We start from the raw sequence: 251,434 nt of genomic DNA on the forward strand, positions 1-251,434 counted from the left end.
CGGCCGCGGTCGGCGGCCTGAACCCCTCTCTCCGGGATGCCCTATTGAAACCGAGGTGTCAAACCCCAAAGGGAGCAGACCCCCGCGCCCTCCGCGTTGGCTGGATTGAAACTCCTTCGCGTTGACCGAGCGCGGGTTCCGTGTTCTTGGACCGAGAGCACGTCGGCTCTCCTCAGGTTCGCGCTCAGATGCTCCTGTCCCCTCCACGAGTTGTGTAGACTGACCCGGGTCAGGAGCTGACATCTCTTCTCCTCTGCTTCTCGCCCGAAATTCAAGCCGCTACTCCTCGAAGTCATTCAGCCTGGCCAGAGTCTGTGTTCTCCCGTCCGCAATGGGGATTGTAATGGTAACAGGGCTGCCAGGAGAGGTGGGTGACATAACGTAAGTAAGAGGCTTGCGGCACACCCCGCGCTGGACTGTTGTAGTTGATGCTTATCACGATCCAGATGCGTCCTCAAGCGGCTTGCACCGAGTGAGCTCGGGATCCACCCTGGCAAACAGTTCACCATTGCCTGTTTCCATGTGCAACACAATACTGATTGGTTCTGTCATAAGCAGCCAAAGCCTCTTGAAATGAGACACCAGCTGGGGCTGGGTTTTATTTAGAAAAATCTGACCCTAACCCCCACTTTCCTGGTCACACCAACTCACTCCAAATACTAGCAACCTCTTTTTGCCCTGTGTTCCCAGCTCTCCCCTTGGTTGCCTCACAGTCAACATTGCCAGATGGGGCTGGGCCAGGAAACTGACCTTGAATTATTGACTTCAGTGCTTCCTTCTCCCTTCTTCCCTGTCCCAACCAGGCAGAGCTACTGCTTTGGTTTGGAGATCCAGTAGACTGGATCCAAGGGGAGGTTGCTTTTGGACCACCCCCCAACCCCCCACACACCCCCACAAAGTCTAAGGTCTCAGTCAAGGCCAGCATGATCCCACATGATACCTTTCACTCTGTTCCCAGTCTTGTTCAAAACACAGTTAAAGACCTTGGAAGCCCCTGATATTTGGCTTTATGCCATCCTGGTATTATCAAGCACCTGGGCCCAGTGACCCTACCTCTCAACTAGGAGAATGGGCCCCCTGAGGATCCTTATAGCCCACACAATGAGATTCAGTTATGTATGTCAGCTACCCATACTACCACTTCTGAAATGACCATGAAGAAATTGCTGTCCACTCCAGGGGCTCATCTCTTCCTCTGCATGGTAGACTAGTGTGTCAGACCCCTAGTGAGAGGCAGCCCTGAAGCCTCAGTGTGTTCCAGAGTCCAGCCTTCACCCGCAGAGAGGGATCAGGGTGGGGGCATATGTATCCTTTGCAAACACAGCAGTAGCCCAGGGCAGTTGAGGCAAAGTCTTCAGATTTCTTTTTTTTAAGATTTATTTATTTATTTATTATAGACAAAGAGAGAGAGAGGCAGAGACACAGGAGGAGGAAGAAGCAGGCTCCATGCCCGGAGCCCGACACGGGACTCGATCCCAGGACTCCAGGATCGCACCCTGGGCCAAAGGCAGGCGCTAAACCGCTGAGCCACCCAGGGATCCCCAAAGTCTTTAGATTAAACTGTCTCTCACTCCCTGCCTCCCAGGGCTCCAGTTCCATGCCAGCCTTCCCCATACAGGCCTATCTGGGAAGACAGCTGTTATCATTTGCTCAGAGAGGTTAGGACACTTACTCAGTCACACAGCTGGGAAAGTAGAACTCTAGTTCATACCCATATACCTGGCTCACAGTCTATTGCTCTTTTAAGAAGAAAGAAGATCACAGAGTCTCTATTTATTGCACTTGTTTGGAATTCCTGGTGGTAGTAACTACTGGCCCTGAAAGTCACTTCATAGAAAGATGGTGCTTAGGTTAGGGCACCTGGGTGGCTGGCTGTCAGTTAGGCACCTGCCTTCAGCTCAGATCATGATTCCAGGGTCCTAGGATTGAGCCCCGCATCGGCCTCCTTGCTCTTCAGCTCAAGTCATGATCAAGGAAGGGTCCTGGGATCCTGGGTCAAGCCTTGCATCAGGCTCCCTGCTAGATGGGGAGCCTGCTTCTCCATCTGCTTGGCTTATACTCTCTTTCTCTCTCTCTCAAATAAAAAAATAAATAAAATCTAAAAAAAAGAAAGAAAGAAGAGGTGTTTAAAGGAAAAATGCTCAGATCTTCCAGTTGGAGTCAGCAGAATTGGAAACTCCCACCCTTCCATATTTTTAATTAAACCACAATTAGTTACTGAGACTAGGTCATATACAAGTTCCCTGTGGAGGCACCAAACTCAGTCTCTACCTTTTGGGAGCCAGACACACATCTGTGCAATCACCACAAACCAGGCACAAGAAGAAAGTATCCCAAGAGGAGCTTGGGTGACAACAAGGTACCTGTCAAAGACAAAATTACTTCTGATGGGGGAGACCCTGGTTCATTTAGGGCAGGAAGCCCAACAGGCTGGCTCTTAAGGATATTTATGATCTGGAAAGAGGTTGGACAGGCATTCTGGGACAGGTAAGGGATTGTACTTCACCCAGGTGGACACTCCAGGGCATCAGCTGAGTGGTGTGTTTGTTGGCAGGGGAGGGGGTAACATCTGGCAACTGGCAACAGCAGTGAGACGATGTTGGGGAGTACAGGATCAGACCTGGCAGGGAAAGGTAAGAGTCCTCGAGCCACGGCCAGGCCTCACACAAGGTCCTGGCAGGACCTTCAAGACTCTGGAGACGGTGTAGAGATGGACTCAGCAGGAATTGCCGCTGGCTGGACTTGGGCAGGAGGAGGAGTCAGAGTGACTCAGACTTCCATCCCTGGGGCTAGAAGAATAGCAATGCCATTATTAGAAATCAGAAAAGAAGAGAAGAAGGCAGAGAATGTGTGTGTTGCAGGAGGGGGGCTGTTGATAGCAGAGCTATTTATGGTCATTTCTAAACTGATTTCTCTGCCAGCAGTCTGTTCCCTCCCCTTCCCAATCACCTGACCACTGCTGCCATCACAGCCATCCTGAAGCACCGCCCTGAGCAGTCACTCCCAGCGACTGTTAGCTCTCCACACCTGATACAGTCGAGTCTTATAAGCTTGTAACACTTCCTGGCCTTCACCTCCCTCACCATCCATCCGCCTTTTCTACTATTTCCTCTCCCCAAGAACTCTGAATTTAGCAATTCCCCTAAGTAATCCCTGACTCTGAGCCTTTGCATGGCCCCTTCCTTCCAGCAAGTGGACTCTTCCCACTGCCCATGCCCAAGCCCACCTTCTCAAGCCCACACCAGGGCTGAGGGGCACATTTCATTTATACCTAAATCATCATGCAAGGCAAACAGCTCCCCAGGCCCCCGTCCCAATAAATAAATATCATATAAACTACACTGATTTTAACTTTATATATTTAAAAAAAGTATGGATAATAACAGGCAAGGTCCAGAAATGAATTTGGAAGATTTTAGAATACTATATAACTTTATGAAATTTTCTCTCAGGTTGCTTAAGGGTTCTCTGCATTTTTTTAAGATCTTATTTATTTATTTATTCATGAGAGACACAGAGAGGCAGAGACATAGGCAGAGGGAGAAGACTCCTCCCAAGGAGCCCGATGCAGGACTCGAAACCAGGACCCTGGGATCACATCCTGAGCTGAAGGCAGATGCTCAATCGCTGAGCCACCCAGACGTCCCGTCTTGTACTTGTTTCTTCTGAAATATGCCGATGGGCAGTTGTGATTTAACCTATTCTAAATGATACTAAGAGCTTCATTAATATATGCTTTTACTAGTAGTATTGTTACTACAAAAAAAAAAAAAAAAGAATGAGGTAGATCTGGGGTGCTTGGGTGGCTCAGTTGGTTAAGTGGAGCCTTGAGGCAGGGAGCCTGCTTCTCCCTCCTGCTTCTCCCTCTCCGTTTGTCTGCTGCTCCCCCTGCTTGTGCTCTCTCTTTCTGTCAAATAAATAAATACAATCTTAAAAAAAAAAAAAGAATAAGGCAGATCTATATTTGCTGATGCAGAAAAATGTAATGTGATACATTAAGTGAAAATAGAAAGTTGCAGAGAAATATCCTATCATCATATACATACATATATATGAAAAATACATATATGTGAAAAATTGAAGGCATATAAGCCAGAGAGAGCATGGGGAGGTGGGGGATGAGGGAAGTCTCTCAATCTCTACTGTATACAATTCATCTATTACTTTTATAACCAGAGAAAGCACAACAAGATGTAGATTTTTTTTTAATTTTTTAAAACAAATCACCGCCATAACCTAGGTGCTGTGCAGTGTCTCATGTCCCAGAACAACTCACTCCAGAGGCTTCCTTCACATTGAGGCTTTTCACCCTGCAAGTGAAGGGTTAAGGGGACGGGACTGGGGATAGGGAAAAGGAAATGAGGTCTGGAAAGCAGAGTGAGGGGCCCTGAGGGCAATCCTATTTGCCTGGTGGCTGGCCACGCCTAGGGGCTGGAAGCAGCCAACCCCGCCCGCTGCCTTGGGGCCGGGGGCACTGTTCCTACGGGTTTAGGAGGACCAATGATAAGAACTTTTTTTTTTTTTAATTTATTCATGAGAGTCATGAGAGACACAGAGAGAGGCAGAGACATAGGCAAAGGGAGAAGCAGGCTCGCTGCAGGGACCCTGATGTGGGACTCGATCCCAGGACCCTGTGATTGTGACCTGAGCCAAAGGCAGACGCTCATCCACTGAGCCACCCAGATGCCCCAATGATGAGAACTTAAGGGCAGCCCAGGTGGCTCAATGGTTTAGCGCTGAAGGGCAGCCCAGGTGGCTCAATGGTTTAGCGCTGACTTCGGCCCAGGGCGTGATCCTGGAGACTCAGGATCGAGTCCCATGTCAGGCCCCCTTCATGGAGCCTGCTTCTCCCTCTGCCTCTTTCTGTCTAATAAATAAAATCTAAAAAAAAAAAAAAAAACTTAATGTAAAGTCAGGTGAAGATGAGAACAAGATAGTGCCACCTAGAGCAGTGGTTCTCTGTGGACCTGGAGAGGGAGGGGCAGGGGTATCCAGGAGGTCAAAACTGTTTTCGCAACAATACTAAGAAGCCACTTGCCTTTCTGACTGTTTTTGTTTGCACAGGTGGGGAAAGCTGCTGGCATTTCACCATGAATCATGACACAGAGGCACCCAGCTATAGTAGGAGTGATTTTATTGCCCACTGCGTGCACTCTTTGGCTTTTAAAAAAAAGTGTGAAGGTGTCCTTAATAAGGCAGTAAAAATGAATAATTTTATTAAATCTTAACCCTTGGGTTTACCCCTTTTGACTAGCCTATATAGTAAAAGTGGGAAGTACACATAAAGTCCTCCTGGCACAGACCCAGGTAAGATGGTTGTCTTTTGGAAATGCATTTAGGCTTATTTGAGTTTCGAGATGAAGCAGCTGGGTTTTTTCATAGAACATCATTTAAAAAAAAAAAAAAAAGAAGAAGAACATCATTTTAACTGGGCAGAACAACTGATAGGGAAACTTTAGTTTTTCAGACTTGAATATCTGGCAGATATTTTCTCAAGAATGAATGAAATGAGCCAGTCACTTTAAGGAAATAACTGACAGTATTTGTTGCCAATGATAATATTTGAGCTTTTAAAGGAAAACTAAAATTTTAGAAAACTTGTATATACCACCTGAGCTTGAGAGCTTCCCAGTTGTTAAAGATGTTTCTTTTTTTTATTTTTATTTATTTATTCATGAGACACGAGAGAGAGGGTGGGGGGGCGGAGAAGCAGGCTCCATGCAGGGAGCCCGATGTGGGACTCGATTCCCGGTCTCCAAAATCAGGCCCTGGGCTGAAGGTGGCGTTAAACCACTGAACCACCGAGGCTGCCCCGTGAAAGATGTTTCTAGTGAAACTGGTGGCATTACCAAATGTGGCTTTTTTTTTTCATACTGTGTGATGAAATGTATCAATTTTTAGAAGATCTGCGTAACTCAGTGACCCAGAACTTTCCAGGTGACCAGTGCATGATATTAAAACTTTTGGGGATCCCTGGGTGTTTCGATGGTTTAGCATCGCCTTTGGCCCAGGGCGTGATCCTGGAGACCTAGGATGGAGTCCCACGTCGGGCTCCCTGCATGGAGCCTGCTTCTCCCTCTGCCTGTGTTTCTGCCTCTTTCCCTCTGTGTCTCTCATGAATAAATAATTAAAAATCTTTTTAAAAATAAAATAAAATAATAAAACATTATGCGTGGATAAAAAAATCTAGTCAAGAATGAACTTGAATGTAATAAATGTGAATGTAACAGAGTGGGAAAGGCACATTGATGTCTTGCCAGATTCCACATTACAATTAACCTCTAAGATACAACCACTTGTGGGATGCCTGGGTGGCTCAGTGTTGGAGCATCTGCTGCCTTTGGCTCCGATGTGATCCCAGAGTCCGGCATCAGGCTCCCCACAGGGAGCCTGTTTCTCCCTCTACCTGTCTCTGCCTCTCTCTGTCTCTCAGGAATAAATAAATAAAATCTTTTAAAAAGAAAGAAAGAACCACTTGCACATTTTTCTAAAATATTTTGTTTTTAGGGGCACCTAGGTAACTCAGATGGTTAAGCATCTGCCTGTGGCTCAGGTCATGATCCTAGGGTCCTGGGGTCCTGGGATCAAGCCCCACATCAGGCTCCCTTTTCACAAGGGCATCTGCTTCTCCCTCTCCCTCTATCCCTCCTCCCTGCTTGTGTTCTCTTTCTCTCTCAAATAAATTTTTTTAAATAGATTTTGGGGATCCCTGGGTGGCTCAGCAGTTTAGCACCTGCCTTTGGCCCAGGACGTGATCCTGGAGTCCCAGGATTGAGTCCCGCGTCAGGCTCCCAGGATGGAGCCTACTTCTCCCTCTGCCTGTGTCTCTGCCCCTCTCTCTCTGTGTCTCTCTCTGTATGTCTATCATGAATAAATAAATAAAATCTTTTTTAAAAATAGGTTTTGTTTTTAAGTAAGCTCCATGCCCAACATGGGACTCCAACTCATGACCCAGAGATCAAGAGTCACTCCCTCTACCAACTGAGCCAGTGGGTGTTCCCATACACCTTGTTATAGTAAAAGAATACCCTCTCGCCCCCCACCCCCACCCCACCATGGGCTCTCACCCAATCTCAGTGACCAGGAAACCCCAGGAAAAACAGGAAACCAACGTTGAGCAGTGGAGCACCCAGACACTTAGAGCAGAAAAGCCACCCGGGCCTCAGTCCAGATCAGCCCATGTAAGTTGGGGTGGCCCTGGTGCTTGCAGTGGCCACCATGCTCAGATCCACCCCATCCCACAGAAGGACCATGGCACAGGGCTGACACAGGGATGAGTCCCAGGACCACCCAAGGTGGCCCTACTACCCAAGAGCATGACTGCCTGGGAAACTGAAACAGCTGTGCCAGCTCAGAGTCCTTTACCAGTAAGCTGACAAATGTGAGCATGATTCAGAATTAGATTTCTCTAAAAAGGGAAACTACTCTTAGGTGGACATAATAACCACATGCAAAGATAAACTGGAAGAATTGAAGAAAATGTAAAGGCATTTGGTGAGGACCAATTACACTTAGATATAAGATTTGCTGCAGGTTGGCTGGTGCTAGATATTTTGATGTTAGAGATAAAGAGAACCAGTGGATCCAGATTTTCATGGAAAAGGGCAACATTATAACTCCTCCTGCTTCACACTGGATGAAAACAACCCCGTGACAGTCACCAGGCTGTTTGTGGGAGGACCAGTGTGGACCACATACAATTGGCCAGCTGACGGTTTTTCACATTCAAGGACAGTACGTGAAATTTTTGGCACAGATGGCACAGAGGTACTCCTGGGAGCTAACACACTTCTTGTAAAGATCCTAAACCTGATAAGTGAGCGGAAAATCAATCATTTTCTCTCTGCTTTTACATTGCACTTTTACATTGTTTTGAAGCTAGGTTATCTTTCTTTTGTAAGATTATTTGATCAGAATATGTTTTAATGAAAGGAGCTATAAAGCTGATTTTTTACATGGAAAAAACAGTGCAAATTTGGATAAATCACACATCGGTTTCTGTAACTCAGTCAAGATCAATGGTTTAGACATATCTTCAACTTTAACTCAAATGCAAGTCTTATCTCCTGAAATATAACTCCACAGATGTTCTATCTGGACTTTAATGCCATGTCTGCCTTATAAGAAGGTTGTGGTAGAGAAATATATTGGGTCTTTGTCCTCAGACCGTGGCACAGAGCTTCTAAACCCCTTAGAATTTCCTGGGTGACAGGAGTATCCTTTGTTATTCATAAGAGGGACAGGAGCTCCTTTGCTCAGGACCCAATGGACCTCAGTCTATGTACCTCTTCATTTGACTATCCATCTAAACCCTTTATAAGATCCCTTATAATAAGTTGGTAAATGTAAATCAATGTGTCCCTCAATTTTGTGGGCTATTCCAGCAAATTATGGGACCAGAGTAGAGAGTCGTGGGAATCCCCAATTTAGAGCCTATTGATCAGAGGTGTAAGTGTCCCAGATCTGCAACTAGCATCATTCTGGTGGGAGTAAGCCCTTACCCTATGGGAACTGATGGTATCTCCAGGTAGATGGTGCCAGAATTAAATTAAATTGTAGGACGTTCAGTCCTGCTCAGGATTGGAGAATTGCTCTGTGTGGAAAAACAAACTAGAAAGGTGGACTAACAGATAACACAACTAATTAGATACAGCACACTCTTCTCCACAAATCGTACCTTAACCTTTGAGTATGGAGTGATAAGGAGGAAGAGAGGTCTCATAATAGAGGCACACTCTCAGTTGCTTATGCCACTTGCCACTTTCTTGTTCAAAATCAAGTAACTGCCTTAATTTAAAAAAAAAAAAAAAAAGGCCACCTGTTTCTGGTCCTCTTCCTGGTACAGTGAAACCTGAGGTGCCACAGACCACATGCTGGCTTCTCTGACCCTATATGCACATGTGGTCGCTTATCTCATCTTTTAATCTTGTCAAATTCATGCTGAACGACTGGTGGGACAGAATAGCTGTGAACAGCTTCAATTAAATCATACTTGTAAAAAACTATTTTCTTCTACACCGTTGTATGTTTTTGGTATCATGGATCTTTAAAAATTAAATGATAGATGGGGGTGCCTGGGTGGCAGAGTCAGCTAAGTGTCCCTCTCAGGGTTATGATCTCAGGGTATTGATCTTAGTGTGTTGATGATCCCAGGGTCATGAGATGGAGCTGTGGCCCAGAGCTCAGTGGGGAGTCCACTTGAGGATTTTCCCTCTCTCTCTGCCCTTCCCTCTGCCTCTCAAATAGATAAATAAATCTGAAAAAAAAAAAATACTCCTTCCTTTTTTTTTTTTTTCCAAATAGAAATCTGTGTGAGGCTAGATCTCCTTCTTATGCCTCAACCAAAACAGCACACAGCAAACAGACTGAATGCGGAAACAGATAAGAGAATTCAGCTATTTCCACAAAGTCCGATAGGAGGAGATCTGCAAAAATGTAAATAAACAACTCTCCCCACTAAATTGTTGTTTGTTTGTTTTTTAATTTTGGGAAACATATCTTTTAAAAAAATTTTTTTTGAAACCTCTTTTTTTAAAGTAATCTCCACACTCAATTTGGAGCTTGAACTTATAAACTGAGATCAACAGTAGCATGCTCTTCCTTCCAACTGAGCCAGCCAGGTGCCCTAGAAATGTAGTTTTTGTTTTTTGAATTTTTTAAAGATTTATTTTATTTATTTGAGAGATAGAGAACAGGGGAGATGGGCAGAGGGAAACAGAAATACTCCTTGAGTACACTCCTCGATGAGTGTGGAGCCCTACGGAGGGCTCCATCCCAGGACCCTGATATCATGACCTGAGCCAAAATCAAGAGTCAGATGCTTAACCGACTGAGCCAACCAGGTGCCCCAGAAATGTAGTTATTTTTATTTTTATTTTTATTTTTATTTTTATTTAAGATTTTGTTTATTTATTCGTGAGAGACACACACAGAGAGAGACATAGGCAGAGGGAGAAGCAGGTTCCCTGCAGGAAGCCCAATGTGGGACTTGATCCCAGGACCCTGGGATCATGACCTGAGCCAAAGGCAGATGCTCAACTGCTGAGCCACTCAGGTGTCCTGTAGTTATTTTTAAATGAACAAATAAACTTTTTTTTTTTTAAGATTTCATTTATTTATTCATGAGAGACACAAAGAGAGAAAGGCAGAGACACAGTCAGAGGGAGAAGCAGGCTCCATGCAGGGAGCCTGACACGGGACTTGATCCCAGGTCTCCAGGATCAGGCCCTGGGCTGAAGATGGTGCTAAACCGCTGAGCCACCCGGGCTGCCCAATAAATACACTTTTTAAATTTTTTCTGCTTTAACTTTTAATTCAGCAAATGTGGTTTCATATAAACAAAAGCTTTTTGGAGTCCTAAACAACTTCTAGAATGTACAGGGGTCCTAAACCAAAATGATTGAGAATTATGCTGGAGGAAAGCCCTAGCAACTCAACAAAAACAGAGCCACATTATCATACACAAGAAATTTAACATTGATGCAATATCAATATATAACAGATAGTTCATAAGAACTGTCCCGAGTTGTCCCCATAATTTCTTAAATTTGGGGAGGGGCTCTGGAATCTAGAATCTAATAAGGATTGCATGTGGTTGTCATGCAAGTCTCATTCGCTTTCTTTAATCTAAAGCAATATCCTGGGACCCCTGGGTGGCTCAGTGGTTGAGCGTATGCCTTTCACTCAGGGCCTGATCCCAAGATCGAGTCCCACATCAGGCCCCCTGAATGGAGCCTGCTTCTCCCTCTGGCTCTCTCACTGTGTTTCTCATGAATAACCAAATAAAATCTTTAAAAGAAAATAAAAATAAAGCAATACCTTGTTCTTCTGTGGGTAGATGGGTGGGAGGTGTTTGTATTACTATTTTTGAAAAAGCCAGGTCAAGTGTTTCACAGAATATCCTAACAATTGCCTTGTTTCTTTTGTCTGATGGTTTCTTTATCATTGGATTCAAGCTAACATATCTAACAGGATTTTACATTGTGTCATTCCCATTGTATCACTTAGAAAGCCCCTGATGTCTGTGTGTCCTTTTGTATTTTATTTTTTAAATTAATTAATTAATTAATTAATTAATATATTTATTTTAAGTGGTCTCTACACCCAACATGGGCTTGAACCCAAGACCCCAAGATCAAAAGTCATATGCTCTACTAACTGAGCCAGCCAGCCCCCTCGTGTATCCTATTTAATTATCATTAACTATATTTGAAAAATAAAAATAAATAAATAAATAAACTATATTTGGGGACTTTCTTCTTAATTGTGATTTTATTTTATTATTATTTTTTTAAAGATTTTATTTTTAAGTAGTCTCTACACCCAGAGTGGGGCTGGAGCTCCAGCGTGTAACCCCAATACCTAGAGTCACAAGCTTGGGGCTCCTAGCTGGCTCAGTGGGTGGAGCGTACAACTCTTCATTCCGTGGTTGTGGGTTCAAGCACCAGGTTGGATGTAGAGATTGCTTAAAAATTAAAATCTTAAAAAAAAAGAGTCTCATGCTCTACTTACTGAGCCAGCCAGGCCCCCCTTGATTGTGATTTTATATTTTATTGCACTAGGTTTAATGCTTTGTCTTTTTTGGCACTTACTGACTGTTCTTTATGGTCCAACATGTGGCTACATTTCTATGTTACACATGTTCTTGAAACAAAAATATGTCCCCTAATTGTAAGGTAGAGAGTCTAACCTTGAGAAGGTGCTTCTCCATTGCATTCCTCAAACTTATATTCTTTTTTTTTTAAGATTTTATTTATTTATTTATGAGAGACACAGAGAGAGAGGCAGAGACATAGGCAGAGGGAGAAGCAGGTGCCATGCAGGGAGCCTGATGTGAGACTTGATCCCAGGATCAAGTAACTTGATCCTTGAACTCCAGGATCATGCCTTGAGCTGAAGGAAGATGCTTAACCACTGAGCCACCTGAGCATCCCTCAAACTTACACTCTTGCAAATTTTTATAAGTTCAATCTATTAGTTTCTGAGAGAAGTGTTAAGGTCTCCCATTGTGGTTGTGATGTTCTTTTCTCTATGCAATTACATCCATGGTGATATATGTATGTTGAAGCTATGTTAAGTGTAGCTTTTTCTTTTCTTTTTCTAGTGAATTATTATTTTAAAGATTTTATTTATTCTCTTTTTCTAGTGAATTTTTTTTAATTTTATTTATTTGTTTGAGAGAAAGCATGAAAGAGAGAGAGCATAAGCAGCGAGAGAGGCAGAGGGAGAGAAAGAAGGAGAAGCAGACTCCCCACTGAGTAGGGAGCCCTAGTGGGGCTCAATCCCAGGACCCTGAGATCATGACCTGAGGTGAAGACGAATACTTAATCGACTGAGCCACCCAGGTACCCCTGAATTATTTTTTTTATCATTAAATAATAAGCATCCTTATACCTAATACTGCTTTTTGCTCTAAGATTTATATTATGTTATGTTATATAATATTACCACACCTGGCTTTACTTTGGTTGGTATTTGTCTGATACATACTTTTTCATGCTTTTTATGCCTGTCTTTTCTGTCACCGGGTTCTACATGTATCCACATGTAGCTGAATTTTATTTTTGTAGCATACTTGAAAGTCCAGATCTTATAAAAGACACATTTAAACTAGTAACATTTATAGAGATTACTGAAGATTTTTTACTGATTTCTATCACTTTGTTTTGCATTTTCTGCTTGTCATGCTTCTTTTGCTTTTTTCCCACATCCTTTTTAGTTTTCTTTTTATTTTCTTTTAGTTTTTAGTTTTCTATTGAGTCAATCAAGATTTCTTTATTCTCTCCTACCCCCTTTGTTTTTATTTTTTTTAAGATTTTATTTATTTATGAGAAAGTGCATGCGTGAGGCAGGATGGAGCAGGGGCAGAGAGAAAGGGAAAACGCTACTCCTTGATGATCAGGGAACCTGACTTGAGCTTCCAGACTCCTAGTTTCAGCTCAGGTCATGATCTCAGGATCCTGAGATTGAGCCCCACATCAGGCTCTGAGCTCAGTGAAGATTCGGCTTGTTCTTTTCCCTCTGTTTCTTCCCGCACTCATGCGCTCTCAAATAAAAAAATAAATTCTAAAAAAGGAAAGAAAAGAAAGAAATGTGAAAAACTGAGATGATTCCTGTCCAATTTCTCCTCTCCTATATTCCATGTTATTATTCCATAGTATTTTAGTTCCAGTGGGTTTTTTTAGCACTCTCATGTTTTTCAAATAGATTTATTGTCACATTTTGCTGATCTTGTAGCTCAGCGTGGCATCTTGCATTCCACTCCCACTTCCATACTGAAGGGCATAATTGAACATGTCTTTCAACAAAGGTCTGTGGGTAATTAACATCCTGTCTCAAATTATCCAACTTTATCCTTCCTCCTTTTCTTTTTAAATGTTTTACTGGGGCATAATATATGTATACACATATACAGAAAATTACACAAATTATTGATGTACAGGTTATGAATGTTCATAACTGCCCAGCTCAGGAAATGTAACCTCACCAGCGCACCAGAAGCCCTCTTCAGACCATCTCTTAGGCACTGCTTTTCCCCAACTTCCCCCAAATTAACTGCTTTCCTAAATTCTACTAAAATGGGCTGGTTTTGTCTATTTTTATTTTGGGTGTAAATGGAATCAGACAGCATATACTCTGTTGTGTCTTACTTCTCAACATTACATTTGTGAAATTCATCCAAGCTTTTGTATAAAGTGCTGTAATTTATTCTGTTGCTATATAAAATTCCACTTTATGAATCTGCCACAATTTATGTATCTATTCTACTATCGATGGACATTTGTTTTTTGTTTTTTGTTTTTTTCTGGTTTGGGGCTATTATTAATGACACTTATATGAATGTCCTAGCACTTGTCTTTTATTTTATGTATATAGGAAATTCCGTTAGACAACACTTAGAAGTGAGTTCGTGGCTCATTGGTTATTGCATGAGAATTCAACTTTCACAGACACTACCAAATGGTTTTCCCAAATGATTGTCTAATTTGTTTCCTACCAGCAATGTATGGGAGTTTCAGTTTCTCCACATCTTTGCTGACACAATTGTCATTCTTCTCAGTTTGGGTCATTCTCCTGAATGTATAGAGCTATCTTGTGGCAATTTTATTTTTTTTTTATTTTTTAGAGATTTATTTATTTATTTGAAAGAGAGAATGCATGAGCTGGGTGAGGGGCAGTGGGGGAGAGAGAATCCCAAGCAGACTCCTTGCTGAGTGCAGAGCCCAGACAGACAGTGCTCAATCCCACCACCCTAAGATCATGACCTGAGCTGAAATTAAGAGTCAGACACTTAACCAACTGAGCCATCCAGGAGTCCCTATTAAGAATTTTTCTATAAGAAGTTTTTTTTTTTTTTTAAATAGGGCACCTGGGTGACTCAGTGGTTGAGTGTCTGCCTTTGGCTCAGGTCGTGATCCTGGGGTCCTGAGATCAAGTCCCACATCGGGCTCCCTGCAGGGAGCCTGCTTCTCCCTCTAACTATGTCTCTGCCTCTCTCTCTCTGTCTCTCATGAATAAATAAATAAAATCTTTAAAAGAAATAAAAAAGAAAAAGTTTTTTTAAATAGCTTCCAAGTATTCATCAATGCCTTACCCTGGCACAGAAGCTCTGGAATCAGACAAGGCTGATGAATATCCTAAACTCTTCCAAACTGTGTAACTTTTTTTTTCTTCAGATTTTATTTATTTATTTGAGAGAGAGAATGAGAGGAGGAAGGAGAGATGGAGAGGGAGGGGCAAAGGGGGAAGAGAGAAGCAGACTCCCCACTGAGCATAGAGCCTGATGTGGGGCTTGATCCCAGGACCTCAAGATCATGACCTGAGCTTAAGGCAAATGCTTAACCAACTGAGCCACACAGCCACCCCTGAAACTGTAACTTTCAACAAGTTTTTAAATACTCTGGGTTTTAGCTTTCACGGGAGGTGTTCAGATCTTGAACTGAATTGGTTATGTAGTTCCTCAATTCCTAATTAATAATTGATTGACTTAGAAGCACTGTATCAACTGAAACAGTGGATCGTTAACTTTTTTTTTCTTTTTTTAAATTTTTATTTGTTTATGATAGTCACACACAGAGAGAGAGAGAGAGAGGCAGAGACACAGGCAGAGGGAGAAGCAGGCTCCATGCACCGGGAGCCCGAATCCCGGGTCTCCAGGATCACGCCCTGGGCCAAAGGCAGGCACCAAACCGCTGCGCCACCCAGGGATCCCCTGGATCGTTAACTTTAGAACCATATTATTTACTCATGAAAGTCTCCTAAAGACCTGGGCTGGGCCTCATTTTGTGAGTCCGCAGTTTTATTGGATGTGACCAAGGACAGTAAAACTATATCAAAACAAGTGCCCTGTGATGGTTGGAAACCAAAGCCAGTGCTGAGGGCCTGAAGGAATGGCAATTGAGCCACTTAATCACAATCCCTTATCAGATCATGAGATTACTCTTTATCTGTAGAGCTAGTGGTTCTGAGAGGATCCTAACCTCATTTTAGCTGACGGCCACAGGGGACAGTTGCTTGACTTCCCTGTGGCTCACTCTAGCATCTGTGAAATGGGCAGAATCAAAGTTCAATATCCGCCTCACCCTGATGTCAAAATCAAATGAGCGCTTGGCTGAGGGAGGACGCGGTGAGTATTCTCCCCTCTGGTGGTATGGACGGGTGACAGTTGGCCATATGAGGCAGCAGACTCTGAATCCGAGGGGATGGATGGAGTGTGTGTTTATCTGGAGCGGATGGGGAATACTGAACTGATGAGATGTGGCTAAAGACAAAATTCTTGACATGAGTTTGTCCAGTGAGGTGCTGGTAAATGTTATTAACAACCAGCTCTATGGAAGGTGTGTGCATGTGTATGCATGTGCATGTGTGGTGACTTCCTAATGTAAATACTTCAGCCACCACCAATTTCAAACTACCAGTATGACATCATTGAACAGATTGTGTAGTATTTCTACTATATGGCTTTTCTATCATATAGATCCAATAGAAGGGAAGAGATATTAATAAATAAAGTAAGAAGTAGTGAGTTTTGAGTTTTTAAATATAATTTAAATATAGGTTTATATAACTTAATTTTTAAAATTTTATTATTTATTCATGAGAGGCAGAGACATAGGCAGAGGGAGAAGCAGGCTCCCTGCAGGGAGCCCAATGCGGGACTTGATCCCAGGACTCCGGTAGATGCTCAACCACTGAGCCACCCAGGTGCCCCATAACTTAATTTTATAAGTGTATTTATTTAAGTCATCTCCGCACCCAAAATGGGGCTCGAACTCACAACCCCAACATCAAGAGTCACACACTGCTTTGAACCAGCCAGGCGCCCCTATATACATAACTTAATTTTTAATAGTGGCTGTGTTTAACAAATGGCTCGCAAAATTCCTGAAAATTTAATAATTGGCTTTCATGAACCTGTATGAACTGTCTCTAGCCACCCCTGAATTAGTCTGCAGGTCCTCATTTGAAGCCTGTGATCATGGGCAAATAACATTTATGTTATTTGCCCAGGACCTGGCTCATGGCCTGGCTCATGGCCAAGTGCTAAGGATGGGCTCAATGTACTTCTTAAGAACCAGTGCTAGTTTCCCTGGGAACTGTGTTCCCTCCCCCATGATGAAGCCCAGAAGGTGACCTTTTCCTTTCCTGGCTCCAAGTTGTTTATCCTCCTAAGTCACCAGCAAACACACACACACATGCACACACTTCAGGACAGACTATCTCGGGAATTCCTGGGACGTGCACATAGGACATCATGGCCAGCCACTTGCTGAACCCATGTCAGGTGCTTACAAGGTCATCCAGATGGCCAGAAGGAGGGCAGCAGCCTGCTCCTCGGCTTTCAGCCTCAGAACGTCTATGTTCATAGGTTAGGCATGCCCTTGACAAATAGAACTGACCAGTCTGCTGCTCTCATATGTTTCCAATCCTGGGTCCAAACTACTATTTCTCATTTGACTTCTCTTCTCTCCCTTGCATCTCTACCCCTGCGTTGCAGTGTTGACAACAACGTGCTCTGGGAGTTTGCTCTAGAATCATCCCACTTAAGCCTCATAGCAACCCTATGAAGTAGGTACTATTCTTGTCCCAAGTCCTGTGGATGAGAAATCCAGAGCTTGGGATTGTGTGCTAACTTGCCCACAATGGTATGGGAAGGACCTAGTATTTTCCCTTTCTCCCTCAAATGTCTTCTTCATGTGGTATCCTCCTCAGTTTGTGCACAATTATTTTGCATTCTTTAACATGTTGCTTACTACTAAGCGTTCTCAGGCATAGAGACAGTAGTAGAAGCCATGCATCTGGAAAGATTGCTCAGGAGAGGGTGTGCTGTGGAATAGGGTGAGAGGTGGGGAGAGACCACTGACAACATCCGGAGGGACACCTACCACTGAAGATGGTACAAGATGTCCTGGGGATGGTCCCCATTGGGGAAGCTGCAAAGTGGATGAGTAAATGGGCACCAAAGGTGTCCCCTAGACTGAGCAATCCAGCAACCATCAGTGATCTTCGCAGGGGCCTTTTATTTATTTCTTTACCAGATGATAAGGAAGCCAGAGCAGGACAAGGAAATATCCAATCACAGTGGGTTGAAGAAAGGCCAAGAGCTATCAGAGTGGGGTCAGCCAGTGTAGACCTCTCTTCCAGCAAGAATACAAGAGGAAGATGGGAGATGGGAGGAGGGCTTTTGGGGTGTAGCCTTTTCTTTATTGTTTTTTTTTTTTTTTTGAGATTTTATTTTAGGGACACCTGGGTGGCTCAGTGGCTGCCTTCAGCTCAGGGTGTGGTCCCGGGGTTCTGGGATCAAGTCCCACATTGGGCTCCCCACAGGGAGCCTGCTTCTCCCTCTGCCTGTGTCTCTGCCTCTCTCTGTGTCATTCATGAATAAACAAATAAAATCTTCCTTTAAAAAATATTCTATTTTATTTATTTGAGAGAGAGAGAGAGAAAGCACAAGCAGGGGGAACAGCAGAGGGAGAGGGAGAAGCAGGCTCCCCGCTGAGCAGGGAGCCCGATACCGGGCTCCATCCCAGGACCTGGGGATCATGACCTAAGCTGAAGGCAGTGTTTCACCAACTGAGCCAGCCAGGTGTCCTCTTGTTGTTTTAAACTGGGAATATCCTTAGCAAATCTAGATGCTGAAGAAAAGGAGCTGGAGAGGTGAGGCCAGGCTGTCTGACAGAAGAGAGAACGATTGGAGGGAGGTGGCTGAGGCCACGCTGAGGGGGTCTGAGATGCAGCCTGGGAAGAGTGACCTGCGCTGGGCGCTGCCCTCTAACCCTTTTGATAAGTAGGAGGCAGAGAGTGAGCGGGATGAATAGTGGGGGCGCCACAGGGAGTCGGGGGCTTGTAACAGGCAGTTTGGGAGGCTGGAGACGCCGCTGCAGTAGGAAGCAATGTTCGTGGGGGCCAGTCCCCCAGCTGTCATTACCAGCAGCCCTATACCTGCACCTCTTGGTGGACACTGAGTCTGTCTCTGGTCAGGAAGCTCATCAAGCTCATTCATTTTTCATCACCTTTCTTCCTGCTTTACTCTCCAGGAGAGGACAGGTTCTAAGTACAGCTTACCACAGTCCCCCAGGAAAAAGGGAGGGATTTTCTTGCCACCATGTGAGGTTACACCACGTTGGCGGTCTGCAGCCAGCCCCCTGGTCTTGGCCCTCCCTAGCCCTCAGAGCAGTGAGGATTCAATCTTTGTTTTTTCACTCACTGGGTCTATGGTAATTTGCTCCAGCAGCCCAAGCTCTAGCCCCATGTGCAGAATGAGGAAGTGAGTCGTTTTGCCCAGAACAGGGCAGGACTTCCAGCTCCAGGCCAGTGACTTTCCACTGTATCACGGGATGTGCCACAAGGTGCTTGGTCTCCTGAGGTCTCCCCTTACTTGATCAAATAGAAAATACGTCCTTGATATTGGCTTGCCTGGACTCAGCTGGATGTAGGGATTCATGGCAAGCGCTGGCCTTTTTCTGCTGAAACGGATTTACCTCCTCGATAATTTTTTTTAAAGATTTTATTTATTTATTTATTTATTTATTTATTTATTTATTTGAGAGAGAGAGAGAGCACACACACGTGCACAAGGGAGCACAAGTAGGAGGAGGGGCAGGAGAAGGAGAAGCAGGCTCCCCCCTGAGCAAGGAACCCCATGCAGAGCTTGATCCCAGGACCCCAAGATCATGACCAGAACTGAAGGCAAACACTTCACCGACTGAGCCACCAAGGCTTGAGTAATTTATTTTTATTTTTAAAATTCAATTTAATTTATTATTTTTTAAGATTTTTGTTTATTCATGAAAGACACAGAGAGAGAGGCAGAGACACAGGCAGAGGGAGAAGCAGGCTCCATGCAGGGAGCTCGATGCGGGACTGGATTCCAGGACCCCAGGATCAAGCCCTGAGCCGAAGGCAGACACTCAACCACTGAGCCACCCAGGCTTCCGTCTCTTGGATAATTTAGACTTGACTTTCATGAAAAGGCAAATAGGTGTCCTCCCTGAACTATGAGTAGTGACTACCCAGGAACCCATCTGGAAAGATTTATGTGATCAATTAGCCATGTCTGCCAAGGGCAAGGCAGTGGGAGAGTTAATCCTACCTGCTAAATATTTGCCCAAGCTGCTAAGAGGTGGGGTAGGTGACAGGCTGAAGGTTTAGCTTTGCAGAAAACTTTGGGAAAACAAGACATGAAAGATTCCATAAAAGTGTTTTCTGTCCTCCTGCTGAGCTGCCTGGAGCTGTATGGCTGGTGTTTATCCCTCTTAGGGGCATCAAGGCAGAGGTTCTCCAGGGGGAGAAGGACAAACAGGAGCTCTTGGAGCCTTATGCTCTCTACCCCCTGTTGAATCCAGGGCACAGTGAGCAGGGCAGTTACCAAGATTTCTGGGCAAGGCTTACTCTTGGCAGCCAGGCCTGAGGAGATGGGGAGGCCAAGGGCCTGTCAAAATAGCCTGGCAGGGGGAAGGCTAAGTTTGTCTCCCTGCCAGAGACAGGCACAGGATGTCCCCAGTGCAGCCTGGTCCTTTGCTCTGTCTACAAGTGGATTTAGATTCTGTGAGCCTTAAGCTTGCACAGTTGGGTTAGCCAGGCAGGGGGCTCCTTTTTAAGAAAAGAATACAAAATTAAGTACTGACCCTTGGAGGAGGCCCTGAAGCTTAAGCTTCAGAAAGGCATATGTGTGGAGCAGAAAATAAAATAGGATGAGGGGACAAAGCACAGCACAAGGGACAGGAGTGTATGCTCTAGATTGGAGTAGTCAGGGAAGGTGGACTTTTGCGCTGCAAGCCAGATGGCAAGGAGCCAGCCATGGAGAGATTAGAGTGAAGAGCATAATGAGCTGAAGGAACAGCAAGTGCAAAGGCCCTGAGATAGAGACAGGCTTGGGATGCCACTAGCCCATGAGGATAGGTGGGCCTGGAGTGTAGTGAGCCAGAACACAGGGAGAGGTGGTGAGTCCGGAGGAATGGGCAGTGTTCACAGTGTGCCTGGAAGACATGGTAAGGGCACCAGTATTCCAGGATCTGTGGGAAGTCATTGGGGGCTTCTAAGTGAGGCTAAACATGGAAAGGGCATTACGGTGGTAACTGGAGAATGGCTTGTACAAATTTCCAAGTGGAGGTGGGGGTGTGTCAGCAGAATCTGGTTCTTTTAGGTCTGATGGTCAGAAGGGTGAGGGGGTGATCTCCCATTTCCTACAGAGCCTCCCTCTGATAAGCCTCCCAGCATTACTCACGTTCACCCCACAGAGCAGTTTGGGAACAAGAGTGAATCCATATCTACACTGCTGGATTTCATGGCTCTGGAAAGCTTCAGAAATCCCAGGTCAAACCCATGGGATGGGGCATTTGGGTGGCTCAGTGGCTGAGCATCTGCCTTTGGCTCAAGTTATGATCCCAGGATCCTGGGATTGAGTCCCACATCAGGCTCCCTGCGGGGAGCCTGCTTCTCCCTCTCCCCATATCTGCCTGCCTCTCTCTCTGTGTCTCTCATGAATAAATAAATAAAACTTTTTTTAAAAATGGGATAGAGACAACCCTAAGGTTACCCTTAGCAACCCGTGGGGACTCCAGGAATGAGCACTCTCGTTTCCAGAATATCTAACAGGCATGCATGGGATGGAAAGGAAGGTGAGCACCTTTCTGTGGTCTGCTCCCTCCTCAGGCTAATCTCCACACTGATCTCTGTGGGAACCTCTGAGGTGCCCCAACCTATAGCAGGAAGCATGTGGCCCAGGGCAGAGGTTGGGGAGAGGAAGGAGGAACTGTATTGCCGAAGTACCCAGGAATAGGTCTGCCCAGTGGAGAAGGAGACAGGTGGAAGGAGACATAGAAGGGTTAAGAGGTGTCTTCAAGCCCAGGGAAAGAGGAGTAGGTGGCGGCCTGTGGGGATGAGCTGCAAGAATGGACAGGAATGTGGCCCCTCCACCACCTCTCCACTCCCCATCCCCCCATCTCCTGCTGAATCTCAGGCAACTAAGAGCCTCCCCAGGATGAGGCCAGGATGGCAACTTTGTAGCCCCCTAGAGTCCAGTCTAAGGCCAGAAACCAATCAACAGAGATGCCTGGGTGGCTCAGGGGTTAATCATCTGCCTCTGGCTCAGGTGGTGACTCCAGGGTCCTGGGATTGAGTCCTACATTGGGCTCCCTGAAGGGAGTCTGCTTCTCCCTCTGCCTGTGTCTCTGCCCCTCTGTCTAGAAAGAAGGAAAGAAAGAAAGAAAGAAAGAAAGAAAGAAAGAAAGAAAGAAAGAAAGAAAGAAAGAAAGAAAGAAAGAAAGAAAGAAAGAAAGAAAGAGAAAAAGAAAGAAGAAAGAAAGAAAGAAGAAAGAAAGAAAGAAAGAAAGAAAAAAAGAAAAGAAAGAAAAGAAAAGAAAGAAAAGAAAGAAAAGAAAAGAAAAGAAAAGAAAAGAAAAGAAAAGAAAAGAAAAGAAAAGAAAAGAAAAGAAACCAATCAACATGGTACCCAAGGTTCACTTCCCTGTCTGGGACTTGAGGATGGGAAGATGGAAAGTCAAGAGCTGGGTCTCCCAGTAGTGCCTGCTAGTGGAGAGCTGGAGTTTCAGCTCTGAGTTTGAGACATCACAACAAAGGGCTTTGGGCCAGGTTGAGGGGTGGGGTGGGCAGGAGCAAAGTGGTCCCAGTTCAGGTGAGAGAGAGAGAGAGAGACAGAGAAGTAACAAACTGTAGAAGGGGAGGGAGAGAAGCACCTTGACAAACTAGAGAAACTGGTTAACTGGTTAGAGGGTTCCCCTCTCCCCCCAAAAAAGATCAGGGGATCCCTGGGTGGCTCAGCAGTTTAGAGCCTGCCGTGGCCCAGGGTGTGATCCTGGAGACCCAGGTTCGAGTCCCATGTCAGGCTGTCTGCGTGGAGCCTACTTCTCCTTCTGCCTGTGTCTCTGCCTCTCTCTCTCTGTGTGTGTCTCTCGTGAATAAATAAATAAAATCTTTAAAAAAAAAAATAGAGGGTTCCCAGCTGGCCTGCCAAGGAAGGAACAATGCTTGGGAGGTGCTGGGGATTTCCAGCAAAAACAACCATAACCAGCAAACAGAGAGACGATGGAGAAGGGTGGGTGTCAGCAGTGCTATGGCTCTATCCCAGGAGATCTGTGGATCTCCAGGGGTCCCATGGGCGCAGCACTCCACAGTGAGGCCCTGCCCCCCGAATCAACTGAAGAGGAAGGCAAACAAAGCTGTCTGTGGAGAGGTAGAACAGTGAGGCTTGTGTTAAGCCGTCTGTGGGAGGAGGCCAAAAGATGAAAGGTTGAGACCAGCTAGATTCTAATGGAGGTGACCTGGGTGGGCACCCAGGAAAACAGGATTGTTTGCAGGTAAAGGAAACCTCCTTTCAGCTCTTATTTCTTGGTCAAGAGAAAACTCTTTTTGGGATGGGGTGGGGCAGCTGGTCAACAAAGAGCCAGAAGGTGGCAGTGTCTGCCCAGGGAGGGGCTTGAGCAGGGCCCCTGGCTGAGGATGTGTCCCGCGCCGACTCCAGCCAGAGTGACCCAGGTTTGCAGCCTCCTGAGGCCCCTTGCCATGATCCAAGCCTGCCAGGCCTTCCTCCCTTGGCCTGGGCCCAATCTCCTCCGACTCCTGTCCCACAGGCAGTAGGAGCCCAAGCATTCTCCTTGCTGTTCCGGGGATCAGGAGGGCTTCTTTTCCAGTACCTCTGGCCAGAGTCCTGTGTTACTGATATCTTGACACCCTGTCTCTCACTTCTGGGTCTCTTCTCCTCCCTCTGCCGTCAACCTGCCCTGGACTTGGAGTGAGTCTCTCATCTGAGGTCCCTCCTTATTCAAGATATAGCTTGCAGCCAAAGAGGAATACATCTAGCAGGAACACAAGCCTTTCAAAATTAGGTATTACGGATTCTGGTCTTAGAAGTCCTATAGTAAAAAAAAAAAAAAAAAAAAAAAAATAGAAGTCCTATAGTATCAGAGCACCTGGATAGCTCAGTCGGTTCAACGTCTGACTCTTGATTTCAGCTCAGGTAATGATCTCAGAGTCCCGGGATCCAGCTCAATGCCTGGCTCTATGCTGGGTGTGAAGCCTACTTAGGATTCTCTATTTTGAGGAGCCTGAGTGGCTCAGTCTGTTAAGCTCAGGTCACAGTCCCGGGGTCCTGGGATCAAGCCCCACTTTGGGCTCCCTGCTCAGCTAGGGCAAGAGCGTCTGCTTCTCCCTCTCCCTCTGCGCCTCCCCCTGGTTGAGAGTGCTCTGGAGCACTTGAGCTCTTTCTCTCTTGCGCACCTCTATGCGCTCAAATAGATGCATAAAATCTTTTTTTTAAAGGATTATCTCTCTCTTTCTCTACTTCTGCCCCTCCCTGCTCCCCTTCTCCCCACTCCCATGCACTTGCATGTGCTCTCTCTCTCTAGAAAAAAAAAAAAAAAGTCCTATAGTATCAAAATCCCAATAACGTCTTTGGCAGAAATAGAAGAATCCATCCTGGAGGCACCTAGCTGGCTCAGTCAGTGGAGCATGAGAGTCTTGATCTCAGGGTTGTAACTTCAAGCCCCATGTTGAGTGTAGAGATTACTTAAAATATTTAAGGGGTGTCTCGGGTAGGTTAAGTGTCCAACCGTTGATTTCAGTTCACGTCATGATCTCAGGGTCTTGGGATCAAGTCCCATGTCAGGCTCCATGCTCAGGAGAGAATCTGTCTGAGATTCTCTCTCTCTCTCTCTCTACCCTTCCCCTCCCCTGCTCATTCCCACACACTCTTTGTCTCTCTGTCTCTCTCTCTCAAATAAATAAATAAATAAATAAATCTCTTTTTTTAAAGATTTTATTTATTTATTCATGAGAGACACAGAGAGAGAGAGAGGCAGAGACACAGGCAGAGGGAGAAGCAGGCTCCGTGCAGGGAACCTGATGTGGGACTCGATCCCAGGTCTCCAGGATCACTCCCTGAGCTGAAGGCGGCGCTAAACCATTGAGCCACCCGGGCTGCCCAATAAATAAATCTTTTAAAGAAAATAAAAATCCATCCAAAAATTCATATGAAATCTCTAGGGACCCTGAATAGCCAAAACAATCTTAAAGAACAAAGAGGGGCACCTGGGTGGCTCAGTGATTGAGCATCTGCCTTTGGCTCAGGTCATGATCCTGGGGTCCTAGGATTGAGTCTTGCATCGGGCTCCTGCAGGGAGCCTACTTCTCCCTCTCCCTCTGCCCATGTCTCTGCCTCTCTCTGTGTGTCTCTCATGAATAAATAAATAAAATTTTTTTAAAAAAATTGGCAAAGGACTGGAATAGACATTTCTCCAAAGAATTATTTTTTTCCTTTCTTTTAATTGAAGTACAGTTGATGTACAATGTAACAATATTACATTAATTTCAGGTGTACAGCATAATGATTCAGTAGTTCTATATATTATGCTGGGCTCACCACAAGTGTACCTACCACCTGTCACCACATGGTGCTACTAAAATACCCCCAATTATACTCCCTGTGTTGTGCCTTTCATCCCTGTGACTTACTCAGCCCATAACTGGAAGCCTCTACCTCCCACTCCCTTTCATCTTTTAAAGATGATATGTAAGTGGCCAATAATCAAATAAATGATCAACATAACCAGTCAATCACTAGGGAAATGCCACAGAAAGATAGCACTTCACATGCCTTAGGATGGCTACTATTTTTAAAAAGAAGAAGAAAAAATTAAAAACCTAGAAAATAACAAATGTTGGTCAGGATGTGGAGAAACTGGAACCCTTGTGCACTGTTGGTAAGAATGTAAAATGGTACAGCCAATGTGGAAAATAGTATGGTGATTCCCCCCAAATTAAAAATAGTAGAATTATCATGTGATCCAGCAGTTCCACATCTGGTTGAATACCTAAAAAAATCAAAGAAGTTTCAAAGAGATATTTGGACACTGTTCATAGCAGCATTATTCACAATACCCAAAAGGTGGAAACAACCCAAGGGTCTACCAATGGATGAATGGAAAAACATAAGATGATATACAAAGACAATAGAATGTTAATCAGCCTTTAAAAGTGAGAAAATTCTGTCACATGCTACAATATAGATGAACCTTCAGGACATTATGCTAACCAGATACCAAGGGACAAATACCATATGATTCCACTCACATGAGGTGACCAGAGTTGTTGAATTCACACAGAAAGTACAATGGTGGTTGCCAGAGGCTGGAGTAGGGGGGAAAAGGATGTTACTGTTTAATGTGTACAGAGTTTCAGTTTGGGAAGTTCTAGAGATGGGTTGTGGTAATGGTTCCACAACAAGGAGAATATACCTAATGTCACTGAAGTGCACACCTAGAAATTATAAAGATGCTAAATTTTGTTATGTATATTTTACCACAATTAAAAAAAAATTCCTGGGGCACCTGGGTGGCTCAGTCGGTTAAACGTCCAACTCTTGGTTTCAGCTCAGGTTATGGGGTCATGCAATCAAGCACCAAGTTGGGCTCTGTGCTCAGTGGGAGTCTGCTTGGATATTCTATCCCTCTGCCCCTCTCCTGCTCTCTCTCAAGTAAATAAATAAATAAATAAATACATAAATACATAAATACATAAAATTTTAAAATAAAATAAAATTCAAAATCCCTTTGGGGGTGCCTAGCCGGCTCAGTGAGTAAAGCATGTGACTCTTTGTTCTGAGCTCAAGCCCCACATTGGGTATGGAGCCTACTTTAAGAAAAAAAATTCAATGAATCAATCAGCCAGTCAGTACTTTGGCGTCTCTGCCACTGGAAATTTCTCACTGGAATTCATCCCAGGCTGTGGTTCCTGCCATTTTGTTTTGCACCCCACTCTACCCCATTTCATTTCTCTGACCCTCCCTGTCTTCTCTCTTCTTGGGGTCTCTTTTCCTCAAGCTCCCGTGAAGATGCCAGCAAAGCTGTTTATTCCTTCATGTGTTTCACCATGTCCTTTCAACCATGTCCCTGGCACCGCCCTCCCCTTCTTCAACCAAAGTGGCTGATCGAGATGTTTTCCTAAACAAAACTGTTCTCCCCCTGCTAAATGCATTGAAACGTGCCATCTGGTGTGTATGCTGGCCTCCTGAGAAATTGAGTAGTCCAAGCTCGCAGCTGAGACTCAGCTCTTCTCTCCACCAGCTGCCAGGCTGTGGCTCGACCCGGGGCCCCAGGAGGGGATTTGTCAGAGTAAAGGCCGCTGTGGTCAGCCTCTCGGCAACCGGCCAACAGCCCCTGCTGGCAATGTGCCACCCCTGTGAACAGCACAGATCGAGCTTCAGATGTGCAAGGCCTGAGGAGAAAACAAAAAAGGATGATGGCAAGGAGGTGAGGTGACTTCAGTGGAATGGAGGTGCTTGGGGTCCAGAGGCACTGGGAGACAGGAGGTGACAGAGGAATGGATGTCAAGAAAGTTTGCCCTGCACAGAAACTCTGAGTTGTGTGTGAGTGTGTGTGTCAGAGTGTGTGGTGAGTGTATGTGGTGTGGAGTGTGTGAGTATGTGTGTGGGGGGCAGTGTGTGTGAAAGAGTATGTATGTGTGGTGTGGAGTATGTGGGAGTGCATGTGGGAGTATGCATGTGAGAGTGTGTGTCGTGTGTGTGAATGTGTGTGACAGTGTGTAGTGAGTGTGTGTTGTGTGGAGTGTCACTTGTGCGTGGGGGGAGTGTGTGTGAGAATGTGTGTGGTGTGTGGTGTGTGGTAATGTGTGTGTGGTGGAGTGTGAGTGTGCGTGTGGGGGGAGTATGCATGAGAGAATAAGTATGGTGTATATGAGTAGGTGTGTGAAAATATATGTGTGATGCAGAGTGTTGTGAGTGTGTGTGGTGTGTGTGGGAGTATGTATGTGAGAGAATGTGTGATAGGATTATATGATGTGTGTGGGAGTGAGTGTGTGTGATATGTGTGGGAGTGTGTGTGTGGTGAGTGTGGGTGGTGTGGAGTGTGAGTGCATGTGGGGGGACTGTGTGTGAGAGAATGTGTATGGTGCATATGAGTGTGTGTGTGAAAGAGCATGTATGTGTGGTGTGGAGTGTGTGCATGTGTGGTGTGTGTGGGAGTGTGTATGAGAGCGTGCACGTGAGAGTGTGTGTGTGGTGTGGAGTGTGAGTATGTGGTGTAAGTGTGTGTGTAGTGTGAAGTGTGTGTGTGTGTGTGTGTGTGTGTGTGTGTGTGGTATGATGCCTTAGGAGAGGACTCAGAGGTGGGGAAGATGAAAGGGAAGGCCAGGAGCTCTTACTGTGGGTAAATAAATATGACAAAGTGGGTGGGAAACAGATAACACCTTCTAGGCAGAGATCGGCAGCGTGGAGCCAAGAGGGGCACAGTGAGAAGTCTTCAGGACAAAAGCTGCCACGAGATAAGCACTTACCATTGCCAGGCACTCAATGCTGATAGTGGCTACAACTACTCTTCCTACATGCCAGGCATTGTTCTGAGCCAGCACTGCCTACTAAACACACCACGCAAGTCACATATGTAATTGTAAATATTCTAGGAGCCGCATTTTATTTATTTATTAAAATACAAACAAAAAATAAATAAAATAAAATAAAATAAAATACAAACAGACAGAAGTACAGTACATGTATATGAGTAATTCCTCTGCATTTTAGAGAGTAAAAAATAATAAATAATAATTATATATAGTGAGATTAATTGTAAAATATGTTCTATTTAACCCAATAGATGCAGAATATTATTTTAACATATAATCAAATAAATTATTAGTGAGATATTTTACATTCTCTTTCCACATTAAGACTTCAAAATCTGATGTGAATTTACACTTATGGTGCACCTCAGTTAGATGTGGCACATTTCAAAAACTGATTGATTGATTTAAGTCATCTCTAACCCCAGCGTGGGGCCCAAACCCACGACCCTGAGATCAAGAGTCGCACACTCCACCGTTTTAGCCAGTCAGGCACCCTCAGGTGACAAGCCACACTTCAAATGCATTCTAGTTACATGTGGCAGATGGCTATTCTATTGGACAGAATAGTTTAGACTCATTAACTCTAAAAGTAAGCACTATATTAATTCATATAACCATAACCAGTCTCCATAACCATGCTTTTTAAAAATTTTTATGTAAATTCAATTAATGTATGTTGTATTACTGGTTTCAGAGATAGAAGTCAGTGATTCATCAGTCTTGTATAACACCCAGTGCTCATTACATCAGACGCCCTCCTTGATGCCTTTCACCCAGTTACCCTGTTCCCTCATCCTCCTCCCCTCCAGCGACCCTCAGTCTGTTTCCTATGAAAACCATGCATTCATTATTCTCATTTTATAGATGAGAAAAGTTAAACACAGAAAGAAAATGACTGAGCTGGGGTCTGAACCACCAACCTCATCTAAGTGTGGCTGCCACCATTATATGGCTCAACTAACTCCCACAGAGCTTAACAAAAAAGTCGGCCTGCTATGTAAAACCTGTAAAACCTCTGTTTTACACGAGAGAAACGAAAGGTAAGAGAAACTCAAAGAACTTGCACTTTTAGTGGTCCCACTGGGAATGAAAACTGAGGGTTTTCAGTATGAGACGTCATCTCATACTTCAATGAGTGCCAGGAAGGAAAGGCTGGGCATAGCCACCTGCATCCCACACTGAAGGTTAAGTCCACTTTGAAAAGTTCAAAGGAACAATGATCTCATGGCTTGAACTGGGAGGGAAAGAGGTGTTTGCTTCATCTTCTACACCAACATTTTATTTTATTTATTTTATTTTTTCAAGTAGACTCTACACCCAACGTGGAACTCAAACTCACGACCCAAGATCAAGAGTTTCGAGTTCCAAAAAAAAAAAAAAGAGTTTCGAGTTCCACTGATAGATCCAATCAGGTGCCCCAGTTTTTCAAACAACACACCATGATTTATTTATTTCAGCAGTCCCTATTTGAGGGCAATGGTTCACTAATATAGATAGCACTGCAATGAACATTCTTGCAAATTATTTTTTCCAATAATCCAAAGTGCAGCCCAGAAGTTTTTATTCTCCGCCACTCCACTGTGCGGTGTTCAAAGGAGGTATATTGGGCACATACCCCAAGCCTGACAGGTTGCCACTGCACCGAAGAGTCCCTGACTGCGTCCACCTAAATGCTGGCGCTTTATGTTTATAACTTCACCTTCTGGTCATACGGGCCAGTTTCATCTGCATCCAACACTTGGTTTCAACTACCTCTCTGCTCTCTGATGAGCTTCAGCTCAAGAGGAAACATTTCTTGGGCCACGCTGTCGGCTGCGGCTGCCTCTGCTGTGCCCATTATCCAGACAGACGCTTCTTCAGCTCCTGTTCTCAGACAAGTTGGATTTAGAACCATGCGGAGCCCTCACCTTTCTGCTTCATGGAAATGTTTGTGTGGGTTCCTGGCTTCTTCCCAGGTTATATCTGACTGCTCTTTTACCTTTTGGTACCTCTTATCTCTAAGTGGGGCGGGGGGGGCGGGGAGAGGGCTGGATAGGGCAGTTTTTACACAGCAGGAGTCCAACTGAATGAAACACTAGTTCCGGAAATTAACTTTTTATGTTTTTAACTAGAGCAGAAGTGTGTTTTGTTTTGTTTTGTTTTCAAGCTGGGCATGGAGCCCAACATACGGCTTGAACTCATGACCCTGTGATCAAGACCTGAGCTGAGATAAAAGTTGAACACTTAGGGCAGCCTGGGTGCCTCAGCGGTTTAGTGCCGCCTTCGGCCGGGGGTGTGATCCCGGAGACCCAGGATCGAGTCCTGCGTCGGGCTCTCTGCGTGGAGCCTGCTTCTCCCTCTGCCTGTGTCTCTGCCTCTGTCTCTCTCTCTGTATCTCTCATGATTGGATAAATGAAATCTTAAAAAAAAAAAAATAGTTGAACACTTAACTGACTTAGCCACCTGGACGCCCCTAGAGCAGGGGGGTTTTAATTAGGGTACACTGATGTTGGGAAGGGGAAGACACAAACCCCCTGAATTAGTGTGCAAAATCTTTGTGTGAGCGTAAGGAGAGGTTGTTTATTTTCATTCCATTTCCCAAGGGATCTGGGATCCACCTAGAGTACATGGCAGGTCTAAGTGGCCACCAGATTGGACACTGCACTGTCTGCTCCTTTGCAGACTTCTCTGGCCAAGAACCACCAATTCTGGACTCCTCCGTTTGTTTCTCTTTCCCATTCTAGCAGCGGGCTTTCCATTTAAGACTGTTCATCACAAAGACCAGCTTTTTGGCCTCCATGAGCCTTTGTGTGTGTAAGTGGCGGCTGGTGGCAGCTTACAGTAGAGCAAAGGTGGTGGATCACCTTTGCACCACTGGATCCTCTGCTTGCTCCCTGTCCCACAGACAGAGGGTCAAATTCTAGCTGCAAAAAGGAAAAAAAAAGTTAAAAATTACTTCCTGAACCCCTGGGTTTCTCATGACCAGCAAAAGCTTTCAGTATGAAAAGTTGAAATACCAAGTGCTTGTATCTGCTTGCCTTCTCTCTCTTTTTAATTACGTAGTGTCTTCATTTGCCAGGCTGCCATAACAAAGAACCATAGATTGAGTGGTTTACACAGTAGAAATTCATGTTCTTACCATTCTGGACTCCAGTCCAAGATCAAGGTGTCAGCAGGGTTAATTCCATCTGGGACCTCTCTCCTTAGCTTGCAATTGGCTATCTTCTCCCTGTGTCTTCACATGGCATTCCCTCAGTGTGTGTCCTAATCTCTTCTTATAAGGACATCGGTCAGATTGGATTAGGGTCCGCACCGATAACCTCACTTAACCTGAATTGCCTCTTTAAACACCCTCTCTCCAAATTCAATCATATTCTGAACTACTGGGGATTAGGACTTTAACTGATCAATTTGGGGGGGGGGGGCACACAACCACTAACATCTTTGTTACACTTTTGGAATTATAAAAATCACATATATTCTCCAAAGAAAATTTAGAAACTTCAGAAATGGAGAAATTAATGAAAGAATCTCTGCACAAATCATTCTTTTTCTTTAAACATATAAAAAGCAAAAACATACCCTTTTCTCCACATCCACCCCCTCCTCTCCAAAGAACACCCCTAATAATGTTTTGTAATAATAGGGTCATGTCCTTTTAAACCTTCTCTGTGCTTGCACAAGCTGCTTCCAGGAATGTCCTTCTCCCTAAATCTCTATCTGTTCATGCCGCTGTCCTAGAGAACACACCCCTTCTGCTGTGAGTTCAATCTTTGTGCACCTTCTCACTGACTTTAGAATTGTTTTGTAGAAGGCTATACAAAATGTTAGCAATGGGAGCTCAGATTTTTTTTTTTAAGTTTTTTAAATTTAAATAATCTCAGGGCACCTAGGTGGCTGAGTGTCTGCCCTCAACTCAGGTCATCATCCTGGAGTTCTGGGATCAAATCCCACAGCAGGCTCCCCACAAGGAGCCTGCCTCTCCCTCTGCCTATGTCTCTGTGTCTTGCATGAATAAATAAATAAAATCTTTTTAAAGAAATTTAAATAATCTCTCCATCCCATGTGGGACTTGAACTCATGACCCCAAGATCAAGAGTCACATGTTCCTCTAACTGAGCCAGCCAGACGCCCCTAGAGCTCAGATTTAAAAGGAAATTCTATAGTGATGTACTTATTGCTATTTTGTTACCTGATTTATGGTTGTTTTCCTAGTTCTCTGCTCCTTTCTTCTCTTGCTCTCTTCTCTCACCATTAGTTGGGTTAAGAAATTCTAGAAAGGAGGCACATAAAAGCGAATGAGACTTCTCAGAATGGCTTCTGATACATTAAACAGGCTTGAGTTTAGGAAATGGGGCAGAAAGTTATTCTTCTCACTTTGTTTTCCTACTTAGTCGGATTTTCTACATTTTCTTGAATGAGCTTATATTACTTTTTATAATGGGGGAAATAACCGTAATAGAATACTGCCAACAGGGACAATTAGAAGGAACTTTGAGCTCTGTTCAGAGCAGGAAGATGAAAGAAAGAGCAAGCCAGCTGCCACAGAGCTGAGCAAGGGCCACGGAGGTGGGGGCCACAAGAAAAGATGGAAGCCCATGGGGCGACTGGTCCTTTGCCTTTCATACCTGGCAAAGAAGATAGTGCATGAGCGATCATTGCTGGGGAGGAACTAGCTCTTAGCTGGTACAAGATGGGTTGAAGAGTTTGCAAATGAGAGCTTGAAAGAAGGTTTTTTGGTCTGGGCTAATTATATCCCAGCTACTGAGAAAAGGACGCTGAGTCATTGACCGGTGGTCTTTGAAAAACTGAAGTGGAAAATGAGCTGGAAGGTTGGTGAGAGTCAAAAGGCTGCCACTGCCCAACCCCCGACCCACCCCATCTCCCCGCACCCCCGTTTTTTGAAAAGGAAGGAAGTGGGAATTTCAGATATTGGGCCAGAGGTCTGGACAAGGGTAAAGGGGTGATCTGGGAAGTCCCAGAAAGAAAGAGATGATTCTGGAGAACCAGAATGGGTTCACCAGCTCCAGCTGTAGACCAATCTTGGCTTGTCATCTTGTGGCTGAGGTGGGGAAATATGGAGCAGCTTAAGTATGATTAGGTCAGATGGTGGCAGATTGGCTTTATCCTAACTCCTACATCAATGGATTGATGTCGAAGTGAAGGCAGTTCTGTCCTGTTCAACATGTCTTCTCAATTGCTAGGGATTAGGGATGAAGTGGAAAACAAGATAAATATACCGCTGCCTTCACAGAGTTGATAAACTAGTGTAATCCATCCATGTATTAAGGAAAGTTTTTTTCTGTTTTTTTGGGGGGACATTTCTTTGACCTCACTGAAAGAGGTATAGCTCATGTAACTAACCATCCATTAGTGGTTTTGAATACCTTATTGCTCCACAGGTGGGATACATGGCAAATTCTTGTTGCTCTGCAGCAAAACCCTAGAGCAGCATGACTGGGCCATGGGCCCATGCTCCCCCAAGGCCTAAACCTGAGCTAATGGCACTCACAGGTCCCTGCTGGTGGCCTCCTCAGCAGCCATTCTCACCTCTTCTTTCTAAAAGTGACATCTCCCCCTCCACCACCACCACCACTTTTCTTCCTTGCATCCATTTGTCTCCTGGAAAGTTGACCCCCATACCTCAAGAGTCACCCCATTGGCCTAAGAGGAATTCCATTCCCCTTGAGGGCAGTTGGTTTCAGAAAGGGCATGTGACCCAGTCAACAAATATTCTGAGGAGAAGTCCAGGGAAAGGGGAAGGTGACTTCCTGGGAAGTTTTCTCCAGTTAGAAATATTTTTATCAGCAAGTACCAAAAGCTTCCCAATACTCACCCTCCAATACAAACCCCCCAATAAGTGCAACCTGGGTGGCTCAGGGGTTTGATGCTGCCATCGGCCCAGAGTGTGATCCTGGAGACCAGGGATCTAGTCCCACGTCAGGCTCCTTGCATGGAGCCTGCTTCTCCTTCTGCCTGTGTCTAGGCCTCTCTCTCAATCTGTGTCTCTCATGAATAAATAAATAAATAAAATCTAAAAAAATAAAAATAAATAAATAAACAATGAAAGGTTCAAGAGTACAGATATTTAATGAGCTCAGTATAAAAGTCTGGAGGTAGGTGTTTCCTGGCATTTGTTTGATGGCTCAAATAATATCAGGATCAACATCTCTTGGGGAACCCAGCTGGCTCAGTCAGAAGAGTGTGTGACTCTTGACCTCAGGGTTGAGAGTTCAGTCCCACGTAGGGTGTAGAGACTACTTAAATAAATAAATAAATAAATAAATAAATAAAAAAGGATCAACATCTCTGTCATTCTCTTTGCCTTTCACTTATGGTGTCAAAGAGTTCTGCCACTCCAGCCATTATGTTGGTGGTAAGGCAGGGGAAGAAAGGAAATTTGCCACTTGTCTCTCTTCTAATCAAAGAGACCCCAGGAATGCTCTGGCTTTCTTTCACCTTCATCTTGTTAGATAAGACTATGTCACATGGCCACTTTTAGCTGCAAGGCAGATTAGGAAAGTGAGTTTTTGGTTCTTCTTGTCTATAGAAGAAACAGGAAAGGGAAAAGGGGGTTGCGAAGTGGAACTAGGTTAGCTACACATAGGAAGTGACACTCCTGTTTTCCAGGCTTCTCACTGTCTGGAATCACTGCCGCCATCTTGGTTCTGACAGAGCAGAGAGAGAGAACCTGCATCCAAGGCCAACAGCTCAGATGAAAAGTGAGCAAAGTAAGTAAAGACAACATTCACAGAAAGAGGAAAAACAAGTAGCCCTTAAGCATATGAGAAAATGCTCAACTTCACTCATCATAAGAGCAATGAAGACTGAAATAACACCATAATACTACTTTTCACCTATCAGATTGGCAAAAATCCAAAGGTTTGACAACATATTCTGTTGGTGAGGTTGTGGGGAAGTGGGGACTCTCATGCATGAAGGGCAAAATGGCACAATATCCTGTAGTGGGGAAAGAGTAAAGAAAGGAACACATGAACTGGAGTCTTTATGTCCTCACCAAGATGCCACATCAGTCCAGCCTCCTGTGAGACTTAAGTTCCCCACTGAGTAAGCCAGTTTGAGTAGAGTTTTTGTTACCAAGAATCCAAAATATCCCAAATGATGCCCTTGCCTCCCACCTGAAGCCCAGGAACAAACTTGTTCTGTCCAGAATCCAGATCATTGAATCTCACTGGGTCATCCAATGACTAGCCAAACCCAAGCAGGTACAAATCCAAAAGCTGAGATCATTGCTGACAGAAGAATCCCTCCCAGAGGATGAGCTATGAGCCCATTCCAAAATTAGTGGGTGGGTAACTGCCTAGGGTAATATTTAACCCATGTGGTCATGAGAGGGAGCTGTATCTTGAAGGTGCTATTGGAATCCAAATGTACAGATGATCCCAAGGAGTTAAATCTTGAGGTGGTAAGATGACTGCCCTTCGTCTTGCTTAGCCCAATATCCTGATGTCTACCTAGGTATTTGATTTATTTGATTATCTTTTTTGAAAATTTTTTTTCTTCTTAAAGATTTATTGATTTATTTGAGAGAGAGAGAGAGTGTGTGTGTGTGTGTGTGTGTGTGTGTGTGCGCGCACGGGGTAGATGCAGAGAGAGAGGGAGAGAGAAGCAGACTCTTGCTGAGTGCAAAGCTGGAGCCAGGGCTCCCTTCCAGGACCATGAGACCAGGACCCAAGGGGAAATCAAGAGCCAGACTCTCAACCAACTGAGCCACTCAAGCACCCCTTTATTTGAGCTTCTATTCACTGAGCAACTTCCCGGTTCCTGAATATTCCCAAGCTGTGTGGCAATTGCATCCCCCACTGTAAATGAGTAAATGAGTCTTCTGTTTGTCTTTTGAAAAATTGCTAGTAAAGAATGGACAGGCCCAGTGGAATCCCTTAATCCTCACATCCAACATTCCTCACTAATGACCTTCCTAGTCTGAGATGTGGTTAAAGACGGATGGCTCTTGCCCTCAGGCTATACCCTTCATGTACTACATTTCAAAATGCATGCCCTCTATACTGAACACAATGAGTGGGACTAACTTCCAAGGATATTCAGAGTATGGCTGCCTCTTGTAGTGCACTGCGGCTCCATCCATGTGTAGGCTCATGCCAATTCTGCCCAAGTGTTGGGCAGGTGATAGTGAGAATACCTGGTTTCTGAAGTTCGTGGCCCTGGGGATCTGAAGGACTTTGGTTTGCTCCCTTCTAAGATGGAGGAAGGCCAGGACAAAGGCATAACCAGTAGAACCTCATTGAGATCATACTGCCAAGGGATACTCTGATGCCCACAGGTACAGCCTTGGGTCTGCTAGGGGCAGTAAGTGGTATATAGGTGAGCCAGGTATCCCTGCTGGGATTCATGTTTGATCATGTGGCAGACCAATGGTAGGAGGAGGGAGGTGGGAAGGAGTTTAGGATCTTTGGTGGTGGTGCCAAGTGTGTCACTGTGCCTTGGGGGCATGATGGTTGCATCATCAAAGATGTATAGATGCTGACCTCTTAACATCTTTCTAGCCCCCAGAAGGCCTCAGTTTGTGGGCCTGGCAATCATCCAGACTCCCCTCAAGCCTTATTTCCAGCAAGTGTCCTGCCAACAGCTTCATACTCGCTCTGATTACTGCTCTCAGCACATGCATGTTTAGTTGGTAGTCTGCTCTTAATTTGTGATTGTTTGCAGGTTATGTCATATGTGTGTGTTGTGTCTACATTGGATACAGGCCCCTGAGATCAGGGTCTGTCTTTAGTTTTTGTGAATCACCATCCTCCTCCACAAACACCACCACCACGACGACCAGTAATAATAACTAGCATCTCATACAGGGCATTACATAACAGACAAAAATGCTTGTAAATGGGGTGCCATTACTAACACTTAAAGGTTCGCCCCACTGGAAACAAACACTGTCAAGGTGCAAAGCAGAGATTCAGAGCTGAGGAATGTGCACAGAGGGGCTCTTTACTTTTCACAGTTCACTTAACAGACTAGATGTCTATTCCTTCCTCCCTCCCCCCTCCCCTCTCCCCCAGAGGGCTGTTACTATTACAAAAGAAGGGGGAGACTGTCTTTCATAGCCTCACAGAACATATTCACCCAGGAATATGCTTCACACGGAGCTGGCAAATGACTAAAACAACAGTTTGCAGCCAGCACCTCATCCAGCCATAGCAGACAAACACATAAGAAGTTTAGAGTTGGAAAATTCAGCTTTGGCTTTGGAAAATCTAAGACCACTTTTTCCAAAAGTCTTTACTCTGAGATTCCTTGAGGTCTCAACCTGTCTCACTTAAATGATTTATTTGCACGCTCAGCTTTTCAGAAAAGTATTTCTTCAAAACAAAACAATACAAAAAAAACGAAAAACCAAACTTTGAAGTAAGGATGCAAATTAGAGTTGCCCCCAACCCTCCCCAGAGCAAGATCAAGGTGCTGGGCGGCTCTTGGCCACCAGGGGGCGCGATCTCCCCAGTCCTCGGCTGCGGCTCCCATTTGGCGGCCGTGCTCAGCCTCAGACGGAGCAACTGGCTTCCAGAAGCCCAGGTCCAGGGGTTCAGGTGGCCCTAGTTCAGGGGTTCAGGTGGACACCGGACCTCTTCTATTTGAGCAGTTCCTGCAGCGGGTATGTCTGGGGTGCAAAAGGCCATGAGCGGTCAGGCTGGGAGGAGGCCATGTGAAATTACAGATTGGGCAGGAGTGCTGTGCTGGCAGCTGCACCCAGGAGCCAGGAAGGCGGTGGTGTCTGGGGCATGACCCCGGGTGTCTGTGGTGCTGGCCAGGGTGCTGGGCAGAGTCCCACCAGCGAGGCCGGGCAGAGCGTGGGTGTGGCAACCACAACAGAGATGGGGGCCCCCAGGCCTGTGGAATCCACTTGGCTGCCTGGCCAGCTCTTCCCAGCCCTGCCAGAACTGGCATCCTGTGGTGTGGCCCAGGCAAGGTCTACACTTACCAGCAACGTCAGCTGTGGTCTCCCTTCCTCTGCATTACCTTCTCTAGGAGTAGGACACTGATTTTCTGCCTCCGTGTCTTTTTTTTTTAAGATTTTATTTATTCCTGAGAGAAACAGAGAGAGGCAGAGACACAGGCAGAGGGAGAGAAGCAGGTTCTATGCAGGGAGCCCAAAGTGGGACTCGATCCCAGGACTCCAGGATCAGGCCCTGGGCCAAAGGCAGGCACTGAACCGCTGAGCCACCCAGGCGTCCCTGCCTCTGTGTCTTGATTCACGCTTTTCTCCCCACTCATCTCAGCCTGGCCAGGTTTTACTATCCCGCAGCGAGTTCCTCAGTCTCACTGGTGCCGGGAAGCCCCTTCAGATTACTCCACAGTGAGGAAGAGGAGGACCTGGTCTGTTCCATGCCCTGTTATATTCTGAATGCCCAATACTATGCCTGGCACAAGTGGGGCCTCAATAAATATTTGTCCACTTGAATGAATGAGGCGATCCTGTCTGTCTCTGACTTCATAGCTTTGATTGCCTAAAACTTTCACCTGGCAAATCATCAAGTCCTGCCGGTGACATCTGTCCTACTGATCTGTTGTGTTTATTAGCACTGCATGCTGGTGGTTGGGTTAGGGCAGGGCTGTCAAGTTGCAAGGGGCAGAAAGGAATTTATGGGCTCATTGAACCAGGGGATGGGCAGGAAGGGTTGAGCCTGCTTCAGGGACAACAGGAACCTAGGACTGTAATATCAGGACACTGCTACTCACTGTGGCTTCTCTCTTGGATGGATCCAGTCCCTGCTTCTGTAAACAGGTTTTCACCACTCCTAACATGGCTTTCAGTTACTACAGACTCATATCCTTTAAGTTCACCAATCCAAGAGGAATAGGATTTTCCTCATCAGCTCCAATTTAAATTTTTTTTAAGATTTTATTTTTTAGGGGCACCTGGGTGGCCCTGTCAGTGAAGCATCTGTCCTCATTTGGCTCAGGTCATGATCCCAGGGTGCTGGGATAGAGTCCCTGATCAGCAGGGAGGCTGCTTCTCCCTCTCCTTCTGCCCATCCCCCCACTCGTTCTCTCCTCTCTCCTCTCTCAAATAAATAAATAAAATCTAAAAAAACATATATTTTTTAAAGTAATCTCCACACCCAACATGGGGCTTAAATTTACAACCTTGAGATCCAGAGCCGCCCGCTCCACTGACTGAGCCAGCCAGGAGCCCCTTTTGCTCTAATTTTAAAATCCTGACAAGGGATCCCTGGGTGGCTCTGAGGTTTAGCACCTGCCTTCAGCCGAGAGTGTGATCCTGGAGTCCTGGGATCGAGTCCCACATCTCCCTCTGCCTCTCTCTGTGTGTCTCTCAGAAATAAATAAAATCTTTAAAAAATAAATAAATACATAAAATCCTGACAAAAGCTCTCATATGATTGGTTCTTCTGGATCTCATCCTTGCCCCAATCACTGTAGCCAGGGGCAGTGATGTAGGATGGTTGGCAGCCCCTATTTGAATGGCAGAGTTCAGCTAGACAAGCAGTTGAACCCCAAAGGATGGATGAAAGAAACAGACATGGCCACTTGGAAGAGCTGGGGCCACCTCCCTGTTGTGTATCTACAGTGATTCATGATGATTCCCTATTATTGAAACAAAGATCCTGTATATCAGTTCATGCCTACACTGAAGACAACTTGATAAATATAGGCTGATTTATATGAGGGGTTGTGTGTGTGTGTGGCTGAAACCGCTTCCCTACACGTTGCATGTCCCTGCTCTCGTGGCTTTCATTTGCTCTTGTGTGTCATTTGTCGCAGGGTCTAGACCTAGGCAGAACCCTGGTAGCCACATGATGGCTTGAGCGGTCACTTCTGGTTTCACTCCTGAGAACATCTTCTGAGCCCAGCAGTGTAATGCTGGCTTTTTGTTTCAAATGGGGAATGGCTCTACAACTGGTTTTTCTATTTGTGTTGTTGCTGTTGCTTATTTTAACAGAGAGCAAAAGAGGGCAGTTTTGTAAGATGGCATCCTCTTTGGATGGACCCAAGAGGGTGGCCGTTTTGAAAAACGAAGCATTGCTCTCAGAGGAGCCTCAGGCTTTCCCCGGTGCTCTTAGGTAATACTATTTACTTATTTTCTTTGATGAGGAAACTGAGGCTCAGCCCAGTCACCTGCCCAGCTCACGGAGCTATGGGGAGGAGGACAGCAAGACACGTCTGGATCAGGAGCCGTGCACCAGCGGCTTTGCCTACCTCCTCGGATCACCCCCTGTGCACAGCAAATGTAAATGCCTTGCCCGAGGTCACAGGGGCCAGCAGGGCTAGAATTTGTTGAGTGCAAAGCCCCTACTGTTTCCACTTCCATACACCATGTGACCTTGCCCAGGTCACTCTATCTCTGTGTGCCTCCATTTCCTCATCTGTAAAATGGGGTTGATGATAGTACCTACCTCATGGCTTCGTTGTCAGGGTTAATTGAAATGACACCTGGCACGCAGTCGGAGCTTCGTAAGTGGGTGTTAGTGTGGTTATTTTGTTATTGTACGACAAGACCTCCCCCAGGGCCACGAGTTAGACCACTCCCTGTTGCAAGCGAACCAGATCCCGTGGGAGCCCCTTCCTGGCTCAGGTGAGAGCACCTGGGGCCCAGCTGCATTTGCCTGGGAAAGTCTGCAAGAAGGATAAAAGGAACAAAGGCTCCAGGTGCTCTGTTGATGCTTTGTCTGGCTGAAGGCCTGTTTCCTGCTCTATCAGGTTGCTCTTGGCTGGCGGGGCTCCTGGAACTGACACCCTACACCTGGTCCTGCCAGCTGAGGGCTCAGGGCTAAGGGCTGGGCCCAGTGATGCAGGACCAGGCCCAGCTGGGCCACGCACTTCCTTTTTGGAGCCCAGCCCTGGAGTTTCACTGGCTAAAGCAGGAAGCCTTGGGGCACCAGGCCCTCCTTCCGGTTCTGTGGTCTTAATGAATCCCCTCCCAGTCTCCCCAGGTGGGGTGGCCCATGGGGTAGAGGCTGGGGCTTAAATGCCAGCCCAAGAATGGAGCAGCATCCCAAGGCCACCTTTTTCCCTGCAGTTTTCCTGGCATGGATATTCAGAAGGTTGGGCTGGTTCATGGATAAAACCCTTGCAAGCCCTAACAAGTCCCTGGGGCCCCCAACACAGCCTGTCGGAGATGGGACTTCAAACCCAGCGCAGGGGGATCCTAGTACAACACAAACTGGTTGGTGTCTCACCTCTCGTTCAAACCTACCACAAGCCCTGGCCACTTCCGTGCCACAGCTCCAAGCCATCAGCTTCTTCAAGCTCCTTGAACAGGAGTTTGGTCCTGCCTCGGAGCCTTTGCACTTGCTGTTGCCTTGCACTGGAACGCTGTGTGCTGTGTTTGTCACTGTCCTTGTCACTCAGGTTTGAGTTCTTAGGTGTTACCTCTTGGAGAAGCCTTCTTTCTCACCCTCCAAACTAGCCCCGGCCTCATCCCTCTTTTTCTCCACCTCATCCTGTTTCCTTCCACCCCAGAGAACTCACCTTTCTCTCCAATTTCTTATTCTTTTTTAAAGATTTTATTTATTTATTCATTCATGAGAGACACAGAGAGAAAGGCAGACAGAGAGAGAGGGAGAAGCAGGCTCCATGTAGGGAGCCTGACGCAGGACTCAATCTCAGGTCTCCAGGATCATGCCCTGGGCTGAAGGCGGCGCCAAACCACTGAGCCACCCAGGCTGCCCTCAATTTCTTATTCTGATTTATCTCCCTTTCTCTTATCTGCTTTCCACTGGAATGTAAGCTCCCTACGGGGAGGGCCTGTCTTTCCTTCCCCAGTCTCTCCAGCCCCAGAACAGCACCTGGCCTGGAGGCAGTCAGGTGTTCTCTCTAGCTCTCCCCACCTGTGAGGCCCCCCTTGCAAGGAGGGTTTTGGGGTCTGTTCCCCGTCAGGCCTCTCTGCTCCTGGCAGTGAATTTTAGGGGCAGCTTTATGGGTATTAAAACACTTCAGATTCCCAAACACTTTCACATGCGCTGCCTCATTGGGACCTCATGTCCCAACTACCTGTAAGACAGGTAGGGCAACATCAGAAGCCCTGTTTTGTGGATGAGAAAATTGAGGCGCCCAGAGGCTTAAGAGACTTCCCTAAGGTAATATGCGTCATAAGGTACAAAACAAAGACTAGAACTCAAGTCTTAGGAAACTCCAGGACTCCAGGCCAGACACAGGAATGTCTTAAAAAAGAAAATTCATATGTCAAACCCATTTTTCCATTTAGTTATGTTACAGATATACAGATATTCAGAATCCCTGCCTGGGGTGGGGTGGGCGTAGGACTCTAATCTCTGAGATTCTTTTCTGCTCCAGATTTTTCTAGGACTCTGTAATGCAGGTGTTAAGTCTCTATCCAGGGAAACTCTAAAATGCTTGCTCTCTTTCATGACTGGGAAATCCCAGTTTCTTTCCTGCTCTTCTGCCTTGAAATTAGAGCAGTGCCTCTATACCATACTTAGTACTTAGTTCTCCATATGGTCAGTTGCACGTATGTTTGGCTGTAGGCGAGGGTTGCAAGTGAACGGACCTGCCCACCAGGAAAGTAGCAAAGGCAGGTCTAGAACTCAGCTGTAGAACCAGCTGGTCTGACTCCAAACTGGGTGTTCTCACTACTCTCATCTGCATGTGAATTCACTTCCAGCTGCCTAAGAGATGGAGTTCTTCATGGTATAAATTGTTAAAATCATCATGCCGTCCTTAGGTGCCTTTATTAAGCTCATTAAGGGCTTATTACATCTTGTCATGGCCTTCTGCTGGATCTTGCAGCCAGAGAGGGAGGAGGTGAGGCGCCTAGCTGTGCCACCCATCTGATGGAATACATGGCAGCTCCTCTAAAGGACAGTGGAAATCTTTTTTTTTTTTTAATTTTTTTTTTTTTTTTTTTTTTTTATGATAGTCACAGAGAGAGAGAGAGAGGCAGAGACATAGGCAGAGGGAGAAGCAGGCTCCATGCACCGGGAGCCCGACGTGGGATTCGATCCCGGGTCTCCAGGATCGCGCCCTGGGCCAAAGGCAGGCGCTAAACCGCTGCGCCACCCAGGGATCCCGGACAGTGGAAATCTATACTTATTGGGAACCTCATAAATACACACGTGTGGGTGTGCAGGCACACATAGATTCTGTCTGGAGGGACATACTTCAGAATGCCAATAGTGGCATCTCTGGGGATGGCCTGTGAGGTAATCTAAAGTCTCTTCTTTGTGCTTTTCGGAATTGTCTGAAATTTTTTTTTATAACAAGCAAGAATTTCCCTTTATAATCAGAAAAAAAATAATAAAGTCATTTTCATCTTGAAAAGGAATTGAAGAAAGCTAATGAATAGAAATAAAGGAATGAGGAGAGTTCTTATTATGTGCATGATCCGTGTTCTCAAATTGCTGGGGGGATGTCATGCAGGTAATCTGTGTCAACCGCTAATGGGCCCTCTGTATGGGGGGCATTCAAAATATTAATGTGACAAGGACTCACTAGGCATCTGCTGTGAATGAGGCCAATAATTATAATCCTCTTGGCCCTCTCTTTGAGCAGCTCTCCTCTTTCTCAAGATCCCAGTGATTAACGTCATAGGCCCTTCTCGAAGATTGTATGGTGGCACTGGAGGAAAACCGAGAAGTGAGACGTCAATGAGTCAGAATTCACTCAGAACCTTGGAGTTTCCCAGCCGTTAACTTATATGCCTGAACCTATGAGTCAGGGTCATCTCACCCGAGCTGTGTGTACGTGCCTCCCCGCCCCGCTCTTTGGGGGCCAGGTCCCAACCTTCACGCATGCACACACTTGAGCCCTGGCCAGTCTCCTCAGCCCTATATCCTGGGAAGGGTGCGGGCACGCTTGGCTTATTCATTCATCCCCTGGAGGTGTGCATAACCCTCTTAAGTGCTGAGCTCAGGCTGTAAACTGCCAGAGATGAACCAAAAAAAGAAAAATAAATATTAGTACTTCTTTCCCATAAATGTTGCAACAGCCGAGCTGTAGCTTCAAGCGTGTGTTTTGTGAATAATCAGAAACAACCCACATGTTCTAGAGTTAGTGGTCTGTTATAATACATTATAGTGTATCCAGAGACTGTAATACAACGCGAGTACTAAAAAAATGAAGTAGGTCTACGTAAAGTGATGTAGAAAATGGTCAGTTTTAAGAGCTAAGAGGGAAAATTGCACAGCAGTGTGGGCATGATGTTCCTGTTATGTGAATGTGTATAACTCCTCTTTTAAAAATTATAAGTAGATCTCAGGGTACCTGGGTGGCTCAACTGGTTGAGCATTTGCCTTCGGCTCAGGTCATGATCCCAGGGTCCTGGGATGGAACCCCATGTCAGGCTCCCTGCTTAGCGGAGAATCTGCTTCTCTCTCTCCCTCTGGTCCTCCCCTGGCCCTGTGTTCTCCCTCTCCCTCTCTCTGTCTCAAATAAATAAAATCCTTAAAAATAAGTATGAGTAGATCTCTTCTTATTGTAAAAGGATAAAAAGTTCAGAAAAATTTAGACAAAGACATGAAATCCTCCCATCAGGACCTGCATCGGTCAGGACAGGACAGATTATGCTGTAGTAACAAACACCTCTGAGCATCTCCGTGACTTAAAAAGGACTTATTTCTTGCCCATGCTTCATCCGCATCAAGGCTCACAAAGGCTCAGCTCTTTGTAGTCAGCAGAGTGCCACTATCTGTGCGTGATGGCACTGTCCCACCATGGGGCTTCAGGGTTATAACTGCCGGGAAAAAAAGCTTAAGAACCACCACTGGCACCAGAACGGACACATGTCACTCTTCCTCACGTTTCCTGGGCCACAGCAAGTCACATGGCTACACCTAACTTCCAGAGGGTGTGAAAGTATGATCTACCCGGATCCACAGAAGGAGCCAGAGTTATCAGTGAGCCCTGGTGATGCCTACCACCCGTGCCAAACCAACTGTATCCTTCCAGGACTCGTTATTTACATTTGATACACAGACTAGTTTTGCAGTAATTTTAAAATATAGCACAGAGTCTGTAGTTAGTTACCCCTAGGTTTTTGTTTTGTTTTTAAGGATTTATTTATTTGAAAGAGAGAGAAAGAGAACACGAGTGGGAGGGAGGAACAGGGGGAAAGGGAGAAGTAGGTACCCCACTGAGCAGGGAGCCTAATGTGAGGCTTGATCCTAGGACCCTGAGATCATGACCTGAGCCGAAGGCAAATACCCAACCTTGATTGAGCCACCCAGGCACCCCTAGACCTAGGTTTGAATCCTCAATAGGTTATTTGCCAGCTGTGTTCCCTGAGATAAGATGCTTGATCTACCCCAAAACTCCCATTTTCTCATTGGTACTTGCTTCCTAGGTGAATGCAGCAATAAAATGCCATAGTGCAAATCAAACCCTTAGTAAGTGGTAGCTTACAAAAGTAGTAATATCTAAGTAGGAAATAAGGAGTGCCTCAGGGTAGTTGTTCAGAAGACTGGAGAGGGAGGCATAAATAAATTTTAAAAAACTAAGCCCTTATTCCTCTATCAGAGTTTTCTGGGTGACATCTAGACCGGGTTCTCTTATATCCCACAGCCCCAGCCGTGGTTGAGAGAAAGGGGCATCTTTACAGCCAGGCTGCCCTGTGAGATGGAGCAGTGAGATGGGTGCAAAACAGCTGCCCTGTGTCAATGGAACTAGACTCTGTTCCTTCCTCCCTTTGTCTTCCCAAAGCTGAGTGTCCCATTAAACAGAACAGCTTTCTAGTGAAAGTAGCACAGTCTTTATATATAAATATTCTGCTGGGTGGCTCAGGCGGTTAAGCATCTGACTCTTGATTTCAGCTCGGGTCATGAGCTCAGGGTCCTGGGATGTAGCCCTGTGTTGGACTCCCCATTCAGTGCTGAGTCTGCTCGGGATTCTCTCTCCCTCTCCCTCTGCCCCTCCTGCTCGTGCTCCTGCTTTCTCTCTCTCTCTCAAATACATAAATAAACCTTTTCTTAAAATTGAAAAAAAAAAAAAGATATAATAGTCATTGGGGCACCTGGGTGACTCAATCAGTTAAGTGTCTGACTCTTGATTTTGGCCCAAATTATATGATTAAATCCTGTGTCGGGCTCCATGCTCAGTGGGGAGTCTGCTTGAGATTTTCCCTCTCCCTCTCCCTCACCCCCTCCACATTGAATGCTCTTTCTCCCTCTCTAAAATAAATAAATAAATAAATAAATAAATAAATAAATAAATAAATAAATAAATAAATAAATTTTTAAAAAGATATAACAATCGTCACAGCATTTCTAGAGGACAATCTGGCAGCATGTATCAGAAGCCTTAAAAACATACAGACTTGGGATCCCTGGGTGGCGCAGCGGTTTGGCGCCTGCCTTTGGCCCAGGGCGCGATCCTGGAGACCGGGGATCGAGTCCCATGTCGGGCTCCCGGTGCATGGAGCCTGCTTCTCCCTCTGCCTGTGTCTCTGCCTCTCTCTCTCTCTGTATGACTATCATAAATAAAAAAAAACAAAACAAAAAAAAAACATACAGACTTTTCAAGGGTGCCTGGCTGGTTCTTTTTTTTTTTTTTTTTTTTTAAGATTTTATTTATTTAGGGCAGCCCTGGTGGCGCAGCGGTTTAGCACTGCCTGCAGCCCAGGGTGTGATCCTGGAGACCCCGGATCGAGTCCCGCGTCAGGCTCCCTGCATGGAACCTGCTTCTCCCTCTGCCTGCGTCTCTGTTTCTCTCTCTGTGTGTGTCTCTAATAAATAAATAAAATCTTAAAAAAAAAGATTTTATTTATTTATTCTTAAAAAAATATTTTATTTATTTATCCTTAAAAAATATTTTATTTATTTATTCTTAAAAAAAGATTTTATTTATTTATTCTTAAAAAAAAGATTTTATTTATTTATTCATTAGAGACACACACAGAGAGAAGCAGAGACACAGGCAGAGAGAGAAGCAGGCTCCATGCAGGGAGCCTGACGCGGGACTCGATCCGGGGTCTCCAGGATCACACCCTGGGCTGCAGGCAGCGCTAAACTGCTGAGCCAACCAGGCTGCCCGTGCCTGGCTGGTTCAATCAAAGTGTGACTCTTTTTTTTTTTTTTTAAGATTTTCTTTATTCATATGACAGAGAGAGAGAGCAGGAGGGGGGTGGTAGTGGCAGAGGGTAAAAGAAACTCCGAACTGAGCAGGGAGCCCAATGTGGGCCTGGATCCCGGGACCCCGAGATCACAACCAGAGCCGAAGGCAGATACCCACCCAAGTGAGCTACACAGGTGCCCTGAAGTGTGTGACTCTTGATCTCTGGGTCATGAGTTTGAGCCCCATGTTGGGTATATAGAATAAATAAATAAATAAAATCTTTGAAAAAAAAAAAGAATGCTCCATTTGTCTAACTATGTCTGGACATGAAAGAGTATAAATTATCCAATGAAATGTTATAGACAAAAGAGCAATACGTATATAAAAGTCTATATATCCTATGACCTCGTTGTTGAAAAAAGCATATAAGTAAATACTTTACACTTTGAAAATATAAAAAGATAAATGCCAGAATATTAGCAATTATAATTCTAGGGAATGGAGATATGAATTTTTTTGTTAATTTTTCTACAAAGAACATGATTTTTTAAATATTTTATTTATTTATTCATGAGAGACTCAGAGAGAAAGGCAGAGACATAGGCGGAGGGAGAAGCAGGCTCCCTACGGGGAGCCTAATATGGGACTTGATCCTAGGACCCTGGGATCACAACCTGAGCCAAAGGCAGACGCTCAACCACTGAGCCACCCAGGTGCCCCTACAAAGAACATGATTAAGTAATAAAAGCCAAGGTTTATTTAAATGTGTCTTCAGCTACATTTTACTATCTACCTATGTTCAAGGTAATCTGCTCACCTCTAGAGGGGTCTAGGGCCGGCGCCCAGGAGTCAGGAAACCTTGGTTTGTACTATGTGTGACGTTCAGCAAGCTACCAGGGGTGAGAGGTATTTATACCACTTTTTATAGGTAGACACGCAGAAATTACCTACTCCATGTCTAGGATCCCATAGCCCATGGTCCCAGCACTGGATTTTGAACACAGGTTTTCTGGTTCCCGGTCCAGGATTTTCCACACTACATGACAGCCACTGCCGCCTGAGCCTCATCTCTAAAGGACAGGGTCAGAATACAGTCTCTTCCAGCTGAAAATATTCAATGTCCCCAGGAAGTTGCCTCCCTGCCCCCATGATTCCTGGTACATCATTCCTAGCAGTTGGTGTGTGTGTGCCCTGTTTGTCAGATGCCAGCTTTCTCCAGGCTGGCAGGACTCCAGGCTGGGGTTTGGAGAACTCTGGCCTGCTCATGGCCATCTCAAGAGGGAGGAAGGGCTTTTTGGCCAGGCTTCTGGCTTGGTGCCTTACAGAGCCGGGCAAGAACTGCCCATGAAGGCTGGCGGGGGGCCGGGAACTCCTTGTCTTCCCTCTAAACAGACACAGGCTGTTTGTTGAGATTCTGGAAACATCTGACCTTTTGCAGAGCATCTCAAGAGTTGTCAGGGAGGGCCAGAGGGAGGTCCCTTCATTTCTGTAAATGCTTTAACCCTTTCCTCACAGCCCTTAACAACAACAATGAAAAAGAGATTAGTTTTCAAGGAACTAGAAGGATTTGTTGTGCCTGTTTTCCTGTATTTGGGGGGTGGGGTGGGGTGGGCAGTGGGTATCACCCCTGGAGGCACAGAGTTTTAGCCCACAGACCTGCTGCACCGTTTTGTCCATTCCTGGTCTCAGGGACAGGAGGCCCAGAGGTGGGAAAGATGCTGAAAGGGGAAACAGGGCAGCCCTACCTGCCCTGACTGGAGGCCCTACTAGAGGGCCCCCCACTTCAGAACAGGAGCAGAAACTGCTTCTTTGACTGACTGGCTTATGTATTCCTTCACTCATCCAACAAATATTTGTAGGACACCTGCCATGTGCCAGGCACTGCGTGAGGCGCTGACCACACAATGCAGGCAAACTGAGATAGACATGTCCCTTGCTGGGTGGCTCAGCAGTTGAGCGTCTGCCTTGCTCAGGGTGGGATCTTGGGATCCCGGATCAAGTCCCCCATCGGGCTCCCTGCATGGAGACTGCTTCTTCCTCTGCCTGTGTTTTTGCCTCTCTCTGTGTGTCTCTCATGAATAAATAAATAAAATCTTAAAAAAAAAAAAGACATGTCCCTTGCCCTCATAAAACTCTTGTTTCATGGAGGAGTAGCCTGTGACCACACAGTCATGAACACAAATATCAAATACAGTAGTTAAGTGAAGTGCTGAGCATGCCTGGAGGGGGGATTTAATTTAGGATGGTCTGGGGGCTTTTCCAGAGGAGAGGTTTGAGCAGGGGTCTACAGCTTTGCCACTTGAAGACTGAGCACAATAAAGAATCAATCTTCACACCCTAGAGCTGTAGCATCTAAACCTGCATTTTAACATGAATTGCTCATGTGATCTATACACACACTAACACAGTGCTAAGAGTTGAACAAGGAGTTACCAGCCTAGGTGCAGCTGGAAACTGGAAGAGAACCTTCCAGATGAGAGCCTTGGGGTGAGAAGGGCATGCAGTGGGAAGTGGAAGTCAGGGAGTGTGTGTGTGTGTGTGTGTGTGTGATTCATTTTTTTAAGTGGGAGAGATTTGAGCATGTTTAAAAGCTATTGGGAATAAAGCAGTGGAGGGGGCTGGTGTGGGATAGAAAGTACAGGAGAGGGGATGTAGGGTGGAGGGGCAGTTCCTACAGGGCAGGTTCTCAACCCCTGCTGCCAGCTGGGGTCCTCTGGGAGCTTAAAACAATACTGACCTGAGGCCTGCCTCCAAAGACTCAGATTTAAATGGTCTGCAGGTAGGATGCCTGGCTGGCTCAGTCAGTACAGCATGCAACTCTTGATCTTGGGGTCTTGGGTTCAAGCCCTATGTTGATCGTAAAGCTTACTGATAGAGAGAGAGAGAGAGATAGTCTGCAGGTATAGCCAGCTTCCCAATGATGGCAATAGTGCAGCCAGGGTGGGGACCCTCTGCTGTGGTGGGAGAAAGACCAGGAGGAGAAAGGTGGTTGGAAGAAGATGGGGCCTCTCATGGGCCCAGGAGGGTCCTTCAGTGGGTCTCCCATGAAAAAAGGACCTCAGCTTTTGACTTTGGATATTATTATTATTTTTTAAAATTTTATTCATTTGAGAGAGAGGGAGAGAGAGCGCAGAAGGAGAGGGAGAAGCAGACTTCCCGCTGAGCAGGGGCTCCATTTGGGGCTCGATCCCAGGACCCCGGAATCATGACCTGAGCAGAAGGCAGACGCTTCATTGACTGATATTAGATAATATTTGGATATTATTGTCAAGTGTATCTGTACCTATAGCATTGTATTTATGTGGGTGCATTGAAAACCACTGATTTATTGTGCCTGTACAGTTAAAATAGCTGCAATTTTTGTAACCTGGTTTTAGCATGCTCTCTGTCCCAAGGCTATCACCCTGTTCCTGAAAGTGGCCTCCACATCTCTCTCTCATTGCAAATAGGAAAAAGATAAAGGAGACCTCCTCTGTTGACTTGTGTTTTGGACAGGAAGTAAAAGGAGAGCATTGGAAGTTGGGGAGGAAAGGTCTTGTTGCAGACAGCAGCCCTCAGAAGTGAGCAGAGCACCAGGTAGGCCAGCAAGCAGTGTGGAGTGTCAGTGGGACCTGGTGACCTGGATTTGCAGTGGAGCCTCCCCTCCCACCCCGAGTGAAGCTCCTCAACCACTGTTCAGGAAGAGGTAGTGGGAAGGTAGAGGCCAGAGCTGATGCAGAGCTTGTGCCTGGCAGTGAAAATAGGGCAGCAGGGGAGTTTAGGAAAGGTTGTTGCAGTGGTGAATCTTGGCATCTGAGTTGGGTCAGAAGAGAATGAAGAAAGACTAATGGGTGGGGAGAAGGTGGAGATGCTGGTGAGGTCCCAAAAAGGTCAGAGGCAGTGTGGAAAACCAGAAAGTTGGAAAGAACAGACATCGTGGCCAGGGAGAGAGATGCCTGAATTTGGGTCTTGGTGATGGAACCATTATTGATGGTAAAAGGTTGGTGTGGGGTGGGGGAGGTCCCTGGAGACCTGAGAAACCAGTTGCAGGACATCTTCCATGTGGATGCTGAAGGCACCTAAGGCCATGACAGGGCTTTAGGTGGAAAAAAGGAAGGGGAGCCATGCACCAAAGTCTTCAGGGACTATGGGGGAATGGCCAGGAGGGTGGACAATCTTAAAGCTTTTACCAGAGGTTGGAAGACTGTGGTTCAGGTGGGGCAAGGGGAAGTGATCATAAAACATGTGGATGGGGCCCCAGGTCCTGGGAGACCAGCAGTACGTAGGGGAGGAGTGCAAGATGGAGCATAGCCAAGAAGCATAGGCCATTATGGAGACGCCAGTGAGCCAGAGAACAAAATCCATGAGGTTCAAAGTTTTTTGTTGAGGGCAGTTGTTCTCAGAGTGTGCTTTCTCTGCCTGCATAAGTGGCATCACCTCATTACTTGGGAACTTACTAGATATGCAGATCTTTAGGTCCTACCCCAGACCTACTGAATCAGCTGGGTGGAGCCTGGCAATCTGCTTTTACAAGCATTTTCCTGATTTTGATAGAGGTTCAAGTCTGAGACCCACAAGAAAATAGTATTGGGGAAAGTGGTTCACTTTGTAGAAAAAAATAAAACTGAATTCCAAACTCAGCATCATAGTGTGCCTTGGTGGCACAGTTGGTTGAGTGTCCATATCTTGGTTTCAGCTCAGGTCGTTATCTCCTGGTTGTGGGATCAGCCATGCATCAGGCTCTGTGCCAGTCAGTGCAGAGTCAGCTTGAGTTTCTCTCTCCCTCTCTCTCTGCCCCTACCCACCATGGTGCACATGCTATCTCTTTCTTTCTCAAATCTTAAAAAAAAAAAAAAAAACACTTAGCATCACATGAAAATGTGGACTTCATATGAATTAAAAAACCTAAATATGTCCAGAAAACTATGAAGTTAATAACGTAAGATGTTAAAAAATAACTTTGTGACCTTGGGGCAGGAATGAACTTTTTTTTTTTTTTTAAGATTTTACTTATTTATTTTATGAGAAACAGAGAGAGCAGAGGGAGGAGCAGAGGGAGAGGGAGAAGGATGTAATCTCTGGCAGACTGCACGGAGTACAGAGCCCAATGCCTGAGATCATGACCTGAGCCGAAACCAAGAGTCAGATGCTCAACTGACTGAGCCAGCCAGGCACCCAGGAAGGAACTTCTTAAACAAAATTCAAAAGCACATACTGGGGGCACCAGGGAGGCTCAGTCAGTTAAGAGTCTGTCTTTGGGTAGGGTTATGATCCCAGGGTCCTGGGATGGAGATCCCTGTGTCTTTAGGCTCCTTGCTCACTAGAGGGGTCTGTTTCTCCTCCCACCCCATCCATGCTCTCTCATGCTCACTCTCTCTCAAATAAATTAATAAAATCTTTATTTTTTTAAGATTTTATTTATTCATTCATGAGAGACACACAGAGAGAAGCACAGACACAGGCAGAGGAAGAAGCAAGCTTCATTCCATGCAGGGAGCTTGACGTGGGACTCTATCTCGTGTCTCTAGGACCACATCCTGGGCTGAAAGCAGTGCTAAACCACTGAGCCACCCGGGCCGCCCTGAATAAAATCTTTAAAACAAAACAAAGGCACATACAATAAGGCGAAAAGATGGATCAGTCTGATGAATCAGAATTAAAGATTAAAGGATGGATATATTGGGATCCCTGGGTGGCTCAGCAGTTTAGCGCCTGCCTTGGGTCCAGGGCATGATCCTGGAGTCCCGGGATTGAGTCCCATGTCGGGCTCCCTGAATGGAGCCTGCTTCTCCCTCTGCCTGTGTCTCTGCCTCTCTCTCTCTCTCTCTCCTTTCTGTGTATTCTCATGAATAAATAAATAAAATCTTTTTAAAAAAAATAAAGCTGATAAGAGGGGTGCCTGGCTGGCTCAGTCAGTGGAGCATGCAACTGTGATCTAGAGGGTATGGGTTCAAGCTCGACCTTGGGCATAGAGATAAATGATAAAATCTTTAAAGCTGACAAGGGACTAATATCTAAATTCAGAATATGCTAAGAACTTCTGCAAGTCAATAAGAAAAAGGTCGGACTCAAATGGGGAAAAATGAGCAAAGATGGAAATAGGTGATTTACACAAGGAGAAATTTAAAAGCTAATAAACATAAGAGATGTTAAGATATATTAGAAAACCAATAAATACAAATTAAAACAGTTGTTAGGTTTAGTTGTAGGAGCCCGAGACTTCCCAAACTGGAAACAACCCCAATGTTCATCAATAAGTTAGACAAATTGATATTTGTACAATAAATACTATTTAATGATAAAAAATAATAAATTGTTGACACAACTCTCAGAAATATTTTGCGAAGTGGAAGCAATCAGACACAAAAGAGTACATACTGTACAGTTACATTTGTATGAAGTTCCGGAAAAGGCAGAAGTAATTTATAGTGATAGAAATCAGGGATGCCTGGGTGGCTCAGCGATTGAGTGCCTGCCTTTGACCCAGGGTGTGATCCTGGAGACCTGGGATCGAGTCCCACATCAGGCTCCCCTCTGGGAACCTGCTTCTCCCTCTGCCTGTGTCTCTGTCTCTGTCTCTCTCTCTCTCATGAATAAAGAAAAAAAAAAAAGAAGAAGAAATCAGATTGGTGGCTGTGGGGAGCAAGGAAGGGACATTGAGAGTAAGAGGCATAGGGAACATTTTAGGTTGATGAAAATGTTTCACATTTTAATTTGGATTGTGTTTACAAGTGTATATATTTATCAAAACTCATGGAAATGTGCTTATCACATGTGTTAATATTATTGAATGTGAATTATACCTTGGTAAGGTTGATTTAAAAAATTTTTATAAAGATTTTATTTATTACCTTGAGAGAGAGTGCAGATGAGAGAGTGCACTAGCAGGGAGAAGAGGCAGAGGGAGAGGGAGAAGCAGACTCCCTGCCAAGCAGGGAGCCCGACATGGGGCTCTATCTCAAGACCCCAAGTCCCAGGAACCCAAGATCATGACCTGAGCCAAAGGCAGATGCTTAATCGACTGAGCCACCCAGGTGCCCTGGTAAAGTTGATTTTAAAACAACATTTATAGGAGCACCTAGGTGGCTCAGTTGGTTAAGCATCTGACTCCACACTGGGTGTGGAGCCCAATAAATAAATAAATAAATAAATAAAACAACTTTATAATTTTATATAGTTTAGATTGTTAAAATGAGACAGCTGGACAATGTCAGGAATTGGGAGGGTCCAGGGTTCCAGGGCCAGTGGGCTTGCGGAGAGGGTGGCCTGTGACTCCAGAGCAAGGCATACCCTGTGAATAATCTCAAAGAAAACTCTTTCAAGGTAGAGAGGAAGAAGATATTCACTGCAGAGTTATTTACCAGGGTGGGGAGTTGTAGACAATTTGGGTGTCCATTCCTGGGGAAGCAGATAGATAAACTGTGGATGCACACCTTGGAGCACTCTGTAGTAGCTAGGAGCAGTAGATTAGATGTACCCATAGCAGCATGGATGGGTCTGAGAAATAAAACACAAGAAACCAAAGGAGGGATCCCTGGGTGGCGCAGCGGTTTGGTGCCTGCCTTTGGCCTAGGGCGCGATCCTGGAGACCCAGGATCGAATCCCACGTCGGGCTCCCGGTGCATGGAGCCTGCTTCTCCCTCTGCCTGTGTCTCTGCCTCTCTCTCTCTCTCTCTGACTATCATAAATAAATAAAAAAAAATTAAAAAAAAAAAAAAGAAACCAAAGGAGACATATAACAAGAGCTCTTCTCGGAGCCGGTTTCGGGCTTCGAGTCTGGTGGCGAGGAGCCCCTGCCCCCCCAATCCCCCGCCCCCTGCCCTCCAAGGAGGCACCTGCACAGGAGTCTGAGACATCCTTTTCCAGAGTTCCAGAATGGAAACTGAAGGGTACCTAGAGACACAAAGAAGTAAAGAAGTCCAGAATGATAAAATAGGGTCACCTTCAAATCAGATGATAGCCGAGGAGCCAGAAGTTGTCCTAGTATTGGCTCCCCAGGTCCGGGCTCCACCAGAGCGCTTCAATGCAGACTCTGTTGAAGACCTGGAGACCATGCCACAAAGGAATCCTCCCAAGGCAGCAGCCTCTAGGCAGAGGTTCCGGAGATTCTGCTCCGAGGATGCAGCTGGGCCCAGGGATGTCCTCAGACATCTCCAGGAGCTTGCTGGACAGTGGCTGAGACCCAATATTCACACAAAGGAGCAGATTGTGGAGATGCTGGTGCAGGGGCAGTTCCAGGCCGTCCTGCCAGAGGAGCTCAGAGCTTGCTCGGGCCCAGAGATGTCAGCCTGGGGTCAGAATCACTGGCTAAGTCCTGCCACTGGGTTCTTGCTTAGCCTAGGTGTGAGAAGTAACCAAATGTTCTCTTTGCTGCAAGATCCAAGGGCAGTCATGGGGGACATGTGAACCTCAGTTTTTTTTTTTTTTTAGCTTGCCTTTGACTAGTTGTAATAAGAGTCCATCAAAACCCATGTCTGGACCTCTCTCTGGCTGAGGCAGCTCTAATTCCTGGGACTGAGGTCTAGAAAGAGCTTCTGTTAGGACAATCAGCCTGTTGCTTGTTTTTGCCCTGCTGAATGCCTCCTTTTTTGTACTTTCTGACATGCTTTAATATATTGTTATGTATCCAAAGCCGTAATTGCTTCAACTTTCAGAATTCTTGACTCTTGCTGTGGTGGCATGAATGGAAGCTTCTGTAACCCCACCAGTAACTCACTTGAGATGTCCTTGAAATATTAAAGTTTGGTCCCCCCCCAAAAGAAAAGATATATAACAAGATATCATTTATGTAAATAAAAATACAAAACAATCCAAGTAGAAATGGGCCAAAGACATGAACAGATATTTCACCAAGGAAGAGATATGGATGGTGGGTCGCCTGGATGGCTCAGCTGGTTAAGCATCTGTCTTAGGCTCAGGTCATGATCACAGGGTTCTGGGATCCAGCCCTACAACGTTTGCTCCTTACTCAGTGGGGGGGTCTGCTTCTCCTTCTCCCTCTGCTGTCTCCCTGCTGGTGCGTGCTCTCTCTTTCAAATAAATACAATCTTAAAAAAACAAAAACAAAAACTATTAAATAAAAAGAGAGAAACACAGATGGCAAATAAACACATGAAAAGATGTTCAACATCATTAGCCATCAGGAAAATGCAAATTAAAACCACAATGAACTATCACAATACACCTATTAGAACAGCTAAAAAATAAAAGTGATAACACCAAATGCTGGTAAGGATGTAGAGAAACTAGATCTTTTCTATATTCCTGATGGGAATGTAAAGTGGTACAGTCATTCTGGAAAATAATGTGGTAGTTTCTTATAAAACTAAACCTTTACTTACCACAAGACAATGGCAGCCTTGGGGTATATATCCCAAAGAAATGAAATTTATATTCATACAAAACCTGTACAAAGGGACGCCTAGGATCCCTGGGTGGCGCAGTGGTTTAGCGCCTGCCTTTGGCCCAGGGCGCGATCCTGGAGACCCGGGATTGAATCCCACATCAGGCTCCCGGTGCATGGAGCCTGCTTCTCCCTCTGCCTATGTCTCTGCCTCTCTCTCTCTCTCTGTGTGACTATCATAAATAAATGAAAAAAAAATTTTTTTTTAAATAAAAAATCCAATAATTAAAAAAAACAAAACAAAACAAAGGGACGCCTGGGTGGCTCAGTGGTTGAGTGTCTGCCTTTTGCTCAGGGAGTGGTCCCGGGGTCCTGACATTGAGTCCCGCATTGGGCTCCCCGCAGGGAGCCTGCTTCTCCCTCTGCCTGTGTCTTTGCCTCTCTCTTTCTCTGTGTCTCTCATGAATAAATAAATAAAATCTTTAAAAAAAAACTGTACATGAATGCTCCTATCAGCTTCATTTGTAATAGCCCCCCAAACCTAGATATATCATAAGGGCATTATGGTTAGTAAAAGTCGATCTTAAAAGATTTTGTTTCTATAACATTCTTTTTTAAGACTTTATTTATTTATTCGTGAGAGACTCAGAGAGGGAGGCAGAGACAGACGCAGAGGGAGAAGCAGGCTCCCTGTGGGGACTCGATGGCTTGCAGGGCAGGACCCCTGGGATCACGTCCTGAGCCAAAGGTAGACACTCAACCACTGAGCCACCAAGGAGTCCCTTTATATAACATTCTTGAAATGACAAAACAATACAGATGGGGAAGAGATTAGTAATTGCCAGGGCTCAGGGATCAAAGTGGGGGGCGTGTGACTATGAAAGGGTGCCTCGAAGGAGACCCTTTGTGGTGTTGAAACAGTTCTGTACCTTGATTGTGGTGGTGGTTACACAACTGTATTCATGGGATCGAATACCATAGAACTATGCACACGCACACACACACACACACACACACAAATAAAGGCATTATAAAAATTGCTGAAAACTCAATGATAAAATCTGTCATCTGTTTAACAGTATTATACGCATGTCAGTTTCTTTGGTTTTGCTATTGTACTATAGCTATATAACATCATCATTGCGGGCGAGCTGGGGGAAGTGTTTGCAGGGCAGTGTATGCTATCTTTGTCGCTTTTGGGGAGTCTATAATTATTTCAAAATACAGAAGTTTTTTAACATGTATAGCCACACAATTCTATAATACATTCTGCAAGAATGCGTAGGAACAAAGGCATGTATATTAAACACCCTAGAAGAGTAGCCTGTGGGGAGAGGGAGGAGGAGTGGAGCGGATAAAAGGAAATGAACAGCTACATTAATCAGGGACCTCGTGCTGACCAATGGGGACCTTGTGCTGGGAACTGAGGTGATTAACTCAAGTCTTTCTGCACCTGAGGTCCCACAGCCCTGGAAGGGGGTGGGATTGGGGGAGGGGATCAATAATATTAAAGATAAGGTCTTTTTTCAATGCATAACAGACTTTTCCCCTTTTTTCATTAGAAGGCTGGAAGAAGGTTGGAGGTGGAGAGGCAGGAAAGAGGGCCAGAGAGGAGGTTAGAAAGGATGATAGGGTGAGAGAAGGAAGAGAGGGGAGGTTTTAGATAACATTCTTTTCCTGAGGGCTTCAGGCTAGTCTGGGGAGAGAATGGGTCACTATTGCTTAAGCCCTCTGGAGCTCTGAGGCCCCATAGGGGAGGCCTAGATTCCACAAGCTTCTTTGGAGCAGTCCTGGCTCAGATGGACACAATACTCTCCTCTCTGTAGTGGGAACTTGACAGTGCTAAATTTTAGCATCTCCTCTCTTCCTCACTCCCCAACTCCTGCCCCATTTTGGGGAAGGCAGTGCTAATAAAACTAATGCACCAGTTTTAAAGTCTTGCACAAATGAAGTGCACTGCCTTAGCTATAAATGCAGCATGTTTTACTCCTAAGTGTAGACTATGAGGAGGAAGGAAGAATACATGATACAAAAAGAAATAATTGAGGGAGTATGGAAAGGCTTATTGATAAGGACGTTCATAGGGACATTATTTGACCGCAATGAACCATTAGAAACAAGAGAGATGCCCAGTGGTAGACCTGGTTCAAAATGTATGCTATGCTCTTGTGATAGAGTACATTAAAAATGAAGATATGCGAAGATTTTTTTTTTTAGAGATTTCATTTACTTATTCATGAGAGACACAGAGAGAGGCAGAGACACAGGCAGAGGGAGATACCAGCTTCTCGCAGGGAGCCCAATGTGGGACTGGATCACGCCTTGAGTGTGATCAACCACTGAGCCACCCAGGTGCCCCAGTATGCGAGGATTTTTAATGTTACAGAAAAGCGTCTGTAATCTATTGCTATCCTAGGGAAAAGTGACAAAAGAGTATACAATGAATAATCCTTTTTCTAAAAGCCAGGTTTTTTGTTTGTTTTTGGTATTTTTTGTTTTTGTTTTTTAGTAGGCTCTACCACTAACATGGGGCTTGAATTTACACCCTGAGATTAAGAGTTGCATGCTCTACCAACTGAGCCAGCCAGGCACCCCTTTTTCCTAAAAGGTTTAAATGTAAACTATGCATAGAAAAGAGGATAGTCACCAACGTATTAACTCAGTAGACTTAAGATTTGTGAGCTTTATTACATATAAATTCTTTCTCAAAAAAAGTCTTAGAAAATATTAACACAGGCTGCTCTACGGGCCACGCTGGAGTCATTCTGGTCTGGAAGGTGAAATTATGGGTTTGTTTGTTTTTTTAAGGATTTTATTTATTTACGAGAGAGAGAGAGAGAGAGAGAGAGAATGAGTAATGGGAAGGGGCAGAAGGAGACGGAGAGTGTCAAGCAGACTCCTCAAGCCCAGCTTGGGCTGGATCCAAGGACCAAGATCCCGACCTGAGCCAAATCAAGAGTCCCATTCTTAAAGGACTGAGCCACGCAACACCCCAAATTATGGGTATTTTTCATTGTGTTTTCTGTTTTACCCCCCAGGCCAGGGCAGGCTAGGCCCAGGAAGGCCAGGCCAGGCTGGGGAAGAGGCTGACACTTGCCCTCCTGTTTCTCCATCCCCTTGACCAGCCAGCTCTGGCCGGCTCATCCACTTAACACGCCCAAAACTGGTTGTTTCAGGAACCGCCCTGAGAGTGGCTGTTGCTTTCCTGGAAGATAGAGCCAGGATGCACGGGGCTGGAGAGGGACCAGCCAAGGTCACTTGATAAATGCTGGATATTTATAACCCTATCTCTCACCCCTCCCGCAGGTCTGCTTTCGTTTCACTCTCACAGCGTGGCCCACTGCAGGTGAAAGGGACGCAGTGAGCCCTATTTACCGCGGGCGGAGACGTGGGTGGTTTCGTGGAGGGTGGCTCTGAGCTCGGCTCTCACTTGCCTCTTAACTGGAAACAATACTGCTATTGTTGAGAGCTGACCAAGTGCCAGTTGTGTGCCTACATAATTGCACTTCTCACCACAACCCTGTGAGGTCTCCACTATTCTGATGCCCACTTTGCAGATAAGGAACTGGAGGCTCAGAGAGGTTAAGGAGCCCGCCCTAGGTAACACAGCCAGTACGTGGTAGTAGATGTAGGATTCCAACCCCAGCCCGCCGGTTGCAGCCGATAAGCGTGCCCCGTAGGGAAGGGCCCCAGACAGCTGAGGTCCGGCCTCCCAAGGTGAGGGACGGCGCAGCCCCGCAGACCCCGCGGCCTCCTGGGGCTGGCGAGCTGTCGTGGGCTCAGGTCCCGACGCGGGGAGGCGGGCGCAGCGGCGAGAGCGGAGTGGCCGTCCCCGCCCGGGGCGGGTGGCCCGGGGCGAGCCCGAGGGCGCCTCCGGGCAGTTCCCATAAACAGGCACGGGGCGGGGCGGGGCGGGGCGGGGCGGGGCGGGGCGGGGCTTGGCCGCGGCCCCGCATTTCCGGGGACGCCGCGCGGGACGGAGGGTGTTCGCGGGGACAGTCTGCGTCCCTGGGGACTGCGACTGGCCGACCGGGCGGGCGAGGCGAGCCCGGGGGGCGGCCCGGGAAGAGGAGCCGCGCCGCAGCGCAGAGGCGGCCCTGCCGTGGGCGGTGGTTGCGGGGGGGCCGTGACCCTCGCAGGTAGGCGCCGGGGGCGGGCGGTGGGGATCCGAGGCCCCGGGAGGGGGCGGGCGAGGGCTGGGCCGCCGCCCCCGCTGCGCGCCGGGCCGGCTCCCGAGAGGGCGCCACCTGCACGCTCTGATGGGCACCGGCGCCGGCCACTGGGGGAGCTTGTTGCCATGGCAGCGCGGGAGGTTGGGCCCCGGTTCCCATGGCCACCGGGGGCCTCTGCGCGAGAGCTGGTAGGGGTGCCCTGCACCTACTGCTCCCCGCTCCCAACCCCCTCCCCCCTGCCCCCTGCCCCCTGCCCCCTGCTCCCAAATCCGGAATGGAGAGAGAGGCAGCATCCTGGCCCGGGAGGGAAGTCATTTGGGATTTGGAAAAGCCTGGGCCCTTCCTCGAAACGGTCGTGAGGTGGCCTTTGAACTAGGCTTTTGTCATGGCTATTTCTCTCCGAGTGACACGTGGATTTGGGGTTACAAAGGAAAGACGTTGGGATCCTGGAAACGAGGCTGCTCTCGTGGCCACTCTCGAGTCATTCTGGTCTGGCAAAAAGACTCAGAAGCCCTCGATTACCTGGGGAAGGTCATCAGCCCTCTGCTCACATTTTCCGAACCTGAATGTGAGTAGGTAATTTGATTTAGGGATCACAGAGTTCTTATAAGAGTCAAATGCCTTAAGAATGGTGAAGTGCATGATTAAAAATATGTTTTTTTTTTTTTCATTGACGCTTTAGAATTGGAAAAAGTGTAGGGATCTACCAAGTTCCACCTCACTTTCATAAAAACAAACAAACAAACAAAAAAAAACTGGGCCCAGAAAAGTTAAATTATTTCCCAAGGTGACCATGGCCTGGGAAGGTAAGCATTTGAACCCAGTATCCTGACTTGCAGGCCATAGTTGTTGCCTTTGGTGGTTATTTTCCTGAAGTTCAGGGAAATCTGGGATGAGTCTTCTTGCAACCCTAGGGCTCAAGCTTTTGGTGACAGGTGATCTAAAGATGGGACACTGGCAACAGGTGACCTAGAGATGAGCCATGATGGCTGGAGCCTCAGGGAGAGCTAGAAGAGCTCCTCTCCGTCATATGTAGGTCCTGTGCCTTGGGGCTTTTGCTTTAATGTAATATCTGACAGTATTGTCTTAAATAAATCCCCAGCAACCAAGCATTCAGCAACTCTCCAAAATACTGTTTCTTCTGAAGCCAACAAATCTGTTCAGACTGTATGCGCGAGAAACCCTTTGGCCGCCCTAAAGCAGGGAAATGGGACTTCCCACATCAGTGAAGTGCCTTTTCCTTTGAAAAGAAGAGGGAGGTGGGAAAAGAGATCCAGGAAGAAACACTTGAATGAATCATTTGGAAGTGATTCGAGGCAGTCAGCTAGAGCAGGAAACTCATTTATTCATTTATTAAACATTTACTGGGTACCCACTGTTTTCCAAGCCCTGCACTGGGGCAAAAGATGAAAAACCTGCGTCAGGCAGGCCTGGTCCCTAAGCTCAAAGAAGCTTGTAAAAGAGATGGCCAGAGAAGGATGTGATGTGTAAATGAGTGTTTCACTACAGCACAATGAGTGCCTTAATGGAAATCTGAGCACAGTGCGGCAGGAGCCCAGAGGAGTGGCTCCGGAAATCAGCTGAAAACAGCATGAGTCTAGCCTGCACAGCCTGGGAGCACTTCTGGGGCTCTGCCAAGGGGGCCCTGGCCAATACCTTTGTTGGGAGACAAAGGAACAAGTGACTGAAAGTGTCTAGACAAATGTGGACCAGGATGGGGATTCTCTGGAAATGAGTTTTAGGGATCCTGATGAACTATAAACTCTATGAAGGCAGCGACCTTGTCAGTTTGCTTCAGTTTCAGCAGCACTTAACACGTGCACAGGACATATTCACTGAGCGAATGAAAGAAGGGAGGCAGGGAAAAAATGAAGGGGGGAAAAGGAGGAGGAGAGGAAGGAAATAAGGAAGGAAGGAAAGAAAGGGACAGCAACTTATATGATCAAGAGGATGATGGCTATAACTTGAGACAAAACCCTGGTTGAAATTCTAACTATAGGTATGGTACCTGTGTGGGTTCTGGATTCAGATCCGGGTTCTGGTGCTACTCCTGACTTATCACTTGTGTGACCTCAGGAAGTCCCTGAACCTCTCTGTGCCTTGGTTTCTCACCTCAAAAGTGGGGATATATAATTCCTATCTCACTCTGTTGTGAAAATTACATAAATGATTGAACAGAAAAAGCTCAGCACAGTGCCTTCTCAATGAATAGTAAGTACTCAACAAACGTTAGCCTTATACATGTCAACTTTGCTTTAGGTGGAATAGTATGCCAAACAATTCCTATCAAGGTTATAAAACTACTCCAAAATGAGATATAATTTCTTTTTACCTTATAAAGGCTAATTTTGGAAGGTCCCTGTGTCTTCAGATTAGCACACCTCAAAAGAAATGGTTCTTTACCTTTTTTGTGGGGGGAAGGGAACAGTGATCTTTTTGAAATCAGATGAAAGCTCTGATGCCTCTCACTAGAAATAAGATATCATTCTTAGGGTTCACAGCTGCCTGAAGCTCACCCTTGCAACTCATAGGTTGGCATGAAAGAACTAAAGCAGAATTCATAGAGGAAGGGTCTGGGAATAACAAGGTGGGTCTGCTTCACTCAGGAGGTTTATGGGGTCCCTGTGGAAACACAGCTGGAGGAGCGGGGGCTATCCCTATGTAGCTGGGTGGCCCAGGCCCCTTAGAGCCCCTCTTCTGTAGTGATTCTGCTCTGGACAAGGTGGGCCCACTTGGGGCCTCATAGTGTACTCCAGCCCGATGTTTACTTACGAGACATCAGTGTGTTGCTGGGAGTCCTGGGCCAGGGTGTCTGGTGTACAAAATAATTGTTCAAGCATGGATCTTTGCTGTCACCACACCAACTCTGTGAGTGTTATCTCTTGATACCACTGAGTGGTATGGCAGGTGAGGTGTACCCAGCTCCACCATGGCAAAACAGGGCAGTAGTACTGTCTTGGGAACTGCAAGAAATTAGGAGAACCTGCTTGTTCCATCCCCTACCACCCTGATGGGCTTGCCTGTCTTGGCCCACTCTGTAGCAAGCCCTGGAACCAGGAGCAAGGTTATCTCTCTGGGAGAAAGTGGCAGCCACTGGGTGACCTGAAGTTGCCAGGAAACTACAGGGGTCAGAGAGCCCCTCATCTTTGGGAAGGGAGAGCCGCGGGCTTCTGGAAAGGAGGTTAGTTCCATGGGGTGGAGGAAGGGCGCTGGCCCAGGCCTTCTTTCCCTTCATGGGGTGATGGCCAGGAGTCTGGAGCTCAGAGTGGGATTCAAGGAGGAAGAACTTGGTGGCAAATGGGGAAATGACTTCTGGATTTCTTGGGATCATGGGAAGGGAGATGCCTCAGGCCTGATCAGCCAAAATGGAAACAAGCTTTCCTGCATCCTTAGAACATCTACCTCCCACCTATGAGTAGATGCAATGGTTTCAGAGAAGGAGAGTCCCTGAGCAGACCTTGTGCCTTTTCTGGGTGGCAGGTGCCAAGCATCAGCCAGCTCAGTTACCCAGGCCCTCTAGACCCACTTTGTGAGGCGGCCTGCAGGCGCAGACAGACAGCCCCTCCTGAACTTGGGTTGAGGGCAGGGGAGTGACAGTGGCAACTTCATGTTCTACCGTGTCAGGACAGGGACAGGTTGAGCCCTGCCGGTTACACCACAGTCTTGTGGGGCAGGGGGATCCCCTCCCAGGGAGTGGCCAACTCAGGCCCCAACAGGCCCCAGCAGTGCTGGCACTGGAGCGGGTAGCAGGCTTTTCGCCACAGCAGGCGCAGCCAGGGCCTGGGCCGGGCAGGCCGGTTCTTTCTCCCTTTGAGAGTTGCAGACTCAGCACCGGGTTTGCAGGAGGTGGCTGTATCCAAGCAGAGAGGCCAGAAGGGGGTCCTTGGGGTTGAGCACATAAGATGGTTAAGAGTCACCAAGGTTGTGGCAACTTTCAGATAGGTGAGGTGAGCTGCCTCCTTAGGAAGCATGGTTCTGCTCGTGGAGCAGTCACTATGTGCCTCCCCGCCAGTCCCTGTATGTCAAGGACTCATCAGTTCTGCTCAGCCCTGGGAGGGACTGCTGGTGTTCCCATCTCACAGATGAGGAAGATGAGGTTTAGGGACATTGTGTGGCTTGCTCAGAGTCCACAAAGTAATGAATGGTGCTGAGACTCTTCTTTTGACAGGAGAACTGTGTGCTTTGAACTGATGATCCTACCACCTACCAGAGCAAGAAACCGAGGGACTAGTGGAAGGGTCAGAACAGAGTGGGGATCTGAGATGAAGCCATTTCCATGTATTGCCAGGCTCTAGTTAAAAGCTGCCCATGAAATCTAAAGGCAGTGTTCGCACTGACCCTGTGAATGCCCTGTGTTGCAGAGGGCGCTGCCCCCAGGAGGCTCCTAGCCTCCAGGATCTGGAAGTCATTGGTGGACGTAAAAGCATACACAGCATGTGCCGGCTGGTGTCACTTCCTCATCAAAATGTATTGATGCAGCAGCTGAGCCACTGCCTAGCCTCTGGGGATGAGACACCAGCAGTGTGCCCAGCTGGGGGGTGGGGGGGAGCTACAGCTGCAGGTTGGCATCAGGAGGGCCCAGGGCTATGAGGGGTGGTGGCCCGGGGCCAAGGCCCAGGGAGCTGGACCACAGCCAATGCGTGTCTGAGGCCTGGCTAGGCAGCCTGCCAGCAGAACCCGGGATGGGGAGGAGCACCGTGCCACTCCAGAGGGGGGTGGATGGGACCTCTGGGTTCAGGCTCCACTGGGCTTGGCAGGAGGCCCCTCCCCCCATGGCCACAAACAAAGCAATTACTCCCAGAGTAGAATTGTGGGAGTTGGAAAGCAAGGTTGCCCTGGGTGGGAATGAGAGCAGGCAGGCCTGGCCAGGGGCCGCCTGGCAGGAGCCATCCATGCCCAAGGACGTGGCCGGCCTGCACTTGGCCCGGACCTGTACCTATAGATGATTAATGAATATCGATTGCTTGGGAAGCAGGCTGTGTCCTGACCATTCCACCGCCAGCACCTGCCCTATGCCTGTGTCCACTGCTGTATTCCTTGGTGCTAAGCAGGTTGGAGAGGCAATGGGTATGTGTGTTCATTTGCTTTATATTTTTACCCTCACTTCCCTTTATTTTCTTCTCCTCTTGTAGTCTCTTCATTCTCTTCCTCTTCTGGAACTCTTCTCTTTTTTTAAAAGATTTTATTTAGAGGGGACAGAAAGAGAAAATCCCAAGCAGACTCCATGCTGAGCCTGGAGATGGACACAGGGCTTGAATCCCATGACCCTGAGGTTATGACCTGAGCCAAAATCAAGAGATCCTTAACTGCCTGAGCCACCCAGGAGCCCCTGTAGGTCTTCTCATTTTGTTCTTCTCCCACCTGATACTACAGGTGAGGTTTTTTGTTTGTTGTTTTTTAACCTTCCGGCTTCTTTGTGTTTTGTTTTTTAAAGATTTTATTTATTTATTCATGAGAGACACAGGCAGAGGGAGAAGCAGGCTCCCTGTGGGGAGCCAGATGTGGGACTTGATCCCAGAACCCTGGGATCATGACCTGAGCTAAAGGCAGATGCTCAACCACTGCACCACCCAGGCATCCCTGTTTTTTGTTTTTATTTTTTCCCATGATAACAGGCATAAGATATGAATTTACATATAGGAAAATGCACTGATCTTAAGTGTACAGCTCAAAACACGTTAACATTTGTATACACTTTGAAACCAACACCCAGATCAAGACAGAGGATATTCTGGTCATCCCTAAAGTTTCCTTGTCTGCCCACTAGGCATGTGCCCCCAAGTCCAAACATCTCTCACCATCGAGAAGTTTCATTTGGCCCCTTTGTATGTATTCTCGTGTATATTTTACCTCTCATTTGTGTGCTGCTATATTTCTTGTGTGTGTGTGTGTGTGTGTGTGTGTGTGTGTGTCTGTGTGCCAGAGAGAGGGAGAGAAAGGGAGAGACAGAGAGAGAAGGGGGGGATGGGAAGGGTGAGGGCTGTGTGAGTGTGGATGGGGAGGGTGAGGGTCAAGCTTGACAGCTTCATCTTGCTGACCGGGGGCATGGAAGCCTTGCTTTTCTCTTCATCTCTTTTTATGCTGTCTTTCCAAGCTGCCCCTGAGCTCTTTATAAACCCCAATGTTCTGGCTGAGAAAGACTTGCCTACATCCAAGAGAGGCAAAGGGGAACAGGAGAGACAGCGTTGGCTTGGGAACCACTCTTTAGCCCACAGGAAGTCAGCTCAAATGAGGTTTTCCTCAGTCGTCCTCCTGTTTTTTCCAGCCCGGGGAGAACAAATTAGCACGCTAACGGAATACAGGGGAGCCCACAGGGCCAAGGTTGCCATACTTCGGGCACAGATTGGAGGGCACTTCTGCAGGCCAAGAGTTGGTCCCTCGTTTTGTCGGCCCTGCTAGAGTGCCATGCTAGGCAGCGGGGTTCCAGAGACATGACTGGTCACGGGCCTCAAGAGGCCACTACCTGCTTGGCATAAGATGTACTTGAAGCATTTGAGCAGCCATGAGCCGGGTATAATTAAACACCAAGCGAGGCCACATCAGCCTCTGCCTCCTCTCCTTGGGGATGAGCCGAGCAGCCAGACAACCCATGTGTTGCCAAGACACTAGAGCAAACCAGCCTTGCTGCCATTTGGGGAGCTAGCTGATGCAGAGATGCAGGCGCTCAACAATGACTAATTGAACATGTGCCACTCACCACTCACCCTGTATGGGTAAGAATGGTAAGCAGAAGCTGAAAGGAAATGCTATAGCTAGTACCTTGATTTCAACAAGATTTCTTGCATCTTTTTTTTTCATAATATTCTTGTGGATAATATGGAGAAATGTGGGCTGAGGAGTGCAGTTAGGAGGACACATGGTTCTTGTTCAACTTACAAAAGATATTGCTCAGTTTCAACCCTGATAGAGATCTCCAGTGGCACTGGGCTCTGCTTTGGGCCCCGTCTTTTCTTTTCTTTCTTTCTTTTTTTTCTTTTTTTTAAATTTCATTTATTCATGAAAGACACACAGAGAGAGGCAGAGACACAGGCAGAGGGAGAAGTAGGCTCCCCTAGGGGAGCCCAATGTGGGACTCCATCCCAGGACCCCAGGACCATGCCCTGAGCCAAAGGCAGATGCTCAACCACTGAGCCAACCAGGTGCCCTGCTTTTGGCCCCATCTTACCCAATTAACCCCCCAAAACTTACAAAACACTGATATAAAACACCTATAACTTTTCTATATTAACTAATTGTTAAAACTTTGTGGCAGTCACACTCACTGTAACACACACACTTATTTTTGCTGAATCATTTGAAGGTAGGTTGCAGACATCATGATCCTTCACCTCTACAAACCAGCAGGCATCTCTAAAGGATGATAACATTCTCCTGAAACCACAATGCCATTATCATACCAAAGAAAATGAGCAGTATTATAGGCCTATCAAGGCCCATAATATCTAAGACACAGTACATCCTAACATTTTCCCCAATTCTGAATGGCTTTCTTTTTTCTCTTTCAAGATTCCATCAGTGTTCACATATTTCGTCTAATTATCATGTCTTTTTAGTTTCTTGACCTAAAATAGTTCCTGTGTCTTTTTTATCTTTAACTGGATTGACTTTGAAGAGTCCAAGCTAGTTGTCTTGCAGAATACTGGATCTGATTGTGTCCTTATCATTAGATCTGGGTTAAACACTTTTGCCAGAAGAGCTCCAAGGACTGATGATATTGTGTATTTCTTATTGCATCATACCAGGAGATAAATGGTGTCAGGCAGTCACATTACTGGTGATGCTACTTATTTTTTCAAAGATTTTATTTATTTATTTGAGATAGGAGAGAACATGAATGAGGGGAGAGGAGAGGGAGAAGCAGATTCCCTGCTGAGCAGGGAGCCTGCAGGGTTTGATCCCAGGACCCTGGGATCATGACCTGAGCTGGAGGTAGACGCTTAACTGGGCCACCCAGGTGCCCCTGGTGATGCTACTTTAGACCATTTAGTTAAGAAAGTGGCTACCAGAGTTCTCCGTCAGAGATACATTTTCCCTTTGGTAATTAGTAAGTCACTTACTTGTAGGACAGACTTTGAGATCTTATTCATATGTTTCCCAAAAACCTACCCAGTGATTTAGCATCCATTGATTGATTACCCTTGCTTGAATCCAGACTTTCTGAAGTCTTCTCTTTCTTCTACATTTATCAGCCAACAGTCCTCTATAAAGGAAAGCTGCCTTTCTACCTCTTTTCTTTCTGTTTTCCTGAGTTTAACTGCGGACTAATGGATTGTTTTATTTTGATGCATTAGAACCCATTACTTTAGTATGCTTTTTGATTCTCAAATTATCTTGTTTAGTCATCAAGCTGGGCCTATATCTTTTTGATATGACCCCATTAGTCTTTAATTACTTCCTTGCTTTTGGGCCCAACAAAATGTCCCAGGCTCGCCTTCCCCAAGGAGACCTGGTACCTTTTTTTTTTTTTAATTTTTAATTTATTTATTTTTACTTTTTAATAATAAATTTATTTTTTATTGGTGTTCAATTTGCCAACATACAGAAAAACACCCAGTGCTCATCCCATCAAGTGCCCCCCTCAGTGCCCACTACCCAGTCACCCCCACCCCCCGACCTGGTACCTTTTATTGGAGAGTAGGTACTAGGTCTGCTCACCTAAAATTTTTTTTTAAGATTTTATTTATTTATTCATGAGAGACAGAGAGAGAGAGAGAGAGAGAGGCAGAGACACAGGCAGAGGGAAAAGCAGGCTCCATGCAGGGAGCCCGACGCGGGACTCGATCCCAGGTCTCCAGGATCAAATCCCAGGCTGCAGGCAGCACTAAACCACTGCACCACCAGGGCTGCCCTGCTCACTTAAAATTTTAAAAAATATTTTATTTTTAAGTAATCCATACACCCAACAGGGTTGAGTTTACAACCCCAAGATCAAAAGCCTCATGCTCTATTGACTGAACCAGCCAGGCAACCTGACACCAAATATTTATATCAATGACTCGAATAAAGGCTAAGAAATTATCAAATTTATTGATGATTTAAACTGGGAAGGGAAGCTGAATTCTATGATAATAGAATAAATACTCAAAATGATCTGAATAGGATGAAATCTGGACCAGAACCAGTAGATTTAAAGGAGATCCTTTAAATATGAAGTCCTGTGCTTAGGTTGAAAACGTTAATTGCATAATTTGAGGTTTTGGGGGAACTCTTTACTAGATCAAGGTTGATATTGAAAAGTAGCTCTGGTTGTTAGTTGACATGAGCCAGCAATATTTCATGACTTATATTCATTCATTCGTGTAATCAGTACTTACTGAGGGTCTACCGTATGCCAGGCACTATTGGCTTGGGCCATGTTAATTAACTAGCCCAAGAGGCAAAAATTCCTGCCTTCCTCAGTCAACATTTTTGGTGCTGGAGGATGGGGGCGGGTGGGGATTTCTGGGAATAATGAAAAACCACAACAAAGGTGATGAGATGCTTTGAAAAAAAATTTCTCAGTGTAAAGGGACTATGGGGGGGGGAGTTCAGATTCTTCAAGAAGATGGTCTCTGAGCAAAGATTTGAAGGAAGCAAGGGACTCAATCATGTGGCTGTCTGAGGGTAGAGTGCTCTAGGCAGAGGGAGTAGCCAGCACAAAGGTCTTAAAAGGAGTGGTTGGAAGTGTGTCTGAAGTAGAGTGGGTAGGAGGAGAGCAGTGGAGGTGAGGATGACATAGGGCCTTGTACACCACTGTACATCTTTGGCTTTTATTCTGAGTGAGACAGGGAATCTTGGAGGGTCTTGAGCAAAGGAATACCATGATCTTACCGGTTTTGAAAGACTCTGGTTGCTGCATTGAGACTAGGTCGCAGGGGAGCAGAGGTGGCAGCAGAGACAGCACTTAGGAGGACCTTACAGTAACCAGAAGAAAGAGGGCTGAGAGTAACACCCCTGCCCCTCTTCTGGGAGGTGGTAAATGGTCAGATTATGGATTTACATCGGTCAGATGTAAGGAAATGAGAGGAAACAAAGTCATAAGGTTTTTAGCCTGAGCAACTTGAAGATGGACTTAGCATTAAATGAGATGGAGAAAGCTCACAGAGGAGGAACTCATTTTGGGGAGAGAGAGAAAAGGGTTCAGGAGCTTAGTGTAGGACATATTGGATATAAGATGCCTGTCAGACAAGACAGCCCCATAGAAATGTTGAGGCCATCTGGAGTTCAGGACAGAGATCCCGGCTGCAGATAGAAGCTTGGGTATATTTGGCTACAGATTGACACCATTATTAATAGAGGAAAAGTGTCCAAGGCTTGCAATGCTAGAACTCCAGGCGGTTGTTACTGCCCACATCCCGTGTGGAATTCTGCGTCCAGGGCTGGGAGCGCCTTTATAAAAGGGGTGCTACTAGCCTGTACCATGTCCACAGGGGGGGTGTTGGGATGGTGGAGATACAGAAATCATGGAACCTGAGGAAGCCTGATTTAGGAGAGGGGACCTGGGGCCTTGTGGAATCTGATAGCCACCCTGTGGGAGAGAAGGTGTTGAGCCCTGGGGGTAGGGTGAGAGGAAAAGAGCTCTGAGGAGACTAGTTTTGGCTGGTTGTGAAGAGGAACTTTCCAGCCAATTCTGGGAGAACCCTCACCACTGTCATTGAAATGACTAGCCTAGCGGAGGTTTTCAAAATTACCTTTGACTTGAAGTGCAGGAAGAATTAAATTTTACTGCCATCCTGTGCGACTTTAGGAAAAGTCAAAACAGGTTTCCCAACACTTTCTACACTTTCTGATCTTCAGGGATCACTGCACTTAGATATTTGCTATTCTTTTTAATGCTGATAGGGACCCGCTAGGTGGTCCAGGCTGCTGGTTGACAACCTTCCCCCCCCCCCCCCGCCCCCATCTCAGCAGAACTAAGCGCCACCCCTGAGGATGTTAGGAGCCCCGAAGATTGGGGGTGGTTGGACCTTCCCTATTTTATTTATTTTATTTTATTTATTTATTTGAGAGAGGCAGAGACACAGGCAGAGGGAGAAGCAGGCCCCTGCAGGAAGCGCGATGCGGGACTCGATCCCGGGACTCCAGGATTACGCCCTAGGCCAAAGGCAGACGCGCAACCACTGAGCCACCCAGGCGTCCGGGACCTTAACCTCTTCTAAGTGGGGGTGCCTGTGGGATTCCGCTCCAGCCTGTGGGAGTACCTTCCCCGACGGGCAACCTGCAGGCTGTGGAAGTCAGACGTCCTCTGCAGCACAGTACAAGCAGTTATCCCACTTAAGCTAAACTTGCCCCGCTCCCCACCCCCCACCCATGGTTCGGTTTCGTCCGGACAGAATTCTAGACGTGGATGACCCCGTAGTGAACGCCCCGCCAAGACCCAAGGTGGGTTGACGCAGAAGCAACTAGCCTGGTCGTCAGTCCGGACTCGGACGATTCATTTGGTCACGGGCGAGCGGGTGCCCGGGGCACCAGCCGGGGCGGGGGCGGGGGCGGGGGCGTGGATGGAGACCGAGGCCGGAACCCTCGGGAGGCGCCCGCGCCCAGGGAGTCAGACCCACACGTTTTCCCAACCCCGCGCTCAGGGGGTCGCGGGGGGGCGGCGGGAGCGAAGGAGGCGGGCCAGCTCCCCGCGGCCTCGGCGGCGACCGCTCGCGGGGCCCCTCGGGCCTCCGGCTCCCCGAGCGCGGGGGGAGGGGCGGGGCGCGCCGCCGACTTCCTCCTCGGGCCGGGGCTCCGCGCTCGCCGACCTGGCCGTCACGTGACCGCAGCTCCGCCCCCGCCCCGCCTCCCCAGGTCCGCGGGCGGGGCTGCGGCCGTGAAGCGAGTCGAGCCACCTGAGCCGGAGCCGGGAGGACGCCGCCGCTCCCCGCTGTCCCGAGCGCCGCGATGGGCCGGGGGAGCCGCCCGCCCGCCCCGCGGGGTGCGCTGCCGCCCCGGCCGCCGCCGCTGCTCCTGCTGCTGCTCCTCGTGCTGCTGCTGCCGCTGCCGCCGCCGACTCCGGCGCTCGTCCCTCGGATCAGCCTGCCGCTGGGTGAGCGCTGGGGCGACCCCGCGGGGGCGCGTGCTGGGCTCGGGGGCCGGGGGGAGGGGAGGCGGACGTGACAAAGGAGCGAGGCGGGAGGGGGCCTGTCGGAGGCTCGGGGGTCCGTGAGCACCCCTCCTCGTCTCAGCGCTGCGGAGAGGGAGAGAGAAGGGAGGGCAGCTGTGGGGCCGCGGGCCCCTTTCTTCCCTTCGTTGGTGGGCGCGGAGGGGGTCTTCCGCCCGCCCTGGGGTCCGCGCTCGCCCCTCAGCAGGGCGTCCTTTTCGGCGGTGGCGCCCCACCCCCCGGCGCTGGCTGCCCGCTGGTCCGCCTGCCCATCTGCTGGTCTTTGATGCTGACCAGAGCCAGCCGCGGTGCCGCCCCGAGGGCGTCTGGGGTGGAGGGGGCCGTGCTTGCCGTCCCATAAACACCGGGGTTCTGGTGTTACAGCAAGTCGCAGCAGGACTCCCGAGCCACAGCAGGACAGGAGTCCCATCGTCCCCCCCCAGCCCTTCACCCTGGCCTACGGGCGCAGGGCCGGCCCGAACACAGTGCGATCCCCCCGGGGGTGGGGCCGGCTCTGAGACTCCTAGGGCCTGGGAGAGTCTCCTGGCAGCACCCTCCTCATTGGCGAGGTCTCTCACCTGGTGCTCTTGCCTGCTCCTGTGGCCACTGGCTCTCCCCTCTCCCTATCTCTTTACATCTTGTTGCTTCTCCAGCTCCTCTTTGAAATCAGAGGGACCTGGATTCCAAGCCCATTTCTTCTGCTGGGCAACTAATGCCCTTCTCCCTGTGTCTCAGTTTGCTCATCTGCAAAATGGGCACAATCGTAGGTACATTGCAAGGCTATCTTGGAGATTTCATGAAACTAGATGAGTTCTGTGGGCACAAACTTTATAGGGGCTCAGTAGGTGTTTCTCCAAGCCCTTTACTTTGTTAGTTGTCACACTGTGAGAATTAGAATAAAAGATGTGTAAATTACTATTCTTTTTTCTTAAAGATTTTATTTATTTGTTCATGAGAAACACAGAGAGGCAGGCAGAGACGCAGGCAGAGGGAGAAGCAGGCTCCCCGGATTCCAGGATCAGGACCTGAGCCGAAAGCAGACGCTCAACCGCTGAGCCATCCAGGCGTCCCTAAAAGACATACAAATTAGAGGCTACAGATTAAAAGTGTACCAGACTTCCTTCTCTTTAGTACATCCTCACCCCTGAAGACATTCTGTGTAAGAAAAGAGAGGGTAGCAGAATCAGCACGAAGCTGAACTCAGGGTCCTTGTGGCCCTGAATAACCGGGTCTGAAGTATTGCAAAGACCGTGCACAGAAGATAGCCTGGGTTCAAATCCTGATTCCACCACTTAGTAGTAACCATGTGACCTTGAGCAAGCTACTTAACCTTCCTAGCCCTTGGTTTCCTCATCTTTAAAATGGTATAATAATAGCATATACCACAAGGTTGTGAGGATTAAATCAGTCTGTGTTTGAAAAGTCCTTAGGACAGGGCTTGGTACATAGAAACCGCTCAATAAGTGTTAGCTGCCATCGTTGTTATGTGTTAAGCACAGGCTTCATTCTTGCACATCCTGCACAGAGCCAGGGTACTGCCTGGGGTGGGGGTGGTGCTGGTGTGTTGGTTTGACCACAGTCCCATGGGTGCTCCATCTCATTGTCTGAGGATAAACAAGTGTATCCAGACTTAGGCCTACTGCCTTGCTATTTTCTCAGTTGTGGCCACAACTCCCTTTGTCCTTAGACCCTCTTGGCTCTGGGAAGAAGGAAGGTAAGTACAATGCTAAATCAGATGCTCTCATGGTCTCCACTTATGACCCTGGGCCAGCTCACAGGGCCAGCAGGTCTTGTGTCCACTGAGCCACAAGTTCACCTGTTGGGACTGGCAGAGATACAATGCACAGAGGTGCCCCCTTGAGAGCTTCAAAGGGCCTAGAAACAAAGTTGATACTCTGCTCTCAAAGCTGTAGCTCCTAGAGAAGCCCCTTTGCTGCATTTTTGAGACTGGGTTGGCCCAGAGGGAGTCCCTTTTTCTTGTCCCCCCAAAGCCCTGGAAGGTGAGCAGCACCCACCACCTGAACTTGTGAGCACACATCCATGCTTTACTGATATGCACCACACCCCAGAATGCTGGCCTCCCTAGACTTCCTCCTGGCCCTTGATACTGGAAGCCCCAGAGGGGAATGCCCTTGTGACTAAGAGGTTCACTTTCTGAGGGTGGCCACAGGCAGTTTCCTGCTTCATCCTTGGGGGCTTGTTAGATGTTCCTGGCAGTATGCCTATCCTGGGTAGGCCCGAGGTGACCATGGGGACTCTGGGCACCAGGGCCATGGCCCCTCCCTCACAGAACAGGGAGAGAGGCATAGAGGAAGAGACCGCACCCCCCTTTCTGCTACCTATCCTCTGCTGAATTCCCTCCTACTCAAGCTCCCCAAGGGCCTGGATACCTAGGGACAGTGAGTTATGTCTGTGGTTTGAAACAAAATCTCTAGAAGTGGAGCATCCAGTTTATGTGTGGGGTCCTTCCTATGGAAGCCTCATTACTTCATGAATCTGCAGCAGATTCCTGGGACCATGGGGAGGGGAGCCCCCATTTGTGGTCTCATTCAGTGGCTGACAGGGGAAGGGGACTAGGGACTCCAGGGCCAGCTGGACCAGCAAGAGGCCTTACAGGGAAGTTACTTGTCTCTGTGGAAGGAATGCTTTAAAGAAGTGTATGGAATTTTGGTTCTCTTGCATTGGAAAGTGCAGTCTGAAGTTCCAGGACCGAAGGCCCAAAAGGGGAGAGATGCCGAGTGGAAATAATGGCCCTCGGTGTGCAAGCTGCAAGGCCAGTGCCTCCTAGCTTGGCCGAGTGGAAAGAAACAAAGCAAGCCTGCTCCTCATGAAAATCTTATTGAGTTCCCTTATTTGGGCAATTAAAAGGAGTTATTAATTTCCCCCTGCCCCAGAAGTGCCTGTCTGGAAAGATCTGGACACAGTGTTTCTAAACCAGATTGGAAGTAAATCCATAGGCCTTGTAAACTACAGTCAACAAAATCCTATTGAGCCCGGGAGCTGGGCATTGACACAGATCAGCTGCTTGTCCTCTGACCCTGGATGGACAGCCAGGGTCATGGCTGCCTGGAGAAGCCCCCAGTGCAGGCCGCTTGCATGTCTTGCTGGCTGGTTACAGGCCTCCCTCCTTGACAGGGCTTCAGCTGTGTCCTGGGGCCTGGCATCTTCAGGGCCCTTCAGAGCCAAGTGGAAAGAACTGTAACTATGGGTGCTAATAGCTGGGCTTTGAAGACTAGCTTGCCTCTACCACCTGGGGCAAGCCCGGAATAATGGCAGGACCCATCTCCCAGGGCTTGGAGAGGATCACATGAAATCATGTATGGCAAGTGTTTGGCACAGTGCCTGGCACGTGCTCCATCCCCAGTAAAAGGTAGCGGCCTCTGTTCTCTGTTCTCCATGGTGGAAATTCCCTGCCTGTCTCTCTTGGTGAGCTTATTTGCATCAATTTGGTTGACACTGAGTGCCTGCTGTATCCAGGCCTTCTGCTAGGTGCCAAGACCACCACGTCAGGGAATAGAATGGTGCAGGTCCCACCCTCTGCTCTGGGGTAGAAGAAAAAAGCAAGTTGCCTGAGGGCTAATGGGGGGTTGTCACCTGCAGGAGTCTTGCTGAATGTAATACACTTTTCAAGTGCTCCTGATTTAGCTCTTTGAAGTTCTCCTTTGGCCCAAGAATCTCCTCTGCCTGAGGCTGAACTGCACCTCTCCCTCCACCCTGCCCCTTGCTGGTTCCACTCTGCCCTGTGCATAACCCACATTCAGCCTGTGTTGAAATGTCAGATCTGCAAAACTCCAAGTTTGCACAAGTTTTGGGGCAATCTGGATACACTTCCTTACAAGGGAGACACCAGGGCCAGAGCATGCAGAAAAGGCTGGACTCTTGCCTTCATTAGAGGCTGTGGCCCACCCATCCCTACCTACTGCCATGGATGCTCAGGATGGGGGAAGAGGCCTCTCATGCCCCCCACCCCACTCCCCGGGGCTGAGGGGGAAGAGCAGCTTCTCCCTGCCCTGCCCCGCCTTCCCTACCCCTCCTCCCTGCATTCTGTCCTCCCAGCCTGGCTTGCCTCTGTCCAGGATGGAGAGTGGCTCACATGGAGCTAGCCATCTTGGGACAGATGCCCGAGATCCTGTAAAGGCTCCACTTCATCTCCTGCCATTCTCAAGGCTGCAGGCAAGACGTTTCTCTGTGTCTAGCCCTGTGCAGTCTCCCTGGTCCTTTTATAGCTGCCCTCCTGTGTGAGCATCTCTAGTATGGGGCAGGACCACCTTCAGCTCTTAGGTGGCACAACTGGCATCCTCACGTTTGTGTTGCAGTGTTTAGTGCCAAGAGGAAGGTAGGAAGTAAAGTAATGGGTATAGGGAATCCCTGGGTGGCTCAGCAGTTTAGTGCCTGCCTTTGGCCCAGGGCGCGATCCTGGAGTTCCGGGATCAAGTCCCACATCAGGCTCCCTGCGTGGAGCCTGCTTCTCCCTCTGCCTGTGTCTCTGCCTCTCTCTCCCTCTATGTCTATCATGAATAAATAAATAAAATCTTTAAAAAAAAAATAAAGCAATGGGTATAGAGCTATGGTGGGCACCAGGCTTTTAGTTGTCTTGTCTTCCCCTACACGGTGGGTGAAGTTATCCCCGTTTTATAGATAAGACAGCTGGAGTTCAGAGAGGTGACCTGTGGCTCTGCCTCCCTGAGATCTGACATGTTCTTCATGGGAGCTCTCTGGTTTGCACTTATGGGTCCTCTGGAAAGCTGATCTTGACCATTCGTAGGGTTCAGAGAGGTGGGGGGCCTGTGGTGAGGGGGCTTCAGTGGGTACAGTAGTTAGAAGAAACCTGTTATTTTGTCATAATTCCTACTAACCAGGAGCCAAAGCGAATTCCTCTCCTTCTTGACCTCCCCTTGTTCATCCTCAGAGAGAGGTGCTAACAGAAACAGGAAAGAAAGCCACCAAGGATGGAGCACCCACCGTGTGCCGGGTCCTGAAGGTGGCACCATTTTGTCCCCTACATCTGAGGGGACCAAGGCGTGGAGAAGCTAACTCACACTGTCAGGGTCATGTGGCTAGAGAGGCTTGGGGTCAAGCATTGGGCTGCACTCTCTGACTCAAGAACCACAGTTTCTGCGTTAGAAACAGCTGTGTCCTTTGAAATGCAGGAAAGCAGCAAAATGGCCCAGTTCAGCCCTTGAACAATTGATAGGTTATATTTGTCCATCTAGTAAACAGACCTATTGAGGTCACTTTCTGGGGGGTAATGAGGGATCCGGTGGAGGCCCCTGATGGTGTGGCCACAGTTGGAAATTTGGTCCCCTTAGCAGATGTGGCCGGTAATGTCAGGCATCGGAGACTGGGAGCAAATGTCTCAGATACAGGTTTGCACCCTCGAGGGCAGCAGGCCAAAGCCAGCCCGGAAATAGGTTTTCTTTGGCCTCCAGCTGTTTTAGGAAGTTTTAATTTGTTGCTCATATTTTAAAACTCAGGAAATTTAAAATAAAAATCCAACTTTCCAGCTTTTCTGAAGGTCTGGTAAGGCCAGGCCCCCATTCCACTTAGCACGCATCTGGGGCTGAGCCATAGCTGCCTCTTCAGAGCGACTCCTCCCCCCAGGCAGCTGTACCCCACCTGCCAGTGCCCCCTGTTTTCTGCACAAGTGGGCTTCTGAGGTAACTGCAGGGAGTTCGCTTAGAGTGAGGGTGGGGAGGAAGGGAGGTGGTAGGATGAGGAGGGCTGTGTGGGTAGGGTTGGTCCTGATGGTTGGTGGCTCCCTAATCTGGGAGCAGGACTTGACACTTCTCCATGTGGCATTTATCTGCTCTCTCCAGCAGTCCTGTGAGGGCTCCCTCCCAGAGATGGCAGGTCTCTGTTTAGGGTGGCACAGCTGGTCAGTGATAAAAGTCAGTCACACGTGGCCCTCTCCTGTTCTGTCGGCTGTCACGCTTCTGCCTGGGTGCTGAGCTGGCAGGACAGAGTGGTCAATGCTCTGGAGAGGGGGCCGAGTAGGGGCAGTACTTCTCAGATACACTCTTGTGAGCGACAGGCTTTGGGACCTCTAGGCTGCCCTCTTTGAATCTAGGACCCACTCCTCTGGACCCAAGTACCCCTGCATTGGAACTTAGCATTTGGTCATTCAGTTAAATGTTTATTGAGCAACTCCTTGAACCTTACCTGGCCCAGATAATACAAATGTGCATGAGAGCATCCTGATCCCTCAAGGATCTCTCAACTTGCTGGAGGAGACAGGCACAGAAAGCCCATCAGCAAGCCATATGGCCAGTGCACCATGAGAGGCGTGAAGGGGAAATGATGGGCACAGAGAAGGAAGGGGCCCTCGGCCAGCCGGGGATTCAGGAGGACATCCTGGAGGAGGTGAAACTCAGCTGAGTCTCAAAGGATGAGTAGCAGTTTGTGAGGAGGAAGGGAGTTCTAGGCAGCAGGACTGCCTGAGTCAGACGAGATCGGGCACGTTCAGGGTGGTATGGCCGTAGACAGGACTGCCTGAGTCAATTTGAGAGAGAAATAGGATCTTGAGTTGCAGCCTGGTGTCACTCAGTTGTGGTAGGGGAGGGAGACATGGAAAGGGCTGGTCAGTTAGGGGCTTAGACAGTGAGGACACAGCTGAGAGTTATACAGGGCCATGACCATCCCCAGGCAGCCCTCTGGCTACAACACAGAGGCTGGGCTATGGGAGGCTGTGGGAGCCGTTGGGAGGCTGTGGCAGGATCCCAGAGGGGAAAGGATGGTGGCCTGGTACAGGACCTTGGTGGCAAAGATCATGAGCGGAATAGATTCAGCAAGTGTTGAGGGAGAATAGGCAGGATTTGATTATGGATTGGATGTCTGTGAAGTGAGAGAGAGGCGGGTAAAGAACTCATCCAGGTTTCCAGTGGGTGACAAGACACAAGAGCCCAAGCCAAAGGGGGCGGTGGTAGGCGGTGGCCGAAGCAGATCTCCCACCCACTCAGTGGGGTCTGGCGTGTTAAAGGAAGATCTGCCACTGCCTGACAAGATTTGGGGGCTGCCAGTGTCTGGATTATTGAAGTGATGGGTGTGGGTGTGTGATCTCGAGGCCGAGGCAGACCCCACGGAACAATATGAAAGAGCGAACCCTGGAGAGTCAGAAGTTAGCTTAATGACACAGACGCCAGAGCTGCCAGTGCAGGTTCAAATCCTGGCTCCACCATTCTTCCTAACTGACTGATTGCAGGCAAGTCACAGCACTTGTAATTCTCCCCTGAAAACCTCAGGGGGGAAGACCTATGTGTCACAACAACCTTGCTACGATTATGTGCATTCATCCATTTAAAATACGTAGTTAGGTGCTCTGGTAGGTTAGCTCTTGGAGGGATAGAGGCCCAGAAGGAGTCACAGGGAGACGTGAAATGACCCTTTAGGCCACTGTGGCCCACACACCTGGGGACAGGGGACCTGCACAAGGCCAGGTGCTGCAGAGGCCATGCCCCTCAGTGTCTGAAGTTTGGCAGCCAGGTGATGCCCTGGTGAGCATGGAGCTGGTTGAGGCCTGACTCCCAGTCAAGGGGTGAGTAGGAGTTTGAGGAATGGAGACAGCTCCAGGTGGCTCTTCTCTTCAGGGGTTTGGCTGCAAAGGGAAGAAGGGAGGCACACAGATTTCTAGGATGAATGTTGAAGGAAAGACCTGTTTTCTGAGAGGCAGAGATTGATGACACGGGCCTTGGCCTTTGAGGAGATAGGGAGGCAGTGGGAAGTCAAGGTTGTCCATGCCTGATGGTACTAGTTTCTTCAGAAAACAGGAGATGTGTGAGAGGAGGAAGGTGGACCCTTGGGCAGACCAGAGAGAGGGGTTGTTAGGGAATAGCCAGGCCTGCAGCAGAGGGCTGGAGGAGTCACCCTTTGTCCAGGTGGAGGTCAAGCTCCTGAGGTAATAGCAGCTCAAGACCCGTCCTAGGTCAGGGCCCTTTTGGCCAGATGGGTACCAGGTGAGGAGTTGTCTTTGAGGGGCTAGGGCTACCTGGTGATCCTGGCAGGAGCTCTGGGCCTAGTCACTGGAAGTCATAGCGGCGGCGTTTTGGGAACCGGGCTTTCCAGAGTGTACCTACCCCAGGAACAGGGGATGCTTCTGGGCTGGGTTCCCTTGGCTCTTTACTTCTGTCTTGCTTCCCTCAGCGCAGGGAAGACTTTTGACCCACAGTCCCTCTTCTCCTGCTTAGAATAACCCTTCCCTGCTTGGGGACTCTGCCCTGGTGGTGACCTGGTGATTATAGTTTGGCCTGCCGCTTCCGGGGCGGCAGGCTGGTCTGTGGAGCACTTGGGCGGCCTAGAGGATGTGCATCCAGGGCGGCTGCCGTGCCCTAGTTTGCTGCTGAGTAAGCACTTCTGCCCTGGGGGGTGTGCCTGCAGATACAACCGGGTGCAAGAGTCCAGTATGACGCCCTGGGGAAGAGATGCTCATGCAGAGCCTCTTAGGGACCTACTACTACCCCTTCCTGAGGACTCTGTGGGAGCACCTTCCTGGCTCTTAACCCCCTCCCCCGAAGCGGGTGTTGTCTGTGGAGGCAGGACGTCAGGGCCAGGCCCGTGTCAGCTGCGGTGCCAGGAGCCACGGTGGAGAGAAGGTGGGGCGGTGCTCTGAGTCACAGCCCTGCTGCGGCTCGCTGCCTTGGCTGGGTGCGGACCCCACTGAGCCCTGTTCCCGACTCACCCCAGAGAGCTCCAAGCTTCCGGCTTAGTCACAGGGAAGAGAAGAAACTCTAGGTGAGGCTGGGGGCTGAGCTGTTCCCACATCATTTCCTGCGGAGAGCCCCCAGCCCCAAGGGAGGGGGTGTGGGGCCCCACAGGGAGCTCTGATGTGCCCTCTCCAAGGAGGCAGCCCTAGGCCAGCCCCTACCCTGCCTTCCTGGAGCCCCCAGAGGCCACCCCCTCAGGCCTGCCCTGGAAGGTGGAAAGAGAGGTTTCATCCTCCTGGGAAAACTGGCCACGGCCTCAGGCAGACTAGTGTTCTCCCTACTGGACTAACCCGCTGGGTAGAGGATGTGGAGGACGTCTGAGCAGCATGGGCCGCCCAGGAGAGCTCACGACACACTCTCGGGCCACATAGAGAGAAGCCTAGAAGCTAAGACTGCCCCTGAGGTGTGCTAATGCTCACAGGGAATGGAGTGTACAAACACCCCCTCCCAGTCACCTCTACACGAAAAGCAGCCTGGAGCAAACACACAAGCATGGACAAGCCTGGTGGTAGGGTGTGCAGACACACACACACACACACACACACACACACACACACCCTGGCAAGCTTAGGCAGGGCCCACACAGACGTCTGCACATCAACTCTGGAGGTGACCCCAGGCACCGAGGCAGGAACAGCGCTCAAAACACCACTGAGCAGGGTCCAGCTCATGCACACAGCACACCTGACACCTGTCCAGCTCCAGAGCTGATTCCCTGTGGCTGTGAGACCTCCGTGTGACCAGGTGTAGACTGAGATTAGGAATCACCCCTGTGTGAGGTTTTTTTAACCCTGAGGATGAGAGAGGCCCAGCCCTTCCAAACAGCCCTGCTCCTCTGGCAGCCCTCGCTGGGCTGGATTTTCCTGCAGGGCTTTTGGATTTTGTTTTTGATCCACTCGAGTGTTGATCGTGTGCCAGACACCATGCCAACACTCGGCTAACGTGTGCAAAGTTGTTCTGAGTAAAGCTCTCAGTAAATATGGGTTATTATGTACGTTGTTATTTATATACATAATCTAATTTCTTTTCATAACAACCCTATGAGGAAAGGTGCTATTATCCCCATTTTACAGATAAGGAAAGTGAGGCTCCAAGATGTTAAGTGGCTTGTCCTGGTGGCAAACAGCTGGTCAGTGGCAGGGGCAGTGTTTGAACCTGAGTCTCTTACTCCTGAGCCCATACTGGTCAAGACTCCCAGTTGGGAAGCCAGCCCCACTGACTCGCCCTGGTGGGGTCCCCAAGACGTGGGGGATCATGGGGGAGCAGGGTGTTCAGGATTCCATGGCTCTGGTCTGAGAGGTTTAGGGCAGAGGGATGAAGGAGGAGAATCCCTATGAGGGAATGCATGGTGTATGGGGGCCCCCGTCCACTTCTGTCCCGTTGCTATTTCCTTGACCATACTTCCAGTATGACTGGGGGAGGTGCGGTGGAGCAGGTTCTCTAGCAGCTGGCGCCCCAGCTGTCCTTCCAACCTGGCTGTGCTCTGTCTACGTGACCTTTGGCAGATTGCCACTCCCTCCCAGGCCCGAGCAGGGCCAAGCTGCCACCTGGATGGCAACTTATCTTTGACCTTCGGCATTTCTATATCTGGATGGATCCTAAGTGCAGCCTCCAGCCTAGACTTCCAGGACCCACCCTGGGAAGATGCCCCTCCTGTGTGGGCAGATAAATGTTGGCATATTTGACCCAGCCCTTGGCTTTCAGAAAACCACAAAGGGGATGTGGAAGACGTTTGCCCTCGTCTCACAGACTCCCTCCTTGTAAGGCTGCTGGGAGTCATATTTTGCTCATTATCCCTGCGGTATGTATGAGAAGCCAAAGGTCAGTGAGCTGGAGTTTGCACTGCCCTCCAGAGGGACCGACATGGTGCTTTTCAGAGGGTGGTCCCTGGGCCTCCCACTTTGGAATTGCCTGGGAGCTCATAGAATTGCCCGTTGTCAGGCCATCCCAGGGCAGTGGCAGCAGGCCTCTAGGGCAGGCCTTTCAGGTGACTTTGCTGCATCCTGTGGTTGACAGACTGTGGGTTCTTTGGGAAGGAGACCTCTTGAGCCCATCTTCTGCCACAGCTGCTTATGTGCCGTGGGGCTGTGTCAGTGGTCTGGTCTCTTTAAAGCTGGGCTTCTTCCTTGGTAACCTGGGGATCACAGTGGTACTTACCTTGTAGGGCTGTCATGGGCACACAGGGGTTAATGTCTGCATATGTGCAGCGTGTAGCCCACACCCTCCCAGGGCGTGGACCTGGACTGGCCAATGGGAAGGGTCTCTTTAGGGGGGAACACAACAAGGTCAGACTGCTTGTTCCAAAAGGTCATCAGCACACAGTGCAAGCAACACAATTGGGCCCTGTTGTGTTTGGAAATTTCGTGGTTGGGAGAAGTGAGGGTTTAGTACTAGTAACTTTTTTGAGCTTCCCAGTATGTAGAGTGCTGATGAATGGTGAGGAGCTGGGAACTGGGGGCAAAAGCCCTAGGTAGTCTTGTGCAGTTCTGAACTTAATAGTTCAGAGAGACGCCTTGACCTCTCCGGACCCTAGCTGCTGCTCTAGAATTTCAGTAGCAGACCAGATGTGAGGCAGGACCTTGCCCATGAATACCCAGTGCCGCCCCAATTCCAGCTTTGCTTCTAGAGTACGACAAAACACCCAGCTGCAGAGGCACACACATTCCCGCACTGAGTCCTGCACTGGTTACCTTACGTCATCACCTTCCCTCATTGGGAGACATTGTGAGGAGCAGCCTTGGGAGCTCTGTCATCCTGTTTGCTGGTGGGATGTTATCCATCCCATGTCCCAGCAGCTTGGCTAGGACGTCCCACCTGAGGGCTTCCTTCAGCATTAGTGGCTAGGTGGAAAGCTTAGCTTCTCCAGAAAGGCTGGCATGTGTTCCTCCTCTCTGACAGTGAGAATCAGGTAACTTCATTTCCCTTTTCTCCTCGGCCCCTGGGAGGCTCAGCATTGACCACACCACCCATCTCCAGTAGCTGTGTGAAGATCTCTTGTGACCTGCGTATGTGATGATGCCCTTTCTGGTTTAGATGTTTTCTTCAGATTTTTTTTTTCTTTGCTCCTGATTTTAGTGTTTATTTTTCACTATGTTCTGTTCTTTTCTTTGTTTTCTCGTCCTTGGTGGAACCAGGCTGAGGGTATGTAAAAACACTCACCACGTAAAAGCACATGAAGCTGCCTTCACAACTGCTTTGTTGGCATGTTGCTCTTTCTGCCTCCTCAGCTTCATGAGACTGTGTCTGTTTGCGTGGTCATAACCTATTGGTCAGATTGGAGATACCTGAGGCCGGGCAGGGTGGCTCATTTCTGCTTGTTTTCCTTTTCTTATCAGCTACTTAGAATTTTTAAAATAATTTTCTTCAAACCCATTAGTCACTCAAAGCACAAACGGTACGGTTCCCTGGTTGGACAGGTACGTGTGTTTCTTTCTTTCTTTTTTCCTTCCATTTCTTTTGTATTACATAAGAGTAACCTGCTTATTACAGAATCCAAACATGATAAGTAAAAAGGGAAAAGAAATTATACTCCCACCAAGGTTACCAGTTTTCAGCATTTTGTGAGTCATCCTCCTGGATTTTTTTTTCTTTCCTTACTTTTTTTTTCTTTTATTTTTTCTTCTTTTTATACTTTTCCCACAAAAAATAAGATCTAACTAGACATATTGTTTTATAACCTTCATCTTTACTTGGTGGTAGATAATTAGAATCTTCTTTTATTATAACGATGAAAGGTAAAGTTTTTATCCAGGATACATGCACATAATTCGCTTGTAAGTGTGGAAGTACTTACTACGAAAAGTAACCAATGCCCCTGTCATCCCCAGCCCCAGCTCCTCCAAGAAGGGACATCTTTTAATCAGTCAGGCTTTTCGTTAATACAGTGGTTTCCTCCATATGGTTAAGTAAAATGCTTGCCCCACTATTTCTTGGCTTATCTGACTTACTTTTTTGCTGCTGAGAAAAATAAGGCTTTCCATCCCTTCCATCACCCTTCCTTACCTCCTCCAAACATTTTTCTGGGTTGCCTCTGTAATTTTTTCTTTTAAAGATTTTATTTATTTATTCATGAGAGACAGAGAGAGAGAGAGAGGCAGAGACACAGGCAGAGGGAGAAGCAGGCTCCATGCAGGGAGCCTGATGTGGGACTGATCCTGGGACTCCAGGATCTTGGGCCGAAGGCAGGTGCTAAACCGCTGAGCCACCCAGGGATTCCCCCTGCCTCTGTAATTTAAAATATTATACTGAGGGGCACCTGACTGGTTCAGCTGGAAGAACACGTGACTGTTGATCTCAGGATCATGAGTTCAAGCCCCATGTTGGGGGTAAATGTTCCCAAAAAGAATAAACAAAAAATTTTTTTCTATACTTAAACCACAGTTTCTTGTTCCATTAACCATTGACAATATCTTGTGGCCCTCTTCACCGTCCCAACAAGATAGAGACTCCATTTTTTCCTAAACAACCCTGGTGTACCCAGCATCACAGGGTCTCTCTGTTGTACATTCAAGTTCCTGAGGTCAAAGTTGGTAACAGTTTACATTACTGTTTTATAACCATGAGTCTTCCATGAGTGCTGTGAGCTGGTACTGAGAGGTAAAGATCACTGCCCCATGTTTGCTTTCCTCTGCCATCATAAATCATGCACTGCAGGACCAGGGTGGGTGGGGCTGTGCTTACAGGTTCTCGTTGGATCTAATGCCCTTCCTTTTATTTTGTTACATCCTCAAAACCCATCACTTTACATTTTAGTTTGTTTCATATTGGCCATGCCTTTCTTGTTTAATTGTGTTTGTTTTTTTGGTGTTTCTAAGATAACATCATTTTTACCAGCTGCATAATATCCCATTGAGTGGAGTGTTAATGCTCTCTTTTCATCTAGTCCCTGATGGTTGGACCCTTAGTTTGTTTCCAGTTTTCACTAATATGAATGGCGCTATGATAAATGTTCTTTTACATTCATCTTTGCACATTTGCTCTTCTCATAATGTTTGAGAGTCCGGAATGCTGTTCCCCTTTCAACCTGATCCCCCCATCCCCAGCTCTTTGCCATGCGCTGCCTTGCTCGCTTACCCTCAGATTGGCCCATCCTCGAGGTTGGTGTAATAGATTTCTTGTGGGAGGTGTGGACCTCAGGTAACATCCATCTTCTCCCCAGGCTCCAAAGAGCGACCATTCCTCAGATTCGAAGCAGAAAATGTCTCCAACTACACGGCCCTTCTGCTGAGCAGGGATGGCAAGACTCTGTACGTGGGTGCCCGGGAGGCCCTCTTTGCTCTCAACAGCAGCACCAGTTTCCTGCCTGGCGGGGAATACCAGGAGGTGAGATGATTCCCAGGGCTGGCCAGGCTGGGCAGGGGATGGCAGAGGGGCCAGTGGACAGAAAGACTGACCTTCTGGGTGTGAAGATGAGGCAAACAGGAGAGGCAGGGCCAGGCACAGCCTTCGTTCTCACCCATGCCCTCCCCTTCTCGTTCTCCAGCTGCTGTGGAGCGCAGATGCGGAGAGGAAACAGCAGTGCAGCTTCAAGGGCAAGGACCCACAGGTGAGCTGGCACCTGGAGGCCACCGGGCTGAAGGAGGGGCAGAGTGTGGTGTGCGGGACCCAGTATAGAGTCAGCGGTGGGAAACAGGGCATAGGCTTCAGCGATGGCCACACCTGGGTTTGGTCCTATACTTACTATCTCTGTGACCCAGAACAAGTAGATTGGCCTCTCCAAGCCCTAGTGTCCCTACCTGTAAAATGGGGATAATGATGCCTGTCTCACAGGACCTGCTGAGGACTCAGCGAGGTAACATGTATAGGGCACCTAATCAGAACTGAATAAAGTCGGCTTCCGGCCCGAGTGGTGAGCAGGCATCCCTCTGCAGATGGAGTGATGGCACAGGTCTGGCAGATCCTGCTGTGGTTTTGGCCAGACAATTGCGTGTGAGGTCTGGTCCAGCCCAGGGATCTCCTGGAGGCCTCCCTGTTATTCCCGGATACTTCTTGTCCTGCACGCAGCAGGAGGGGAAGGCAAAAGAGCACCAGATTTGGGCTCAGACACAGGTTCAAGTCCTGACTGCCCCTGACTCCTTTTCATCCACAAATGTGTATGAAGCACGCTCGCTGTGCCCAAGTACTTCTCGACCCTGGCAAAACAATTACACAAAAGAAGAAAGAGCAACAGGCAGAACTCAGCCACTGTAACAGGTAGTCAGGCCACACCTCAGTGTGTTTCACTAAGAAAGTGGCATTTGCATCAGTACTAGAGGCTGCTAGGAGGTGGGCGGTGGGCTGCCTGGAGACAGGGCAGGAGTGGACTTACCCTGAGTGAGGTGTTTGGGAAACTGTGGGGGGCGCGGCAGGGGAATAGTATTGGCTGGCATGATTTTAAAGGGGCTGCTCTGGCTGCATGGTGGAGCATGGCCTCTGTGGGGCAGGGACAGAGGGAGGGAGCCCAGTGGGGGACCAGACCAGGCTGGTGCCAGTAAGGGAGGGAGAGAAATGGTCAGACTCAGGATGACAGGAAATGGGGGTGTGTGAGAAGTGAGTTTGGGGCCTCAGCAGCTAAGAGGGGAAAGGTCTCGGGGAACAATCACTATGTTTATGAGACACAGAACTAGCGGAGCCCCCAGGCACCCCCTCCAGCACACATGCTCCGTGGTCCTCCGTCTGCTCTGCCCAGGGACAAGATGCTGCTGAATTCCCATTTGCACTGGGATTTGAGGAACCCCAGAGAGCCCGGGCTTGGCCCTGCCCTCTGGTGGCGTGCTTGGGCCTGACATCCTCCTCCCTCCTTCCCCAGCGTGACTGCCAGAACTATATCAAGATCCTCCTTCCACTTAACAGCAGCCACCTGTTCACCTGCGGGACAGCAGCCTTCAGCCCTGTGTGCACCTACATCGTAAGTGTTCCCCTTTGCCCACGCCCGCCTGTGGCTGGCCTAGGAGCTGTTCTTTAGCACGAGTCCCTAGTCAAGGGCAGGGCCCGGGGCAAAGCTTCCAGGGAGCAGTGGGTCTGAGAACCCTGAGGCCTGGCCCCAGATTTGGTGACCAGGTTGGCAGGCGGGGGGTGAAAGGAGGGGTGCCTGAGAACTCCAGGTACAGAGGTTGTGGCCAACCCAGGACTCCTACCCTCTTGCTTTCTTGAGCTCTCCCCGGCCCTCAGTCCCACAACCCACTGCATGCTCCCCTCCTCACACACACTTGCTCCTGCATTTCTGTGTTACACGCACCTTAGCAGCGGATGGTATTTTGAGGCATTGAGTTGGAGTGCCAGTTTTGGAGTCAGACACACCATGGTTTGGACCATGTTGCTGCCCCTTCTGAGTCCTGTCAACGTCTCTTCTGTGGCCACTGGGGCTAAGAATGCCCACCAGAGGGTCACTGCCCTACGGTGCTGGCACCATGCCCTGGGTACAGAGATGAGGAAGATGGCCTGCCCCCCTCGCCCACCTCACCCCCCAACAGCCTTTTCTGGCATGCCTCCCTCCCTCCCCTCCTTGCCTGTGCATCCTCTAGCACACCCCTGAGCTCTTCCATCTGCTCTCCTGCAGAGTGTGGCGAACTTCACTCTAGCACAGGATGAAGTAGGGAACATCCTCCTGGAAGATGGCAAGGGCCGTTGTCCCTTTGACCCCAATTTCAAGTCCACGGCCCTGGTGGTTGGTGAGTGTTGAGAGCAGAGTGGCTCAATTGAGGGTGGGCAGGTGGTGAGTGCATGCCATACTGATTCCTGGGGGAGGGGGGGCACAGAGTGACCCTTGGCTGCCCTTGGGTTTGGCTTCTCCTGGTTCTCCCTCCCTTCCCTGTCTACCTCAAGCGAGCTAGGCAGCCTGGGGTCACTCTGGGCGACCAGGGGCCGTGCTGAGGGGCCATTCCCATGGGAATGTTCTCTTGGCAGACGGTGAGCTCTACACTGGAACAGTCAGCAGCTTCCAAGGGAATGACCCGGCCATCTCCCGGAGCCAAAGCCTCCGCCCCACTAAGACCGAGAGCTCCCTCAACTGGCTCCAAGGTGAAGTCCTCCCCATGTACCCAGTGGGCAGTCCCCTGAGCCCAGGGCAGGCCATGCTCTCCCTGCAGGGCTGCAGGGCCAGCTGGGGCCAGGAACAGTTTCCTGCCTGTCTCGGATTCCCAGGCTGACTTAGCCCTCCCTGTTGGTCCCACAGACCCAGCATTCGTGGCCTCGGCCTACATTCCCGAGAGCCTGAACAGCTTGCAGGGGGATGATGATAAGATCTACTTCTTCTTCAGTGAGACTGGCCAGGAGTTTGAATTCTTTGAGAACACCATCGTGTCCCGTATCGCCCGCATCTGCAAGGTGAGGGGGATGGTCCACCCCAGAGACCCCGGAGGCTCCCCGAGGCCAGGATTGGGAAACACCAGGAGGCCTCTTCTGTCCTCCAGGAGGAACAGCTTGGCTGACTGCTTTTCTCTCTCTCTCCTTTTAAATTAAAATAGCTCTGACATTTTTTCTTCAAGAAAATGTGAAACTCTGGTCGCCCATTTGGCTCAGCGGTTTAGCGCCACCTTCGGCCCGGGGCCTGATCTTGGAGACCCGGGATCGAGTCCCACATGGGGCTCCCTGCATGGAGCCTGCTTCTCCCTCTGCCTGGGTCTCTGCCTCTCTCTGTGTCTCTCTCATGAATAAATAAATAAAATCTTTTTTAAAAAAATGTAAAACTACAGAAAAGGACACACAAAAATCGCTTAGGATAAAGAGGCAGCTTAGCATCCCGACGAAGAGCAGAGACTCTAGCCAGGCTGCCTCAGTTCAGACTCCACGAGTCCTGTGACCTTGGGCAAGTCGCATGCCCTCTCACTTAGTGTCCCCATCTGTTCAATGGGCATAAGACCTGCCTCAGAGTTGTCATGTGGCTTAAATCCATTCCCCAAAAGCGTTTAGTAGTGTGGTAGGCAACAGCTAAACGTTGACTGTTAGCGTCAGCATCCTGGTGCCTCACTGCAGGTGACCACTGTTAATATTCTAGAATGTTCCTTGACAATCCATTTTCTTTTTCTGTGTATGTGTAAATATACATGTATTTGTATTATTGAAAAACTATTTACAAATGAGTTCTCTGCAATGCAGGTATTTAGGCTCCCTGTTTGCGGGGAGTCCTGACCTCTTGCCCCGTATAGGCAGACTCTTCTCTGTCCGTTTCTGGGTATTCCACAGTTAGGAAGGTGCTCTTACTCACCCGTCCCCTGGTGATAGGACCTGGACACCACCTTCAAGTATTCTTGGTTTTTTAATTTTTTAAAATTTTTTTGAAAGATTTTATTTATTCATGAGAGACACAGAGAGGCAGAGACATTGGCAGAGGAAGAAGCAGGCTCCCTGTGGGGAGCCCAATGCAGGACTTGATCCCAGGACCCCGGGATCATGACCTGAGCCAAAGGCAGACAGTCAACTGCTGAGCCACCCAGGCGTCCCATCTTCTTGTTTTTTTTTTTTTGTTTGTTTGTTTGTTTTTGCAAATTAACTTTTGTGGGTTTTTTTTTTTTTTTTTAATTTATTTTTTATTGGTGTTCAATTTACCAACATACAGAGTAACCCCCAGTGCCTGTCACCCATTCACTCCCACCCCCCGCCCTCCTCCCCTTCCCTCACCCCTAGTTCGTTTCCCAGAGTTAGGAGTCTTTATGTTCTGTCTCCCTTTCTGATATTTCCCACACATTTCTTCTCCCTTCCCTTATATTCCCTTTCACTATTATTTATATTCCCCAAATGATTGAGAACATATAATGTTTGTCCTTCTCCTTTTGACTTACTTCACTCAGCATCTTCTTGGTTTTAAATGGAAGTCTGCCCTGGCTTTGGCTTGCCTCTCCTGGTGTCTGTCAGCTGCCCCCCAGAGGGGTTGCAGGGAGCTCTGGGCTTTCCCGACCAGGCCTTGCCTAAGCCCAGCTTCTCTCTGCCTCCCCCAGGGGGACGAGGGTGGTGAGCGGGTCCTGCAGCAGCGCTGGACATCCTTCCTTAAGGCACAGCTGCTGTGCTCCCGGCCAGACGATGGCTTCCCGTTCAACGTGCTACAGGATGTCTTCACGCTGAGCCCCAGCCCCCAGGACTGGCGGGACACCCTCTTCTATGGGGTCTTCACATCCCAGTGGTACGGCCCCCAGAACCTAACTGGAGATGGGAGGGTAGGGAATGATGGGGACTGGGGCCCAAGAGCTTGGCCTCATCCTGAGCCCCAGGGTCCCTGGATTAATCCAGCATCTCCTTTGTAGGCACAGGGGGAGCACAGAGGGCTCTGCCATCTGCGTCTTCACCATGAAGGACGTGCAAAAGGCCTTCAATGGCCTCTACAAGGAGGTGAACCGTGAGACCCAGCAGTGGTACACTGTGACCCACCCAGTGCCCATGCCCCGGCCTGGAGCGGTAAGGACTACTCTCCACACCTGGGGGGTGCTGGGATCACCTGGCTTCTCTTCATCTCTTTTCTCATCTTGAAAGTAGGGACCAAACCCATGCCTGTTTGTCTTACTGGGTTGGACATGGCCATGAGTGGTAGGATGCCTTAAACCTGCCTCAGGGTGGGGCTCCTGGGAGGTTCAGTCTGCCCTCAGCTCAGGTCATGATCTCAGGGTCCTGGGATCAAGCCCCAAGTTGGGTTCCCTGCTCAGCTTCTCCCTCCCCTTCCCCTCATTCTCAATCTCTTTTCTCCTCTCTCTCAAATACATAAATAAGATCTTTATAAAAAAACAAAACCCCTGCCTCGGGGTGAGCAGGTGTGCTCTCATCAGGGCATTTAGTGCATATTTCTATAACTGTCCTTCACTTGTGCCTGTCTCCGACTCTGCCGTGGGCTCCTTATCTAGTTACTGAGTGACTGAGCGGCCTGGCTATGGGGAAATTGCCCTCCTTTCCTTCCAGCTTGCTGGGCTTCCCCCAGGGATGGGAGCTATGGGTGTCAGCAGTTTATGTAGGAGGTGACTCTGGGAAGCACCATGAAAGAACAGGAGAGGGAGGGGAGGGAGCAGAGCCAAGGAAGAGTGTCACTGAGCTGCTATTGTCAAGGGCCCCTGGGGCTCAGTCCCCTGGGGCCCTGAGCTGGTACCCTCATGACCCCTATATTCAGAAACCGGCCAGCTAGGGCTTCCTTCGAGCACTGGCAAAAGGATGATAAACAAGCAGGAAGTGTGGTCATGCTTCTTGAGGCCTGGGTGAGGGTGAGGGTGGGAGGATGGTGCTCTTTTGCCCCATACCCAGGCTTAGCCCTTGGGCCTCCAGATCAGTGCATTGGCTCCCTGCAGATTCACATGTGATGCACCATGGCTTCTGAGAGGGGGGCCAGCTATCCTGGCAGCATCCACAGGGCTCCCACTCTGCTTGCTGCCATAAGTGGCACTGTGTCTCATGCCACTGCCACCACCTTCTCCTGCAGTGCATCACCAACAGTGCCCGGGAGAGGAAGATCACCTCATCCCTACAGCTCCCAGACCGTGTGCTGAACTTCCTCAAGGACCACTTCCTGATGGATGGGCAGGTCCGCAGCCGCCTACTGCTGCTGCAGCCCCGGGCCCGCTATCAGCGTGTGGCTGTACACCGCGTGCCTGGTCTGCACCACACCTATGATGTGCTTTTCCTGGGCACTGGTGAGTGCCCACAGCAGGGACAGGTTGAGGGGCAGGGAGCCTAGCTCTGGCGATACGGGCCTGAGTGCTGTCCATGTTCCAGGCGATGGTTGGCTGCACAAGGCAGTGGGCGTGGGCTCCAAAATGCACATCATTGAGGAGCTCCAGATCTTCTCACCAGGACAGCCTGTGCAGAACCTGCTCCTGGACACCAACAGGGTGAGTGAGCTGGGCAGGAAGCCCAGGGGAGTGTGCTCGGCTGCCCCTCTGTCATTGATGCACAGGCTCCAGCCAGCTTTTCCTCGCTGGCACCAGCAAGATGGCAAAGTCCAGACTCATGGCATGAGCCAGCAGACAGTGGGGTACCTGGGAGCATGAGAGAAGGCTCCTTGGCGCGCGGCTCTGGGTTGGTGGCCCTGGTGGCCCATGCCTGCCTCTCATGCCCTTATGTCTGTACAGGGGCTGCTGTATGCTGCCTCCTACTCAGGCGTAGTCCAGGTGCCTGTAGCCAACTGTGGCCTGTATCAGAGCTGTGGGGACTGCGTCCTTGCCCGGGATCCGTACTGTGCTTGGAGCGGTTCCAGATGCAGACACATCAGCCTCTACCAGCCTGAGACGGCCTCCAGGTGAGACCTCCTCCCAGTGCACTTGGCATCAGAGCACTTCCCCTGGGCCCTCTGCAGAATCCCCAGGCAGTTTCGCATGCATCCACTGTCAGCGTGGTTAGAGATGAGCTCCCCTTTGGACTCTCACAAGTGGTCTGGTTTCGGGCAATAAATTACATTTGCCCTTCCCATCTGTAGAGCTGGGGGACATCATTTGGTAAAGTATGAAGTGTCACAGTCATGAAAAGCCTGGCTGGGAATTGTGGCTTGGCATGTAAACATGTTAAAAAAGAAATAAGTAGTGTGCAACAATCCATTAATAAACCCATTAGAAAATAAAAACAAAAAATAAAAAATCCATTAAAAAGTGCTTCAGAAGAACTAAATTGGGTTGTAAGGTGTTTGTATAGAAAACTTGAAAAGTAGAAGTGTGTAAACAAAATAAAAACTATCGTGAGTCCTATCAGAGAATTGCGGTGAGATTTTTTTTTTATATGTACCTTCCCAGGTTTTTCTATAGATATGTGAAATAATCAAAAATATATATTAGAAAAAAAAATATATATATATATATATATTAGGGCAGCCCCGGTGGCTCAGTGGTTTAGAACCGCCTTCAGCCCAGGGTGTGATCCTGGAGACCTGGAATGGAGTCCCACCTTGGGCTCCCTGCATGGAGCCTGCTTCTCCTTCTGCCTGTGTCTCTGCCTCTCTCTCTGTCTCTCTCATGAATAAATAAATAAAATCTTAAAAAAAAAAATATATATATATATATATATATATATATATATGTTTTAAATAAAAATGGCATCTCCCACTCATAGCATCCTTGCTTCACGCACAGGGAGACCTGGTGCCAGATTTGTATTTCAAAGAATCACATAGGAGTACATGTATGCACAGCTGAAAGCATCTGCCCCAACTGCCACCTGTCACGATCACTGGCTGGTAGATGGCATGTGACATCCATAGTGTTTTCAGCGTTTGTACTTGGTTGAGTGTTTTTAGGTTTCCTTGAGTGTATTGAGAATTATTTTTATTCTTGAATATGTTTCATTAAATAAGTCTGTGCACATGCGTTGCTGTAAAAGACAAGAGACATGCATGTCGATCCAGCTGTCCTTCCAGACTTCTAAAGGTCCACATCACTTTTGTCTTCAGGGAATTATTATAGGAAATGAATGTTGTAAACAGGAGATGCTGGCTCAGTCCCTGCACGTGTAGGGAACCTGCCTGGGGAAGCCACCTGCCTTTTACTCCTGTTTTGGGCCTGATGGTCCCTGTGCCCCACAAGGGCCTGTCTGTACTGGGGATGGGGCCATGCAGGCTCATGGTAGTTTCCTGGCCTATCTCTTGCTCTCTTTGGTCGTTAGGCCATGGATCCAGGACATTGAGGGGGCTAACACTAAGACTCTCTGCAATACTTCCTCACCTGGGCCGCGTTCTTCTGTACTAAGTGGTAAGTTGCCCCATGAAAGGGTGGAGATGAGAGAGGTGTAGGGGCCAGGTCTGCCTAGAAGGCTCCTGCAGGTGGCAGTGGCCTGGTCCCTGACCCAGAGTCTGCAGAATTGCACCTCATGGTATAAAGAGTATGGTCCAGGGGATCTCTGGGTGGCTCAGAGGGTTAGTGCCTGCCTTTGGCCCAGGTCGTGATCCTGGAGTCCCGGGATCGAGTCCCACATCGGGCTCCCTGCATGGAGCCTGCTTCTCCCTCTGCCTGTGTCTCTGTCTCTCTCTCTGTCTCTCTCATGAAAAAATAAATGATCTTTAAAAAAAAAAAAAAAAAAAAAGTATGGTCCAGGGAGAGGTGGGGTGAGCCCGGGGCTACTGTGGATGCTAGTCCCCCTGACCCTGCATCTCTTCTGTCTAGATAAGCGATGTGAGGAAGTCCACTTCCAGCCCAACACGGTGAACACCTTGGTCTGCCCCCTCCTCTCCAACCTGGCCACCCGGCTCTGGCTGCACAATGACCTCCCAGTCAACACCTCAGCCTCCTGCCGCGTGCTGCCCACCGGGGACCTGCTGCTGGTCGGCAGCCAGCAGGAACTGGGGGTGTTCCAGTGCTTGTCCTTGGAGGAGGGCTTCCAGCAGCTGGTGGCCTGTTACCACCCAAAGGTAGTGGAGGACGTGGAGGCCGACCAAGTGGGCCGGAGGGGCGGTGTGCCTGTCATCATTAGCACGTCACGTGTGAGTGCACCAGCTGGTGGCAAGGCCAGCTGGGGAGCAGACAAGTCCTACTGGACTGAGTTCCTCGTGATGTGCACGCTCTTTGTGTTTGCTGTGGTGCTCCTCATTTTATTCTTCCTCTACCGCCACCGGGATGGCATGAAAGTCTTCCTGAAGCAGGGGGAGTGTGCCAGTGTGCACCCCAAGACCCGCCCTATGGCTCTGCCACCTGAGACCCGGCCGCTTAATGGAGTAGGCCCCCCTAGCACCCCGCTCGACCACCGAGGCTACCAGGCCCTGTCTGAGAGCTCCCCGGGGCCCCGCGTCTTCACAGAGTCAGAGAAGAGGCCGCTCAGCATCCAGGACAGCATTGTGGAGGTGTCCCCAGTGTGCCCCCGGCCCCGGGTCCGCCTGGGCTCTGAGATCCGGGACTCTGTGGTGTGAGAGCAGACCTCCGGAGGAGGCCACCCTGGCTTCAGAGGCCATGAGTGCTCAGAGGGGGCCAGCTGGACCTCTGTCTCGTGGGACACAGCCTTGGCGTGGTGCCCACCCCTCGGGAGCGACAGAGCCAGCTAGCCTGCTGCTCTTCAGCCAAGAGCATGGCCCCAAAGGGCCCCGGTGAAGACGGGGGCCTGCCTGCGTGGGCAGAACCGTGCTCCCTCTGTAAACTGAGCCTTTGTTTAAAAAACAATTGAAAATGTGAAACCAGTGAGAACGAGACATCGCAGAACACCGTGCACACCGACAGCCCTGCTGCGCGGCCTGAGACCCGGCTGACTCACCCAAAGTGGTGGTCTGAGACAGAGCTGGCGTTCCGCGCCGGCTGGCCTCTCCCGCCTCCGGCCGCCGGCTGGCCCTTGTGCCCACAGAAGCAGGGGCCAGCTCGGGCTCCGTGGGTCCTGCCATGTTGGCTGGCCAACTTCTCACAGCCATCATCCCATCACCTCAGGGACTGGAGGGCTGAGTTGCCACCGCAGCTCTCACAGGCCTTGGGCTCAGACTCACCTGCTGGACCTTTCCAGCCTGTATCAGGCCGTGGACATGTGTGAGAGGGGCAGCGTGAGCCCAGGAGAGATCTCGTTTATGACAATGGACGCCTTTCCCTCGAAGTCCAGGAAGTGACTTGGCTGCCTTCCTGCAGCCCATCCTGGAACCTGTGTGTCGCCTGTCCCCACGTTTGCCCTGGTCTCCTCCCTGAACCCGACCCCCAGTTCATCCCCTACACCTTGCCTGCTCCCAGTCTAAGGTTTGTTGACACTGCCCAGCACAGGAACCCTGAGTTTATCTGGCTTTTATATATTTTTTAATAAGATGCACTTTACTTTTTTTTTTTTTTTTTAATAAAATCTAAAGAATAGAAACAATCATGGTCCTTCCTCTCAAAGGACTGTTACTTTTTGAAGTTGGTCTGATACTCTGAGTTGAGTTCTGGGGCATTCCAAGCCTCCTCTTTCCAGGGGCTATCGGGCCAGAGCCACCCTGGCTGAGCCAACTCCCATCTCCCAGTGGAGTGTGGTCCTTAAGGTTGGAAGTTTCATGCACTGATGGGAGGGCAAGGGATTCCCTCATTTTCCCTGAACCCCTTTGACCCTGCATCTCCTCCAGTTCAGGGTGGGAACACAGGTAGATCGGGGATTTTGTCCTATTTTTTTTTTCACTTTAAAAATGTTTCTTTTTTATATGATCATACAGTGAAATAGTGTCTTTTTCTTTTGGCACACAGTCATATAAATTTTAAAGTGTGTAGAAATTGATGGAAGTACCACCACCATCAGGATACATGAGAGTTCCACCTGTCGTGCTACCCTTCATACTGACACCCTCATGAGGGGTGGGCTGGGTGGGCTACAGGCTGCCTTCCTCCTGGCCCTTTCGGTCCTACTCTTCCCAGGATGACCGAAGGCTCCTAGAAGTCCAGTCCTTCCTCATACCAGCATTTCTAGTATCACGCAAAGGGTCCGAACATCTAAACCTTTATTATATATTAGTAGAACACAAACAGCGATGACAATGACAGAAGGAGAGAGGCACCAGCATGGAGGGCCTTCCCCTGCCTGGAGCAGGACCACACAGTGCCAGCTCTGGGCTAGGCCAGCTTGGCCGGCCCTGGCAACACAGGCATGACCTCGGCCACAGCTCAGCAGTGGGAAGGCTCTCTGACAGGGTGCTTGCTGGGACACACGCCACGGCTCCTGTCACAGGACAATCTTAAAGGAGCTGAACAAGAGAAGGGTGAGTCAGGGTTTCTGCTGGAAGAGAAGCGAGCGGGGCGGGGACTAACTCCCAGCCTGCCCACATCTTCCCTAAGACCCTTTGGAATGGGCTGTGCCGTATCTGTCCCTCCCGCACTACCATCATCATACCTGGCGAAGTCCGGCGAACGGGAGATGACGTGTTGGAACTCTGAGAGGTTGATGGTGCCATCCCGGTCAATGTCGGACTCTTCCAGGATCTGGGAAAGAGAGAGTTTCAGACCAATCCCAGCCCTTCCTGCCCGCCCCCTGGCCTGGCCTGGCCTCGCTACTCACGTTGTCAATGAGCTGCTTCATCTCTGAGGCACTAAGTCGTGTGTCCTCGCCCTGTCCTGTGAGGCAGTTCACGAGCTGACTCAGGTCTTCTCGGTTCAAGGTTCCATCATCATCAAAGTCTAGAGATGGACATGGGAAGCCAGAATGAATGTGGTCAGGGTGAGCTCCAAGGCTCCACAGAAGGCCCCCCGGCCCCCCAGCAGTATGCCACCGCCCAGACCACGTAGGGACCAGGCCGTGTCCTGCCAGGCTGCTCCTGGCTCTCACCGAAGATGCGGAAGGCATAGTGGGACTTGATGTCTGGAGTTGCTGTGTCACTGAACACACTGAGGAGGTCCAGGAAGTCCTCGAAACTCAGGCTGTCCCTGGCGGGGGATGTGGAGAAGACCCTGCAGATTCGCTCCTTGAAGGGGTTGGCCTAGGCAAGAGAGCCTGGTGTGAATGCCACAGATGCAGCCCAGGTCACACACTCCTCAAATCCTACCAGGAACCTGGGGGAGCAGGTCACAGTACCCGCTCCATGAGCTCAGGCTCACGGGAGACGAGGATCAATGTTTTAGGGCCAGCATGGAGGGCAGGAGGACCAAATGACTTGGGGAAGGGACAGGGATGGTTTCCTGTGAGTCAGTTTAACCCAAAGGCAGGCCCAGGAGCAGAGAAGGAAGACAAGCATCCTAAGCAAAGAGAACAGGATGGGCTGGTTACTTTAAAACACATTTACTGGAACACTTACTGTGTTATAGGTACTAGGCCAGGCCCTTTGCATAAACATTTTCCTAGTAGTAGCGCCCTGGGTGGCTCAGTCAGTTCAGTATTGGACTCTTGATTTCAGCTCAGGTCATGGGCTCAGGTTGTAATCTCAGGGTCATGAGATCGAGCCCCTCATTGGACTCCGTGCTCAGTGCGGGATCTGCTTGTCCCTCTCCCTCTCCCTGCTCCCCTACCCCAACCCCTCCCTTCCTTCCTCTCTCTCTCTCTCTCTCTCTCTCTCTCTCAAATAAATAAATAAATACAAATCTTTAAAAGAATTTTTTCACAGCAACCCTATGGAGAGGCAATCGGCCTCTGGAATAAGGTTTCTCAAACTTTAATAAGGTAGCTCAACTCCTCTTAAAGACAAAACTTCGGGGGAGCCCCGGTGGCTCAGCCGTTTAGCGCCGCCTTCAGCCCGGGGCGTGATCCTGGAGACCTGGGATCGAGTCCCATGTCGGGCTCCCTGCATGGAGCCTGCTTCTCCTTCTGCCTGTATCTCTGCCTCTCCTTGTGTGTGTCTCATGAATAAATAAATAAAATATTTTTTAAAAATAATAAATAAAAAAAATAAAGACAAAACTTCTTTGACTCCCCAAGAACATATCCAAGAATCCCAGCTTGAAAAACACTATTCCAGTTAATTTGACCGGGTGAGTCTGGGAAAGCCCTAGTCCTCAGGAAATTAGAGCTAAGTGGAGAGAAGACCAGAATGGGGACCAGTGACCACATGATCTCAAGGCGTGTAGCGGAGGGAGGGTGGCGAACTGTTACCTTGAGCTCTGGAAGGCTGAGAATCTGCTCCAAGGACACTCGGATCTGCAGTGACTCCTCCACACTCCGGTGCTCTTGGGGAAGCAGCTCACAAAACCGCCTGTGGGCTCTGGCAGAAGGAAGGGAACCTGTTGGCAAACCTTCCAGTGTGCATCACATCCCCTGCTCCTTGTCTTGTTATCCGTTATACACCAAGTGGGGAGCTAAGGCACATACATAGAACCTCTCCGTCATCAAGCATAAGCCAAAAGGAGACGATATATATAACCCCCATGTGTATTGTCACATATGACACAAAACTGCACTGAGAGTCCATTCGGGCAATGGGCATTTACTAAGGGCCTATTGTGTGCCAGGCACTGTACTGGGCATTGGTTCTAGAGCTCCCTGGGGGATGGAGAGGCTGCAGAAGGAGCCAGAAGTTGCCCCTGAAAAACAGGAAAAAGAGTAAAATCGAAATGTCTCCCATCTCACTGCAGGGATCTCCAGCTCCTCAAAGCCTCCCACCGTTTTTTTTTTTTTTTTTTTTTTTTAGCAACTACCCTACAGGAGCTCTTCCTCAGCCCTCACCTCCTTCCCACTGGGATTATTTTTGCCAAGGGAAGCCCAGGAATCTCCTCGCTCAAGTGCCTTGACCGCAAAAAGCTGGCAGGCGGCTAGGAAGGGGGTTCCAGCCCGAGTTCAAATCCTCCTCCTTGGAATGTAGTCTCAGGCAAGTTACCAAACTTCTCTGAAACCTGCTTCCCTGCCGCGGGACCTCCCTCCTGAGGACTGAATTAGGTCGTGTAGGCGACCGCTTCGCGCGCTCGGTAAACGTTAACGGCTGCCGCGTCAGTTCGGGCCAAGTTGCCCGGAGCCAGGCTCCCGCGGGGCGCGGCGCACCGAGAGCCACAGCAGCCCCTGCCGGGCGCGGGCAGGAAGTTCGGTCACGCGGAAGCCAGCGAGGCGCAGGCCCGGGGGTGCCCAGCCGGCCGGGGGCGGCGAGGTGGAGGGCACGGCCCAGCTCTCGGGGCCCGGGGCCCGGCGCCGGCTCCGGCTCCGGCTCGGCTGCGGACCTCGGGCGCGCCCCTGCCCCTCCCTCTGGGGCCCTCCGTTTGCCCGCCTGGACAGAGCCCCCCGCAGCCGCCTCCAGAGGACCCGGCTGCGGAGGCTGGACGCTGCACTTACAGGAGGATCTCCTGCTTGGTCAGGAACGTCAACTCCTGGAAGGCAAAACGGGAGGGGTTCAGCGGGCCTCCCGGGGGCCGCACCCGCCCTGCTGCCCGCCCCGGGACCCCGCTCGCCAGCGCCGGGCCGCGCGCAAACTCCCCGGGGACCGGCGTCCCGCGCACCTGGTACTCGGCCAACAGCTCCTTGGACAGGCGGCTGCCCGAGCCCCCCATCGTCGCGCCGCGCGCACGGCTCCGCCAACTTGCCTCGGGGCGCCGGCAACTTTTTCCACTTCCGCCCTCGGGCCGCGTCACCGCCCTGTCCCCGCGGCAACCGGTCCTGGGGCCGCTGCCCCCGGGCCCGCCCCCTCCTTAAAGTGCCCGGGCGCTGCCGGTCCGGTTCCGCCGACCCGCTCCCGGCTCCCCGCTCCGGGCTCTCCGCGGCCAGCTGGAGGCGGGGCCCGGAGCGGGGCCGGACGCTCCGGGGCGGAGCCCAGGCCGCGCGGCCCCGCCTCCGAGCAGGGCGGGGCGAGCCTCGCCGCGGGCGGGCGGGGGTGCGGGCGGGGGTGCGGGCGGGCTGCGCATGCGTGCGCGTCCCCGCCGCCTAGCCATGGCCCGGCTCGGAGCTTGCGGCCGGGGTCGCGCAGCGTGCTTCTCCGCTGCTGTAGGTGGCGGCGGCTCCCTGGGGCGCGGTCCGAGCCCCAGGCAAGTACCCGGAGCCTGGAAATCCGGGAAAGCGCGAGACTTGTTACGTGGCCGAAGGCGGCCTGCCGCGCACTCGCGCGCAGCGAGGGCTTTTTCTTCCAGACGCTTCCATTGCACCGTCGCCGCACGTGTTGCAGCCTGCATGCCACCTGCAGGAGCCCCCAGGCCCGCTGAGGCTGTACGCTGAGGGTCTGCAGACCGCAGGAGCCGTGCATAGTGATCTTCGATGCTCACCCTACAAGGTAGGTTCCCGTCTTACAAATGTGGACAGCAGGTCCGAGTGGGGAGAGGATTCGGTGACTTGTCTAGGCTCGGGCATGTGGAGAGCCGTCACCCCCGTCCAAGGCTCTTCTCGCCGCTCCGCGTGTCTGTAGGCCTCCCTTGAGCCGACCCCGCGTCCAGAGGCGGCGGGGACTGAGGTTGAGCTGTTTGAGCTTGTCCCCTGTCAATCCTAGGACGGTGCTTGGCACGGAGTAGGCTCTCAACAAATTTCATGCGTGCATGAAGAACCCTACACACTGTTCTAGAAGGCGAGGATTCCAAGCTGAGAGAGGAGGTGGAGGTGAGATTATTTTGTTTTCACCTTTATTGATGTATAATTGACAAAACAGTAGGGGTTAGTTCTTGATTCTCCTGATTCATTCTACTTGCTGATCTTTGTAAAGTCTAGATCTGATCATGATGATTTCAGTTTAAAACTAATAAATGGTTAAAAACCTAAATACCGGCCCTCAAAAATCTGACTTCAGTCTCTCTCTGCCCTCTTCTCTTGGCTTTCCGGGGTCCGGTCACAATGGGCTCTCCGTTGCTCTTACTTGTTAGCCTCAGGGAAGCCCTTCCTAGTTCCCTAGACTAGATTAGGAATCTTAGGCTTCCAGAGTATCCAGGGCTTCCTTGTCTTTGACAACAGCACTGTAGCATGTTTGAACTTATGTTTGCTTAGGTGTTGATTAATGTCTGTAGCTCTTCCCCTCACTAGACTGTAAGCTCCATGAAGAGTTGCAAGAATCGTGATCTACAGTATCTGATGGGTGGCAATTGAGTAAATGTTTGATGAATGACTAGCTAACCCCAGCAATCAATAAGCTGTTCATCTGAGAGTGACTTTAGTAAGACTCACTCTTTCAACATGTGAGTCCCACCACTGTGGAAATATTCCATTCCAAGAAGTGGAGGCTGCAAAACAGTGGGAACACCACAACCAAAGTGAGTGTGGTCCCATCCCAACCCAATCATCTTGACACTAGGGCTCTTTCTGTATAAGAAGAGTTCGGTTAGGGGTGCCTGAGTTGGCTCTGGTCATAATCCCGGGGTTCTTGGATCCTGGGATGGAGTCCCAGGGAGTGTGCTTCTCTCTCTCTCCCTTCTCATGTTCTCTCTCTCTCTCTTACTCTCTCTCTCAAATAAATAAATAAGATCATAAAAAAATTTTTTTTTGGTTAGTAAAAGGATAGGCAAAGAACAGGAAGTTGTCGTAGTGTCTCCTGTACTAGACCGAGGGGGAGGAGCACTGGCCAGCCAATGCCGGTCCTTGGACTTTGCGGTGAGATAGTGAAGATATGGAAATTGGAAGTTGCATTGGTGAGCAGTTGTGACAAAGATCTCTTAGCCACCTCACTTAGTGTTGAACCTTTCATTGAACAACTGTTCTGATTATAATTTTGGTTCCTGGTAGATTTTTTGTATAGAGGAGGGACCAATATTTTGTGCTATTTGGCATGTCTCTCACTCTAAGTTATTGAATAGGCATTCTAGTCTGCTTAGCATACTGTCCTGCCTGCACCTGACCAATTCTTGAGACAATGTAAAACTGAGTTGCTGATATAGTTTTAAAAACCTCTTCTAAAACAAAACAAAACAAAACTGCTTCTAGTGTTACTTATTCAATGGTTTTATTTCTTAGTTGGATCTCTTAAAGTTTTGTTGGTAACTATACCAACTCTTGGATTTGCATTCCTCTTTTTTTGGTGGTTTTCCAGGACATCTTTTCCCTGTTTATAATATTTCCTTCTTCCTGTTTTTCTTGGGACATTAGATAGGAGAGCCACACAAGGTTTCCCCGAGGCGAGTGACCTTTAATCAGAGACCTGAACGAGCTGACCCTTTGAAGAAAGTCTGGGACTAGGGTATTATTGTAGGCTGGAAGGTGGGACAGCATCAAGGCTCTGAGCTGGAAGGAGTTCAGGAAGTGAGGAGCAGAGGAGCCAAGGGGAAGAGGAGAATGGGAGGAGGTGAGAGAGGGAGGCACAGCCATGCCTTGAGAGCCCAGAGGCCACGGTGAGGAAATGAACTTCATTCTGGGGGCTCAAGGTCACATCCCTAGTGACTAGTAGCACAGGAATTCAAACACCTTGGCAGCCTGTAAGGCTTAATCTCTTACCTTTGTCCCACGATGATCCCAAATTCACAGGCATGTTGTCATGCCTGTGAGAGAACTCAGCCCCCAGCCCATACCTGAAGACAGACATGAAACCAGTGCTCCCTTTCCTCTGTTTTTTTTTTTTTTCCTCTAAAGGTTTGATCTTGTCATGTGGTCACTGCTGACTGATCTCTCTAAAGTCTTCTTTATTCATAAGTCATGCTTTTTGCTGACCAGTTCACTTTTTTTTCTTTTTTAAAGATTTTATTGATTTGAGAGAGATAGTGAGAGGGATAGAGAGCACAAGTCGGGGTGAGGGACAGAGGGAGAAGCAGATTCCCTACTGAGCCAGGAGCCCAATGTGGGGCTCAATCCCAGGACCCTGCGATCACGACCTGAGCTGAAGGAAGTTGCTTAATTGATTGAGCCACCCAGGCGCCCCTACAAGTTCACTTTAATGTAAATCTGACTGTGCCCACTTTCTATTGAGTCTATTGATCAATAATGTCTTTAATCGTATTTTTAGCCTTCTGGTGTGTCATCAGGGGCGCCTGGGTGCCTCAGTCAGTGAACCGTCTACCTTCAGCTTAGGTCATGATCTCAGGGTCCCAGGATCAAGACCTGGTTGGGCTCCCTGCTTCTTCCTCTCCTTCTACCACTCCCTCTGCTTGTGCTTATTCTCTCTCTCTCTTTCTTTCTTCCTGTCAAATAAATAAATACAATTAAAAAAAAAATGTGATCCCAAATTTTTATCTAGTCCACTCTTACCCTTGACCTCCAGGTTAGATGGTCAGCTGCCTACACCACTTCTCAGATGCTCGGGCTGCATCTCCAGCTCAGCCATCAGAACTGAACTCTCAGTTCCCCCCTACTAATCAACCTATTCCCCATGCCCACCCCACCCCCAGCTCCTCCATCTCTGATTGCCTCTACAGTGTGCCTCGTTCTGAAGCTGAGGCCCCTCCCAGGGCTTCCCTGTGCCTCTGTCCCCTTAGCCAGCTTGTCAGCAGGCCCTGCTCCTCTGGCATTCCAGACAGGACCCAAGTCCCCTATTCCTTTCTCTCTATCACTGATCCCACCTGTGCCATCCAGTCGCCCTCTCCACTTGCCTGGCCATCAGAGTTGCCTTCCTTTTTGCTCCCCTATATCCATCTTCCGCACAGCAGTTTGAAAAAGGTTTATAAAGTATCACATGGTGCTTTTTAAAAATTTTTTTATTTATTCATGAGAGACGCAGAGAGAGAGCGTGAGAGAGAGGCAGTGACACAGGCAGGGGGAGAAGCAGGCTCCATGCAGGGAGCCTGACATGGGACTTGATCCCGCATCTCCAGGGAGCCCGACAGCCCTGGGCTGAAGGTGATGCCAAACCACTGAGCCACCCAGGCTGCCATCCATTTAGAATAAAACCTAAGTGCCTGACCTTGGTGCATAAGGGCCTGCAGCTAATCTGGCCCCTGACTTCCTCTCCAGCTGATTTTCCACCCTCTCCTTGTTGGCCATGCTCTGGTTAACCTCTGTTCTGTTTTTTATTTTTTGTTTTTTTGTTTTTAATTTTTTTAATTTATTTATGATAGTCACACAGAGAGAGAGAGAGAGAGAGAGAGAGGCAGAGACATAGGCAGAGGGAGAAGCAGACTCCATGCACCAGGAGCCCAATGTTCTGTTTTTGGAACAGGCCAAACACCTGCCTGAATCAGGACCTCGGACTTCTAGTCTTCCTTTCCTAAATACATTTTCCTTGGCTCTTCATTGCAGGCTTCCACTCATTCTGTGCATGTCTTTTCTCAGCTGTCACCTCAGAGAGCTCTACCCTGCCCTGTTGCTGAAGTACAATACCCTGATCCCACCTTTTATTAGTTATCCTCTATTGTATCACATTTATTTTCCACAGAAAGCCAATACCATTAGCATTCCTTGAGCAATTAACCTGTTCATTTTGCTCATTGTCTGACTCTACCCATTATATAAGTTCCATAACAATAGGAGCCTTTTCACCTCATTTGCTACTGTGCCCTCATTCATGCATAGCAGCTACTTTATCTACTTAACTTACTTTTGGTACAGATTTATTTATTTATGTTAGAGAGAACGGGTTGGGGCAGAGGGAGAGGAGGAGAGAGAATCCCAAGCAGACTCCATGCTGAGCACAGAACATGATGTGGGCCTCAATCCCACGACCCTAAGGTCATGACCCTTATGACTGAGCTGAAGAGTTGGATGCCCAACTAGCTGAGACACCCAGGTGCCCAGGAGTGACTGACCCTTGATCTCAGGGTTGTGAGTTCCAGCCCGACATTGGGCATAGAGATTACTTAATTTAAAAAAAGAGAGACAGAGAAAGGCTGAGTGTAAATGGTGATTTTTTTCCCCCAGGCATTGGAATAAGGGTTGTATTTTATCTTCATTTTTTTTCTCCCATTAAGTTTATTCAAGGGCTCCTGGTGGCTCAATGATTAAGCATCTGCCTTTGGTTCAGGTCATGATCACAGGGTCCTGGGATCGAGTCCTGCATCAGGCTCCTTTCAGGGAGCCTACTTCTCCTTCTGCCTATGTCTCTGCCTCTCTCTCTGTGTCTCTCATGAATAAATAAAATCTTAAAAAAAAAAGTTTGTTCAATATACATGACCTTTATGCTAGAAAAAGAAAGAAAAAGCATATATTTTTTATTTCAGCAAAAATGAATGCTAATCTGCATGTGATAGAACCATGAGTGATTTCCATATTTTCAAAATACTTTCCCAAAGGCATGTATTATTTTTGTAATCAGAACAAAAAGTAAAATTTATTTGAAAATCAAAATAAAATTTCTGGAAATGGGACAGCATTATGTATTTTTCACCTCTTATGACTGTTTCAGGTCAGTCCATGGCTGTTCCACAGGATTCAAATGAGACTCCCTATTTGCTCCCTCCGAACAGTAAGGACTGGGAAGAGCAAAGCATTCCTGATTTTGTCTATGGGCAGAAGGAACTCATTCTGGAAGGGATTCAGTGGCCAAGGACCGCACCCAGCCTCCTGGACAGGATAGCAAGGTCTCGCTTCGACTCTGTTCTCTGCTCCGCCTGGAGGCAGCGGATGGAACTGGGGCTGTTCCGCTACTGCCTGGGGAAGCTGCAGACCCAAACCCTCCCTGGGCCAGTGGGTTTTGTGGCCCAGCTGAACGTGGAGCGAGGTGTGCAGAGGAGGCGCCCTCAGAACATCCAGAGTGTGAAGCAGGCATTTGACCCTGAACAGTTTAACTTCAACAAGATCCGACCAGGAGAAGTCCTCTTCCGTTTGCTCCGGGAGCCTGATCTCCCAGGTGCTGTTCAGCAAGAGGACATCTACGTAATGATCAATGTCAGCCCCTTGGAATGGGGCCACGTGCTGCTGGTGCCTGCGCCCACCCGTGGGCTCCCCCAGCGCCTGCTACCAGCTGCACTGCAGGCCGGCATTGAGGCTGTGCTTCTGAGCTCACACCCAGGCTTCCGTGTCGGCTTCAACAGCCTAGGTGGCTTGGCCTCTGTGAACCACCTCCACCTGCACGGATATTACCTGGCTCACAGACTGCCTGTGGAGGGAGCACCGAGTGAGCCCCTGGACCCGGGGGGCCATTTACATCTGCTCCAGGCCCTCCCAGCTCCTGGCTTCCTCTTTTACACAAGCGGGCCAGGGCCTGACTTGGAAGCCTTGGTGGGCAGGGTATGTCGGGCCACTGATTATCTGACTGACCATGAGATTGCCCATAATTTATTTGTGACCCGGGGGGCCCCACCTGGAAAGACATCACCTTCCTCAGCTCTCACAGGTGTCCGAGTAATTCTCTGGGCCCGGAAGTCCAACTTTGGAGTAAAGGAAGGTGATGCATTCAACGTCGCCCTCTGTGAGCTGGCTGGGCACCTCCCCATCAAAACATCCCAGGATTTCGGCACTCTGACAGAGGCGGCTGCTCTGGCCCTTATTCAGGACTGTCTGCTGCCCCCAGCCCAGGCAGAGGAAATACAGGCAACTCTGGTGGACTTGATAGCCAAGGATGAGCAGTAATCCTTCTGGAAGTATTTATTTTCTATCCAGCCTAAGGCCCTTTCCGGAAAGTTGTCCACAGTGGTCATTTGGGCTTCCATGACTGCCTCTCACCGGTCTCAGCCTAAAGGGAGGGGTAAGGAACTGATAAGTGGTCTCTGTAAAGAGAAGAAACCCTAGAATAAATCAAATGAATGAGCCATCATGAATGTATCTGCTGCTGCTTTTTTTTTTTTTTTTTTTATGATTTTATTTATTTATTTGAGGCGGGGGAGTGGCAGAGGCAGAGAGAGAGGCAGGCTCCCGCTGATCAGGGAGTTTCATGGGGGACTCAATCTGAGGACCCTGGGACCATGACCTGAACCAAAGGCAGACACTTAACCGACTGAGCCACCTGAGTTCCCCAGTGTATCTGCTTTTTATCTTTCTTCTTGGACAAGCGTCAGGGATGTCAAACTGGATACTAAGAAAGGAGTATGGAGATATCTGAATGGCTCAGTTGCTTAGGCATCCAGGCTCTTGATTTCAGCTCAGGTCATGATCTCAGGGTCCTGGGATTGAGCCCTGGGCTCCCTGCTCAGTAGGGAGTCGGCTTCTCCTTCTCCCTCTGCCCGTGGCTCCTGCTGTGCGAGTGCACTCTCTCATAAATATTTAAAAAGGGGGCAGCCCATGTGGTTCAGCGGTTTAGCACCGCCTTCAGCCCAGGGCGTGATCCTGGAGACCTGATCTAGTCAGTGGGGCTCCCTGCAAGGAGCCTGCTTCTCCCTCTGCCTGTCTCTGCCTCTCTCTCTCTCTGTGTCTCTCATGAATTGAATTAAATAAATAAACAAACAGACAAATAAATATTTAAAAAGGAAAGCATTACATATTCTTGCCTTGCAGACTTCCTTTTATATCATGTCCCTGGATCGAGTCCCACATCCGGCTCCCTGCATGGAGCCTGCTTCTCTCTCTGCCTATGTCTCTGCCTCTCTCTCTCTGACTATCATAAATTAAAAAAAAAAAAAAATCTTAAAAAAAAAAGTTAAGAAAAGTTGAACATTTACATTTAAATATATATTTGACATTTTATTTCCTATAAACAGTTTCGGGTTGACGTCCTCTTTTTGGAACATTGCGGTAATTTTAGCTTATGCTGCTTTTCTGTGAGCCTTTGCATCTACAAGCTCCAATAGCATCACTTTGTTTTGCTTGCTCAGACTGAGGGAAGTGCAGATGACCATTACAGCTAAGTGGACTTTGTGTCTCAGGCCATGAGGCCAAATACCAAAGTTTATCCCCAGGACTGCTGTTCAGAAGAAAGCCTTCTGTGGCCAAACTGTTTCCATAAGAAAGGGGAGGGGGAGGGTTCAAATACGTTTTCTCTATGCTGCTACTTCCCAGCTGTTTATTTAGTTCGTGAATTGTCAGGAAGGATTTGGGCTTTTTCTAGCATAAGCGTGGACTATTTAGGGGACCCTCTGTACTCAGCTTCTGGCACTGTAGGAAGACAGGAAGGCACGATCCAGCCCAGCGCCTCCACTTCCGCTAACTTTTCGGGGGAGGGCCTACGTAACCAAGGAGTTTGGGATTTGATCTAACGGGAAACCTTGAAGAGTTTTAAATTGGGGAGTATCAAATTTGCATTTTAGAAAGAATATTTAAGCTGTAATGTGGATAGAGGAGGGGAGAACAATCAGGGAGTCCAATGAAGAGACTGCTGCATGGTGGCAATTCTGGCAAGAACTGGTGATGGGGGGGATGGGAGCTCCCAGGTGTCTCGGTGGTTGAGGGTCGGCCTTCCGCTCAGGTCGTGATCCCGGGGTCCTGGGATGGAGGCCTGCATCGGGTTCCCCGCAGGGAGCCTGCTTCTCCCTCTGCCTGTGTCTCTGCCTCTCTGTCTCTCATGAATAAAAAAATACAATCTTTTTTTAAAAAGCAAGAAATGCATGAATCAGGAAATGTCCAGGTCTTTTTAAAGGAGGGAGATTCCTAAGTGTCCTTTAGATGTAGGCACGTGGGATAATCTTAAAATGACACGGTGAACAGAATGCGGCGAGTGTGGCACAGAAGTCGGAGGGCGACGGTGAAGAAGCGCGAAGACGCGGCCGTCCTGTTACTCTCGGGGCAGCACAGAGCAATCCTCTCCGCCGTCCCTCCCGAGGGCGGACGCGACAAACCCAAGGGAGGGCAAGCAGGCGTTTGCCCCGGACACAGACTCAGCCAAATTCCAAGAGGCTGGTTCGAAACAGGCTTCAGGGAGACGAGCTGAGGTGGCGCAGAAGCAGAAGGACCACAAGTCCCAGCGGCCCCAGCGCGAGACCCGCCGCAGAGGCCCCGCCCCCAGAACGCTTCTCCAATGGGGGCCGCCCTCGTGTCCATGGCGACAGCGGTGGCGGCTGCTACAGGCTTGCTCTAGGAGGCGCCGCTGCCGCCGCCGGGATCTCTGAGCTAGAAGCGAAACCCAGTGGGGGGGGAAGGGAGAGCGGGCTCCCCCTCGCGATCGGCGGGGACAGTCAGTCCTGTGGAACAAGAAGGCGGTCCCGGAGGCCCAGAGACGCCCGGGAAGGAGCAGGAGCCGGGCGAAAGGCGGACATGAGCGACCAGCCGAGTCCAGCCCCAGACCGCTAGGGGCGGACCCACCAGCCCCTCCCCTCTCCTCGGAATCTCGGGTGGGCAGTGTCCCCCCAGCAGAGCCCAAAGGGTCTTCCCCTCCGCCAGCTGAGCCCAGAGGGTCTTAACCATCAAGTGCCAGTGTGTACACATGGAGAAACTGTGTGTCTCGGATTCCCCGGACAGGGAAAGGGCCGGCTTAGGGGACCCTTGGTTTTTAGCTCTATATTAAAATCGAAGGTCCCCCCCAGAGGCCAGGCTTCTCCCTTCCCACTCAGGAATAAAAAAGCCATGGTCATGGCCCCTGCCAGCTCTGTTCAGTTTCTCCGTGCACCCCAGTGTGCTGTATGGAGGAGGGATCTTCGATGATCAAAGCTTGTTGAGGAATCCAACATCTCACAGGCATTCCCCCACCACGCCCCCATTACCTAGAAAGATTGTTGTTGTTGTTGTTTTTAAGATGTTATTTATTTATTCATGAGAGACAGAGAGAGGCAGAGATATAGCAGAAGGAGAAGCAGCTCCCACCTAGGTGCCCCAGTAGTGTTCTGTTCTGAAGGGGCAGCATCCTTCCCTTCTAGCACCATGAAGCAGGTCCTTTGCCCGGACACCTGCAGCCTTCCTGACCCTGGAGGAAGGAAGTTCTGAGACATATTTCACTCTCACCCCTCTCCCCTCAGAATCCAAGAGGATGGAGCCAAATACCTGTAAGACCAGCGAATCAGAGTACGCTGAAGAAGAGGAATCTGAGGAGGAGTGTGTTAAAGGGGAAGCTACCATCCCTTCTAACTCTTCTCAGCAGGAACTCTCAAAGGCTGACTATAAGGAATTTGGGGATGGAGTTCCCTTATCTATTGTGGCCAAGAAAATTCCAAAGAAAATCATAGCCCCAGATGACTTAGAAGTTGGGAGGAGAAAGAGAAGGCAGAAACGCAGGTAACAGGTCCCTGGGCCCACTCACCTGCCTAGCTTCAGAAGAGAGTCACTCCTTGGCTTCCCTTCAGTAGCTGGGGGTCTTCCCTTTATTCTACAAAAGAGGGTAGAGAATACAGGAACATCATTAACCTTTTAGTACTACAAAAACACAAAATTCAGAACCATTTGAAATGGCTTGGTTTGCGTTTTCAGCACATTTATATCATTCTGGTTTGTGTGTGTGTGGCTTTCAGAGAAAATGAATTGCACTGTAGATGTGTTGGGTGTCTGTTTATCTGGGTGCCTTGCAGCCCAAGTTGTGTCGTTTATCCCACTACCTGATATCAACTATTCCTCCATTCCAGACCCCTGGCCATCAACCTGACCAACTGCAAATATGAGAGCGGTAAGCATCCACCTCACTCACACACCACTGCGCATAAAGGGCACCTGCAGCTTTTGCTCTGGGGACAGTCCCCTAGTCAGGTTCTCTGTCCCTGCATCTAGTTAGGGCCTATAACCTGTATGTGCCTACTAGTAACTGAGACATCATTGTTCCAGTCTTAGGGGGAGGATGGGAATCCACCCCCCAACCTTAACTAATAAGAGAAAAAATGACTGAAGGTCATCATTGCCCCACCCTTCCCAGATTTTACCAGAATTGAGATGAGAACAGGTCAATACAGTTTTTTTTCAAGGAAGTTTTTGAGGGGGCTTCAGGAATTCAAAGAAAAAAAAATATCACCAGCTAGGTCAGCTAGCTTTCTGTCTCCTCCTATGCCCACTGCCATAGGTGCCAGGGGCCACCTAGTTGTGAGATGCCTGTGTGACCCCCTACAGAGGGTCAGCTTTGCAGGTCAGAAACCCAGTTTTGAAAGAGACTGGACTGACAGGAGCAGAGAGCCAGGCTCTAGTTTTCTCTGTCACAGATTTTGGAAGGGCCCTGACAGCCTTGAACTTGGAATTGTCACATGGTAATTAAATTGCACAACTGAGGTAAGAACCCCTTCCATCCTCAGCCCACTCTGGTCAGGTCTGTTCCTTTCCTGACCCAGATACAATCCCAAGGCTTGCTACCAGTGCCCAGGCTGGCACCACTGACCTGCCTCTCTCTGCAGTGCGCCGGGCAGCCCAAACGTGTGGCTTGAAGGAGGTGGGGGAGGACGAGGAGTGGACTGTGTACTGGACAGACTGCTCTGTCTCCCTGGAAAGAGTCATGGACATGAAGAGGTTTCAGGTACAAGTTCTTGATCCAAGGGCCTAAAGGGGCTGTGGCCGCTGAATGAGTACACCTGCCCTTCTGGTCAGGCACCTGGGACCGCTACCCTCTATGGCTGTGCCCCTGGGCAGAGCAGGAAAGGCCATGGCCAGGGCTTCTGCTCCATTGGGAAAATTCTCCTCTGGGGTGTCTGGAATTTCTATTTTAGGAAGGAGGTATCTACTGGGCACTGTTTGCCTGGAGGCATTTGTGCCCAGCTGGCCCCCTTTGGGGTAGGTGAGCCCACCTAAGAGGAGGTGAGCTACAGGTGCCCAAGAAGCCCCACAGAAGGGATCTGCCTGGCGCAGTTGTAAGAAAAAGCACAACAATAATTAACAGTATTGATGGAGGGTGTACTGTATGTCAGACACTGTGTTAAGTGCTTTTACATCCTTCCCTCAATTAAATCCTTGAAAACAACCCTGAGTGGCAGATACCCTTGTGTTAAGAGGACACCAAGGTTTAGAAGTATCAAGTTCACGCAGCTAGTGAATGGTAAAGCTGGTGAGACAGTCCAGAACCAACTTGAGATGCTGCATCCCAGCACCGGGGTTCCAGCAGGCCACCATGGCAACATCATATGCTGGGGGTGCCATGGCAGTGCATTTCCTGGGATTGGTTCTCAATTTCCTTTTCTCTTTTGGAAAATGGTTTCTCATTTGCTTGTGCTCCCATGCACCAATTATTCTTATAAGACTAGTCCCTGGTGATGTGGGGGAGGTGATAAGGTGGCTAGAAAGCCCAAGTCCTGGTGAGTCCTTCTGGCTGCCCTTCATTCCCTAAACTCAGTGTGGATGTTTGAGAAGGTTCTCACTAGTCCTAGGGAAACTTCTTTTTCTCCCTTAGGGTTTTAGGTACAATGTTTATCCAACTGTGACTTGATGGGTTTTTTTTTTTTTTTTTAGAGGGAGAGTTTTTGGGTGTGCCTACTTGGATGGGGGAGGAGCAGAGGGTGAGGGGAAGAGAGAGAATCTCTAGCAGGATCCATGCTCAACTTAGAGCCCAATGAGGGGCTCAATCTCACCACCCTGAGATCATGACCTGAGCCAAAATCAAGAGTCAGATGCCAACCCACTGAGCCACCCAGGCACCCCCTCTGCGGGGACTTCTACCTTGAACTTCCCAGTCCTCCTGATATGCCCAAGGCTCCAGGGATGGCTGCTAACTCTGCTGGTGGAGGTAGATAACCAACTGACTTTGTTTCAGAAAATCAACCACTTCCCTGGCATGACAGAAATCTGCCGCAAAGATCTACTGGCTCGCAACCTCAACCGCATGCAGAAACTCTATCCTACTGAATACAACATCTTCCCCCGCACCTGGTGCCTCCCTGCAGAGTGAGTGAGGCCCCCTCCCAGGGCTGATATCCTGGGGGAGGAACGGTTTCACCGTGTGAGTTCCCTCCAGACTCTGGCCTTGTGACTTAGAAAGTGTCAAGGGATGAGAGTTTCACCTGGTCAAAGAAAAGCAGGTTTGAGACTGACGCTCTGGGAAGAGCATGAACAGCAGAACTCCACAGGGCCTGGCCCGGCTGTGATGCACAGAACCCTTCTGACCAGCCTCCTTCTGCACATAGCTATGGGGACTTCCAGTCCTATGGTCGTCAGCGAAAAACCCGCACTTATATCTGCAAGCCAGACAGTGGCTGCCAGGGACGGGGCATCTTCATTACCCGAAATCCCCGGGAGATCAAGCCAGGAGAGCATATGATCTGCCAGCAATACATCTCCAAGGTGAAGGGTGCTTTGGGACCACCAGGGCCTTCCCTGCAGCACTGGGGCACCTCATCTCTCCCAGTGCCAGAGAGGAAGCCAGTTTCCGGCTCTTAGCCTTCCTGCCATTTGCCCGTATCTTGGAGGCAGTACAGAGCCTTGGTTCAGAGCAGCCTGCCTGCCTCCCTAGATATGTGATCTCAGGCAATTTCTTATTCTTTCTTAGTTTCTTCATTTGTTGAATGGGAATAATAACAGTAACCACTTTATGCCTCATATAGTTATTATGAAAATTAAATGAGTTGTTACGTATTTGAAACACAACAATGTAGTGGTATAGAATGAGCGCTTTGAAAGTATTCTTCCCTGGTGGGTTTGCATGCTTTCAGCCCTTCCTCATTGACGGCTTCAAGTTTGATATGCGAATCTATGTCCTGATCACATCCTGTGACCCTCTCCGGATTTTCATGTATGAGGAGGGCCTGGCCCGCTTTGCCACTATGCCCTACGTGGAGCCCAGCCACAACAACCTGGTGAGGGGCCAGCCGGCAGTCCTGGGGGGCAGGGTGGTACCCTCTTCTCATGAGTGCTGAAGTTCTATAGAGAAAACAGGTAGAGAGCGTTGTCATTGTCACCCAGAAAGAAGGAAGGAACCTGTGAGCCCCCCAGCTCCTGGTGGGGAAGAGAGCATTTGGTGGGTGCTCTCTTAAGGCACCCACCTAGAGGAGCCTGGCATACCCTCTTCCCCTGGAATTTTTAGATGAAGAAGGACAGGAGATGAGCTGTCCTGGGGAGGAATGGGTAATAAAAAGGGAATGATGGGCTGGAGAGGGTGCTGCAGGGAAGCCGTCTGAGCCACAGGGCCACTCTCTTCCCAGGATGACGTCTGTATGCACCTGACCAACTATGCTATCAACAAACACAATGAGAATTTTGTCCAAGATGATGCTGTAGGCAGTAAGAGGTACTCCCGACTCTGATTGCACTTTAAGCACTACAGTCTGAGCACCCCATGACATTGAGCTGGCTTTTAGGAGGCCAGTGCTCAGGAAAACAACCTTTACAGACCACTGTCCTGTGCATGATCTCTAAGTGCAGCCCCACCCCCACCCCGATAACTAAGCCCCACTCCACGCTCCCACGTAGATACAGAATTAGGGTAATTAGGGTTAGTGGTAGGGAGCCTCCTGCCTGCGGCCCAGACCCACTGGTGTAGAAATGGGTCCTTCTGAGCACTGGGCCTCACAGGAAACTGTCTACACTCAACGCCTGGCTGCGAGAACACAGCTACAACCCCGAAGAGCTGTGGGGCGACATTGAGGACATCATCATCAAAACCATCATCTCAGCTCATTCTGTTCTTCGCCACAACTACCGAACCTGTTTTCCCCAATATCTGAGTGGAGGTACATGTGCCTGTTTTGAGATCCTTGGTTTTGACATCTTGCTGGACCACAAGCTGAAGCCCTGGCTGCTGGAGGTGAGGAATATCTCCTGGGCTTTGCAAAACCAAGGTCTAGAGGCCTCCCTGAACAGGATGCCTGGGATAGGAGTGCACTCAGGTGGTGGACCCAGTGGCAGCCCTGGGGTGGGTAGGAACTGGCAGAAGGTATTAAGATCTCTACACTTTTGACCTGCTGAGTCAAACCTCAGTGGTCTCTGGCCTCCACCACAGGAATCCAGGATTTGGATCCCAAGTGTTCCTCATGTAATCTTTATCTTTAGGGACACTGTATCTATAGAATCAGGCTGTCTGGTTTGCTCTCACCAGCCTGTGTAAGGGAGGAATCTTAGTGGCAGAGCCCTGTGGCCTTGGATGTCAGAACATCCAGCCTCCTTGGCTGAGGCCTCTGTGGGGGATGTCTTGACTAGACCCTCCAGCCAGGCCTGCAAGACACCACACCTGCTTGGGTGGTCTAGGAACAGGGTGGATAATGACTTCCTCCTGGCAGGTAAACCACTCTCCAAGTTTCACCACTGACTCCCGCCTCGATCGAGAAGTGAAGGATGCGCTTCTCTGTGATGCCATGACCCTTGTCAACCTCCAGGGCTGTGACAAAAGGAAGGTGATGGAGGAGGACAAGCGGCGAGTCAAGGAGCGGCTTTTCCAGTGCCACCAACAGCCACGAGACACCAGGTGCTCCAGGTGTTTGACCTATCTCATTTATTATCACTTGCCTGAGCGTAAAAGTGCTTCTTTGGGTGGCAAAGGTGGTCTGGGGCTAATTAGCTATGAAGAACTTTTTTTTGGCATAGATAATATATTACATATCACTGACAAGATGTTCAAAATTCAAAAGATGTTGTGAGTAATATCTCTTACCCTTCTCCAGCTACTGTATCCTCCCTGGAGGAACCAATCTATAGGGTCACGTGTATACTTTCACTAACATTTAACGAATTCATACCTATACCATATATATCTATGATATATCTATATATACAGATTGTTCTTCTCCCTTTATCTACCCAGACAATAGTGTAACTTTCACACTCTCTGTACCATGCTTAGCAGTGTAGTTTAGAGCTATTTTACACTAGCACATACGATGTATGTGATTGGATTAGCTGTTTGTTCTTGTTCTTGTTTTTTAACAAAGCTCCTCTAAGAATTTCGTAATAATGAAACAGAAAGTCATTCAATAATAAGGGATTGTTTAAACCAGTATTTTTCACCCACTATTGCTTTCATTATAAGATGAAAAGTTTGGGTTTCATTAGAAGATGAAAAGTTTGGGTTACAAACCTGGTGATTTGTTGCTGATAAACTATAAAAATGTTCATAATACATACAAATGAATTGGAGTGGATTTAGAATTATTCCTATAACAATACTGCTCTTCCCTACCTGCGTTGCAATATGCAAGGCCAGCTGTGTATTTGATTTGTCATGATATCTTGAGGGCCTTGGTGTAGGCACTCAAATGTGTGAATGGAGGTGAAGTGTAACTGTAATACACTGGGTATTCCCACAGTGGGACTGCACACATGACTGTATGGATCATGTCTTTCAGTGAGGAAAAGGGCTAAAAACTACTGGACTTTATTAAACACAAATATACAAGGGTGCCTGGCTGGCTCAGCCAACGGAGCGTGCCACTCTTGATCTTGGGATTGTAAGTTCGAGCCTCATGCTGGGTGTAGAGATTACTTAAAAATAAAATCTATTAGGGACGCCTGGGTGGCTCAGAGGTTGAGCATCTGCCTTTGCCTCAGGGAGTGATCCTGAGGGTCCAGGATCAAGTCCCGCATCCGGCTCCTTACATGGAGCCTGTTTCTCCCTCTACCTTTGTCTCTGGCTCTCTGTTTCTCATGAATAAATAAATAAAATCTTTAAAAAATAATAAAATAAAATCTTTAAAAAAAAAAAAAAGCACAATCATAGAGTCACTTGAATACTAGGAAACCATTTAACATGGGGGGATCCCTGGGTGGCGCAGCGGTTTAGTGCCTGCCTTTGGCCCAGGGCGCAATCCTGGAGACCCGGGATCGAATCCCATGTCGGGCTCCCGGTGCATGGAGCCTGCTTCTCCCTCTGCCTGTGTCTCTGCCTCTCTCTCTCTCTCTCTCTGTGACTATCATAAATAAATAAAAATTTAAAAAAAAATGTTGTATGATCCCATTTTTGTCTGAAACAATAAAGGAAGAAAGAAAGAAGCAAGGTAGTTAGTAGCAAAGCTAGGATTCAGACTTGGGGGATGCCCATAACCAACATGCTAATTGCACAGTAAAATTATGGGAGTTTTTTTGTTTTGTTTTTTGTGTTTTTTTTTTTTTTAGATTATGGGAGGTTTTATCTTTTCTTTTTTTTTTTTTAATTTTTATTTATTTATGATAGTCACAGAGAGAGAGAGAGAGAGAGAGAGAGAGGCAGAGACATAGGCAGAGGGAGAAGCAGGCTCCATGCACCAGGAGCCCGACGTGGGATTCGATCCTGGGTCTCCAGGATCGTGCCCTGGGCCAAAGGCAGGCGCCAAACCGCTGTGCCACCCAGGGATCCCAGGTTTTATCTTTTCTGCTCTTATTTCTTATTTATCTTTTCTGCTCTTATTTCTTATTATAGAAAATTATATTTTCTATAATTAATATATATTGCCCTATAATCAGAAACCTAAAAGATTGTGATAACTTGGAGTGCTAGCTTATGAGTGGACTCCTTTGCACTCAAGATGAAAACCAGATTTCTGGAAGTCAAACCTCTATTTCCATGGCTACACACAGGTGGGATTGGCCAGATGGTTTCGGCAACTTTCCCTACATGGGCAGTAGCCAGAAAGGCCACGAAGCTAGCAGGAGATACTCAAAGCTTTGGCCAGCTTTCCTTTCCTCACCGAACATTCTCACAGTTCTCCCGACTCACTCTGAGCTTGGTTTCCATAGGCGAGAACAGAGGGAGTCGTCCCATGTGGCGGTACTAGATCAGGAACGCTACGAGGATTCCCACCTCGGAGGATATCGGCGGATCTACCCTGGGCCTGACATGGAGAAGTATTCACCTTTCTTTAAGCACAATGGCTCCCTCTTCCAGGAGACTGCTGCTTCCAAGGCCAGGGAGGAGTGTGCCAGGTACTTTGCTTTGCATTCTCCTCTGTCCACGTGGGTGGGGCATACTCTGTAGCTGAACTGCTTCCCAGCAAGGTATAGAGAGGAAGGCAGACACTTGAGAAAAGAGGAATGGAGTCATAAACTTTATCAGACTCTTAGGGACTCTGTTTTCATTTAAGTAGGTTTCCTGTCTTCCCCTTCAATTCTTCTCCCATCCATCCCCCCAACAGATTTCCCACTCTCCCTCACCCTACTTCTCCCCAACACAATTTCTCCAGTGTCTGAAGTTGCTGTGTCTTGTCAGGCAGCAACTGGAAGAGATCCGCCTTAAGCAGGAACAGCAGGAGACCTCAGGCAGTAAGAAGCGGAAAGAAAGCAGGGACCAGAACCAGGGTGAATCAGCAGGGGAGAAGAGCCGATCCAGGGTCGGGCTCCGGGCATTCTCCACCCACCTGGCTTACAGGAACCGGACCCGGGAGAAAGAGGTGTCAGGGGTTTGGTAGCTCTTGCCTTGCTGCCGGAAACAGGTTGGGACTCCTAGAGAAGGGAATCTCTGCTGTCCTCTCCTCCTCTTGTATAAGAGAGAGGAGCTCCTAATTAATGCTCCTAATTAGTGTTCCACCTAACCTTGTGGAACAGGTGGCGAGAGAATGGATAACAGAGGGAACCTTCCACTAGGGTCAGGGAAGGGATGGTGGGAGTGGAGTAGGCGGGAGTCCCATAGGCATCCTTGCTGATGGTGTGGAAGATCGCCCCTGGAGATCTCGCATTCATCTCTCGTGTACCTTGTAGCTGCTGTCAGTACACCTGGATACCATGCATCCGCAAGAAATTGTGGAAGAGGAGGAGCTGGAGAGAATGAAGGCTTTGCTTCAAAGGAAGAATCTTATCCGAAGCCTCGGTATTGTAGAGCAGCTCACTCGCATGCTGCAGCCCAACCACCAGGGCCAGAGAAATCTTGAGGAGTATGGGGTGAGGGTCCCTGCGCGCACCCTCTCACAGAACAAGGGAACAAGGGCTGCATTGGTACGTGGTGGTGGCTGCAGCACAGGAGGCTAATGTGATGGTGTCTGGTGTGGAGCCTGGGAAAACAGTATGCTGGGCATTGGGAAAGGGTCTCTGTTCCTTTTGCATTTGTTCCCAAGCTCCCTTGTTTGTAGTAATGACATTCGGCCAAGTGCAGCTCCCCACCTTCTCATAAGAGTTGCTCTCTCTACCTGAGTCTTGCAGTAACCCCAAACTCATGACAAACAAGGTCACCAGTCATGGTGGCTTCCTTGTAATCTCTCCCTAGTGCTGCCAGTGCCATGGCTCTAACAGGAATTAAGTAAACAGACTTGGGCCAACAGAACAGCTGCTGCATTCACTATTCCCTGGGCTAGTAGCAAGTGTACTGGGTCCTCTGTTTTTACTAAGCCCCAAAGGAGTAGCTGGTTAAATAGTGGTTGTGGCCTAGAAGAGATGTTTCGGTTACTTGTTTTTTCCCACCATTCCGCCCAGCCTCACAAGAAATGTGGTAAGGGGCTGCTTTCTCCTCCAGGCTAGATTTCACCAGGATAGGCTGGGCAGTCAAGAACTGCAATCTGTGAGTCTGGTCCCATTGGTCCTCCTGAGAGGGGCCGCCAAAGTGCAGGGCCCTCCTCATTTTCTGTATCCAGTTCGGATCCAAGAATTCATCCCCAGGATCTTAGGGCCCCTACCAACCATAAATGCTGCATTTCCACATCATTCCTGGTGCCATCTACAGCCCAAGAACTTCAACTGGATAGGAGATCCAGCAGCCATCAGCCCCTGTTCATTGTCAATGAAGATATCTGGAAGGCGCTATTTTTCCAGGGCGAGAGTCAGGTTCACAAGCCGTAAGTATGCAAAACCAACTTTGGTCATTCTGACATGTAAATTCCCACTAGCAAACATGACAGCAGAAATGTTCCCAAAATATAACTCAGCACCTCCACTAGTGTGGGAATGGGAGAGGTAGTGGACCCTGGTAGAAACGGCAGGACAGTCCCAACAATCAATACATAACAGGGCAACAGACCAAGTAAACACACAATCACAAGGCAGAGTGGTAAAGATGCTGGAGGGAAGCATGGGATGCCATTCCTCTCTGTTGGCAGTTGGGCAACAGTTGGTAAAGAGGTGAGCCAATCTCCTGTGAATACCAACTCAGGGGGACCCGTGTTTCCACTGCAGAAGGCCAAGCCAGCAGAAGGCTCGAAGCCATAAACAGAGCTCTGGCAGGATCAGAGTCATCCTCTCTAACCCTAAAGCAGGGCTACCATCTGCAACCAGAAAGAGTGGCAAGTAGCTCATGGATTGACAGCACCTTACCCTCGGAGGTAGACTCTGAACACAGGGCACCCAAGGCCCAGGATGTCTCTGCCCTGCCTCTGCCCCCCTGATGCTGAATACCACTGCACTCCTTGACATCAGCCACCACAGGTAAACGCAAGATGGAAGCCCAGCGCTCAACCTCTCCTGGAGAACCTCCTCAGGTTTCCAAAGGGGCAGAGGGCCTTCAATTTTTGCTAAATGAAGAGACTGCCACCAAAGCTTTGGTTTGTAAAGCCCTGGCCACGAACCCCATTTGCACGAGGCAAAAACACAAAGAAATCAAGAATTCCTCAATACCCTAAGATTATTTTATGATCCGTAAAATAATTTTAAAAAGATGAAGAGGAGCCTGGGTCGGCCACGTGCTCATCCCCACCCTTCAAACCTTATCCTGGATTTATTGCTAGGTGATGGGTCTGAGCCCGGGGTGCAGCCCGGGACCGGAAGTTATCCTGGCGACAGGGCGCCCCTTTCCCAGAGGAGCCGAGTGCCCACGGCCCGGGGCTGTCGCCCTCAGAGGACCGACGAAGGGCACGCCCTTCTCGCCGCCGCGGCGGAGACCGGACGGCCTGGGCAGAGGGGCGGCTCTTGGCACATGAATCCGTCTTTTTATTAAAGTTTATGGCTTTTTGCAGGAGCGTCCTCTACCTCATTCTGGCCCTTGCGTCTCAGGTCGGTCCTCCACACTCACAGCCGGGAAGGGTGAATCGCGTACAGGTTCAAGCGCAGCTATCCGGCCCTATGCCGGAAGCGGACCAGACGCGCAGCCATCCCTGCTTCCGGCCCGCCTTTCCACTTCCGACCCCGCCCCCAGACTTCCGGTGCTGCGGTTGCGGGCGGTCGGGCGGCGGTTGTCAACATGGCGGTCGCCCTGAGCCTCTTGCTGGGCGCGCGCGTCCGTGCTGCCGTCGCTCGGTGTGGGTTCGCGACTCGGGGGGTGGCGGACCCCGGCGCTCTAGGCCGCGAGCCGGATCCTGATTCCGACTGGGAGCCGGAGGAGCGGGAGCTGCAGGAGGTGGAGAGGTACCAGCTCCTTCCCGGACCCTCAGCATGAGGAAGGGCTTCGCGCCCCGGCGCTCCAGGCCGCGGCGCCCCCTCGGAGCCGGGCGTCGCGCCGCCGCAGCCCTTGTTTCTCACCCGTTGTGAGAGGGCGCGGAGGCAGCTGTGCGGCTGCCTAGGGACCACAGGTTTCTTCGCTAGGGACGTATTTCATCACCTGTTTAGGAAGTTTGGCCTTCTCACGGGCTGTGTTAGGGTTTAGATTCTGGGGAGTGTACGGAGCGGGTGTCAGCCAACACACGTGGCTCGGCGGCCCCTGCGAACAAAGAGAAGAGGGCTGGGCTCCTTTTGATTTAGTCCGAGGCTCTGCAGCAGCTCGTTTTGCCCCCAAGCATGGCTTCTGCCGTTGGTTCTCTCCCCCAGCACCTTGAAACGACAGAAAAAGGCCGCCCGGTTCCAGAAAATTCGGAGGCAGATGGAGGCGCCTGGGGCCCCGCCCAGGACCCTGACGTGGGAAGCGATGGAGCAGATCCGGTAAGACTCAGGGTAGTTTGGATCTGCTGTGATGAGAAGGGGCGGAGATTGGGTCCTAGATTTTTATCATTGAAGGTTTCTAAATGAAAAGTGGAACAGTATAATGAATTTCCGTAAGCGCATCATCTACATTTAATAGATTTTCAAATGACACAGTCGCTTCGTTTTTGCTGACATTTTAAAATAGTAAGCTGCAAGACATCCCATCATTTAACCCCAATATCGTAGACCGTGAGGTTCTTAAGCTGAGGTCAGGGATGAGGGCTTCCATGGTTATGTACGTTTTTCTGAAGAGAAAATTCATATCTTAAAAATCTTAAAGTGGCCCTTTACAGTTTTATGTTTGTTGTTTTGAATAGACAGTACATTACATATGGTTCAAAATTAGAACCCTGTAATGTGTAACATTGAAACAAAATTTTTTTAAAGATTTTATTTATTCAGGACACACAGAAGCAGAGACCTAGGCAGAGGGAGAAGCAGGCTCCCTGCCCAGGAGCCTGATGCAAGACCATCCCAGGACCCCAAAATCATGCCCTGAGCCAGAGGCCGACAATCAATCACTGAGCCACCCAGGCATCCCACACATTGAAAAGTTTTAATCCCAACCAGTCTCTGTAGGCAAGTATAAGCGAGTAGGAATATATATTTTTATTTTCATCTCCTTAATCAGAAAGAGGATGCTGTAAATACTCTTTTACATTTTTTTTCACGTATTTCTTTGTCTTTTTTTTAAGATTTTATTTTCAAATAATCTGTAACCCAAAACAAGGCTTGAACTCACAACCCTGAGATCAAGAGTGGGTGTGCTCTACTGACTGAGCCAGTCCCTTTTCCCAAATTTCACAGATCTTTTCACTTCAGAACAGAAAGCTCTTTTTTTGAGAAATCATACCTTTTTTAAAAAATAATCTCTGCCCAATGTGGGGCTCAACACCCAACGCAGGACTTGAACTCACAACCCCGAGATCAAGAGTTGCATGCTCTATTGACTAAGCCTGCCAGGCACCGCAGTAAATCATAATTTAGTTAACTAGTCTTTCGTGATGAGTATTTCGGTTGTTTGCACTCACTTGCTGTCACAAATGGTTCTCCAGTGAATAACTACACATCATTCCACATATCTGCCGGGTGTATTTGTTGTGTACATTCCCAGAAGTATTGTGGACATTCCCAGAAGTAGAGTTGCTGGGGGCAAATGGATTTGCATTTTGATCACTATTGCTAAGAAACCTTCCAGAAGTTATGTGTCCTTTTCCATTCCCAACAGAATGACTTTGAAGTTGACACATAGAAGAAAGGAGATTCTGTAGTGAGATTTTGTGAGCCTGTAGCATCTCTCGTGTCATCCTTTCCCTTCTTGAGAAACAGCTTTTCCAAATCTTCCTACTGGTCACTTCCCTTTCTGTGTAATAAATATCCTTTTACTTCAAAGAAAAAAACTGCTAGTTAAGAGCCCTTGAAACCTTCTTGGTCTTCCTCTTTATTTCCCATTCTCAATGTTATACTCTTATTTACAAACTAGGGTGAGCGGTGGCTCTTTACTTGTCTAGAACTGATCCTCTACACTAGGTCGTTGTACCTAATCATCTGAGACCTACAGCTAGCAACTTAAAGTTCTCCGTCTTGTTCCCAGCTGGCTCTTCCTGGCTGCTTGTCTTTCTCATTTGTTTTGTCACAACAACGAGACTACTGACCTCAAATCTTACCAGTGACTTCCTCACTGCTAGGCATTCCTGGCACTCTTGTCTCTGGCCTCTCTAATATTTCTGCAGCATTTGATCTTGTAGTCTGCTTTCCTGAAATTCTCTTCTCCTTTGACCCAGGGTACTATTCACTCGTATTCTAGGGCTGCCTTTTCTCACCTTCCTTCCTGGGCTCCCCTTCCTTCTATATCTTAAACACTATTGCCCGTTTTTTAGAGTTGTGTCGTTGGTCATTTTATCTCCGCATATTTCACTCCGGTGGGTTCAACCACCCTTGCTCTTCACTTATGACTCCAAATCTGTCATCTCTAGCCCATGTTTGCCTTCTGACTTATATATATTCAACTATGCACTAGATCATCTCCGTTTGGATGTCACACGTGTTTTTCAAACTCAGCATAATAAAATAGGAAAACTCCGTTTAACAGAAGAAAATCTATCACCGTTCCCTGTTGACTTCATTTTGTTCCTATATACACTCTGTGAATAGTCCCACCAGTCACTCAAACTGAAATCCCAAATCTCCGTTTACTTCTATCTCCAGTATTTAGTCCTTACCAAGTTCTACTTCTAAAACAGTTCTCAATAAAATAAAATAAAATAATAAAATAAATAAAATAAAATAAAATAAAATAGTTCTCAGTACTTTTTATCTCCTTTCATTGCAACTGCCACAGTTCAGACTGCCTCCATAACCAAGACAGCCTCCTGACCGATCTTTCCATCTTTAGTCTTGCCACTGAAAACTACCCTTGGATTGAGCTTCAAAATGAAAAGCTGCTTGTGGCATTCCACTGTTTAAAATCTTCCTGGACCTTGGTTTGTCATAACTTTCGTGTCCCAAATTGCAATTCTTCTATTTTTTAATAGACCCACTTTAAAAAAAAAGTCCTTCCTTGGTTCACTATTGTTTTGAGATAAACTCCAGACTTGTAAGCATAACATGATCTTGTTCCTGTCTTCACTGTTAGACAAGTTGAGCTATTGCCAGTAATGATGATGTGCTGCTTTGCATTTGATGTGCTGCACTACCATCAATACCTCTGATCTCTTCTTGCTCTTCTCCCCTCTGCTGGCTTAGTACTCTTCATCGTTTCAGACTAGCTGTAGGTGGACTTTTGAAGCAATTCCCAAGCCACGCAGCAGGTGTTGTGATATCCTTTTCCTGAGGATATCCTGTGATATCCTTTTTTCCCCCGGGTGCTCTGATAGCATCCTCTGCTAAGACTCACCACAGTGGTGTTACAGACGTTAATGTATCTGTCTCCACCACCAGGTTGCATGTTCTTTGAAAGGAAGGACAGGGATCCCTGGGTGGCACAGCGGTTTAGCGCCTGCCTTTGGCCCAGGGCGCGATCCTGGAGACCCGGGATCGAGTCCCACGTCGGGCTCCCAGTGCATGGAGCCTGCTTCTCCCTCTGCCTATGTCTCTGCCTCTCTCTCTCTCTCTCTCTCTGTGACTATCATAAAAAAAAAAGAATCAAATATAAAAAAAAAAAAAAAGAAAGGAAGGACAGGGAGATCCCTGGATGGCTCAGTGGTTCAGTGCCTGCCTTTGGAGCCTGCTTCTCCCTCTGCTGTGTCTCCGCTTTTCTCTCTCTGTGTGTGTCTTATCATGAATGAATAAATAAAACGATCTTAAAAAAAAAGAAAAGGAAGGATCTACCTGGGGCCTGGTGTGCAGTGGGAAGAGTTTAGTTGATGTAAATAAAGTGACTTTTAAGAGTGATTGGGTTGCTTTTGGCACATAGGAATGGAACACAGCCATTTAATGGCACAAGATTTCTGAGGCCTCCTTTTCACATAAATATCACTAGTATTGGCAATTAACTCATTGATAGACTACTTCACAACTTGAAAACCTGCTCCTTTTTCTCATAGGTATTTACATAAAGAATTTGCAGAGTCCTGGTCAGTTCCTAGGTTAGCTGAAGGCTTTGGTGTCAGCACTGATGTGATCCGAAGGGTTTTAAAAAGCAAGTTTGTACCCACATTGGAGCAGAAACTGAAGCAGGATCAAAAAGTCCTTAAGAAAGCTGGGTTTTCCCATTCACTGCAGCAGCTCCCCGGGTCTGAGGATACCTTGAAGTCGCTATCTGCAAGCCACTCTAGATCAGGCTCTTTGTTGATGCCAAGGGATGAATCTTCATTCAAAGGCTGGGGTCACAGCAGAGCTTTGACAGTGATAGAATCAAACACTCACAGTAAAAATACACCAAGAAGGCAGAAGGGAGGGAATAAAGGAATCCAGACCCTGGAGGAGGAGCGCTCCGTGGCTGTTCCTGCAGCCCTAAGTCATCAGCGAGAGCCGCAGAAGTACTCTACCAGTGATGGTGTGGGCAAAAGAGGGACTGATGGTTATGGATTGCCAAGTGACAAGCTGGAAGATTTGAAGACTCAAGAGCTGGATAACCAGAACTTCAGCAGCAAAGTAGTCCAAAGGGGGCGAGAGTTCTTCGATAGCAATGGGAACTTCTTGTACAGAATTTGAGCTGGAGCTTGGCTTGTGGAGATGCCAAGTGAAATACCTTTGGGAGAATATATTTGGAGCTGCCTGGACTTCTGTGTGTGGAATATCCACTTTGGGATAGGAGGAAATGAGCCTGGAATGTGGGAGAAAAGAGCTGCTCAGATTGGAATCTGACAGAGGGCAGTGCACAGGGCAAATGTGTATGGTAGGGCAGGGCTAATGACCTGCTGGGTAGATTCTAGACCTGCTGGGTAGATTCTAGTGTTCTGGAGCACTGCTCATGGTCTGACTCACATGGATCCTTAGTATTCACCCTTGCTTGGGCTCTCTGTATGTTGAAACTGTATGTTGAAACCAGCCCATGTTGCATGTGTTGTTAGGACTTTCTGTGATACTTGCAATATATGTTTGGGGAAAAAATGAAAAGTTTGCCTTCTGACTTCATTTATTTCTGGATTAATGAACACTAGTAATTCTGGAACTGCTTAGTCGATTGTTTATGTGTAAAAATAAAGTAAAATGTAGCAGTTTGTGTTGATTGGTGCTCTCTGGGGTGGGAGGGTTTATCTGTGAACCTGGAGTGTGAGGGAGGGCAAGAAGCAAAGGGTCCCTTATCCTTAACCACTGGGACAAAGAGATGGGGCCAGAGGAGTTCCCAACCAAGGGCTCTGTGAGTTTACCCTGCTTAGTAATAGATTTTGACAACTAAAAATTGGGACATTAGGCCTTCTCTGATCACCTGGTCTAAAGCAGCTCTTCTTTCCTTCTTCCAGTTGCTGAGGCTTTGAAAGAGATTGGAGGGGCGCCTGGGTGGCTTAGTTGGTTAAGTGTCTGCCTTTGGCTCAGGTCATGATCCCAAGGTCCTGGAATCAAGCCCCATGCTGGGCTCCCTACTTAGTGGGGAGCCTGCTTCTCCCTCTCCCTCTGCTGCTCCCATTGCTTGTGCTCTCTCGCTCTCTGTCAAATAAAATCTTAAAAGATGGGAGTATGGGGGGTTGACCCCCCCCAAAAAAATCCAAGCAGGCAAAGGATTTAGGGCCCTCAACATAATCTCTAGCAAGTTTCAAAAGCTTGAGTAGCATCTTGCTTTAAAGTTGTCAGATTTTTAAAAAAAATAAAGTCACATTTTTGCAAGGGAGCTGTGATGTGGGCAAGAACAGATAATAGGCCTCTTAATTTACTAATTCTTTTAGAGATACTTTATTATTTTTTTTTAATTTTTTATTTATTTATGATAGTCACAGAGAGAGAGAGAGAGAGAGAGGCAGAGACTCAGGCAGAGGGAGAAGCAGGCTCCATGCACTGGGAGCCCGATGTGGGATTCGATCCCGGGTCTCCAGGATCGCGCCCTGGGCCAAAGGCAGGCGCCAAACCGTTGCGCCACCCAGGGATCCCGAGATACTTTATTATAACCAGAAAGTGATCATCAATAGACAAATAGAATGAGATATGCAAGCAACAGAAGAGTCCAATGACAGTTTTCAGTCATGCCTCATTTTTACAAGTCCCTGGCAAAAACTAATTACTGAAAATTTCAATATATGCAGGATATTTAATGAAAATAATTGATTTTCCAAACCTGTAATTCTGTTCATGAATCTCATTGCTATTTCAAATGTCCTTAATAGCTATTGCAATATCATTGATTGCTGTTAACTTGGGCATTTGTTTAGTATAAATGGCAAAGCCCTGTCACATGCCAGTCAAAGTTAAGAAAATCAGGTGCTGGTAACAGTAGTAGGCAGAGAAGGCCCTGTTCTCAATACTCTGTCACTGTTATGACAATATTTTTATAATTTTTAAATTAAAAAAATATTAGAGATAGGCAGAGGGAGAAGCAGGCTCCTTGTGGGGAGCCTGATGTGGGACTCTATCCCAGGTCCCTGGGATCACGACCTGAGCCAAAGGCAGATGCTCAACCGCTGAGCCACTTGGATGCCCCAATATTTTCATGGTTTAAAAAATATGGTAATTTTCCATTAGAACCTTTTAGTGGTTTTAAGAGGTGGAAAATGGTATTTTGACCAATTTTTAACTCCTGCAAATCATTTGACTATGCCCTTTCCCCAGTGGACTATAGAAAATTAAAAGGTGTTGTTAAAAAAATCTTTGATATGTTTTCCATTTACTTTATCCCCTACCATCCTATTGCTCACCAAGCTTAAATCTTTTTTTCCAATCTTGCAAATGCCAATCTAAGGTTTTGCAACCTGCTGGTTCTTTCTCTCCAGATTTTCACATGGCTGGTTTCATGTCATTCAAGTCTCAGATCAAATGTTACTTTCTTAAGCTTTCCCTAATCACCCAGTCTAAAACAAGTCCCTTCACATTTCTATCACCACAGTGTGTCATAGATAACTACTGTTTTGTTGCTACACATCTTGCCCCAGTTTTGTGTTCACTGCTGTAGTTTCAGCTCCCAACATAGGTTTTAATATTGGTTGAGTGAGGAAATAGTCGGAGAATCAACCAGTCCAGAATGGCAGAAAGCCCAGCCTTTTACTTTTCCAGCCTCAGCCAACAAGACCTAAGCTTCCTCCAGGTTGACCTGTTACTGCTTTATTTATTTATTTATTTTAAGGTTTTTATTTACTTGAGGGCAGCCCCGGTGGCGCAGTGGTTTAGTGCCGCCTGCAGTCCACGGTGTGATCCTGGGGAACCGGGATCAAGTCCCACATCAGGCTCCTTGCATGGAGCCTGCTTCTCCCTCTGCCTGTGTCTCTGCCCCCCCCCCCATATGAATAAATTAAATCTTAAAAAAAAAAGATTTTTATTTACTTGAGAGAGTGCTCGAGTGAGTCGGAGAAGGGGCAGAGGGAAAGAATCTTCAAGCAGACTCCCCACTGAGCACAGACCCCACACACACACACAGCTCCATCTCCCAACTCGAGATCATGACCTGATCTGAAACCAGGAGTGGGAGTTTTAACCCACTGAGCCACCAAGGCACCTCTATTCCTGCTTTATCCTGTCTCAGATCCTGACTTATGAACACTGCAGTGTCTGGGGAGACTGCACCCCCTTAAATCCAGCTCAAGCTGGAAAGGGGTAAAGGGATTCACCCAGCCTGTGTTCCACTGGGCTGGAGTCCTAGGACTCTGTGATGCCCTATCCCTAGGCAGTCCTATTTCATGACATGAGGAAAGATATTGACGTCACAACACATGGGGTGAGCTGCACTTTGGGGCATAGGTGCAGGGTCTGGTGGAGGGAGCAGCATTTGATACAGCAATGCCAAAACTGGAGATAAGTGGCTGTGGGTGGAATGGGGACCTCCTGGCAACCTTGGGGCCAAGCTTAGGACTAGCAAACTACAAACAAAGCCCTTAAGTCCCTATGCCTTGGAGGGTTTATGTGTCACTAATCTGCTCAGGGCAGTTTCCACCTCTCAGCAGCTGAGATTCGATCTAATGGGGAGGTGGTAGAAAAAGCTCAGTAAAGGGAATCCCTGGGTGGCTCAGCGGTTTGGCGCCTGCCTTTGGCACAGGGCGTAATCCTGGAGACCCGGTATTGAGTCCCACATCGGGCTCCCTGCATGGAGCCTGCTTCTCCCTCTGCCTGTGTCTCTGCCTCCCTCTCTCTCTCTCTCTTTGTGTGTCTCTCATGAATAAATAAAATCTTAAAAAAAAAAAAAAAGCTCAGTATAAAACACTGGATAAGCTCTTGAAGCCTAATGTGGGCACAAAAGTTTCTTGTTTGTCTTTTGCTTAATCTTGTATGATAGGATTTTTCAAACATACAGGAAGTTGGGATAATATTGTAATGCAGTGAACCCCTATGTACTCATTACTCAGCTTTAACATTTAATAAATGGCGAATCTTGGGGATCCCTGGGTGGCTCAGCGGTTTGGCGCCTGCCTTCGGCACAGGGCATAATCCTGGATACCCGGTATCCAGTCCCACATCGGGCTCCCTGCATGGAGCCTGCTTCTCCCTCTGCCTGTGTCTCTGCCTCTCTCTCTCTTATGAATAAATAAAATCTAAAAAAAAAGAAAAAAAAGGAAGCCAATCTTTTCCCATTATTTTGCATACTTGCCCCACAGCTCCTCCTAGCTTATTTTAATCGAATCCTACATACCTCATATTATTTCATCTGTAAATACTTCAGTATGTATCTGAAAGAGATAAGGACTCCGTTTTTTAAAAAGTTTATTAATATTTTTAGAACCTCCACAGAATGTGGGGCTCGAACCGAGCTAGTTAGGAGACCAGAGATCAAGAGTCCCATGCTCTTCTGACTGAGCCAGCCAGGCACCCTGAACTACTTTAAAGTTGTATTTATTTATTTTTTAGAGAGAGCAGAGGGAGAGAGACTCCATGCTGAATACAGAGCCTGACATGGGGCTAGATCGATGACCCCAAGAACACAATCTAAGCCAGAAATCAAGAGACAGATAATCAACAGACTGAGCCACCCCAGTGCCCCCTCAACTCCTTTTTAACACAGACACACAAGCCATTACTGTACCTTAAAAGTTTTAGTAATATCAGCTAATACCCTGACCATATTCTCTTTGTATTTCATAAATTACTTTTATAGTTGATTTCTTGGAATTAGGATCCCAACAAGGTCCAAACCTTTGCAACACTGCATGATGTGGCTATGTCCCAGAAGTATCTTCTATAGTAATTTCCCTTTCCATTTTATTCTATTTTACAGGTTATTTGACCCATTTATTTCCTATATTAAAAAGAAATGTATTGATTGATAGCATGACCTGGTGGAGTGGCAGAGAGAGATGGAGAAAGAATCCTAAGCTGATTCCATGCTGAGCTGGGAGCAGAGCCATAGACGGGGCTGGATCCTACTTCCCTGTGATCATGACCTGAGCAGAAGAAATGGAAGTCAGATGCTAACAGGCTGAGCCACCCAGGCACCCCTATCTCCTATATTTTGGATATATTAGGTTTCAATTCCTACAATGTTTATTGTCATGTTTCTACTACCCTCCATATTTCCTATCAACTGGTATTTACATCTTGAGACTTGATCAGGTTCAATTTTTGGCAATTAGTGAAGCTTTGTACTTCCTATGCATCTCACAAGGAAATGATGATCTGATATTACAAATTAGCGAGTTCAGGTATTGTCAGCAAATCTAGGAGTTAAAATGGCTTCTTTTTCTTCTTTTTTTTTTTTTAACAAGGTGAATCCAGATTATTACCATCACCCCTGAAAATTCCCTAATTTCTCTTCCCAGTCAATTCTTACCCCAAAGTCAATCACTTTTCTGAAATTGTTTTCACCCTTTAGTTTTTCCTATTCTAGAACCGTATAGAAATGGCATCATATAGATGCCACTCCGTATCTAGATTCTTTCATCTATTCAGTTATCTTTATTATATGAATATGCCACAGTTTATCCATTTTCTCACGAAGGATTATTATTTTAAATTTTTAAAGATTTTATTTATTCATGAGAGACACAAAGAGGCAGAGACATAGGAAGAGGGAGAAGCAGGCTCCATGCAGGGAGCTCCACGCGGAACTCGATCCCAGGACCCTTGGATCATCACCTGATTCGAAGGCAGACCCTCAAACGCTGAGCCACCCAGACGTCCCTCCGACGGACATTAAGTCAAAACTCCTGTATCCAAAGTTACAGCTGGCAGGATTTAGCTTCCATTGGACCCTAACGCGCTCCCCTTCTTTCAGGCTCCGTGTCCCATTTCTCCGCGCCTCGCCTCCAGCAGCTGGGAAGCCAGAGAGCTCCCAGGCGGCAGCTAAATTTGGGGGGTAGATTTGATTGACAGTCAAGATCCCCAGTGATCAGTGCCCTCCGGATCCCCAGTGGGTTTCGCCCATTTTACGAAGTTCTGAAAACCTCGCCAAAGTGCCCACCCCTTGTTTGAGCGAGCTAGGAGAATTGAGTGTACCTTTAGAGATTGGTTTAGGGTGTAATCCTCATGATGGGAACGCTGCCTTCTGGCCAGGCAAGAGACCAGAGCGTTGACGCGTTGCCTCGCGTTTTCAAAGGTCCCTTCCAGGCCGCCGTCCCCTTCCCGATAGGCTAAGTGCTGGCGGATCGCACGAGACTTCCGGGAGGTCTAGGAAGTCGTTTCTCTCTCTGGCAGGAGGCGGGGTCTTTGCCGCACGCCGCGAAATCTGTGGGTGTAGACTGGATCCCGGCTGCAGGCGGAGTGGACAGGGAGGGACGGGTGGGTCCCGCGGCTGCTGTTCTGGACGAGAGTCCTCCGAGGCTGCGGCTCTCTGATCGAGAGGTGGCCATTCATTCGAGCGCAGGAGCGAGGGCCCCTTCGGGGGCTCTTAGGCACCGTGCCCAGGCTTGAGGGAGCACCGCCCCGCTCGTACCCCGGGCTGCTGCCGACCTTCTCTGAGCGGAGGGCGTCGCCCTTCTTCCACCCCGCTGCTCCGGTGCCCGCTGCCATGGCCTTTCCCCATCGGCCCGACGCCCCCGAGCTGCCTGACTTCTCCATGCTCAAGAGGCTGGCCCGAGACCAGCTCATCTATCTGCTGGAGCAGGTCAGTCCCCGCCACGCCTGGGGCCTTTTCTGCATCAACAGTTTAGCGCTCACTGGACGCCTAATTCTTCCTGAGTCCCCTTATCTTGTTCCAGGCCGTTGGTATTGTCCTTGGAGCTTCTGTGGCAGGTCTTAGGTGAAGCATTTAGGGAGGAAAAGGAGAGGGCAGTAAGAGCCGCTTGGGACCTAGCAAAGAGTCCCAACAATGAAGTCACTTTGGTATGCAAGGGAGACACCAGTTGTGCCCCGCATCACTGGGGATGGAAAGATGGTTAAGACATCTTTGTCCTTAAGGGTCTACTCCAGTAGGAGCCCAGTGAAACAGAGATTACCACACAGGGGGCGCCGTCTGGTAAATGGGTGATAGGTAGGATGCCAGAAGCGTTCAGAATAAGCAGACATTCCTAGCAGGAATGATCTGGGAATTTTAAGGAGCTGGATTGTGAAAAATAAGCATATTTTCCTTGGAGAAGGAGGAGCATATTCCAGGCAGATGGACTGGTTTGTAGGAGCAAAGTTGAGGAACCGGGGAAGGACAAGTTGTATACAGGGAGGAGAGCTATCAGAAGTTAACCAGTAGGCATTAGGCAGCCCCTGAAGATTTTCTTTCCCCATTTAAGGGGTGAAGCAATACTTGAAGATGATTATCTGTGGGTTGGAGTAACTGAGCAACAGGAATGCTAGTTAGGAGACTATAGATCAGGCAAAATTAGTGACCGTGGGGTTGAAGGGAAAGGATGGATTTTTAAGTCATGGAATGTCAAAGATTTACTGATTGTGAAGGTTGAGCGAGAAGCAAAGCTGAGTTTGAGATTTTTATTGTGTTAATAGGAAAACAACGTTGTTGCTATAGTTGTAATGCATTATGTGTATATTTATTTGTTTAATGTCCAGATTCCCTACTATATCAGAAAGTCCTTGAGAACAAAGAACGTGTCTGTTCTGTTCAACGCTGTGTACGCAGGGAGTACCTAGCTTGGAGTTAAGCACATAGCATGTATTTAATAAATATTCTTTAAATGAACATGGAATCGAAATGAAAAAAAAAATGAATTAAAGGGACAGGTTGACTGGATAGGGTGAAGTGAAGATGCTAGTAGGAAATACTGCTTGTAGCATCCAGCAGATAGAAACGTAGAGCCGCAGCTGGATGCAGATGGGGACTCAAAAGAATCTCGGAGAACTCGGGATCTGGAACCAAGTTTTATATCATTTATATGCCTCGTCATGATAGCACAGTGACTTACACATAAAAGACTCTCAAATGTGTGAGGAATTGAAAAGAGATGCTACTTAACACTGCTAATAGGTGAGAAGCACATGAAAGAGAGTAAATGAGACCAAGGATGGGTACTTGTACAGGGAACTCAGGAGGAGCTGCCCACAAGGGCAACTCACTGTGGCCAGTGCAGGTGTCTGTGCAAGAATTTGCCCTTCATGCTGGCACTTTTTCTGACTTAATTCTTGTTGACAAAAAAAAAAAAAAAAAAATTCTTGTTGACAGGCACTGCTGGTCTGGCTTGAAACCTCAGAATCCTCTTTGACTCTCCTTCCCCGCCTCACGTTTAACTGAATCAGTTGCTGAGTCCTAAGAATATTTCCTCACACCTGACTTTATTTTTTATTTTTATTTTTTTTACACCTGACTTTAGAGATTATAACACACATTACAAAGAAGATAGTAAGGGAAAGTATAAAGAGAAAAAAATCACATCCAATGAACAGATACAAGCACTGTTAACTGTTAATTTCTTTCAGTTATTTAAGAAATTCTCTTACACATTCCATGTATCCTTAGCATATTTTTGTTGACCACACCACTAGCTTCAATCAGGTCCTCATTCATTGCTCCACTCTTGGTCTGCTTGGACTATTGCTTTAACCACAGAAGTGGACTCCCTGCCTCTGATTTCTCATGTCTCCAATCCATTACATCCACAGTGCCCAGATTTATCTAACTAAAACTTCCAGCTGAGTGGATGCTTCAAGGTACAAAAACTTTCTGTTTTCCCTTGTTCATAGAGGATCAACTCCAAATTCCCTAACCAGACTCTGGAGTCCTTCATGCTCCAGTTCCAGTCACCTATTTCAATCCTGTTTCCCACCTTCCCCCTACATCAAGATTTCCTGGCCTTGGTGCCACTGACATATGGGGCCAGCTAATACTTTGTTGTGGGACTGTCCCATACACTACAAGACTTTTAGCAGTATCTCTAACCTCTACCCACTAGATGCCAGTAAAACCCCCTGCCCCAAGTCAGATAACCAAAAATGTCTCCAGACAATGCCAAATGTCCCCATGGGGCAGAACCATCCCTGCTTGAGAACCATTTCCCTACACTTAACCTTAGGCATCAGCCAGACCGAATTGCTTGTTCTGTCCTTACTCTGTCTGTGGCCTTTGCTGGATTGCCATCTTAGATCACTGCCAATGCCCTACTCATTTGTCAAGACCTAGTTGAGAGCTAACTTCTAACCACTTCCCTCTCTTTGCCACTCATTGTGACCCCTCATTCCCTGGGCAGATGAGACACAGCAGCAGTAGAAGGGATGCAGGAATCAGATGGCAGGGATTTGGATGGGAGAGTGGATGGGTGGGTTTGGACTGTTCTGGGCTAAGTTTTCTGCTTTGAACATGGGTTATTTTTGTAATTAGAAGAAAAAACACTACTTAAACAGAGGTGACAGTTGAGGGGTTGCCAGATGCAAAGGGGGGCTTTGTTTGGTGTGGCTTTGTCCAACAGTCAATAGAGATTATTGGGAGGCAGAGTGGAGAACAGAGCAATGATGCAGAACAAGGTCATGGGCAAGCAGGAGTGTTGAGGACTTAACCTTCGAGAAGGTAAAGTAACTTTCCACCGGTACAGAAAATGAGAAGACAAACGAGGCGAATATATAAAGAAATGTCCACTGTGGCCACAGATAATAAATAAGGTGTTGGGGTAAATGATATGATGCCTAGGGTACCTCCAACTCAGTTTGTGCTTTTATTAAGTGGATGGCTGGATGAGCTCTTAGCTGAGGGAGCATGTGTGACCTATGAGTGACCCAAGGTACTGTGTTCAGCTTCCAGGAAAAAAGGACTTGTTCATTGAGGCAGATCTCATGAGCCCCTTGGATCGGATCGCCAATGTCTCCATTCTGAAGGTACCCGCCCCCTTTCCCAGTGGACTTGGGCTCCTCTTTCCTCATGAAGCAGGTTTTTTTTTTTTTTTTTAATGTTAATAAATGAACAGTACAAATTACTAAGGAGTGCCTGCCCTTTTAGGTAAAATGCAGGGTAGCTGAATTGGGTGGACAAAGGGGATTTAATGTTGTTGTTTGGGTTGTTACTGAATTGTTTGGTTTGGGTTTTTTTTTTTTTTTTTTTTTTTTTTACCTGTTGACAGTTTGAGGAAAGTTCAGTGGGATGGTTGTCAGGGAGGCAGTTTGATTCCTAGAAGTAGCATGAAGAGGAGCCCTTACAGAAGTCCTCTCTGTGTCCTGCTGTGGGTTTCCAAGCTTTTATTGCATTGTCTTGTTGGGTTCTCTCTGTAGCAACACGAAGTAGACAAGCTGTACAAGGTGGAGAGCAAGCCAGCCCTCAGCTCCAATGAACAGTGAGTGTCTGGGAAAGTTCATCTGGGCTCCAGGCTGGAGGAGGTCCCAGCACCTATGCCTCCTGTCCTTGGCTGGGATCTGGCACCGTATTTGTGATGTGGTTCACCTTCCCGTACTTGCACAAGTTCATGCCTAGGTTATGCTGTGCCGTCTTAATTGGTCTTCCTTCTGCATGTTCTCCCTTTCCTGTCCTCTTCTTCTCTCTCTAATCCGGTCAGCCATCTCTAGCCAGATTGATTAATCTTTGAAAAATATTTTCTTTTTTTTTTATTTTAAAGATTTATTTTTATTTATTTATGATAGACATAGAGAGAGAGGCAGAGACACAGGCAGAGGGAGAAGCAAGCTCCATGCCAGGAGCCCGACGCGGGACTCGATCCCAGGACTCCAGGATCGCGCCCTGGGCCAAAGGCAGGCGCGAAACCACTGAGCCACCCAGGGATCCCTGAAAAATATTTTCATTATGCTCTTCTCAGGAACCTTTGAGGCTTCCTTTAGTTACTGATTAAAATCCAGATTGTACTTTGTAAAAAAATAAAAAAATAAATAAAATCCAGATTGCTCACCACAGATTCCAAGGCTATCTCCAGTGAGGCTCACATTGTCTTTCCAGCCTGGTCTTTCATGTGTCCCCTCAAGCCTCTGCTTGACACACACTTTCTTTTCTTTTTTTTAAGTTGTATTTATTTAAGTAATCTCTACACCCAATGTGGAGCTTGAGCTCATGACCCCAAGATCAAGAGTCACATGCTCCATTGACTGAGCCAGTGGGGCAACCAACTGTGTGCACATGCCTTTGCCCTCTGGCCATGCCATTCACTCTGCCTGCCCTTGCTGCTCCTGCAAAAAATACCTGGCCTTGGGATACCTGGGTGGCGCAGCGGTTTGGTGCCTGCCTTTGGCCCAGGGCGCGATCCTGGAGACCCGGGATCGAATCCCACGTCGGGCTCCCGGTGCATGGAGCCTGCTTCTCCCTCTGCCTGTGTCTCTGCCTCTCTCTCTCTCTCTCTCTCTGTGTGTGACTATCATAAATAAATAAAAATTAAAAAAAAAAAAAAACCTGGCCTTGGGATGCCTGGGTGGCTCAGTGGTTGAGCATCTGCCTTCAGCTCAGGTCATGATCCTGGGGTCCTGGGATTGAGTCTTGCATCAGGCTTCCTGCGGGGAGCCTACGTTTCTGCCTCTCTCTCTCTGTTTCTTATGAATAAATAAAGTCTTAAAAAAATCGCTGGCCTTCAGAGCCCAGCACCACCTCCTCCATGAAGTTCTGTGTCGCCATCCCAGTCCAGGGTTTCCATGGTGTTTAGTGTTTGTCCTGCTCACTTGGCACGTAGTCACAGACAGCCTGTTTCTGGCCTTCATTTTTATTTTTTTTGTATTTGTCAAACTTAAGTAATGTTCATTCTCCCCTTAGAGGAAAAAGTTCTCCAGGATACATGGAGAGTACCTCCATGAACCTCTATTTGAAAAACACTATTTTATATACTATCTTGGAACTTTTTTTAACACTTGACCATTATTATGCTCCATACATGTGTGTATCTTATTTTGCCCAATAGATTGTAAATTATGTGAGGGCAGGAGCTCCTGGGGCCCACATGGGGCCCGTAAGTACCTGCAGCACCAATGTACCTCTCGTACTGAAGGGAGTTTTCTGTGCATGGTATGTGGTAGGCCAAGAGAGCTGGCATGGCTTTGGCTAGGATGAGAACTATCAGCCTGGCAAGAAGAGCAAATGAAGAGTTGACATTGTTTCTGTTTCTTCAAAGCTGCTATCACCAACTTCATGATTTTTCCTCACTGAGGTTTTTTGTTTTGTTTTGTTTTTTTCCTTTCTCTCCCACAGGCTGTGCTTCTTGGTCCGACCTCGCATCAAGAACATGCGATACATTGCCAGTGAGTATGCCATGGCGTTACGTGTAACTAAGACCTAGGAAAGAGTGGCCAAGATTAAGGGCCTAGGCCATAAGGACCTTTTAATGAGAAAATATGGTTCAAATTGGCCATACCACTTGAAGAGGATGTCTACTTCCTTGCTTCTAGTCTTAACAAAGGGCCCGTGATTTTCTAGGTTGCTTTCCTTCTGTTTGTAGGTCTTGTCAATGCTGACAAAATGGCTGGCCGAACTCGAAAATACAAAGTGATCTTCTGCCCTCAGAAGGTGAGTTTGGGTTCTGGTGGGAGTAGGGGAGGGTAGATCAGGATGAAAGGCTGGGAAGGGGCAAGGGGCCAATAGCTGTGTCTCCCCCAAAACAAATTATGTGTGACTGAACAAAATACCTATTCCCATCTTGTCATTAACGTGGTCTTGATTATTTAGCAGAGGGTCTGTTGTCAAACCACCCCAGTTACAGATTGTGGAATTGTGAGAGGGAGTGTCTATGTAGACTTCTTCTGAAGCAGAACCTGCTGTGTATCCCTTCTAACTCAGATTTCTGTATAGTAATGTGCACGATGTTATGGCATTCCAGTGATTTTGTCCCTTTGTCCCTTTAACAGTAAGTACAATAAATCATTATTCCTCCATGCTCATTCAAGGCATGTGACCAACTGCCCCTGGGATACTAGAGCCATACTAATGTACTTTGAAAAAGCCTTTTCTTACACAAAAAAGGAAGCTTAGAGACCATTTTACTCTACCCCAGCTTTGAGGAGTAGAGGGAAGGAAAGCCCACAGTCAAGCAGGGAGTTCACATCTTCAGGCTAGGTCCCTTCCATCTTTTTTAGCTCAATAATTGTAGTGTTTGGTGATAGTCGCATTGCCGTTCCCTGATTCCATCAAGTTCCCTCACTCCCATGTCAGCAAGGTGCATTATGGGTACATCCTCATCTTACATACAGGGCCTGCTTTAGGCCTATAAAGCTATACCAAGTAGTTTATGCTGCATGGAGAGCAGATAGAAAATAAAGTTGAAAGGACAGAGATTTGTTCTTTTTCTTTTTCTTTTTTCCCTTTTACTTATTTTTAAAAGATTTTGTTTATTCATTAAGACAGAGAGATACAGGGCAGCCTGGGTGGCTCAGTGGTTTAGTGCTGCCTTCAGCCCAGGGTGTCATCCTGGAGACTCGGATCGAGTCCCACGTTGGGCTCCCTGCGTGGAGCCTACTTCTCCCTCTACCTGTGTCTCTGCCTCTCTCTCTTCTCTGTCTCTCTCATGAATAAATAAATAAAATCTTTAAAAAAAAAAGAGAGAGAGAGAGAGAGACAGCATGAGCACGGGGAGAATCAGAGAGAGAAGGAGAAGCAGAGTCCCCGCTGAGCCAGGGGCCCGACTTGGGGCTCAGTCCCAGGACCAGGAGATCATGACCTGAGCCAAAAGCAGGTACTTAACCATCTGAACCACCCACGCACCCTGATTTATTCTTTTCCAATCTTTCCCAAAAAACTCTAGAGAAAGTAGAAGCAGTAGCTCAGTCTCAAACACTAAAGCCAAACTGGATGTGAATCCTTGCTTTATCATTATAACCTGTGTGATCTTGGATAAGTTACTTACCTGCTCTGTGCCTCAGTTTTCTCATCTATAAAATGGAGTTGATAGTACTTACCTTTTTTTTTTTTTTGACATAACAGGGCTGAGCATGTTACTTTATTTTAATTTCAGTATAGTTAACATACAGTGTTTTATTAGTTGCAAGAGTACAATATTGTGATTCAACAATTCCGTACATTACTCAGTGCTCATCACAATGAGTGCAGTCTTGATCCCCATCACCCATTCCTCTCATCTCCCAACTCACCTCCCCTCTGGTTACCATCAGTTTGTTCTCTCTAGTTAGTCTGATTTTTAGTTTGTCTCTTTTTTTCTTTGTTCTTTTGTTTAAGTTCCACACTTGAATGGCATCATACAGTATTTGTCTTTCTCTGACAGACTCAATTCACTTAGCATTATATTCTCTAGCTCCATCCATGTTGTTACAAATGGCAAGTCCTTACCTCTTTTAAATGACTTTCAGTTTTTGTTACAAAATCTAGTGAAATCACAGGCTTATATTGTTTTCTCATCATGTAAAAGAAATAAGAAAGAGCTAATGATCTTCCTTTGAAGATCATTTGAAGATTTGTAGCACAATCTTACTGCTATTTATCCTACTGAGAAATGTATCAAGTATAATGTCATTACCAGGGCAAGAAATTATTAAGTAAGATAACCAGTTGGAATTATAGGTTACTTTAAATGTTACTAAAGGAGCTGTGACAATAAATTCTAGTTCTTGGAGTCTTAAAAAAAAAAAAACAAAACTTTTTTTTTTTAAAGATTTTATTTATTTATTTTGAGAGACACAGAGACAGAGACAGAGACACAGGCAGAGGGAGGAGGCTCCATGAGGGAGCCTGATGCGGGACTCAATCCTGAGGCTCCAGGATCACGCCCTGGGCCGAAGGCAGGAGCTTAAACTGCTGAGCCACCCAGGAACACCCCCCCCCCTTTTTATTTTAAGATTTTATTTATTCATGAGAGACCCACAGAGAGAGACTTTTTTCAAATTATACTTCCAACGACAGATTTGTTCAAAGAGGGAATAGAACATGTTGGTAATAGTTTTAAATAATCCTACAAGCCTCCCTATTGCACAGAAAAACAAAATTTTTTTTTTTTTTTAAGATTTTATTTATTTATTCATGAGAGAGAGAGAGGCAGAGACAGAGGCAGGAGAGAAGCAGGCTCCATGCAGGGAGCCCGATATGGGACTCGATCCTAGGACTCCAGGATCACGCCCTGGGCAGAAGGCAGACGCCAAACCGCTGAGCCACCCAGGGATCCCCAAAATTGGTATTTTGATGAATTTTCTCCATCTCATATCCTATTTAGATTCTTTGACTTAATTTTATATCATAACACAATTTCCCTCAATAGCTGTATTCTCTCTCTCTCTTCCTGAGACTCCTTTTGTTAATTATGAAGATTAGCAGGTTTGATCTGGGCTCTGGGATTCCAAGTATTTCACCTTCCCACTTATCTCAAAGGAAGAAGTGACCCGGGCCTCTTCCCCTCCTTGATTAGGCATTCACCTGTGTTTCTGGCCCCATGCCCATATTCCTTCTCTACTGTCCTGCTTTGTTGGGTAGATTCTTTTTTTTTTTTTTCTCCCAAGATTTTATTTGTTTATTCATTAGAAACACAGAGAGGCAGAAATATAGGCAGAGGGAAAAGCAGGCTCTGGACAGAGAGCCCGATGTGGGACTCGATCCTAGGACCCTGGGATCACAACCTGAGCCAAAGGCAGAGGCACAACCACTGAGCTACCGAGGTGCCCCTGTCAGGTAGATTCTTTGTCTTCTGTCTTCAACTACATCTGTCCCTTCTAAAGAATTCTTCCTACTTCATGTCTTCTCCCAATTAGGGACTCTCCCTTCTGTTGAGTGAAGAGTTCTTGTTGTCACTCTCCTGCATCCTCACTAGATCCCAAACCCTTGAGGGCTCTGTTGTCAAATCCAGTGATGCCTGATTCCCTCCCGTCCTGCCTAATGTCTCTGGCATTTGACACTGTTGCCTGTTCCTCCTGAAATGGACCTTTGCTGCCTTGGGAGGCACCGTGTCCCCCGTTCCTGCCTCTGTGTCATCTTTCTGTCTTCCCTGCCAGGTTGTGCCCTATGCACCCTTTTAGTTTGCTGTTCCCTGGAATCCTGTCCACAGTGCTCATGTCCCTTTGTGTTCTTCTCTCTTGGGCAAATCACCCACTTTAAATATTCTGTGCCATTCACCCCTAGCCTGGATCTCCAGATCTCTTAATGATTCCAGGGGTCCCCTGGACCCATCCTCCCCTGACCTCCTTCCACACCAGTGCCCCTTCCCTGCTGCCTGCCCCACCTCCCCTGTTTCTGGGGTACATTGGGTCCTCCCTCCTACATCTGAGTGCAGGACTCACCCTTCGGGGACAGCTGAAATACCTTCTCCTTTGTGGTGCTTTCCAGTCTTGCAGGGAGGAAAGAGCTATGGACTTAATACCTAAATAAAGTGGGTAAAGGGAAACAAAGCGCTGGGCTGAATTGTTCCAGTGGTCATCCCTATGAGTCCACGTTCTCTTGTCTCCGTCACTGGGTCCAGTAGGTGTTGTCCTTGGTGCCCACAGAAGAACACCAGAAAGATGAAAAGAACAGAAAAGAAGGTGGTCACCAGCTGCTCCCTCTTGTCTTTCAGTTTCACGCATGTGAGATGGTGCTGGAGGAAGAGGGGGTCTATGGAGGTGAGAAGAGGCAGCCGCAAGTGGAGACGGGGAGAACATAACGCTATACCCCCCCCCCACTCTACATGTTGGCCCTGGGAGGAGGGGAGCTCCCCCCCAGGGGGAGGGGGACAAGGCCCTGAAGGGAAGGCTGAAGGAGACGCCAGGTACCACCATTCCTCCGTCCCAAGACTCCCCTGAGAAGACTGCCTTCTCTCCCTCTGTGCTGCATGCATCGCTGACCCGAGCACGGAGCTCCTGCTGCAGATCCTGCCCTAGTGCCAGAATCTTCAGGGCCTTCTGCAGTCAGCCCCTTCCTGTCTCCTCAGCCTCACCGTGTGCAGCTCCCTTCTCTCTCCTGACTCTCTATCCTTCAGCCATGGGCACTTCCCACTTGGTTTTTCTGTGGCTTAGAATATTCTCCGCCCTCAGCTTTTTTTTTTTTTTTTTTTTCCATACCAAAATCTTACTCAAATTCTAAGCGTAAATATTGGCTCTTTAGGGAAGTCTTTCCTGGACTCCTAAACTTTTCCTCTACCCTGCATAGCTGAGGTGGAGGTTCGATCCCTGAACTATCTGTGCTCCCAGATTGCTGTTCTACTTGTTTGGAGCACACCTAGAATGAGGTGTATCTGGTGTGTTCCTCGCTTACTAGATTGGGATTCTCTGGCGGAAGCTGGGAGCATGTTCGTTCCATTCACATACCCCTGGTGCTCGGCCTAGTGCCTGCACACATGTGGCTTCCTGCCAGTATTTGTTGAGTAGTGAATGAGTGTCCCCTCAGCACATTTGGTGGGTACTCAGATGAAGACACATTGCGTAGCAGGCTGTCATGTGCATGTCTCTTTCTGTTAACAGACCATGGACTCCTTTAAGGCTCAGGCTGGGTCTTACTTGTCTCTGAGTGTCCTGTGCTCAGTGTGGTGGTGGGCATGTGGCGGCGCTCAGATGTTTCTATGTCACTGTGGCAGACCCTCTCTCCCGCCATGGAGCCCCATGCCTTCCATGGGGAGGCTGACTTGCCCTGTTCCCACAGATGTGAGCTGCGACGAATGGGCCTTTTCTTTGCTGCCTCTTGATGTGGATCTGTTGAGCATGGAGCTGCCAGAATTTTTCAGGGACTACTTCCTGGTAAGTGCAGGGTCTTTGGGTCTTGGCATCGACAGGCAGGGACAGGTGGGGTCCAGTGAGCTAGCAACATTGATGTAACCTTCATGCCATTCCTATAATTTATCATGAGGGGAGAGCATTTTGTGGGTTGAGTGCTACTGGTTGCTGTCCACCAGTAGGGGCCAATCAGAAAGCTTTCAGACAGTCCCCACACCCTGCCTTCCTGCTCCAGGGTTTCTAGGGCTAGCCCCTTTCCAGATGGGTCTGTTGGGTTGAGCCATATCTCCGTGCAGGAAGGAGATCAGCGCTGGATCAACACTGTGGCACAGGCCTTGCACCTTCTCAGCACCCTCTACGGACCGTTTCCTAACTGCTACGGAATTGGCAGATGCACCAAGGTGGGCACTAGCAGGGCCCTTGTCCTAATAGCCCCTATTTTACCTGTTCTATGCCCACCATGGACTGCCCACAGGCATCTGCAATAAGATGCAGATTCTTTGGCTTGCTTTTATTGTTCCAGAATAGTTCCTCAGAGAGGAGGACTTATGTGACTAGCACTCCTGAGTCTTATCTTTGGGGTTGGAAATCGTCCTTCATCGGCAGGGGAGAGGTTGGGAGGGGTGGGCCCAGATGGATGTGTAGTGGGTAGTAGTGTTAATAGTGAGCTCCCCTCAGCTAGTGCTGGCTGGGGTCAAGGAGAGATGTTACGTGGAAAAGAGTTGGTGGGGCTGCAGCAAGGACCTGGTCACCAGACTGAGATTGTCTTGGTCCCTGGCAGATGTCATATGAATTGTGGAGGAGACTAGAAGAGGAGGAGGATGGTGAAACCAAGGGCCGAAGGCCAGAAATTGGACATATCTTCCTCTTGGACAGAGGTAAATGCTGCTCAGCACTCCTGTTGTCTTTGGACCCTCGAGGACATGGGTGGCTCAGTTAGGACCATTGGTTTGGGGCTATGAATGCCAGCGTTGACCAGGAGCACGGCACTTGGGCCCCGTGGCGGCACCTGAGCCGGGCAGCCGCGTAGGTCAGGGAGGATCCTCACGGCTGGGGATCTCGGTTTCAGATGTGGACTTTGTGACAGCACTTTGCTCCCAGGTGGTTTACGAGGGCCTGGTGGATGACACCTTCCGCATCAAGTGCGGTAAGTGGCATCCTGGCAAGGTGGAGGGGGTCCTCGGCTCCCGAGGTCTCTTACCTGGGCCGGGACCTCTGGAGATCCTCATAGCTGCTCCCTCTGCTCTCAAGGGAGTGTCGACTTTGGCCCAGAAGTCACATCCTCTGACAGGAGCTTAAAGGTTCTACTCAATGCTGAGGACAAGGTGAGGGGGTGCTGGCTACTGGCCGTGGATTGCTGTGGGCCCCACTCTGGGTGGGGAGGCTGAGTCTGTGGGAGACGGATTCCCCGCTAGGAACGAGCATACCCCAGAGCTCAGTCGCTGGTACTTGTCATGCATCCATGCTGCCAGCTCCGCTTTCTCTGTGCTTTTGCTAGAACAGAACACACCTCTTGTGCTCTGGTCACACTACCGAGGGAGGAGGGACTAGTTAGGGTTCTCTGGTAAGTTGTTGCTGGCTTGTTCCCCTTGCAGGTGTTTAATGAGATTCGTAATGAGCACTTCTCCAACGTCTTTGGCTTTTTGAGTCAGAAGGCCCGGAACTTGCAGGCTCAGTATGACGTGAGGTCCAAGCCCGGGGTCCTCTGTTTCGTTTCCCCAATGGCTTCCCAAGGCGGCTGACAACCCTAATGCGATGACAGCCCCCTGTCTTTTCTCTTGGAATCGGGGAGACTGAGGGAGGGTGGTGGTGTCTCGTGTCTGAGGGCTGGGAGAGCTTGACCTTGTGAGGATTTCCCCCAGCGCCGGAGAGGCATGGACATCAAGCAGATGAAGAACTTTGTGTCCCAGGAGCTCAAGGGACTGAAACAGGAGCACCGCCTGCTGAGCGTCCGTAGGTTTCAGCCGGAGGGGAGGGCGAGGGGCTGCTACAGAAGAGATCTGCCCTGGGAGAGAGCTCTGTTCACCCAGCAGATAATGATCTTGTTTCACCTGAAATGGGACGAAGTGCTTCTGCATTTTGCCTTAAGAACTTTATATTTTTGGGACTCCTGGGTGGCTCAGTGGGTTAAGCGTCTGCCTTCAGCTCAGGTCATGATCCCGGGGTCCTGGGATTGAGCCCCACATCGGGCGCCCTGCTCAGTGGGGAGCCTGCTTCTCCCTTTCCCTCTGCTGCTCCCCCTGCTTGTGCTCTTTTCCTCTCTCAAATGAGTGAATAATATCTGAAAAAAAAGTTTTTCTGGATAATAAAGGCATATTCTTCTAGAACTGGGAATGTGTCTGCTTGCTTTTTGTCCTGTCTGCAGATATTGGGGCCTGTGAATCGATCATGAAGAAGAAGACTAAGCAGGACTTCCAGGAGCTCATCAAGACTGAGCATGGTAGCTGCGGTGGCCGTGCCCAGCTCCATTCCGTGCTTCTGCTTCCCTTGCTCCCAGCACCTTCCCATCCAGCAAAGATGCCATCTGGCTCCTTCTAGCTGGTGCTGGCTGGGTGGAATGCTGGTTCCTGTTAGGAGTCCTGGGGGCCCCTTAACCCACCCCAAGCATGGAGAAAGATGGGGAGACAGACACCTGTTAGCATACATGGCAACAGCTGAGCTGCATGCCCTATAATGTGCTCTCCTCTGCTTACTCCCAGCGCTGCTGGAGGGCTTTAACATCCGAGAGAGCACCAGCTACATTGAAGAACACATAGACCGGCAGGTGAGCAGATGGCCGGGGTTGCTGGGAACGGTGTGCCATGGGGTTGGCCTCCAGAAGGAAGAGGAGAGAAGAACATGTGTCATGAAACTTGAATTCTCTTTGACTCTCTTTCTGGGCAGGTGTCGCCTATAGAAAGCCTTCGCCTCATGTGCCTTTTGTCCATCACTGAGAATGGTGAGCCCCTGGAACCAGAGATGCCAGACTGAAAAATCATACCTCAGGGATAGAGCAAATCCTTTTGAATGACAGACATAATATCCTAGCAGACAGAACGTTTCCCAGTAATTTCATGGATTCTTTCCCCTGTAAAATAAAGCAGTTTTTGTTCCAAGTGAGACATCCTGAGGCTCTGGGGTGATTCACTGTCTCGACCCTAAGCAGGACCACACCCAGGGCCCCCAGAACAAGCCCAGTCACATCTTAGGACTGCAGGGGCACAGCGTAGAATGGTGTGTCTCTCTGTTTCATCCAGCCTCCTGCCTACAGCAAGGTTTCATAATAAAGACAGTCCAGGAAAGGGGTATAGCCAAACAATTTCATAAACGTTTCCAAAAGCTCAGATTCTGCGACCATCCGTGGCACAACTTTTAACCCCTTTACGCAATTTTTTCACCTGTTTGGGGTGTTTTGTTTTGTTTAAAGATTTTATTTATTCATGAGAGACACTGAGAGAGGCAGAGACGTAGGTAGAGGGAGAAGCAGGCTCCCCTTTGCCTGATGTGGCACTTGATCCCAGGACTCCAGGATCACAACCTGAGCTGAAGGCAGATGCTAAACCATGGAGCCACCCATGTGCACCCCCTCCTTTTTTTAAATTGGAAGTACAGTTGACACACAATGGAAGCTTAGTTTCAGGTGTACAGCACAGGGTTAGGCAGGTATGTACGCTATGCTGGGCTCCCCACAAGTGCAGCTGTGACAGTACTATCGACTGTACTCCATGTGCTGTGCTGTTCGTCCCTGTGACTTGCTTGTCCTGTGACTCCGGGCCTGTCCTTCCCACCCCCCCTCCACCCCTTTTTGGCAACTGGTGTTGCCTGCTGAAGTCTTGCAGGTGGGGATGTGTCTTTGAGGCCGCTCTTTGCCCCCAGAGGAGCAGTTTGCTTATTCTACATCTCCTCGATTGTACTTGCAAGCCCATTCTTTGTACCTCACTGGAGGAAATCACCCCAGACTGCCCTTTCGGATCTTATCTGAACACTTGTCCTATTCCTCAGTAGTCTGTGAAGCAGTTTGTGGTGGTGCTGGCCCAAAGCCAGGAGGGAACTCGCCCAGGTCCCTCCTCCCTCCTGCCATGTCCCCCTGCCACCTCCACTGTGAGCAGTGCACCTTTCTGTGTCCCTCCCTCAGCACCCTCACAGGTCAGGGCTCGTCCTCAGAACTCTCAGATCCAGGCTTCGTCTCTCAGTGAGCAAGCTTAAGTTTAGGAGTCAGTTTATTTTATTATTTTTATTTTTAAAGATTTTATTTATTCATGAGAGACATAGAGAGAGAGGCAGACACATAGGCAGAGGCAGAAGCAGGCTCCCTGCGGGGAGCTCGATTCAGGACTTGATCCCAGAACCCTGGGATCATGCCCTGAGCCAAAGGCAAGATGCTTAACCACTGAGCCAACCAGGCACCCCTAGGAGTCAGCTTAAAATCAACTGGCTAGAGCCAAGGTTAACATTTACTGAGTCCTTCCTCCTGATACAGGTGTTTTGGGGCACAAGAGGGTGAGGGGGTTTGGCTATAGATTTCAGGATACCTCAGCTGGTGTTCGCATGAACCTGTCCTCTCTCTCTGATCCTCAGGTTTGATTCCCAAGGATTACCGATCTCTGAAAACACAATATCTGCAGGTAAGGCTGGGAGAGTGTGCTCTGGAGGGAGCTTGGTGGAGGGAGGACCTGGACATTTCTGAAAGAGGCAGAAGAAGAAATGGCCCATTTCTTGTCTACATCTCCATGTTGTTGCCACTCTGGCCTCCCTCTTAGAGCATCTTGGGACAGTCAACCTCTCAGCATACAGAGACCCTCCCATTGCCTTTGACTCCCCCACTCCCTGCTCTCTTGGTGGGTGGCCAGTGCTGGGAGAACTGGAGCCACTGAGCTTTTGGACCAGGTGGTGAGTTCTCACCCCTGGGGCTCACTTGCACTTGAACCATCTTGTGAGGATTTGATACGGCTTTCCTTCCAGATCTTTCTCCAGTCTTACCTCATCTGTGAAGCCCTCCCCAGCACCCTTACGTCAGTAGCTTTCTCTTTTCTCTCATAGTTTTGTGCTTTTTTTTTTTTTTTTTTTTTGTCCTTTGTTTGGTGTTTGGGTATTTCTTTAGGGCACAGAATGCATAGCCCTTCTGTCCCTCACTTCCATATTACCTAACAGTATTAGACCTTGGTGCAGCGGATGCTCAGTAAATGGCTGAATTGCATTTTCTTCAGAGCTATGGCCCTGAGCACCTACTAACCTTCTCCAATCTGCGGCGAGCGGGGCTCCTAACAGAGCAGGCCCCAGGGGACACCCTCACAGCTGTGGAGAGTAAAGTGAGCAAGCTGGTGACGGACAAGGCTGCAGGTGAGCAGGGAGCATGGAGAACCCCTTCCATGGCCATAGTCCTCCCTTCTCACAGCAGCCAGAGCACTCTGGGAGGGAGCAAATGAGCTGGCAAAGGACGATGTGATTCTTCACTCTTCCTGGCATTACTACTGCTTCTGCTAGTAGGAGCATGTTCCCTTTATTGAACACTCAACCATGTGCTGAGAACTGTAGATAACAGATTCTCACTTAATGCTAACAAATATAAGTGTATAACCTCCATTTTGTAGATAAGGAAACAGGCTGAGTGAGGTGAACTGACTTGTTCATAGTCTCTCAGTAGTAAATCAGGTTTGAACCCATGTCAGTTTGACTCCATGGCCCCACACACTTCATCGGTGAGCCCAGATCACCCTGTAGACTGTATTGAGTAAATAGCAGGTACCCTGCAGGAGGAGGAAGACTGTGGTGGGAAGAAGGGTGGTGAGTGTCTTGATTGGTTCCAGAGAATTTTGGGTGAGTGGCTCCTCAAAGAGGAGAAGGGTCTTGAGATGTGAGTAGTCCTGCTATTTGCCATTTCTGAATGGTATCGTCTGTGTCTGTGTCACGGAATCCATAGACCTTAGATGAAATCCAGCACAAGTTTCCTTCCCAGGAAAGATTACTGATGCCTTCAGTTCTCTGGCCAAGAGGAGCAATTTTCGTGCCATCAGCAAGAAGCTGAATTTGGTATGTAGAAACAGGATGAATGGGGAAGTCATGGGTCCAGTCCTTGGTGGAGTACTTTGAATCCCTTGGTGGAGTATATCTCTTTGTTGTTGTTTTTTTTATAAAGGTCCTTTCATTTGGTAGCATTTAATCATGAGCTTAATCTAATGAGATAAGACATAGAGATTCATCCACTTAATAAACATGTAACAATCACCCACCAATGCCAGAGGATAGGCCAAGTGCCACATCAGTGAGAGACATGTCCCATGTCACCAGGGGAGCTTCAGAGGGCCATCTTCTTTCCAGTCTTTGATAGGGAGCACGGAGAGCTCATTCAGGAGAATCAGTGGGTACTGAGCAAAAGCTTTAATCTTTGGTTATGGATTCTTCCTTTTTTTTTTTTTTAAGGGCTTTTGCTGGTTTTCCCTTTAGCTGAAATAAGAACTGTTTTTTGGGATGTACTTTTCTTTAACCACATAAAGGGCTGGAGAGAGTAGTTGTCATGTGCCTCACATCATCCCCTTTGCCCTCAGATCCCACGTGTGGATGGCGAGTACGATCTGAAAGTGCCACGGGACATGGCATACGTCTTCAGTGGTGCCTACGTGCCCCTGAGCTGCCGAATCATCGAGCAGGTGAGAGCGACCCACTCCCATTCCTTGTTCACTCTCTGCTTTTTCTTGGTCCCTGGCCTGTCCCAACTTTTAACTACCCCAGTAGCTAACAAGAAATGTGACAGTTGGGCTGCTGTGACCTTCCCTTCCTAAGCCTACTCCTGTCTTAGACTTGCAACTGGTGCTCGTGCCTCCCAGGTGCTGGAGCGGCGAAGCTGGCAAGGTCTGGATGAAGTGGTGCGGCTGCTCAACTGCAGTGAGTTGGCATTCACAGGTGCGTGGCACTGGCCAGTGTGGGCAGGTGGGACGAGCAGAGGGCCGGGGCCACTGCCCAGCACCAGCACACCAGCGAAGATCTGAGTCTGGTCTGATCTCTGCAGACACGACCAAGGAAGACAAGGCTTCCAGCGAGTGCTTGCGCCTCATCCTGGTGGTGTTCTTGGGTGGTTGCACGTTTTCAGAGATCTCAGCCCTCCGGTTCTTGGGCAGAGAGAAAGGTAAGAGAGGGCAGAATGTGGGAGCCGGGGAACAGCAGGCAGCGCTCAGGAAGGTGGCTCAGTGGGCCTCTGGCTGCCACTGGCTGTAGTCAAGCTGTGGGCTAAAGAGCAGGGAGTCAAACTGTGGGCTGAAGAGCAGTTCCACTGGGTGCAGCAAGTCATCAGGCCCGTGAACATGGCACTGGTGCATCCATGTCTGCAACCTGCTGCCCTGGTCTGGAGCACTTGACGTGGCTTAGGCGTGGGGACCTCTGATCTGCTTAGTCACTGATGCTTGTGCTTTTGGCTCCGTAGGGTACAGATTCATTTTCCTGACAACAGCAATCACAAATAGTGCTCGCCTGATGGAGGCCATGAGTGAGGTGAAAGCCTGAAGTTCTTCCTGCCAGGGTTGACTCTTCCCTGGACACGTTTCCCAACAGGACACAGGAATTTGGTCCAGGCTGCTAACCAGGTGTCCACCAGCTACCCTACTAAGAGCTTAGGAGCTCAGAATTGACTTGGGACTTAGGGAAGTTATGAGGAGAAAGATCACTTCCTGCTGCCAGGATATTTCTTTTTTTGTTTATGAAGTATAGCTTGTGCTGAAAAAATACAAGGGGGAAGAGGTATCTTTTGCTAAATCTTGTTTGAGTATCATTGTAAATAAAGCCTCTACTCTCAAGTGTCATGTAGTTCTCGATGTGCACTTCCATCTTAGTGAAGCACCGGCAGAGGTGGGGAGGGGTAGGGTTTCATGTGTTCTGTGGCCTGGACTCCGCAGCAGCTCTGGGTCTGGTCTGGTTCTCTCCTGAAACTTGCCCTGTACCAGTGTTTCCTCAACCATGGAACGAAGGGGACGGACTAGGTAGATGAAAAGCAATCACCCTCTAACTCTAAAATACTGTAGCTCATCATACTTTATTTTTTTAAGTAAACCTTTGCCCAATGTGGGGCTCGAACTCATGACCCTGAGGTTAAGGCTTGTAGCGTCTCCCAAAAGAGCCAGCCCAGCGCCTCTTTTGATTTATTATACTTTAGAAAAGAGAAGTTTGGGAATCCCTGGGTGGCTCAGTGGTTTGGTGTCTGCCTTCCACCCAGGGCATGATCCTGGAGTCCCGGGATCGAGTCCCATGTTGGGCTCCTTGCATGGAGCCTGCTCTCCCTCTGCCTGTGTCTCTGCCTCTCTCTGTCTTTCATGAATGAATAAGATCTTAGAAAGAAAAGAAGTTTGTTACTGTTTTAACTTAAGGAAGCACTTCAGTATTAAGCATTTGCCTCTTACTGCAGAGTGAAAGATTGTATCCCATTAGAATGGGTTCAGGCATCGGCAAATGGTACTACTAAAAAGGTCACCAGTGCCCCCTCTTGCTGATTTTAGTGGCCTTTCTCTCCCTTAACCTTTTAAAAATTGTCAACTGAAACCATATCTATCATTCTCTTTGTGGTCCTTCCTCTAACTTGACCTTACTGATAACTGCTTTTCTTCTCTTCTGTTCAGCTTCCATAGACACTCTTTTGTCTTCCTGTGGTCTCCTGGGTTGTGCTTCTGTCTCCTTGGATTACTTCTCTCTGCCTATACCCTCCCTGTCCTCTGTTGTCACCTGCTTCCAGATCTCAAGCTTTTGTCTTCCTGTTGAGCTTCACACACTGGTATCTCCAACTTAGTCCTTCACAGGCACTTCAGACTCAACATGTCTAAAATAAACTCTCAGACTGAACCTCCTATCCTCGCTTTGAATGCCTAAATCTGCTCCTTTTTCTGTATTCCTATAATTGACATCCTCATTGTCTACCCAAATTTTGTTCATGAAATAAATTATAACCTTGACCTTAGATGTTTTCTTTCATCCCCTACATTCAGCTGGTCACACTACCCGTTATTTTTTTTTTTAATTTTATTTATTATTTATGATAGTCACACGGAGAGGGAGAGAGAGAGAGAGAGAGAGAGGCAGAGACACAGGCAGAGGGAGAAGCAGGCTCCATGCACCGGGAGCCCGACGTGGGATTCGATCCCGGGTCTCCAGGATCGCGCCCTGGGCCAAAGGCAGGCGCCAAACCGCTGCGCCACCCAGGGATCCCTGTTATTTCTAAATGCTTCTGGCTCATCTTAACCATCTCCATGGCAGAGATCCTTACTATTTTTTGTCTGGGTTTTTGGCAAGACTGTCCCTCCCAGTCCCTTTGCTCCCCATCTACTACTTACCCAAAAGAAAGATCCAAATCTCTGTTGTTGGATCATCAAAATGATTCTTCTAATTTTTTAAAAGATTTTATTTATTCATGAGAGACACAGAGAGAGGCAGAGACATAGACAGAGGGAGTAGCAGGCTTCCTACAGGGAGCCTGATGTGGGACTTGACCCCAGAATCCTGGGATCACGCCCTGAGCCAAAGACAGACGCTCAACCACTAACCCACCCAGGTGTCCCAAAACTATTCCTTTCATAGAAGAATGCAGTGTCAGTGCATATTCCAAGGAAAATGCATACCTCAGGCATCCAGCTAGAATTTTTCCAATTTTTATGTCAAGCTAGTGTGTGAGATCAAAGACACTGCTGACAGGGGCTGTTAGTCTGTATAAAGAACATGTGGCAGATGAAGATTCTGTGACCAAGGAAATAGACCAGAGTGGCACACTGCACTTACATTCCAGAACAGTGCTGTTCAATAGAAGTACAGGATCCTGTAACAGGGTCCTACTTAAACACACATTACAGTGTTTCACACGCTGAATATATGCTCTGAGTGGATATCTTCCAATACTTCTATGACTTTGTTGGCTTCAGAACTACAGTGCAAAGGACATGATAGCAAAATTATCTTATCTCTGGGTACTTATGATGCTGGCCCTGGGAACATGTCTGAGGATCACAAGTTTTTGAAGCTTTCTGAGTAACTTTACAGTTAATCAACAAAGTACAAGTAAATTTAAAAAAAAAAAATGGTGTCTGCAGCTCACTCCATTAGGGGCATGAATGTTTGGTCTGTTGCTGAGAAGTTAAAGGGTGTTGAGAGCACTAGTTAAGTCCTTCTGAAAGTGAGAGAAACCTGGTCCTGCAGGTGAAGCAAACAAGCATCTTTTTCTTCTCCTTCATAGAAAAGGCAAATGAAAAGGAGGCAAGGACCTAGGAAGAGGGAGGAAAGCAGGCTGCATGCAGGGAGCCCCATGTGGAACTCGATCCAGGGACTCTGGAATCACACCCTGAGCCAAAGGCAGAGGCGCAACCACTCAGCCACCCAGGAGTCCATATGGTCTGTCTTTTATAGGTAACTGACCAGGGAACTTGGTAAATTTTTTATCCACATCAGGGTGGATTTGTAAATATCATGTCTTTATTTAGAACAAACATGATGGGGATCCCTGGGTGGCTCAGCAGATTAGCGCCTGCCTTCCGCCCAGGGCTTGATCCTGGAGACCTGGGATCAAATCCCGCATTGGGCTCCCTGCATGGAGCCTGCTTCTCCCTCTGCCTGTGTCTCTGCCTCTCTCTTTCTCTCATGAATAAATAAAATCTTTATAAAAAAAAAAAACATACATCGTGGACTTGAAACAAACAAGATGTTTCTTTGTAAATATCATGAGCACAAACAAGGTGTTCCCTTCTCTCTGGTTAATAGCTCCTCCATAATATTTCTCTACATCTGGGGTATCTGTGAGCCTAGTAGCTATTAAAGGGGAACACCCCCTAACATTTTGGAGCTAGGGAGCCAGGTTTATTTTTTTCTGTTTTTTACTGTCTTATCTGTTTCCTTGGGATGGGTAGGAGCCTGACTCTGGGGCCTTTGGGGTCCTTGGTTTATGGGAGCCCACAGATTCCTGGAAGCCTGACTCTGGGCCTCTCCCTTATCTTTCCCTGCCTAGTCCCATCTGCCCCTAACTTGTTCCTACATCCTTCCTCCCCTTGGAATAGTAACCCGAACTGCCGTTAGGGAATGGGATGATGACCGCTCTGGCTGCTTCAGGCTGAAAAGGGGTGGCATGAGGGGGGGAACGGAGGCAGTCAGAGTATTCTCAGGGTCAGTCGAGAAGTCTACAGTATGGCTCCCAAGTGATGTTGGAAGGCTTGAAGCTACATAGGCACCGGCAAACAGAAAAAGACAAAATTCAACAATTATTTCTATAAGTAATAATTTCTATGAGCATCTCAAATATTGACCCATTTCCAAACCAATCAAATAACCCTGGGGAGACACTGATTTTGTGCAGTTGAGCTTGAATGTCATTTATTGTGAGACCTTATGAGAATTGTTTATATTAAAACAGCACATATGTAGAAACTCTTACAACCTAAGTGATGTTGAAGTAGTAAGTAATCAATAGTGGCCCAATTCTCTGGAAGTCCTGCCCTAACTTCACTTAGTTCTTGATTTAGGGCATCTACACTTAAGATGTGTCATTCAGAGTTCTGCTGAGTAAGCAGTTTGTTGGATCTCACGGTGTAAGACTTTTCCTAGTGCTGGGAGAGCCACAAGGGAGAGGGCTAAGTCTGCTGTTTCCCCATCTGATGTGAGAACCACAGTATCGTCACAGTCGGGGAGTAGATGAGGCAAGAATTCGTTGGTAACGGGTGATAATCCCAGCTTGCCTACAGCACATAATCCCAAAAAATTTTTAGGAATGTTGTAACAGGCCATATCAGTGCAAAACAAGGCCCATCCTCTTGGTAGGTGTTAAGTATGCTTTAGATGTTTCAGGGACTGTACTACAGGGAAGAATCTTGAAGCTGAGTAGCAAGACTTGTGGTGAGTCATATAACTTTTGGCCTGATGGCACTCATGCCTATTAGACTATTAAAAAGGAAACTTTATGGGAGATAATGCAAAAGGATTAACATAAAACAAGTATTAGGCCCTAATTATGTAAATGTAAGGAATGTAAATTATATTACATTCCTTACATAAGATCTTCAATTATCAATTTTGTTGAATAGATCAGTGGATATCTTTATTCTTTTAATTGGTCACAAATGCCCCCTATTAATTGGAACACCTTGTGGGAGTTAACTGTAATGTTAAAACAACACATGTGAGGAAGCTCCTCACACAAGAAATGGTATAGCAATAGTAGATAGTCAATAGTGGTGCAGTTCTTGAGAAGTCCCTCTCTAACTTGACTTAATTCTTCCTTGAGTGTATCCAGTGCCTGGGAAGTATTATTTAGAGTCCTGCTCTGCAAGCACACTGTTTTGCTTATTTTATATTGCAGTCCTTACATAAGTCCTACAAGTCCCATAGTGAGCCTTGAGGTTCTTTTTGCCATGAGAGCCATTGTATGCTTGGCTATAGCCCTTGTTTGCGATTGTACCTCAGCAGAGGTGGCTTCTAGGATAAACATGACTAAGGGATAAAACAATCAAGAAGCCCTCTTAGTTTGAGATCTAGCCTGAACAGTATTATAATTAAAAGGAATCACTAGCAAGTATGAGAAAACTTATCAAGGAATAAGGGCATCCCCAAGTACATCATCCAATCCAATCATAAAGTGGGGTCCATCCATTATCTTCACAAGTCCATAGTTAACCCCATGCAGTGGGGTACACTCTGGCTTTAAAGGAGCAATTTTATCATCCCAGCCATATAGAATTGGTCAAAGTGCTAGTTGTGGGATGCCTGGGTGGCTGAGTGGTTAAGCATCTGCCTTCAGCCCAGGGCATGATCCCGAGATCCAGGGATCAAGTTCCGCATCAGGCTCCCTGCACGGAGCCTGCTTCTCCCTCTGCCTATGTCTCTGCCTCTCTCTCTCTCTCTCTCGATCTCTCTGTGTCTCTCATAAATAAATAAATAAAATCTTTAAAGTTATTAAAAAAAAAACAAAGTGCTAGTTGTATATACAATGGCTGGGGAATTCCATTTTTTGTTGTTTAAAATCAGACACTCATGGGATCCTGTTATTATCCCCATAAAATGAAAAGCAAAAAGATTATCTATACTTGGGCATCCCAGGTGGCTCAGCAGTTTAGCACCGCCTTCAGCCCAGGGCATAATCCTGGAGACCCGGGATCAGGTCCCATGTGAGGCTTCCTCTATGGAGTCTGCTTCTCCCTCTGCCTGTGTCTCTGCCCCTCTCTCTCTGTCTCTCATGAATAAATAAATAAAATCTTTAAAAAAAAATTGTACTTGAGCTATTGTATAGAGAGAGAAAAGCTATTTCTCTGAAGTTTATTTCAAGTAGTCTAGCTTAGGCAAAAAATATTCATTTAAAATGATCAGAGCTATAATTTAACATCCACAAAGATGTGTTATTGAAAGTTTCTCTTGGGATCCCTGGGTGGTGCAGCGGTTTGGCGCCTGCCTTTGGCCCAGGGCGCGATCCTGGAGACCCGGGATCGGATTCCACGTTGGGCTCCTGGTGCATGGAGCCTGCTTCTCCCTCTGCCTATGTCTCTGCCTCTGTGTGTGTGTGTGTGACTATCATAAAAAATAAAGAAAATAAAATTCAGATTATTTTTAAAAAATCTGAAAGTTTCTCTCTATAATAACCCTCATTTTTAATCAAAGGTAACCGCATCAGGACTGACTTGTCTGCAAAACAAGTCCAGTTTTAACAAATTTGGCCTAATTACTTACATAAGCTCAGCAAGAATAATGATTGATCATATAGATCTTTTATTTATTTTTAAAAAGATATTATTTATTTATTCATGAGAGACACAGGCAGAGGGAGAAGCAGGCTCCATGCAGGGAGCCTGATGTGGGACTCGATTCCAGGACTCCAGTATCACACTGTGGACCGAAGGCAGGTGCTCCAACCACTGAGCCACCCAGGTGTCCCAATCATATAGATCTTTTAGAATCTACTTTGTTGGAACTTCGATGTGGGACTCAATCTCTGGACCCAGGATCATTCCCTGAGCCAAAGGCAGATGCTCAACCACTGAGGCACCCAGACATCCCTGTTAGAACTTTCTGTAGCCCCCTAGGCCAGAAGCCAAGCCAAGCCAACTGCTTGCCATCAGACATGCCTACAATACCTGTAGGTTTGGGCAGATTCCTCTTCACAGGTCCCCAGAGTATCCTGAGGTTCCTGCACCTGCCAAGGAGTGACATTCTTTACTCACTTGGTGAGGCTGCTGGGAACTCCACAAGCAAGGTATCAGGCCAACACTTCCAAGTGGCTTTTGTGGCTCCATATTTTATGAAGTCAACCTTAGTTCCTTAAAGCTGTTTAGTCATATCTAAGTATATGCATGTCTCAAAATTCCAGTCAAAGCCTTGGTAAAATAACCAATATTTCCAATGGTGTCCTGTTACAAGAACAGATTCTTGTTGGACTTGTGCAAATAATTATAATTGCCATGGAAGAATGCTTATTGAGACACCTTTTGAACGTTTGAAGAGGGTTAAGTAGAGAGAAAAGTTAATGCTTTATTTTGTCTACAAATGAATACTTTTTTACATTTCTGATAAGTCATAGATATCTTAGGTTTTCCTAACCTGGGAGTGCAAACATTAGAGAAACAGCAGTGTTTCAAACAAGTGTTAAAAAACTATAATCTTTTTGGCTTATTTAGTCCCCCGTTACTATTTTTTTTTTTAAGATTTTGTTTATTTATTCATGAGAGCCAGAGAGCCAGAGGCACAGGCAGATAGGGAGAAGCCGGCTCCATGCAGGGAGCCAGTCGCAGGACTTGATCCCGGGTCTCCAGGATCAGGCCCTGGGCTGAAGGTGGTGCTAATCCGCTGAGCCACCCAGGCTGCCCCCCTGTTACTATTCTTTTTTTTTAGAGATTTTATTTATTTATTCATGAGAGACACAGAGAGAGAGAGGCAGAGACACAGGCAGAGGGAGAAGCAGGCTCCTTGCAGGGAGCCTGAGGTGGAACTCGATCCTGGGTCTCTAGGATCACACCCTGGACTGAAAGTGGCACTAGACCGCTGAGCCACCGGGCTGCCCGCTATTCTTAATTTGAATGAAACTTTAGTTAGTTCTGGAGATTTTTATCAATTTCAGCTTTGATCTTAAAGAAATTAAAACTTGTAATTGTCCTAAAGATCTTTTATATGGGGTGGCCCTGGTGGCTCAGCGGTTTAGCGCCGCTTTCCGCCCAGGGCATGATCCTGGGGACCTGGGATCGAGTCCCGCGACAGGCTTCTTGCATGGAGCCTGCTTCTCCCTCTGCCTGTGTCTCTGCCTCTCTCTCTCTCTCTGTGACTATCATAAATAAATTAAAAAAAAAAAATCCATTCATTTCAATCTTAGTTCCATCCTGACCACACCTAAAATTCCTTTCCAAAGATTTCTCTCACAAACCTTCTACAACTTTAATTATTTACTTATTTATTTTTAAAGATTTTATTTATTTATTCATGAGAGACACAGAGACAGAGAGAGGCAGAAACACAGGCGGAGGAAGAAGCAGGCTCCATGCAGGAAGCCTGACATGGGACTCAATCCTAGGTCTCCAGGATCACACCCTAGGCCGAAGGCAGTGCTAAACCGCTGAGCCTTCCAGGCTGCCCTACAACTTTCTTTTACATGCAGATTTTGTCCCAAGCCATTTCTTTTCAAACAACCAGCATTATTTAGAACAAAATTACCTTCCTTTACCTTTCACAAAAATGCATTTCCATTCTTGTATCTTTCTTACATACTTCCACCCTTTCTATATACAGTTTTCCTTATTCTCCATCAGTCTTTTTTTTTAAAGATTTTATTGATTGATTGATTTATTCATGAGAGACACACACAGAGAGAGGCAGAGACATAGAGGGAGAAGCAGGCTTCCCATAGGGAGCCCAACGTGGGACTGGATCCCTGCACCTAGGATCATGCCCTGGGCGAAAGGCAGATGCTCAACCACTGAGCCACCCACACTTCCTTATTCTCCATCAGTCTTAATTACATTTAGTAGAATTTTTCACTCTTAGAAACCTTAGTCTCGGGATCCCTGGGTGGCGCAGCGGTTTGGCGCCTGCCTTTGGCCCAGGGCACGATCCTGGAGACCTGGGATCGAATCCCACGTCGGGCTCCCGGTGCATGGAGCCTGCTTCTCCCTCTGCCTGTGTCTATGCCTCTCTCTCTCTCTCACTGTGTGCCTATCATAAATAAATTTTAAAAAATTAAAAAAAAAAAAGAAACCTTAGTCTCCAGTGAAAACTAAGTAGTAACAACTGTGAACCGTTATACCAAAACTCTATAGATGGTAAATTTATGGATCTATTTTTTAAAGGATTTTTATTTTTTTTTAATATTTTATTTTATTTACTCATGAGAAATACAGAGCGAGAGAGAGAGAGAGAGAGGCAGAGGGAGAAGCAGGCTCCACACAGGGAGCCCGTCGCGGGACTCGATTGCAGGTCTCCAGGATCGGGTCTCCAGGATCAGGCCTTGGGCTGCAGGCAACACTAAACCGCTGCGCCACCGGGGCTGCCCCAATTTATGGATCTATTAAGCACAAAGCATGTTTACCAACAGACTCAAATATCCTTAGTTTCGGGATCCCTGGGTGGCTCAGCGGTTTGGCGCCTGCCTTTGGCCCAGGGCGTGATCCTGGAGTCCCAGGATCGAGTCCGGTGTTGGGCTCCCAGCATGGAGCCTGCTTCTCCCTCTGCCTGTGTCTCTGCCTCTCTCTCTCTCTCTCTCTCTCTCTCTCTGTGTGTGTCTATCATGAATAAATAAATAAAATCTTAAAAAAAAATCTTTAAAAAAAATCCTTAGTTTCTCTGCAATAAGAAGTCAAAAGCACAAACCTATGTTTAGTAATTAATGTGCTGGTATTATATCCTATTTGGAAAAGATCTAAGTGTCCAATGAATTCAATCTCAGTTACTATCCAAGCAAAACTTTAAAGTTGTAGTTTACCAAAAACTACAGGGCAGCCCTTTGAAAGGGCAGCCCAGGTGGCTCGGCGGTTTAGTGCCGCCTTCAGCCCAGGGCGTGATCCTGGAGACCCGGGATCAAGTCCCACAGCATGGAGCCTGCTTCTCCCTCTGCCTGTGTCTCTGCCTCTCTCTCTCCCTCCTCTCTCTGTGTTTCTCATGAATAAATAAATAAAATCTTTAAAAAAAAAAAAACTTTGAAAGCTATCTTAATAATTACCTATTAAAACTTTAAGACAGAAGATAAACCATTTTAAGTCATCTTTTTGCTAACAAATTGCAACAGATAACCCAAGCTTATTTGACCTTTGGCAAACCTTGATAGAATAAAAGTTACACGTCTATCTTAAATCTACAAACTTTAGTTTAAATACTGAATAACGGGAAGCCTGGGTGGCTCAGTGGTTGAGCATCTGCCTTTGGCTCAGGGCATGATCCCGGGTCCGGGAATCAAGTCCCGCATCAGGCTCCCCGTGTGGAGCCTGCTTCTCTCTCTACCTGTGTCTCTGCCTGTCTCTCTCATAAACAAACAAACCAACACATACATATGTACATACTGAATATGTTTCACCTGGGTCCCCTTTTTAAAAGTCACTTTGTGGGATCCCTGGGTGGCGCAGCGGTTTGGCGCCTGCCTTTGGCCCAGGGTGCGATCCTGGAGACCCGGGATCGAATCCCACGTCGGGCTCCCGGTGCATGGAGCCTGCTTCTCCCTCTGCCTGTGTCTCTGCCTCTCTCTCTCTCTCACTGTGTGCCTATCATAACTAAAAAAAAAAAAAAAAAAAAAAAGTCACTTTGTTCCCCATTTGTCAATTTTTATTTGAGACACTGGTGGGGAAATCTGAAGTGAGCCGAGTATGCAGGCAGCACCCAAGGTGGTTCAGAAACAGGATCAGAGGCAAAGTTCAGCCAGAGGCTGAGAAAAAGGATTCCCAATGCTAAAGGTCATCCACTTGGACAGGTGAGCTAACGCCATGTTCTTCCACCAATGAGTGGAATGAGGCAGTCCCTGTTAGGCCAGAGAAGACAGGGAATTTCCCCGAAACAAAAAGCGTAGGCAGCTGCTTGGGAATATTCCTGAAAGTCTCCGTCCTGAGGTAGACTAATCACCGTTGGCTCCAATTATAATCATTAACCTGGGAAACGAATGAGGGAGAAACTCCTGTTCTCTGCAGATCTAACTGGTAGATCCCAATGAGGCCGTGCAGAGCTACAGGAAATCAGTCCTTTCCTAAATTTTGTAATCCAAATAGTTTCCAGTGGGTTAAAAGGCACACCAAGGGAAAGTCCTTGGGAACTTTAGAAGAGACAGTGCCTTGCTGTAAGAGTCACACGTTATTTTACCTTGCCTTGAAGAATCTGCTGACTTTAACCCATGGAAAACACTAGAACAGTTTTACAAGGGGGAAAATACTCAATTCTGCAGTACTAGAGAAGTCCCCAAGGAGGATGGTTTGTTTCCCACACCGTGATCCTGATAGGAGTCTCTTGCCCCATATCTGTCCTTCTAAGCGTCAGTGGGTCAAAGTTTTTCCCAATTTTTCAGAATGCAATCCAGAGGCGTCTCTGCTGAGGATGGTTGGTTTCTCATCTCGATCTCTTACTCTGTATCTGTTATAGAGAGGTTGACTACGAAGGTGTCCCTACAAGTCAGCTCTTGCCTAAACCAAGGCGTCCTTCATTCGCTGCCTACCCAAGGTGATAAAGTGGCCTAACATCTTGGGATCAGGAGGGATCGGGCCAGTGGGAGTAGTCACTCTTACCCGCCTCCTCTGGGTTTCCCTGAAAAAAAGGGACCTAATCATAGAGCTTAAAGAGGTTAATAATTTAAATATTTTATTTATTTACTCATGAGACAGAGAGAGAGAGAGGTAGAGGAAGAAGCAGGCTCCATGCAGGGAGCCAGACGCGGGACTCCATCCTGGGTCTCCAGGATCACGCCCTGGGCTGAAGGCGGCGCTAAACCGCTGAGCCATCCAGGCTGCCCAAAATAGTGATATTCCTTTTAGAAGACTGAGAAAGCAAGCGAAACACCCAGGATCTCTCAGCGGGAAGCATGTGCTGCTTGTGGATGAGGCTTCCTTGGGGTGTGACACCCTTCCCCCCCCCCCCCCAGGCCAGTTTCCATCCTTTTTTTTTTTTTTTTTTGGTTTCTACCCTTTTATGTGTTTCGGAGACCCCAAGGCCACCAGTGGTAGCCCAAGGGTAGGTTCAGAGCGCTGGATTGCCAGTCCTTGGGTGAGCCCTCCAGATGAAGTTTCGGCTAGCAGGGAATCCTATAAATGACCTTATTCTTCAGAGGTCTCTTGCAAGAGCCCTCATCTTTGGTCATAAATTTGCTTGCATTCCTAGCCCCATGGAGCCTGATTAGTCAGGCCAATTTCAGTTATTTCCCCGCCTCACTCTTGAGGCCTTTCTGTTCCAATACCCGAGGTTCCATTTGCAAGCATAGCCCTATCAGAAGCAAAACCCCTGAGTCAGGGGAAAAGCCAATTCAGAGGTCAAAAAACGGAAAGTGGAATTGGTTAGGGTTAGGCCAACATTCTCTTTCTTTAGGGAAGGGGGATTGACTAAATTTTTCTCCAAAAGCCTGTCACCTGAGTCTTAAGACCAACAGCCGCACTATTCGCCTTTAACTGCCTGACAGGTGCCCGGTTCTGCTGTTTGTTACAAAAGGTTACCCGAAGGAGAGACATCTTCCAGAAAATAAAGGATAGAGTCCACATTTACTCACCCTTTGATGGGAGGTCCCAGGTTTTGGCACCAAAATGATACGGGAGAGCTTGGTTCTTATGGAGTTGAACGAATCTCCAGGACAACAGAGGGAGCAAAGCCATAGAGGTTTATTAAGCAAGATAGAAAACTCTCAAAAGTGAGAGGGGTCCTGACAGGGTTGCCACTAAGGGCTTTTATGTTTTGTTTTGTTTTTGTTTTTTTAAGATTTTATTTATTCACAAGAGACACACAGAGAAAGGCAGAGACATAAGAAGAGGGAGCAGAAGCAGGCTCCATGCGGGGAGCCCCATGCGGAACTCGATCCTGGGACTCCGGGATCACACCTTGAGCCAAAGGCAGAGGTGCAACCACTAAGCCACGCGGGTGTCCCTATGGTCTGTCTTTTATAGGGAACTGACCAGGAACTTGGTAAATTTCTTATCCATATCAGGGTGGACTTGTATATATCATGTCTTTATTTAGAACAAACATGGTGGACTTGTAACAACAAGATGTTTCTTTGTAAACATCATAAGCACAAACAAGTGTTCCCTTCTCTCTGGTTAAGAGCTCCTCCATATTTCTCTACATCTGGGGTTTCTGTGAGCCTAGTAGCCATTAAAGGGGAACACCCCCTAACATTTTGGAACTAGGGAGCCAGGATTTTTTGGTTTTTTTACGGTCTTACCTGTTTCCTTCGGATGGGTAGGAGCCTCTGGGGCCTTTTGGTGTCCTTGGGGTTTATGGGAACCCACAGATTCCTGGAAGCCTGACTCTAGACCTTTCCCTTATCTTTTCCTACCTAGCCCTGTCTGCTCCTAACTTGTTCCTACATCAATATCATGCAATTGTGAATCACTGAATACAAAGTTTTATATAAACATTTAGGGATGGAGCATATGTTCAGGGAAAAAAGGATACCCTGTTGGGACCCCTCTCTCTCACTTTTGAGAGTTTTCTCTGAAGTGCTATTATCTGCTTAATAAACCTCTATCGTTTTGATGTCCATTTTGAATTTTAAAGTTTTCACCGAAAGAACTATGGCAAGCATATCTTCTTTTGTGTACCAATCATGTGACCTGGGCAAGTCCCTCAAGACTTCCAGAGACGGATCTCTTCCTACGTAAGAATGGCGATACTACAGAACGCGGCTGCTGTGGAGAGTAAACGGGATGGAGGTCTAGAAAGGTGCCCGGCCCGGGAGAGGGGAGCAGGGTGCGGCGTTCCTTCCCCTGCCCTCGAGCGCACGGCTTCCCGCACCTGGGGAGAGCTCCCAAATACCAGCTCCAGGCTGGCCACCTAACTGGGCGTGGGAAGCGACCTAAGCGCCAGGCTTTCCCGCAACGCCAGCTCCTGCCGCAGGGCGGCCGCTGTCCCCACCCCTTCCCGGCGGCCTCAGGGGGCTGCGCGAACTTCGAAACCTAACTGCGCCGGACGGGGTGGGGTGGGCATTGGGCAGGATCCCCGGCGGGGCGGGGCGGGGCGGGGCGGGGCGTCCCTCCGGGCCGGCTCCACCCGGCGCATGCGCAGACAGCGACCTCCGCCGTCAGCGGGAGAGCCATCGCTTCCCACGCCCACCGCGGGAACCGCAGCTCAGAGTCCCCGCGCGTCAGGACGCAGCGCGCGCCGGCGGCCGCCAGGGGGCGGGGCTTGGCGAGGAGCGACGGGTCTTGGCGCCAATCGCTGGGCTGCTCCCGCCTTCGGGCTCGATTTGAAATTCCGCGGAGGGCTAACGGCTCGGAGCCCCGGCTTGGAGCGGGACTGTGGTGCGTGTGCGAGGTTGCTGCGCTCAGCTCCGCGTGGAGGAGGTCTGGGGCCTCGACGGTCGGCTGCTGGGAGCGTCCGCCATGAGGAGGAGGTGCGGGTTGCAGGAGGGTCGAGGGAGCGACGCCTGGCCCGGGAGCGGGGGGCCCCGAGGCGGCCCCGGGGCGCGGGGGCGTACGTGAACGGGCGTCGAGTGCAGCCGGGGCGCGGCCGGCGGGGCTGGGTGGCGCTGAGCTGGCGCAGGTGCGAGGGGCCCCGACGCGGCAGGGCAAGGCCTGCAGTGCCCCGGGCCCGGCGGGGGCCCCCCACACCCCGACGCCCGGGAGGCCCCGACGCTCCAAGTGTCCGCGAGCCCCGCCCGCCCGCCCGCCTGCCTCCCTCTCAGATGCTGCCTCTCGGCTCGGCACCGGCGCAGCCGCTCTTGGTGGGCCGCTCCCTCGCCTCTCTTTAAATAACGCCGTCAGGTCGTTGATCCGCGTGTCCTCCGCGGGGTGGGCTGCCGCGCCAACGTCCCCGACTTGGACAGGGAGCCGGGTTCCCTTGGGAGTCCAGAAACTCCACTGAGGAGTCACTCGCCACGCCGAATGTCCGCTGTCTCTTCACCGGTCTCTGCTCCGTTTTTCCCTCCGTAGCACTTACTGCCCTTTACTGGAAGGTTTGCTTATTTGTCACTTTTTTTGTTGTTATTAGTGTGCAAACTCCAAAAGGACAGAGATGTCACTTTTCTAAAATAATAATACCAAGGGTATAGGGCTTTTGTGTGGAGAGTGGTGAAGACGTTAGCCCTACTTTCTGAAAGCGGTGGGTGAGGCACTGAGATGATTCATTACTGGTTGGTAGTTACTGGTCAGGCTGATCATTCTGTGGCTGTAGAAGCTGCTGCTGCTTCCCTAATTTCGAATTCTCATCGTTCTTTTTCAGGTGGCTTGCCTTCCAGAGAATGGAAAATGAGTACAAATCATGGTACCATTGTAAAAACAGCCAGGGTTTTTTGTTTTGTTTTTAAAGGTTTTATTAATTTATTCATGAGAGACGCAGAGAGAGGGACAGAGACAGGCCGAGGGAGAAGCAGGCTCCATGCAGGGAGCTCCATGCGGGACTCGATCCCGGATCTCCAGGATCACGACCTGAGCCAAAGGCAGATGCTCAACCACTGAGCCACTCAGGTGGCCCAACAGCCAGGGTTTTAAAATTAATGTCAGTAACTGCTGTAATTTATTTATTTTTAAAATTTTGTTTATTCATGAAAGACACAGAGAGGCAGAGACACAGGCAGAAGGAGAAGCAGGCTCCACGTAGGGAACCCCACGCGGGATTCGTTCGGGGTCCCCAGGATCACACCCTGGGCTGAAGGCAGCGCTAAACCGCTGAGCCACCAGGGCTGCCTAGTAGCTGCTGTTATTTCTATTAAAAAAAAAAAAAAAAAAAAGCACATAATCTGCAGTTTGTTTTGGTTTGTGACTTAATTGAAAAACTTAGATATGTTTACTAATTAAGTTAGCTAAATTAGGAGCACCTGTGGTACCTGGGTCCTGGGATCAAGGGATACAACAGACTCCTTGCAGGAAGCCTGCTTCTCCCTCTGCCAATCTCTTGTTTCTCCTCTCTCTCACTCTCTCTCTCCCTCTCTGTGTCTCTTATGAATAAATTAAAATACAAACTTAAAAAAAATTAGCCAAATTACTTTTTACAGAATTAAATGACATGAGATTTGTAGATCTCGGGTCCAATTAAAACCAAAAACCAGGGATCCCTGGGTGGCGCAGCGGTTTGGCGCCTGCCTTTGGCCCAGGGCGCGATCCTGGAGACCCGGGATCGAGTCCCACGTCGGGCTCCCGGTGCATGGAGCCTGCTTCTCCCTCTGCCTGTGTCTCTGCCTCTCTCTCTCTCTCTGTGACTATCATGAATAAATAAATAAAATCTTTAAAAAAAAAAAAAAAAAAAAAAAAAACCAAAAACCAATTATCTGTACAGCAAATGGACCACTAACCTCCAGTGGATAGGTGGGCCACTAACTAAAAGCACTCTGCAGATAGTTGTTAAAATGAAAAGGTTAACCACCCCTTGGATTCTGTTACTTGAACAAATCTTAATGGGCCAGTTGGAAGATGGGTGTTTGGAATTAATAAATCTTCTAGTTCTCCAGTAGTTTTCAGAGAATTAAAAGACGTTTCACCCTTGACATTTATTCTGATTCTTGTATCATCCTGATACCTCTTTCTTTCATTCCTAAGATTAGCCTTAGCCTTAACTTTCAAAAGACAATTTGACTCTTCCCCAGCTCTACTGCCACCACCCTGGTCCAGGTCACCACCATTATCTCTTGTGTTCCACTGGCCTTTTTTTTTTTTTTTTTTTTTAAATTTATGATAGTCACACACAGAGAGAGAGAGGCAGAGACATAGGCAGAGGGAGAAGCAAGCTCTATGCACCGGGAGCCCGACGTGGGATTTGATCCCAGGTCTCCAGGATCGCGTCCTGGGCCAAAGGCAGGCGCCAAACCGCTGCGCCACCCAGAGATCCCCTCCACTGGCCTTTTAACTGGTCTTCCTGCTTCTGCCTTGGCCTCCTGAAGCTTATTGTCAACACAGGAGCCACAAAGCTCCATGCCCTATCTTCTATTCAAAATCCTCCAGTGAGTTCATATTTTAGTGTAAAAGCCTCTACCTTTTTCAAAGGCCTCTGGAGTCCTAACTGTACTGTACTCTAGTCATACTAGAGTCCTTGCTCTTTATGGAACCTACCAGGCACCATCCTACCTCAGGCATTGGCATTTGCTGTTTCCTCTACCTAGATCTCTCTTGCCCCACATGTTCCATGGCTTGATTCCTTGCCTCCTTAGGCCTTTGCTCAGAGATCACCCCAGGGAGGCCTTTCCTGACCAATCTTTTAAAAACTGCAACTCCCCTTTCCTATACCTTAGTACCCCTTTCACTACTTGATTTCTCTCCATAGCGCTTACTATGATTTAATATAAGATTTGCTTATTTATCACTGTTGTTACTAGAATGTAAACTCCAAAAGGGCAAAGATGTCAGTGCAGAATCCCCAACACTTAAAGGTATCTTACATATAATGAACTTTCATGTAGTTTTTTTTTTTTTCTAAGATTTTATTTATTTGACAGAGCCAGAGAGCATAACGGATGGGGGATGGCAGAGGGAGGAGGAGAAGCAGGCTCCCCATTTAGCAGGGAGCCCCATGCAGAGCTTCATTCCAGGATCATTACCTGAGCCAAAGGCAGACGCCCCTCTAGTATTTTTTTTGAATTTTTATTTATTTATGATAGTCACAGAGAAAGAGAGAGAGAGAGGCAGAGACACAGGCAGAGGGAGAAGCAGGCTCCATGCACCAGGAGCCCGATGTGGGATTCGATCCCAGGTCTCCAGGATCGCTCCCTGGGCCAAAGGCAGGTGCTAAACCGCTGCACCACCCAGGGATCCCCCCTCTAGTATTTTTTTAATGAATAATGTAATGTTTCAAAAAAGTTGTAGGATACCTCCGTGCATTTTCTATGAATAATGCTCTTGGTGCAATTATATACTGCCTATAGATTCAGGTAATTTCCTAAAAGGTACATACAAATTTGAGATTTTAGGTGACGCCTGGGGGCTCAGTGGTTGAGGGTCTGCCTTTGGCTCTGGTTGTGATCCTGGGGGTCCTGGGATTGAGTCCCACATCCAGCTCCCTGCAGGGAGCCTGCTTCTCCTGCCTATGTCTCTGCCTTTCTCTGTCTCTCATGAATAAGTAAATAAAATCTTTTTTTAAAAAAATGGAGATTTGGGGCACCTCGGTGGCTTAGTGGTTGAGCATCTGCCTTGGGCTCTGGTCGTGATCCCGGGATCTAGTCCCACATCAGGCTCCCCACAGGGAGCCTGTTTCTCCCTCTGCCTGTGTCTCTGCCTCTCTCTCTCTCTCTCTCTCTCTGTCTCTCATGAATAAATAAATCTTTAAAAAAAAAAAGATTAAAAAAATGGAGATTTTTGTTCTTATAATGTATCACCAGGAAGCTGAAGATAGTTAAAAAATAGCTCCCACAAAGGACACAGATATAAAAAGGTATAATTTTTCCAGTCTCAAGAATCTGTCACTGGACTGGAAAAGATCTCAAATGGCCTTTTTTTTTTTTTAAAGATTTATTTTTATTTATTTATTTATGATAGAGAGGCAGAGACGCAGGCAGAGGGAGAAGCAGGTTCCATGCCAGGAGCCTGATGCGGGACTTGATCCCGGGACTCCCAGGATCGCGCCCTGGGCCAAAGACAGGCGCGAAACCGCTGAGCCACCCAGGGATCCCCTCAAAAGGTCTTTTAAATGATTTCTTACCTTTCGCGTAGCATACAATTTGATGGATTTTAGTATATTCGTAGAGTTGTATAGTTATCACCACAGTCAGTTTTAGAATGTTTTTATCATCCCTTCCAAAACCCCACACCCATTAAAAGGTCAGTCCCTTTTCCCACCTTCTTCCGTCTTCACACCCCAGTCCACACAACGGCTAATCTATGTCTGTTTCTATAGATTTGCCTATTCTGGATATTTCATATGAATGGAATCCTATGATAATGTCATTTGCGATTGGCTTCTTTCACTTGGCATAATGTTTTCCAGGTTTATTGCCAGATAAGATTCCATTGGATAGGTATATCACATTTACCTTATTCATTAGTTGATGGCTATTTGGGGTTGTTTCTACATTTTGTCTATCGTAGAAATGCTGCTATGAATATTTGTATGTGAGTTTTGTGTGGGCATGTTTTCATTTTTCTTGGGTAAATACCTAGGAATGGAATTTCTGTGTTAAATGGTAACTGTTCAATTGAGGAACTGCTAGACTGTTTTCCAAGGATATTTGCACCATTTTGTGTTTCCCACCAGCAGTGTATGTAGGCTTCTGTTTTCTCCACATCCTTGTCAATACTTGTTGCTGTCTTTTCTTTTAACATTGTTTTTTAATTATAGTCATCTTGGTGCCTGGGAAGTGGTATCTCTTTGTGATTTTGATTTGCATTTCACCAGTGGCTAGTGATGTTGAGTGTGTTTTCACATGCTTATTGGCCATTATAGATCTTCTTTGGAGAAATGTCTATTCAGATTGTTTTCCCATTGTGTTAGTTTTTTATTGTGTATAAAAATGATCACTTTACCCTCTTGAAGGTTCTACAGGGCTAGGCAGCACTGCTTCTAAATCTATTTGTCAGTATGTGAGAGCTTATAAACCGAAGGTAGCTGGAAGTAAGTCATAATGAGCCTTTGTCAGGAACTTAAGGCCATTCCTTTTACATTTATTGAATAATCACTGTGCATTAGGGTCTAGTAAAACGAAGATGGATAAGATCTGGCAGTCCTTGCCCTTGAGTCTATGATCTACAGTGTGGATGGGGGCAGTGATGGAGGAAATGATGATGAGGAATCCATGGCTGTCCAGAGAAGGCGATGGCAGGTGGAAGGTAATGTATAGAAGCATGGCAGCATGGACAACTGAGTTCAGCAGTTGGTTGAGTGAGAGGCCTGTCCGGGGAATGCTCAAAAGTTGAGTTGGCTGGAGTATTAGGGAGTGAGGGGTGAGAGATTAAGAGACAAACCTGGAAAGAGGTTTTATTCTAATTTAACTTAATTTATTTGAGAGAGAGCACTAGAGAGAGAGCAAGCACGAGTGGGGGGTAAGTGAAAAGGGAGAAGCAGGCTCCCTGCTGAGCAAGAAGCTTGATGTGGGACTGGATCCCAGGACCCCAGAATCATGACCTGAGCTGAAGGCAGTTGCTTAACCGATTAAGCCACCCAGGCTCCCCAGGAGAGATTTTTAGAAAGCCTTTCCTTTGAAGATGGTTGAACTGTTTCCTGAGGGCAATGGGAAACTTTGAAGGGAGTAATTTAGCAGAGGCCTGATTGGATTTTGTTTTCCAGAGAACCTATCTGTCCTGTGGAGATTGGCTAGGGTAGAGTGGGCCAATTAGACTAGAAGAGACTATAGAGCAGTCCCTGAAATAGTGACCCTCAGAGCAGTGCCCCAGGCTGGTGTGGTTTAACACTAGGGTTTGCATTCAGATGGACTATGACCACAGATTAGGTCTTGTAGGTTATTTTTAATAAAATACAAAGATTAGGATTTTGATTTATGCATTCTTTTTGTCTTAAAAATTGGAGTGCCTGGGGAAGCTCTGTGGTTGAACTTTAATTGAGATTAGAACAAAAGTTAATTGAAATTAAATACCTTTTTTTTTTTTTTTTTTAAGTTTTTATGTGTTCATGAGAGAGGCAGAGACACAGGCAGAGGGAAAAGCAGGCTCCATGCAAGGAGCCCAGTGTGGGACTCGAACCCGGGAATTTGGCTTCACGCCCTGAGCCAAAGGCAGATGCTCAACCACCGAGCCACCTAGGTGTACCTAAATAAATGCCTTAACTACCTGTTAACATTTCTTCGGTGTCTCTGTCTTTGGAGGGTCTTTCGGAGGTCTTCTGGTCGTTCTGTGTCGGTTGTCGAGGGGTGTGCTGGGAGTTTCGGGCTTTCTGTATGTCTTTCTTTCTCCTTTTTATGGGTCCTTCTTCCTTTCTTCCTTTCTTCCTTTCTTTCCTTTCTTCTTTCCTTTCTTTCCTTTCTTTCCTTCTTTCCTTCCTTCTTTTTTAAGATTTTATTCATGAGAGACAGAGAGGCAGAGACCCAGACAGAGGGAAAAGGAGGCTCCATGCAGAGAGTGTGACGTGGGACTCAATCCAGGGTCTCCAAGATCACACCCTGGGCTGAAGGCGGCACTAAACTGCTGAGCCACCTGGGCTGCCCCCCTTAACATTTCTAAAATGGAGTACAGTAGATTCTTTAAAAACACTTTGTTATCTGGGTATTGATATTGGCCATCTAGTATAGGCAACTGGTGTTTGTGCCAAAACTTCATCTAGGACAGGCAACCTTTAAATTGGGACTTTTTGGCTAGAGAAATGTCTTAGATATGAAAATATTAAAACGTATGAAGAAACTGCTGTTGTTGGAGATCTAGGCTGGTGGCTCATTGAACCTCCAAATAGACCCTGAGGCACAAAGGAGGCCAATGAGAGCTTCTAGTCCCCTCACAAGAAGAGCTTAAGTGATTTGTTTTAGGCCTCACTGCTGACTGGTGGCAAAGCATATCCACATTCTAGTTTCTCTGGTGCCAGAGCAGTGTCCTTGTTATCCATTTGTATCTATGAAAGGAGAGAAAATTTCTGTTCTGTGAGTGTTATGTGAAGCAGACTAATAGTTATCATTTTTAAAGTAAACTTTTTTAAAGATAAAATACAAGGTGCCCAGTTAAATTTGCATTTCAGATAAAAATGTTTTAAAACTTTTTGTAATTGAAGAATAACGTACAGAAAAGTGCATAAATCTAAGTGCAAAACTCAGTAGATTTTCAGTCAGCACACACCTATGTAATCAGTGCTCCTTTTGGCCCTGTCCAGTTACCACCTCCGAAGACAATGGCGACCACTACCCTGACTTCTGAAAGCATACCTTAGTTTTGCCTGTTTTGAATTTTACATACATGGAATCACACAGGGATTGTGATTTTGGTTTTCATTTCACCAGTGGCTAGTGATGTTGAGTGTGTTTTCACATGCTTATTGGCTATTATATATATTCTTTGGAGAAATGTCTTTTTTTTTTTTTTTTTTTAGATTTTATTTATTTATTCATGAGAGACAACACAGAGAGAGAGAGAGAGGGAGAGAGAGAGGCAGAGACACAGGCAGGCTCCATGCAGGGAGCCCAACATGGGACTTGATCCCTGGTCTCCAGGATCACGCCCCGGGCTGAAGGCATCACTAAACCGCTGAGCCACCAGGGCTGCCCGAAATGTCTATTCTTGATGCTCATCTTGCTTTTTTCATCCAAACTATATTTCCCTTTCTTCCTCAAATTTTTTTGTTTTTCCATGTTTTGTTTTACCTTCTTTTTTTTTTTTTTTTTTTTTTAAGGTTTTATTTGATAGAATGCACGAGCAAGCAGGAGGGAGGGGCAGAGGGAGGGGTGAATCTTAAGCAGGCTCAGTTCCAAGTCGGGAGCCCGAGGCAAGGCTTGATCTCACAACCTGGAGATCTAGCTGAAAATCAAGTGTCAGACACCCAACTGACTGAGTCACTCTGGCGGCCCCTTACCTCTCTCTCTCTTTTTTTTTTTAAGATTAAGGTATAATTTATATACAGTAAAATTGACTCATTTTACTTGTACTGTTGAATTTTGTTTTTTATGTTCAGTTAGGTAATCACTAAGAACTAGGACCATTCTATCACCCTAAAAACGTTTGCTTGGGCCTTTTTGCAGTTGATCTTCTGCTCTGACCCCACGCTTACTTTCACTATAGTTTTGTTTTCCTAGAATGTCATAAAATGGAATCATAGTATGTAATCTTTTTGGACTTGACTTTTTTCATTTGGCATAGTTCAGCATAATGTTTCTGAGATTGATCCATGTTGTGTATTCATTGCTGTGTTACTCCATTGTAGGAATGTACTGTCTGTTCTGTTGATGTACATCGGTTGTTTCTACCCTTTTTTTTTTTTTTAAGATTTTATTTGAGATCGAGTGAGAGAGAGAGCACGAGTAATGGGAGAGGCAGAGGGAAAAGGAGAACTAGGCTCTCCCCTGAGCTTGGGAGCCCAACATGGGGCTCAATCCCAGGACCCTGAGATCATTACCTGAGCCAAAGGCAGATTTGTTTAACCGACAGAGCCACCCAGGCACCCCTGGGTTGTTTATACTCCTATGCTATTATGAGTAGTGCTGCTCTGATCATTCCTGTGCATGTCTTTTTTTTTTTTTTTTATTCATAAGAGACACACTGAGAGAGAGAGAGAGAGAGGCAGAGACACAGGCAGAGGGAGAAGCAGGCTCCATGCAGGGAGCCCGATGTGGGACTCGATCCCAGGACTCCAGGATCACACCCTGGACCGAAGGCAGGCACCAAACCGCTGAGCCACCCAGGGATCTCCCTTGTGCATGTCTTTACTGCATACATGTACGTTTCTGCTGGACTTGCATGTAGAAGTGGAACTGCCAGGCCCAGCTTTAGTGGAAGCTGCCAGCAATTTTTAAAGTGGTTGTACCAGTTTACACTCCAGACCAATAGTATATGAAAGTTCTCATTTTTGGATCCTCGTCAACACTTGATGTTTGTCTTATAATTTTAGCCACTCTGTAAGTCAGTAATTGTAACTTAAGAACAACAAAATTTGCAGGATGCCTGGGTGGCTCAGCGGTTGAGCCTCTGCCTTTGCCCCAGAGCGTGATCCTGGAGTCCCGGGATTGAGTCCCACATCGGGCACCCTGCAGGGAGCCTGCTTCTCTCTCTGCCTATATCTCTGTTTCTCTCTGTGTCTCTCATGAATAAATAAATAAAAATCTTAAAAAAAAACAAAAAATTGTAGTAAAATGCCAGTTTTATAGGAGCTTTTCACAAAGCAAGCTCTTGTGTTAGGTGAGCGCTTATTTTGTCTGGTTTATCTTTCCTTTTTAACTAATCTCTACACCTCGCCTGGGGCTGGAACTCACTGTCCTGAGATCCAGAGTCCTGTGCTCTCCTGACTAATCCAACCAGAAACAACCTGTCTGGTTTTTCTTTTATCATTCTGTATTGTGCTATCATAGGTAGAATTGTTGATAAATCCCAGCTTCTGAGTATCATGGAGACTGAATTTCTGGGGTATCTGAGTGGCTCAGTTGGTTGAGCATCTTACCTTTGATCTCAGCTCAGGCCTCGATCCTGGGGTCATGGATTCAAGCCCCATGCTGGGCATAGAGCCTACTTTAAAAAAAAAAAATTTGAATTTCTACAACATAAGGTGATGGTGAATTTTGCTTTGCCAATGTTGTGTTTAGGAGAACAGTGATTAAAGTTGAATGCTTGTTTTCAATTTGTTTTAGCCTGAGGCCACTGAGAAACTAGTATGTTTAGTTTCTATAAATCCTCCTTTTATTCTGGAGGCAGTGGCTGATGTTACTGGCTTCTCTTTTGCTTTTCAGTGAGGTGCTGGCGGAGGAGTCGATAGTATGTCTCCAGAAAGCTCTGAATCACCTTCGGGAAATCTGGGAATTAATTGGGATTCCAGAGGACCAGCGGTTACAAAGAACTGAGGTTGTAAAGAAGCATATCAAGGTGAGTTGAGTAGTACTGGTCTCTTTCCTGTGGGACAGTAGTATGGATACTGATGTCTCATTGGAGATAGTTGTAAACAGACACTAGGATGTCACAGGCTCTTCCTGTTTGTTTTTTCAAAGATTTTATTTATTTGACAGAGCACAAGTGGGGAGCCTGGCCGGCAGAGGGAGAGGGAGAGGGAGAAGCAGGGAGCCCAACATGGGACTCAATCCCAGGACCCCAGACCATGACCTGAGCTGAAGGCAGATGTTTAACCAACTGAGCTACCCAGGCTCAAAACCATCTGGTTTTGTTTCTGTTTAAGTTCATTCTTTTCTCTTTTCTTTTCTTTTTTTTTCTTTTCCTTTCTTTCCCTCCCTCCCTCCCTCCCTTCTTTCCTTGTTTTATTTATTCATGAGAGACACACAGAGAGAGGCAGAGACAGGTAGAGGGAGAAGCAGTCTCCCAGTGGGAAGACTCTCCCAGTCTTCCCATAGAAGAGATCCTGATGCAGGACTCAATCCCAGGATCCTGACCTGAGCCAAAGGCTTCGATACACAACCACTGAGCCACCCAGGCACCCCAACCCCTCTCCGTTTAAGTCCTTTCTTAAGAATTTGAAATTATGAAAGTTGGTTTGGGTTTTTTTCCCCTTTGGCCCCATACTTTTATGGGACTGTTTTCTCTCCCGTAGGATCTCCTGGATATGATGATTGCTGAAGAGGAAAGCCTGAAGGAAAGGCTCATCAAAAGCATATCCGTCTGTCAAAAAGAGCTCAATACCCTGTGCAGTGAGTTACACGTTGAACCATTTCAGGTATGTGGTGGGGCCTCTGGCTCCTGCTTGGGTCTGATATTTAGGAAGGAACTCTGACTTGGGGGTGCAGGTGAAAAGTTTCCTTATAGAGTTCTGGCCATAAAAAGTGGGGAGAATATACCACCTAGTTAGTTCCAGCAGAGTAACTTTCACTTCTGTAAAGAGTTGCCCTCTTGAGAGATGGAGCCACTAATAAGTGTTGCAATGCTTTGATTAAAAAGAAGCTTCTTTGGGGCACCTGGATGGCTTGGTAGTTGAGCATCTGCCTTTGGCTTGAATTGTGGTCCCTGGGTCCTGGGATCGAGTCCTGCATCGGGTTTCCTGTGGGGAGCCTGCTTTTCCCTCTGTCTGTGTCTGCCTCTCTGTATCTCTCATGAGTAAATAAGTAAAAACTTAAAAAACAATAAAAAAATAAGCTTCTTAAAATTTTTTAACTTTAAGGAAAACCTAGGTACAGATGGTACTATGCTATTCTTTCTCTGAAAGAAAATGAAAAGCATTACCTAGGAAGCAAAAGTGCCTAGTGATACAAGGGAAAGTTGCCAAAAAGCCTGCCTTTTTGGGTTTTTTCATACCCAGTTAGTTGCATACTACTGAACCAGCCAAACTGGCTACTTGAGAAGAAATATCTCAAAAGCTGGAGTGTCTAGAGACTGTAGTTAGATTCCAAGCATGCATGACTATCTGTGTACCAGGCTAAGAGGTTGGTATTTTGTGGTCCAGCACAAGGCAAGGCTGGAATGAGGATGCCAGCAAGGATGAAATGAGTAACAGGATAGAGGTCCAAAACGTGTCCCTGGTTAGAACCAGTAACACTAGTGTTGGGATCATAAAAATGAAAAACAGTGTGGAGCTTGGGGAAGTGATTAGAATAGCTGTGACTGCAGGGCCTCATGGCTCTAAGATTCTTGAGTCCCTCTCCCTGTTACAGGAAGAGCTGCCCAGGTATCTAGATGGAGTCAGCCTGGGAGGGAGGCCACGTTCGTTCGTTCGTTCATTCATTCATTCATTCATTCATCCGATTTTACTTATTTATTAGAGCATGAGTTGGGGGTTAGGGGTAGAGGGAGAGAGAGAAACAGACTCCTTGCTGAGCAGGATGCCCAGTGTGAGACTCAATCCCAGGACCCTGGGATCATGGCCTGAACCGAAGTCAGACACTTAACTGAGCCACCTAGGCGCCCCTGGGAGACCACCTTCAAAGGGTAAAGGATAATTCATACCTGGTAGCCAAGAGCAATCATTCAGACCATGACATCATAGGAATTTCCTGGAATCTACAGGAAAAATTATATATACATATACTGATCATATATATATATATATATATATATATATATATATATATATAGATAGATTTTAGACGAATAGTTTCTTCAGTTTTTTTTTTTAACTTTCAGTATGAAATTAGGTGATAAGTTAGATATACAGTGATATATTTCCCTTATTCATGAGAGACACAGAGTGAGAGAGGCAGAGACACAGGCAGAGGGAGAAGCAGGCTCCATGCAGGGAGCCTGATGTGGGATTTGATCCTGGGACTCCGGGATCATGCCCTGAGCTGAAGGCAGACACTCAACCACTGAGCCACGTAGGCACCCCAATATATTTTCCTTAAATTATGACCGTTTTTGTTCACCAATGTTGAATAATATTGTGTAAATTTTTAAATCCTATAATTTGCCACTTTCTCCCCGTTAATCAGTTGGAGTAGAGCAAGGACTATTAATTTTTATTGGTTATGTGATGTTCTTAGGATTATTAGGATGAGCATCATATTATAAGCTAAATATACTACCCTGAAAACTCAAAGCAAGCTTTCCAGCCACTTTCTACCTCTTGCAAAAGTGCCCCTGGTACCTTTCCTTTTTCTCGACTTCTTTAGGAGATCCTCTTTTATGCCATATTTTGTTGGCCATGAGTTGACTTATTTGTAAGTTTAACTAAAAGTCTGCCATCCTAGCTCTCTTCCATTGTCCTCTTCATTTAAAGAGATCTACTTGGAATCTTCTCACAATGGTACTTTGTCTCCTGCAGGAAGAAGGAGAGACGACCATCTTGCAGCTAGAAAAGGATTTGCGCACTCAGGTAGAACTGATGCGAAAACAGAAAAAGGAGAGAAGACAAGAACTGAAACTACTTCAAGAACAAGATCAAGAGCTGTGTGAAATTCTTTGCATGCCCCACTATGACATCGACAGCAACTCAGTTCCCAGCTTAGAAGAACTGAACCAGTTCAGACAACACGTGGCCACATTAAGGGAAACCAAGGTAAGTGTTTGCATTCATACTTCGGTTTTAACTTTCCTGTAGGTACTTGTAATCATTTTTTTTTTTATAGGCATCTAGACGTGAGGAGTTTGTCAACATAAAGAGGCAGATCATACTGTGTATGGAAGAATTAGATCACACCCCAGACACAAGCTTTGAAAGAGATGTGGTGTGTGAAGATGAAGATGCCTTTTGTTTATCTCTTGAGAATATTGCAACACTACAGAAGTTGCTTCGGCAGGTAATGACTACTCACATTGTGGTCTGGGATCTCCAGTGTCCAGTGATTTGAAAAAAACTTGACAGTTTTTTCCTTCAGTCTTAAATAAGCACTATAAGTTAAAAGAATGAAGGAGGATAAAGATATTAAATGAGGGGCTGCCTGGGTGGCTCAGCAGTTGCGCATCTGCCTTCAGCTCTGGGGGTGATCCTGTAGTCCCAGGACGAGTCCCACATTGGGCTCCCTGCATGGAGCCTGCTTCTCCCTCTGCCTCTGCCTCTCTCTCTCTCTCTCTGTCTCATGAATAAATGAATAAAATCCTTAAAAAAAAAAAAAAAGATAGTAAATGATGCAACCTTTTTTTTTTTTTTTTAACATTTATTTCTGGCTCTAAGAATATGAAATTGAAATTTCGGATGAAATAATATTAGTCATATGAATGAGCTTAGTGTTCATTTTTTTTTTTGTTTTTTAATGTTATTTATTCATGAGAGACAGAGGCAGAGACACAGGCAGAGGGAGAAACAGGCTCCATGCAGGGAGCCTGACTGGGACTCAATCCCGGGTCTCCAGGATCACGCCCCAGGCTGACGGTGGCATTAAGCCACTGGGGCTGCCCAGTGTTGAATTTTTTTAATTAAAAATCTAAATCCTAATTCTTGGGGTTTGAGATCCTACCATAATGATAGCTATACAGTTTGTGTTCCAAGTCATGAAAACACACCTCTTCACAGTCTAGTAAAAGTGCTTTTCTGTGTGGGTCCAGACATTTCTTTGCAGGAAGCTACAGGGCTGGCTTTTGTGTTGCTATCTTTGCCATAATCATTGGCTCTCCTTGCTATAGCTGGAAATGAGAAAATCACAAAATGAAGCAGTGTGTGAGGGTCTGCGAGCTCAGATCCGAGAGCTCTGGGACAGGTTGCAAATACCTGCAGAAGAGAGAGAAGCTGTGGCCACGGTTATGACTGGATCAAAGGCCAAGGTCAAGAAAGCGGTAAGAAATCCAATGGGCAGAGGGTCAGCAGTCGCAACTAGTGTCACGTGTATTGTCTTTACCAGCGTCTGCCTCAAGTGAGCCTGTTTTTAAGGCAAGCATTAGACCAGGGTGGCCGTAGCCAGCTTATCTTCTCTCCTTTGTGTACATTTCTTAGGTTTCTGGCTCCCATGGTATCAGTGTTATAAAAAGTGTCTGTTGGGGCACCTGAGTGGCTCAGTGGGTTGAGCACCTGACTCATGATTTCTCTTCAGGTCATGATCTCAGGGTCATGAGATCGAGCCCCAGGCCCAGCACGGAGCCTGCCTGAGGTTCTCTCCCTTACCCTCTGCCATTTCCCTGCTCTCATGCTTGCTCTCCCCACCCTCCACCTCCAAAAAACTGTTGATTTAACTCTAGCTTTGTGTTACAATTTTATTTGGGGTGTGGGGCATGGACTTTTGAACTTTTGCCTTCCTATGTGAAAGCAAATGTATGGCAAGCACCTTTACTAAGTCTCTATGTTACAGCTGCAATTGGAAGTGGATAGGTTGGAAGAACTGAAGATGCAAAACATGAAGAAAGTGATTGAGGCAATTCGAGTGGAGCTGGCTCAGTACTGGGACCAGTGTTTCTACAGCCAGGAGCAGAGACAAGCTTTTGCCCCTTACTATGATGGTTTGTACAAACACAGTGATTTTTTTTTTTTTTAAGATTTTATTTATTTACTCATGAGAGACACAGAGAGAGAGGCAGAGAGAGAAGCAGGCTCCATGCAGGGAGCCCAACGGTGGGACTCGATCCCGAGTCTCTAGGATCAGGCCGTGGGCTGAAGGTGGTGCTAAACTGCTCAGCCACCCGGGCTGCCCAAAACACAGTGCTCTTGTTGTGGCCTCCTCACTTGTCTTTATGAAGGCAGCCATTCACCAGCACGTATTTTCCTTACTGAACAGATAGAGCACCTTTTCAAGCCTTTTAGCATAAACTGCCATTCCTGTATAATTAACATTTGCAGATGCTTCTAGCAAAGGGTCTCTTGATTTCTGATATAGTAAATCACCACAGTCTGTAGTTGTGAGGCTCGTCTATCAGGTGCTTACTCTATGCCAGGCTCAGTGAATCCTCATGGCAAGAGGTGAGGACATGAAAGTACATAAATGTTCAGCAACTTAACCCAGAGGGATGTAGCAAGTAAATAGCAAAGCCCACATCTGAGCCCATGGAGTTCATTCCCAGGAGCTAAACGGAATTCTGGTCTGGCCTGAACTGAGTATAAAGATGAGATTGTCTACTAAATTTTTAGACATTTTCTGTGAGCAGGATGGAAAGAAAGAATATGAAGGAGACCTAGAACAAGGTCAGAGATGCCCTAAAGCTTTGAGAGTCTTAGCCCATACCTTAGCCCTTAGTGCCCCTTCCCCAGGTTGATCATGTGATAGGGCTGGCTTTATCATCTGCAGTCTATACTTACTGCATGTGTCACTTTTACTATAAGGAAGAAGGAAGTTGAAATGAGGGACTAGTAAATTGGGCTACTAAACGCTAGAATTTTTGTAAACTACTGGGTCTGTATCTCGCAGAGGACTACACGGAAAATCTGCTCCAGCTCCATGATGCTGAGATTGTGCGGTTAAAAAACTACTATGAGGTCCACAAAGAACTCTTTGAAGGTGTCCAGAAGTGGGAAGAAAGCTGGAGGCTTTTCTTGGAGTTTGAGGTACCACCCCAGCTTCTGTTTCCATGGAGTCCATAATCAGTTGTTAAGGCCTAGCCTGCACGGAGCCAGGGTGCATTCTCCTTTGCTCTCTGCCAGGGTTCTCACACCCTGTCTTTATCACGAAGTCTCTGAATTACCACTAACTCCTCTGTATTTGTGAAGCTTGTACGTGGGACACAGAATACCATCAGTGCCTTCAGGAAAGTAGCATTCCTTGCATGTAGGAAGTCCAGGGCAGGTATGGCTGTTTCACAGCCAGGGGTGCCCCAGGCTTCTCCAGCCCATGCATGGCTCCCCACCCACTGAGAGGTGAACATTATCCTCAGGTCCACGGTGACTTTAGAACTCTTACTGTTGCACTTTGAGTATTGACCCTCCAGCCCCTCTGAGGGCTCTTCCAGCACCTCTGCCTGCACACCAGCTGCTGCTGAGGCTGGGGGAGCTGCTACCACAGATAAATTCAGGTTCTCCGTACCAAGGAAGGAGATAGTGAATGTTGGGGCAGGTAGTTCGTAATATGCTTACATTCCAACTTCGTGGTCTTCTTAGAAAGTTGCCTTTCTAAGTGTTAGGGCACATTTCTATAGTCTGAATTCCATTTTTTCTGACAGACTTGGTACTCATAGCTTCCCTCTGAACTTTTCAGAGCTAGGGGCTGGGTCTTGGATAAGCCAGACGAGACTTGTAGGGGAGAAGAAACTCACTCTGAGCTTGAAGAGGCCGTTAGAGAATCAGTCAATCCCTTCAAAGTCACAGGCTAGAAACTAGGATTCAAATGGAGAGAGCTGTATGAGGTCTTACAGCTGCTTGAGAACAGATGTTCTAGCCCTCAGCTACTCCTTAACTTGTGGTTGAAAGCAAGAAGGAAGGGTCTCATTGACATGCCAGTATTTAGGGAAAAATCAGAAACAAATTGCCATCCCCTTCAGTTAGTGTTTATAGGCATTCACCAATCAAGCGGTCTTGATGGGAAACAATTTCTTCATAGGCTTTGCCTCCAAATTGTCAAGATTGTTTCTGGTTTTCTGATGATCTGCTCTGCTTTTTGAGTGTGTAAACCTAATTTATATATACAAATTACAGGCTTAAATACCGTTGTGATACACTGTATACACGATACAGTAACAAGAAGTGGAAAAGAAGCCTAACACTTTACATTTTTACTTGCCCATTTTGTGAGTGTTGATTTCATAAAAACCAGATTATCAGCCTCTTAACTGGGCACATTTAAGCTGCATTGTCAATATGCTAGGAGTGAGTGGGCAAGTAGGGGTGCCACCCTAAGCCCTCCTGAGTGTAGACCTCTCCCTTGTCCCTCCACATGTCTCATTCCCTATAACTGACAGTCATCTTTGACATTAGAACCAAGGGAGGGAACCAATGACATTGTGCATTACACGTTAAAGCGTATATTATTTATTTTTTTTAAGGATTTTACTTATTTATTTGAGAGAGAAGGAGAGAGCATAAGCCAGGGGGAGAGGGAGAGGGAGAAGCAGCAGCCGCCACAGACTCCCTGCTAGCAGGGAGCCTGACGAGGGTCTCGATTCAGGAACCCTGTGATCATGACCTGAGCTAAAAGCAGACGGTTAACTGATTGAACCACCCAGGCACTTCCTATCATACTTTTAGATTAAAAAGGAAACAGTACTTTTCCTACATGCCATTGGATGATCTTGCATATGCCTATAGTACTCACACCCCACTCTCTTCTCTTAGAACACCACAGTTTCTCATCGCTGACAATGGATGGGAACGTAAAACTGAGAGTCTCCTTAATATGTGTTAGTTTGACAACAGGGAATCTTAGCAGAAGTAACTAGTCTGACTCTCTCAGGGCTTACTCTAATTAAAAGGTATTTTTCACAGAGAAAGGCTTCAGATCCAAGTCGATTTACAAACCGTGGAGGAAATCTTCTAAAAGAAGAAAAGCAACGAGCCAAGCTTCAAAAAACACTTCCTAAGGTAATAACTGCCGCTGAGAGTTTTTGGTGCTTGGCTACAAAATACCTTTTTGTATATCCTTTGCTTTGAATTGTCTTGCCCCAGAACTGTCTTCTCTTCCAGTGCTTAGGCGAGGGTGGTAAGTATATACCGAGCCTTCCTGGTGTAAGCCTTGAATATCACGGTTTATTGGCTTTTTATGGCTGCCATAGCAAAGTGCCACAGCCTGGATTGCTTAAACAACAGAAATTTATTTTTTCACAATCCTGGAGGCTAGAAGTCTGAGATCAACTATCAATATGGTTGGTTTCTTCTGAGGCCTCTTCGACTTGTGGATGATTTGCCTTCTCCCTGTATCTTCATATGGCTTTTTTTTTTTTTTTAATTTATTCATGAGAAACACAAAGAGGCAGAGACATAGGCAGAGGGAGAAGCAGGGAACCTGATGTGAGACTCAATCCCAGGACCCTGGGCCTAGGCCCTGAGCCAAAGGCAGATGCTTAACTGCTGAGCCACCCAGGCATCCCAACATGACCTTTCTTCTCTATGTATCTATGTCCATATTTTCTCTTAAGGTCACCAGTCATGTTGGATTAGGACCCACCCAAATGATCTTATTTTTTTTCCCCAAATGACTTCATTTTAACTTCATTACATGTATGTCCAAAAAAGCCACATTCTGAGGTACTGGGGGTGGTAGGGGCTTAAACATGAATTTGAGGAGGGTACAATTCAGCCCATAACATAGGCAAGCTTTTGAAAAAGTGCTGTGAGCTTCATTATGTTTTTTTGTTGTTGTTGTTGTTGTTGTTGTTTTAAGATTTTATCAGAGAGAGAGAGTGCACGGGGGGATGGGGGAAGGGAGAGGGACAAGCAGACTCCTCACTGAGCAGGGAGCCTGACACAGGGCCCAATCCCAAGACCCAGAGATCATGACCCAAGCCGAAGGCAGGTACCAGCTAACTGAGGCACCCAGGCACCCCTCCTGTTGTCTATTTTAATAATAATTGTTAGCATTTATTGAATTAAGTACCAGATACTATTGCAGAATATTTTCCATTTATTTATTCATTTAGTTGTCACAGCATCCTTATGGAATTGGTATCATTTCCATTTTTGTAGATGAGGAAATGGAGGCCCTGAGAACTTAAGTAACTTGCTCACCTTTTCATAGTCAATAAGCAGTAGATCAGGTCGGAACCTGGATAGTGGTGCTCTTAACATACACTGCCTATTTCATGCTGCTCATCTTCCCCAGTGCTGCCTCCAGCTTTAGGTGCCAAAACCCGAGTTAGACTATGGGTTCTTGCCCTTTCCCACCTTCATGTGTTATGAATAAACTATCCCTAGGCTTTGCCTCCTGGTCACTCTGACCTCTACTCATGTGGGTCTAGCAACCTGAAGTTCGTTTGGCTCATGGTGCTCTGGGGCGGCGTCTTCCTTTGGGAGAATCATTTCATTCAGGCTTTATATTTATATCAAAGAGTTGAAATAATTAGCATGTCCTTGTCTGTGGTCTCAGTTGGAAGAGGAGTTGAAGGCACGGATTGAAACATGGGAACAGGAGCATTCGAAGGCATTTGTGGTGAATGGACAGAAATTCATGGAGTATGTGATGGAACAATGGGAGATGCATCGACTGGAGAAGGAACGAGCCAAGCAAGAAAGAGTGAGCGAGCACAGTGTGGGACGAGGGGACAGTGGGATGTGAACAGCCCAGGGTCTCTGTCATGGGTGTGGGGTGGCTGAAGACGTAGCCCCGGGTATAGGGACTTGGCACTAGATTTCTGGCCCTGTTTTGTCCCATCTCACACTTGTTCCCTTCCTGAGATTTATCACTATTGCCTCTGACTTTGACACACAGCAACTCAAGAACAAGAAGCAGACAGAGACAGAGATGCTCTATGGCAGTATTCCCCGAACCCCCAACAAGCGGCAAGGCCTGACACCTAACAGGCCTGGCAAAGTGCGTAAGGTAAACGTGAGGCTATGAACCGCTGTTTATGGGGGGTGTTGCTGAGGCTAGGACTCTTGGCCACATTTTGGCTTCTGCCCAACAGATGAGAAAGGGTTTCTTAGACCTTCTGGGTTGGATTCACCTAAAAGTATGAATGGAAGACTATACCGTACCCCCAGTAGCATTCAAAGGTTCATCCTGGAATTCCAACAAGTGACCATGGTATTCTGTGAAAGACTTTCTTGTTTAGAAAATGGAATATTCAGCACTCCTTAATCTCTAGAGCAGGAGCTTGGGGAGGATTTTTTAAACTTTTCTTAGATAAATGGAATAAAGCATTACTTCCCTTCTCTTTCCTCAGCTTAAATATTTTATAACCTATAGCTTAAAAATCACCTCAGGGGTACCCAGCTGGCCCAGCTGGCTCGGTCAGTAGAACATGTGACTCTTGATCTCAGGGCTGAGAGTTCAAGCCCCACGTTAGAGGTAGAGTTTACTTTAAAAAAAAATTGCCTAAAATAAACTCCAAGAGGATCATTGAAAATATCTGGTGTTTTCCCTGGTTTTAAAAAGTTCTTTTTTAAGATTTTATTTATTCATTCATGAGAGAGACAGAGGGAGAGGGAGAAGCAGGGCCCTTGCAAGTAGCCCGATGGGGCACTCGATCTTGGGACTCTGGGATCATGCCCTGAGCTGAAGGCAGATGTTCAACTGCTGAGCCACCCAGGCGCCCCTAAAAAGGTTTTAAAATAATGTATTTTTACAAACTAGAGATCACATATAATTTGTCTTTTCCCTACCTGGTATTGGTTGTGATTTTTTTTTTTTTTCATAGCATTAAACTGTCTTCAAACACACACTCATTATTAGCTGTCCATTCTGTCCTTATCATTTATTAAACCAGCTCCCTATCATTATTACATCGTATTTTTTAGATTTTACTTAAGATTTATCTATCATAGAGAGTGTGTGCCCATGCTTTTGATCACAACCTGAGCTGAAATCAAGAGTCAGAGACACTCCACTGACCGAGCCATCTAGGTGTCCCTACCTAGAGTTTTTTTTTTTTTTAAATTTAGTTTTATTGAGTAAAATTGGCACATAAAGTGTATGCTTTAATAAGTTTTGACATATGTATACATTCTGAAACCATCATGAAACCATCACCACAGTCAAGACTGTGAACACAGCTATTGCACGCAGTTTCTTCTTGCCACTATGTGTTCCCTTACTCTCCCACAGTCCCTGGCAGCCACGGATTTGCTCTGTCACCACTAATTAGTTTGCATTTTCTAACATTTTATATAAATGCAGTTATACAGAATGTATTCTTTTTTTGGTTTAGCTTCTTTCATTTAGCATGGTTTTTGTGAAATTTACCTATGTTGTTGCATATTTAATAGGTCACTCCTTTTTATTGGGGAGCAGTATTCCCTTCCATGACTCAACCACAATTTGCTTGTGCCTATGCATGGACACTTGGCTTGTTTGTGGTGTTTGGGCTATATTTATATACAGGTCTTTGTATGGATGTCTGCTTTCATTTCTCTTGGGTAAATCCCTAAATATGATAGATACAGAAACAAAAAAGCTGTACCATTTTATAGTTCAATCCAGATAGAAATTGGCTTTGAACACTTACCATAGGTGTCCTCAAAGCTCTTAACCATGGAAACCTATCTTAGACTCTTCCCTAATATTCCTTTCTCTGTAGTGTGGTGTAGGGATGGGCTGCTGAGCATGTTATCACACCTCCGTAATCTCTGTTCTTCTTAGCTAAACACTACTACCATGTCCAATGCTACAGCCAACAGCAGCATCCGGCCTGCCTTTGGGGGGACAGTCTACCGTTCCCCTGTGTCTCGACTTCCACCTTCTGGCAGCAAGGTTAGTATGCTCTGTGTACAAGGACATCCCCAACACAGCTCCAGCCCATTTATCCAGGTGTCCCACCTGTTGGTTCCAATTTCTAAGATCCCTGGAGTCTGTTTTCATTGAGATGCTGAGAGTGAGCTAGCTTACCTGAGAGGAAAAAAAAAAAACAGAATGGTCATTCTGAACCCCATTAGTATCATGGGAATCACTGGGATGTGATTCTGTGGGCTTAGTTCAAAGCCTAGTCTTTAGCTGCTGCTGAGTGTTGGCCTAGTGTGTGGGTTCCAGTCCAGCGACACGACTGCTAGACAGAGTCGGGGTACTCTCACATAAGGAGAGGTGGGGAATATGTGCTAAATGTGTCTTTCAGGTATTTTACAGACTATGCTCAAAAGAAGAGTTCTGTGGGATGCCTGGGTGGCTTAGTGGTTGAGTCTCTGCCTTCAGTTCAAGGCGTGATCTCGGAGTCACATCGGGCTCCTTGCATGGAGCCTGCTTTTCTTTCCTGTTTCTGCCTCTCTCTGTGTCTCTCATGAATAAATTTTAAAAATCTAAAAAAATTTATTTATTTATTTATTTTTTTTTTTTTTAAAGATTTTATTTATTTATTCATGATAGTCACAGAGAGAGAGAGAGGCAGAGAGACACAGGCAGAGGGAGAAGCAGGCTCCATGCACTGGGACCCCGACGTGGGATTCGATCCCGGGTCTCCAGGATCGCGCCCTGGGCCAAAGGCAGGCGCCAAACCGCTGCGCCACCCAGGGATCCCGAAAAATCTAAAAAAATTAAAAAAAAAAAAAGAATTCTGCAAATCATTAAGAATTCTTTTTTTTTTTTTTTTTTAACCAAAAGTAGAAGATTTACAGACCCATGAATAATATAACGATAGTATCAGCCTTTGGCCATTTGCACATGTGCATGCACGTGTTTGTGGTCATTATAAGTATGATGGACAGATTTCTCTTTTCCCTCTAGCCAATCATCACTTCCACTTGTTTGGGGAAAAAAACACCCCAGGCTGGCAGGAACGGAGCCAACAAGGAGAACCTGGAGCTCAATGGCAGCATCCTGAGCGGTGGGTACCCCGCCTTGGCTCCCCTCCAGCGCAACTTCAGCATTAATTCTGTTGCCAGCACCTATTCTGAGTTTGCGGTAATTCACCTTTTCCTAATATCTACCAGTCTCTGGGGAGCACACAGTTGGGGCAGAGTGGGTATTTTCCCAAGGGCACCCAGGCTGTTAGGACAGTTCTTTGGAGGCTGAAAATCCCTTTCTTGTCTTGACCATGGCATGGGGTGGGGTGGCTTAAGGGAATACTTAAGAAGGAAGTTGGCAGCAGCAACTTGACATTTAACCTGGATCCTTCTGCCTAAGAAATACCATTCCCTGGCTGCAGGAGGTGACCCTCTGATCACTGGCCTGGTGCTCTCTTGGTGGAGTTCTTGGTAATTGTCGTAATTCTTTGTTCTTAGAAGGATCCATCCCTCTCTGACAGCTCCACTGTTGGGCTTCAGGTCTGTATGGCAACCCCTGCATGTCCCATGTCCATTATCTAAACTGATCTGTCACGTCTGCTGGCTTAATTCCCGTCTGGGCAAGGGGCTACACTAACCAATAATCTCAGCTGTACTCTCATAGAGCATTTTTTGTTTTTTGTTTTTTTGTTTTTTTTGTTTTTTTTTTTACAAAGGAAGCAGGAATTCCTAATGTGGGCCTTAAAAATACTTTGACTCAAGTTCCAACAGCCTAACCTGCTGACTAACAAGAGCACTTGTTCAGACTTGAATTGGATTCTCAGCCCTACATAAAGTCAGGCAAAGTTTTTTTTTTTTTTTTTTTTTTAATCACGTATTTCAAACTAGAAGACCTTCTCCCTCCCTAATTGTGATACCAGCGGCCTCCAATGTGCTGGAAAGGAGAGGCACCATCATGGGAGGGGAGCCCCAGCTGTGTGCTGCCTATCATGAGGTTCTTGGCCTGTGTGCTGATTATTTCCTGGAGTATATGCTTTACTAACCCCTTGGGGCTGAACTGATAACTTCCTGTCTCCTGTGAGCTCACTGATGCTCGTTTCCTTGCCTCTACCTATTTATACTACATTGAGCTGCTAAAGCATACGTGTGCAGCGCTGAAAGAGGTTTTTCCAGGCACTCCTCTTTCCTAGTAACCTGCTCTGTCTTTACTAACACTTAATTGCAGTGCCCCTTCCCTAACTCCCTCAGCCTCTTCCCGTTGAGAGGCAAGACTGCTCCTCACCCATGGGGGGGTCATGGCCTTGAAGCCATCCTGCCAACTCTCGTTGCTGCAGTGACGGAGACTAGGGCACTTGCCCAAGACTAGAACTTATTTTGAACGTTGAAACTAGCTTTATGTTACAGCACTTTTTTTTCCTTCAAATTACATGATTGGTATGCTTTTATTTAGAGAAGTGAATGTTGCTCTGGCTAGCTGACTGCTGGGCAGAGGGTCCCATGTTCTTTTGCTTGCTTGCTGAGCCAAACCCCAAGTGGATGATGATATGGGGCTTAACTGTACCTGCTTATCTTTATGGCAAGACCTAGGGAGGGGAGGTTCATCTGGTTTTGGTTGCAGGCAGCACGAAAGCCAGTAGCCTAACCTCTACTAACGTCTTTCTGTCTCTAATGGTCATGCATGCTTTATCTTCTTCTATTCCATGTACTCCAGCATGAGATCAAATCACCAGCAGGTTACAAGGCCCTCAGCCCCAGGGATTGGTAGATAAATGGTCTGGCCCCTTGCTTTATAAAGGGCTCAAAAGACCAAAGGTTGTTGCCTGCCTAGCTTGACAACTCAAGAGAGTTGTGAAATGTAAGGGATTTCTCTTCTGTGAAGTTGTAACAGAATGCACTGGCTAAGGAAAGGGGTCCTAGAGTCCATGTGCACAGACTTAAATCTATCACTAATAGAATGGTGCTCAAAGTCTCTCATCTTGTGTTTCTAACAAAACCTGTGCTGGAGAGGGACCTTGGTCTCAGACAAACAGCCCTCAGGGGACTTTGTGCTGACACTTAACCCATGCTTACAAGGGTGGGGCATGCAGGAGAGGGACAGTATTCCCACTGACATTATTTATTTTTCAACAGCGAGAACTTTCAAAGGCTTCCAAATCTGATGCTACTTCTCGAATCCTCAATTCGACCAACATCCAGTCCTGAGAAGTCCTGATCAGTCACCCAGCTTGGCTTCCTGTGCCTAGACTAGATCTAATTATACAGAGGTGGCTTGATTTTTCTTGAGTTTAGGTGTGCTTAAAAATCTAGACAGGTTCCACTACCATGGGCCTAACTTTGAAAAGTGAATGAGAGTGTTAGAGATGAAAGTTCATCATAGGCTTCACGGGTCTTCAAAAACTTGATTTTGTTTTGACCCAAGAAATAACATTAAAACCTAGTTTATAGCTGTAAGTGCAAATTTTAGCAGATGGAACCTAATTCTCTCTCTACCCCATAATTCTACTTGCTGAAGCACGATCAAGGGCTTTTGTTGCATTTTCACCACTGTGTAGGAAAATGATTTTGCCCATCCTCAGGGTATGGGACGTGAAGTAACGTTGGCTTGTTGTACACTTATAATTGGTAATTAACATCTTTTTTGCTTAGGGATGTTCATTTAATGTGATAGCTATGATAGCTTTGCTCTCTCACCTGAGCTCTGTCTCCACCACACAGGATAGCCTTCCTCCTGATGAGGATGTGTAGGTGTCAGAAGTTGAGATGGCCTGACCTACTGCCAAAGAGGTGACAGGGAGGCTAGAAGCTCCTTTGTTAAATTGTGTACAGTTCTGTTATAGAGTGCAATGCCCTTTGTGGGGATGTGTGTACAAACACACATGCTTGTCTGAACTGTTCCTTGAGTGTTCCCCCCCATCCCTGTGCCCACTGTGCTGGACTGCATCTACCCCCTGCAGGTGGCAGCCAAGTTGGGAGGCTGTTGGGTTGGGCCATTTCTGTCCTGGAGACCTGAACTTTGCACATATCAGTACTGGGGAGTTGCTCCTGCTACAGCATCCACATCTTCACTTTCCTTATCGATCACTACTCTCCCCAAAGCACTATTTATTCTTACTCTGTCTGTCTGTGCCAGTACTACTGTCAGCACAGCCAGTGGTTCTCAAGAGCTTACCAGCATGGGTTTGGTCAGAATCAGCCATGCTGTTTATACATGTCCTGTTTTTAAAAATATAAATATATTCTTAAAAATAATTAAAGTGTATACTTACCTTTCAAAAGAATTCATTGTGGTATGATGAGTTTTCCCCCCCAATCACTTTTTGGTTGGTTTGGTCTGTGGAAAATAGAAAAGACTAAAAGAACATAGAAGAAATTTTTAGGAGTATGATTTTTATATTCTTCCATGCATTTATTTCTAAATTGAAAATATTTATTTTGAGAAAAGTATGAGAGAAATAAAAAGTCCAACTCCTGATATATAAAGGCGCTGAAGTAATCCTAGGAAATTTCTGGTTGCATTGGTATCTGTCTTTAATAGGATTAGCTTTTAAAAACCTTTTGGTTTTTAAACAGCCTTTATTATTATTATTAGTTTTTTTAGAAAATAAATACATTTAAAGTGGTATACTTGGATAAATTTTGGCAGAGTATATACACTTGTGAAACACACAATCAAGTCCTGTTACCTTGATTTTTTAAAGGTCTTCTCCCAGTCTGTGGCTTCTCTTCATTTTTTTAACGGTGTCTCTGAAGAACAGAGATTTAATTTTGATGAACTCTGCTTTTCTTTGTATGATTTTTTTTTTTTTTTTTTTATTCATAGAGACAGAGAGAGGCAGACACACAAGCAGGCACCATACAGAGAGCCTGACGTGGGACTCAATCCCAGGTCTCCAGAATCACACCCTGGGCTGCAGGCGGCGGTTTACCCCTGCGCCACCCGGGCTGCCCTGTTTTTCTTTGAATTGTGCTTTTGTTGTTCTAAGAAATCATTACCTAACCCAAGAGATAAGTTTTCTAGAAATTTAAAATTTATTTTTATGCAAAAAGGTTTTGGGTTTATGCCTGTGATCCATTTTGACTGTATCTATGGGTACGGGTCCAGGCATGACTTTAAGTTCATTTTCTTTGCACACAGATACTGAGTTGTCTAGCAACATTAGTTGAAAAGGCTGTTCTTTCTCCACTCCATTGCTTTTGTACCTTTGTTAAAAATCAAAGATGATTTACATCCATTTGTCCTATGTGGTCTTGATTATTGACGATTTACTATTAATTCTTGGTTAACACCTGATTTCAATTTTATAACTTTTTTTTTTTTTTAATCATTTAAGTAGGCTCACCCTGTGTGGGGTTTGAACTCAGGACCCCTGAGTTGCATGTTCTACCTACTGAGCCAGCTAGCCATTTATACTTTAAAAGTTACTTTGGCTGTTCTAGGTCCTTTGCATTTTCTTTATTTGAGAGAGAACATGAACAGGGGAAGGGGCAGAGGGAGAAGCAGACTCTCCGCTTAGCTTAGCAGGGAGCCCAATGCTGCTGGATGCCAGGCTCTATCCCAGGACCCCAGGATTATGACTCCAGCCGAAGGCAGAGGCTTCACCAACTAAGCCACCCAGGTGCCCAGTCCTTTGTATCTTCATGTGAATTTCAGAATTAGCTTGCCAGTTTCTACAGAAAATCTACGATTATTGAATCTATAGATTATAATCTGTTTTTTTTTTTTTTGCCAGTATTTTATAGGTCCACGTATACAGATCTTTTGTACATCTTTGCCAGATTTGTTTTGTTTCAAGATTTTATTTGACTGAAGGAGCACAGTAAGGGGAGCAGCAGGCAGAAGCAACAGCAGGCTCCCCACTGAGCAGGGAGCCTGATGTGGGGCTCTATCCCAGGACCCTGGGACAGTGACCTGAGCCAAAGGCAGACACTTAACTGACTGAGCCACTCACTCATGGGCCCTCTTAGGAATAAATCTGACAAAGTCTTTATTTTATTTTTTTTTAAGATTTTATTTATTCGTAAGAGACCCAGAGAAGCAGGCTCCCTGTAGGGAGCCCGATGTGAGACTTGATCCCGGGACTCCAGGATCATGTACTGAGCTGAAGGGAGGCACCCAACCACTGAGCCACCCAGCCATCCCAAAAATAAAGGATCTGTTCTTGAAAAGACTTAATGGCACACATGTCTGACAAAGGCTTTAAAACCATGGCCTTACAGGTACTTAAAGAGCTAAAGGTGTGGAGAAATTCAAGAAAACGTGTGAACAAAACAATTATCATTAAGGAGGTGGAAAACCTGAAAAGAAACCAAAAAACTTCTGGAGCTGTGAAGTCCAATAACTCAGAAGTTCAGAGGGCTTCAGAGGCAGATTTGAGCAGACAGAGGAAAGAATCAGATACTGAAGAAAAGACAGTGGGGGTTACTGAGGCTGAGAAATAGGAAAAAAAAAAAAATGTGCAAAAGTGAACAGAGCCTAATAGGCCTCCAGGACATCATAACCAGGACCAATAAGGAACATCATGGGAGACCCGGAAAGAGGAGAGAGAAAGGGGCAAAGAGTATTTGAAGAAGTAATGGAGGAAGGGGCACCTGGGTGGCTCAGTCAGTGAAATGCCTACCTTGGGCTCAGGTCATGATCAGTCCCAGGATCGAGTCTCGCATTGGGCCCCTTGCTAAGTGCAGAGTTTGCTTCTCCTTCTGCCCCTCACCTAGCTCATTCTCTACCTCAAAATATTTTTTAAAAAATGAATTTGCTCAAAAAAATGTAAAAACACTAATTCCAAGGGATACACGCACCCCTGCGTATAAGCAGCATTATTTACAATAGCCAATTATGGAAACAGCCCAAGTCTCCATCAAATTTCACTCATGTGGAATTTAAAAAAAGCAAAAGAGGGCAGCCCGGGTGGCTCAGCGGTTTAGTGCCACCTTCAGCCTAGGGCCTGACCCTGGAGACCTGGGATTGAGTCCCACGTCGGGCTCCCAGCATGGGGCCTGCTTCTCCCTCTGCCTGTGTCTCTGCCTCTCTGTATCATGAACAAATAAATCTTTAAAAATAAAGAGCAAAATGTAAAAGCGAGAGAGAATTGAATCATCACAAGGCATCCTCAACAAGATTAATTAACTTGAAGCCAGCCATATGGAGAAATGACCTAGATAAAGGTAAATACATAGGCAATTATAAAAGGTCACATTGTACAATTAGCCTGTAACTACTTTTTGCTGTGTGATTTAAGAGACTAATGCAAAGAAAACAACTATTAATGTAAAAGGTAGTTTCACTACCTTTGGTTTGTAACTCCAAATCTTGTTTTCTACATGACTTGGGAGACTAATGCATTGTTCTGGGGCACACATTGTATAAAGATGTAATTATAGTGCAGCCCGGGTGGCTCAGCAGTTGGGCATCTGCCTTCAACTCCGTGCATGATCACAGGGTCTGGGATCAAGCCCCGCATCAGGCTTCCTGCATGGAGCCTGCTTCTCCCTCTGCCTGTGTCTCTGCCTCTTTCTGTGTCTCTCATGAATAAAATCTTAAAAAAAAAAAAAAAAAGAAAAATTCCTAGAAACAGAAAAACTATGGAGACTGAATCACAAAGAAAGATTCGTATTATATCAGTAATCAAAAATCACCTGACAAAAGCCCAGGACCTGAAGGCTTCACTGGTGAATTCTACGAAACATTTAAACATCTTTAATTTTAAGATTATTTGAGAGAGAAAGCACTCGAGCAGGGGGACCGACCGAGGGGGAGGGAAAAGCAGGCTCCCTGCTGAACAGGAAGCTCAATCCCAGGACTTAGGGATCATGACAAGTCACAGGCAGATGCTTAACCTATGAGCCACAGATGCCTCTACCAAACATTTAAAGAACTACTACAATACTTCTCAAACTTTTCCAAAAAATTGAAGAGGGGGGAATGCTTCCTAACTTCTATGAAGCCAGACAAAGATATTACAAGATAACTACAGACTGATATCCCTTTTGAACATGGATGCAAAAATCCTCAGCAAACTAGAAGCAAATAGAATTGAGCAGCATTTCAAAAGGATTACACACATAGGGACACCTGGGTGGCTCAGTAATTGGGCCTCTGCCTTTGGCTTGGAGTGTGATCCTAGAGTCCCAGGATCGTGTCCCACATGGGGCTCCCTGCATGGAGCCTGCTTCTCACTTTGCCTAATTCTCTGCCTCTCTCTGTCTCTCATGAATAAATAAAATCTAAAAAATTACCATATCCAAGTGAGATTTATTCTTGGAATGTCAGAATGATAGAGGTAATTAATATACCACATGAACAAAATGAAAAAAAAAAACACCCACATAATGCAGAGAAATCATCTGACAAAATTTAAGACTGTTTCATTATAAAAAAAAAACTCAATAAAATAGGAAAAGAAGGAAACTACTTCCACCTAATAAAAACTGTATATGAAAAATCCACAGCAAACATAATACTGATGAAAGACTGACTTTCCTCTAAGATCAGGAACAAGACAAGGATACCCACTTTTACCACTTCTACTTAACACAGTAGTGGAAGTTGTAGTCTGAGCCATTCGGCAATAAAAATAAAAGGCATCCAAAATGGAAGAAAAGTAAAACTGTCAGATATCTTTTTTTTTTAAGATTATTTATTTGAGACAGAGAGGCAGAGACACAGGAGGAGGGAGAAGCAGGCTCTATGCCAGGAGCCCAACGTGGGACTCGATCCAGGATCAGGCCCTGGGCCAAAGGCAGGCGCTGAACTGCTGAGCCACCCAGGGATCCCCAGATAATATCTTAATATATAGAAAATCCTGGAATCCACAAAGAAACTGTTGGGAGTACATGAACTCAGCAAAGTAGCAGGATACAAAGTCAGTACACAAAAATCAAATGCATTTCTATATGCAAACAACAATCTGAAAAGGAAATTATAAAAACAATTATGTTTATAACAAAGAAAGAATAAAATACTTAGGAATTAACCAAGGAGGTGAAAGACCTGTACAATGAAAACTACAAAATGCTGCAAAGATGACACAAATAAATGGAAATATATCCTATGTTCATGGATTGGAACAATATTATCAATACTACCCAAAGTGATCCATGATTCAATACAATCCCTACCAAATCCCAGTGACTTTATTGCAGAAATAGAAAAACCATCCTAAAATTGTTAAGCAATCTCAAGGGACCTCAAATAGCCAAAACATTCTTGAAAAAGAAAAACAAAACTAGAGGACTCACACTTCCTGATTTCAAAACCTACTACACCAAGCTTCAGTAATCGAAACAGTATGGAATGGGCATTAAGAACAGACTATAGAGGGCAGCCCCAGTGGCCCAATGGCTTAGTGCCGCCTTCGGCCCGGGGTGTGATCCTGGAGACCTGGGATCAAGTCCCACATCAGGCTCCCTCTCTCTCCCTCTGCCTGTGTCTCTGCCTCTCTCTCTCTGTGTATGTCTCTCATGAATAAATAAAATCTTTGGGGAGGAAAAAAAAAAAAAAGACAGACTATAGACAGATGGAACAGAATAGAGAGCCCAGAGGTAAACTCTTGCATATATGGGTCAAATGATTTGTGACAAGGGTGTCAATACCATTCAATAGGAAAAGAACAGTCTTTTCAACAAATGGTGTGGGGGAAAACTGGATAATCACACCAAAAAGAACAAAGTTGGACCCTTACCTAATATCATATATGTAAACTAACTCAAAATGGATCAAGGACCCAAAACAAAACTCCTGGAAGAAAACAGGACAAAAGCCTTAGGATGACGTTGGATTTGGCAATGATTTCTTTAATAGGACACCGAAGGCACATGCAACAAAAGAAAAACAAGTTGGACTTGATGAAAATTAAGTTTTTGTTCTGTTTTGGCTTTTTACATTCAGAGACACTATCAACAGAATAAAAAGGCAATCCATGGGAGAAAATATTTCCAGATCATCTATCTGCTGAATTAATATCCAGAACACAGGGAACTCCTAAAACTCAACAACAGGGCAGCCCCGGTAGCGCAGCGGTTTAGCGCCGCCTGCAGCCCAGGGCGTGATCCTGGAGTCCTGGGATTGAGTCCCACATCGGGCTCCCTGCATGGTGCCTGCTTTTCCCTCTGCCTGTGTCTCTGCCTCTCTCTCTAGCTGTGTCTCTATGAATGAATAAATAAAGTCTTTAAAAAAATAAAAATAAAATAAAACTCAACAACAAAAACCAGATAATTCAAAAACAGCCAAAGGATTTGAACAGGCATTTTTCCAAAGATCTATGAATGGGCAATCAGCACATAAAAAGGCGCTTGACATCACTAATCATTAGGTAAATGCAAATCCATACCAAAATGAGATAGCACCTTACAACCATTAGATTAGGATGGTGATTATTGAGAAAAACAGAAAACAAGTGTTGGGGAAGGATGTGGGAAAATTGGAACCTTATACACTATTGTAGGAATTAAAAATGATACAGCCTCTGTGGAATACAGTATGTAGGCTCATTGAAAAATTAAAACTAGAATTACCATGAGCCAGAAATTCCACTTCTGAGTATATACCCAAAAGAACTGGAAACAGGGTCTCAAAGAAATATCTGCACTATGTTCACAGCAGCATTATTCACAGTAGCTAAAACATGGAAGCAATCCAGTGATGGGGGAACACAGGGATAGCTGAGGACAAAGCACAAGCCTGGGGCAGCACATTGACAAGTCCTTGAAACAGGCAGAGGGACATTACTCTATGGACTCAAATGCCTCAATGTTAATACTTTACTAAGAGCAAAAGGCAATCTCAGCCTGACCCCCAGGATCCTCTAAGTCTAATTTAACATATAAAAATTCCTTTAGAAATTTCCTTTATCTTTACCCCCCAAGATACTTGTTGGCGATCATCCCCCAAGCATATGGCTCACGGATACACATCTGAAGGGTCTCATGACTCAGGTTTTATTAGATGGTAAAAGTGACCTTGCCCCAACAATAGCTAACCTCAAGGTCCTGGAAACTTTGCTTCCAAAATTCCTTAGAGAGTACCTATCCCCAAACCCCTCCCAACTCCCAGGGTAAATAATCAGCCACCCCCCACAGGCCTGGGGCAGCAGCTCTTCCTGTTCATGGGTCCTGTCCCAGTGCTTTAATAAAACCACCATTTTGCACCAAAGACGTCTCAAGAATTCTTTGTTGGTTGTTGGCTCCGGACCTCACCCCACCAAACCTCACCTGTATTTCAAAACTTCATCACATGCGTCCATCAACTGATGAGTGGATAAACAAAATGTGGCAAGTGTATGCAATGAATATTATTCAGGCCTGAAAAGGAAGGAAATTCTGCAATCTGCTACAACATAGATGAACCTTGAGGACATCATGCTAAGTAACCAAGCTACTGACAAAAAGATAATATTTGACTCCACTTATATGAGGCACTCAGAGTAGTCAAAATCAGAAAGTTGGAAGGTATGACGCTGGTGGCCAGGGGGATTGGGGAGTTACTGTTTAACATGTAAAAAGTGGTTTGTTTGTTTGTTTTTATTTGACAGAGAGTGAGCAAGAGTACAAGCCAGGGCAGGTGGAATAGAGGGAGAGGGAGAAACCGGTAGGCAGCCTGATGTGGGCTCGATCTCAGGATCATGACCTGAATTGATGGCACATGCTTCACCAACTGAACCACCCAGGTGCTCCTAACAGAAAGTTTTACAAGATGAATTCCCTTAAGATGCCTGGGTGGCTTAGCGGTTTAGCGCCTGCCTTCAGCCCAAGGCCTGATCCAGGAGTCCTGGGATTGTATCCAGCATCAGGCTCCCCGCATGGGGCCTGCTTCTCCCTCTGCCTGTGTCACTGCCTCTCTCTCTCTCTCTGTCTCTCATGAATAAGTAAACTAAAAAAAAAAAAGAATTATTACAGGGGTCAATGGGAGTGTTGGTTGCACAACAATGTAAATTTATTTAATACTACTGATATACATACTTAAGAATGGTTAAGATGGTACATTGTTATGTATATTTTAACTCCAGAAAAAATGACCATCAAAAAAAGAACATATAATGAGGTATATTCACACCACTGAATATTGCATTAACAGTAAAAATGAATGAACGGCAGGGCACAGCATAAGTGGATCATATAGTGCTGAATGAAAAAGTGCCACAAAGGAGCATAAACAGAATGATGCCATTTACATAAAGTTGAAAGCAAACTAAAGTCTACTGAATACGGATGCATACAAGGGTGATAAAATTCCAAGTGAAAATAGGTAAGGAAGGATGACAACGATGACCCCTGCTGGTCCCCAATCTTGGCATGACCTCAATTACCTTGGGTTGGGGGGGGGGTGATTTAAAACCTACCCTCATCTGGGCCCCCCACCCAGAGGTTCAGATTTCACTATGTCTGCAGGGCTGGCCTTGGGCCTTCCCTTCCAAAGCTTCAACAGGAAGACAGAACTGAAGATGAAGATGCACCTCTAAGGTGAGGCAAGAGGGCTGTGATTGGGAGGGGCAAATGCATGGCCACTGGGGTGCTCGCAGTGGTTTCCTTGGCTGGGGTGGGAGTGTCACTGGTGTTAAATGTTTAAGTTACTGTATTATACATTTGTGTTACGCCCTAGCTGTAGAGGTCAGCTCCCCTCTTTCTCCACAGCATACACGTAGGTGTTCCAGGGCCCACAGCTCACAGCCCTTACTTGGAGTTGCTTGTCTACAAAGTATTCCACACGGCAGGGCCGATCCAAGCTTGTTGTGTCCTTGTGGCCAAGCTGTCCATATTTACCTAAAGTGAAACAAGCCCCCTGGCTATCTTCCCCAAAGGCCCCGGGGGCTTCTCCCCTCCAGGAAGGAAATTCAGCCCATCAACCAAAGTGCAGGGCTTAAGCCACCCCTCTACTAGTGTCTGCTCTGGAAACTCAGGAGACCAGCATCACCGAATCCTCATGGAGGCAGCTGCCACCACCCACTCCAGGCAAGATACTATTATAGGTTCTCTGCTCCTAATTCCAGACACTCAGAACAGAGATTTTTTTTCTACCCAGTGCCAGACCAACAGATGTGTCATAAATGCTGCCTTATTATTCCCTTAAGACAATTTTTTAGAAAGATAAATGGGAAGTAGTAGTATCTATTTCTCTCCTGTGTGGTTGCTGACCTTTGGTGTACTTAGATCTGTTCTAGACAAGGGAATACACAGCATTTCCGTCCCAGACTTGCCAGTGGTCAGACCCAGGCCCCAGCTTCCACCAGGCCCCTTCCTCTCCAGGTCTGAGCATCATACAAGCAAACCTTCTACTTACCCCAACCCCAGGTGTAGAGCTCCCCAGTTCCTAAAACCAGAAGGACAGGAAGGGGCTGTCATAAGACATTTGTCTAGCAGGCCTTCCATAACCCATTGCCAGCACCTTTTAAGTGTCCTGAGCCCTGCTGGCTCAGCACCACATACTGTCTAACAACTGATCACATCCGGGTAAAGGATCCAGATGGAGAAAGTTGACCTTCCTGTATGCCAACTGATTGGCCTGCATCTCCCAGCTACCAAGTTCGGGAGTCTGAGAAGCTGGACTGGGCAGGCCCCGGCATCAGAGGAAGCAAACGCTAGCCTCCCTGCAGGAGAGACCTTCAGGGCCTGACAGCTGGGGAGCTACTGTGAGAGCCCCATTGGGGTTGGGGCTGTTGTCGCTGAGGGAGGTGGCTGCTTATACTTGTCAAAGACACAAAAGAACTTTTTAAGGTAATCACACTCTTCTCTGCAGCACCAGCCCAGGAATGGGGTGAAGGGACTCCTGCTCCATAGTGAGCCAGCCCGCCTGGCCCCACTCACCGGTCACCACCGCTGTGTGCCGGGATCCACAGCTGGCCTTGACTACATCTGCGCCCAGGGGAAGATCCAGTAAAGCTGGGAAGGGCTGGATGGCTATGAAGGGGGCCGGGGCTCCATCCTCACCCTTGGCTGTTCTTCTCACTTCAAAGCCATCTTCGTTCAGTCCACTGGCTTCAGAGAAGCAGTAAAAGTGAGGATGATAGTGACTGGTAACACGGAGCCCCGGCCAACACCTTAGCCACACAGTAACTCATCCCGCACAACAGTGGTGTCCAGTCCAAGCTGACACTCCCACCAGCGTCAGCCCTGCCATACTCCCATCCATCCCCACAGCCCAGAGTGCTGCAGTGGGTCCTGGGGTCCCAAAGATGTCACACGCCCCTTCAAAGCACTATAAGGTCTCAGGCCATCATATGGCCAGGAGTCAGGAAGGACAGAAACACGTGTAGAACTGCCTCTCACCTTCCCTCGGAATCGTCTTTGTATCCTCTGCCAGGCTCCTGGAGGGCAGGGCCAGCTGCCCTGATTCGTTCCAGCCCCAGATATAAATATCCCCAGTCTCTGAAAAAAAGAGAAAAGGGACCCATTAAACAGACCATGAACAGCACCCCCACTGTCCTAAGCCCCTGGAGCCATCCAAAGGCCCGTAGACCCATTAGCTCCCTAGGGACAACTAATGCCCGCCCTGTCCAGGTCAGTGGCCGCAGGCCCCCGCAGCTTTCTTGTCTCATAGGTTCCCTTTCCCCTCCAGTGCCTTCCGTCATCCTCTTTTTTAAACCAAGTCTCTCGGACCTTCCCCTCCAGTTTCACTTCTTCCTTCTGTGGATAAATTGCCCCCTCCCCACCTCCCACGAGTGAACCGGCCTAACACCATCTTGGACAAACCTGCCATGACCACAGCTCTGAGACCTGAATGAAGCCTTCTTCAGTCAGAGACTGAATGAAGAAAGAACAACCCCCAGACATACCTTCTTTTTAAAAAACCACACACATAATAGCCCTTAGCATCCTCAGGGCATAAGGTCCTGGGATCAGGAGATGGGAGTGACACAGAACTGCTCCCAAACATTCTCCTCCTGCGTGGTGACCACCCCCCACCCCCCTCCACCCCCTGCCCCAAGGACTCCCAGCCTACAGGGCTATAAAGGCAGGTCTGAGGGAGGGAGGTGCAGGCACAGGTGTCAGGCTGCATGTGGTCTTTGTATTTGTCTCCAGCTCCTTTGGAGATCGTTTTGCATCAACTTCCCTTTCATGGCACACCCATCACACACTTCAGAAATGTACCCCCAGAAGTTCCTAAAGGCCTCCCTTTCAAGCCCACTGAGCCCACGACACCCCTTTCCTCAGGCCCCCTCATTGGTCCAGTTGAAGGCCCCTTCTAGCAGCTCTCAGCTTCCTTGCCTCACACAACACTACATTTTGTTGGTTGGAGCAACGGCTCTCACGCAAAAATTCACTAATGACAGTAACTACTTTTTATCAAGTGTTTACTTTATGCCTGTGTTTTAAGCACTTTTCAAATAAAATCATTTAATTCTCCAAAGAACCCTACAGAGGGTTGTGGGAGGTTGTTTTATTCATGAGAAAACAGGAGGCACCGGGGAGGTTACATGCTTGGTCCAACCTGAGGGGCCAAGTGAGGATTTGAACCTTAAGAGTCTGCTCTGAAACGTCCGTGCTCCAAACACTACAGCAAACTTAAGACTTCACATTTCTTCCAACCTCGAGTGTGAGACTTCCCATCTGGCTCTCTTTAACCTTCTCCTCCCTTTCCTCCCTGTGGTTTTCAAGTCTGGCTGCCAACCCAGGTCCAGTACGGGAGGCTGGGGCGTGGGGGTGGTGCAGGCACACCTGTTTATAAAGCTGCCCCCCCCCCCACCTCCCCTTTGCGGCATAGAAGTGGCAGCCAGAGCCCCAGCCGCAGGCCCTCCGAAGACCCTCTGCTCCCAGCCCCAGCCAGCAGACTGGAAGCAGCCGCAGCTGGGTGGCCTGTGGGGGCTGGTGACTAGATCCCAAGTGAAGGCCGGCATTCTGGGCTCACCCTCACCACCAGCCCCCTCCTGCGGCAGCTGAGTGTCCTGTGTGAGCCACACGTCCCTGCCACCTGCCCCACTGCACCCTTTCTTCTCGGTTCTCCTGGGCTCAGCTGCCCTCGCCCCTTCAAGCGCCCTTGCGTTGTGTTTTAGACAGAGCCTGGGCTGGAGGCCGAGGGCGGGACAGTAGGGAGCCCACGGCGGAAGACGGCAGACAGGGCAGACAGCGAAGTGACGTGGGAGTGGGTACCGGCCGGGCTGGCTAACGTGAGGTGCACCTGGAAGGAGGCCCGGCTAGGCTCCCTGCCACCGGGAGGGGAGAAGGGCGGAGGCTTGGGGCCTAGGAGGCCAAGGGTTTGTCCGCAGGGGCACGCGGTCACTCACCGCTCACACACACCGAGTGCCAGCCGCCGGCGGCCACCTCTGCCACGGGGAGGCCCTGCAGCGCCTCCAGCAGCCTCGGCTCCGGCTCGGCCTCCAGGCTCCCGTGGCCCAGCTGTCCGTGCCTGAGCGAGGGAGGCCCCAGCACGTCTCCCTCCGGCCTCCCCCGGGAGGCCCTCTGCCCCGCCCCCTCGGGGCCACGTTACCGGCCGGCCGAGCCCTCCCCACCCCCTCACCTGCCCTGGCCCCAGGAGAACACCTGGCCCGCCTCGTCCAGCAGCAGCGCGTGCTCGGCGCCCAGCTCCAGCCGGCGCGCCCGCAGCTCCGGGGCCAGAGCGCGGCAGAAGGGCGGCCGCGGGCTCACGTAGGCGCGCGCGCCGGGCAGCAGGGGCAGCAGGGGCAGCGCGCCCGCCGGGGGCTCGCCGCGCGCCGCGCCTTCCGCCTCGGCCTCCGGCCCCAGGGCGCGGGCCCACAGGGGCTCCCCGCGCATCGCCGAAGCCGGCGCCCAGGCCTGCAGCTCCGGCCCGGCCCCGCGCCCCGGCCCCGCGCGCAGCACCACGAGTTGCGCCTCCGAGGCCCACGCGTCCCTGCAGCCGCCCGCCGCGCCGCGCGCCGCGCCCGACAGCCGGACCTGGCCTCCACCTGCGGGGCGGGGGGGCGGAGAGCGGGCTGGGGAGCGGGCGCGCCTGGCACGCGGGGCCCGGGGCGGAGGAGGGCCGGAGGGGGGCGCTCACGGGTCACGAGGGCGGTGTAGCTCCAACTGGCGCTCACGCGGCGGACGTCGGCGCCCGAGCCGGGTGTCTGCAGCGGCTCGGGGCTGAGCACCTGGCGCCCGCGCCCGGAGCCCGGCGCCTGCCCGAAGCCGCAGAAACCGAAGCCGAACCAGGACCCGCGGCGCTCCTCGGCCATGCCCGGGCCGCGCGCTCTGCTGGCTGCCACCTGAACGGGGCGGGGGGGGGGGGGGGGGGGGCAGGGTTAGGCATCCCACCAGACTCAGGACGAGTCTGGGCTGCCTAAACGGGGGCGTCTGCCCCGTCCTCCCTCGGACTCAGGCAAGCTCCTTGGTCCACAGAGGAGGCGCCGGCTGGGTAAGCCGCCCTGCCCTCAGCCGCCGTCCTAGGATTTGAGCCCCTCCAGCTCCCCGTGTCAGGCACGTTATCTCAGGTCATCTGGGGAACCGGGATTACCCCCATTTGGCAGAGAGCACTCCCAGAGAAAGTAACCCTTATGCCATCACACTACTTAGGTCCAAGAGGGGCGGGGGGCTGAAATCTGGGCCACCGACTCCACGTACAGTGCTCTTCCCACCCGCGCAAAGCAGAGCGTTTGGGAGCCAGGGGCCGGGCGGGGTCCACGTTTTTGCCTCTGCAGGTGGTGCCTGTGTCCTTGGTCCGGTCACTGAAGCTCCGAGTCCTATCCACGTCGTTCGGTGCTGCAAAGGCTGGGGAGAGGAGAGGGTGCCGTCTACTCTGTAGAACCGTGTGCAGCAGAGGGAAGAGACGGTTCACACACCGGCGCACACCGCGAGAGGCGCAAGGTGAGTGCTGCCTTGTGAAAGCCAGTACCTAGAGTTGATTTTTAAAAGTCCGGTGGGACTTACTGGTTTTCAAGGGACCTCACCTAATTATCGATTTGTTCTACAAGCATTTATCGATGCCGTACCGTCTGTCCCCCCGGGGCTCACACAAAAATGGGGAGACAAATGCACAGCCCAGTGGCTACAAAAGCAACGCCGCTTTCTCCGTGCAGCGTCCGGCTTTGAAGTCAGACACGGGGTCCCTCCTGCGGCCAAGGCGCCGTGACCGAGACCTGGGCTCCTAACCCCTTTCGCGTCCGGTCCCAACCCCAGGGGCCCTCTGACCTTGACCCTGTGCCCTCTACCCTCCTCGGGCAGCTGCTCCGGACGGGTAGTCACGAAGGAGGAAAAGCGGGGACGCGGAGCAGCGGCCCGGGAATCGGCGGGAGGCCGCCGCGGAGTAAAGATTTGCAGAGCCGCGCCCGGTGCCAGGCGCCCATTTGCTGCCGCGGCCCGCCCTGGGCCAATCGCCGGCGAGGGCGGTGACGTCACCGCTCGGGGCGGGGGGGGGGCGCGCAGGGCCGTGCTCAGCAGGGTGCCCGCAGCTCCGCCGCGGCCTCTCCGGCCCGAGCTCAGTCGAGCCGGCCCCGGGGCGTGGGCTGGGCCGCTGCGGCCTCGGCCGTGAGGTGGGGTAACCTCCGGTGGGCGCGGGCCCGAGGCAGGGCTTGGACCGGACGTGGCCGCGGAGCTCGGGTTGGAATCCGAGCCGCACGGCTGGCGAGGAGCGACTGCGGAGAGACGAGCACCCGCCGTTCCCCGCAGCCCGCGACGGCCGCAGCTCGCGACCCACGCTGGGGGTCGATGCCCAACCGGAAGCCGCCGTGCTAGGCGGGCCCGTCGGCGAGTCTGGCCTTCCATTGGCTCGGGACCTGTCACGCGTGCCCGCGAGCCAATGAACTTCGACCTGGGCTCCGCGAGCCTAAGCCGGCCTCCCGGCTCCGCCCCTGGGCCGTGGGGGCGCTCGCGCTCTTGCCTGGCTGCGCTACGGGGTGCTTCCGTGAGGGAAGAGAAAGCCCTGGCGTACCAGCCTCAAACGCAGGGCACCGCCTGAGTGGAGGCCACTGGGAACTCTCAATATGAAGATGAAAGTAGGGGCGCCGGGGAGGCCCAGCCCCTTGGGAGCCGGCCTTCCGCCCGGGTCATGACCCCAGGTCTCGGATATCAAGCCCCGCGTCGGGCTCCCTGCCGGGCGGGGAGCCTGCTACTCCCTCTCCCTCTGCCAGTGCCCCTGCTTGTGCTCGCTCTCCCAAATAAAATCTTAAAAAAAAAAAAAGACGAACCAGCATCTAGGAGTCCAAACCCATTTATTCCCATGTGACTGAATAGATTATTAGCTTCCTAGGTTTACCCCTGATCCTCCAACAGAAGTAAAAGCACTCAGCAGGCCCCAGGGTGAGGATCCATTGGATTCCTTCCGTAGAGGCGGCTGTGCTGTGCTGTATAGCTCTGCTGTGCACTCAGGCCCGGCTCCTGCTCCAGAGCACGGGACCGTGGGAAATTCTCCTGCCTAGGGACGGGGTGCACAGCTGAGTTCCACATACTTTATTTCCACATCAGTGCAGTCCTGCTCACAGGCTTAGGTGAAGCTCCTATAGCTGGTGAGAGTGCGTCACGGGCCCTTCCCAATGCTGGGAATGCACAGGGACATTAGGATGCACCTTCCCCGTTCCCAGCTGTCTACGGTGGTACAGGAGGGGGTCCTGCTGTGTGAGGCTGGAGGCAGTGCTGGCAGAGCAGGGCCGTGACTGACCATGGTCCTGGGTTCAGCAGAGGACACTGAGGGGCAGCTACAGGGGAGAGGCCAGTGTTCAGCAGCCCAGTGCCTGGTAGCCAAAGCTATTTAAGTCCTCACTCCTCTTGCTAGCGTGTGCATGAGGCAGCCCCTCCCTCTCCGTCCTGGTTGGGTTTGATGAGCCCATATTCCACCGCTTTCGCCAGGCAAGCTGCAGCAGCTCTTGTGACAGGGCTCTCCTTGCCCTTAGCCAGCACTGACAGGATCTCCAGCACCTCGCTCTCCATGAGGGTGCCGGCGATTTCCTTGGAGGCCTCCACCATGTTCAGTGCCACCACCGCACCCCGGTGTTGCAGCTCCTGGTTGGGGCTCAGAAGCAAGGCTTGCAGGATCTCCAGCCAGTGTGTAGTCTGTGGGTTAACAGAGCAGCGTCACCACTGAGCAGCAGGCTCAGACCTGGCAGGAACACACTCGTGTGCCCTGGGATGCTCCCACCCCCCAGCCGCCACTGTGCAGGGAGTTCCCGGCCCATGTCCCCTCCTCCACCGAGAAAAGGCACTGACCACTTCGGGGATGCGGCTGCAGAGTGAGGGCCGCATGGAGGTGAGCATGGCCAGGCCCCCAGCAGCCGCCCGCCGCAGCAGCTCATCATCCTCTCCGCTGTACAGCACCAGCAGCTTCAGCCGGTCGTTGCCCTTGGCTTCAAAGAGGTCCTGTACCTGTGGCCAGATGAGGGGAGGGGACTGGGTGAGCTGTGGCACAGCCGGGCGGGGCACAGGTACTTCTGCACGCCTGCCCATCACGACCACTCGCCCTCACCTCCTTGCTCATAGCTAGGTTACACATGCACTCCGTGGCTGCCCGGCGGATCATCTCGTGCTCCTCGAACATATAGCCCTCAATCATCGGCACAGCCTTCTCCTTCAGGATCTTCTGCCTGCAGGGCCAGGGTGGAAAGGCAGCACCTCAGAGCTCCTGTGTCCACCCCCCACCCTGCATCCCCACACAATCGAGCCCCGGGTCAAGGAGCCCTCCGGCAGCAACCAAAGACCCTCCAGCACCAGGTAAGAAGTACAGCGGTTTGCAGCAGGCCTAGGAGATAGCAAGGGACCGTGGGAAATGCTCTAGGGTAGGAGTTTGGGGACCGGGAGGGCAAGTGACAGTGATGCTAACATGTAACTTTGAAGCACTTACTCTGACACAGGACTTGGCACTGTCTACCTTAATCATCACAGCCCTACGACGAAGGTACAGGTCCACTTACTCTGACTACTTTGCAAATAAGAAACCAAGGCCAAATGGATAAAGAGCCCAGTGTCACCATGAGCACTTGGACACACTCCTGGGAGCCTGGTGCCATGTACTCGGTGCTTCTGCATGTATTTTCTCATTTAACACTCACTACCACTCCTGAAGAAGGTATGATACCCATCCAATCCACAGAGGGGAAACTGAGGCACAGAGCAGCACCTGTTTGCAGTTACACACTAGCAACCAGTGAAGTCAGGGTCTAAAGCCAGGAGGTCTGACTCCAGGGCTTGCACTGTCAGCGTCCCAAGCCTGCCTGCTGTGGACTGCAGTACAAGTCAAATGTCCCAGGCTGTCTCCCCGGCTCCGGGACACAGGGAAATCCCTGTGAGCCTCAAATCAAGCAGGGACCAAAGGGTGATCTTCACACTGTAAAGCGCTGTCCTGAGGATGATGATCTAAACCCTCATGCCCTTGCTGCCCTGGTCTTGTGTCCTCAGGGACCTCACCGGAGCCTCTCGCTGATCCCCGCCAGGTTCGTGAGAGCCATGAGTGCCTCGAAGTTCTGCAGGCCTGAGCAGTTGAGGTGCAGCAGGGAGACGAGAGGCCGGACCACCTCATAGATCTGTAATACACCCGCCTGTCAGGGCTCCTCACCCCGGCCCCCCCCGAGCCCTGCCAACCCGAAGTTGAGAGGTCACCCTCTCCCCACCCAAGGGCTCAGCAAAGCCACTTCCTGTCAGTCCCAAGAAGGAGCCACCAGCACAGGTCAGAGGGATGGAGAGGCCAGGGCTGGGGCAGCAGGACACATACCCGCTCACCAGGAAAAGTCATCTCTGGGTTGGAAGTGATGGTGAGCTTGGCAAGAGCCTGGGCTGCCTTCGTTTGCCCCACGTCAGTGCCTTCCAGGGCCAGCGGGAGCAAAGCCTGTGGGGACAAGCTGTCAGTGCCTGATGTAGTCCTAGAGGGTGAGGCCCAAACTACCAGTCCCTGAGTCCTGACAGTGGCATTCTCACCTATCTCCTCCCCAAGGCCTGACGACACTCTCTGCCCAGACTCTCTTCCTCTCTCCCAGGCCTATCCTCAAGCTGCTCAAACTCTTCTGGAAACACTTACTAGGGGCCAGCCATGGCTTGTGCTGGGCCCTGGGCCACGCAGGTCAGTGACACGGGAGAAAGGAGAGCTTAGGATCTTGCTGGACACAAACGCGCCCCCGTTAGCATCACTCATTCAGCAGAACAGTTCTGCAGGGCCCTTCTGCTGTTTTCCGGCCTCCGCCAGTGCAACAGCCACTGAGTCACCTTTATAGCCCATCGGGAGGGAGTCTGTAAGCCAGCTTACCTTACCCCCACCTTGAGCCACCACAGTGCCACGGTCCTCTACCTCGTCCACCAAAGCCAGGAAGACCCTGCGGGGAGAGGGTGCAGGTGGGCATGCAGATACCCTGTGTCTGGACTCAGAGACCGCTAGCAGCTACGTAGGTGGCCCCCCAGCTCCAAGAGGCCCAGAGCCACAGGACAGTCCCCTCTGCAGTTACCTCAGCAGCCTCAAGCCTTCAGGGTTAGAGAAGGTCTGGCTGTGCTGAGGCAGGCTCACCTAGAGAGCAGCTCCCGGCAGGAATTGGTCAGCACGGGGCTCTCGGTCTTCACCATGCATGTCATGGCTGACACCACGCCCGCCGCCAGCAGCTTCTTCACCCGAGCCCGCACGAAACCCGGTTTGTCCTGGGAAGGAGGCAGCTTAGCAGAGCGGCCCTGGCTGACCAGACAGGAAAAGGGGGACCCTCCTCATGGCACAAACTGATGGACAGGAGGCTGCTGCAGATGCCCTAGGTCAGGGGTCTGAAAGCCACAGAGGCCCCCATGCCCTCTCAGAGGCTTCCTCACCTTGGGATGCTGCTCAGGCACATGCTGCTTGGCGTACTTGGCCAGCTCCACCATCTTGGGGTCCGGCTCCTCATAATCATAGCTGTTGGTGCAATTCACAAGCGCCGAGGCCACCGCAAAGAGCACTGATCTCTCCTCAGACTGCAGGATGCAGAGGGGCAGTAAAGGGGTCAGCCAGGGGCAGAGCAGTGTGGGACACGTGCTGCCCAGGCCTCCCACTCTGCCCTCTTTGGAACCAGCTGGGCACCAGGATGGATGTGGCAAGCTCCCAGCACCCCCTGGCCCCAGACCCTGGGAGCTCACCACCCGACCTTCCTGATTCCTCCAAAGATGCTGTTCTGCCCGATGCTGCTACTATCGCCCTAGAGGCCCCTGCCACAGAGCGGCCACGTGGGCTGCTAGCCCTCCTGCCTGGGGGCCATGGAGTCATTGCCCGAGACCTGCCAAAAAAGTCTGGTACGTTCTAATCCTAGACTGTTCCCCGATGATAGCAACCCACAGGGCTACCCTGCTGAGCTGGAACAAAGCCTTCAGGGCGGCCTCATCCTCCACAAACTCTTCCTTCACATCCGCATCGAAGGTGAGGTAGGCCAGGCCCTCCACTGCCCAGCGCCGTGTGCCTGTGTCAATCTGGTCATTGCATAGCCACCTGGGGACATGCAGGGTAGGAGACAACCATCAGAACTCGGGGTGGGGGGGGCAGGGGGGAGAAAACGCCACAGGCTTAGGCATCCCCTCCACACACGCAGCAGTTCACATGGCAGGATCTAGGAGGGCCCGCCTGGGGGAAATCAGGGTGGCAAGGAGGCCCCATCCTCCACCCAGACCTCCTCTGGAGGCCCAGCTGACAGGTGGGCAGCCACGGCAACACCAAATAACTCACTTTCGACACTGCTTGGCCAGTTTGAGAGTGGAGCCTTCAGCAAACTGCTTCATGCTGAAGTCTGTCCCTCCAGCCGAGCCAAGCTTACACAGGCCCTGGAAAAAGAGGTGAGAACCAGCCATGGGTCTGGAGGAATGAAGGCAGAGCTGGGCTCCTCTATACCTGGTATGGGCTCTCTCCCCAACATTCTGCCGGGCCCTCTGGTGGCCATGCATGGCCCTACCAGGTTCCCACCTAGAGCACAATCGGGGTGGCCATGTGACACACCTCTGGGGGAGACTGGGTGATCCTGGACCCCCACCCTTCCAGACCTGCACTGGGATTTGCTCTGTTCCTTTTCATGTCATACAAAGAGCTCTTTACAGGTGTGTATAAAGCTAAGACAGCTAAGACGTGTGTGGGGAGGAGACAGGTGCCTCAGGCAAGGCAAGATCCTTCTAGGAGGAGCCCAGGACCAAGCCCCCCAAGGAGGAGGACCAGCCTTTCCAAGGTGTGTGGCTGCAACAGGCTCACGGAGGCCAACCGGGGCCCAAAGCTCTAGCACCTGGGGCCGCCTGGAGCAGCTGGGCCAACTAGCCTGGCCCGGCCCTCCTCCTCCTGGAGCTTCTCCCACCACCTCTGGTGGGGGCAGCATGTGCTGCCCCACACTCTCGGGGGGACTCTCTGGACAAACCCATCTCCCTGACTTGACCACGACCCTGTGGGCTCATGCCTCTGGCCTTGACAAGGCCCTGAATACCTCATATTCTCACCAGCGTGTGTTGGAGCCACAGCCTAGGATTCCAGCCACCCAATAACACCCCTGCCTGGTGGCCCGCCTGGCCTGGGCCTGCCCTGCTCACCACCAGCGCTCGTATTCGGATGCTGTCTTTCTCGCTGCGCTTGTACAGGTCCTTTAGCAGCGACACGCCGTTGGCGGTGATAAATGAGGCCCGCTTGGCTTTGCCGGCTGCATGGATGAGGGCCTCCACAGCCACTAGCTGCTCCTCCTCCTGCTCAGAGGCACACAGAGCGATCACGCTCTCCATGACGCCACTCAGCTCCAGGGCCCGGTTGCCAGCTTCACAAGGGCCCTGCAGGAGGCAGGACACCGTCTGGATGGCCCGCAGCTTCCCTGCCAGCCCATGGCCCTCAAACCAGCTCCTGGGGGGTACAGAGTGACAGCTGTCACAGCACAGCCAGCAAAAAGGGACCCTTCTTCCCTCCCTTCCTGTCCACTGGCCAGGCAGTTGTGCTCCTTGGGAAGGAACAGCAAGGAAAGCTGCTGCTGGGGCCCCTGGGACATTCCCTTTGGCACTGTTTGCCCATCTTCTCTCTAGGTTTCCGGGCCTCCCCTGATCACATGTCTGACATAGGTTACTCTCACTCACATCACCGTTCATCTCCTTTCCTGTATATATGAAGATCTGTAATTGCTCTGCTTATTTCATGGTTTGTCATCAGCCGTAAGCTCCTAAAGGGCAGGACTATCACACAGGGTCAGAACAAATACACAAAGTGCTCGGTACACACAGCACATGCTTGAGGACATTTGTAGTGTTGTAGAGCAATCTAAGAATAAGCATCCCTGGGGAGGCTACTCTGCAAAAAGAAGTGGGCCTTGGGACCACGCTGGTCTCTGTGAGGCCTGCCTGCAAACCTTTCACTACTGTCCCTCCCTGAGGAGTGGGAGCCTCAGTCGGTGCCCCTGGCAGTGGGCCGTGGGGCCAACGCCCTTACTTGATATAGTTTTCACAGAGTCGGTGGAAATTCTCCCTCTCAGCATCACACTTCAGGTCATCAAAAAGCTTGTTGAGGAGCACGGAGGCACTCATGCGGCTGTTTGCGGTCACTGCAAGCTCCCCAGGGGGCTCCTGCACAGAGCCCCCCACCTCCAGAATCTTTTTCAGGCCTGAAAAGACACGCTATGATGTGGGCAGCAGGATGTCAGTTCCAACCCCACAGGCAGCGGGAGGAGGCTCCCTGGGAGGAGGGCACGGACACATGGCCACCTGGAATGAGGGTACCGGCATGGATAATTGCGTGCAGGGCAGTTCCAAGAGCCTGGCTGGCTGATCCCCTGCCTCAGTGGCATCAGGGAAGGGCCCAGAAATGAGGCCGCACACTGGCTCTGCCCGAGCGGCTAGATGCTCTGGAGCTTTGAGGTTCCTCATGTGTGAAACTGAAGGTGGGAGTAACACCCACGTTTCACAGCATTATGGGGATGCCAAAATATAAGCACCCAATAAGTGTGCTCACAGAGGGGGGACTTGGCCAAACTTTCTCTATTTATCTTTTAAGGGCAAAGAGAAGTGTGAACTGATTAGTATATATGTGTGTGTGCATTTATGTATATATTTAATACTTTTTTTTTTAAGTACTCTGCCCAATGCAGGGCTTGAACTCACAATCCCACGGATCAAGAGTCACATGTTCCAGGGGTGCATGGGTGGCACAAGTGGTTAAGTGGCCAACTCTTGATTTTGGCTCAGGTCATGATCTCGGGGTCATGATACGAAGCCTTGCATCATGCTCAGCAGGAAGTCAGCTTGAGATTCTCTCTCCTTCTCCCTCTGGTCCTACCCCACACCCCATGCACATGTGGGCATACACTCTCACTCTCTCAAGTAATAAATAAATATTTTTTAAAAAAGCGGGGGGGCAGCCCGGGTGGCTCAGCGGTTTAGCGTCCGCCTTCAGCCCAGGGTCTAATCCTGGAGACCGGGGATCGAGTCCCACGTTGGGCTCCCTGCATGGAGCCTGCTTCTCCCTCTGCCTGTGTCTCTGCCTCTCTCTCTCTCTCTGTCTCTGTGTCTCTCATGAATAAATAAATGAAATCTTTAAATACAAAAAAAAAGAAAAGAAAAGAAAAAGAAAAAGAGTTGCATGTTCCACTGACTGAGCCAGCCAGGCGTCCCAAGAAGTGTGAATTTATATAGTAAACTTTTCAGTATTTTTCTCGGAGTACAGAACTAATGCACGCTCACTGAAAACCACTTCAGATACAGAAAGCTGATCCAGCCTTCCCGGTAATGTGCTTGCAGGCCTCCCCAATGCGCAAGCATATGCACAAGCTCCCGGCTCAAGGGTCTTAACTCTGTGTCCCTACGGATATAATGCAGGCCGCAGGGTGCACTGCAGGGCAGACACACAGCCAGGTACAGTCACCCAAGCAAGATGTAACAGATACGCTCAGCCTCCTTCTCCACCTTTAAAACTGATCACCTACCTTGGTCAATGACCCAGAGGGTGAGGTTATTGTTGGGGTCCTTAGGAGACTTTCGGGGCACTGCTTTAATCAGGAGGGTCAGAGCATTGTCACGGCCTTGGCCGGAGACCCCCACCTCAGTCAGTAGCTCCAAGAGGTTGCTGATAAGGATCTTTAGCTCCCGGGCAGGATCTGGCAACAAGGAAACATTAATAAGCCCCACAGTGGCCCAGCCCAACCTGACCCCTGAACTTTCCCAATAGCCCAGGGAGACACAGGAAGGGGAGACTTGCATCCTGGGCTCTGGACTGGACTCCAGCCTTCCCTGTAGTACCCTGGCTGCTTCGAATCTAGAGTAAAATACTGTCACCAAGCCATATTCCTGAACAACCTGTGGCAGCAAGTCTGGTCCCCAAAGAGCTGGGTCAACTGGCTCGGCCCCTTACCCTCTATGGCCACAACAGCCAAAGGACTACAGTGAGTGCTTCTACTCACCCACGATGATGGCGCCTTCTTTGCCTCTGAAGCCTTTCTTGACGCCTTCCTTGAGGGCATCAAATATAACCTGCAGCAGGTGGCAGGCAGCCAGAGACACTGCTTGGTTTTCCACACCCAGGATGGAGACCACACGCCGAGTTCCCAGCACACTCAGGGTTGCCACTGTCTGGATGGGAGAAATGGGGACAGAGTCTCCAGTTGGCAGAGGGCAGCCACAGAGATCCCTAACCATGGGTTGTGAGTGTGGCCAGAAGGGGAGAATACATTTGGGTGGAAGGACCAGCTCCAAGTGGAATCAAAGTGGGCCTGGCTGAGGGTGTGACCCGGGGTAACGCTGGGATTATTTTGTGGCAAACGCCTCTTAAAGAAATGTTCCACAGGAATCCACCACTACCTCCCCTCCGCTCCAGTCAGAGGAGACAAGGAGCACAGGAGCACTATGGCCCTGGGAGCACCTGCTTTGGTTCATGTTCCCCCAGCAAGGGGCCACTGAAGCCTGGACAAGCTCCGTGGCTACAGGTCCAAGGACACCCGGTTCCTTTCCAATGCCCACCCTGAGATTCTGTCTGCAGTTTAGGGATGGGGACAAGCATGGAACAACAAGGCCTCTCTACCCCATTTTGAAGCCGGATATCCCAGAGGCTCACACTGGGATAGGCAGGAAGGCTGAAGGAGGTGGAGGGAAGTCACATGGCTTTATCATTCTCAGTCCTGGGAGACCCAGAAAGAGAGCCTGAGTTTGGCCTCAAGAGCTTTCACAGAATATCCCACGGCTCCATCCCTGATCTAGGAATCATGGGCACCTCCAAAAGGAACCAAGGGTTGAGTCCCTATCCCCTGAATCCAGCCAGCTCAGGCAAGAGCTAGGGCCCAGACTTTGCCAGGGAAGGACTGTTCTTGTGCCAAAAGTCGGTGGTGGATATGCCCCGTCTGTGCTAAGAGCCAGTTTGGGGCCAAGCCCCATATATCTGGTCCTGTCTCAACAGTACAGATGCTGTGGGTGACATCCCTGACCACATCACTGGCTGGAGGACACCCCTGCAGGGGATATACCAGTTTGATGGTTAGGGAATGACAGGGGCCCTTTCCCTTGCAACAACTTGTTTTTTACTGTATAGACAATGAGTGAGTCCGAATGAGGTGTGTCTGAGGCAGCTCCAGGAAAGCCTGGCTCCAGCCTACTTTACCTAAAGCAAGGGCTCAAGGTGTCAGTGGGCTGCTTTTGCTTTTTATAGGTCCCAGTTCATCCCAAAATAATGTTGGGGTGTTTTTGAGCCATTTTAAGTTTTCTTCTCTCGTTACATGTCTCCTATGCTCTGCCTTTGGTTTTTCTGGGAACATGGCAGGGGAGGGTGGGTAGAAGGGAGGATGGAGGGATGGACGGAGGTAGTAAGCAGACCCTCTGCCCCACCTACTCGGGACTGGTGCTCGGAGCAAATGCCGACCAGGGTGCGCAGAGCTGCCAGCATCAGGTCAGCCTCCCCAGTGTCCAGCAGGCGTTGCAAGAGCTGAACCCCATTGCTCCGGAAGATCTTCTCAGCCCCAGCATCCTCCCGGGCCAGCACCACCAGGTTCTGGGAAGCCTATCAAAGGAAGTGCCCTATGATGTGGATACAGCACACAGCACAGGCCAGGGCAAGCAGCGCCTCCGAGCTCTGGACCTCATTGCTTCCATTTGGCAGCTGTGTGACCTTGGCCATAAATTTAACTTCTCTGAACTTCGGTTTCCTCCAGTAAGTACATAAAAGGACACACGCAGGCCCCAGGCCCTGTAAGTTCTTGTTCAGGCTATGGGCAGCTGCTGCTGAGCAGCTCGTGGGCCAATGCCAGGTCACTGGGACAGCACCTCAGAGGGAGCTGCAGTGGGGGTTCTGCCCCCCCGACTCACTCTGTCCAGACCTGTACCTTTTGTTTCTTCTCAGTGCCTTTCTCTTGTGGGTCCAACAGTATCTGAAACATCTGTTCCACTTTGGCATCCGTTGAGGACATGTATCGCACCTACGACAAACAAGCAAGGCGTGGAAGAGGTTGCTCTTTCAGCCATAGGCAGCACATACTTATTTGCTCTCTTCTGCTCCTCCTAGGGCCTTGCTCCTGTCTCTGAGAGTCACAGCAAGGAAATCTGGGCTTTGGGCTCACACCACACTACCCTGGGCAGGAAGAGACTCGCCTGGCAGCTTCACCCAAACTTCCTGGGGCTGTTTTCCTTTCGGAGCTACTTCCTGCTTGGGCAGCAGGGGTAGTGCCAGTCAGAAGGGAAGGCACCCTGTTAGCCATGGGGCCACCCCCTCCCAGCAGTACCATCTATGTTGTGGCAGCATGGGTGCTCTGCCAATGGCACTCAACCAAGCATTGACACCTGCAGCAAAAGAGCCAGCAACTCATGGGGTAGTTCCTAATGCCACCTGGAGCTCCAGAATTCTCTTTCTGACAACTTTTAAAAATCATCTGATTGAGCAAGATTGTCCTAGGCCCTCTCCCTCCCCAGTGTCCAGGGCATATACCCATGGGCACATACCCAGCACAAGTGCCACCTCCCTGCTTCCCCCATTGCATCCATGACAAATCAGTCATGCATGCAACATTCTGCTAGGCCCACCAACTTGCTTCCTAAGCCTTCTCAACACAGGGCTCTAGGTAGCTCCTGCTGATCACACTGAGCTGGCATGGAGAGGAAACGATTTGCTTTCCTGGGTTTCAACCTTTCAGTTAGGTATTTCCCATGCTACTACCTGCTTTCACTGTGCGAGCACTGTAACATCATGTGATCTGCTTAATTCAAGCTCGGCTGTGGTTCAGCATGGGCTTTACGTTCTTTTCTCCTAAAATAACTTTTAAATATATGCACTATGCAAACAATGTCTCTTTCTATAATACAAAATTAAGAGATGAACAATGTCTCTGTCTATAACATGGAGTTAAGAGATGAAGCAAAACCTCTTTGAAAAACTCTATCAATCCCACTCCTTTCCCCAGGGGTCACACTGTTACCATTTTGATGCTGTATCTTTGAAATTATCTTTCTTCATATTTACACACCCAAGTGGGCCCACAGAAGAAACGTGGTACTGTTCTGAGGATGTACTCGGGGTATTGTTTCAACATTAATGCTATCCTGCTATATGTATTACAGCATACTTGGCTTTTTTTTCATTTAAGGACTATCCTCTCTCTGCATCTGTACACATGTATCTACCTATTCTCAGTAACTACAACGTGGGAGTCTACAGCAAAGGTAGCACCTCATTTATTTGGCCATTCTCCTATTGCTGGGCAGTCAAATAAGTTCCAACTTTTCATTACAACAAACAAGGCTGAAATAAACATACACACACCTGCTTGTGTACATGAGCAAGGCTTCTCCAGGAGAGATAGCAAGAAGTAAACGTACTGGATTCACAGGACACGCTCATTTAAAATTTTAAGAGATACATTAAAGTGCTCCCTGGAGAAGCTGTACCAATATATGCCAACTCCAGCAGTCACAATCGAGCCCACCACTTAAGCATCTGGCTCCCTACTTTTGGCAAAGTGTGCAAACTTGAAAAGTTTGCCAAACGAACCACCTTGCTATTATTTTCATTTACTTCTCCCTAACTACCAGCAAGGCTGAGCATCATTCCATAGGCTTGTGTGCCATCAGTAACTCCTGCGTTTACACCCTTTGCCCAAATCCATATACCAGTGTTCCTCTATCACCCGTCAATGCCTCTCTCTCCCTCTCTCTCTCTCTCTCTCTCTCTCTCTCTCTCGGTCATTCACATACCTTCTCCTGAATCTGGCCCCCAATGTTCCTCAGGGCCTCCTGGAAAACTTTGTTCTTGGGCTCCAGGCTCACACATCTCTGCAGGTCAAGGACAGCCTGGTCAAGGCGGCCCAACTTCTCTAGGGCTTGGCTGCGCCGGTAAAGTGCTTTGACGTCCCCTCCGTCCTTTTCAATGGCTGAGCACAAATGGGAGCTCTGTCAGCACCCATGAGGCCACCGTCTTCAGGCAAGAGCAGTAGTAGGGAAAGGTCTCGAGGGCCCAAGGAAGGAGGGGGGACAGATGTGGGGCTCAGTATTCCAGCCTCAGAAAAGGTGAGGGTAGCTGCAGAGAAGGAAACGCCCAAGAAGTGGGAAAGAAAGCAGGCAGAGGTGTTTTAAGGGCCACAGGGAAAGGAGAATGTGAAGGTGCAGAAGTCCCGCAGTCCTCACCCACCACTAGAAGCCCCACGCCTCCCGGTCCACCACAGTCCCCTACCTTTGGATGCCTCGGTTTCTGCTTTGTCGTAATCTTCCTGTAAGAAAAGGAAAAAAGGAGCTTGAGAGGCTGGTCCCTTCCTTTTCAGGGCATTAGCTGGGCAGCAGGGCTGCTCTCAGGAGCCACTCTTTTTCCCACCACCGCGAGGCCCACAAGACGTCAGAAAAGTGTCGGTGGCCTGGGAAGGTGAATGGCCCAGCCGGGGCCCAAGCAGCAGCCAGACGGGCAAACCGGGCCCGGGCAGGGGACAGGCAGAGCAGCCGGCTCCCTCACCAGCTTGAGGTGGCAGGCGGCCCGGTTTCGGTGCAGAATGGCCTGGTCCTGGGGCGTCGCGCCCAGACCCAGGGCCTGAGTGTAGACCGTCAGGGCGCCCTCGTAGTCTCCGCATTTGAACAGCTCGTTGCCCTCCTTGCGCAACTGCTCCACCGCACTGGCCTGTGGATGGAACGGGTGGAAACGTCGGGATGGGCTCAGGCCAGGGCCGGGGAGCTGGGGGAGAGGGGCCGGGGATCAGGGGCTAGTCCCATGGAGCCGGGGGATGGTCAGAGCAGGCGGGAAGCGGAGATGGGACGGGAGGATGGGTACGCACCCCGGGGGCGGCCGGCCGGGGCACGGGGGCGCCTGGACCACTCACAGTCATTGCGGGGCGGGAGTCCACGGCGCGCGCAGGCGCAGTCTCTGGGGCGGAGTGGGACGAAGCTCAGGAATCCGGCGACGGCTGCCCCGCCCCGGCCCGCGTCAGAGGCGGAGGCAAAGAAGGGGCGGGGCAAAGGCGAGAGGCGCCGGTGGGCGGGGCTCCGGTGGGCGGGGCTCCGGTGGGCGGGGCTCCGGCCCGCGGCACAGACCTGCAGTGGGCGCGCCTAGTCCGTTCTCACAGGGACCTGCAGGGGGCGCGCGGCGGAGGACGCCGAGGGCGGCCGGCCGGCGCCCCGACCGCAGCAGAAGTGCACGAGGTCGGCGGTCATCAGGGCCAGGAGCAGCACGGTATAGAGGCTCAGGGCGAGGAGCGGGCCCCTGCCCCTGTAGGAGAGGGGACAGTCTCAGGGTGCTGGTCCCAGCCGCATGCTCGCTGCTGCGGCTGTTGGTTACAGAGCCTCTGAGAGTCCGGAAGAACCTCGGGACACCCCTCTCCCCGGATAAATATAGGGTTAGCAAATAGAAATTCAGGAGGCTCACAGGTGCCGTGGAGCCATCCATACACAGATTCAGTTTTGAAAACCCCGATCATGATGGGTGTAATCCATGGACTACAAGATCCTCGCAGTTTGTCATCTGTCCCACCCCACCCCACCCCATCCCCACAGTGCATGCTGTGGCTCCCTGTTACCTGCCAACACAGCCCCCGACTTTCCCTTCACGCAACTGTTTGTAATTATGTATTCACGCGACTTTCTATTTGAGGCCGGCCCCTCCACCAGTCTGTACGCTACATGCCTCCCGCCCCAGAATTTAAAAAACAGAGTTCCAGATGCTGGAACACCTGTCAGTGTCCCAGGGGCTCTGGGGCTTCGAGTTCTCACCTGAGAATGGGTGGGGACGGAAGGGCGGACAGGTTGACCTGGTACAAGGCCTCAAATTCAGCCCGGGTGCAGCAGTAGCCCCCTGCAGCCTGCAGGTGGCAGCAGTAGGCTTCCTCCGGGGTGTCAGAGAGCCGAGGACAGAAGAAACCGGGGTAGTGGCGGCCATCAGCATCCCAGGTGGTCTGGCACAAGTGGGGGTGGTGGGCCAATGCTGGAGGGAGACAGGCAAGAATGGTCTACCCACACCCAACTCCAACCCTTCTAGAGAGTGAAAAGGGTCAGTCATCATCAAAAGGGCAAACTCCCTTCCTCCCCCCCAGCTCCCCAGGAAGGGACCTGAAGAGGGGTGCCGGCAGAGGGGAGTACTATACCTGAGAGAGAGGTCGGCTGAGCAGGTGTCACCCAGTTCTGGAGGAGCAACAGCCCTCCGGTCAGGCCAGTCAGCAACAGGCCCAGCCTCCTCTGAAAGGCCATGAGAGGTCATCTCCACCTCAGCCCGGGTCTCAGGAACCCCAATATCTCTCTAATCCATGGCTGCAGACAGTAAGGAAATAAAAATCAAAACCACAAGGCTCCTGGGCGCCATTAACACAAACCCAAAGCTTCTGTCACAGACCTCTAGAGAGAGAGATGAAAGTGACTGAGTTTTTGTCTTCTGTTGGAAAATGTGGGGACTGGGTCTCCCAGCTGCCTGAGGTTTTCTGAGCTGAACAGGAAAAGGTTCAGAAGACTAGAGAAGTTGAGCCATTAGCCTGGAGAAGAGACAAGCATGTAGAAACAGAGATGTTTCTCTCTCCCCACTCTCAATTTCCAGGCTGCTTTGGAAGCCCTGGGAATTCTAGTCATTACATTTCAGGCCCCAGGGAGCTCAGTTACAGCGTTTGGAGCTTCCCTCCCTAACTTCTGCATCGTGACAACCACAAAGACTCGCTGAAAAACAAGGGCAAGTCCTTCCATTGACCTTCCCCTTGAGCCCTTGTCTGCCTCAGCTACATAAAAGCTACCAATCTGATGGGAGCACTATACTTTGCAAACCGATTCACAGGAAAAGTTCTTCCGGGGTCTCCAGGTCTCTTACCCCTTAAGCCTCATAGATGCCATCTGCTGAGACAAGGAATTTCTCTAGAAGACCCAAGGCCCCCAGCCAGGAGTGTTCAGTGTTATCCTAGAGTCCATTGAGATCTGACAATGTCATCCTCCCAGGACAGCATGACAACAGTTATCATCTGAGGGGCCCCACAGCAGGTGCCTAGGGACTGAAGCAGGCACACTTACGGTACAAGAAAAAACACACAGAACCCGAGAACACAGAAGACCGTTCTTGCAGAAACATCACTGCTGCCTGAGAGTCTAAACCTGAAGCAATCAGGCAGGCTTCTAGTGTAGGCTTCACTTTCTAGAAGGTCGGACCCCAGGATCTTCTGGGCCCAAAGGTGAAGCTCCCATGCCAATACCAACCAGTCCCATCCCTGCAGGGAAAAACATTTTTAGAGCACTTTGAGAATTTTCAGAGGACTGACATTGAAGATTGTCTTTTTACGGGAGGAGAGGATCCTCCTGGCAGAGGTGGTCTTTGACCCCGGGCGGCTAGGTGAACTGCCCTTCCTCCAGGATACCATAGTCCCCTGTGCCTTCCAGCCCTGGATCCAGCACACTGGGAGAACACTGTCTTATTGCTTGTGTGTCTTCCTCCTTCCTCCTTCCAGGGGCTGCGATGCTGAGGCAGCTCCCCACACCAGCTGCTCTCTCCGCCGGGATATCCGCTCCAGAGAAATCTGTCAGACTCCACGGTCACTCCGGCCTCCGCGCGCGAGGGGGCGCTGTGGACGCTCCGCCTGGGCTTCCGCGACGTCTGTCGCCCGCCCCACCTGCGCGATGGGCTCCGAGGCCGCGCAGTTGGTGGAGGCTGCGGACTTCGCGGCTCGCAAGCACCGACTGCAGCGGCGGAAGGACCCCGAAGGGACCCCCTACATCAACCACCCTATCGGTGGGCGCACCGCCCCTGGAGCAGCCGCAGCGGCGTATAGGGGGTGGGGACCAGGAAGGGAACGCGGAGGGCCTCGGTCTCATTGAGCACCAGCCCTGTCCCAGGCTTTGTGCCGGGCGCTCGTTGTGTTTAAGCCTCACAACAACCCGGGGCGGCAGGCATGATTGTTCCTCTGCACCGCTGACACCCACAGAGAGTAAAGGTCATCTGGCTAGTGAGAGGTCACATCTGGCTCTGCAAAATCCACAACGCGCAGCCCGGGAACTCCCTGAGGTCTGACTTCCTGCTTTGCCCCGTCAGGTGTGGCTCGGATCCTGACCCATGAGGCGGGCATCACTGACATTGTGGTGTTACAGGTAACTCCCCTCGTTCTCTACTCGGAAGGTTAGGGTGGGCGTCAAGGGCCCCACTTAGCCCCGGGCACTCCTTGGCTGGCCCACAGGGCTGAGTGGAAGCCTGTGCCCCAGGCAGCCCTGCTCCACGACACAGTGGAGGACACAGACACCACCTTGGATGAGGTGGAGCTGCACTTTGGGACACAAGTGCGACGTTTGGTGGAGGAAGTAACGGATGACAAGACTCTGCCCAAGTTGGAGAGAAAGCGGCTGCAGGTGGAGCAGGCACCCCATAGCAGCCCCGCGGCTAAACTGGTGAAGCTGGCAGACAAGCTGTACAATCTGAGAGATCTGAATCGCTGCACCCCAGAGGGTACGCCCCCCCACACACACACACCGCCCCTGCTCTGAGGGAAAAGGGAGGGATGTCCACCTTCTGGAGGCACAGGTTGGTTAGTTCCTGGGGGGGGGGGGGGGGGAAGAGCCGGGCATTCTTGTTGACTCCCCAAACTAATCCTACCAGACCACTCTGTTCTTTCACACCATAGAAGTGCAATAACGGGGTCAAGAGGGAAGTTTTCAGGACAGATCCCATCAGGAGCTCCTCTGGTGGCCCTGCCAGGAAGTGGGTACAATCCGGTGCTATCTTGGGTGCCATATGAGCAGTGTTATGTCCATTCTCGTGCAGGATGGTCTGAACGTCGGGTCCAGGAATACTTCGAGTGGGCAGCACACGTGGTGAAGGGGCTCCAGGGAACAAACCCGCCGCTGGAGGAGGCTCTAAAGCAGCTGTTTAAGGAGCGGGGACTGACACTCTGAGCAGGGCTGGGAGCCATCGGGGGCCGGGACCCCAACCTTGCCCTGGCCAGAAAGGACTCCTATTCTGGCCTTTCGGGGCCTCTCCATCTCCCACCCTAATTGGTTCCAGCCCAGGTTTCAGAGGCCGAAGGACACCTGTCTCTTCTCACTCTGAATGTGTTCTGCCTACTAAGCTGAGCCCTGGATTGTGGAAATCAGATGCAGCCCGTCCATTCCTCATGCACCCACTGCCCTTTCTCCAGACCTCTGGTCTCTTTGCTCTTCTGCACCGGCCAACTCCGGCCCCTCAGGGACTTGGGCTTCTGGAAACACTAGATCATAAGTCATGGAAAATAAAGTGTTTTGGGTGAAGCTCTTAAGTTCTTGCTGCTCCTTTCCCAGCCTGCCGAGGGTGTGTGTGTGTGGGGGGGGAGGGGGGGACTGGCAGGCGAGATACCTAGCCCCTCTGATGGCGTGCCCCCAGTGACAGGTCCCTCGGCTTGAGGGCCTCGGATCCCCCCGCCCCCCCACCACACCACCACTGAGCCTGGTTTCCTTATCAGTCAGATAGGCTATGTAATTACTAGGGTTAGACTCTGCGACGTCCCAGACGGAGCCCGCACATGGGTGCTCAGGAAATGGTAGTAGTCTTCCTCCATTAGAAAGTTGGGCGGGATGACACGTTTTGGAAAGGAACGCCACCTGCTTACCAGCAGCAAGAAACCAGGGCCGGTGTGGGTGGAGAGGGTACTGCGAGTTCTCCACACCCCAGACCGCTCCGGAAGCTCGCCGCGGCTCGCAGCCCAGCCCACATCTCCGCCCAATCACTCCGCGGTGCCTTCGGTTGCTGAGTGACACGAACCTCTGGGCGCCTCCGGAAGTGGCTCCGGAGCGGCCCCGCCTTCGGAGCCCTGTGGTGGGCGGGTTCGGGAAGACGCAGCCAGCCGCTAGGTGGTGTCCGTGTGCAGGGGTCGGCAGGTGACCGGAGCACCTGAGGCTTATTAGCCCCTTGGAATAGGCGCACCTGGGAATGAGCCAGTTGTCAGGTCACAGGCCATCTCGTGCTAGATTACGTGTTATCCACCCAAAGGCCCCAGTGCAGTTTCTGCAGGGAAAAATGGTCAGGGGCCACCAGAAGGTGGCCTTCCAAGAAGGAAATGAGTTTCAGAATGGGGCCAGGTACACGGATCAGGGAGTTCAAAGTTCAGTGTAATCCTCTTAAGGTAGGCCAGGATGGGGTATGTTTTGGAGAATTTTGATTTTAGTTTTTTTTAATAAACTGGGAGGTGATAGGATTACAGGGTTTTAAAAAACTTTATTCCTTACACTTATATATATTTACATAATAAATATTAATACATTTAATAGTATATTAGCAAATATACCTTACATTTTAATATAGTATATTTGCTAATATACTATTAATGTGTATATAATATGCCTGCAGTTTTTTATATATATTTATGTAGTATTTAATTACCTAACAAAACATATAATACATCTGCAACTTATAAGTGGCCTAAAATTGAGGTTTCAGGACATTTAATAAAAATCTTGTTACAGGGATCCTTGGGTGGCTCAGCGGTTTGGCTCCTGCCTTTGGCCCAGGGCATGATCCTGGAGTCCCAGGATCTAATCCCGCGTCGGGCTCTGGGCATGGAGCCTGTTTCTCCCTCTGCCTGTGTCTCTGCCTCTCTCTCTCTCTCTCTCTCTCTTTCTCTGGGTCTATCATGAATAAATAAATAAATCTTAAAAAAAAATCTTGTTACCGGATGCTTGATTTTTTTAAAGATTTTGTTTTTATTTATTCATGATAGACATAGAGAGAGAGAGGCAGAGACACAGGCTGAGGGAGATGCAGGCTCCACAAAGGGAGCCCGACGTGGGACTTGATCCCTAGATCCCAGGACCGTGTCCTGGGCCAAAGACAGGCACCAAACTGCTGAGCCACCCAGGGAACCCGGGTATTTGATGTTTTACAAAAAAACCTCACGGGTGTTACTTCATCTGTTCTATATGATAACCAGACAAAGTAGTGCAGGGCAGGGATATTGTTCTCATTTTATAGACATGAAATGTGAAGCTCAGGGAGATGAGAAGACTTGTTAATGGTCAAACAGATGGAGAAGTGATGGAATGAGGACCACAGTTCCCCTCTCTTTTTTCAGACTATTGAACCTTAAAGTTTTTTTTATTTCCTTTTTTTGGGGGTTAAGATTTTATATATTTATTCGAGATAGCACAAGTGGGAGAAGGGACAGAGGGAGAGGCTGACTTCCTGTTGAGCAGGGCACACGATGCGGGGCTCGATCCCAGGATCCCAGGATCATGAACTGAGCCGAAGGCAGACACTTGACCCACTCAGCCACCCAGATGTCCCTACTTTTTTTTTTTTTTTTTTAAGATTCATTTATTTTGAGAGAGAAGGAGAGAGAGAACAAGCAGTAGGCGGAGAGGGAGAGAAAATCCCAAGCAGACTCCTTGCTGAGCACACAGCCAGATGCAGGGCTCAATCTCACAACCCTGAGATCATAACCTGAGTCAAAACCAAGAGTCAGCTGCTTAACCAACTGCACCACGTAGGCCCTAGGCCCTACTTATTTTTAAGTAATCCTGACACCTAACGTGGGGCTCAAACTCACCCCCAGATCAAGAGTCACTGGCTCCACCCACTGAACCAGCCTGGCATTCCCTACTGGCTTTTAAACCAGACAAAAGTGATCATAACAGGTCAGCTCCAACCACGAGTCATGGTAAAGATCAAGACTGAAGTGACTAGTGGAGCAGGATTATGAGTCTGAGGCCTCTCTACATAACCTGTTTGATTTGAGCCAATGTAGTAAATACTTGGGTTTTTTATAATTCAATATTTTTTAAAGATTTTTTTATTTGAGAGAGAGAGAATGAGGGGAGGGGGGCAGAAGGAGAGAATATTTAAGCAGACTCTCCAGTGAGACAGAGCCTGACTTGGGGCTCAGTCTCACAATCCATGCATGAGATAATGACCTGAGCTAACATCGAGTCAGACACTTAACTGACTGAGCAACCCAGGCGCCCTTAATTCAATATATATTTTTTAAAAATCAGAAACTTAAATGTGGGAAGTACAGAATAAGTAACTTTTTTCCCCTGAGCCATTTGAGATTACAGGCATACCTCCAAGATATTGCAGGTTCGGTTTCAGACCATGACAGTAAAAGCAATATCACAATAAAGCACATCAAATGAAAGTTCTAGTTTCCCAGTGTATATAAAAGTTATGTTTATACTGTAGTGTATTAAGTGTGCAATAGCATTGGGTCTTTAAAAAAACAGTGTACCTTAATTTAAAAAATACTTCGTTGCCAAAAAACCCCACTAATCATCATCTGAGCCTTCAGTGAGCTGTAATCCCTTTTGCTGGTGGAGGACTTTACCTTATTGATGATTGTTAAATTTCTTTTTTTTTTTTTTTTTTTTTTTTTTTTTTTTTTAATTTTTATTTATTTATGATAGTCACAGAGAGAGAGAGAGAGAGAGGCAGAGACACAGGCAGAGGGAGAAGCAGGCTCCATGCACCGGGAGCCCGATGTGGGATTCGATCCCGAGTCTCCAGGATCGCGCCCTGGGCCAAAGGCAGGCGCCAAACCGCTGCGCCACCCAGGGATCCCTTCTTTTTTAATTTTATTTATTTATGATAGTCACAGAGAGAGAGAGAGGCAGAGACACAGGCAGAGGGAGAAGCAGGCTCCATGCACCGGGAGCCCGACGTGGGACTCGATCCCGGGTCTCCAGGATCGCGCCCTGGGCCAAAGGCAGGCGCCAAACCGCTGCGCCACCCAGGGATCCCTATTGATGATTGTTGACTGATCAGGGTGGTGGTTGCTGAAGGTGGGATAGCTGTGGCAGTTTCTTAGAATAAGTTTGCCACATCAATTGACTCTTTTCACTAATGATTTCTCTATAGTGGACAATGCTGTTTGATAGCATTTTACCCATAGTAGAACTTCTTAAAATTTTTTAAGTAGGTTCCATGCCTAGCATGGAGCCCAATGCCATTGTAGGGCTTAAATTCACAACCCTGAGATCAAGACCTAGGCTGAGATCAAGAGTTGGACAACTGAGCCACCCAGGTGCCCCTAGAACTTCTTTTAAATAATCTCTATACTCCATATGGGGCTCAAGTTTACAACCCTAAGATCAAAAGTCACATGTTCTACCAGTTGAGCCACCCAGGCTCAGTAGAACTTTTTAAAATGAGAGTCAATCCAAGTTTATGTAATATTGTGAATCCTTTGCTGTCATTTTGACAATCTTCGTAATATCTTCACCAGTAGATCCCATCTCAAGAAACCACTTTGCTTATCCACAAGAAGCAGCTCCTCATCCATTCAAGTTTGATCTTGAGATTTTAGCACTTCAGTCTCATCTTCAGGTTCCACTTCGAATCCTAATTCTCTTGCTGTTTTCCACCACATCTGCAGTGACTTCCTCCATGGAAGTCTTGTGCCCCTCAAAGTCATCCATGAGGTTAAGAATCAACTTTTCCAAATTGAAATCCTGTTAATGTTGTTATTTTTATTTCTTACTGTGAGCCATGAATATTCTTAATGGCATCTAGAATGGTGAATCCTTTCCAGAATTATTGCCTTTGCTTTTGGTGTTGTAGCTATAGAATCATTGCCACAGTATCATGGAGATTTCCTCCTGTTTTCTTCTAAGAGTTTTATAGCTTTAGCTGTTACATTTGGGTCTTTGATCCATTTTAATTTTTGTATATGGTATAAGATAAGCTTCCAATTTCACTCTTTTATATGTGGATATCCAATTTTCCCCACACCATTTATTGAAAAGACTGTCCTTATAGTACCTATTTTGGAGTATTTTGTCATAAGTATGTATCACTCTCTTTTTTTTAAATTTTAAGTCATTTCTACACCTAACATGGGCCTTGAACTTGCAACCCTAAGATCGAGTTGCATGGTTTACTGACTGAGCCAGCCAGGCACCCCTGTAACTTTCTTTTTCTTTAGCAATGCTTTTGAGATTTATCCATGTCAATGCACATGGATGTTTAGTTCATTCCTTTAAACTATGTCATATTTCATTATTTGAATGGGCAGTATTTTCTTTATGCATTCCCTTTTAAAAAAATATTTAAGTAAGCTCTGCACCCGTCATAGGGTTGGAACTCACAACCCCAAGATCAAGAGTCCTATGCTCTACCAACTGAACCAGCCAGGCACCCCTATGCATTCCTCTTTTTCATAGGTTTTGTTTCCAGCTTTTTACCACACCACATAATGCTCCAGTGAACATCCTCATCCTCATCCATTTCTTTGTGCATATGAATCATGAGATGTGCTTTTATTTCTTCTGAACAAGCACCCCTGGAATAATATCTAAAATTATTGTGATCTAGAATTTTCATTCATGCTTTTTGAATTATAGTTTACAGTCAATACTTATTAGGGTTTATACACCCTGGATTTTTTTTCTTTCAGAAAAACACCTTTTTTCTTCCACTGAAGTTTTGTGCACTGCAAATTCTTAGCCTTCGCATGTTTGGAATGCCATTTCTCCCACTCTGAATAGCAGTGCAGCTAATACCAGATGGAGTTGGCAGTTATGTTCTTGCAGTCTGAATGTACTATTTCATGGACTCCAGGTATCTATTGATGCTAACTAGATGTCTGCTGTCATTTTGGTGGTCTTTTGGAATTTCTTTGTGGTTGATTTTTAGGGTTTTATTTGCAAATATATGTGGGTGAGGATTTTTTTTTCTTGAAATGTCCCTTTCTTGGAATTTGACAAGCACTTTTCCTTCCGAGGACTCCTATATATCTATCTTCATGTCTTTCTTTTTTTTTTTTTTTTATGATAGTCACACACAGAGAGAGAGAGAGAGAGAGGCAGAGACATAGGCAGAGGGAGAAGCAGGCTCCATGCACCGGGAGCCCGACGTGGGATTTGATCCCGGGTCTCCAGGATCGCGCCCTGGGCCAAAGGCAGGCGCCAAACCGCTGCGCCACCCAGGGATCCCTCTATCTTCATTTCTGAAGAATGCACCCACTTTCCTTTTGATGGTTTCCTCTTCCTTACTCACTGGTCTCTCCTAAACACACTACTAAACATTCTGTCCATGCTTCCAAGCCTATCTGCCATATTTCTTTTTCTTTTTTAAGATTTTACTTATTTGAGAGAGAGCACACACAAGTAGTGAGAGGGGCAGAGGGAGAGAGGGAGAATCTTAAGCAGGCTCCTCACTGAGCACAGAGCCCAACATGGAGCTTGATCCCAGGACCCTGAGATCACAACCTGAGCCGAAACCAAGAGTTGGATGCTCAATCAACTGAGCCATCCAGGTGCCCCTATCTGCCATATTTCTTAACCTCTCCTTTATAGTTTTCTTTTAGCTCCATGATGTGTTCAAGCGATTCCTCAGCTCTGTTTTCCAAATCTACAAGTGCCTGTATCGTCTGCACTAAATCCAGAGTTTCTCCCACACGTAGACTATACTTCAATGAAGTATTGTTTGGGGCTGCTTACATTGTCATGTTTTGGCTTGCAGCTTCTTTGCTTCCTTGTCCTATGCTCCCTGCTCGACCTGGCTCTGCCCTCTCGGCATTCCTCGGTTACTCCCAGTCACCTATGTGTCCCACATGGACTCTGACGACCCTGCACTGCTCTCCTTCCCAGCTCATTCGCTTGAGCTGTGCAGCTTCCCATCTGCTCAGGGCTGTCTCTGTTCTCTCCACTCTGGGTCATAGGACCACAGGCCTACGCTCTTGCCATTGTTAATATTTCACTTACCATTCCAAGACATCAGGAGTTGAGGAGGTAGTGGTACAAGGATGCTCATTGCTCTGGTCCTAGTGCAGGTCCCTAGGCATGCCGACAGGGAGACCTGCCACCTTTCCCCCTCCACTGCAAGAGCTCCTCCAGGCTTCCACACTCAAAGCTTTGTCTTAAATCTTCAACCCCATCACATTTCAAGTGCTGGCAAGTCCTCATGTCCATCTGCTCGGGTTTCTTGTGCCCACAGAAATCATGATCAGGTCAGGCTTCTTCTCAGGTAGGGAGATCCAAAGTCAGAACCCAGGATGGACAGAGACTCTTTGCAGATCCATTGGGTAACAACTCTTAAGAAGTCCTGAACTGATTTCCCACAGACCCTAAGTAAAACTGAGATTTGTTGCGAAGGATCTGGCCTCCTCCTCTATCACCTGTTCTTGCATGAGAACTGCCCTTAAAGTGTTGTACACATTTTTGTTAGTGAGAAGCAATGATATGTTTCAGAGAGCTCTATTTTGGTTGGAAAGCCTCATTCCTACTACCCAGACTGTGATGTTCCTCCTCTGTAGGTCCTGAGTGCAGTTAGCAGACCACTGTGATGGTGGGGTGGGTGGGTGAGCTTCAGCCTGGAGATGCTGTTCTTTCTACAGGCCTTGCTCTATGCCCACACCCTGGGGAGCTGAGTCAGTGCCTGGCTCAACCTGCACAGGAGAACCCGGTTCCTGCCCACTTGTCTATGGTTCCTTTTCTTCATGGGAAGGGGATAGTTCAAAGTGGATGGAGGGGTGCAGGAAGAGAATTCTACTTCCAGGGGTTGAAGTTGCTTCTGTGTCCTGTCCTGGTTTTTTTTTTTTTCAATTTTGATTTTTATTATTTTAAAAAGTATTTAAATTCAATTTGCCAACATATAATACCCAGTGTTCATAAAAATATGGAATGCTTCATGAATTTGTAGGTCATCCTTGTGCAGGGGCCATGCTAATCGTTCCAATTTTAGTATACATGCTGCGAAAGCGAGAACTCCTGTCCTGGTTCTAATTATGATTATAACCCTCAAAACTGAGGCTTCAGTGTCAGAGCTCCATGGTAAAGGGCTGCTGCTTGCCTTAAAATCATAGGCCCATTTCCAAATGAATGTGTGCAAAAGAATTGCTTGGAAGCTTGTTAAAAATGCTGATTCTCTGACTGCTACTCCAAGAAGTTGGTTCAGTAGGTTGGGCCCAGGAATCGGCTTTCCCTCCTACGCACCACAGGAAAGTTTCTTTCTGGTTCTTGTTACAGGGCAGTCTCAACAAGCCTTGGTCTCTGCTCCATGGGCCCTCATCCCAGCATCCAGGCGTAAGGGGTGGCCCTTGCCAAGACAGGCCAACAAGCTGGACCTGAAACAAATACTTCTAATGATTCTGGACCACACCTTGAATAACAAAAGCTGCCTGAAATACTTTTCAAAGGCCAGTCAGTGTGGAGGATTAAAGATCGTTTCTGGCAGATGAACAATTTCATGATACATCTAAGACCTCCAAAGATAATAGCCTTTATTCTGCTAATTTCCTGGGGTGGGGGTGGGGTTCACAGAGTCTCCCTTATCATTTGATTACAAGTCATATGATACCAGCAAATAACACCTGCTATAATATAACTGCTCAGCGTCCTTTACTAATAAGATTACAGTTCCTGTTTATTGAACTCTTCTATGTATCTTATTTCTTCTACTACGATACAGACAGGATTCCACATGCCCTGGCTTGATGCTGGTGACAACAGCTCTGGATGACCTGGAAAAACTCTTGATCTTCCGGCAGCTGTGGAGCAGGCCCTGGGGACCCCAAAGCAAGCTTTGCTCCTGAAGTAATTAACTCATCAATATTGGAAGTGCTGCAAATATTTTCTCCCAATCTGACATTTGTGTTGTACTGTGATGTTTTCCATCATACATAAACTTTCAATAATTTTTGGTGGTAAAACATCTCTTCCCGTATTGTATCTTTTAGGTTTTGTGTTATGTTTAAAACAGAGCTTCCCACACCAGAGATCTAATAATACCCTGTATTTTCTTCAATGAATTTTGTAGCTTAACTGTTTTGGTTTCTTCCCTCTGGAACTAATTTTGGTGGAAACCGTGAGCTACAGATCTAACTCTTACTTTGAGGGCCGGTTGTCTTAAAGTACTATTTATTAAGCAATCCATCTTTTCCCCACTTTAAATACTCCTTTCATCCTGCCAAATTCTCATCTGCCTGGGGGTCTGCTGGACTCTGCCTTTTGTTACATCTGCCTGCCCAACCCCACTCCAGGTCAGAGGGACCACTCCCGGCACTTGCAAGTTCTTGGGGCAGGCCAAGTGCCTTTGACCCCCGCAGCGCTCCCCACCCCCGACTCACCATCATTCAGAATGTGTTAATATTCTCACATATTTTACTCTTCCAAATGAACTTTAGAACTCATCAAATCCCCAAAGTATCCAACTGCATTGGAATACATTGAATTTATGGGCTGATTCTGAGAGAACCGAAGTCTCTACAGAAGCATGTCTATCGTGTGTGTCCACTTACAGAACTCTCTTAGATTTTGTATCTAAGATGTTCTATTGTCTGCAAATGATGACAGTTGTAACTTCCTTCTCCTTTGCCTGCCTGCTCTCCTGCAAGGGCAACAGTACCAGGGCACTGCTAAAAGGTAGTACATCCTTGGCTAGTTTCCAACTTGTAATGGGATGCCTGGGGTGTCTGACTCTAGAATGTCAGTAACTGCTGGTTTATGATAGAAGTTTATCTAGATTAGGATGTTCCTTTATAATCTTAACTTACTAAGATTTTTAATGAGGGATAGATCTTAAACTTTACCAAATATTGTTTCAGCATCTATAGAGACTATCAAAAACTTTTCTCTATTAATTGAAGCTGAAATGAAGGCTGATGAGTAGTCATACTGCCTCCTAATTTATGCTACATGTCTCTAGTCTCTGTGCCAGGATTCAAACACTTCTGTAGAAGAAGGTATCAAAAGTGAAGCTTCATATCCTGACTATAGGGATGGGGCTGAAAGCCTTCTCAAATTGCTCACACTCATGGGCGCCTCAGTTCCTCTTCAGGGAAAGGAAGTATGCCAGACCAAATGCCCCCCCAGGATGGGAAGGAACTCCCAAGGGACAGTGGTGTGCAGAGCACAAGAAGTGAAGAGGGGTCAGATAGGATGGAAGAGCCCCCACGTCCCTGCCACCATCCCACACATCAACATACAGACCGACTGCCCATGATGAGATGGGGGTTTTGGTATCTGAAGTATTCTATGACCTCTGGCCATGAGATGGTCTCTACTAAGTCCCTTCCTGCCACACCACATTCCCTAGCAGGGCGTGCGGGCCAGGGAGCACTTATGGTGGAGTCATCACAAGAAGCAGGGATTCCTCTTCCACCCCACTGCTAAGCCTGGGTCCCCATCCCCCACCTCCCAGCCATCACTCAGCTCCTGCTGGTCACATCAGTCCCTACGTAACCAGAGGGCCCCCCCCCAGAGCCAGCTCTTGCCTACAGTTACTGTGGTGCTGGGCTGCTACCCACTTAGCCTCCCCTACCTGTTTTGATTCTGATTCCCCTCCATCCCATTTGGGGAGAAGGGTGGGTGTTCGAGCCTGTGCCCAACTGGGTGCTACTCAAAAGTCAAAGCAGATGCTGGCACCCCCCACTCTGGCCAAGGGCCCTCTTGTCACCTTCTCACTAGCGTCTGCCCTATCTACCCAACACTGGGTTTGGGGCTGCCACTGAACACAGAAGCAAGGATAAAAGAAAATGAGGGCAGAGCCCAGTGTGTCACAGTTCTGAGAGGTAGATCGGGACAGGATACCCATCTGGTTTGTCCAACCCGACCTTCTGTAAGAGGCAGTCTCTGTGGATGAACTTTCTTTTCAGGCCACAGGAAGCCCTAGCCCAAGCGGAGGCGAAAGGTGGCAATCTCCATGGGCTCCAGGTAGACATCAGTGCTGTTGGAGGGTGCGGCCAGTGGGTACAGTAATGTCAGTGAGGTCGGCTGCAGGAAACCTACATCCAGGCCATGGAAGAGGCTCCCCAGGGCTGCCTGTGGAGAGGAACATGGTACAGGGCTGGGCTGGGTGCCCACGTGCTGCACGATGTGGCTCTTCCTCTGCATGTCTCATTACCTTTCAAAGAACCTTGTGGAGGCTCTGACCCCTGTGGGCAGCATGGTGCCTACCTGCACTTGTGAGTCTGTGTTTGACCTCAGGGGCTCACTGAGGTCTGCTCAACTTTGCAGCCGGCCCACGGAGGGCAGAGGAGGAGGCACTGAACTGAGCAGGAGCTCCCTGAGCACAGTGACTGCGTCTGGGTCCACTCTGGCCTCCAGATGCCCAGCACAGGCCGTGGCTGGGGAGCATGTACCAGACTAGCTTATACCATGAAAAGAGCTTAAGGACTAGCAGCACCAGGCTTCTGGGGTTTTATTTCTGGTGTTTTCTACCTTGTCTGACAGCTGCCCCTGCTATCAGGGCACAAGTTCTCCAGCTGTTGGGCCTCGCCAGGAACTCGCTCCCACCAGGCCTCGCTTGCTTTAAAAACACTCATCGGTGGGATGCCTGGGTGGCTCAGTGGTTGAGCACCTGCCCCTGGCTCAGGGCGTGATCCTGCAGTCTCAGGATCGAGTCCCACATCAGGCTCCTTGCCTGGAACCTGCTTTTCCCTCTGCCTCTGTCTCTGCCTTTCTCTCTCTGTGTCTTTCTTAAATGTATTTTTAAAAAGATTTTATTTATTTATGATAGAGAGAGAGAGAGAGGGAGAGGGAGAGAGGCAGAGACACAGGCAGAGAGAGAAGCAAGCTCCATGCTGGGAGCCTGACGTGGGACTCAATCCCCGGACTCCAGGATCACACCCCAGGCCAAAGGCAGGGCTGAACTGCTGAGCCACCCAGGGATCCCCTCTCTCTGTGTCTTTCATGAACAAATAAATAAAATATTTAAAACAAACAAACAAAATACTCATCGGCAGCTTCCCCTTTTCTCTCCCAAAAAGGTCCTGGAGGGCCCCCCACCCTCAGCCTCGCCCTCATTTTCCACCTCACTGCAGTCTCCTCAAGCTGCCTAGCCTACCCAGCCTGGTGCTGTTTCCCTGCCCACACCTGGGCCCCACCCCCATCACCCCGGGCCCACCTCCCCCTGGCCCTGCTCCCCATGACCCCACTCCCCTCTCCAGGCCCCACTCCCCCAGACTGCCCCCACCCCGTCCTCTCCCCATTCCCCATGGATGTCCCTCCCCCAGGCCCCCCTCTCCCAGCCCTGCTCACCTTGCCTTGGCTTGTGCTGCAGTTGAAGCCCAAGTTCTTGGCCTCAAGGCCACAGTCAAAACCCTTGCGGTGTAAGATGAGTGCGGTCTCTGCTGATGGCAAGGCATCATCCTGGTGACAGACACACAAGGGGTGGGGGGGAGGGTGGTACTGGCGCTGCTTGGGGCTCCCAGAGGAGCAGAGGGCCATCCCCAGAGGGCAGTACTGGGACCGGAGGCGCTGGGCCGAGAGGCCCAAATCCAGTCCTGGAGGCGGGGGCTGCGCGGATACTCACCTCGGCCTGCAGGGTGCGCAGGTTGAGCAGGTGGAAGTCACAGGGCAGGGAGGAGGCCAGGGGATGAAAGGAGCGTAGACCAGGGCCGGGGAGCTGCCTCTTGGCCACAGGCAGGGCAAACACTGGGATATTCAGGTACATGGAGGTCAGGTGGCTGAGGAGGGACGGGTAGCTGCTGGTGTGGCCATCCTGGACCTGCAAGGTTGGCCCGAGGTGTGGGTGAGGGGGGCGGCGGGAGCACACCCAGGTGGAGCAAGCTTCCCCAGTATGTCTAGAAGGCTCCAGGGCCCTGCACGGCCACTTTCCATCTCACACAACTTAGAGAGGACTATTTACTAGGCCACCTCTCCTTGGCCTTTGGAGGTTTTTGCTGATGTGACACTACCCTGAGCACCGTCTCCCATCACAGATTCTCAGAGTGGAGGATGGGAAACAGACAGACATGTGCCTCACACAGATGATGGACAGAGTGCCCTGAGTAATCCTGCAGTTCTGAGCACGGTCCTGTGTCCACAGCACTGGGCCTGGTCTTCGGCCCAGGGGTCCCCACGGTTGTGTCCCCAAGGACTGCCCCTTCGGTGGCTAACCTGGACTTTCTCTAAGGCGGCCCCTTGTCCATATTCCGGACTTGTCCCTCATGCCAATCTCCTTCCAATCACCCAGAATCTCTCACTTACACCTCCCCTGACCTCTGCCCCCCACTCAGCAGTGTCCTCACCCCTACCCCACCCTCTCCCTACTGTGGCTCAGTTCAAGCCACCAACATTTCTCGCTTGAGTGGCCTGTAGACCATCCTCCACCTCCAGTCTCCCTGATGATGCACCCACTCTTGCTGCCAGAGTGACAGGCTTAGGGCAGGGCCACTGTCAGGGTCCCTCACTGGCCTCCAATAGAGTCCAGACTCTCCTACCAGCTGTTCCAGGCAAACGACCTCTGACCTCATGCCAACCTACCAGTGGCCACTAGAACTTTCTGCAGAGATGGAAATACACTAAACCAGCACTGAGTATAGAGTAGCTGCTAGCCACCTATGGCCACTAGACACTTGAAATGTGGCTGGTATGAATGAAGACCTGAATCTGTTATTGTATGTAGTTTTAATTATTTCAAATAATCACATGTGGCTAGAAGCTATGGCATGGATAAGCCACTCTAGTCTGGCTGAGGGAACTCAGTGCTGTTCCCTGGTGTCTCCTACCTTGCCCTGTACCTTGCTCCATGTGATTAGATCAGACCTGCATTCATCACAGCAGTGTCTGGCTGACACGTCCCCCGGAAGCTGTCCTCCATCCCGTGGCTCACACCATTCTCTCCCTCCTCAGTACCAGAGAGCATATTCCTAGTCTTACACACAGAGCATATCCCCCACCCCTCCGCCTGAGCGAAGTCCTAGAGAGTAGGGCCAATAACACAGGTGTTTGTGTCCCTCTCAGGCCTTAAAGCACAGCAGGTGCTCACTATCTCCTGAGCAAGTGGGACTGAGCCCCGGACATGGGAGCCCAAGGGCAGGCTCTGTTGTCCGCAGGCTCCAACTCCAGTTACACCTTGCTAACGCTAGTCCGACACCCCATTGCTGGCCCTTACCTCAAGGTTATTGGTCCTGCTGCTGTGAAAGATCAAGTCCCTAAACATGGCTGCCAGTTTGGAGAAAAAGCCAGGCTGGTGGGGGCAAAGAAAGCCATGAGATGAATGGGGCTGGAGCAGATGGGGTCAGAGGACACGAGGGTGGGTGGGGGCACAGGTGACAGGAGGCTGTGGCAGACAGAGGTGCCAGGGTGCGGAGTGTCAGATACACCCCCCACGCCCCAGGAAAGCCCTACTCTCACTACCCCTGCCCACCTCTAGCTCTGCTGCCCAAGGGACCAGCCTGACCTGGTTCCCAGTCAGGGAGGCCCAGAATTTACCTCACTGCCCAGGGTTCGCCGTTCCAACAGGAGGCGGAAATGGTTGCAGGTTCTTTTATTGTCCTTGAGCCCTTGGCCCAGACCCCGGTTGTCATCTTGCATGAGCCGTCGGTCCAGGATCACCTCCAGCTGGCCTAGGGAAGTCAACTGTGAGCCCCCGGCCCGCGACCCCCACCCCCAAGCAGACCGTGAGCTCTGGAAGAAGCAGCCCAACCACAGGCCCCAAGGGAACAACCTGGTGAGCTAACCAACCGGAAGTGGAGCTGCTCAGGAGAGGAAGAGTTAACGGGACCTGCGGCTGGAAGGGGTTAAGGGAAGGGTCAGCAACACAGAAGAGGAAACGAGGTCCAGAGCAGACAAGCAGGCGCTGGCAGTCTCCCACCCCCAGGCTCTGTGCCTCAGGACCGAGGGCAGGCCCAGGAGTTCAGGCCAGGAGCCCTATCTGGACTGCCTACCTAAACACAGCAAACAAGCCAACACAACACTGCCCTGGATGGCCCATGGCGCCGGCTGCAGGGGCCCCAAGCTGCAGCATGGGCAGACTTCGTTGTGAGTAGAACACAAGCCCCCCCGCCCCTGTTCTACTCCGGGACAGACTCCAGCGCTGCCGCCTCATCTGTCACCAGGAAAGCGCAGACGACAGGCAGATGGCAAATCAGTCAGAAGCTCAAATTAGGCATCACTGAGCGCTGTCCTGGGGAAAAGACATGGCAGGTGACCGCCTAGGCCTTCTTTGTAAAACAGACTTGGGGAAGGGGCTCACTGCAAAGCTGACATATGTTGAGGTGAGGATTTTCCCCAGCACCTGTTTTTTTAAGAATCTGGAGGGAGTCCACTCAGGTAGCCCTATCCATCTCCCCAGCCCAACTGTGACTCCTGTTGTTCCTAAGCCTTTTTACCTAGAGCAACTTTTTGGGGGAAGATATACCAAAGTTCTAAAATGGACCCCTGCATATAAAACAATAATCTCTGAGCACACTGTTTCCCAGACGGCAGAGAGAATCAAGTGGGAACACTGGGCTCAGCTGGCAATCGATGGCACAGACAGAGCCAGGCAGTCTGACAGTGGGATGATCCTGGGTGGAGGGACACTCCTTCAGCAGGGAGTCAGGCCTCCACTGCCCTAGCCACAGCACCCCCATACAGCCTGGACCAGGCTCTCGGCTCAGCCCCATATACAAATGCTCCATCCCAAACACGGCAGATCTGAAGGCCTCAGAGGCCACCAAGGACTGTTCACTTGACCCTGAGAACAGGGGAGCTGCCTCAGCTTGCCAACAATGCCCAGCTCCAGGCCAGTACTCTTCATGGGCTTGTTTCAATTCTTAAGAACACCATTCTCTTTTTTAACGATCTTTAGTAGAAACAGTATCTATCTTTCTCCACTGCTAAATTTTTTAAAATTTTATTTTTAAAATTTTTCTTTAAAGCAAGAGAGCAAGAAATAAGAGAAAGAAAGAGAGAGAGAACCTCAAGGAAGCTCCATGCCCACTGTGGAGCCCAATGTGGGGCTCAGTCTCACAACCCCAAGATCATGAAGTGAGCCGAAATTAAGAATCAGACACTTAGCTGACTGAGGCACCCAGGCACCCCTGCTAAATATTTCATTATAAACATCAAATGCACTTTTCCAACAGCCCTGCTTCCATCCCTGGCCAGGAGAAGGAGGCTGCACACCTCAGTTGCAAATCACCATTCAATACCCTGGTGCTTCTTAAAGAGACCCAACAGGACCCCCTGCCCTGGCCGCCTCTGCTAGGGCAGAGGGTGACAGCACATGTCTGCCTTCTTGCCATGCCCGTGTGTGACTGGCAGGAGCTGTTAATGTTCTCCAAGTATGGAGGTGATTGTGGACTGGGGAGGGATGGGGCTCCCTGAGAAGAGAGGCCTTGGGGCAGAAGTGGGCTCTACTTCATCCTCTAAACTTCTCAGAGCCCTGCTCCCCGCTCACCATCGTGCAGACTGGAGACACCCAGGGCCTGGGCAGTGTGCAGTGTGAGGCGGTTCTGCGCATCCTGGATGTAGGCCATGACTGGCATGGGGTAGAAATTGGCCTGCAGAGGCAGCTTCTTCAGATAGCGCCGGGGCTGCACCTGGAAGCGGGAGACCAGTGGATCAAAGGCATCCAGGCACCACTCAGGCCCAAGGGGTCCCGGGTCTGAAGGAGTCCCTCATCATCCTCGCCTCTGATTCCTCTTCCTCCATGCCCAGTGCCTGTGGTGTGTGGGCCCAGGGCCCCAAGAATCACCTGAAAGCCATTGAGGTCCGTGAAGAAGGCACCCTGGCTGTCAATGTCTGTGTGGATGCGCAGGGCCAGCTCCTTGTTGATGTAATCCCGGATGTCCACCAAGGACGACATGTCCAGAGACAGCCCCTCCACCCCTGGGCATAAGAACAGACAGAGCATAAAGAGGCCTAAGGGATGGGGCCAGGAGAGGCTGCACCCAACCCTCTGGCAGCCCCCAGCATTTCCGTAGGACCTTCACTCCAAGAGAATTAATGCCATCCCTGTCTCAAATGATCCATTTGTTGGGAAAGACGCACAAGCAGATACCCAGCAGAAGGACGAGCGTGGCATAGCCTGTGCAGCCCTGACCTCTGTTCTGACTGTCCTCATCTTCAGGGCTCACCTGGCAGATTATATAGCCGGACCACCTGGCGAATATGCTCGTAGTATGCCACCACCTCCGAGAAGAAAGGGCCTTCGGTGACACGCAGCACGGGGGGGTCCTTGGGGATATAGGGCTGGGGAAAGAGCAGGAGACAGCTAAAGCCACAGCACAGAACACAAAGCGGGGAGGTACCAGCCCAGCACTGGTAAAAGTACTTGTTTCCAGCAGGCTCTGGCCTGACACCCCTGGCTGAGCTGGCCCAAGGCCCCAGGTGACATTCCTCAGCCCACCCCACCTCCAAGAGGCAGCCTGGGCAAGGCCCCTGGCAGGCAGGGATGACCCTCTTCACTGCTTCAGTTCCTGTGGTTTCTTGGACCCTGTGTTAGCAGGGCTTCCCAGGGCCTGCCAGGTTTCTGGAATCTTTAGGGTACCTGGGCCTCCCCGTCAGGCAGGAAGAGGTAGGCTCCACTCTTGTCTTTGGACGCGCGGGTGCCATAGATGAGGAACTCCATGTCCACCCGCCGCTCCTGCTCCTCGTCCACCCTTCGGATGCTCTGCCAAAAAACACAGCCCTGACCCCTGGCCCCACACCAGCATGTCAGGCCTGCCTCCTGGGAGGGCACGGACAAAGTTTCCCAAGGAGCCAGCCCCACTTCCCTGTGCTGTCACCCGGAGCCAAGAAGGTCCAGTCTGAGGCCTGCCGCCAGTGAGGGGGTGGCTCAGCACTGCCCCCCCACAGGGCACACCCTCCTCAGCCCCTGGCCCGGGCCCTTTACCTTGAGGAGCCCGGTAAGGCCTGAGAACCAGACCTGCATGTAGCGGTTGCTGAGGGCGAAGTCACTGGTGCCAGAGTCAATGATGCGCAGTGGGAAAGCGTCCTGCCTGCTGACGGCCAGCTGACGGCCATGCAGGTAGACACGCACAGAGGAGGGCAGGGTGCGGTGCCCATCGAGGCCCAGCTGCAGCTGTAGCACGCTGAGGCCCAGGGCCGGCAGGCGGATGGGCATAGATACCTGCTGGCACAGAAGGGGTGAGGAGGCATGGCCCACGGCATGGGCATTCGTTCTGGGCATTCCAGACTGGAATCCCAGGCCTGCGCCACTCACTCACTGAGAAGGTCTGATCGAATCCCTATACCTACTGGGGCCTCTGTCCCCTACCCCCAAAAGTGGAGGTGACCTCACTTGCCTCTGGTCAGACTTTAGGAGTCTCATATGATATCTGAAAAACTATGGAACGGGAAGCACGCATTAAGCCTTCAATAACTACTTGCTGAAGGAAGGAATGGAAGGACAATCCAGCCCCCACTTTTACTATTCCCTTACTACACCCAACTTCACCTTCCTTTCAGGGATGGACTCAAGTCCCAAGAGTGACTGTTCTCTGGGCAGCCCTCTCCCTAAGACCCCCCTCCCCAACCTGGGTAATAAGCAAGAGGATGGGGAGCTGGTGTCACAGGCAGAGTGAGGCCCTGGGGAGAAGCCACAGGTCAGCACTGAGGGTTGGGGCCCACCTCCAGGGCCCCACCTCACCTGGCAGACATCAGAGACCATGTCGGTGGCAGAGCTCCAGTGTGCACTGATCTGCACAGCCAGGGGCTGGCCCTCCTCTGAAAGGACCCGCACCCGGGGCGAGCTGACCAACAGGGACACCACACTCAGCCGCTCCTGTTCCAGCGGGTTGAAGAGCACCACATACCTGCGGGCAGAGGCAGGCTCACCTAGGAGGCCACTGCTCCTGGGCAGTGGAAACAGAACAGCAGCCAGGCCAAGAGTCCTGCAGCGCTTGGACAGATGTGGGAGTGAGATGGTGTGGGGAGCCGGAGCGGCTTCACCTCTGCACCTGGCCTGGTCTGGCTTACCTGGGTGAGGAATCTAGCTGGATCACTGTGCGCTCTGGCAGTGTGTCGTGATTTAAGCGGGTTTCATCCTAGGATTAAATGGGTGGGGAGGGAACAATCATCACGGGGTTTGGCCTGGCTCAGCCAAACCCTTGCTGACCTCCCCCGCCCCTGACTGTCCTAGATGTGGACCACCAGCTGCACTAGGCACAGATCTTTCCCACTAGGACAGGAAGGGAAGAAGAGCAACCACCTCAGACCATAGTTCTTGGATGGGACTGCACGCGCCAGAGAACGCCCCGAGCGGATTGAGAAGTGGGGCTCACCATTTGGAGGAAGGGTGCCTCAGGGTCGAAGTGGTAGGTCTCCTTGTCCCCCAACACCAGATAGTGAGCAGCATTGATGATTACTTGCTTCAGGTTGACAAGGGAGCGCAGAAGCCTGGGGGGGTGGGCAGAAGCAGGACCATGGAAAAGTGGCCACACACCATCCATCTCTCTAGCAGGAAGAACCCTCGGCAGGCCTGCTCACTGACTGCCCAGCATGGCCTTTAGGACAGGATCCAACCGGGAGGAGAGGGCTCCCACCTGACGCCATAGTCGGCCACAACTGCCTCTTTGGCGGTGCCGGTGATGGCATCGTGGTGCTGGAAGAGGCCCAGGGTGCGCCGAGCTTCCGTCAGAAGGGCGAAGTTAGAGAGTGGGTATTGGCTAGCCAGTCCAGAGTGGCGGGCGTGAGCTACAGCCAGGCTGTACAGAATCTCTGCCCCCCTGCCCAGAGAGAGAGGTCAGTCTCTGCCCATACAACTCCCAGGCCCACCTTGCTAAGCTAGCCATCTTCTTTCTACCACGTCTCTGCCGGCCTTGGTCTCCAAGCCCTTCTAGTACATTCTGAGCCAATCTAGCTCCTCAAACCCCAGAGGCTATTCTACTTTCTCTAGCCTATAGGGGTGGGGAGTGAGTCTCACCGCAGGTGGGCTTCCAGGACCCGGTCCAAGCTCTTGTAAAAGGGCCGTGAAGTGTAGTAGCCTGTCCAGTAATGGTCCTCCCGGTCCGCATAGGAGAAGAAGTCCCCACTTAGCACAGGGAACCCTGGAGGCCGGGCCCCTGGTTCTACCCCTGTCTTCTTGTACAGGGCGTCGAAATAGTCAGAGAGGGTACCAAACTGGGCCTGTGGAGACCCCAAAAACCCACTCCCATCAGTTCCAGAGTTTCTAGGAGTTGTGGACCCCCAGGGCTGTGGCTGGGCACTAGGTGGAGGGATTCTGCTCCACACAGGCAGTCACCCCATGTCCTACCCCGCTGGACCCCTCACAGAAGCTGGGGAGCCTGAGAAGAAATTCTGACATAAAAGGGAGACCCTGCCCAAGAGTCAGGCACAGACCCCTGCCCTGGGGCTGGTAATGGGAGCAGCGAGCCTCTCAGGCCAAGCTGTAGCACTGCAGAGGGAACCCTCCCCACCCAGCTCAGCGCCCCCTCCCACCTGCACATGGAGGTCAGGCTTGCTGTTGAGGAAGTCAAAGAGCCGCTGGTAGTTAAAGAACTGGGCATCCCACTCCTGGGGCTTGTCATATCGGAAGTCGTCCCCCAGAGGCACCAGGAGGACGTTACTTCGGAAGAGCCGGGACTTCTTGCGATACTGGTCCAGGAGCAGCGCAGCCCTGTGGGGAAAGAGCCCCCGGCCCAACGAGGGGTCTCAGTGGTGGAGGGAGGGGGGCAGAGCCAGCCCCAGAGACCCCCTGAGCACACCCACCTAGGGGTCCCTGCATCTGTGGTGTGCACACCTCCTGGAGGGGGAACCTGTCCCCGGGAGCCCAGAGTTCTCTGGATGCTCCTGACAGCAGGGGGCTGTCTTTGTATGCTAGCTGCTGTTTCTGGGTTTGGTTCCCTCCCAGAGCTGCCTTCGGACCCGCAGGACCCCGTACCCCTCTCCTTCCGTGGTTCTCCTTCAGATCCAAGCCGTGCCACACTCCTCTGTGCCTTCCCTCCCAGCTCTGCAAGCCCAGCCCCTCCATTACCCAGCGGTTGTCCAGCAGCCCCTGGGCCTATGGCCCTCAGAATGTGGGGCCCAGCCCTGGATGTGAGAGGCCAGGGTGGATGGCCAGACCCCACCCTTTGGCTGGCTTGGGGTGTGGGTGCATCAGTGGGGGTGCCTCTGAGAGCCCCACGGTCATCCCTGGAGCTAACATCAGCCACCATGCGTGTTCCCACGCACTCGGTTCATGAAGTTTGGCAAGTTCTTTCTTCTAAATTTTTCTATGCTCTTTTCTGAGGCTAAGGGTAGGACCTTACATTGACATTGAATAAATCACATCTGGTCAGATTCGACCCACATCACACACCAGCTGTTGACATCCTTTGGGATCCTGATTCTGACACTCCAGCTTCACTTTGCCCACCTGGTTAGCCTCATAGCACCGAAGAGCCCAGAATCAGAGCCAGACTATGCCAACTTCACATGTATTAGGCTGAGTGACCCTGGCCAAGTTACTTAACCTCTCTGGACCTCAGTTTTTATAAAATGAGAAGGATGTTTATACCTACCACCATGATGTTATGAGAATTAAAATGAACTAAGTGAACTAATATATATTAAACACTCAGAACAATCCTTGGCACATAGCAAAAACTATAAATACACATTTGTCATTTTCTTTTTTAGCCATGTTACTAGTAAAATCAATAGAAAAACAGAGCCTTGCAGCCTTTCATTAAAGCCTCTTTCTCTTTTTAGACGAACCTAGTAATTGGCGTATTACTGATACCATAGTTCAACCAGTCACTAATCTACTAAACTATGCTGATCCAGCTGATACTTCTTTACTCTGTTCTCAAAAGAAGATTCCTCCAATACCATTCTTCCCTAATTTATCAGCCTAGGGAACCCTTCAAAGGAGAAAACAAAGTTACTCTCATGACTTGCTCTCTGCAAACCTGAGCTGGCATCTGAAGGCCACAGCTGCTGCTTTAAGAAAAACCCTGCCCTAACAGCTCTAGATTCTTGCTTAGAACCACTATTGAGATTTCTGGGTTCCAGAAACAAAAGACCACTTTCTTTCCCCTTTGGTCACATGTTTCACTGCCTGGACATCATGGAAATCAGAGCACTGCAACACGAAAACCAGTTCAACTTGTTATATTCTCAAGGCCAGTTGGTTCCGGCTAACCCTCTGTTCTAGAACACTCTCGGTCTGCCCTCTCCCAGGGGTGTGGACTTCAGCAACAAAGACATCTTTGGGGGTCCCTAACGACCCTCAAGGGACAGTGTGCCTTCTCTGAGGCTGGGGGCTCTTGAGCAGGACTAATGTGCATCTGAATGGGGTGCCGGGTCCATGAGCACTGGGGGTCCTGGTCAATCTCTAGCAAAGGCAGGATGTCTGCACTAAATGAAGACATATTAGGTAAAGTGCATGGAACTTTATCTCTTTTGAGAATTATTCACTGCTGAGTCAGCCAACTGGCTCTGGCTGGGAAACATACTCATTTGGGAAAATAAAACCATTCTGGAAAAGGTGGTTCCTAAGGGCCATTCTAGTTTTCCAGGAGGCTCTGTAAAGGAGCTGCCACCCTAGTGGCTGCAGATCTGAACTCAACCACTGAGCCCACCTCCCATTTCACAGAGGTACAACCTGAAGTTCCTCCGTGCAGTAGAGTCCTGACCAGGGCCAGGTCTCCTGGGTCCTCTATGTGGTAAAAATGGTCCAGCCCAGGCTGGGGACAAATACCTCTCAGCCACGTTTGCCTCTGTGATCGCCCGAGGTGGCACCTTCCAGGGGCAGTTGATGCGTCCACCAGGCAAGCGTTTGAAATCAAACTGGCAGCAGATCTTGGGGTCTGGGCCGCAGGTATGGGGCACATCATAGCTGTAGAAGGGCATCATGTGGCAGAAGATGTCTGTGCTAGAGTCTGAGTCTGTAGAAGACACACCAGGCAGTCAGCCAGGGAGCTGGGCACGGGGATGGCGGCAGGGTGAGGATCTGCCCCAGCTACGGGAAGCTCTGACAGAAGATGAGGCCTGAACCAGACCTAAGGCTGCAGAAGATGTGCAGGCCAGGAGTGAGGACACAGAGCGGCTCTGGAGCCCACGGGTCCTCCAGCACGTGCTGTGCTCAGACCCTCAGTATAGAAAGCAGGCCCTGTAGAGGCCAGAGGTCAGTGTAATCCCCAACCTAACCTGAAGGAGAGGAGCACTTCTGGCAGTCTGCACCAGTGCTTGCTGGTCCGCTCTAAGACACTGGGTCTTATTTCTCACACCCCTGCCCTTCCCCAGTGAGAACTACTCCTGTGACCCCTCCACCCTACCTGGTCTTACCCCAGGTCTGCCTCCACATGAACTCCAGACTGTGGGTGGAAGCAAAGTGCTTCTTGATGGCATAATGCACCCTCTGAATCAGCATGCTGGTCAGGTTGGCACGGCGCAGCAGGTAAGGGATGGTGGGGCTGTATCCGAAGGGGTCCACAGCCCAGCCAGAGCGTGGGGTTGCACCTGGGAGGACACGGGAACCAGAGGTCCTGAACACCTTAGGACCTGGCCTTCTGGGCCTGGGAACCCAGCTCCCTTCTTAACATTATGCCAAGCCCATGCTAGTGGAACCAGTCCAGAAAGAAACCACCCAGTGCCAATTCCTGTGCCTTACAGGACCCTGCTGTCCCCTGGGCCCAGCTGTGAGGGCAGACCCCTATTCCTGAGCCCAGACTCACCAAGGTTTTTCTCCAGCCACTGGTGTCCCTCGATGAGCTGGTCAATCAGCGCAAAGTAATGGGAATTGGCCTCGTCTGGCATCACCCAGCCTCCTGTCACAATCTCCAGCTGCCCATTTCCCACCAGCCTAGAGTGAAGGACTCACTCAGCATGCAGCAGGGAATCTCTGCCCAGTCCTGTCAACCAGGAGATTCCAGGACCAGTGTGCACTAGCCTCACTGAGTCCGCTCACCCAAACCCAAGATGAACTGAACAAATGTGCACCTGCTTCTCCTTCCCTACAACCTCCATGCGGCCCAGCCTGCCTCTCACTGTACCTCCACCTGCACTTCCAAGGGCCAGGCCTCATGCTCCTTCTTCATTTGTGCAGACACCTTCACGTGACTGATTTCTCCTGACACCAGTGACCGTCAAACCAGTTCCTGCCTTCTTACTCTCACCCTCTCTACTGTCACTCCTCCCTGCCCCACTTCCCCCTGTGTCTCCTTGCCACCTGGGCACCCACAGCTTGGCATCCAGCTGCTCTGGCACTCATCCCAGGACCCAGGCAATAGCTCTCCCGATCTTCCCCAGCAGGCACTGGCCTTCGGACGGCTGCTTTCTTTTGGGCATTGATGTTTTCCCACCACTTGGCAAAGAAGGAGACTTCCGCCCAGAGGAAGCGCCGCCGGGGGTCCTCCTGCAGTTTGGACACCATGCTGTTGAGGATGTGCTGGGTCTGCTCTGTGTAGTACTTGTCAAAGGTCTTGATCCAGCCTGGGGAGCCAACACAGGGTTCCCTAAGGATGCCAGCATCCACATCTGCCCCTCACTTACCTTTGCCATCAGAAAGCCCCCTGCACAGCCCAGCTCCCGGAGCTCTGCTGGGTCCTCACCTGGATCATTGTGGGAGTGTGGTACCACGAACACCTGCAGGTCTTCCGCATCCCAGTCATGAGGGCTGTAGGAGATGTCGAAGCCTTGCTTCCATACACCGCCATCCACATTGTCAAATGGCAGCTCCTCTGATATAGTCAGCATCTGCCAAGCCAGAGAGCAGCTCAGGACCCATCCACAGCCACCAGACCTCCCTGCCAGCGCTGGCCCCTACCTGCAGCTCTGGCTTCTGGCCTCGGCCCCCCAAAGCAAACTGGCAATCTTGAGGGGAGATGGAGAAGAAGCTGGGCCGGGGCTCTGGTGGCACCACCCAGGAGCCATTGGCCATGTAGTAGGGCAGCAGGGCAGGCGGGCCCTCTGCGTTGGCTGTCAGCTCCAGCACAGAGTCCTTGATGTGGCTAATGATTTCATGGTTCTCCTCCAACAGCTGCTCCAGCTGCTCAATGCGGTTCTGCAGCACAGAAATTTGGCTCTGCCAAAAGACCAGAAAGCAATCACCCACGGCTCCTTGTGCCACGGGGAGGCTCTCTGCATGGGGCCCACCACCCGAAGCCTGACTGTGATCCTTCCTTTCTCCTATGCAGGCAGAACCATGAGCCTATAGGGCTGGACAGGCTCTGGTCATATAAGTGAAGATCTCCAAATCACTACAGAGGACTGCAATCCACTTGGGTGGGGAGTACACTCATGCCTATTCTCAACAACTGGTGTGGCCTATCTGGAGCACTGCGCTGACTAGGACTCCATCCGGGCTTAGTGGGAAAGAATGCTGCAATCCGTTAGCACTGTCTGCCAAGAATTCAAGAGGATGGAGTGGCAGTACATATTTCTTCTTCCTTCTTTCTTTTTGCTGTCATTATGTTTATCTTTGGGCTTCTAGAAAACCTGCCAATTGGGAAGAAATGCTCCTTTCCTGGGCTGACACTGACTCTCAACCCAAGCTCAGATGACTTGTATGTGAAGAGACCAGCAAGCAGGCATGACTCACCCGGGGGAAGTTCCCACCATTCTGGTGACGGGTGGGATCATGCTGCACTCGGTCCAGCATGAGGTAGAGTGAGAAGACGGCCACACAGAAGATAGCAGCCCCACACACTGTCACCTGCTTTTTCAGCTTCATACTGGCCCCCACATGGACCTGGTGGGAGGGACACCATAAAGGGCTCCAGCAGGCAAAATCCCTCTGTTCAGTCTTTCCACCAAATGCGCCCCAGGAGTTCCTGAGTGCTACTCTCAAGGCATGCTTATTTGCCTGACTCCAAAGGAAAACACATCTCTAAGCATCAAATCCCAACACTGGCTGTGGATCCTCCTCTCTTGGCTGAGACACAGAAAGCACCAGAAGCACATGTGGAGCTGGTCCTGTCTGGTTCTGAGGACAGCTCTGGCCTGAGGATGCAGAGGATGCTTCTTCCCAGGGTAATGCCATAAAAAACACGCCTGGCTCACAAACTTCCCAGCTCTGACTCCAGAGTTCCCCACATGACCTCCTGATTCTAACTAGTTTCCCACAGAGCTTGCCTACAACACAGACACAGCCAGTCAGAGGTGGGTGTCCAGCCTCTCTGGCCACGTGCTTCTAGTGAATAAAACTGGTATTTAGTCTGATTTAAAGAAATGGACAGGAAAGCCTTTCTCTCTGCCCTCTTGGAGCAGAATGATGCTTGCAGAAAGAGCTCCTGGCACAGCGTCGCTCTTTTTCTCATAAGAGAAAACAGAATGAGTGTAAAAAGCAGCAAGAGCAGCTTATGTTTCTAACATAAAGCAGGGCCCTGCGTCTATTCCCGGCTAGTTCTGACTCCTGCAGTGGGTAACTTTCAGCCTTTGCTTCTAGAGCGCTTGGAGAGACCCCCTGAGAAGCCGGCAGCGACTGGTGCCCAAGGTCCCCTGGCCAGGGAGAGGCTGGGCACAGTGGCTCCGCAGTGGGGCGACTCCAGAGGGGGGGCCAGTGCCCGCTGTCACCGCCCGCGGGCCCCCACTTGCCTGCTCGGGGGCGGGAGGCCGCTAGGTGCGGGGCCGCGCGTGGGCGGAACCGCCGCTCCGGAGACTGGCTCCCGCCCTGGGCCCGAGGAGCTCTGTCGCCTCTGCGCGTCGTGCCCTACTTAGAGCGATCTGATTCCTCTCAGAAGCCTCCGGGCAATATTTTTAGCCCTCGGAGGTTGGGTCTAGGCCAAAGTGGGTGGAGCTGCGGGGAGAGAGTTGGGTCACAGGGTGGGGAGGCACCTGCCACCGGTCTTCCGTGGCCCGCCGGCCGGCCGGCCCAGCCCCCTCCCGGCCCTCCGCCCGGCCGCGGCCCTCGCCGCCCCTCCCGGCCCCGGGGACCGCAACGACAACGGCCGGGGACGGGAGCGCGGGCCGCCTCCGACCCGAAGCACCGCTTGCGCTCCTGCCCCCCAACCCGGCCGCGGCCCGGAGCGGGGAGGCGGTGGGCAGCCGGAGCCCTCCCCCGGGTCCGCCCGACGCGTTACCGTCCGCGGCCGGCCTCCGCGCCGCTCCGGGCCCCGCCGGCCGAGCTGCGCCCCTCACATCCCCGGGGGCGGCGGCCCGCGCAGAGGCAGCGATGCAGGCGAAGGCGGGCGTACGCCCAGCCGTCGCCGCCGGCTCCGCGCGCCGCAGCCGCGCTCCCGCGGGGCCAGGGCCGCCCTCGCGCTCCGCTGCGCCCGCCCCGCGCCGGCCCCGTCCCCCTCCCGCGGCCGCCCGGCAGACCAGCGCGAGGGGCGGGGACAGCTGCGCCGCGCCCCCTCCGCGCCGGCCCGGCCCCGCCGCCCCGCCCCCGCCCCCCGCCCCGGCGCCCCCCGCGCGCTCCCCGCCGCCGTCCCGGGGCGCCGGCAGCGGGACCGCAGTGCGCAGCCGCGGCCCGGGCCCGGCCTCTGCGCGCTGCGGCGCCTCCGCGAGGGGCGCGCAACTTTATTTTGCTGGGTCTTCCCAGCGTCAGCGCACTGCCGAGCAGTGGTAGAAGGCTGTCGCCTCCTTTTCAGCCGCTTAACGGCGAAGCCCATTTTCCGGGTCCGCTCTGTGTCGCCCCAGGTCGCCATAACTTGATGCAGTTGACGCCTCTCCGGCCGAGGGGTACTGCCCCCCGTGGCTGCCGGGCCTTGATCCAGATCCCTTTCCGTGCCCGCTACACAGTCAATAAGAGATTATTGTCGTGGTGGTTCTCCTTTCGCTGGGCACCTGGGTGGTTCACAATTTTGCAGCATCATAAACCATACCGCAGTGAACATCTCCATGCATCCCACATTTGTTTTCCTTGTATAGTATTACCTTAGGACGAATTCGCAGTAGTGAAGTTACCTGGCACAGCACAGTGGCTAATAGGGCCGTAAGATCACTACTGAAGCTGCCAGGTGGGCCTGCCACATTCCTGTAGCCTCAGCTGGTAAGGAGATGACCTGGGCTGTAAGGATAAAGACCCACATAACTGAAGGTACTTGCCATCCTATTGCTCCACCAAAGGATTGTGCTATCAGTTACTAACGAACGGCTGAGTATTGCTTACACGGGTTTTTGTTTGATTAACGAGATTTATACTGTCATCTCTCTGTTCTAACTCCCATCTCTTTCATTCCCGCAAACACTCTTCTTGGTTTATTTACAAACTGAAAGGCCTGGTACTAGGGTGTTAGACCTAGGCGAGGTTCACGGTCCCTTATGTCTTTCTGTTTTGCTCTGTGTTCTGGGAAATTTATTT

General features: G+C 48.9%; 12 protein-coding genes, 2 long non-coding RNA genes and 1 pseudogene across 36 annotated transcripts; 7 read left to right on the plus strand and 8 right to left on the minus strand.

The window, feature by feature from the left end:
• Positions 1-72,195: 72,195 nt before the first annotated feature.
• On the plus strand, positions 72,196-97,127 carry SEMA4B (semaphorin 4B). Its single transcript, XM_038532847.1, has 14 exons — positions 72,196-72,355; positions 86,264-86,427; positions 86,588-86,650; positions 87,893-87,991; positions 88,643-88,754; positions 88,990-89,103; positions 89,258-89,409; positions 91,020-91,201; positions 91,323-91,473; positions 92,480-92,690; positions 92,773-92,888; positions 93,129-93,295; positions 94,648-94,733; positions 95,145-97,127. Exons 1-14 carry the CDS (start codon positions 72,211-72,213, stop codon positions 95,882-95,884), a joined length of 2,502 nt encoding a protein of 833 aa, XP_038388775.1. The 5' UTR covers positions 72,196-72,210; the 3' UTR covers positions 95,885-97,127.
• A 270-nt stretch (positions 97,128-97,397) lies between these two features.
• CIB1 (calcium and integrin binding 1) lies at positions 97,398-122,652 on the minus strand. Of its 4 annotated transcripts, none has more exons than XM_038532860.1 (7): positions 121,714-121,796; positions 111,260-111,325; positions 99,493-99,601; positions 98,236-98,386; positions 97,969-98,087; positions 97,804-97,892; positions 97,398-97,657 (listed from the first exon to the last, which is right to left on the minus strand). In XM_038532860.1, the coding sequence occupies exons 1-7, from the start codon at positions 121,716-121,718 to the stop codon at positions 97,636-97,638; spliced, it is 561 nt and encodes a 186-aa protein (XP_038388788.1). In that variant the 5' UTR covers positions 121,719-121,796; the 3' UTR covers positions 97,398-97,635. The 4 variants fall into 4 exon arrangements, 3 of the variants coding, with proteins under 3 accessions (XP_038388788.1, XP_038388787.1, XP_038388789.1); XM_038532859.1 differs by lacking the exons at positions 111,260-111,325; positions 121,714-121,796 and adding exons at positions 100,660-100,694; positions 100,824-101,070; XR_005357075.1 differs by lacking the exons at positions 111,260-111,325; positions 121,714-121,796 and adding an exon at positions 100,063-100,239.
• Positions 101,218-107,919, plus strand: GDPGP1 (GDP-D-glucose phosphorylase 1). 4 transcript variants are annotated; one of them, XM_038532856.1, is made up of 4 exons: positions 101,567-101,587; positions 101,801-101,907; positions 102,325-102,551; positions 106,562-107,919. In XM_038532856.1, exon 4 carries the CDS (start codon positions 106,570-106,572, stop codon positions 107,725-107,727), a length of 1,158 nt encoding a protein of 385 aa, XP_038388784.1. In that variant the 5' UTR covers positions 101,567-101,587; positions 101,801-101,907; positions 102,325-102,551; positions 106,562-106,569; the 3' UTR covers positions 107,728-107,919. The 4 variants fall into 4 exon arrangements, with proteins under 4 accessions (XP_038388782.1, XP_038388783.1, XP_038388784.1 ...); XM_038532854.1 differs by lacking the exon at positions 102,325-102,551 and having other exon boundaries at positions 101,218-101,587; XM_038532855.1 differs by lacking the exons at positions 101,801-101,907; positions 102,325-102,551 and having other exon boundaries at positions 101,218-101,587.
• Positions 110,026-121,707, plus strand: LOC479047 (tubulin tyrosine ligase-like family, member 13). The gene is given in 16 exon segments (XM_038532848.1): positions 110,026-110,357; positions 110,979-111,234; positions 111,579-111,619; positions 112,332-112,450; positions 113,678-113,808; positions 114,048-114,204; positions 114,573-114,716; positions 115,062-115,147; positions 115,432-115,663; positions 116,136-116,320; positions 118,564-118,749; positions 119,033-119,213; positions 119,521-119,700; positions 120,269-120,587; positions 120,925-121,104; positions 121,107-121,707. Coding segments are annotated over 15 exon segments (2,457 nt in total). The 5' UTR covers positions 110,026-110,357; positions 110,979-110,989; the 3' UTR covers positions 121,178-121,707.
• On the plus strand, positions 121,883-127,304 carry NGRN (neugrin, neurite outgrowth associated). The gene is made up of 3 exons (XM_038532858.1): positions 121,883-122,088; positions 122,488-122,598; positions 126,186-127,304. The coding sequence occupies exons 1-3, from the start codon at positions 121,925-121,927 to the stop codon at positions 126,793-126,795; spliced, it is 885 nt and encodes a 294-aa protein (XP_038388786.1). The 5' UTR covers positions 121,883-121,924; the 3' UTR covers positions 126,796-127,304.
• A 3,736-nt stretch (positions 127,305-131,040) lies between these two features.
• LOC111095228 lies at positions 131,041-132,812 on the minus strand. Its single transcript, XR_005357076.1, has 3 exons — positions 132,652-132,812; positions 132,292-132,498; positions 131,041-131,600 (listed from the first exon to the last, which is right to left on the minus strand). It is a non-coding gene; the product is annotated as an uncharacterized LOC111095228 (long non-coding RNA).
• Positions 132,500-151,901, plus strand: VPS33B (VPS33B late endosome and lysosome associated). Of its 2 annotated transcripts, none has more exons than XR_005357074.1 (23): positions 132,500-133,258; positions 136,324-136,404; positions 136,795-136,856; positions 138,704-138,753; positions 138,951-139,018; positions 142,998-143,043; positions 144,059-144,153; positions 144,426-144,530; positions 144,911-145,007; positions 145,199-145,276; positions 145,381-145,454; positions 145,725-145,811; positions 145,992-146,082; positions 146,495-146,569; positions 146,829-146,893; positions 147,013-147,067; positions 148,687-148,733; positions 149,316-149,448; positions 150,065-150,138; positions 150,654-150,755; positions 150,905-151,008; positions 151,115-151,231; positions 151,526-151,901. XR_005357074.1 is itself a non-coding variant. In XM_038532852.1 (23 exons), exons 1-23 carry the CDS (start codon positions 133,163-133,165, stop codon positions 151,603-151,605), a joined length of 1,854 nt encoding a protein of 617 aa, XP_038388780.1. In that variant the 5' UTR covers positions 132,583-133,162; the 3' UTR covers positions 151,606-151,901. The 2 variants fall into 2 exon arrangements, 1 of the variants encoding a protein (XP_038388780.1); XM_038532852.1 differs by having other exon boundaries at positions 132,583-133,258; positions 150,933-151,008.
• A 2,858-nt stretch (positions 151,902-154,759) lies between these two features.
• LOC119871209 lies at positions 154,760-165,205 on the minus strand. The gene is made up of 3 exons (XR_005357082.1): positions 164,438-165,205; positions 163,769-163,842; positions 154,760-155,285 (listed from the first exon to the last, which is right to left on the minus strand). It is a non-coding gene; the product is annotated as an uncharacterized LOC119871209 (long non-coding RNA).
• PRC1 (protein regulator of cytokinesis 1) lies at positions 164,867-191,648 on the plus strand. 8 transcript variants are annotated; one of them, XM_038532865.1, is made up of 15 exons: positions 164,867-164,937; positions 175,508-175,640; positions 176,317-176,439; positions 178,477-178,710; positions 178,781-178,951; positions 179,775-179,924; positions 180,434-180,581; positions 181,484-181,620; positions 183,490-183,585; positions 185,087-185,233; positions 185,429-185,539; positions 187,298-187,408; positions 188,372-188,548; positions 188,869-188,910; positions 190,501-191,648. In XM_038532865.1, the coding sequence occupies exons 1-15, from the start codon at positions 164,879-164,881 to the stop codon at positions 190,570-190,572; spliced, it is 1,911 nt and encodes a 636-aa protein (XP_038388793.1). In that variant the 5' UTR covers positions 164,867-164,878; the 3' UTR covers positions 190,573-191,648. The 8 variants fall into 8 exon arrangements, with proteins under 8 accessions (XP_038388793.1, XP_038388794.1, XP_038388795.1 ...); XM_038532866.1 differs by having other exon boundaries at positions 188,872-188,910; XM_038532867.1 differs by having other exon boundaries at positions 185,429-185,530.
• A 7,625-nt stretch (positions 191,649-199,273) lies between these two features.
• RCCD1 (RCC1 domain containing 1) lies at positions 199,274-205,660 on the minus strand. The gene is made up of 9 exons (XM_038532877.1): positions 205,441-205,660; positions 204,874-205,020; positions 204,314-204,518; positions 203,816-204,221; positions 203,583-203,704; positions 201,628-201,726; positions 201,166-201,336; positions 200,642-200,671; positions 199,274-200,124 (listed from the first exon to the last, which is right to left on the minus strand). Exons 3-9 carry the CDS (start codon positions 204,486-204,488, stop codon positions 199,973-199,975), a joined length of 1,155 nt encoding a protein of 384 aa, XP_038388805.1. The 5' UTR covers positions 204,489-204,518; positions 204,874-205,020; positions 205,441-205,660; the 3' UTR covers positions 199,274-199,972.
• A 782-nt stretch (positions 205,661-206,442) lies between these two features.
• On the minus strand, positions 206,443-219,596 carry UNC45A (unc-45 myosin chaperone A). 3 transcript variants are annotated; one of them, XM_038532863.1, is made up of 20 exons: positions 219,465-219,596; positions 219,104-219,265; positions 218,831-218,867; positions 218,356-218,531; positions 216,495-216,587; positions 216,005-216,172; positions 214,587-214,755; positions 214,113-214,283; positions 212,624-212,795; positions 211,747-212,047; positions 210,905-210,999; positions 210,529-210,670; positions 210,022-210,162; positions 209,732-209,859; positions 209,477-209,543; positions 208,949-209,062; positions 208,645-208,760; positions 207,707-207,824; positions 207,451-207,606; positions 206,443-207,297 (listed from the first exon to the last, which is right to left on the minus strand). In XM_038532863.1, the coding sequence occupies exons 1-20, from the start codon at positions 219,468-219,470 to the stop codon at positions 207,016-207,018; spliced, it is 2,814 nt and encodes a 937-aa protein (XP_038388791.1). In that variant the 5' UTR covers positions 219,471-219,596; the 3' UTR covers positions 206,443-207,015. The 3 variants fall into 3 exon arrangements, with proteins under 3 accessions (XP_038388791.1, XP_038388790.1, XP_038388792.1); XM_038532862.1 differs by having other exon boundaries at positions 219,420-219,576; XM_038532864.1 differs by having other exon boundaries at positions 218,356-218,677; positions 219,465-219,480.
• A 24-nt stretch (positions 219,597-219,620) lies between these two features.
• Positions 219,621-224,712, minus strand: LOC106558621 (protein shisa-like-1). 3 transcript variants are annotated; one of them, XM_038532874.1, is made up of 6 exons: positions 224,181-224,712; positions 221,429-221,606; positions 220,967-221,102; positions 220,722-220,884; positions 220,351-220,561; positions 219,621-219,850 (listed from the first exon to the last, which is right to left on the minus strand). In XM_038532874.1, exons 4-6 carry the CDS (start codon positions 220,822-220,824, stop codon positions 219,691-219,693), a joined length of 474 nt encoding a protein of 157 aa, XP_038388802.1. In that variant the 5' UTR covers positions 220,825-220,884; positions 220,967-221,102; positions 221,429-221,606; positions 224,181-224,712; the 3' UTR covers positions 219,621-219,690. The 3 variants fall into 3 exon arrangements, with proteins under 3 accessions (XP_038388802.1, XP_038388804.1, XP_038388803.1); XM_038532876.1 differs by lacking the exon at positions 220,967-221,102; XM_038532875.1 differs by lacking the exons at positions 220,967-221,102; positions 221,429-221,606 and having other exon boundaries at positions 224,181-224,711.
• On the plus strand, positions 222,178-223,850 carry HDDC3 (HD domain containing 3). Its single transcript, XM_038532873.1, has 4 exons — positions 222,178-222,337; positions 222,638-222,693; positions 222,805-223,045; positions 223,361-223,850. Exons 1-4 carry the CDS (start codon positions 222,226-222,228, stop codon positions 223,489-223,491), a joined length of 540 nt encoding a protein of 179 aa, XP_038388801.1. The 5' UTR covers positions 222,178-222,225; the 3' UTR covers positions 223,492-223,850.
• A 6,457-nt stretch (positions 224,713-231,169) lies between the features above and the next one.
• Positions 231,170-231,261, minus strand: LOC119871406 (annotated as a pseudogene).
• A 497-nt stretch (positions 231,262-231,758) lies between these two features.
• On the minus strand, positions 231,759-250,337 carry MAN2A2 (mannosidase alpha class 2A member 2). Of its 5 annotated transcripts, XM_038532878.1 has the most exons (25): positions 250,212-250,337; positions 249,727-249,928; positions 248,732-248,881; positions 247,958-248,215; positions 247,743-247,887; positions 247,452-247,623; positions 246,867-246,994; positions 246,478-246,651; positions 245,891-246,077; positions 243,649-243,826; positions 243,134-243,336; positions 242,754-242,936; positions 242,493-242,607; positions 242,188-242,255; positions 241,859-242,024; positions 241,103-241,339; positions 240,758-240,880; positions 240,345-240,459; positions 239,963-240,096; positions 239,666-239,807; positions 237,715-237,848; positions 237,395-237,469; positions 235,811-236,005; positions 235,537-235,647; positions 234,166-234,318 (listed from the first exon to the last, which is right to left on the minus strand). In XM_038532878.1, exons 3-25 carry the CDS (start codon positions 248,861-248,863, stop codon positions 234,166-234,168), a joined length of 3,528 nt encoding a protein of 1,175 aa, XP_038388806.1. In that variant the 5' UTR covers positions 248,864-248,881; positions 249,727-249,928; positions 250,212-250,337. The 5 variants fall into 5 exon arrangements, with proteins under 5 accessions (XP_038388809.1, XP_038388807.1, XP_038388806.1 ...); XM_038532881.1 differs by lacking the exon at positions 242,754-242,936 and having other exon boundaries at positions 231,759-234,318; XM_038532879.1 differs by lacking the exons at positions 249,727-249,928; positions 250,212-250,337 and having other exon boundaries at positions 231,759-234,318; positions 248,732-248,863.
• Positions 250,338-251,434: the final 1,097 nt, after the last annotated feature.

This window comes from Canis lupus, chromosome 3 (genome assembly GCF_011100685.1).
Source record: "Canis lupus familiaris isolate Mischka breed German Shepherd chromosome 3, alternate assembly UU_Cfam_GSD_1.0, whole genome shotgun sequence".
Taxonomy (NCBI): domain Eukaryota; kingdom Metazoa; phylum Chordata; class Mammalia; order Carnivora; family Canidae; genus Canis; species Canis lupus.

What these genes read in the sequence shown, in the direction of transcription:
- MAN2A2 (XM_038532879.1), bottom strand. Translation starts at nt 248,863, where the DNA reads ATGAAGCTGAAAAAGCAGGTGACAGTGTGTGGGGCTGCTATCTTCTGT. An exon ending in GCCTTACCGGGCTCCTCAAG is followed by an intron (nt 240,881 to 241,102) that starts GTAAAGGGCCCG and finishes GTTTTTTGGCAG; the next exon opens with AGCATCCGAAGGGTGGACGA. An exon ending in TGTCTCCAGTCTGCACGATG is followed by an intron (nt 237,849 to 239,665) that starts GTGAGCGGGGAG and finishes TGACTTCCCTAG; the next exon opens with GCCAGCTGGAGGTGATCCTG.
- RCCD1 (XM_038532877.1), bottom strand. Translation starts at nt 204,488, where the DNA reads ATGGCCGAGGAGCGCCGCGGGTCCTGGTTCGGCTTCGGTTTCTGCGGC. An exon ending in AAAGACGATTCCGAGGGAAG is followed by an intron (nt 201,337 to 201,627) that starts GTGAGAGGCAGT and finishes GCTTCTCTGAAG; the next exon opens with CCAGTGGACTGAACGAAGAT. An exon ending in GCTCTACACCTGGGGTTGGG is followed by an intron (nt 200,125 to 200,641) that starts GTAAGTAGAAGG and finishes GTTTCACTTTAG; the next exon opens with GTAAATATGGACAGCTTGGC.
- GDPGP1 (XM_038532854.1), top strand. Translation starts at nt 101,847, where the DNA reads ATGAAGAACCCTACACACTGTTCTAGAAGGCGAGGATTCCAAGCTGAG. An exon ending in AGCTGAGAGAGGAGGTGGAG is followed by an intron (nt 101,908 to 106,561) that starts GTGAGATTATTT and finishes TGACTGTTTCAG; the next exon opens with GTCAGTCCATGGCTGTTCCA.
- UNC45A (XM_038532862.1), bottom strand. Translation starts at nt 219,470, where the DNA reads ATGACTGTGAGTGGTCCAGGCGCCCCCGTGCCCCGGCCGGCCGCCCCC. An exon ending in CCTCTGGGTCATTGACCAAG is followed by an intron (nt 212,796 to 214,112) that starts GTAGGTGATCAG and finishes GTGTCTTTTCAG; the next exon opens with GCCTGAAAAAGATTCTGGAG. An exon ending in TGGCTCAAGGTGGGGGTAAG is followed by an intron (nt 209,063 to 209,476) that starts GTAAGCTGGCTT and finishes TTGTCCCCACAG; the next exon opens with GCTTTGCTCCCGCTGGCCCT.
- LOC106558621 (XM_038532876.1), bottom strand. Translation starts at nt 220,824, where the DNA reads ATGGCCTTTCAGAGGAGGCTGGGCCTGTTGCTGACTGGCCTGACCGGA. An exon ending in TCAGCCGACCTCTCTCTCAG is followed by an intron (nt 220,562 to 220,721) that starts GTATAGTACTCC and finishes GTCTCCCTCCAG; the next exon opens with CATTGGCCCACCACCCCCAC. An exon ending in CCGTCCCCACCCATTCTCAG is followed by an intron (nt 219,851 to 220,350) that starts GTGAGAACTCGA and finishes CCTCTCCTACAG; the next exon opens with GGGCAGGGGCCCGCTCCTCG.
- HDDC3 (XM_038532873.1), top strand. Translation starts at nt 222,226, where the DNA reads ATGGGCTCCGAGGCCGCGCAGTTGGTGGAGGCTGCGGACTTCGCGGCT. An exon ending in CTACATCAACCACCCTATCG is followed by an intron (nt 222,338 to 222,637) that starts GTGGGCGCACCG and finishes TTGCCCCGTCAG; the next exon opens with GTGTGGCTCGGATCCTGACC. An exon ending in GAATCGCTGCACCCCAGAGG is followed by an intron (nt 223,046 to 223,360) that starts GTACGCCCCCCC and finishes ATTCTCGTGCAG; the next exon opens with GATGGTCTGAACGTCGGGTC.
- CIB1 (XM_038532859.1), bottom strand. Translation starts at nt 100,874, where the DNA reads ATGGGGGGCTCGGGCAGCCGCCTGTCCAAGGAGCTGTTGGCCGAGTAC. An exon ending in TCAGCCTTCCAGAGCTCAAG is followed by an intron (nt 98,387 to 99,492) that starts GTAACAGTTCGC and finishes TCTCTTGCCTAG; the next exon opens with GCCAACCCCTTCAAGGAGCG. An exon ending in TGAAGCAGCTCATTGACAAC is followed by an intron (nt 97,893 to 97,968) that starts GTGAGTAGCGAG and finishes TCTCTTTCCCAG; the next exon opens with ATCCTGGAAGAGTCCGACAT.
- NGRN (XM_038532858.1), top strand. Translation starts at nt 121,925, where the DNA reads ATGGCGGTCGCCCTGAGCCTCTTGCTGGGCGCGCGCGTCCGTGCTGCC. An exon ending in GAGCTGCAGGAGGTGGAGAG is followed by an intron (nt 122,089 to 122,487) that starts GTACCAGCTCCT and finishes TCTCTCCCCCAG; the next exon opens with CACCTTGAAACGACAGAAAA. An exon ending in GAAGCGATGGAGCAGATCCG is followed by an intron (nt 122,599 to 126,185) that starts GTAAGACTCAGG and finishes TTTTTCTCATAG; the next exon opens with GTATTTACATAAAGAATTTG.
- VPS33B (XM_038532852.1), top strand. Translation starts at nt 133,163, where the DNA reads ATGGCCTTTCCCCATCGGCCCGACGCCCCCGAGCTGCCTGACTTCTCC. An exon ending in CCAATGTCTCCATTCTGAAG is followed by an intron (nt 136,405 to 136,794) that starts GTACCCGCCCCC and finishes TTCTCTCTGTAG; the next exon opens with CAACACGAAGTAGACAAGCT. An exon ending in ACTTGCAGGCTCAGTATGAC is followed by an intron (nt 145,812 to 145,991) that starts GTGAGGTCCAAG and finishes GATTTCCCCCAG; the next exon opens with CGCCGGAGAGGCATGGACAT.
- SEMA4B (XM_038532847.1), top strand. Translation starts at nt 72,211, where the DNA reads ATGGGCCGGGGGAGCCGCCCGCCCGCCCCGCGGGGTGCGCTGCCGCCC. An exon ending in TCGGATCAGCCTGCCGCTGG is followed by an intron (nt 72,356 to 86,263) that starts GTGAGCGCTGGG and finishes TCTTCTCCCCAG; the next exon opens with GCTCCAAAGAGCGACCATTC. An exon ending in CAGCCTGAGACGGCCTCCAG is followed by an intron (nt 93,296 to 94,647) that starts GTGAGACCTCCT and finishes TTTGGTCGTTAG; the next exon opens with GCCATGGATCCAGGACATTG.
- PRC1 (XM_038532865.1), top strand. Translation starts at nt 164,879, where the DNA reads ATGGCGATACTACAGAACGCGGCTGCTGTGGAGAGTAAACGGGATGGA. An exon ending in CGGGATGGAGGTCTAGAAAG is followed by an intron (nt 164,938 to 175,507) that starts GTGCCCGGCCCG and finishes TTTGCTTTTCAG; the next exon opens with TGAGGTGCTGGCGGAGGAGT. An exon ending in GGCCTGGCAAAGTGCGTAAG is followed by an intron (nt 185,540 to 187,297) that starts GTAAACGTGAGG and finishes TGTTCTTCTTAG; the next exon opens with CTAAACACTACTACCATGTC.